The 284848-nt window shown below is 42.1% G+C and overlaps 3 protein-coding genes across 7 annotated transcripts; 1 reads left to right on the top strand and 2 right to left on the bottom strand.

The window, feature by feature from the left end:
* Positions 1 to 73136: 73136 nt before the first annotated feature.
* PCNX1 (pecanex 1) lies at positions 73137 to 147367 on the bottom strand. 4 transcript variants are annotated; one of them, XM_088520430.1, is made up of 36 exons: positions 147118 to 147367; positions 139230 to 139438; positions 135520 to 135625; positions 132850 to 132895; positions 131999 to 132088; positions 128530 to 130230; positions 118614 to 118746; positions 114711 to 114895; positions 108974 to 109064; positions 107161 to 107218; positions 104892 to 105109; positions 103889 to 104042; positions 103113 to 103145; positions 101931 to 102102; positions 100131 to 100241; positions 99579 to 99670; positions 98530 to 98639; positions 96915 to 97020; positions 95069 to 95161; positions 93606 to 93756; positions 92843 to 92984; positions 91292 to 91469; positions 90767 to 90875; positions 90137 to 90266; positions 89100 to 89158; positions 88182 to 88397; positions 87640 to 87893; positions 86566 to 86796; positions 85111 to 85211; positions 83745 to 83895; positions 81349 to 81579; positions 80705 to 80979; positions 78795 to 79036; positions 77335 to 77771; positions 75713 to 75853; positions 73137 to 74007 (listed from the first exon to the last, which is right to left on the bottom strand). In XM_088520430.1, exons 1-36 carry the CDS (start codon positions 147268 to 147270, stop codon positions 73867 to 73869), a joined length of 7050 nt encoding a protein of 2349 aa, XP_088376556.1. In that variant the 5' UTR covers positions 147271 to 147367; the 3' UTR covers positions 73137 to 73866. The 4 variants fall into 4 exon arrangements, with proteins under 4 accessions (XP_088376556.1, XP_088376557.1, XP_088376558.1 ...); XM_088520431.1 differs by having other exon boundaries at positions 118614 to 118743; XM_088520432.1 differs by lacking the exons at positions 108974 to 109064; positions 114711 to 114895.
* A 17252-nt stretch (positions 147368 to 164619) lies between these two features.
* On the top strand, positions 164620 to 212987 carry MAP3K9 (mitogen-activated protein kinase kinase kinase 9). Of its 2 annotated transcripts, XM_088520435.1 has the most exons (12): positions 164620 to 164916; positions 168184 to 168597; positions 186998 to 187178; positions 196455 to 196603; positions 199786 to 199961; positions 200686 to 200926; positions 202092 to 202214; positions 202914 to 203067; positions 206624 to 206736; positions 207380 to 208195; positions 208981 to 209318; positions 212668 to 212987. In XM_088520435.1, exons 1-12 carry the CDS (start codon positions 164640 to 164642, stop codon positions 212716 to 212718), a joined length of 3033 nt encoding a protein of 1010 aa, XP_088376561.1. In that variant the 5' UTR covers positions 164620 to 164639; the 3' UTR covers positions 212719 to 212987. The 2 variants fall into 2 exon arrangements, with proteins under 2 accessions (XP_088376561.1, XP_088376560.1); XM_088520434.1 differs by lacking the exon at positions 212668 to 212987 and having other exon boundaries at positions 208981 to 209697.
* A 28194-nt stretch (positions 212988 to 241181) lies between these two features.
* TTC9 (tetratricopeptide repeat domain 9) lies at positions 241182 to 267788 on the bottom strand. The gene is made up of 3 exons (XM_010219092.2): positions 267416 to 267788; positions 247164 to 247346; positions 241182 to 242311 (listed from the first exon to the last, which is right to left on the bottom strand). Exons 1-3 carry the CDS (start codon positions 267771 to 267773, stop codon positions 242232 to 242234), a joined length of 621 nt encoding a protein of 206 aa, XP_010217394.2. The 5' UTR covers positions 267774 to 267788; the 3' UTR covers positions 241182 to 242231.
* Positions 267789 to 284848: the final 17060 nt, after the last annotated feature.

Genomic DNA, 284848 nt, shown 5'->3' with positions numbered 1-284848 from the left:
TCGTCCTCCTCGGGGCCGCCCTGAGTGCCCAGCAGGCCCCGAGGTGCCCGGGTCAGCGGCGGGTGTCCCCCGCCACACGCACCCACGCACTTGGGGCTGGAGCGCCCGGCTCCTCCAAGCCACCCGTTTGCCCCGCAGCGCTCGATGGCACCTCTCAAGGTCACCAGGGTCCCCCAGCAGCAAGGACTGCTTTGAGACCTCAGGCTTTTCTTTCCACCCGCCGCGTCCCACACACACACACTTCTCTTGTGCGCATTACATCACGTTGCAGCCGCCCCAGGCAGGCGCGGAGCAGGGCTGCGCCGCGAGGCGAAGCCTCCCCGCGCTGCGCGCAGCGCATTACGTCAAGCTGCTCGCTGCCAGGAGGATGAAACTGTGTTGGGTAATCTGCAGAGAGGGAGAGGGCTCAGATAGCGAGTTAATGACATAGGTGGGAGTGTGGAGAAGGAAAAAAAATCAACATTCGTCAGCGTCACCTCCCTTTTTTTTTTTTTGTAAGAAAGCAACTCCCCTTTCACAGGCCAAAGTTTTGAGGGTCATCAGCTGTAGGTGGCCTTCCTGGGTCATCCTTGCCTTGAGGGAACACGAGCAACCAGTGAGCCTGACCCCGCGGCACCGCCGCCAGGACGAGGGCACTGCGTGCGCGGCTCCGCTCGGCTCCGTGCTGGCCGCGCTCCAGCAGCGGGCGGCGCGGCCATGGCCGGAGCGACGGAGCAGCTGCTAGCTTCACCCGCGTCTGCTTTCCAGGAACGTCTGGGCAGCCGAGAGCCAGCAGCGAGGCTCACGTAGGCATCCAGCTGACCTGCGAGAAGGATCTTCTGGAGGGATCATTATCACTCATGTCTAAGCACTGTTGTGTTAAATACTCTAAAGATTCCTGCATGGATTTCCAGGGAGTAATGAGCATCTCGTGGGTCTCCAGCTGGAGGTCATGGCTCCAGCAGGTGCTGCGGGGGTGGCAGAAACACTCCTATCTCATATGGTGAAGCAGCAGGAGTGTTCTAGATGGATAAAGAAACCAAAAAATGAGAATTAGCAATCTAGAAAAAGTAACGGGAACTCTTTAGGTATCAAAATACACTGATATCATCCATCTGAAGAGCTCAACACGTTTTACATAAATGAAGAGAAAAAAAATTCTAAGTGGCTACTTCAGTCCCAGGCCTCACAGGCTTTTAGCCCTCGTGCATACAAATATGACACTGTGGGAAGTGATTAGGGCGTCAGGAAGCCTGCTGCACAACTACAGAATTTGTCTTCGTTAGAAGAGCTGTGCTGAAATCAACCGAGATAGTGAAGCCATGGCCTGCCAGCCTCCTCACGAGGCTCAGTGGCAGGTGAGCTCCCAGGCCGCTGCTGTAATCATTGCTCACACACGTCTGACGATGATACGATAAGGGAGATCTCCACGGGGTCACGAAGGAGCACCCACGCACAGGGCCTCGCGGGGGCCCGCACCCGCGGCTGCCCTACAGATCAGCCCTGGAAATCCCTCCCTGAATCCCGGGTCCGAGAGGCCCAGATCCAGCAGTGCACAGGGTCCCGCTGGCGCTGCCGGCGCGCGGGGCTTGTCACCCGCTTCTGCCTCTGCCCGGGGTCTGGAGCGCAGCGAGGAGAGGAGCGACGCTCAGGAGCGTCATGAGCCCTCACAGGCCTCAGTGCGTCCAGGACTCGCTTCTTTGCCTTGTGCGGAAGCATAAACGTAACAATTAAGTAACAAGCAACTAGGTTTGGGGTTGTGTTGCTCTTTTTGAGGAGAGTTCAGAGTTTACATCTCACCTGCACAAGATTTGTGAGAACAACTAGACGAGGACAGCCTACTGAGTGGGCATTTACTGTGACCAAGAGGGTTTTTATTCCAAAATAACTACCTTGCCTCGATAGTACATAATTAGCACCAGAATAAAAGCACTTTTCTGTCTTTTGATAGCATGCTTGCACATGGGCCTCTCCTGGAATAGCCATTGTGGGACAAACAATGCACAGGAGTTGTGTCAGTGAGCTTTCCTCAGGAGACAAGCCCTAAGTGCCCTAAGAATTCCTGGATGCTAATCTTTCTTCTACCACTAATTTTCTGCATAACCTTAGGCAAGTCACTCCATTTCTGTTTTAACATTCTCATTTAAACAGAAAGGGAAAATGATACTGTTATTTACATCAGAGGAGTGAGGTGAGAGTTAATTAATTAACATTTATGTTGCTCTTCAAAGGTTTGGAGTTATGAAAGGGTAAGCAGTAGGGTTGTTTCTGATTAGAGATGGCCAGAGCTCCTGAGTGCACAGGGCAAATTTGCCTAAGAATCTGCGAGAGAATAGGCTATTTATTCATTGGTGAACAATGAGCATATGAAAATTTGTATACAGCACACATTTCCAAGAAGGAGAACATTGCAATTTGGATATACAATGCATCAGAGCACTAGATGAGGTAATTCACATATAGATGACCTGCAAGAACCCATGATCAGTGAGTTTTAGGATAGGGATAAGGTCCATCTTCTCATTCACAATTCCAGGAGGTCAGTTTAACTGATAAAGGCTTTAGGCTCTTAAAGTATTGTGTAGCATTATTGGCTTGGGGGCTTTAAAGGGTTCTTTTTAATACGGATCATTTCAGTGATCGGGTTTACAGCACCTAACCAGTCATGCTGTTGTGGCAAAAGATGGACTGCAGCACAGGGGACAGGAATGAGAAGCAACTTCTTAAGTCAGCTTAGGAAGAAAGGCCATAAGTACCTCGTGAGCTGCAACTCCTGTGTTATTTTTTTTCCCCCACCAACAGGGCTTCTCTGAAATGAAGTGTAGAAACGCTGTCCCACTGCACCAGTTGTAACTCTTTGCAACCAATAGTGTCAGGTCGGAACTCTACTCTTTAAGGGACATCACAGACACTTTATAGCAATCCTTTCTCTGTCTTAAATAAATTCACCCCGAAAAAAAAAATCCACTCTCATGGCTATAAATAACTGGGCTTAAAGTACTTGAGCTAATTAAAACACAAGGTGAAAAACTATACATTATCTAGAAGTGAAAAAGAAAGTCAGGATATTTTAATGAATACAAGGAAATGCTTCTGACTTGGCATGTTGCTGTGCATATAAATATTGAAGGATTTTTCTCAGGAAAGGTTTTGAAAGAAAGAAAAGATGCAGGGGCATTTAAAACAAAGCAGCAGCATGGAAGAAAGCAAGAGGGTGAGCATGGAGGATGGTGCAAAGGGGCTGTTAAGTAGCAAGCATGAAAATAAGTGATGAGTGCCAAGTTCAATAGGAAAAAAAATGTGACTTATCAGCTGTATGTGGGATCACGGAGGCACATATGACATTTCAGTTTTCTCTTGCCAAGCCTGTCCATCCTGCTCTGTAGTTAGCAGGCTCTTTCTCATAGTTTGCAAGGATTTGCATCATTCTTTTGCATTTCAATGGACTGCCAAACCACTAGAATAATACAGAAAGGTCCTGAAGCTGTACTAATGGGAACCACTTAGTACATAGACAGTATATAATCCTCAGAAAATAAATAGTGCTTTTTAGTCGTTGATCTAAGTGCTGTTTTTATCTTTTTATAAGGAACACTTTCTGGATGATATTCAGATACTGATCAGAGAGGACGGCTCACGTCTGAATTTTCTGCTCTTTTTCTGGCACAGGAAATCCTGAATCCTTCTGAGGCAGGGGCAGAACATGAGCAGCGGTGGAGATGCTTCCACCAAGAACAGCTCCCAACAGCACGCTCGAGGCATGGGCCTGGCAGGTCAGAGACGTAGATTTAGACTCATCTGGTCCAGAAAGAAATGAAACCCAAGTGTCCTGTATTGTGGGCAAGTTTCAGTCCACTCTGACAGAAAACAGTAGCTCCCCATCTCCCAACACCTCAATAATAAAAGAGTGACCTCTCCATTCTTCTTGAGAAGAGAGGTCCCTCTACAGCAAAGAACCAGGCTCCAAATACCGGGGAACGGAGTCATCACCAAGTCCAGTCTAGGACTTTTAATTCTTAACTTAGTTAAAAAGAGAGGAAAACAACAACAACAGCAAAAGCAGTACCTTTAGTAATGTCTAGTTACATTAAACAGAATTCTCATACTTGAATGAAAGCATCAAATAAAAGAAGCCTTCAGGTACATTTCATTTTTGTATGTCTATAATTCAAGATGACTATTTCTAAACTATTTTGCATGTAATTAGTCTGGAGTATGGTTTTCTAGCTCTCAGTATTCTGTACAAAATATAAAATGACACCATTATTAACCTTTGGGAAATCTCTCCTACACACCACAGAATTAATTTCTACAGAAAACTGAATAATGTTGGGAGAAATTCCAAATGACTTACCATTCATTTCTTTGATGGATAGTTGGGCCAGCTATCCCCTTCTTTACAGAGCTGCCAATCCCCCATGGTTCTGGGATGAACACCGAGTGTGCTCTTGGAATCACAATTTTCTGTCACTTCCATTGCTTAAATTTTAATGGAAGGAACAAATAGCTTGTAGAAGGGAAGATGGTACCATTTCCAAGGGAGAGGGATGTTGTGGTCTTTGACTTTTCAGCAAAATAAGTTTTCTTCGAATATGACATTTTAAGAGATGTTACCAGTTTGGAAATGCTTTTTGTCTGAGCATTTCGCTCTTTACTGATGTTGACACTCATACTAAAAATCACCATAATAGACAGAAGGAAATTATTATATCAGTTTGTTTATTCTACATTTGGCAAGTTCCTGAATTCTCATTTTCATTCTTTCCATAGCACAGGCTATTAGTCATTATGTTGCTTGTCTGAGTATTTCATACATCAAGAGGAAGAGGGAAAATAACTCTGTGGTTCCCAAAATCCCAAAGCTGACCAAAAGATTCTCGAGTGCGGCTACAATATGAAACCATTTTCCACACTTTTTTGAAAGAGTGGAATAGTTATTGCATGTATTATGTAAGTGTATTTATACTGACAGAGTGTGTGAATTCAACAAACCAAGTTATGCTAAGTGGCAATTTTGCTATTTTAGTATAATTGCATCAGTTTGCAGGTATTGCAGCAATTTTTATTTTCAGTGCTGTGTTATCTTAGCAAAAAGGTACAAAGGTAAACTTAAAATTTGAAGTTGATGATGCCTTTTCAACAAATTCAGCTTTCTGAGTCTCCGATTTTGCCATAAGGCACATAACTGAAAGCAAAATGCATGACCAACTCTTACCAAGCAAATTCCAGGTAAATATTACTGAAATCAACAGGAATTTTTTAGTAAGTTTCAAGAGGAAGCTTGGGTCATAGCAGTTTAATTTATTACATAATTTTCACTTGCCATAGACTAGGTCAAGCACGTGCAGTTTTCATCTTCATCATTGCAACTATGATGACTGATTCTTATTTAATGATTCTACTTTTCCAGTGCTGGAATTACTACTTCTGTACAGAAATGGCAAAATATAACTTCTTTGAAGTGTATCAGAAATTTCAAGTATTCTGTACAAGACAGTCCTACTGAGCCCAAGGGAATTCCTCGAAATTACCTCAAAAAATAGCTAGAAATGCATTGCTAGGTCACCAGGAGAAGTGACTGCATCTCCATGACCCATGAAGATGTGTGTAACTTACAAGGAGCTGAAGTGTTTTTCAGAACAATCTTCTATCCTGATGCTTTAGTTTCCCCTGGAAATGCCTCTAGAGTTACTCATCACAGATGCTTTTTCTCAGAGCAGAAAGTATCCATGCCCTCATCAAAACCCAGGCATTTTCTCAAATCAGTGTTATAATTATAGAGTGAACTAGTTACACTGTGAATCCAACCGTATAGCCTCCCTACAGCATCATCACGATGTATGTGGGAATACCTAGCACAATAAACCAAGGCATTACAGAATGCAGATTCTTTTATTATTTATTTTTTTAGAAACACCAAATGCATTCAGAACAAAAACAAAAAAATATAAAAGTTACTTTATATTCTGACAGTTCTTACAAGCAGATCTCACTAGTTCTTTTCTTAAGGCAGCTTACCAGTTAATACAGAAAAAATAAAACCTTTTCAAGCATGATTATTAATTCTGTTCACACGTTCTTTAATGACGCTGAAAGCAGCTTTGGTCTCTCCAGATCTGGCTGATTCAACATTACTCCACTGGTGCCCATCGCTGGAAACGGCTGTGGATGAGAATTAATTTGAGCTTGTTATACACAACCAGGTAATTATGACCTTCTAGGAGCATAAGCCAGATAAAGTTGGTTCAGGAACAGAAATATGAAGACTAGGATTTTGTAAACTTTTCTTTTCCCTCTCAAGATGATCCTATAAATCCTTCATTGAAAAAAAAATATAACTTTGAAAAACCATAACCATATTTCTTCCAAATTGGGTCATATAATCACACTGATAGGAACATTTTTACTGAGTCATATTTCAGAAAGGAAAAGAAAAGAGGACATCAAAACCAAGGCTCTAGCTGCTTTCTGCATTTTTCGGCACTGTTATTAATACTAGATACTTCTGTCACATTTTTCTTCTAGAGATTGTGAAGTACTTTTTCCACACAAATATAAAGAAAGGTCATAGCATGTCTATGTAAGCTGATATTATTTCCCTTGTTTTACTGAAAGGGAGTTTGATGCATGGAGAAATTAAATAATCTATTTTAAGATTATTATGCACATCTGCTGCAGAGACAGCACTAAAACCCCAGGGGTTCTAATTTCTTGCATTAGCAAGAGCCCAAGTTCTCTACAGAACTATTTCTTCCCTCAGATGCTCTGAAAAAACAGAATCTCACCCCACTCCCCTCCCAGTAGCTCTTCCATAGGGCTTCCCAGAAAACAGGGGGCTTTTTGCCTTCAGCCCCCACCCTCACATTGCTAAATTCCAGTTGGCCTTTCTGCCTCAGGAAAATTCAAAAATTTATTGCAGGATTTAGAAGTTTTGGCAACCGTTATCTGGAACAGATTGATGATAAATTAGGATCTCGTAAGGTCACTTTTCACAGCCCAAAACTCAGTATCCACTTTCCTCCCCACTTTCTCCAACATGCTGCACATTAGGCTTCAGCTGCTTCAAGGTCAGCTTCCAGATGTTCTGCCAAGGACACCTTCACCGAAAAAGGAGCACATTAGAACTTCAGCTGTAATTAGAATTCAGCTTAGAACTGCAATAATAATTCAACTTAAAAATGAGCAGGAAATACATTTAGAAAACGATGCAACATTCAAAGAGAAAGTTATGAAGTATGAACTGCAAAGAAAAAAAAATACATGTGCATAAGAAATAAATGAGAGAGCGCTGCGCTTTTGTGCCATAGAACTTCAGGACTCTCCCACATGTTGTAAGGTTACAAATATGCATATCATTCTAGCATTTTTTTTCTAATCATGCTGTGAGAACATTTGCATTAACATATATTTTTAACCAGCGAGATGGCAGAAAGTAAGAACTTAGTAAAGTAAATCAATGAATGTATGATGTATGACTTTTCAGTAATGCAAGTGCATCAATATAGATTTACTTTTGCTGATAAAGAAGGAAACAGAAAGCTTTGACTTAGTACATAGTTCCTCCTAGTCAGGGAGGCTTTGCAAGTGTCCTGTGGCCTGAAAACAATATTCTCTGCGGAGATCCTCTTGCTACTTGATAAACCTTTTCTTCCCAAGGGTAAGAAATTTGATCTTGCCTATCCATCCTTGTTCTATTCCCACAGAATTCTCACAAGTAGGATCAACAGAATAGAATTTCTTATTGTAAACTGTGGTTTCAGAGTATACAATCTGGTTTGTTGGTACAACTGTTCATTGGATGATGAAGGGTTTTAAAATTAGATTACATAGTCATAAAATATTTATTTGCAAGGGGAAATCCAAGCATGTTTTCCTAAATGTTAAATAGATGTCATACAGACCATGAATACCTGGCTTGGGCTTTGAGAGCCTGAGATACTGACAATATTTTAAGATTATTATATCCCGGTGACATTAGGAGTTCAGAAAAAAAATACACCAAGGTTTGTAAAACTGGGATTCTGGCATTTGGGGAAGAGAGTTGAAAATAAAAAATCCCTGGAGATCCTGCTTTAAAAAAAAATCCTTTTCCATTGCCAGGGGATTATTAAGCTAGACCTGAGAATCTCAGCCAAAGTGCCAGTGCCAAAATGTGCATTGCATTTCAGTGAAAACTGAGAGGAGAAATGTTTCATCTTTTTTCTATTTTCACAAATTGAAAGCAATTGATTTTTAGAGTCAAGTTTTTAGCTTAAGTTTTTAAAGCTAAACTAAACATTATCTTTAATTTTCATCCAAACAAAAGATAGAAGCTTTACATAGTGCCCAATAAAAAACTTCTTTGAGATACTAATGGGGTTAACCTATATGTATGTATACATTCCCTTCCACTAAAATTTGGAGAAAGAGTGCACGATATTCTTAGCATTCAGGCCTACAGCAACCAACACACTTGTATTTCAAGCTGTTGTCATAACTGTAGAATTCATTGTCCCAGTTTTCGGTCAATAAATCCTTATGTTTCTTTTTCAGCTTTCTGAACCCCTATCTGGGAATTAAATCTAAGCCTGTTTGTCTTAATGAGACAACCCAGTGATATTATTCCACACTCCCCTCTCCTTTCCCCTGCTTTGCATGGCCTGATACACCAAATATTTTCAGCTCAGGTTCTACAGGTGTTTTATATATTTTTTTAATATTATTCTTCTTTTCCTCATATTAAGCTCCTTGCTTTTTTTTTTTTTTTGAAAAAACAATGCTATTTAGCAAAATAGTACTTGTTGTGTCCCTCAAGTCATCTAATGACACAGACAGATTTGCTGATCTATTTATGAGGCATATGGATGACATAACTTCCTGTCCTGCATTTTCTTTGCATGTTTCAAGAGGTTTTTTTTCCCCTCACACTTTTATTTTTAGGTATATTGCTCTAGTTGAAATACGTGTAGAAATTCGATTCTGGCCTTGTCAGGCAGATCTTTCTGTTAAATTTTGAGCAATTCATTATACTGCTTCTGTGTAATATTGTATGATGGAGTTAATTTCATCTCCTTTCAGTGAAGAAATCTAGTTGAATCACAGTGACTGAGTCATATTAATCTGAGACATCTGTTGATAACCCCTGAAGTCACTGTATTTCAGCAGCACAATCCATTGGCCTTGCATGAAACAAACAGGGAACATTACTGGATTAGTAACATCTATGTTCTGGCCTCCTGTGATCTCTTGACTCAACAGGAATGTAAGCACAGTGTGCAAATGAGGCAAGCATCCGCCGTCTAGACGTCCTATACGTGGCTGTTCTCCGGGCGTTAGTCATAAGGCAACCAGCAGGCCAGAGTGTTGTATTAGTCGTGTTGGTGGCAGTGCCCTCCAAATGGAGCTAGACATCAACATTGGTCATCAACACCGTAGCGCTTGCTTCTCAGCTTGTATTTCCTCCTTAAGAGGCCTCTACTGAAATGGGACTTCTGAAGTGACGTGAAATCAGTGTTATGTACCCCCTTCCTATTCTCCCCTTGCTTAATTTGTTGTCTTTCTGACCTCTTCATTATAATTTAGTGATACATGGCCTAAAAAGCAGCTTCTTAAGCTGATCATTGTTCTACTGGGAGTACAGTCTGTGTTTGAAAATTCATTAATAATTCTAAGGCTTGACGTAACAGAGACAATAATTACACAAAGAAAAAGGAACAAGAAACATTGGACATACTTTTGCAAGCAGCCAAATGTCTTATGATTGTACATGGTGATAGTAACTGAAAACGCACATGCAGTAATTCTGCAGGTTTATTCCCTGTTGCAAATCCTGCGGTGTTTTCCCCCTCCCCCTCGCCATCGCTTCTAAGAAGCAGAGAGGACAAAGTTACTCAGTGAAATCCCTTACCACCATAAAATTCGACTGGGACAGTTTGTTGTGATTTATGCTGGTTTAACAGAAATCAGACTCCTACTCCAACAGCAGAGAAACACATTTAGTTAGAGGTAAGATATGGTTGCAAGAGGAAGACTGTTTTCCCTCAGCTTTTAGATAGGTCCCTCTTGACCTTTTAAAAACATAAACATGCAATTAATGCAAGCAGATACAATGAAATATTCCTGATGAGATCTTCCAGGCTGGCCTTTAGAACTGTAGTGCTGCTCTCTGTGTGGTTATTAAACTTCTGTAACTCTTCCATCTGCCTCCAGTATTTGCACTAACATCTTCGGCTCAAATTTCCTCTCCTCCCTTGTATAATGTTCTGTATCGGGCTGTAGCCTTCATTTTGGAGGTGACAATGTTGATCTGATTTTGCGTCAGTATGTACATACCGTCACAGTTTAATGAACATGAAAGCTCGGTTTCGTGGGAGTCGCTACTTGTCCAAGCCCTGACGGGAGTGGGAACAGGCTGTAGAGTGCTTTGTGGTTCTCAGCACACCTTTACCATGTACCGTAATTTCCTACTGGCAGTAGCAGGATTTTTAGATAAAACAGTAAAGCTATATGGCACAAGAAACCTTGTTGTGGAAGCTACCAAGAAGCCAGTCTTGACTCTCTCAAAATTTTTCCTTGATACTATTTGTAACCCTAAATTATTACTTGCCAGTCACTCCAACATCAAAGCTCAGGACAGGGCAAGAACAAGAAATTCTGTATTTGCTCTCTGTTCAGACTATTATCTTTTATGGTTAGAGGTCTTAAAAAAATATTTTAAAAAAATCAAATATTGTCATTAACTTTGCTTTTATGGCTTGGCCTCTTGGTCTGCTGATGGCATTCTGTCCAGCTACAGCTAAATTCAGTTTCAGTTATTTGATTATAAGAATGGTACCTGAAGAACGGCGGGCTACTCAGCAGCTACTTCCAATGGCTGATCAAATATGAGCTCTCATGAGCCCAAAGGTATCCTTTCCCAAGAAAACAGACTCTAGCTTGAACTTAGTAACGACTAGACCCACAGAATTTAATATTAGTCCTACTCACAACTCAGGTGCTCAGAGTTCAAGTTACTGTGTGAAGATAAGTTGAAAGATGAAATTGCATCATCAGATTGCTGGCAGAGGCATGTAAAATAGCACTAATTCATATAAACTGCTTCCTTGGACAGACAGAATAACACACTAAAAAAGCTTCCAAGCAAGGTAAAAATACTTACTCTAGGTCATCTTTTGAGGCCCAACAGCTCTACCCGCAGGAGTCAGCATGTTTTCCAAGAGAAACCACTAAAGCTGTTGCCCTCACAGCAGACTTTTTGCTTGCTGGTCCTGTTGATTGGGTAATCTCCTCTACAGCTACCCTTAACGCTGCTTTAGCAATCAGTTAACTGCAGGCACTTACCATGAAGGGCCATGTTAAATCACTTGCCTTCCCTGATGAGCCTGGCCTCCCACTACTCCGAAATTTGCCCTCCCCACCATCCTGCTTTCCTGCATGCAGCCCAAAGAGCTGCTTATGTGACATTAGATGAGCCAATGTTTGCTCATTCTGTTTAATGCTATTAGTGTTATCATACTCCTAGAAACACTGCCATAGCCAAAGGGATTTCACGCTTGGCTTCGCAGGGCCTGATTCTCATTTACACAAAAGTTCCTCTGTGGTCCTGGCAGCCTGAGGAGTGGGAATAAGGGACATTACCAGCATGCTCTAAAAGGGCAGTTCATTGTTCACAATTGTTTGCAAAATGTACATTCAATGCCTAGACTTAAAACAAGATGCTAAAGTAGGAAAGAGAGCAGTGGGACATGAAAATTTTAGAAGACCTCATTTAGACAAATAAAGCCTTAACGAGAGAGGCTGTAAGGCGAGGAGGTGACTGATTATCCCAATAAAAGATGTCAACAAGCAAATAAGGAAGAAGTAAATCTGTATAAACAGCTTTAGAATCTGTATATTGCAACCTGGTGTTAGGAGAATTTATGTAGTGATTGTTCATTTGCCATCTTTGTCATGTATGATGACACCAACAAAGAAAATGTTCTTTAATATGAAGTTGGATTAACAGAAATCCCATTCATCTCAAAGAAAACATCTTGTGGGCATCACATTCCTGAAAAGTGATGCTATCAGCCACAGGGGATTATTATAAATGATTGGAACAGGCATCTGTGTAACGTGTTAGTGGAGGCTTTAAATATATCTCAGCAGGTTCTGTAGAGGAGATAGATAGCATTTCATTTCCTCTGCTGTTCGAACCTTCAAGACTAGCATGAGTGATAATCCCTCATTTCACATTGATGGGTGTCATCATTAAAATCTTCTGTGGCATCATGTGTTTCAACAGCCAATCGAAGTACACAAGCAGCTCTTTGCAATGCACTGCACATTACAAACTTTAACCACAGGAATGAAGTGGTTTTGACTGCCAGCTAGCTGGAAGCCCTGTTACAGAGCACACTGCCATGCACTGATACCAGAGTAGAGTGTCCAAGCCTGTCCCTCCTGGTGTTTGGCAGAGTTGGAACCCTCTCTACCCCAAGCCCCGTGCCTAGCCTTGCTCTGAACTGTGAGGGATTGATATGCTGGAAAGCAGCTCCGAAGACAGGGATCTGGGAGTCCTGATTGACAGGTTAGCCATGAGGCAGCAGTGTGCCCTCATGGCCAAGAAGGCCAATGGGATCCTGGGCTGCATGAGGAGGAGCGTCACCAGCAGGTCGAGGGAGGGGATCCTGCCCCTCTGCTCAGCTCTGGTGAGGCCGCACCTGAGGTACTGGGTGCAGTTCTGGGCTCCCCAGTACAAGAAGGACATTGAGCTTCTAGAGAGGATCTAGCAGAGAGCCACAAAGATGATTAAGGGACTGGAGCATTTGTCATATGAGGAAAGACTAAGCGAGCTGGGCCGGTTTAGTCTGGAGAAAAGAAGGCTGAGAGGAGATTTGATCAACATGTTCAAGTACCTGAGGGGTGATTGTAGGGAGGATGGGGCCAGGCTCTTCTCTGTGGTGACCAGTGATAGGACAAGCGATAATGGGTCTAAAATAAAACACAGGAAGTTCCACCTCCATATGAGGAAGAACTTCTTTACTGTGAGGGTGACAGAGCCCTGGAACAGGCTGCCCAGAGAGGTTGTGGAGTCTCCTTCTCTGGAGATCTTCCAAATCCGCCTGGATGCCACCCTGTGCCACGTGCTCTGGGTGTCCCTGCTGGAGCAGCGGGGTTGGACTAGATGATCTCTAGAGGTCCCTTCCAACCTCAAGCATTCTGTGATTCTGTAAACTGTGATTTTATAGCGTGCTCTCCTTTGTCAGATTACAGAACCTGAAAAAGAAATAGGAACTGGAGCTCTTTGTCCAGAAGTGACCTTACTCTCATTTCAGCATACAAGGAGGCAGAGACAAATGTTGCCAGTATCTGTTTATTCCAAGATCCATCTGATGCTTTCCCACATCAATACAATTGAGTGAATTATTATTGTGAAATCGGCTTGTGCCCATTTGTTCTCTATACTTGATTAATTCCTTTGAAATCTCTGCAGCTCAGAGTTACCTATCTTATTACTAAGTCTTTTTTTTTGGTTCACAGCAGACAGTTCCATTGATTTTGTTGGGATAGCTCCTGGAATCAAAGCTCCCCAGTTTAAATCAGGATGGCAGACACTGTCTCTAAACATCTGCTAGCTGCTGGAATGGCTCTGTGATTACAAGCAAGCTATGCCAATGAATGTAAAATTATTTATCAGACAAAAAAAAAAGAAAAGAAAATATTTGGAGAGAGTTATGCGAGGGTTGGTGGCAGGATGGGAAGGCATTTTGGAGAGATCACAAAGACAATATTGTCAGAAATTGATTCAGCTTATTCAAAGCACTGAGACATGTGATTGAGAGAAATTGTAAGATTTCAATTCCCCTATTCAGCTTAGAATTACTTCGGATTCTAATTGCCACAGTTTAGAAGAAAAGAAAGCAACTAACAGAGAAAAAATGATCTTTTATGGGGTCTGGGCACTTAAATCCATTAAGGTTTGAGAGCATTATCATATGACTTTTTTAGTATAAAATAATATTATTGGCATTTTTGCATTAAATGATTAGGGCAAAATTCTCCTAACTGTGTCAACATAAGTCACCACTGACCTGCTTCTGACCTGACAGGTCACAGGTGATCTTGTAAAAATATATATTTCCAACTTGGAGAGAAGAAATGTTCCATTCTTGCCACAACTTTGTAATACATCCTTGGATGCTGCCCAGGGAGGTTAGAAATGGATCACTTCAGCAGCCCTGTCACTTCCGTGCCATGCTGGAGCTGTGGAATCCTCCGTAAAGGACTCTCACTGCTTGCTTATCCAGAGCACTTCCAATACAGCCCAGCAGTGCTGCACGCTGGGGTTGTCTGTTCTGTGCTAGAGCTGCTTCCTTGGGCATCAGTACAGAAAAGCTGCTTCCCTGTGGCAGACCTGGCCCAGCCTGGCTCGTCTACATTAAACGCATCAGCTCTGTTTCCAGAAGGGTTGTACATTAAGTGGCTTTAGTGCAAAAGGCAGTAAGAACGCAGTCAGAAACACCACACTTGCCTATGAGGGCACAAAAACGGGAGGAGGCACAAGAACCAACCCCATCAGTTTTCCACTCGCAGAGTGCTGCACTGCAACCCCGAAAACGCTGTCGCTGGCCTTGCAGATGCCTTCCCCTGTGTACATATTAAAACCAGTTTCCCCAGAAGGACCGGAATGAGAACCAGCACCAACCGACAGTGCTTATCTTGCAGCCAGTGCACTAGCACAGCACTTCCCTTGTCACACTGGAGTGGTTTTCACTCCTAATGCAGAGCTGGAATAAATAAGAATAAACCCAAAAGCGTAGAAATGCAAGACATTTGGTTAAATAATGAATAATTCACCCTTCTCTCTCCATATGATATCGGGGATTTCTTTTTGACAAGAGAGGTTCGTTGTCTTCTGGTAATAAGACCTGATAAAGTGTAAGAAGAGAAAAGGAAAACTCACTGTTTCCATTGCTTCGGCAAGGCCCTGCATAAACTGAGAAATCGGCCTGCTACTTGGAGCTCCTTTTCCTATCATCTGTTTGCAGAAGTTCATCGCTTAATTCCCATTCATCTCGCCTCTGTGGAGAATAACAGGCTGATGACATTTCAGTTAATCATAATCTCCCCCTTCTGTGACAACCTGCCAGCAGCCTTTTTGAAAATAAACTTGCAGAATGAAATTTTTAAAAAGAAGGATTTTTCTCACCCTCATGGAGGGGGGCTGAGGGGACTGAGAAGAAGAATATGTGAGAGTATTTCGTAAATGAAAGATTATTTTGTGTGGATTTATTACCATTTTCCTCGCAACACTTTTTGTGCTGCTCCATCACCTGACAAATTTGTATTGACATAACTTTACATTTTTTGCCTTTATCTCCTTTCAAATACAAAGCTCCTAGACAATATGGTTACTAGAAAGGATACTGTAAGTTTCTATGGACTGTCTTTAATTTTCAAGGTTACCTTAATTTTCCACGGACCGATTTTGATTATCAGGCAGGAATCGAAGTGTTAATAAAATCATACCCTTGTGGGGGTGTGTGCGTGGGGATAATCCTCTGCAGAGTAAGACAGCAAGAAATATTTTAAAAGATTTCAAGCCACTATTCTTCGCCATCTTATATTCATGATGCAGTCTAACAAATACAGCTCTTTTTTAACTCAGTTAATCTACCAGCAGAGGAATGGGAAATGCAGGAGTGAATTGGAAAGAATGAAGGATGTCATCGCATGTGAGCAGCCTTGGAAGGTCTGCTCACAGAATCCATCACTGCAAGTTGAAATTAGGTTAGGAAAGATATAAGACTTGGATGAAGGCCGCCGAAACCCAAGAAAACACCATGAGGCAGAAGCGGAAAGCACAAGCAGGCATCACTGACAAAATAGTCAAAGGTGGTACCATCCAAAACAACAGCTTTTGAGAAAGCTCGGTCAGTGCTGCACAAGTGTCAGCACCATTTGATCATGGCAAAAAAGACAGGATGTTGAACTATCTAGAAATAGCCTGTCTTGTAAATGGCTTCAGTGTCATCAAGAAGAATAAATTTAAGTTTCTATCAGCAACTGTGTATTGTCAGCTCAAGGATGGGAAGAACATCCATGCGAAGGCATAGTGAAAAACTCTTACTAACACAGTTATGTTAACTATGATGCCTGAGCAAAAAGTCCTTGGCTGCTTCCTGAAGATGAAGATGCACTAGATCTACATAGAGGTACAAGAGACCCTCAAAGACAGACTCATTTTAAGGAGTGACATGCTCAGGGGGATGCTAACATACTCAAAGGTAATTCAAGCCCGTTAGGTGTCTCTTACAGCCTCAAAGTTTCTGTAAATATAACTGAGATTGGTTACCAAAACAGAAATAGATGGGGAGACATGTCAGTTAACTGGGAGGAGGCATCACCGTACAAAGGCAGGAGAGACCAGGTGAAACCAGCAGAAAGAAGTGGTTGCAGCAGCCACTGTGGAAGCTGTTGCTGCATTTCTGCAGAAGCTCCAACATAAGTGGCACCTCCTGCCTCTGCAGAGCTGGCAAAATACTTGGGGCTGGTCCTGAATATGCTTTCCTGATGGTACTAGAATCAGTTAGGTGGCAGCAGTGTCCTGGCCCAGAGAAGCAGCAGACCTTTGACAGCAAAGCAGTGAATCAGCTGTTTACTTATAACAAGAGAAGACTATTAAAGAGGGTTGTCTTGGACTAGCTACACTGAAGAAAAAAGGGAAACTGTTGAATGATGGGTAGAAAGACACCTGTGCCAGCTTATCTGTTTCATGATGGAACTGTGTCATGTCATACTGAGGCTGTCCCAAACCTGAGATGCTAAGAGCTTTGCAGGAACGCCAGAGCCCCTGGAGTGTGGCTCTCAGGACTACAGGCACACTTACAGCAAAAATAGGAGCTCCAAGAATGATGGAAGAGTTCACTCCATCCTGCTCTGAGGAACCATCTCAAGACCCAACCATCTCAGCCTCCTGGTGCTGCAACATGCACTTGGCATCCAGCAGACTTGACTTCAGAAAATACGTTTTTTTCTTACATTAAAGTGAAGGATTATCTGGCTGTTGCTAAATAGTTACTAGCTGTAACCATCTGCTAACCCATGCGTGTCTTGTACAGCACAGATTTCATACACCTCAGTACAGGGGATCACCTGCGTATATAAGTAGGTAAGTACTACAGTGCTCCTGGGGGCATGGTCGGCATCTTCCTGGTATGATGAAGCTTTTTAAAAGGTCTTTTGGAGAGATACAATTGACCTCACCAAAATATGAGTTGTGGTGGGAGATGGAACATACATATACACAAATACAAGACTGTGAACGTACACAAAAAAAAAACCCTGTAAACTATAGTAAGTCTGTCCGGTGTTTAGTTCGTACAGGAGACTACTGTCAGGTAAGGGGAACACAGCTTGAAAAGCAGGGTAAATATGCATAGTATCAGCTCCAGTGGGGTCACTGTATCATCAAAAACATATAAAGAGCAACGTGAATCCCCTTGCACTACAAGAGCTATCACTTATTTGTGATCTCTCAGTTGACTACTTTTTCCTCTAGAAGAAATAATATCAAAGTTAGAGTTGCTTTACAGCCACTCAGGCAGTATTAGCACTGCAATTTACTTCTTTCAAGGAATGCGCATTCCTGCTCCTTATGCAGTGGGTAGGAAACTCACCCCCACCAAACACCCCCAAGGTCTCTCTGCCTTCTCCTTCACACAATGTGCAGTATAATCACTCTGTACTTCTACTACAGAAGGTGGCCAAGCACATGACTGGTAACCATAGCAGCAGCAATAACCAAAAAAATTTCCAGTGCTGAGAGCACACACAAATCTATTGCTTTAGCGGCACCATCACGTTATTTTCCATGAACGCTATCAATGGGAATGCCTCAAAATATTCCACTCCTTGATGAGGAAAGAGATGTTGTTCCTTGCCACATGGAAAACAGCATGTCTCACACAAAAGAATGTTTTTTTTTTCTTTAGTCTCTTGACTTTTGTAGCAGCTGGAAATATTTTTCTGGAGCGATAATCTTAAGCATTTAAGCTAAGGTTTCTATTTCTTGTATGGGAAAGATTGGTCCTGGTGATTTTCCATGCTGGAATCGCTGGTCTTTTTCCTGTCATGTGCTGAGTGTTGCCTTCCAGAGACTGAGAACTAGTGACAGGCAATAACATTTGGTTCTTGCACAGTAACAACGCCAAAACACAGTGTCATGAGACCACCCCAACTCAACACTGTTAATTCTCTCAGAATCAGTGAACTTTCCACAAGTGGTGCATGTGGGTGGGAAATTTCTCCCTTTCATCTCCCTCTTCTCATTCCCAGCTGATCTGACTGCAGTGGGAGCTTGGAGGAGCTTCATCCCTTGGAGAAGTCTGTGGCAGGATGGGGCTCTCCTGCTGGATGCTCCTGGGTCATGGGATCTACCTCCCTAACACAGCTTTCCCTGGGGACCTATTGGCCATTACTGGCCCTATACACGCAGCAACTCTGCCCTGCCCACTTCTCTCCCCACTGCTGCATTGAAGGGACTGGGCATAGCAGCACATTAGTGCTACGCAGGAGAAGGAAGGAGGAGGGGGAGCAAAGGCAGGAGCAAAATAGGGCCAAGTAGTGTCACTCCAGGCAGTGCAAGGCAGCACCTGGAAGACCTGAGGCTGGGGTTGCTGCTCTCACCACAGAACATCCTCAGGCTGTTGGTAGCCAATCTACCATCGCAAGCCTTTGGAAGCCCACCACTGGTACGGTGCTGTTATACCACCCACTGTCGAAAGCCTTTAGGTACAGACAGCAAGTCACACTGGGACAGGATCCAAAGCCACCGACAACCCAAGACCTGTGAGTTATAAGGCCAGTTCCTTTATGCTTATTTTATAAGAAAGCTCACATTTCATCCCAAAGCCCAAAAGCAAAATATACCTCAACATGCAACAAATTACAGATGACTCATAAACTCTGTCTTGTGCTGGACTCCAGCATAAAAAGCTACCACTAAAACACTTGCTTGGCTAGAGGTTCTCTTTCTTTTATGTTTCTTAATAGCACAGTTTCCTTACGAATGTAAGGAGCCTCAGAAAATGCCATGTTATTATTTTCACCATCACTTTTTTATTTTAACAGAAGAAACATGGCAAGTAAGGACCTATCATCACCTAGAACAAAAGATGGGTGTTGTTAATATGCTCTCTGCAGAAATGTAGGGTGCTCAAGTTAGATCTTCAGAGGACAGTCCTGTTTTCCTTTCTTGCAGAACACTGGGGGCACATAAGGACAACTGCCATTTGGCCGGCACAGAGAACGGCTGATTCAGGCACCTCCAGAAATAAATGCATGAGTTACCATCATTTTAATCTAGGTGCCATAGCTGTTAGTCGCAGAGAACAGTCATCCCCACAGACTGGCATAGAAAAAGCTACCCAGCTGCAGCCTCTCCTTTGGCCTGCAGCTTCCTGTGCTAACGTGAGACATAATGTGAGACATAACAGGAGTTAACAGTTAAGCAGGGCTAGAAATGAAGCAAGACCACCAGGCTGCAAGGGGCCACCAGAAGACTCCGGTGCTCTGGTTTCACGGAAGACCTCACTACTTAATCCTCTTCCTGGAACGACCTGGAATTGTTACGCACACTGGGAACTCCCTCCAGGCCTCATATGAGCAATTCCTTCATGAGTCTCAAATTCTTTAAACGATCTCTGTTTCAAACAGAAAACTAGCCATGTCAGAGCCTAACTAGCCTGTTAAAGCTTGTGGAGATGACAATCCATATTAATATGGCTGAAAATTCATTTTATTGCTACAGTATACTTTTATTAGTGCTACAGCATAAGAACTGAATGGTAAATACCAGCATTTTTATATGAATGTAACTAATTAAACACAAATAAAAATAGCTTACCTTAACTTGTTACATATTTCTAAGAACCTCTTGTGTAAGTGCTTTTTATTCCCATGGAACAGCAATCCGTTGGTTGGCTTTTAATTTTGGGAAACAATTAACTTAGCATACCATCTTTTCTGAGAAATTAGCCAAGCTCAAGTCTCTTATTAAAACTGGATTTCCAGTCCATTGTAATTATGTCTTTTCCATCCAGCCATTTTCTATTAAGGTATGACTCCATTTATCCTGCTTACTTCCACACAGAGCAATAATTATTTGGAAAAAAAAAGAAAGAAAAAAGAGATAGTTTTAATTATGACTTCTATGGGAAATGTTTATTACTCTGCAGATACCTCCCTTGACCAGATATATTTTGTAAAATTGCAGAGATTTTACTTATTAGTCAGTATAAATGGTGTCACTAAGCAGTTTGCACGCAGCTAGAGAAAGCTGGTAATAAATGTGCTTACATCAGCTCTGATAATGCTCATAAATTCATTTAACAGAGACTTCATAATGTTTTCAAAATGATACTCAAAAGTAGTTACTTCCTTTGCAGCATTCAGTCTGGCTTGATGATGAAAATAATCTTCACATATTAGTACATTACACACTTGGGGAGCAATTGGTAAGTAACTGCCAGCACAGTGAGGACAGATCATCACTCACCTTCCAGTACAGCCTTCCTTTAGATGACTTGAAAAAAGACTAGTCAGAAGAGGTAATCTATACCTAAACAAAATGATGAGAGATTCAGATATTTTAGATTCAGGTTTTTTATAAATGACCGGTAAGCTATTTGTAACACAGTATACACAGCTATTGGAAATAACGGCACAATGCCTTCCTTGAATTTGATGCATCTGGAAAAAGGCTGCGGAAGTCGGTTTAGCATTGACTTGTTCTTTTAACATCCTGAAGAGTCCATAGATACAGATGCACTTTTTTGGCAAAGCCATGGAAAATGTCTGACTCTTCACGTGAGAGGAAGACTCCCAGTATAAGCTCCACATCTGGTAATAGGCTTGGAAGATCAGACCCTCACTTAGTTGTTATGATCATTAAGCTTTTACCTGTGCATCTCTTCCTGCCATATGCGCTCCGTAATAAAGTGTAGCAGATTGCTGAGGAGTGATGGAAGCAACTCTTGCTCTTTCATTTATAATTTCGATAAAACACTTGTGACTGTAGCTCACTTTGAGATGTACTGACTCGTACAGATCATTCTTTTGCATTTGACTCAATGACTAACTCTGATTAAATAAGCAGATTCAAGCCTCTTTATTCAGAGGAGAAGAGAGGGTTGTGCTGAAACAAAAATTGTATCCTACAAAATCAGAACAGAAACCTGCCCAAATTCTTCTGTGATATCTTTTCATTAAGGGTCCTTGCTAGCAGAGGGAGGGTTCCCTTGCCTGAGTAGCCTTGCAGAGGTTGCCCCTTCCTTCAGCTAAAGCACCACCTGGGAAACAGAGAGATAAAAAGAGCTAAAGGAGACTTATAACTGCTGAAAAAAATCGCCATAGCCCTTAGGAAGCATTTTGTAAGACTTCACAGGAATTGATTATTTATTTATTTATGAACCCTTAGGAGAAGAAGAAAAAGAATTTGTTCATATTCTGTCCTCTTCAGTCCTCCAAGTTGTGTCTTCTTTCTTCTGCAGGCATATTGCCTCCTTTCCCTCTACCATTTTTCTTGGGTTGGAAGAGCATTTGCATATCATTTATAATACTTTTTCCCCCCACATTCTCCTCGTTCCCATTTTTATTACACAGAAACCATCTTCTTGCAAGTTGACCAAACCAAGTCCTAGTTCTTGTTCCCAGACAATGGCTCTCATTTTCCTAATCCAGTTCCCATTGCTTAGAGCAATAAAACAAGCACAACAGCAGTGGTCAAGCAGAGGTTCCTTGAGACTTTCTTCACATCTGAGACAGACAGGATGGGGATGAGCAGCCCTCGGGGCAGAGCACACAGCCCCATTCCCTGGTCTGCTCCAGGAACGAGCAGCACAACACAACTCCACATGCCAGCAGGACAAGCAGGAAAATGAATAACACTTCTTAAGGCAGCAAGAAGTCTCAGCTACCACTTATAAAGCACAGCAGGATGTTTAATTACAGCCCAGCTGGTTTTGGGGTGGATAGGCTGTGGAGCTCTGGCAATCTCAGGCATCTACTCCCTACCTTCCCCAGGCTAGTGGGATGGAGCAAAGGCAGGATGGAGTCCACAGGAGGTAGCAATGCTCTTTTCACAGCACAGGCACATAATGCACTGGCCTGCATTTCTCAAGAGTCAAATATTTGTCTGGTGGGTCCTCTCCAAAGCTGCTTCCAGCAGCAAGGCTAGACTGTTTCCTGCCAGACACAAAACGCTCCACTCCTCCCCTAGACAATCCCTCCCGTCCCAGGACATGACAGAGAATATTTAAACACCCATGCACAACCTCATGCTTAAGATCTCATCCAAAATACACCCTCCTACCACCCACTCTGAGCAAACTCCTTTTATTTGTGTAACAGGAACAAAGGGCAGAGCTGGTTAACCCTGCCAAGATCAGAGCTGGGCTTCAAGACTTTCACAACCAATTTGAAACACCCAAACCCACCCATTCAGCTAAATCCCACACAACTGTGCTAAATCAGCCTGTGTCAGAGGCATCACAGGAGCCATTACTCTAACTAAACAATTAAAAGAAAATAGAAGAAAAACAAGCAGCTGAGGACAGGCACAGATCTCTTTTCTTCTTTGCAGGCTAGAAATGCGTATTTCAGCAGGAACAGGGGAAACACGGAGCAGGATGTGAGGATTAACATGCATATGTAACTAGATAAACAAACACCCTCTCCATATTAGTAATTACACAGCCAAGACATTCCAAGTTAGAGAAGAAAAGATAATAAAGGAATTTGTTTGGTGTTGCTAACGCAGAAAAGAAAGTACCGATTGGCAAAACAGTATTTTCTTGAGATTCAAAGCATGGCGTCGGATGCATTGCAGTGGCAGGAGAACCGATGAGGACACAGCTGAACGTTCGCCTGTAACAGGGCAATGACAGCAGACCTGCTGTCACTGCACTGCCTGCTGCTCCATGGGTACCATTCGTCACGAACTTCCCTAAGCCTGTACCTAAAAAAAGATAGAGTAAATATACTGCCGTCTGTGCGGCGAATGCGCCTCCAGGTATCCCTAACTCTATTAGTGATCTCCTGAACTTTTACTAATCTGTAAAGCTCACACACACACACACCAGTGTACACAGGCCAGTGCTAAGCCCAGAACAACAGTTTCTCAATGCAAAGGGAAGAGCATGCACTTCCAGTGTGCATGATGTATTGCAGATGAGCAACAGCAACCAACGAACAGAGAAACAAAAAATAAATCTGGATCAGAATGAGAAAGTGCCCCCATCTTGAGCCGCATTGCTCCATGGTCAAACTGCCAGACTTTTCATTTAGGGACTGCTATGCAGAGAGAGCACCGTTCCCACGCGAGGACGGCTAACGCTCTCACTGCTCAACCTAGGGAGCCCCTCCAACAATCCTAAGTAAATACAGCACTTTCCAGAAACTCCTCAAGGTCAAACATTTCGCAAAGCCTCCCTTCGCTGGCCCGCTGCTAGCTGTTTTCCTTCCAGGAGAAAGCTCATACGTACTCCAGTAATGGTTTATCCAACTGATCCTAAAACTTCAAAGGAGTTATTGGCATCTACACGTCCTTGGGACCCGTTCCCTGACTAGAACGTTTTAGCTATGTTTTTTCCTTATTTACAGTATCTTAAATGCTAGGAGAGCACAGGAATTATTTACAGAAGTAAAGATGGGTGATAACAGGAGTATGTGCAATCATGGCACAATTGACAGACTCTTCCGGACTTTTTCTTTTGTTTGGATGAGTGGGTGGGTGAGGAATATTAAGGAAAAAATTAACTTGTAGGTTTATGTTAGCAACTGAAGTCCATGCTGCCGTAGCCACTCTGCAAGCAGCACTTGGCATGTTTGCCTGTGCTTTGCCTGCCCTTCTGACTGCAGTATAGATGTACTCTTTGCTTAATCACTTTGCTCTTTGCAATAAATTGGCTACAAACCCACATTTTTATTTGTACACACAGTAAAAAAGAAATCATTTCTCATTCATTTACTGCTCTGCCTATCTGCTTGACTTCTGGCCCCAGGAGGCTGGAGACGAGCACGGCCTCTTGTGTTCATCCCCTCTGCATCCCTGGCTGCACCACAGGTGTAAGAGTCTGCTGTGGTAGAGAGCCCCATTACGTTATGTGGCAGATTTGCAAGCATAGGAAGTCACAGGAAGCCTCAGATTCAAATTCACCTTCAGAGGTGCTGAGAGGCACATCTGTAAGTCGAAGGAGCTTTCCCAAATCACCTTCTTACTATGAAATGGAGGGTAGTGTGAAAGCCTGACTTTAATTCTGACCCAAACTTTCCCAGTGTTTAAGGATGGTTGTATTTTGGCCCAACCAATTAGGGAGAGAAAATGCATTTTTGATTTAATGTGCTGCACAATCTTGCAAGAAGGAAAATAAGGAGAGCAGAAAGCTCTCTAAATTTCTGATAAATTCATCGCGGTAATGAAAGAAACACACAAATTCTTCTCTCCTAAGAAAGCTTACATAAGAATACCAGCTCTGATGATTAGCCAAAAAAGCAGGATAGTTGTTCTGATCCCTTCCATGAGAGGAAACACGATGCTTCTTTCCCCCTTCATCCTGAGGATATCTTCATTATGCTCTACTAAGAGCTCAGCATTACAGGAGGACGTTGCTAATGAATGCCTCTAGGCTTCAAAGGGCAGAGTCTCAAGAGTTCTATGATTAAATATAATAATTTGCCGCTCTGCACTTCCTTCTGTCTGAAGATCTCAGTTGTTTGTATAGATTCCTGTGAATTAAGCTCAGTCTCTCACATGAATGACTTGTATATTGTATACCCTAGTGGCAAGGACACTCTCCCACGCGGTCAGAGATATGGGTTTAACCACTTTCGACTGGCAGAATTGAACTCAGATGTCCAATATTCTGCGTAATTCTCTAATTAGCAGTGTGTATTAACAGGGGGAAAGGAAATACTCCCATTGCATCCTCTAACTCTATTGAAAAAGAAAAGAGCAACCTCTTCCTGGCTCTTTCAGAGAGGGTCACAGGCCCAGCTTCCAGAGGAGGCAGATGGCAAGCAGCGAATCCCAGGGGATTAATGGGCTTCTTGGCAGACCAGGAAGACTCCCAAGGAACTGGATTTAAAACTTGCCTGTCCTCAGCATTTCCACGTTGATTTATTGTAGGCCAAATGTAGGAAGCTGGCTTGCTTGGATCCCATTGGAAAGGAAATGCAGTGGATGTAAAGCCCCAATGTCTAACACAGGCCTCTAGACTTTATGTGGCCCATTTGACCTGCATAGCTAAATAACTGGAGAAAAGTTACAAAGCGCATTTTTTCTCCCTGCACTGTTTCAGCCACTGCTTCTCCATCTTCAGCAAGACTGATTATTGGCAAAATATTTCAAGATATGAGAAAACACACACAAAGAGAATCTTCTCTTCTGTTTAAAGTGAGCAGTAAAAATTGTCTGGCTAAGAAGACACAGCATCTCGGAGGCTTCCAGCTGCCCTTGTGTGAGAAATCAAAAATGAATACTCAGAACCTAAATCCTAGAATTATTGGTACAAAATGCCACAGTATCTTCAGACTGGAAGTTTCAGTGCCAGATGTTTTAATTAAGGATTTAAACCTCCCTGAATCACGTAGGCTTCTCATGCAACATTTTCTTAGATGTTTTCGGTAGCACTAAGGTCATGTCTCCAATAGATGCACATTAACAGATGTGAAGGTCAGACCACTTCTGGTTCAAGCCCCTATCTTGTTTTAACTGTTTTGAACAGGAAATCTCACTGATCTGCTAGTGGCTGAGAGGTCCAGTGAGGCGGAATCACAGTAGTTATTTGCCTAGCTTTAATTAACATTGAGTTGTTAAGTAATGTAATCAATGGGTAAAATACACATAGTTTTGACGGCTTCTTCTGCACTCGCTCTAGAACTGTTTGACGTATGCTAGGAGCACAAAACCAGAATTTCTTTAAGCAGAATGGGAAGAGAAACACGTGGTCTGGGCAGCGCAGCTGGTGAAATCCTGCTGGAGGGGCGGTCTGAGACATGTCCTCATCCCGGCAGGAATGGATTCACACAGCCAATAAGAACGACGATCCAAAGGTCATGAGGTAGCTAAGCAACAGAGGGGAAAATCCTCCATTTTGTTATTTCCACTTTCCCCACATCTTATTTAAAAGCAGTATTGTCTATGGGGTCGATAGCAAAGCTATGGAGAGGAGGATTAGTTTTACTGTTATTGCCGAGTTGCTACGTGACGTCAGGCAAATAAACTAAGTCTGTTCTGTGTCTCAGTGTCTCCCCCTAAAAATGTATATGGTATATCTTAATGTATATAACATAACTGGAAACCATAGCAGGGCTGGCAGGTCTACATTTGCACACTGTTTTGAGACCGTCAGGTAAAGGAAGGTGCAGAAATTGAGACTCATAGAGTTACTTTGTGTTTATTTCTAATCCGTGGATGCCCAGTAGGAACCGTTTTGCCATGTGTCAGTGTAGGTGGAAATGACTCACTTGGCTGATTTGGAAGCTTCTGCAGCCTGGCGGCGGCTGCCGCTGCAGTCCTAAATAAATCCCATGAAGTAGATCTTGAAAAATAAACAGGGAATCTTGCTGCTCTGTTACTAATTAACCTCATATGTGTACACAGAAGCATGTGTATCTTAATTTATAAATAGGTGCACACACCTTCACCCTTATATGGTATTCATTCTTAAAATTGCCTGCATGATGTATACTTAATTTCAAGCAGACGTGATGTTTTTCCCACCATTCTCACCAATATCACAACATGACCTCACCAATGCCATGTAGACATTTCTAAATATTACTTGCATACATTTTAGGAGATTCAGTATATCCAAAAGGAGGCTTAGCAAAAAACAAAAACAAACAAACAAAAAACCCCAACGTATTGGGCAAAAGGATAAGTGAATGAAAACCAGAAGAGGGAAGGAATTAAGGGCAGAGTTAGCTCCTGATTCCCTGATGGCTGCTCTAGGCTACAGGCTTCCTGATGGCAAGGGGGAACTTCCTACAGGCCCCCCACAGCCCAGAGCATTAGCTCCTGCTGATGGAGGTTTCACAAAGCACCTGCTGGCTGCTCCCCAGGCCGAGCGCTCCCGTTTCCTCACCTCGGGCTTGTGCACACAAGTGCAAAGGGGACGAAGTACTGAGCAGTTTTACGGGCGTCTTTAGATACTTGGCTCAAATATCACTTACCACAAAGGGCACAAGCAATGAAGCATCTTCCTGTGCAGTCACGTAGGGGTCAGCACTGAGAGTTTACAAGCTTTGGGAAGCGTTTCTCTTGGTTGTGACAGTGATGAGTGTCATGATTCCAAAAAACAATGTTTTTCACAGGTTTCCTGCCAGGGAGGTGTTTTCTTATTTTGTCCCTTGGTAAGTATTGAAATGGGTGTGATTTCAAGCATTGGCACCATTTCCTCAGCCTGAGTTTTCCTCCTCTTCTCTAGGAAGATGCGTGCAGATGATCAGACAGGAAAAAGTACTGTTCATTCCAAGGATCTGGGAAGGATAAAGAAAGAAACAATTTAGGGATAAATCTATCCCCATTTGGAAAGCAGATAGTCGTCATGAGAAAATGTAGTGTCAGGAGAAATTGCTAACTTCTGCTGAAAAATATAATGAAAAACACCTGCAATGTAGCTCCCTAAGGAGACTAATTAAATGAGAACGATTGGTGCTTATTAGAACTTACAGACTCCTAGCAAAATTTAAGGCATTTTCTCTCACATGAGTTGTTTGCTTGCTATTTTAAGGAAACATTTTTTGTTTTGTTACACTGATTAGAAGACAAGATTGATTGACTCTCTGTGTTACTTTGGGTGAATCACATATGTTTGTAACCTTCAAAATAGGTATGTGCTAAATTATTTACAACTTCTGCGCAACAGTACCCCAAAAGCCTATTCCTAAGTTCAGCTGTGTGCCTTACCTGCCATGGGAGCAGGACTGAGTCTCACACATGTCCTATTTTCTTGTAGAAATAAGAGTCGCTCAATATCGCTTTAATCCATTTTTGAAAATCAGGCCCAGTAGTTTAACTTTCTCTTCTAAAATGGTGACATTTGCCTATCTTACAGCACGTATGGGATGTAGAGAAAATAATGGTTCTGCTCCAGCAAGGTGCACTATAGAAAGGTTAAAAACACAGAGTAGAGAAGAGAAAAAGAATAGATGTGCAAGTAAGCAGAGTAATTACAATACTTATACATACCTAACTGGTTTGTTTGGATGTAATGATTATTGGTAATTACTTTTTTTTTTCCTAATTCACCCTGATGCTTTTCTTGCCTCTGTAATCCATGACAAAAACACCTAGAACAAGAAGAAGGAGACAAGGTTGGCTGGTGTCGTGGTTAGAGAGAGCTGAACATTGGTCTATAGAAATAGATAATACCTCAAACTATGGCATAGATTTTGTACCCGGTGTTATTTAAGTTATTTAATTTTTTAGAAGTAATTAGTAGTTATGTGTTCACTATTTTCAGAATGCCTGGCTTGGAGCTTTGAAATTGCAAGAGGTACTGAAGAACTAAAGCAAAGAGAAGCTGGGGCTAAAACACATACAGTGCATTAAATCATGGAGCATTGTGGCACGTCTGGTCCAAACTGTAACCTGGACACAGGAAATCTGCGACTTCTCTTCACCTTCTGCTCTCTGCTCCTCAGCTCCACATTCATGCAATGTAGGTAGCATCCTGTCTTCTCAGAGGGCTAGCAAGAAAATAGATTAGTTAATATTTGTGAAACAGTTACTATAGTGATAAGTACAGCAGTAAAACTCAGGCTGCCTTCAGAGCAGATAGTGTGCAGTCAATAAGGCATGGAGACACACTATGAAAAGCGAAGAGAAAAAATACTGAGCAGCTGCTCATTAAGTGAGCACCATCCATCTTGTGCACCCAATGAGGCAAAGGTCCCACGGAGTGGTATATGATCATAAAATTAACAGTTGTCTTTTAACACCTACATATGGGCAATCTTAACCCTGCCATTTCCAATTTTTGCAGGCTTGATTTTGAAATCTTTTCTGGGAGGACAGAGAGGACGCAGTACATAATTACCCAGGCTCAAAAAGGAGAAGTTCCATCATGTGCCATCAAACTGACACCCAGCATCTGGGTCATTTAGATGCCTTGTATAGACTCCTGTATAGCACAGTAACTGACTGCAATAAGAATCCCTCATGCCTGAGATGCAGAGCAGTGGGTTTGTTTAGAAATCTTAGCTTTCTGGACAGGGTCTGGGGGGGTGACTGCTTATAGGAACAGACCCTTCTGCCCTACCTCCATTCATGTGCTTTCCTCCAGGCCCTCCCTTCCAAATGGTCTGTGTCTTATCTCTTCATCCAGTCCATCTCGTTTTCCATATGTCCCTCTGACTCTCTGTTCCTACTGTCAGCTTCATAACCAAGATCTGGCTCACTCCCAGTTTCTTGTCTAGGGCACCTTGTCTAATTCTGTTACTCATTCAAGCCACTTGCTTGGTTTCCTTCCCTAAGCGCTGTGAACTCTGCCTCTGAATCTTGGCATCTTTTAAGTTCTGTCTTCTTAACTGCTAATATTACCTTTGCCAAGCTAGCTTCATATTTCTCTTCCTCATCTCTTTTCATTCTGTTTTCTTGACCACTCATTAGTTTGTATTTTCAGAAAATGGTCCTAAAAAGCCAATTCTAGCAATTCTGACTATGAAAATTGCTCAGTATTGATAGATGAGCTAAAAGACACATGTTCCAGCAACACTGCAAAATGGCAATCATCGTTTGCTACATGCTAGCGATACACAAATAAGTCCTGTGATCAACTCCTGTCACAGGATGATGTTCTGCTAGGGCAGGCTTCTGTAATTTTCTGGTAGCATGCTTTGCATAGCCTGAGTGTAAAGAAGATCACTGCAGGCACGCAAGTTATTAGCTCTATATGGCTTTCCTTAAACACTTATACTTTGAGGAAATAAGAGATGATTGCTTACTAAAAACTGCAAACAACATAGCTACATTTGCTTTTTTGTCTCCAGACAACAATAAAATTAACAGTTCCTGACTTCATTCCAGTCTGGCAGTGGGGTGAAAAGGAGAAGTATCTCTGTGACCTTCACAAGTCTCCCATCTTCAGGCTATAGCTGTAAGAAGATAAGAATGGCCAGAGCACCAGAAAAGGTTGATCTGACAGGGCAATAAGGGATGCTTAGGAAGGGCACTCTCCAGCAAGCCACAGCTTAAGGGCTTCTTGAGCTTTGCTATATCAGCATGTATTTAATAACCTTGACAGACCTTTCTACCAACAGACATGGCCAGTATGTTGTTTCTTAATAATGTATTCTTCTGGCATCCAGAGCAAATCAGGACTCACAGCCACAAATCAGGTTTTATGGAAGAAAGCGCTGCCTCTTATACCCTCTGAACATGCAGACTAGTGGAGCTTGATTCATCAGAGTACATCCTGTGTGAATAAAAAATTATTAGCATTCAAGGGGGTCGTGGGAAGGCGGATGCAGGGACCATGATCTCACCCAGCAGTCCTGTATGGTCAGTGACGTTCTCCTACAGCCAGACATGCTGCAAATCCTGGGCCTTTTCCTCCGAGGTCTTTGGCAATTTGGTTGGGAGTAACTAATTGTCAGGCTGTTTTCTGTAGTCTGTGACTCTTGGCTTTATGCATTCTGCAGGTCACCCTCCATCCTGATTCCTCTGTGACCTTATAATGGTCTTCATTTCCCAGTCCGAGAAGAAATACAGTTACTGGCTGGACACTGACCTGAAGAACAAGTGGGCATGTCCACCGTAATGACCCAGTAGTTCATTACAGCAAAGTAATAAAGAAGAAAAGGTCCTTGTGAATACAGAAATAACCTGCAAATGCCTCCAGTTTCATTTACATGCAGCACATCCAATTTGATGTCCTATTCAGGACATTGGTGTTAGGAGGTTACAGGGAGTAACCAACACATCTTCACAACGCAGTTCAGCTGCCAAATTTATTTTTGCAGTTTAGAGCTAACAATCAATCACATACTACTAAGTTGTGGCTTCTTTTGTTTAGATCACTTGGATAATTAAAGTGCTATGATTTCCATAGTGTCAGCAGGTCTCAAACAGACCTCCTGCTGGCCCTGCAATACCTTTCAGAGATGAGGAGAAAAAAAAAAGTGAATAATACCAGAAGAAGGAGTCCAAATAACTCATATTTTAAGTTTCATGTTTTTCTAATGACAAGGTCATACAGCCAGCAGTGTGATCAATGCAAATAAAATTCGCCTTTGGAAGAAGGCCAATGTCTGCCTGCGGAAAGGGCAATTAAGGGAACTGTTTCATAATAATGTACTAGATAGATGAGATTCCAAAGCTCTTTAGCAAGAGAAGCAATTATCCTCTGCGTGGTGGCGGTGACTCGAGTTGCTGAGTGACACTACAAGTCAATGGCAAGTCCCTGGCTAGGTCTGCGTGGACATGCTGGCCAGCCTTTGAACTTCACCTTGCTGTCAAGCACGGTACAGATGTGTCAGCCTCATTTTGCTATAATTCAGTAAGCCTGTCCCCAGCGAATAGTTGTGTTACCAACTGCCCTGCATTGAACTGACCTGCACAGTCCTATGGTAAGCGTGGCCGATCACTGCTATCTCTGCTAAGAAGCAGGAAAAAAAAAATCCACAGATGTTACATTGTGTCAGCTTGCATAACCACTTTAGTAATTAATTCTGCAGACTATTTTTGACTTAATCTACAAAAGCTACATCATCCCTTCCTATTGCTTGTTCTTTGTTCATTATGTGTACTGTGTGTTTGAAAATCACAGGCAAGACAGAAATGCTGGAGCACACATGGCACTGCCAGCAGGCAAACTCCAAATTTTTCTTAGTTCCCTCTGTGAATTTTCATGCTGTGGTTAGGAGTGATCAGAAGTTTTGTGAATCTCTCTAGAAAGAGAAGTAAAGAAAGCTTTGCCAGCAGAGAACATTTGCCTTTTCAAACTGTAGGCAATCCAAAAGCAGTTGATGATAAATGGTAGGGGCAAATAACACAAGGCTACAGTGAAAAGCAACAACCTAGAGAAGAATGGACTGCAAAATACCAGAAAGATCTGGAAAACCTCTGGAAGTAAACAGAGAATTTCTGACTCATCTATGAGGTTGAGCAAAAAGACATCGAGAGAATATATATATTTTTTCCATACCTTGACTCCGGGAATAGGTTTGATAAGAATGCAGCGCCTCAGTACTTGGCTCCTTTTTCCATCCTTACGGCACACATCACCCTCAGACAGAGTACTAGGAATGTGCGGCACTGACTCTGCTCTCTAGAGGGACAGGGCTCAAGTTTTAAGTGCCCTGTGACCTTTGCAGAGGTACTCAAATAATATAAAGGCACCTTAGAGTTTGAGAGTAAATAAACCTGTGCAGACAGAATTTGTATTCACATCTGCAGCCTCTCAGCTCTGCCCGTAGCCCACCAGTGTGCAATTAGATATGTTTGCACACCACAGCAATCGATACGTTCAGTCTACAAGGGTCGGCCCCAAATCCCAGTGTTTTTATGGCCTTGTTGGCCCCCGGAACTCTGGGGCTTGAGTTTCCACTTAGACTAATGGGAAGTGCCAAAGAGGAGAAAGGCAAACTGGGAACAGCTGACATGGAACAAAAGTTAAAGTAGCATTTGATGTAGGTGGCAGAGAGATACGGTAAAAGCCTTTAAACAGAAAGGGGTATGAGAAATCAGTGGAAGATGCACGAAAAAAAAAAAAAAAAAGTCTTGAGAAAAAAAATTAAAAGGCAAATCCAGAAAATGAAAAGGAGATAACAGAGTCAAGAGGGAAGAGGGAATGCTTAAAACTGAGCAATTACAGGTTGCTCCTCAGAATCTCAGCCCTTGTCAGTACCTCATCCCCAAACCCACCTGACTTTCCCTTGCTCTGGGGCAGAGAGTCATTGCCTTCACGAATCAGAGATGGTCCCTGAGAGTCCTGTCCTACTTTTCCTAAGTAACCATCAACAAGAACAGCCACAATCACAACGCAAAGCTCACCAGGAGCCTAGGGAAGTCAAGCCAACCACACAAACTCCTAGTGGCTGCGTGTCTGCCCAGCGCTGTTGGGGCAAGCTGATCCGCTTGGCATAGCCTTGGGAAGGAAGCTGAGGATCAGAGAAAAAATAAGCATTAGTGTCTTCTTTGGCACTAACCGTCGTCACTTTAAGGTGAATTTTATATAATTTGTCATTTTTCTTATGGTCTCGGTTTCTGGAGTCACGTGATTTTGTTTGGGTTGAACCCAAAATCTATATTCTTTGCCCTCCAGTTTGTAAGGATAACCTTAAAATGTGAATTTTAAGAGCTCATATCCAAAAATTAAAACAAAGGATTCCTGTTCCTTTTTGAAGCCTTTTTTTAATATTTGGATTTGCCACTACTGAGACTCATGTTCACTGGATTTTCCCTAAATGCTGGAAGGCTAAACTAACCACCCAGTGAGCTGGAAATGGATGCAAAGGCCATAACTAAAGCCAGAAAGGTAAATCAGTATGACAGTAATAGTTTGTGGTCAAGATTCAGTGTTCAACCCTAATAAATATAAAAGAGGAAGCAAAAAGACTCTTCCTTTGAGAAGTACTGGGTTGAAAAGTCTGGAACTAATGAAGAGTTGATTTGAAATATGAAAAACTGATGTTTGAGTTCAATTTCTGTTTGAGTCTCTTCACTGTTTATTCTGGAAAGCTAATTTTCAGTCTTCAGCTCCAACATTACCAGGTGCCCTTTTCTGCATTATATACTTTTTATATGATTTCTTTTTCATATGGCTGTCTTCTCCAGTTGCCTGTGAGCTTCAAAGCTGATGACCCTCGTTCGTATATCCCCCGCATACAACACAAGTCTCCTATGTGACTTATAAATCAATATTAAAAGGGAAACATGGGAACACCTTTGACCAGCAAACCATCAGGATGCAGCTAAGCACCAAGAGAGTTTTGCATATGGTAAAAAACTGGACTCACTGAACACAGAATTTAAATGGCCAGTGCTGGTCCTTTCTGGCCTACAGAAAAGTGAAGAGCTCAACAAAAAACTAGCCTTGCTTCAATAATTATATCTGGTCCTTTATTAGTTATGGGTAGATGTCAGATTGCGAAATAGGAGAAGCTTTAAGACACATGTGACTCTAGAGAGTTAAAAAAGAAAGAATTTCCATTTCCATATGTAATATAAAGGTCACCCTCCAAAGACAAGGGAGTTTCATGACGTTAATGCCCTTCTGCATTATAACTATTTCTATAGGCTGTCACGTTCATCAGTCTGTCAGATTACCCCGTAGGACCCAGTCCAATAGGCTCTCCATCCATCTTTCACATGGAAGAGGGTCATTTGAACACTGCCAAGTTCTGTATCTGCAGTATACAAGGCAGAACCATTATCCACACCTGGAATGTAAGAACTGGACTGTAAGAACGAGTCTGTAAGTGTGCACAAGGTAACGTGCCATGAGGGGAGCTCAGATTACCTCTGTAGCTGGGCAGAAAAGGAGCTTTTTTATTTTCTCTGGGGGATATTAGCAAGGACAAGAAATCTTGAAGGGAATCACCAGCAAAAATTATTAGACATTTATTTGGTTCACGCTGTCAGTACTACCAAGAAAGAACAACTCAGTGAGAGTTTGACACTTAATGCATGAAGTGGCTGATAACCTCCAAGCTGTGGCCCTGGAAGCAGCCTTGCCTGGAGAATTAAAGCATTCCCTTAGGATACAGAGAGACTAGAGTGTGGGAGAATGAGCAGGACCAGCATTGAGAAGAGATAGAGTAGAAAGACAGCAAGGGCAAAAACAAGGCTGGGAAGGAAATAACTACAGAAGGTAAGGACTCTGACCTTATAAGCAGCCCTGTCTGCTGTTGTGCTCTCTGCAAGGGGGTTCTGCATGAAGGGGTTAGTTGCTTAATGCCTCTCCAGCCTTACAGACTGCTTGTTTTGCTGTAAATCACTCCCACTCTATCCTTATGAGCAGTGTGGGGGAGTGAGGAGCAAGCACGGCGCTCTTCTGCAGGTCCCTTCTCAGGCTGTCAAAGCCATCTCTGCTCGTCACCGCTGTTGGAGAGGCAGAGGAGCAGTGAACACGTAGCATTCTCACTAATAGCACAGCTAAACACCTTCCTCTGGGTTACTTCTAATGCGCAAGTAACAGCTCTCATGGTTGACCAGCCTTGCTCTTCCAGTCCCAGCTGCCAAGTCCTGAGGAGGACCAAGAAACAGAGGGAAGCGAGGGTGGTCTGATAACAAGAGAACTACATTTACAGAAAGTTTATTAGTAACACAGCTGAAATTCAATACCAAATTGGCATTGTGTGGGCCCCCGACTCTGGGCATTTCTTGTAGCAGTCAGATGTGTTTCTGCCATATCCAGTCCTCCCTTCGTGTGCCTGCATGGAACAGACCAGCTGCTCCTTCTGCGGGTTTTACAGGAAGCCGAGTGCAGAGAGCTCTTTGCTGGACATACAGAATCTCAAATTCCTGCTGCTAAGCCAACGCATCCTTTTGGTGTGTGTGGAAAAATCCATTAGAGAGGGCCAGGAAAACTGTGTGGTTTCTGTAAAAGCTTTCTGTCTGGCCATCTGAACCATTCTCCATCTGCAGAGACTTAGAAGCCAGGTCTTTAGTGGACAGGGGTGCCACAAGTTCTGCTTTTGCCTGCTACCTTTTTAGAGGATCATTTTCAGAAGAAAAACAGGTTGGCATTAATTTTAAGCACGTTCCCAGCTGGTGTCCATAAACAGTGTTGGTAGTTAAGGCCCCAGTCACCATAACTTCTTTCTTTCTCTCAATCTATTATAGTGCCCAAAGGCGCAAAGAAAATGAGATGAACTTGAGAAGGATGGATAAAGTCCAGGTCTCAGAGACTAAAAATTCCTCATTTCAAATGGTGCCTAGAATATTGCATCCATTCAGCGTTCAGGCCTTTACTTGAAAATTGTTATTTTTCCACTATACTGAACCAAATGCATTACTTTATGGAAGAGTTTCAGGCAGGTTTTCAAGCCTTGTTTTTCTCTTCCCCCACTGGAAAAACAGCAGTCACCAGAATAAATGACTAATTAATCTCTAGGGGCATCTGTAAGTCCCCTGGTAGACTTTTTTCAGTGAATTTAGTCCTGTTTTGATAGGCAAAGGGCTGCAGTTTTGCTTTATATGTCATTGCACATACCCCACACATCCTGTGAACATGCTTCTGTGTCATCAAGACAGGCGCTGAGATCAAGGACCAGGGTGTCATTTGCTACTACGTGAAATCCCAGTGTACCCGTAGCAGCGCAGCTGCCATGTGTAGTAGGGTCTCCAAAAGGTAGTAAGAGAGTTAACAAAGAACCATTAAAGTGATCGAGGGGCTGGAATAGCTACCTGATAAAAAAGTGTAAAAAGCCTAGGACTATTATTGTTGGAGAGAAGAAGAGTGAAGCTGGATATAATCAAAACCATGGAGACAGTAGATAAAACATGAATATGAGGTGTCCACAAAACCCTACAATACAAGGAAATAGAGAGTGAAAGCTCTGAATGTGTCTAGCAGGAGATCTATTTAAAACAGATAAAGTTCTTTATAGAGAGTGTGTGAACTTCTGGACCTTCGTGCCACAGGAGGCTGTGGAATCAAAGAGCATCAGTAGCTTCAAAAAGCTGTGAGATGAATTCACTGCCAACAAGTCCATATGTGGGTACTGAAGAGTACAGGCAGTAATATGCCTTCTGACATCCTGAATAACCTGAATGCAATACTTGGAGTTTTCAGTAAAGTTCAAAGTAGAGTGAACTGCAAAAAGTGGCCAGGTTCACACACTCTCCCTGAAAAGCATCTCTGGCCGTTGCTAGAGACAGCGCAATGGGCTAGATGGACCCTTGCTCTGTATTAGCAGGGCATTTCTCATGTCCAGTGTCCCTGAAGACCTGCCTGGAGGTATGAATTGTACGTCCCAGGATCCCGGCACTTCCAGCCAGTGGGCAGACCCATTGAGATGTCACCAGAAGCAAGAAAGGTAGTGTTGATTCCTGTCCTTCTGCAATATGTGTCTAATAACAGACAAATAACTGTTACACCCAAGGCTGCCTGCATTTGGATGGGTGTCCTACACATGTTTTATTGCCTATCCCCTTAAGGCTTTTACACAGAAATTCCTTTTGAATTCTTTTTTGCCAAATAATTACATTAATAGATTTTAGCAATTGCCTTAACTAGTCTCTGTTCTCAATGGGAACATTACATGAATTAAAAATCAAGGCTTTTAGCTAAAGGAAGATGTAAGTGATGTGAAGGTACTTACTAAAATGGGATCCTTCAGCAGTCAGAACTTGGCTGAAATCCCGCAGCTGTGCAAGGTGGGGCTCTTTTCAAAGGCCTCAGAGGAAGACCTGCCATTCTTATCAAGAAAATCTGCTTCGAGAAAACAAATTAGAACCTCTGTCTGTTGTTGCTGCACAGAAAGGGAAATAAGTGGAAGTCCTATGGGGGTATCAGTGGGAAAAAGAAAGAAAGAAAAAAAAACACAGAACACCAGAGCAGATGCCCTTGGCAGGAGTTGTAGACCAAAACCAAGATGTCTATGACAGAGCAAGATGAAAGTCAGGAAAGGGTAAATTAGCAACACCTGAGCCCAATGTTGTGGTGTTGAAGCAATATCCAGCCATGGCAGACTAAAGGACAGCAGTGAATCTTCACCGACTGACACTTTTCCACTCTGTATTAATCTGTATTATTGTTTACCGATTCCTTTTTAATCACCTTGATGGCAGAGATGTGGGCCTCAAGTTGGGGGCTTCACTTCTTATTCTCTTGAGACATCCCACAGACTCGTGAGGGCCCAGGCTGGGCCTTCCAATCACCTGCTTCCAGGCAGGAGCTTGTCATCGTCACTTGTCTATAAAATATCATTCTTCATTGTTGGCATGGTATTTTACCAGTAATATGAGTAATTAGCTCCCTGTAGGCATGGTATTGCCAGCCCCAGCAACTTTTTAATGGCTTAATTATCAGAGTCTTAAGGAGCAGCATGTTCTTTTGCTTTGCTTTATGAGCCCCTCTGTTTGATCTTCACTCTTCTCCGTACTCAAACAAACATGCAAACAAGGAGGTGAGTTAAGAGTCTCACCTAATCGTTTCCCTGAAGAGCTGCAACTTTAAGGAAAACCACCAAACATAGTGCATCTTCATATACATCTTAACAAGAAAAAATCATTATAGGCATGGATTCAGCTACCTCTTCCAAAAATTGCTTATGAGACATCTATTCTAGCTGACAAGGAGTCTCCCTTCATCCCTCCATGACTTCTCTCACCTTTCACTCCTAAGAAACCATGACAGATTTTAAAGGGCATAAAATGTCCCATCCAGATCTTCTGCAGGGAAATCGATTTGGCCCTTAACATTTTTAGGGAAAATTTACGAAGTAATTTAGAAGTCTGGACCATACTGCTTATAATGTAACATTGGCACTCAAATTATTTGAGAGCTTCTGAAAATATTATTCAATGGCAATATTTCAAAGGACTACTTTTATTTCTTTATTTATTTTAAAGTAAAGGCAAGACTATTTCAACGTACTTTAGAAGTCACATCAGTCCTTTAATCACAGCCTAGATCTTGGGCAGCAAAAACACCAGTATGAAATGTACTGTTATCAAATGATATTCTGTGGCAAGTCTAATGGAAAAGGAGGAAAATTCAAGCTTTTCTATGAAAAAAAATCAGAAAGAAGCATCAATACACCTTATATCTTAAAAACAAGCAGCCCTTGTTCCAGTCCATGAAATACATGGACTGCACTCAGTTCATTATAGCTTGCCTGTTCCTTCCTAGATGATGAAGCACCACATAACAGTAAGTTATGCCTTACTCCGATATATCTATATACTTTGTTGTTATAGAGATAAACTATTCCTCTAAAACTATGTTTAGCTTGCTATCAGCATGTTCATTATGAGCAGATTGGACCATGGCCAACTATTTCATCAACAAATCAAAACACCCTGAGTCATACCTGTGCGCCCCTACCAACTGTTATGCACTACTGCCTTAGTAAGGGGAGTATGTAGTTAATCTCTCTTTTGGACTAGTTAGTGAGGCATTTCATTGCCAGCTAGTTTATTCACAGCCCATCAGAGAAACAGCTGCAGAGGAAACCAGCAGACCTTTAGCATGACCACTCTAATATGCTCACATATCTGCTATTTATTCCAGATAATTTATCTGTCTTCTGTAGAGTACGTGTCACCTGTACCTAACCCAGGAAGAGCAAACACTTACTCATTGTAATGAAGAGGACTGCCTCTGCCAGATTAATTGCTTGGTTCCCCCTACCTTCCCAAAGCAGTTGCTCTTTTCTTCTGGATATGTTATTTCAGGACTTCATCCAAATGCTTGACAAGAGTAAGTGTTCTAGTCCAAGACTAATGCTCCTCATTTTATTTAGTATTTCTGTAGACTGACATTAATAAAGCGCTTTACAGAACTATGGATTCAGGGAATCCTCTTTGTACTTTTTCCTTATTTTTTTTCTTTTTTTTTTTCTTTCTTGGTCAAAGCAGTTATGTAACACAAACTTTGTCATAAAATCTTCATAATTCTTCATTGTATCTTTTCAAGGTCCTCACTGCAGAAGTGACTTGAGTTACTTATGGTCACATCAATTTTCTTGAACGAGTCTGGGACCTGTGAAAACAGATACACAGTAGACCATGGCCATACCTGTCCTGCAGTTACTTCTGTGTAATATCAGGACTCCTGGAAGCAGACAACAGGGATATTAGCTGTTTTGTACACTTATACATGTAAATAAATGTATAAACATATACATATAGAATAAAGCCTTTTAAAAGTATTGTGGGAGAACCTGCTTGTCCTTTTGGAAACTTGGCAGGGAATCGTGGAAGACAGTGGAAGACCAAGGCTGGTATATTGCGGTAGCCTGCGGCCACTCGACACAGCGTAGCACGCCCACTTGGCCCTGCAGGCCAACCAGTTTGAGCTACAGAAGGGTTTTGTTTGCAGATGGCAGCTAAAGTAGGGCAACACCTGTGCTCTAATTAACACTGCAAAACAGAAAGGTTTTTGAGGTCATAGACAAAGGAAGACATTCTTGAGTCAAATGATAGAGAGACAGGGTGACAGCACTGGAATAACCTACTGCCAGCCCCGCATGGGACACCCTTTGGTGTGTTACCTGATGACTTTGGTGAACTAGCATGTTATTTTAGTGATGTGCAGAATGGTGTTGTAACATTTAGCTCTCTTGCAAAGGAATTAGGGAAGGTTAATTCATCACTACAGGGCTTCAAACCATTTTGAAACCTTTGGATGGAACACTGCACACACAACATTTGTTTCCTGTCCTCAGCACTGGCGATGCATATGCATGACTAGCCTCAGCTGGTGGAGCTTTCTGTTTTCTAAGCAGTGATGAATGGTGCCAGTTCCACTTCATGGAGACAAGATGCTGGCACTGTCTGTAACAGGAATTCACTTCCAGGCCCAAGTATTTCAGTGTGGTTGGGGGAACTCCACCATGAAAAGTGGAACGATCATCTCCTCTGCTCCCTCACCCTGCCATAACCATGGAGTTTAAAAGAAGGAATCGCATCCCAGGCCACGGCTCTTCCATAGCGTGTGAGGCTGAAAGAGAAGCTGAAGCCTTCCCAAGTTAAATTAACAGCCTCAGGAGCACAAAAATGTAATTATGTAATTATTAAAGGAAAGTAAGAACTCTGCATATGTCTTGAAGGGCTCAAGGAAATCACTGCATGCTATAAGAAAAAGCTAAAGAAAATCAGTGCAGAAAAAAGATACTTGCTCTAACTTTATGGTGGTTCTAAGATGACGGGATTCAGGCCTCTTGGCTGGTCTGTGCATAGCCCTGTTTTGCCTTCAGTGCAGACTTTCCTCTTTTCCTGTGGAAGGAATGGACGCAACAGGCATTTCTTCAAAATGCCTCAAGAGAAACTTTTTAAGAAACATGACTTTGAAGATGAGGAGCACAGGAACACTCTGAAGAGAATCTCTTCCAAGGGTGGTCTCCGTGGGCTTTCCTGCCACTCACCACTTAGACTTCTTAGAGCAGAGAAAGTAACTGGAAGTGCCCAGGTAAGATGCGCAGCCCACAGCACTAACTCTGCTGCCTTCTGGATGACTCAACTTGAAAATCTCAGAGGCAACATGTGACTAGCAGTGTTATTTCACAAATGCTGAATGCAAACAGCAGTTGTAGTTTTTATGCCATGAATGAATGATGATGTGTTCTGGAAGCAAGAAGCTTCCTATAAACTTCTGAATGTTAAATCCTCTTTGAAAAAAAAAAAAAAAAAAAAAAAAAAAAGCCTTTGGAGAAAGCCCAAGGGCATATTTCAGAACACTTTGGATTTTAGCACTGTGAACTCCTGTTTCAGCCTCTTCTGCCTCTAGTGCCAGCTATCCATCTGTCCTGCTAATGTCCTTCATTATGCAGCTAGGTAATGAGCCTACATCTCCCTTACTGGTGGCATCATAATTGCGAGGGGAAAGGGAGATAAAGCTGTTGCTGTACAGGGATTAAGGGGAAGAGACCATAGGGCATTTTTTCGTTTCACATTCAAATGCAGTTAGGGTACATATCCTAGCAGTGAAGTTATCCCTATTAGTCAGAAATAAATGTCTCCTCCTCAGCGTGAAGAAGCCAAACTCTGGTTCAAAGGACTTGCCACAGGAGCTCTCAGAGCTGGTCCTTCATCTCTGTTGACGTGAAGTGGTCTCTCTGGATCTGGCCATGCAGCTTCAGCAGAGCATGGGAGTGGGCAGACTCATCAGAGCAGGAGAAACATGCTTTCTTTTTCCTATCATGTTTTCTGTTCACATGAGGACAGACATTTTAGATACCCAGTGCAGAGATTCTCCACATCCAGCAGTCACAGCTTGACTTTTGTTTGTGCCTGGAAACTACTCAGCTGGCACAGGGCGCTCATGGGTCCAGCCAGCATGGATGGGGCGATGGGAGGAGGAAATTCTGGCAAAGGGGCTGCTCTGTCCCAGCTCCTGTCACCCTGTGCTGTTTCCCTCGCTGCCTTGACAGATCCCTGCAAATCCGCTTTATGTTGGCCTGCCTTTCCCAGACTGTTTTGGCAATTTCCCCCTTTGGAAAGGAGTGGGAGCAGGAGGCACACACATATATTCTCATCTCTTATCATCCTCCATACCAGATGGAAACTGATGTTTGCAGTGGTTTATGGCTTTAAAAGCTATTGTGCTTTCAGTTAATTTCCTTGATTTTATCTGCCCGAGTCATTGATTACCTGATTGTTTTGAGTTTAGTGGCTTGTATTTTGTCTTTCTTGGCATGGTATTGCAGGGTAGCAGGCAGTTTACAGTCTAAATAGGCCAGATATAAAGGAAGAGTATCTTGCAGTCATGGCGGGGAAAGAGGATTTGTTTGATTTTGATGGCTAGTGTAAATATTTTTGTAGCAGATTTTGGCATTTTGAATGCATAAAGGGCTGCCTTTGAACTCCTTTTAGCTACTGAGAAATAGCACTTAGGCTTTATGTCACTGAGGTGTCCTCTCCTATAGATTTCTAATAAGTTTTTGATCCGACCTACTGTGAAATCTCAATGTCAAAATAAATCGAATGTTTTCAAGTGCATTTTCCACAAAGGTGCCTGCTGCCTGCCTTTGTTTAAGAATAATAGCTAAGCTGCTATTTTAGTAGTTTTACATTTCTCTTTAACTATGAGCCTCTTATGACTATAACTTTAACAGTCAACTACAATATATTCATAGGAGCACAATTACACAAAGCTCATATAGCCAAAAATTAAAAAATAAATAATAAAATAAAATAAAAAAAGAGGATTATGCACATGTCATGCTTTTGGAAGCCGTCGAGAATAACAGAAGAAGATAGAGATCAAAGCCTGCCAGACAGGCACACAAATACTGAAGCCTCCGAGATGAGAGAGCACTCAGGAACAAGCTTGATCTGAGGGTGTTTCGCAAGGGCGCAAGCGCGCTGACCCCCGGGACAGCTCGGGTCTCTTGACAACCAGCAGCGCTCCAGTTTCAAGGTGAGATTCTCCTTCTCTTCCACTATGGTGCTTCAAATGGAGTTGAGTCTCCTGTGAGCTTTCTGCTTGATGGAGCGAAATAAGGCTCTAATTGTTCAAAGATTGGCTATTGGCCAAGTAACTTTAAAAAAAAAAAAAAAAAAAAAAAAACAGGCTGAATTATAAGGTAGACAAATTATACTCAAGCTGCCTTTACTTCTGTCATCTAAACAGACTTAGTGTTAGCTATGGCTCTGCCGTTAAATGTCAGCTTGTATCCAACACCATTACAGAAATAATACTTCCCCCTACTTCCCCCCCCCAAAAAAACCAAACAAACAAAAAACCAAAAAACATATTTGCCAGCAGAACCACTCTGCTTGGGAGAAATACTGAAGAAGAAAAGTTCAAGCAAGAATAAAAGGCAACACTGATGTGGCTACACACTTACGAAATAGAAGCTGATGGTGAAAGAACAAGGACTGTCTAGAACTGCTCAAACAACTGGATACCAGGCTGACACCAGGAGGCAAAGACAAGATGTAATTCTGCCATCAGCTGTCCTGACCGCACTGGTGATGACATTATCTATGACACAATTATGCTGTATTCACTAGATGCTTAATTTGTTTCATTTTTGGAGAAAATTATAACATTTATTGGTTAATTGAGTTAATAAGCAAATGCTGCATATGATGCATACACATGCTGAATGATTTACCCCATGAACTCGTCATCCGCCCTTTGAACATAATTGTCCCTCACTCTTCACACACAGCGAACTTGCAGTCTAATGACTGTCAGTCTTCAGGCAGATGTTAAACCCCAGACACCTGACACCTAGGACATGATGCACACAGGTGCTCACGGAGCCTGTATTTATGTCCAGAAGTTCCCACCAATGTTCACTGTGGCCTGGGAATCTTTGCAAGCCTGGAAAGTGCCTTCATATTTGAACACGGCTGCCCCAGTGCCTTCCCTACCCAAATAGGAGAAATGAGAGATCTTTCACAACTGGCATTCTCCATATTTCTACCATTGCTACTTCATTTTCCCCCACTTGCTTGCCCGTTTGATACGTATTTTCATGGGCAGCATAACACAACTACCAGCAACCCTTTGCAAGCCCCAGAGACCAATTGCCACTTTTGTTTGCAGGAAAGCTGAAGTAAAGTTCCACCTGCAGGGTTGTTTCTAGAACCTGCTGCATGTCCCCACCTTGGGTTTTGGACACTTTTTGGCAGAAGCAGAGAGGTGGGCTCCAGCTCACACCACCCCATATGGCACGTGTCTCAGCAGGCAGCAGCTCACACACGCTCTCACTCATCCCATTAGCAAGTACTGCGCAAATTATTTGTCACCTCACCGGGACCTGGTATGTGTTTTAGCAAACACAGCTTTGGGATTCTTTGCACCTTAAGAAGTAACTCAGTCTGGAAAGAGGAAGCCTGGAGGTTCGAGCTTCAGTATTTCATTTTGCAGAGCAAGCACTAGTGCTTCACGCACACCTTTTCCCCATGTTCTTCCCCCAGCTCATGTTGCCATCCATCCTTTCCAAGCCAGGAACAGGACCTGCAGACATGCTGCAGCAAGGTCCACCACCGTTTCCTTAATCCAATCAAGCAGATCTTAGCTCTGTCGAGAATTACTGATGTCCTGTCCCTGACCTATCCAGGTCTCTTCTGTCCTGCCACCCCGGCACATCTGGGAGGGCAGGAAAGGGCCGGGACTGGTGGCCGACTCGCGAGGGCACACGCTGCTCGCCTGCCCACGTGCCGCTCTCCCGAGTCACCCCGCACAGCTTGGAGACTCCTGCTGCCCGTCTACCGCATTTGGTTACAATTAGTTTATGGATTTAAAAGCTGTCAGAGCTCGTGCGCGAGGGGCAAGGAGGATCAGGCTGCAGAGATGTAATTGCATAAGCATAATTCACTTAGGAAAGCAGGCTAAAAATAATAAAGCTACCTCATCACATTCCTTCAGAGTGCTTCAGAAGCAGCGAGATGGAGTTTACAGCTGTGAGGAGGCTTTATTCAACAATCCTCACTATTGCTAACTTCTGGTAACCCATAGCTCAGGGGCCTTTTCCGTGCAGCCCGGTCCACAGTGGCTGGGGCAGGCAGAGAAGGGTCCTGCTGCAAAAGCTCCATGCCTTGGTCGGTGCAAAGGGCAAGAGAATTACAGTGAACTGAGCACCACGGTGAACTGAGCACTGTGCCTGTGCTACCGAGCACCCAAAGGAAACCAGGAGAGATGGAAGAAAGAGCTGGAGACCTCACACGCTGCAGTACTGAGAGGGCTGCCATAAAAAGAGGCATCAATGTTCCTCTTGGGCAGAGCCACATTCCCATGGCTTAAAGCAGGCTTTATAGTGGAGAAAAAGTCCTGCTTACCCTGGGGTAGGAAAGAGCGAGCACACATTTACCTCATTAACAACACCCCCCTCTCCCCGATCACTTGGCTCCGAGTCTTGCAGCAGGGTATAACAATGTTCCCACTAGGAACAGCTGGAGCAGAGACAGGGTATTGTTCAAAATGGCCCGAGAGACACAGTCACCAGGTGGCGTTTTATCAGCTGTATGCAAACACCACGCTCGAGTGAGAAGGGGTGTACACCCGTAAAAGCAGAAGTGCAGCTTACCAAAGACAGCCCTCTTGTCAGCATAGGTGGAAAGAGAGGGAGTAATAAACAGCCCTCTTAAGCTACTCTGTTGGTTTTAAACCCAGGTAATGAGGCATGCGGGTGCCTTGACAAGGAGCCAGAAACTTTTTACCACTGATTTAGCTTCTACCTTTTTTTCATCTCTCTTAAGCTGACAGTAAATTCCTCACAGTCCGCTGAGCATATCAAAATGGAGCTCAGGCTAGGTCTAATGCACTGTTAATTGGGGATATAACCTTTTAGAGTACTACTAGGAAAATAATTCACTTAATTAAATATTTCCAGTTGCGGAAATGACCCTCCAGGCAAATTGCACCATCTCTTTCCCACAAAACATAGAATAAAAATGGATGCAGCATTTCCCAAACCCATTCTTCTTCCACTGTCCCCAGTGTGCCTTCCACCAGGCAGAAAATTATTTTAGCTATGAGAGTGAAGAAGTGGCCGTGTGAGCTCCTGATTCTGCTGTTTTGGTGGCTCCTGGCACATTTCTTTCCTGTTGGCCACAGCTTCTACGTTGGTGATGTGGTGGCAAGCAGGACACTCGACCTCAGCACTCCGCTCATCGATGAAGCACGCGCAGAGGGCGTCAGGTACCAGGGAGTAACCCGTGGCCTGCATTAGTAGAAGCCGTGTGGGAGAGAAGTACACAGAAAAATAGGCCAAGTCATTTTTCAACAGATCTGCCTCATACTTTAGAGAATCATGAAAAATGAACTTTGAAAGTTTACTTTTGAAAGTAAACTTCCCCCCTCCACACACACACCCCAGAGATGTTTCGCCTGAAGGACAGCATCAACTCTTAAATCCTCCTGCAGAGTACTTCTCCAGATATAGTAACATCACAGGTGAACTGAAAACATCCTCACTGGGCTTCTGGAGCACCTTCATAGGACCAGTACAAAGTGTCTGGTGGAGAGCAAGGCCTGCCAGTGTCCGTGTTAACACCCGTCTCTGCCGTGCAGGACTTGTCCCGCAGCACATGGGCTCCTCACATCTGAAAGGTGCCCTGTAGAGGAGAGACCGAACCAAAACACACCAATAGCTGCTCCCTGTGCGACCTCCATCAGGTCCACAGCCACTGCCTAACTGCTATATTTCATCCAAGGACACATCTGGGCCATCACCAATATCCACTGCTATTTCTTCTTTGCAGCTGGAAAGTTTTCCCCTTTGCCACGCGCTTTGCCTGCCTCCTGCTAGACATCTCAGTGAATATTTGCAAGCACAGCTCGGTCTGTCAGTGTGGCGGGCACGTCAAGCAGCACGTCGGGCTCGCTTGCACTCTTTGCGCCCTTGTTAGCGTGCGCTCTCCCGCAGGCCCTTCCAGCTCGGGAGACCTTTTTCCCCAGACCTTCCCGTGCAGGAGGTGAGCAATACGAGTGTAGCTCACACTCGGCTCCTCAAGAGCACAGCGCCGCTCCGGGGGCTGGTGGGCAGGCCAAGCTTTAAAATAGCATCCCAGCACTTGAGGGCATCCCGAAGGGCCAGCCGACCTCGTTCCGCAGGTGACAGGAGACGCTTAGCTGGCCAAGTGCAAAATACTGCACTTCAAACGGCTCCCCCAAACCAAGCCAGAAAAGGAGCTTTGTTTTGTTTTAATTTTTTTTTAGCCCGTAATGAAAATAAAAGTGAAATGGGGAAGCCACATTTACAATCTGGATAAAAATTTTGCCTTCATTCCAACAGGAAGGATATTTTCTGCCAGGCTTTTCATAGTACCTGTTTTTAGCCACACCACCTCTTTTCAGTGCCTGTTGTATTGCTCTCTGGTGCATTTTGACAAGGAAATGTGTCTCTTCCTGCATTAGGGGGTCAGAAGAGACCATGGTAACCTCATCTCCTGAGCTCCTGACTATTTCAGGCTGTAGAATAGCCCAAATTCATTCTTATTTGATTTTTTTCCTGCTTGAAAATTACTCTGGAATGATCACTGCAAAATTTATATTTAACAGTTAAACAACAAGCCCTCAGAAAGAAAATGTTCCTGTCTAAGGAGAGTAGCGAATATGTGATTACATGGGACGTATCAGACCCTTTTGCATGCAGCTATTTTGAGTTGTCATGCCTCTGTCTGTTTCTGGCTGAGTTTTAAATACATTAATTTATGCCACATGCTGCCTCCATAAGGGAACATATGAATCATCTGGTGAATTGCGTGCAGTGAGTTGGTGGGTCTCAGCCCAGGCCACAGCGGAAAGGAGCCACCATCCCTGGAGCACCCATCCCAGACAAAAGACCACAGGCCATATGGTGCAGAGACCCCCTCATCTCAAAGGCAGCTCCTGTAGCAGAGGTGCATGCAGCATCGGGAGCCATGTCTGTGGTCTCCAGGCCCACAGCGGGCACCTTTCCCCAGCAATGAGCTGGAGCTATTTTGAGGTGCAACAGGGAAATGAGCATCCCCTGGTCTCCTGGCTTAGTTGCTCTCTGTTGCCTTAGGTTTGAGGGCTAGCAGTTAAAATGGACTTTGGGGTGTTGCCTGCAGGGCTCTCTAATAGTTTCCTGCTTTTCCCTTCTATTTGCAACCTATTTTAAGTTGTTCTACCTTTTCTGGACTGCTAAGAGGAGCTGTGTTGTGCACTTTCATCAGCTGATTCTGGAAATGTCAGTTATGCTGTTCTTCTGTTAGCAATACATTTCTTGAACGATTTAAAAATAGCGCAGTACGAAACATTTCCATCTTCTGTCTTCTGGAGGAGAGCTGAGGGGGAGTTAATCCTTCTCTGCTTCGCTGGAGCACGAAGCCTCGCAGCGATCGGGGACCCTCGGGCTGCAACAAGCAAGCGCGTGTCGGGAGAGGCCGCGCGCCCGCTCCGAGCCTCCGTCTCCCTGTTGCTATTTTCTTCACTCTCCTTGCTGCAGCATTGGCTCCTTGGTCTGCCTTGTGCTCACTGGTGCCTCCTTCCTCAGCTGCTTGTTTCCATGCATCATCTCCTCCGTTCTCATTTTGGTCTTCTGGAATCTTTTGTTTTTTTCCTTTAATTTTTGCTCCTCCTCTCTCACTTGTTGCGTTTTACTTCTTAGCCTCTGGTACTTCCTTCAGGTGCACCTTCCCTGGTGCTCCCTATCTGAAAAAGTAGTCCCTGAAGGTCACCCATGGTGCTGCCCAAGAGAGATGCTTGGCGGCAGCCTGCTATGATAAACCTCTATCTTTGTATGCTCAATGCAGCCAGAAAGCAGAAGGAGAAGAAAGATCCATCTATCAGCCGGAGTGGCGGGAGCTCATATTCATCGGACGCACGCTGCACCACTCCAGCTTCCCCTATCTGCTCGCACTTGCCGTGTGCTTTTCCTCTGCTCTGTGGCCCCTTTGGGACTACTCTGCTAACCACAAGGTTGGGAAACAGTTTCAACCACAAAATACAGCTTCCTTTTTTTCAGCTGGCCATTAACTTTTGTGTCTATGGAGAGCCTAGAAAGGTTTTTTCAAGCACCTGGTCTTGGGCTGCAAGTGCCCATAACAGGGTGGACAGCGCAGTGGTTCAAGACTTCAGGGATGCGAGGAAAGACCCCACCACAGCTAATGCATGACAACTCCTCCTAGTTCTAGCTGAGGTTTGCTGCTCCCTTCACTCCAGGAAGGCTTCATGCAGCTTTGGTCATGATGCTTTCAATAGGCATCTCGGGTCTCATGAAGGCTGCAGATGGCTTCCAGAATGGTGCCATTGCATCTGTTCTTCTTTCTTCCTCTTTCTCACAGGCAAGCACATTTGTTGTAAGTCACCCTTGCTTTCTCTGCCAGCCCATAGTTGCTTACAAAGAATGATTAGATATCTCTGATGGTTATTTATCATGAGAGCCATAGTACCTTGATTAGCTTAGACCTCTGGCATTATAGCTGAGGTCTTGAATGCACTCTACAGCAAACCCACTTGGTTTCTGTTTATTCAGCAGCGACGCAGAATCAAACCTTTCTGAGTACTCCGATGGAGATTTAAGTCTATTTTAAAAAGCCCGTGTAGCGGAGCCAAGTGTGGCTGCAGCCAAGTTACTCCTTAAGGCAGCGAGTTGGGTAGGGAAGCAGGATAAGTCGCCTCTGCGCTGACGTCTAGCCTCAAAACGTGCATCTGCTCTTGTGCGCACGCTGCCCCGCTCCAGCAGCCCTCCTGCGCAGGAACTGCGTGTGCCGCAGCCACCAGGCTCTAACCCAAGCTTGTGTGAAGAAGGCACCACGTGCTTCGTCTCTACTTGAAAATCACATTTTCCTCGGCTTTTTTTTTTTTTTTTTCTCCTTCAATCTTCCTATCAAAAACAAATAAACCCCCTACCGAAACAAGCAGAAATAGTGGATTTTGCAAGGAAGTATTTCCCAGGCAGAAAATAACAATATGTCTCAAACCACTATCTTCCCCTGAATTTTCAAATAACATTAAGGCAGACTTTGAAACTGTCCAGCCAGCAGTTTGGCATCAGTATCAGGGATACTTTTCCTACAAGCTTGCTTGCTCCTCAGGAACCCACGTGTGACTTGCTGTATTTCTACAGCCTTTCCATGAAAGAGACCAAATAGCTGGAAACGCAGAGCTTCCTCACACTCAGTAAAGTGGTTTCCTGGGAGACACAGACTCCGGAAGCCCTTGAGCACTGCAGATAAACTGGTGTGGTCCTTGCTAGCTCCTCTGCTCCCTGCTGCTGGTATCTACAGTGAAGCCTAAGTGGTGCAAGAGCAGAGACCAGGTTACTTGGAGACAGCAGCTATCACAGGTCGATGAAGTTTCCTTTAGGATGAGAAAAAAATAAAGTTGCTGAGTCTTAAATACAAATTTCCTGTGACTTTTTTTCCTGGGCATATGAAAGATGTATTTTCGTTTGAGCCCTGGAACAAAACCAGGAATAGAGGCTTCCTACAAACACCAAATCCTGAGTTTTAGGCAGTTGCTTGCACATGCTCATTCCTCACTCCATGAAATACCTCCTGTAAAGCACAGCCCCCCTTGCTTCGAGGGCAGCACCCTCTGCTTTCCCAGCACAGCCAAGGCACGAGGTGGCTTCTCACCGCAGCTGAAACGCCAGCACTCCTGGAGGGAGCTGTATAGAAAGGCGGGTGGAAGATGCTTCGAACCGTTTTTGTAATACACCTAAATGCTGTTTAAATGAATTTAGTTCAGGGGCCCTGAAGCATAGCGAGCAGCACTTGCTGCAATGGTAGCTTATTTAAAGCACGGCTTGTTTTCCTTGGTAGCAGCAGGTTGTGCTGCTCTAGTTAGTGGATGCATCTTAAAGCACTTCATTTCTGTTTAAAACCCTGCTGAGACTCAGCCTGCCTGTGTCATTCTGGAGCGTGAAGCTGAGGTTTTGCGATGCCCCAGGGTAGGCGAGCGGCTTTGCTCCGACACCGCCATTAGCACTGGCTTCGCCACCCCATTTCCTCACACAGTTTGAGTCACAGCACTTGTGCAAGGCTGTTCCGCAAAGAGGGGAAAACGGAGCACCCGAGGGTCAAAGCTGGGCCCAGGGGAGTTTGAGCCCAGGTCCCAGCTCTGCTGCAAACTCTTTGGGCAAATGACATAAGCTACCTGGCCCCGCCGGTCCCCAGCTGTGAGACGGAGATCTCTGTTTCCCACTACAGTGTCATGAGAATAACAAGAAAATGTTACTGCTGTGAGGTGCTCAGATGCTAAACTAGAAGGGCTGTGCACATCCCTGAATATCTTTGCTTAGACTCTCTGCTGTCCCCTCTCTCCTTATTGCAATTTCCAATTATAAACACCAACACCCGAGAAAAAGACTTTGTGGCCTGGAGCAGTTCTTACCTTCTTGCATCACCTCCCTGACAGATAGACCCGGCTGAGCTCAGAGCTGCCAGAGGGCCAAGCGCTTCCCCGGGAATCATTAATTTCAGTCTCCAATAGCAGAATACGAGATTGGCCTTGGAATTTTATTATCCATGAATTTAAATAGCAAGCCGCTATTAACTTCGTGGGCATTTGCTTTTAATTAAATCAGCCTGTTCCTTTACGTGCACTTTAAGAGCAGCTTGCCGGTTCCTGACAGATCGCCCGCGTAGCCCCACGCGTCCGGACACCCGGGAGAGGTGGCTCTCGCAGCCGGGGAAGGCCAGGGCGCCGGGTCCTTCTGCCCAAGATCTGCTCTAGATGAAGCACTTCAGCACCAGGATCTCGGGCAGTGCATTCCCTAAGACAGGCTGCCTTATGAAGGGAAGCAAGGCAAGATTCAATATCTGTAGAGCACAAATAAAACCCCCAAGACAGCATAGAATATTATCTTTTTTCTCTTACTGGTACTCACAGAAACAGTTAACTTTAGACGGAGCCGCCAATTGTGCTGTTGCTCATCATTTATCATCTATAGATTGTGTTACAAATCACTTGGCTGATTTCTGCTTTTTCTATTTCACAGATGGCAGCATCCATGAAACATGACACCCTCGCGGGCATCCGACTTGCAGGAAGCTCAGAGCCCTTTGGGGATAAAATGACCCTTGATATTAATTGACCTCTAAGATCCATGGATGATGTGCTGTGACTTGCACCGTCCTCTCTGATAGGAGCCTTCCCCACCTCAGCTCCTGCTTGGAGCTTGTGCTCGATGCTCGAGAGGCATCTGCGCTGGGGCTGCTGATGGGCCCGCACACTCAAGAGTGCAATTTTGTTGCTGTGCTGCTTAAGGTTCGTGGCTCCGTTCCAGTTCAGCCTCATCCAGAGCAGGGCTTTAATGCTTAAACTGTAGCCAGCATAAGGCAGCATGGCATAAGCCCATCACAGTAATTTTAGACAAACGGAAACATGCAGAAGCTGTACCCAAATCTTTGGCTGGTTTTTTTTTTTTTTTTTTTTTTTTTTTCCTCCTCGGATAGAGGGTTAACAGAACTGAGCAACTTTCCAGCTGCAGACAGAGGGCATTTCAGGCCCCAGGATACACTGAATCAGTCGATGTGCTGTTCTCTTCTGCTACCCTGTAGCAGTTAAAACCATCAAAACACCATGTCACCCCCAAACATCTGCCTCGTTTGACTTCCTCTCAGCACAGCAACAAGCCCTGCCACAGAATAGCCCTCATTATGGCAGCTTTGGGGGAAGCATAGGTCAAATTCTTCTCAAATAGCATGGTGCAGCCCTGTGATCTTTAATAGGATTATATTGGGGGAAAAGGACAGAACTTGGCCTTGTGACTCCGGAGCGATTTACGATTCATGGTCATCAGTGCAATATCTGGGGACATCCTGGGTGCTTCCTTCTCCCATTAAGACATCTTTGGGCCAAGACACAGAGTTTGTTCAGTTAGTCCTAACCTCAGACCCTCACCCCATGCAGCCATCACCACCACCCTGCTGTCTGGGAGTGATTTGTGCTGGAGCAGGAAGAACAGTCCAGGGAGCAACAGGACTGATAAAGCCTGCCCTGTGGACACGTCTTGGGTGGACTTAGCTGTACTATAATCTTCCAGTACCTCCTCCTCCCTATAAAATGTGTTGGATTTTGCCTTTCTGCTCTCCTCTAAGTTTTTTCAATGGCATGCACTGCAGTACTTTGTAACTCGCAGCCTTGTGGACCAAGAGGCAAAACTATAGATGATGCTCCTGTTCCTGCCTGCACTTGTTCTTTGTGGAGCTTATAGGACCCTTGCCAACTTTGGAGCCCCTTTAAACACATTTGGTACAACTCGTCTAAGCGCTTCAAACATAAGGGTGACAAGATGGGACATGTAAATGCACATGAAGATCACATGGCGCTTGCAGTGAGGTGCAGCAAGAGAAGGATTTGCAGGACCTTGCTGGAGCTGGTTCTCTGTGCAAGACACCTGCCCCTCTACAAGGGACACAGCTCTATAGCCCTTCTCCACCTCTCACCAGCTAAAGAAGAGCTCCCATATATTTGGTTTGTCTAAGCTCTGCCCACTGCTGAAAGGAGAAGATTCGGGCAACCCTGAATCGAGCCTTTGCTGCCACTTCTCCACCAAACGCCACTTCGGAACAAAGGTTCGGGGTTTCTAGAAATCAAATAGAATATCATGCCATCTCCCCCAAGATTCAGCAGCCCACATGTCCTCCCGCAGAGGCTGCAGGGAAGGTGCCACTCCAGCGCCTCGGGGCCTCCGCCAGCTCATCCGTTGGCAGCAGGTTAGCATCAAGATCAGGTCCCCAAGCCCAGCAAGGGCCGTGCTTCAGGGCTGGGCTCACTCCAAGAGCACTGCCGGGACAGTGGCTCGCTCTGGAGCGAGCGTCACCAGCACTGCTAGCAGTGCAGCCTTGGTTTTTCTTTCACAGGAATGGGATGACCTTGCTACGTCTGAGCCTGGACACCAGCCCCTGCTTTCTCAGCTCAGTACATCCCTTAACTGCAAAATAAAAGTCAGCAATTAACATTCCTACCATATCCTAGCAGAGAAAAGAGTTTCTCCAGGAAGTGTCTCATTACATAATCTCTTCAGCACTCAGATAACATGGAAATAAATAAATATCTTGGAGAGGTCTGTTGCATTGCAGATCTATCATTTACTATTTGCTGCCAACCTTAAGTGTCTTTCAGCATTCCTGCCTCCAGTGAGTAGCAATGTTTCAGGATCACACTGCATTTCCTACAAACGGATTTCACTTCATTATTTCTAGCTGTTCTTCCTTTTTCTGTGAGCCCACCAAGCCTGCAGCTCCTCCCTGCTCAGCACTCTCAAGGAACAGCAGTCAGATCCTACTTACTCCCTCAACCAGCTCCTTCGTGGACATATTTCTGAATATAGATTGCAAACTGCTTAATGTTGCATATCTCAGCACCCCACTATTCTCTTGGGCTCTCCATCAATATCTTGCCACCTGCTATCCCTTATTAGCAGGGCTTTGGGTAGCGTCTTAAATTACTAAGTCTTTGTCAAAGCCAAGGTAAACTGAATGATTTTTGAAAGTCTCTTTTTGAATATTTTACTGAGGCCCAAATATATTCCATCCTAGCAGATGCACCCTTCATTTATTAAGCTTGCACTTCTAGCTGGTAGATTGATTTAAAATTCATTTTGCCAGAACATATGTACATTTGTGAGGCTGCTTATGCCGTATTCTGAGGAAACTGCCTCTTAGGCAAGCTTCTATTGCTGGGAAGCCTAAAGACCAAAGTCCTAAAGGGTTTAGTGCACATCCAGTCCCCGTGGTGGTTCACTCATTAAAAGAGATTTCATCTTTCTGGCTGCAAGCTGCAAACTTTATGCTGCCCTCTCAAGGGTCATCAGCTTGTTAGACACTTCTATTTTCTACTCATTTTTTTATTGATTGTTATATCAAGCTCAAAACCCCAATCCTCCCCTTCTCAGGATCTTGCAGGGATATCCAATTTCTTCCTGACCCTGGAATTGCTGTGGAGCTCTAGTGAGGCAAGTGGACAGTTCTTGGGGGAGAAGCATAGGCTATGGCTTTTTAGGGATGATTTACTAATATATTTATATGATCCCAGAGAGGTCTTGTGTCTTTTTCTTTAAACCCTCAGGACATTACAGGAAAGCTCTGGACTCTCTGTAAATATGAACAAACGTGAATTATTCAGCACAGCTAAAGGTAGCTTTGTTATTCAGGGAGCAGCCCAATACAAAAAGCTCCTCAGGTGTAAAAAACATGAAAGAAATGTTACGACAGAGGGGAGCGGCGTGTGGCCATGTAGAGCCTGGCTCCCAAACATGTAAGTGGCTCTGCCACTGCGTGAGGGACTGAGCTCCTGGGCATAGGTCTATTGAGAAATGCAGGCCAGGGCTGTGCAGCCTGTGAGCCTGGAGGGATGCATTTCCCTCGCCTTTTCCCACAGCTTGCAGCCACCCGCTGCAACCCGCTGCTGCAAGCTTTTCCCACAGCTTGCAGCAATGCCAGGGATCAGTGCTTTTGATCCCTGACCCTTGTAACTTAATCCACACGCCAGCACCCATGTTTCTGTGTTTCTCATCTGTACCCCAGCTACCCTCTGCTTGCCAGGCACAGATATCCTAGCCAGGAAGCAACAGGAAGACTCAGAAAATTGCATAACAGAAAGGTTTTTTCTTTGTTGTCGATGCTGTTGCTAGTGTGTAACGCTGTAAAGAAGAACAGGTCACAAAACACCCTGATCCTAAACACAGTAAGAATGAGCAACAAGAAGGAATCTGTCACCATGCATACAGTGTTTTAAATGTACCACAGTTAATCATAGGAGATTCCTTGTTAAATATCTCAAGTCCTCTGCAGACTGTAAGTCCCTAAGGCAATCTGGGGGTTCTGATCGAATAAACAACTTGGTAACAGAAATGCTCTCTTGCAGCCAGTTACTTCAGTGCCCAGGTAACGGGGCAGCTGTGTGAACCACCCCACTGTGGTTCCTACCTGCCCCAAGAAGCAAATCACACTCAGCAGTGCAAGCACGTGCCCTCCTCCAACACCTGCCAAATGCACCTCCTTGCAGTGTTCACACTGAGTTATTGCAGTACTTGCACTGAGTTATTCTGGTTTCCTATAAAATAAAAATGCAAAAGAAAGCCTTTGCACCATATACCCCTGGGAATTATGAGTTATTTGAGTTAGCCATCTTCTTGACACATGTAATTAAAAATATTCTTCCTGAAAAGTAAACTAGTCAAATCACATTAAAACCATTTTTCTCCACGATTTTGTCATGCCTTTTTTTCCCCCCTCTTCAGTTATTGAATACAGGAATAACTTGCACTGCTCCATCTATGAGGCATGTTTTAAACTCTGCAGTGTTGACTCCTAAAACCAGTGGCAAAACTTTGTCTGCAAGCAGCAAAGGACCAAGCCTCAAAGAGTTAACACTTACAGCACCGTCAAGTGATGACAGAGAAAGTCTAAGAGGATCCAAAAACACTGAAGAGCAAGGAGCCAGCTAGCAGGATGGACTAGGACAGAATTAGCATCCAAGGATAAAGATATGACAGGAAAATGCAGAATATCAGGAAAGACTTCTTGGCAGCGAGATAGACAAAATTATCTCAAGAGTAAAGTGGCAGAAGCGACAATACTTGGTATGTTTAAAATTAAGTTGGACAGAGTGATAGTGAGTGTATGCAAGACAGCAGTCCTGCTTTGCCAGGAAGGCAGGCTCCAGTTATTTTCATCTTCAACTTCTTGGAACTGCTAACATGACTATTTCTAAACAGGAAGCTGAGAGTATTTGCCCAATAGCAGGTAATGCAGAGCTACGCCGGTACCTGTTACTAGCTTTGGCAATTTTAAGACTTTTTCAAGACAGATTATGAAGAAAAGGAAAAACCATGGGAGGAGAGACTGTCTTTCATCTCTGTGCTAAATCAAGAGAGAATGCAACACGAAATGAACTTCTGAAACAGATACTGCGAGAGAGACAGATTTAGTACTAGATGGAGAAGAGCACACAAGGAGATGGATGTAGTGATATAATTGGTTTACCACATAATAAACAACTGCTATGGCGATCCTAGCTAGTCTTTGCACTGTCAGACTATGGACGATATTCCCCTAACGCGGCGGGTGGACACGACCCGTTACTGCTGCTGCCCGGTCCCAGCCACACGGGACGTTTGGTGCAGGAGGCGGCGCTGAGCGGCTCTCCTCACCATGGTGGAGCTGTCTCGGATCCCACCCCTGCCTTCCCACACGGCTCGAAATCGCCTTCCCCACCTCCCACTCTATCCAGTGGGCAGCCCTGATTAACACAGGGGTTTGAGAGTGTTTATGTGCACTTCATCTTACACCACACACTTGAATTATTGCAAAGACGTACTCTCCCAGCTATAAGTAAATACTATTAGAGGCATACATAGAGGCAGGGAATCAGCAAAGAGTCATTAGCAAAACGACAAATTGCCATGATGGGAACTACTGGGTGCTTTTAAGAGCGAATGATGGACTGGAGCACAAGCAACTACCTCTAGCAGAGCCAAGCAACTTATAGAAACCTGCTAGACTGGAAAGCCTTTCACAGCTAGGCAACAGATTCAAATGTATCTCAGGTTATTGCCATTGCTTGTCTTGTTGATGGCCTTTTGGGTGCCTGAAGGATCACTTTTAAGCTCCCAGAGGGAAAAGCTCCCTTGCAAAGCAATCAAGAGTCATAACTCAAAAGAGGAGTCTGCCCATGGGCAGCCCTATCGGAGCAGCTCCCTGGGAGGCAGCTCTCACCCCAACCCCCTGCGGATACATTTTAAGGCAGTGTGAAGAAACCTCCACTACAGATCTTGCCCCATCCCTGTCTGCAGCCTGGATGCAGAGCTCTAGCACCCTGATCTGCTCTGCATAGGAGGGACAGCTCTCAAGAGAAGAAAGGAAATTGCTGTGGGAAAAGCTGACTGTAACTCATGAAGGGAGCAGGCAAGCTTTGAACTGGCACGGATCCTACGCAGTAAAAGCAACCTACTCATTTAATGCATTTCCTTCAGCAGTACCTGTGAACTATAAAGCCCAGCTGTGCAGTACAACACATTGTCATGCAGCTAACTGGATACCTATGGATTTGGCTTTAATAAAGCAATAGTAAATTAAGCAATCCTCTTACTGCCCATTTCTGTTTCTATTGAGAGATGCACATGGGAAGTATCCAATAGAGGAGAAAAAAGAGAGTTGGTCAGATTGCTGCCGCTGCCAACACGTTATGAAAGCAGAGAAAAGCTTTGTTAAGATGCTAGTTTGGGTCTTGAGATCTCAGCCATATTTGTCCCTAAGCTTTGGGTAAGTTTGATCAGCAGCGGTTCCCCAGGCCCACCTAAGAGGACCCCAGCACTGGCTCTACTGGAAAGGACTGGAAACCTGTCACTATGAACAAGAACTTCTTGTTGTTTTGTGTCTTTTTCCCCCCCACTCTATGCGTACTTCCAAGTCCCAGGCTAATGCTACAAATTGATTAATGCTCAGAATTAAGAGTCCATCACTTGCACATGTACACAGAGATATACACAAACACTTCTATCTTTCTGAAAAGTGTCACAGGATTATAACAGAATAAAAAAAAAAAAAAAAAAAAAAAAAAAGAACGGGATGAAAATGTAACATTTTTCTGATTACAATCTGGCCAAGCATGAGAAATATTAAACTGTGGGACAGTTTCCAAGCAGAAAGGACATGGCCCAGTCACATATTTCATTTAATACTACACTGCCAAAAGCATTGGAGAGTACACTGAAAAGAACAACCTTGCAGAGAGTCCGCAGGACAAATAAACAATAACTCAGACTTTCTGAGCAAGGAAAAAAAGCAAGGAAAAAATAAAGCAAACCCTATTTTGATTTGCTAAACTTCCATGAGCTGTGCACACAGAAAGCTGGCTTTCCTGGTAGAGGTGATTTTGTCTGTACCTTTTCTCTAGCTGTTTTCCTGGAAGACCATCTGGAAGTAGCTGGTGTCACATTCTCCATTCGACTTGCATGGCTGAAGGATTAGAAATACATATTTGTGACATATATTGACATTCTTATTACTTCTGCCATTAATCTTATTACCTTTCCTAAGTTATTGCTTTCTTAAGCAGCTGACTGCACTTAATTAAAGCATTCCAAGTTACCTAGGTTATCCTTTTCTTCCTTCTCCCAGGAAAGGTGATTTTAAACAAAAGCTTCTATTAAGCGAGGTTGGAAAGAAATTCATCCTGGCTTTTATCTTAATGGTCTTTTGAATGTCACCTTCACATTTAGATCCTCTTGTGATAATCAGGAGCCTCCCAGTGACACACAAAGGCCTTGGCAGCTCTTTTCATAATACCTGTCCCTTCAGGCTGCCTTCTAATTCAGAGAGCTTGAATGTCTATAGACAGAAAAGCAGAGCTTATTAAAAAGAGCACACAAACTTCATCCAGTCTGAGCCTCACACATTCTTCCCTAGTGAACAGGATTTCCACTTCTCCTTTATGGAAGCAGAGCCTCATGAATACAGAAAACCCAGAGGAGCAGGCTGTTAGCCTTGCCTTTCCCCAGCCTTCCTCTGAGGTGTGTAACGACCCGCAATTATGGGCAAAAAGACTTAATGAAAATATCAGCACAACTGCTCAGGCACCTATGGGAAAGCAGATAACGAAGCAGAAACAATTCGGGGTGTGTGTGTAGAAAAGCACATTTGCTAAGGTCACATGGCTTTATTCTTTCCTGTCTAAAATGCCCTCTCCCGACCTTTACAAAGTCTTCATTTAAATCCCTCTTGAAAGTTGTTTCCTTCTGTCCATTCTATGGTGGGAAAAGGGCAGGTACTATCCTATTTTTAATGCATTTTTAAATAATGTAGGTCTTCACAAGGCCCATGGAAAACAAACAAGCAAGCAACAAACAAACAAAACCCAGACACACACACACACACACAAAAAGCCCTCACTGATGGCAACAGATCTCTTTCTTCATCCTGCCTTAACACTCCTCTTCGCCATCACCACCCACCATACCTTCTAGTGAATGCAGCGTGCAGATGCTGGGAGACAGACAGCAAGTCTTCTCATGCCTCCTATGAAGCTCTTATCCAACTTCTTGGCCCTACAAAAGGGGGCCCACAGGGGCAGGTGCTTTCTGCAGAGACTTAGGGGAGCAGAGCTCCTGACACTCTCAAGCAACAGCATGAACACAGCTTTTTCCTAGCTCATCTCACAGCCTCACCTGAGAGTGGCTGCTTTGGCCACTGATTTGATCACAGTGAGCAATTAATCTATCAACATCTGCTTTGTGAACAGACCAGCACTTGCAGGGCCCTTCAGCAGGCGTCAACGCATGCAGCGCAGTTGCAATGCAATGGTCTGGCCCAACACAAATGAAAAGGAAAGAGGAGCTGTGTGTTGAATGGGAAGATCCAGCTGAACTGTAACATAACCCTCACATAATACCGGCATGGAGGCAGTCTCTGCATGTAACAGGGTGTGGGGAACCAAGAGCACGAAGTTGCTGATTAAACAAATAGAAGGGCTCTGATGAGCAGAGAAATGCCTACTGCTTCCATCAGCAGTTCATTTAGGCAAGCTCTCTGCACACAAGCAAACAAATGCCAGATGCCCTCTGAGCAATGCAATGATATCCATCCATCACCTAAGCTTTCCTTAATATCTTTGAACCTCTTGAGAGCAATAAAAGAAGTACTTTTGACACAAAAACTGGCCAGCAACACGAGGAGTGATACAGTCCTGCCTGCTTTCTGCCCGTTTCAGTTAATCAACAAGATTTTCATGAGGGTCAAGACATTTTAATAACGTCACTCTGGCCAGAGAACCAACACTCCCTGAATTTGAGCAATTACTGTGGAAAAATTCAGACAGTCTATGTAGCTTCCACATCCATTCACACATAAGGATAACATTCTGTGGGACACCCTTAAATTAGCCATTAGTTAAGCTGATGCTAATGTCAAAAACTCGTTAGACCCTAACACCCACAGGAAAATCTTTGGTCTTTGCAAAGAGAACAGAGCATTTTCTGCCATTCCTGTAAAAAGTAATGCACGGGGTGAGGCGCCTGGACACCAAAACAGTGCAGCACTGCTCTCACCTGTGCCTCATAGTGCCTGGCAGTGCCTTGCACAGCTGGTACCACTGCAGTCCCTTCAGCTGGCTCAAAAAGCTGAGAACACCACCACTGTGGAGCACCAAATATATAGATTTTGGGCTGGCACAGGTGAGATAAATCATCCCACCCCCTTCTGAGCTAGCCCTGCCATGTTGTTCTCAAAAAGAGTTATTGCTGAAAGCTTTTGTTTTCCCCTATTAACATTTTATAAACATTACTTTGTCAGAAAGCCACCTCGGTATTTGATCTAACCACTGTTGCCATCCTACCCTTCACAGCAAGGGCTCTCTAAGAGAACTGTATTTAATATTCAGCATGAGGAGCTCGCCTTTTGGAGGTCTGAGAGGATTTTTATAGCCGTCTAGGTATAAAACCCATAGGTACATTCTTTACCGCTTCTTCCTGCATTTTCATTATTACCTCCCTCACAAGTGGCATAAGGCTCATGAGAAAAAATACAGTTCTCAGTTACCAAGCCCAGGAGTTTCACAGGTGGAAATGAATCATCCCTCCTGAGCAACCTCAGCTCTCAGGGGAGAAGCCAAGGCAGCTGCCAAATGCCACCTTCAGCGTTCACCCGCATGGAGAGCATCAGCCCGGCTTTCCTAACTAGCTCTCACCTTGGGGAGAGGGAAAGAAGGAGAAAAACGAAAGACATGCAGACCTGCTCATTAAGGATATGAATACCTGGCATGGCAAAATGGCCTCTGCTTTTCTAACTCTTTGGTTTTTTTATTATAAGGCAGAGCAACAAGAATGTAAGAACTTTTTCCCTCTTACTTGGATCAAAGGCATTTGAATAGGCTAAAATCTTTCCATTGGGCAAAATAAATGCATGCTTGCAGAAGTCCCCTTTACTGCCCAACTTGGGGAACAGGATTCTGAATTCTTTTGGGTACAGTTTCTATGATGCCTACAATGAATATGAATTGTCCTTATAAATCCTAATGCCTTCAGCTATAAGGTAAGGCATGTATGAATTACAGCATTTAATTAAAATTGTTCACAAAACACACATAAATTATTTAAAAATGCGAATACAAGCGCATGTCCAAACTCATGCAAAATTACCTTCTCCATTAGCTGAATGATGTGGGTATTCTCATGCAGAAGAAGTTTTCTTCCAACCTTTGCCCTACAATATATGCTTCTTATGCAATATACATATGTATATGTGCATGCACTGTAGTACAGCCTAGGTGACACAGGTTAGTTAACATAGGCTGCAGGCATCGGGAAGCTAAGAAGGGGGCAAGTGATGGACTTCTGTGTTGTCATAACTTTTTCTCATAACGTGTGTTTGGTGGACTCATAATGAGGCAGATCTCTCTCTTCATCTTCAGCTTTTAAAAAGAGCCCCTATTTCTGTAGCTAAGAAGATGATGCCAGGGCGCATATACAACCTGCCAACTCCTCTCCGATGAGCTGCCAGCCTGGACCTGTGGCTGGTGAGACCGGCTGTGTCACCCAGCAGTGATGAGAAGATCTGGTGCGGGGTGGCTGCGGGGAGTCCGGCCTTCTCTGTCCCCAGCTGCAGATGCTGCTGGCTGTTGGGATAGCGTTGACATAATGCTTCCTATTTTTCATGGTTAAGAAACTGCATCCACTGGAGTGATTTACCAAACAGAAGCAATCTTGGGATATTATTTGAGAGCGCGCTGCTATGTGGTTCCCACTATCATAAATAATAGCTGGATCTTCTAGTCAATTTATCGCTCGCTGCTTGAACGCGTGAGGTAGACGGGTGCTGCGGGCATTGCGCTCAACTTCAGGTCACGGGTCAGCTTTTCTTAGTGTTCCCCGTAGGAAGCAGCCCCACCACAACCAAGTGGCTTTGGTTTCCAGGGCATAACAGAGCCAGGCGGAGAGAGATGGATGTTCCCAACCGACAGCACGCGATGGCCTCCCCTTTCCTGACACCTACCACGCAATCCGAATGAGCCAACTTGCAGCGGATTGCAGCAGAGCCGCTGTGGAAAACTGGCTGGGAATTTCAATGTTCTCTTCCAGGAGCTTTTTTTGCACTTCTAAGAGCATGTTCCAGACGTGTGAAGTAATTGTGTATTCCTTGCCCCGGGGCCGGCTGGATGGCGGGTGGGATTTCGCTGCCTGCCAGATCCTGCTTTTGCAGCGCGGCCTCCCAGTGCGGAGGCTGTTGCCACCCATGCAGCGTTCCCAAACCTTCCAGGGCTGCCCAAGCCACCAAACACTATTCCCAATGTCCTTGCTCCATGTTTAGCCCTTTACCTCAGAATAACAGCATAACAAAAATTGGTGTGAAAGCCCACACAAGTAATCCAAAAGATTTCACAGGCAACAAACAGGAGTCCAAGCAGATTTGTGTGTGATGCCACTGCAGGATCAAGCAGAAACGGAGGATGCAGGGGGAATAGTCAGAGATGCATTGCACTGGGCAACATGAACATCATGCCAGTGTGGTCTCTGCCTGCAAGGAGGGCAGGGGTATTTCTACCTAGAAACAGTGACGCTTTGGGGCTCTTCCAGGGGAGAGCGCGTGAGTCACGCGGCAGGGAGGCTCTGCTCGTGAGTCACTGCCCTGCACAGGAGCCCCAGCTCCCTTCCAGCCCCCCCTCGCCCAGCTCCCGCCGCCTCCCCGGCTGCTGCCGAGCTCCGCGGCTCCGTGCGGATGCGCGGGCTCCCCCCGGGCCCCGCTGTCCTCCCTAGGGGCACCCTCGGACCGACCCACGGGGCAGCCACCGCCTGTGCTGGGCCAGGGCTTGCGCGGGGCTGCGTGCCCGGAGCTCTGCTCCTCGCCTCTTGCTGCAACAGCTTGGTGAACTCAGGCTGGTTGGGGGCTAGCAAGCACGGACCCTCACACCGTCCTCCTCCTGCATTGCTGGTGCTTAAATCCACTTTACAGGCTACGCTGGCTTCTAAATAACAACAGTACCTGTCACTGCTTTTTTTTTTTTTTTTTTTTTTTTAAGGCAGGTGGAGTATTTATAGTTTAGAGCGTTTGTACTCTCTTGCATAGCTTAATTAGCCATATAATTTCCTGCAGACCTCGCTGTACTTGCAGGAACGGGGCAGAATTCCCATTAGAGTGGCAGAGGGAGGAAGAGGCACGCGTGTACACGTGTGTGCACAGACCCATCTCCCGGAGAGTGGCACGGTGAGGAAATGGCACAGGGCTAACGCAGGCACACGGGAACTGAGCGGGCTGGGTTTATAGAGGCAGCGTGACTCATTACATGGGAAACTTTAGGAAGGTTCCCGTGTTGCATAGAAAGAAGTCTCCTATATACTGAAAATAAACTGGCTTTAGTCTGCGTTACTGATACCTCTGTCTTTGAAGAAAACTTTTCTAAGCCATATCACAACTGCACCCGTGAAATCTGAATAGCCACTGATGCTGTAAAGCAATCATGTCGTGATAAGCACTCAAAGACTGTATTGTCTAGGAGTTGTACAAACATAAAAGACAACAAGATCTGTGCTCTGCAAAGCTTGAAATCTAGTTTATGGCAAGGTATAATGAAAGAGATGAAGGAAACAGTGATATGGGGAAGAAGGATGAGAGTGAGCAGCTCCATGGATTTATTACTTCCAAGGTGAGAGCAGCCCAAGCAGATGTCCTTCTCCGTGGCCTTGGCTAGTTATTCTACTCCCAGGTCAGTCACGCCAGTTGGAGAGCAGAGGCTGAAAACAACCTGCTAAAGAAGAAGGTTTTTTTAATCCAGCCTAGTTCCCTGCTCTGGGGATGGGGAAGAGGAGCTGCACTGGGGAGAGGCTGGGGAAGGGCGAGGAAACGCAACGAGAGCAGGAAGTGCCCTGGGAGCCGCGGCTCCGGCCGGGCACGAGCTCAGCAGCAGGACCATGTCTTGAGGCAGCCGCATGGCGGCCAGCACCAGAGAGGTGCAAGGGGCCACATGAGAGAAAGTAGTACGAAAACGTGAGAAAAGCCTGAGCTTGTGGGACTGGCACCACGGGGAGAGCACCAGGCTGCAACCGGCGTGCTTGGGGCACAGCAGACCGGCAGGCACAGTCCTTGGCCACAGGCCAGTGCTGGTTTAAGAGGCCATTGACTCTGCTCTAGCGAATTCTCAGCGCGCCGCTGTCTCTGATCCGCTTGGGCACAAACACAGCACCACCTGTGCACCGGCCACCACCGCCACCGTCGGCCCAGCAGGACGTGTCTGCCCAAGCCGCTGCGCTTGGGCGGTCTGTAACCACCCAGCTCGCCTGGTGACGGGTCGGGATGCTGCTCCTATGGCACCACGGCCTCCAGAGCCTGGAGTCCTGCCTTCCTGCCGACCGAGCTGGGCGCACGACAGATTGAGCTTGTCAGAAGGTGGTTTGCTGGGGAGGGGCGGCCACTCGCGCCCTCTGGTTTTCCTCTGGCTGCCTGCACAGCCTGGGAACTTAGGACATCCCCTTTCCAGGGAACTTAACTAAACGCTTTCTCTCTTGCAGCCCCATCATAGACCACTGGGCTCGTGCTAGGACCCAAGGGGGCTCAGTGCGTCCTCAGGGCGGCCAGGTCCGAGGGAGCCCATGGCCAGGGAGGTGACCCCGGGGTGCTAGCTCTGATGGTGGGGAGTGGGCTGCGCTCGCACCTCCCTTCCAGGCTCCCTTTATATAGCTGGTTACATAGAGCTTTGCAGTTTGTCTCCCGTGGAGAGGGAGACATTGGTGTGGGAGGGCTGGTTACACAAACCTGAACTGCACAAGCCATACTTATTTATTTTATTATTACTTTTTTCCTCTCATTCACCATTAATTCCTTGAACAGCCATTTCTGGACGTTTAAGGAAACAGAGAACAACTGTGCAGAGATCCACATCATGCCTCGAAACCCCGCGCTGGCGGCGGCCCGAGCGCCCTTTCCCAGCCCTGGTGGATGGACAAGAGCGGTGGCGCCGGCGCCCTCCTCAGCGTGAGGAAACTGAGGCCCAAGTGCGCCGCAGGGCCCCAGGATTTATTTGTGTTTACGTGACATGTTTTGTGCCCGGGACCAAGGCCACTCAGCAGCCCCATATGAAGGCCAGGGCCAGCTTGTTGCAGCTCACATTTGGCGGGCAAGTTTTCCATATGGAAAACCGGTTGTGTCTGAAGTATCCAGGGAGTTGTGAGCACAATACAGAAAGCTGGTCTGCCCTCAGACCGCCTCAGAAGTACAACACCCTTGTAGGGTTGGATAGAGGGGATGGCTTGCCACAAACATGTCGTGGTTGCTGCACTTGCTAGTCCTTGATCTCTCGTCTCTTTGTCTGCCTTCCTGGGAAGGCAACGCACTCAACGGGAAAGCCTGGCCCAATGGGAAATCACTTCTGCCCAGCCCAGCTGGACTAACTCCATTTTGGCTCCAGTAGGGAAGGAAATGGCCCCAGCCCAGCACGGGTGCACGCTGTGTCTTCTGGTGGAACAAAATGCTCCGTCACTATCAAACATTACTGAGCTAAGAGTGGCAACAAGTGAGGAAGTGGCAGGCAATTGCTCCTAATATATCAGAGCGCCTGCTCTTCCAGAGAAAGCTGTTGCCTTGTAATCCGCAGAGGAATGAGTGCTCAGGATTTTGCTTTCCTCACTCCTGAATTAATGCACTTGCTACCGCTCCAGCAACAGGAGATGCATCGCGTGGAGCTGCCTGCCTCTCTCCGTGGGTGTCAGCGAACAACACGGGCTCATCACTCAAAGCGCGGGTAAATATGAAGGGTGCGAGAGAGAAAAAGTTAATGCGCCGTGGCAGCTACATTGCAGGGGATGGAAAGTTGCTTTTCTCCAAAACTGATATTCCCACTGTGACAGAAGAGCAGGCCTGGAGCGGCTCCTCTCGCCAGGGAACGGCACTACAGCCTCTCCTGCAGAGCCCGGGCGCCGCTTTGGGTGTGTGTGAAACACATTCCTCTGACAAGGGGGAAAACTGTGCCTAAAAGGACAGTGTTGACTTACCAGCCGCCGTCTCCTGCCGGTGCTTTCTAGCACGCGCGTCAGATGGAACGGGTAGGCCTGTGAGAGGGGATTCCGAAGACACAGTTTGCGAGTATTGCTTTCTACAGCAGGAGTGAAAAAGTTACTTAAGTCAGGTTCACAGTATGGTCCTTGAGGTGGTCCTGTGAAACCTGGCATGACAAGGCAAGGGATGGGGATGTCAGGAAAAGCAGCAGGAGCTGCCCAAATCCTCATCAGACTACATTTTGAGTGGCTGTTGCATGAAGATGTATTTTGGCTGCAAGAGAAGTTAGCTGCGTGTTTCCAGGAACCACATGCCAAACAGCAGCTATTTCACTCCCAGCGCCACTGCTGCCCGCTGCAGACAGGCCACAACTCCGTGCTCTTAGGCCAGGGATTTTGCTGCAGTATCGCAAGTGATGAAGCACCATCGTCTATATCCAACACTACAGCAGGAAAAGTGATCTATCACAAACATTTTAGCAGTCTCCAACGCTGACGATTCTAAAGCAAGGTTGTATTTGAAACCGATTCACACTTTTGAAGAATTCACTCGTGCTTCTCTTAACTGCAGGGCAGTTACCAGAGGAAGCCTGAGACCTGGTGCTAGAGCTACCCCTTGGGCCTTTCCATCCCTCTTGCCTGGTGATGTCCAGCCCATCCTCGCTCCTACCCCACACAAAGACGTCGTTGGCACTTTGCGCTGACAGACACGGGGAGAGGCTCAGCCTTGTTAAAGTGCTGTGGCCCAGTAGGCCCTGGGTTCCCTAAGTGAAGGGCCTGGCCTCTGCGCTAGGAGGGACTTCAGCCCTGCTCACCGCTCATTCCTACCCCAAGGCCTTTGCAAGACTGATGTGGGTGGGAGTAGGGCAGGAAAGCATCCTCCACTTCATATCCACAAGGGAAAAATATATACATATATATATATGTATATGTATTTATAGGGTGATCAGGTCCTACTGTGGCTATGCAAGCAAGCAGCTGTGCTGAGTGCCTGTGGGAGCAGTCCTGGGAAAAAGGCAGGAACAAGCAGGAACTCTTCCCCTCAGCGCGGCCCGCTGCTGCAGGGGGTGAGCATCCATGCTCCTCTCCTGGACGAGCCCTGGAGACGCTTGGCCCGGGCACATTGCGTGCGAGTGCCACAAGCAGCTTTGCTGCTTGGCTTAGCAGAAACAGCTGGCTGCTCTCGTGGGGTGTGTGCCTGTGTGTGTGTGTGGAGATTAACGTGACAACATTAAAGGAAAAAAAAATGGAGAGAGGAGGAGGACAAAAAAAAAGGGGGGGGGGGGCTGCACAGAATAGTTGAGCAAGCAGAAACCCAGGTGGGAGGTTAAAAATCCGCTCCAGCTCCCATGAAGATGCCCCTCAACCCGGGAGCAGAGCAGGGCCCCCGGGCAGCTGCTGCCACCTCCTGGCTGCCCTCGCCTCCAGCAGGCAGCCTCAGCGCCTAGCGCTGGCAGACACGTTTGCTTTCCTTCCTTTTACTTAAAGGAAACCATAAGATAAAGTCCATCCCAAAAAAGGGGAAAAAAAATCTTTATATATTTAAAAACTTTTAAAATATATTTATGTAAAAACCCTAACAACCCTTCTAAACATGGCAGGACAAGATTCTGGGTGTCATTGTGGAGAAAGGCGAGACAGAGCAAGGGCATGGGGTGCAGGGGCAGGCAGCAGCCCTGCATCAACAAGTCACTCACAGAGCAGCCACCCGGACTCTGCACCAGGCCACACGTGGCAGCACAGGGCTAGGAATCATGCATTAGCTACACAGGGAAAAACATTTTCCTGGAAAGTAGGAAAAAAGGGAGAATTAGTGCACAGAGGTAGGAGAACGGTTCCCTCAGCTTTGAAAAAGGGTTTAGAGATTCACACCCGCATCTCATGACTGAGCTCTGATAAATGCACAAAGTGTTTGAAATAACATTAATTGCAGAAAGGGGGCTAACTGCTGCACAGTGCTTATATGAAAGTGTAACCAACTGAGATGGTGCTGGCTGTGACAGATAACATCTGGAGGAAAAAAGGTTTTCTATTACTATCCCACCTTTGAGCATGCTCAAACTAAATCCTTCACTAAAAAGTAATTCAATCATAGTAAACTTAAACAGTGCTTTCAGGCAAATAGAGAAGGACATTTTGGAGAATGTAAAGTGCAATAAATGACAATTGAAAACTTTGGGTTTTTTTAAATTTTATTTCTCAGTGTTTCTTCACTGTCAATACTGTCCTTTTGCTGCAACATGTTCCAAAAAAACCCTCAGCCTTTTCCTTTTAAACAGCTACAATATTTACAGGCTGTTTCCAGTAACACACGCAGACACATACACACTCACAGACACGCAGGTACATATATCCCTATCCCTGGCAAGGTATCCGTTTGCTGGTAGAGGCAATACATATTTTCATTGTCCATTGAAAGCAAAGCCATCCTCGTTCATGTATGGCTCTACTCCCCTCCTCCTCCATTTCCTAATCAAGACCTTGGTGTCAGGCTTTCTTGGGGTCTTTCTGTAACAAGTTAACATGTCCAGCTATTTGATTTCCATCTTTCAAAGTTGTGGATTAAATGTACTGGGGTTATCTATTCAAACTGTACATACCAGAAGTCATAAAAATTGCTCATATTCAGATATTTGTGATTGTGAGTGGTGCATGTATACTCCCGAAATCTTTTGGAGCAGCCATCTTAAACCACCTTTTTGGAAATATGCGTATCATGCTGGGGTGAAACAAGCCACATGCTTTACTTTCCACCAAGGTGTTATGTACTCCCTTTTTTACTAAGGCACCAGTAATTACCAGTATAATTTCTCAGTGTCCAGCTTCACTGAATGTACTGCATTAAGTTATCAAATACTGAGCCAGACAAAAAAAGTAGATGCCTATATAATAGGTATAAAATTCCTCAATAAAATTAAGTACATAAAACCTGTGGTGGCATAACCCCAAATCCAAGGTAAGTTACATAGTCTGAATAATATTAATTGTAAGAACTGCAATCTATCCTGCTCCATTTTGTGAATGGAGAGTCCTGCAACTGAGCAAGATCTTTAAAGGAACATCTTTTGTGCCTACACGCCTAGGCCATAGGGTGTTGTGTGTCTCATCAGTGAGGCCAGCTGAAGGCGGATCCGCCTGGAAGGCCTCTCCTCTCCCACCACCAACGCACATGAGATGGAGCTTTCTCTGCCAGAGAGCCAACTACTCCCACCTTCCATCTCATCAGTCATCTAGGCTGGTCCTAAGTCTTCTCTTCACAAAGGGGCTGCGCATGGGGGTGAGGACACCTGTCCGTAAGCTACTCATGGCAAAACCGAGGTCACGGCCTAGAAAGAGCGAACGTCCCAGGAAACCGGCTATGGGACAGTCACCCTGGAACGCGGGTTACCACAAGTCCAAACCAACCGGAGTCCCACCCGCACAAGCAGCCCTCCCACCCCGAAGGCAGAGCACAAATGCTGAATCACAACGGAGAGGCCCAGAACTCATCGCTCCACAACCACCACGTGGCAAAACGGAATCTGAATTCTAGCCAGCAGCAGTGTCACATATGGTGTTAGGTCTTCTTAAGAAATAAAAAAATAATAATAAAAAAGAGAACATTTAAAAGGATTTCACAGGCAAGTGAAATGGGGATTTTTTTTTTTTTTTTTTTTTTAAATAAAGTAACAACCATTTTACTGATCAATGTAACCTCCTTAGCAGGGTTAAGCACTTTTCTGTAATTATGTTTTACGGGAGCAGTAAGTCTTTATGCATGTATCCACAGATACCACCCTTAAAGAAATCTTGAGGGAAACAATAGACGGGGATCTACCCGGAGACTAAAGCGACAAGAACTGGAATGTTGGTATAGCAAAAGAACATCATCACACAACAGGAGTGGACAGAATTAATGCTTCTAGAAAGAGTTTTCATGGAAGTTTAGAAGGGTCTAAATGCTCTAAGCTGAGGCCTGTCTAGACTGACACTAATCTGAAAACAGCTACCTATTCTATACAACAGAAGAAAAATACTACATATCAAGACTACGGCCAAAGAGAACAGAACAAAAAGTTACATCCATCTGGAAGTCTTCATGGACAAGCCAACCCTGCTGAGAGTTAGAGAAAAATATCTGATGGGTTTTGACACTTTTACAGTGTAACAAAGAAATTAATTTCACATAAATCAACATACATTTAGACATTAATCTTAGAGTTCAGAATAAGGGAAAATTGTAAAAAAAAAAGTTTGCAAAACCTTATGGAAGAGTGAAATTGCAACTCGGTTATTTTAGTTGAGTTGATCTAGACTAGGCAGAAGACTGAGCGGTTTTGTAACAGGGGCTTGCTGAATATCTGAAGGAAGCTATTAACCTGTTAGCTGTTCACATTATGATCCATCTCCTCACAGCAGCACACTGGAAACCTTAAGATAAAAATGAAACAATTTATCAACTCTTTACCCTTTCCTTCTTTTTCTCCCCTCTACTGTCTCCTAATCTAATTCCAGATAATTAAAAAGGAGAGGGGAAAGAAAAAAGTAGCATTAGCAGGTTACTGATTCCTACCACATAGGCTACCAGTGGACATGGCCACTATCCTGCCTTAAAGAGTAAAAAGATTGTTGCCTCAATCAATCAACTTGTTGTACTTTTTTTTTCTCCAGTCATCTGTTTATCTCCAGGCTTCAATACCAAAAAACAGCTCTGCAAATAATATAAAACAGGGGCCTACTTCCAAAGAATTCCTTCTTCTTAAAGGATCTGTATGAGCCAATATCCCTAGTGGCACACTAAACCCGTTAATTATCTGAAGGGAAGGACACAGAATAAAACCTTAATTAAAATGGCCTCAATTCAAACGCACGCCTTCTCTTCGCTCCTGAAAACAAAGTTACAAGAGTGCTGAAGAAAGGCCCTTCTACTGTGTTACATTTTCAGATATGCAAGAGATGAATTCTAATAAACTATGTGGAACAGCAAAATTATTTCAGTGGTGATAGATCCAGAACTGTGCATTTATACCAAAATTAAATACGATTGCATATGCATAAACAGAAAAGCAAAATGCACAGTAGATGGAGTACAAGCTTTGCATAGCTTCATGTAAGCAAGGCCCCAGTATAATACACTCGGACCAGCATTAACAACTGACTAGTCACCAGGCATAGAGAATTTACCCTCTCATGGCTAGAAAGCATAGGGACTTGAGTCAAAATATCTTTTTTTTAGCTGTATCTTCCTGCATTTTTCTCACCCCACATAATTTCACTCTTACATTAGGTATACAATGAACAAGGTTTCTCTGATGCCAGAGAAGCTCACAACGACCTTGGTGACAAACCAGAACATCTTCTGGTTACATCACTTAGGAAGAAGTGGAAGTGACCAAAAGAAGATGGCTGCTCCCAAAAGCTAGGACTGTGTGCAGGTTCCCCAAAGTCCTACGTTATTACAGCTCAGAAAGAGGAAACAATCACAACAGGTACTTTTTTTCTCCTTTCTTATGGATTAAGAGAAGTGATTCATAGGAGCTGCCAGTCAAAAAACAAACCGCAGTTTCCCTCTCACACTCCCATGGTAATTCTGAGTTACTTGTTTCCCTGAATACACACATTTAAAAAAAATACAATAAAACCTAGGATATGTAACACATGAATAATTCAACTTCACAGTTATAAATACTCAAATTACACTTACATAGAATATATAATAATTGAAAATAAAATTCAAGTCATAGAAAAGAATGAAGACTAAAGGGAAAGAAAAGGCAAGGTGGTAAAAGTGATACAAGTTTAGGGCTGTGCCTTTTATAAAAGTCTTTTTTTTTTTTTAATGGATGGAATCAGAAAACTTCAAGAATCCATGAAACAATGGACCTGCCCCCTCTCCATTAAAAAAACAACCACAAAAATAACTCTCTTTGCCAGAGAAGAGCCAGCAAAATAACATAACCAGCTCTGGGTGTAAAGCAGTAAAGGAGCCATGGCTAGCTAGTGGAGGACAGATTAAAGAGTATATTGGGGTCCAATTTAAAGCTAGATGTGTTGTACAGACTTGAAGTACCACTGCCACCACAGTAAAAATCTCATGTAGTACAGGGATACTCAGGTACATCTCTAGACAGTTGTTATTTTACCATTTATTGTGAAGACAATGCAGCAAATGCACTTGTATGAAATACAGAACATTGAACCAAACCCATGGCACAGCCCTTACCATCAACATGTATATTGAAAGGGAGGGGATTAATCCCAAAGGCAATTTAAATAATGGTATTTTATATATTTATATTTATATATATAAATAAATGTTCTCGGCAATCTCAGGGGTGTTTTTTTTAGTGCATTGCTGTAAAAAAATTAGTGCAGTTCTCAATGTTTTAGCTCATAAGGAGTAAGAATCTATACATCTGTTCAGTCTCTTCTTGCCACGCATGAAATCTCTATATTATGCTTCAAACTGAAGGTTTGTATGTTACTCAATTTCTTTAAAATAAGGTGAATGAATTCCACGTACTCTGTGACAAGACATGGCAATTTTTGGCAAAACAATTAGAAAAATATGAGGTGCTCTGATCTTAGAACTGAAAAGTTTGTTGATTTAAAGCATTACGCAATGCATAAACAAAATTTATAAACAAGATATGTCTCAGCAAATCTATCCTTCATGCAAATGTGTCTTCAGCAGCTAACAACTTAAAAATTTCTTACACTTGTGTGTATGGGGCAAGGGACTTTAACAAATCTGTGTTTTAAGTCCTTTCTTACAACTAGACCAAAGTTTCATGCCCTGGGAGCTGCTGCTTCTGGCCCCTCCTCTCTTCAGAGAACGGGAATTTTAACTGTCACAGAGATTCACACTTCAGCCCCAAGTTCGAGGACTCCAGTTTCAACAACAGCAACGTATTTATCTTCGATTTGAACCAGCAGGATGGTTTTATCTATGTGGGACCGACTACTTGGATCTCTGCTGCAAGGCACCCAGCGGTGAATCACCTGCAAAAATCAAGCAGAATAAAACGTGAGTTCCAAGGGGAGAGCTACCATTTCACAGTTGTCTCTGACAATTCAGGACCTCTGCAGGACAAAGAGAGCAATAATAAAAAAAAAAAAAAGCTGTACTGTCTTAGCCACTTCTTTCCACTTCTGGGCCATTATCAGGAGTTAATGTAAAACTTTCCTACGTCAACAACTTGACTTAATTTCATTTCCTACTTGCTTGGAATTCAAGGATATTATTTAAATTTAATTACTTAACTACTCTCATTTAAAATGACCTTTATTACAAAAAGGAAGGATTTCAGAAACACAGCTATGAACTGTTATCACACACACCCTTGGACCTAGCAGCACTCAAGTATTTTCATCTGCTGCTTCCAAGAACCCCTGCTGATAGCAGCCACTGGAAGAATCCTTTTCCTTCCAGGTCTTTGTAGGATCAGCTGTCTGCTCATCTCCCTCCATAAAACAAACAAAACCCGCCCTGCTCTTTAAGTTGTGGAAGAACAGGAGTGGTCCAGCAATGAGGCTTTAGATATTGCCACCTCCACAGGAACAAAACGCTCTCCAACTGGAGAGCTGGAGAGAAGAGAACTCAAAATTCAAGGCAAGGCAAGGTGAAAACCAAATAAAAATAATGTTTACATAATCCAACTCCCAACACAGTTTAAGATTTCTAGGACAGATAGTTAAAAAGAGAGAGAGAGAGCTAAGTCATCTACATCATTTAAAATCAAATACAAGATACACCCTTAATTATCACTGTACCCAGCTGATAAGCTAAAGGTTTCTCTAATATGGGGTTATAAGACTCAGCCTTGTGTAACAAGATACATGCTGCATCCACGGGGAGAGCATTTTGCTTGTAGAAGCACAGCATCTTTAGTCTCCCCTTGCTTGCTGCAAAAATGCAGTATTTGAACAGTCCTTTTAAGGGAGATTTTATCAAAATCTGTCAAAAGAAGCTCCAGGTTGTTGTACAGGGTGAGGACAGGCATATTCCATCCACAGACACACAAAACATTGCCTGGTGAAGTCCAAGTATTGTATCCTTCTAGAACAACTTAACCCTGATGCCTTTGGCTTACTCCGAAGGCACCCATATGGGGGCTCCTTAACGCCCAAGCAGCACATAGGCACATGCTGCATAGAGCACAAGTCACTGCGACCATTGCCCCAGGCTCAGTTTCACCTTCTGCTTTATCAGCAGCAGCAACTGATACCCATAAAAGGCTATAAGCCAAAGAACATGCAGCAATCTAAACGAGTGCTAAATTTTATTTCCTTGAAGAACATTCCTTGAGCATTTGCTCACAGACAAGGAAAGGAAAATGAAGGCTGAATGAGTAAGCACAGTGCCCAAGATGAATATGTGAGAGTAGGAGGAAGAAGACATGTACAAAGAGGTGTTGAAAACATTTGAATCATCCTGCATCTTTTCAATACAGCTACAGAAATATCCTTCTGATCAAACTGGGATCCTAGACTTGCTCTTCCAGAAACAGTAGCTGAGAGGAGAGCAGCCAAGTCAGCCTACTACTAAATCTATCCTTGGACTTAACATCTAGGCAAGTCTGATGTATAGCAATGAGATTGTATGGTCCTGCCCTACCCCCTCCCCTACACTTTTTTTTTTGGTTTTGTTTTTTTTTTCCTCACTTAAAAGTAAAGATTAATATGTCATGTTCTAAGGGAAACTTACATGACCTTCCATGCCTTCCTGAGGACTCCAGTCTTTCCAGCTGTTTCTTCCAGCTTTTAACCGTATCACCTCATCTGGCCACTGCAGCTCTTTCCTTTTTGACATGTTGATCCCTTCCAGTACTTGACTAGGGTCCATTATCTATGAAGAGAAAGAGAGTTTTGGCTATTAGTTCATCCAAAATTCAAAAGAACAACTATCCTGCTACATACTTCTGAAGAAGTGACCTCAAACCCCACAGAAGTCAGTTTGACTCATTTCAATGTTGCACACTTAAGATCTAGATTACAGAAAAACTTGAGCAGCACAGAATGTGGAAATTCAGACTGTGATTTCAGAGGCAGCTGACAAGATACCAGCTCAATGCAGTCTGAGGGTGACAGAGCCCTGGAAGAGGCTGCCCAGAGAGGTTGTGGAGTCTCCTTCTCTGGAGATCTTCAAAACTCACCTGGATGCCACCCTATGCCACATGCTCAGGGTGTCCCTACTTGAGCAGGGGGTTGGACTAGATGATCTCTAGAGGTCCCTTCCAACGTCAATCATTCTGTGAAGCAGCAGCTTGTGGTCCAACAGGAGGGAAACACAGTTCAGTTATGACAGGCTGCCATGACTGGATCACCGCTTCTCAGAATGGCACTCTGCAGCTCAGGAGCTTGGAATACTCACTAGTAGGCCAAGAAACTATTTACCATTTGCTTGGCTAGCTCAGACCCACCCATAGCTTTCAAGTAAACTGGCTTTCCACATTTGGAAAAGGGTAATGGGAGAACACTCCTGTAGTCTTCCTATAGGAGGACAGAAAGAACTGTGCAATATCCAGCATAGTATGTCATGTTCCTGCGCATTCTCCTTACAGAAGGGAGAATGTCCTTCAAACAGCTTTGAAAGAGGGCCCTTGTCTCCAAGCAAAAGCTCCTAAAGCTCAGACGTGCCAAATCTGTCAGCTTTCCTCACTATGATTAGGATCTGGTTTCCTTTAAAATGAGGTGATGTCTGCAATGGAATCAAGTTCACCGTGACCTGTCCTATTAATTACTTCTTGGTGTTTCTCATTAATATACTACTAAAGTCATGTACATGTTCTTACTGAACGCCAGTCAGGCAAGAATACAGGCAGAATTGCACAGAAGTGGTAAGGCTGCCATAGTTAACTTAGTCAACTGTGTACTGTCAGCTGCTCTGTGACCTAAACTTGTGGCAATAACCAAAGAGGAAATAAATATTTTATATTTACGTATGTGGAAAAAAAAATTCAGCTTAGAAGAGACACTTGCTGTAAATGAAGCTGTTCATCTTCACATGTTGCCATGAAGATAGACAGTAGAAGCTGAACAGCTGAGGTGTGAAACAGAATAAAGTTCAGCTGACATTCCCATTATCCATTCCCATGGATATACATGTAAGAAAAGTCATTAGGCATGTCTCAGCACGCCAGAAGGCTGCTTGTTCACAAAAGCTTATGCTTACCTAGGCTTTTCAAACATAACTGCATAATAGCTGCATGCTAAGGCATTCCAGACTGTATATATTCAGAAGTGTCAATTTCCACAAGATAGAGACAACACTAACAAAAGCACATGGCTAAAGAACCAGAAGTCAGTTTGTTCTTCTGGACTATTCACCTGGATTCTGTAAATAACATCATCCTTTCTGGCTTGCGGTTGATTTGCAGGGCTTGCATTAGCACCTGGCTGCACTTCCATGGAATTATTCCCTCCTTCCGTCCCTAGGAAGCCCACGAGGGCGTGCTGCTTGCAGGCTGGGATGCTTTGGCTGGAGCTGCTAGAAGAAGGCAGGCCGTGCTGCCCGCTGCCCCCGGGCTGCCCTGCAGCGTCCATTTGGTTGACCATGGAGAGGCGGGACTGGATGGACGACGGGAGGTTCCGCAGGGAGATCTGGCTGGTGGAGGAGCGCCGGCAAGGCACGAAGCCCGTCGCCGACGTGCGCAGCGACGAGTGACGGCTGCCGTAGCAGTAGGACGAGTGGCTGGCTACGGAGGCACGGGCAGGGGAATGTCTGACGAGGCTCGACTGCACCGAGTGAGAGCTGTGGCTGGTGCCTAAAAGTAAGAGGTACAGAATCAGCAGGGTTTGATAAAGCCTCCCACGCACAGTGGATTTGCTATACACAAATGTTTTCGTACCTAGGTACAAAATACATGGATCTGCTGCAATCATCTGAAACAGCAGTACTGCAGAGATCTGCTGCACTTCGTAACAGTGAAGCACCTGAGCGTGTTCAATTCGTTCCATCTTAGAAATTGCTACTCTCATCTACAATCCTGACAACACAAATGGCTTCCAGACTGTTTGTGTGGTAAGGGCAAGACTGAAACATTTTTGCTCTTAACACAAACACTTAAGATATTACAACTGATGTAAATGTCTTTTCAAAATACTAAATATTCTTTCTTATTATGCTTGACTGCATGCTCAAAGACTGTGTCAGAAAATCTGTTTAATGGACTTGAAAGTAGAAAATAAAAATGGCATCTTTTATGATGACACTAATGCTCATCTTTTCTAAGCACTTCCATATCTAAGGACCTAGAGATACTTTTTAAAATTAAAAGATTTTCATTCAGTGCATTCAACTCTAGACATTTACACTTTGTTAGCAAAGGCAACATCTGGGAAAGCACATCTACTCTGCCCTGTTGCTTATCACCTGCAGATCAGTACATACAGTCTTGGATAGGATTCAGCTAAAACACCATAGAAGCAGACAATCCATTCCAAAGTATAAGGAAAAAATACAAAGATATTTACAACACATGGCAAGTTTAGTGTTCACAAGACAAAAATGAAAGCAGAAGTCAAAAAAATCAGTCACGTAAAAAAGTATTTTAAGAAAGTTATTTCCCGTTTTTGCCAGCATAACCAGGGCCCTCGTGCTCTAACCTCTGCTTGAGACCCCATTATTGCACAAAACCACACTGTACTTTGAGATATGTATCCAGCAGCTGTTAATACTATAAAATCAAGTTAAGTTTTTTCTTGTAACCTAGACCTACCACACAGCTGAAAGGATAGCTCTGGCTAGAGGACTCTTTGCATAAAAATCTGTTTTACTTGAACTTTACCCAGAGTTGAGGGGTGAGCTGGAGGATGAGTTGCAGAATGAGCTGTGGGATGAGTTGTGACAGGAGGGTGCTGCAGTGCTCCAGGACCCTGCCCTGTGGTTGCATTCCCTCCTCCTTGCGACATGCTGCTCTGCGACTCGTTGATAGTCGGATTGTTGCTTGTGCAAGAAGTCCCACCTCCAGCATCCGAATCCTCAATATTTCCACCACTATTGCAGCCAGCTCCACAACCCTTCCTTAGTCTGAAAATGTAATGTATTTGACAAATATCAGGACTCCTTATGACGAATCCTAAATGCCTTATGATGACAACCCAAAAGACTTCACCCAGTCTGTAACACTCCATAAAATTAGGTAAAAGTAAATTTTGTTTTCCAAGGATACGCTCAGTCATTTAAATGTTGCACTGTGGGAGATGACCACTCTCTTCCTAATAGCTACTCCAATAATTATTTATGACATGCCAAGTCTTCAAACACATATGCTTTTTTTGAAAATTAATCTCCTTTTGAAATACAAAGAAGTGATAAAACTCTACATGCAAAATGTTGTATGAATGTGCTGGTTATTTGGTAACAGTATTAATAAAGATTTTACCCTTCTTATGATACCATCCATATAGCCGTTCTTGTACTGAAAAAAATTAATTTAGATGAGCACAGGAGACTTAATATGTTTTCTTATTACATTTTATAATCTGGTCAGCTTTTTGAAGCACATATTGCATGCTGCAACTGTCTGAATCACATTCTCATATGAAACTTGAATATTCAGTTATCAGACTAACCAACATTTTACAGACTATGTAACCACAGAGAGGCATTTTACTGGGCTTGTGTAAACAAAATTCTGATACACACAAAACATAGCACATTCTTTGCTCCTTTCAATTCCTGTTATTTATTTTTCTTTCCTTCAATCCCACTTGATTACACTGAGGAATTCTTCCCAATTTTACCTGCCCCTGCAAGTGACAACCCTGTTTGGATACCAGCTAGGTGTGCCTCACTGCTCTGTGTTATACCCTCGTCTTCATTCTGTGCACATCAGACAAGCAGATAGTGACAGGAGAGACATACACAGCACACACTGTAACAAACATGGCATGTTTTGGGGGGAAGCAGCATGTTCTGTTTTGATATCCTATAGATATTTAGCTATAAACAGCAACAGAAGAGTTCCAACTGTGATACTAGCTCCAGAAACTGGTAAGAACTGGGACACCCATTTCAGAATGTGTCACACAACTGTCACTGCTGCTTACAGGCCCAAAGTCATAAGGGACCACATGAAAAGATAAAATATCTCAGGAGCTGTACAACACAGGAGGAATAAAAGTTTATTCTGGGTTACTGAAGGTTTGTATTGAAGGAGGACATATAATGATTGCTGCTGTTACTTTTACTAGCTCTAACAAACAGGGTATTTATAAGCACTTATGCAATTCTGAATAACTAAAGCTTGAGTAACTATGCATGAGCAGACCCTAACAATATTAATGTTGGCACTTGCATGCCAAATGGTTAGCAGACTGGAATCCTAATGAATAGTCCTGATGCTGCGAGGCTGACATTATATATGGGAAAAACCCAAGTACTAAAAAATGAGAGGTTGTACTGCCTCTCATTAGCAGACCTGACATTAGAACTTAAGTTGGAATCTTTGCATCTAGACTTTGTCCTCTATTTTCTCCTGAGCTGTCATTTACAGTTTGTGGCTTTTTATACGCAAGAAGACTAATTTTTGTGTCACAAAAATTGCCATACGCTATAGACAGAGCTGAAAGAGTCAAGGCATATTTATTCTTATATCACTGAATATTTTAAGTTATTTAATTATTTAGGTATGCCAGCAGAAGAGAAGTACAAAGCATGGCCACATACTGATGGGAACTTATCTCCACAGCTCACCTGTGCCACGTGGAAACTATGAAGTTTCTAATATTTCCTAAACTGATAGCTCCGCCAAGAATCTCCCTAAGCTGCTCGTGACTGTCCGAGTAGGAAGTAGTCAAAGGTGAGACATAGATGGGGTATCCAATGGGCTGGTCGCAAGAGGAGTTGATCATGTTCCTTAGTGCTTGTTTTGCATTTTGGATACTCCCTCTTTCTGGATTACGATTACGCAGAAAGACGAGCTCCTGCTGTTGTCCTGCCCACAGGCCACGCACACATTCCTTATTCACCTGCAAAAAATGACAGGCAGAAGCCAAGTAGAAAGACTGTGTCAGAAAAGTGAAGCTATGAGAGTCTGCAAAGGCTGCTTTGCTATAGAGAGGCCTCTGCACTGCAAATCCACAACCATTCATGTTCACTGCTCTGAAAGGACACAGCGAGAGTAAAACAACTCTAAGAACAGCATGAGGAAAAGAGATATTTAAAAGTAGGACCTAATTTTCTGACAAAAACACTCCTATATTTCTCCATGAAAAGCAGGCGCCCCAGCAAAGACAGATTAGCAACAAAAAGTTAACTGTAAATAAAATAGCAATTAGTTATAATTATTACAATGTACTACAACACACCATGTTATGGAATGTCTCTATAAAACTTACCTTAATGACTCTGAAACTGAGATAACGTTTGTTGAGCATGATGATCTTATACTCATTGGTGCCATCATCCATTACATGACGCAGAGCAAGGAGAGAGGGAGAATTTGAGAGAACAGCGCTCCGCCAAGCAGGGTCCCCTTCGTGTGCTATAACTAGATTTTCTTCATGGGTTGTTATGGCTTCATAGAGGACAGAAGGGTCATCATACTCGTCTGGAGAAGTAAAGTGATCCTGTTTCCAAGAATGAAGGGGGGGAAAAAAAAAAAAAAAAAAAAGGTACCATTTCAGATGTTGACTTTCTATACACAGAAAGACATGAGATCACCACATTGCACAAAATTAGGCATCAATAAATACCTCCTAAAAAGAACAAGTTAAAGGTGATCTCTTACCCAAGAGATGCATTCTTGTTTGCTAGGATTAATTTCCTTCCTAAATTAAGTAGGAAAGGATTGAAAGGACCTGCTTATTATTAACTCAAACTTGATTTGAATTTTACACTAGTTTTATATCCATTCACATTGTCTATAGATGCATTCTGGTTTTAGCTTCTTTACTCAGAAAGTGTCCAACTAACACACACTTAACTAAAGCATTAGTATTCACCGAGTTATATAGTTTCTGTAGTTATTTTTAATAACAATTTCAATAAGAATCACAGATAATTTATCAGTATTTTCTATTAAAAATGTAAATGCAAATTAATATTGATAACAACTTGTCGCGCCAGATGTTTTAGCAGAGCTTAAACTGGCTAGTTGAGTATGAGTCAAACTTGCTTATAACCTTCCGATACAGCTAAATTCCCAGTGCTATACTGCTAACATGCATTCTAACATATGATATGTTAAGTTAGTTCTCTGTATTAAGCTGAAGAGTTGATTCAACCATTGTTATTTGGGGAGGACTTCCAGACTCCACAGTAAGGGGAGGAAGGCGATTTAAATTACTTAAATACAACTAGGATTTACCTAGTTTTAACAATTTTCAAGCCATCTGTTATTTCAGAGTGCTAACACTTTTTTCTCACAAAAAGCTTATTGCTCACTACACAGCTCCTTGTACTTGTTAAGTTTAGTAAATACACTCCCTGGACAGAATTTGAGCTCGCTCGTCTTCGCCCTAACTTCACTGAAAAGACCAAGCCTTGTTTTAGCTTTTTGAACTGCAAGCTCCATTAGAACTTTACTGATGGGATAAATGAGTCATGCCCAGGTATCCATTTTCTTTCAAGTGTTGTACAGTGAAAAACCTCAACTCCCACTGCACAACTGTAGAGCACTGTACAGCTTTGAATGGTTTGATGCCCTTTTAAGCCAACTAATGTATATATGAGGAGGGGAAGGAGGGGGAAGGAGGAGGAAGGATTAGGAAGACTACTCATAAGGAAACCCTTTCTAGAATACAAAGCAGCACTTGGCCTGTCTTCTGCTGTTCTACATTTGATGAAACTTTCAGGCCCTGGACATAAAGTGGATGCCCCTTTCCCCTATGTAAACCCTACAAATGAGCTAGAATAGAACACAGGACAATACAATAGACAATTTTTGCCCCCCTCTATTTTTTTTTTTTTTTTTTTTTTAAAGTTGTCCATCTGTTGTATGCCTTTCCCCTTTCTGTCATCCTCCTCTTTTCCCAAGTATTGTTATCTCCCTGTTTTCCTTTGAAGCCTGAATCAGATCCCTCAGAGGTAAGGTGCAACACGTAGGCAAGATGAGGCTTGTTGGTTGTCTCAAACAATTAATATGACTAGAAAATTCAGACAAGATTTTGAACACAAAAGACCTTCTTCAGGTATAAAACAGAAGTGAAACGTAAAGTATGGCTCAGAGTTTAGGTAGCAGTTAGACTTCTTTTTAAAAAGGAAAGTTATTTGCTCTTTGTAGACTACGCAGCATTTGAGGGAAGAAGGGTTTTAAAGCCTATGACAGTCTGTCCTACTCACCAACGCAACCTAGTGTGAGCCACAAGCTCCGAATTGCTTCTCTCTATTTCTCCTCAGAAACAGCAACCATACCATTGTTACGGCCCTCATTCCTATCTCTTCTAGAAAAGTATCTACTTCCCACCCGCCCCCAGCAACAGCCTCATATATTTCACTGAAGTTTGAAGAACTGTTTTTATCTTGCATTTTAAATTGAAATGGGCAGCTTCTTTCCCAGACCTGAAAAAGATGAGGCCAAAAGCTGGGATAATCTTTTCAATTTCTCCAGTTGACCAAGACAGCATTTCCTCTAGATATAAATCTTGTTTTGGACACCTTGGGAGCAGGTGAAATTCATCCAAGGCAGGTGGAAAGAACTGTGTGTACTAAATGTTTCACTTCCAGCACTCCATCTTTCAACACAAATAACAAAAGACAAGGACTGGAGACAACTTCCAGTCAAATGTCTTACCTGATGTAGTTTAAGCGACATGCGTATTCCAGGAACCACCACTTTCCTTAGCAGTTCCATGTCAGCAAAGATCCACTCATCTCTAATTGAAGATATACGGAAATCACCCTTAAATAAGGCATGCAGGCCATACAAGAAGGATTCCAGATTACTGTTGAAGAGAAAAAAAATACCACACCCCAGACATGAATACAAATACACAAACTTTCACAATTACTTATCTTTGATAACAGCTGAAAATTAGGTTTACATTAACCCTGAACTGCAAAGAAAGGCACACAATTCTTTTCTACAAAGTCCATTTACAGAAGGACAGCAGAAGAATGAAAATACAAGCATGCACACGTGAAACAAAGTCAAGACAGTAAATGCTTACGTGCATTAAACATCTAATGACTAAATCTTATACGCCACAAACCTAATATATTTACATGGACTTAAGTAACAGCCATTTCTCACAGAGTTCCTGATTTTCTGAGACTATGCAGGAGAAACTTTCTCTGGGACTGTAGCACTACAAACAAATTAAGGGGGAAAATTCAGCCTTTGTTGTGGATGCATTACCACAGAATGAAAGCCTTGCCAACTTTCTCATTCTTGGTGTTATTATTTCCTTTTACTAAGCTAACAATGTTCCTACTGACACTCAAAATAGATTTTGATTGCTTGCCTGTACACCAGCAAGATCTTTATGGGACAACAAGCTGGCAGCACTTACAGCAACTGGATTCCCTAAAAGAATTGAAATAAAGCAGGTTTTGCAGCTTGCATACAGCTGGCCAATAGCTTCCACATGTACTTCTGCCTTTCAATCATTACCTTACGGTTTCCTGAAGCAGATAGCCACTTTTTAACATTGGCTTTCTAAAGTAAGCTGGGGCTGTTAGCATGCAAGGCAGAGGTGTGAACATGATGGCAAAGCCCAGTTCAAGAACTGTGTGAAGCAAGACTGGTCACTACAGACCAGCTGAGTTGTGAAACTTAACACAGTGGTCTACCTAACTGCCATTGAGATGTGCTTCCATTTTAACAAGTTGTCCACTCTTTTCCTTGTATTTGCACACAGGGCTCATACTCGGAGCAAGAAAGAGTTTTCTTTCTGAACTCAATCCACCTAAGTTTTCATCAATTATTGCTGATACTAACCCATACCAGGATTCTCATTTTTCATTAGTTCAGCATAAAAAAAAATGCTCACACTCAAGTTCTCCTTCATTTCTGCTCCTTAGCTGAAGTTCTGTGGCTCTTGTAATGAGCCTAGTTTAAGATTTTTATTTTATTTTTTGGGAGGAAACTGGAAACATATATTACCTAGCCTAGGTGCCCTGAGATATTTGGAGAAGGGGAGCACACAACATTTTATTACCTGGACATATGATGGGAAGCTGTCCCCAAAGCTCTACGACCTAGAACACATAGTCCATAACACAGTGTCACCAGGGATGAGTCTTTACTCGAATCCAGGGGCTTGCAGGAACAAAGAGAATAAAAGAGGGTGGGGGAGAGGGGAGAAGTCAGGTAAACAGAGGTTTAAAAACATACATAGCATAAAAATATACATTTGCTTCACTAAAGAAGAAAAATAAGTTCTGCCAGAAGGATAAAAACTCCAACAGACACAAAAGCACACAAACTAAGTGTGCATATGTACCTACCACACCAGATGTTTCTGCCCTGAGATTCATAAGGAATTATTCAAAAATTGTAAAAATACATGTTCTACATACACATCAAGCTGGATTTGAAATAAACTGTAAGCTCTACAAATGCATAAGCTTTCTTCATGCATACTGTTTATCTTGTAATCAAAAAAAACAATCATCTGTTAGAAAAACTACTTAAGATGAAAATACTTCTAGTGAATAAAATTAATTCTCACTTCATAGTTAGGAGCGTATAACTGAGTTAATTGAAAACTTCTGTAGATTATAACTTTACTTAGTGGAAACTCACTCTCAACTAAACTCGTGTAATGGTACATTATGCTCTAGACAACAGATTGTGCATCCAAGTGATGAAATCAGATTTTCACTACTTACACAACATATTTCACAAGACAGTCACTTAGAATGAGATGATTATCTTTGGCTGTTGTTTGACTGCAGAAGGCTTTAAAAAAAATCTTATACCCATTTAAACAAGCTAAGCTTTTCACTCCTTACTAAACCAACATTCTGAAGTCTCAAAACCTTCAATAAATTTAAGAAACCAAACTTTAGCCCTTTCCTTTAAAACTCAGTTCTCACCCCTTCTCAGAAGGCTACAATAACTATGATTTCTGGCAAGCAGCAAAAAGTCAAGCAGTCCTCTACATTCTCATAATCCTTTTTAAAAGGCAGGAGAATCTAGGGAGGAAAAGGGTTGGATATGGAATGGTCACGATCACATGCCACCAGCTCCAGTAATCCAAAGAGGCGACACAGTGTGAAAACTAAAGAACAAGCAGTCTGTTTTATGTAAGCAGCAGACAGCCTTTTTTGTATAATTAGTCAACTTGTAAAAATGAATATCTAAGCAAATAACAATTCTATAAATACATCTTTCTCTAGGCAGATAAATGTCATAAATGCCTGATTAATCTTAAACTGATTTATCAGAAGATGCATTATTAAACAGGTTACAGCATACACTATTTTATTATTTAAATGGAAGTCTCAAGAAAAGAAAAAAAACACAAACCCAGTGTACTACAAATGAGTTTCAATTACAACTTTTTATTTACAAGTGAATACTATAGAAACCTGCAAGTCAATCAACAAGACAGACACGCAATACCATCCTAGAACAGTGAATAGCTTTCCTCACATGGTTATACACCTACCTTTTCTCTTCGAGAGCAGCAGTACTCTATCCAGTTCAGGTAAATCACACAGAAACTCTCTCTTGAGATGCCTGCCAGCCGGTGGTCATAATCCTCATCAATATTGGGATTAAATGTTGGGTCAACATCAACGTAATTGCGGTCCGTACACAAGCGCAGTCCTTCCTGCATTGTCTCATTAGCTAACCATTCCTCCAGCTTGGGGGACGTGGTGACATAGTAAATGATTCCCTGAAACAGCAACAGTTTAAAAAAATAAAAACATGAGACAATAAGAGAGCTTCAATTGTTTCAATTCACTTATTTCTTGCCCAGAAAAAATACAAGCAGTATACAGTAGCATTTACTTAGCTTACGGACAATGAATTGGGGGGTTCAGCAAACACGAGAGGCTCACATACAAGTATTTTCAAAGATTTAAAGTGGTGTCAAAGAGTTCTAAAGGATGTAGAGATGAAAAAAAAGGATGGGACAATTCTCCCTGCAGTTGTGTATATATATATACATATTTTTAAACTTAATGAATGCGCACACAGTACATTTCTAAAAAGCATGTGTGTTTGAGGAAACAGCCACCCATATATAACACACATACATATACGTGTATAAATTTTGGCAAGTATTCCAATTTGAAGTTTTCCCACATTCTGAAAGATGTGAGCTTGAGACACGAAATAGTACACTAACAAATTAGCTGAGGAGATCTGAGGCCTAGAGTCCTTCAACACTTAAAAAAAAAAAAAAAAAAAAAAAAAAAAAAAAAAAAAAAAGGTTTAGACAGCTTTCAAACAAAGCTGTTTTACATCTGGGTAGTAGCCTTTGAGTTTCTACTCTGTTTTCAGCCGGAAAGGGTGTCCTCCCCCTGTTCTAGACTACACCATCCTTTGCCTGGTCATACAGCACAGTATCAATTATCTATCAGCTCAGCAAACTCTAGCCTCCAATGAAGCTGTTCTTATTTCTATAATTTGTATCACATTCTATGATCTCCTCATGAATGAGGACAGAGGTTTAAACACTTGTCAGCCAATGCAGCCTATTTCCCCTCAGCACGAGTGTTACTCAGAACGATACCTTCACGTAGTAAGTGGTGAGAATTTTGCGCAGATCGAAGACTTGCAGCATGGAAGCAGCACTGTTGTCAGTGATACTATAGCCCTCCAGGACATATTTTGTTACAAGCACTTCCCACGCCAGCCAACGCTGACCAAAGGCAGCGTTGAAGGACAGCATGTGAGGAAGGTGGCCAGGTTCACAGCAACAGAAACCTTCATCTTCCTCTACACCTTCAGTGATGGCCTCTACTTCTCGTTGCTGGCAGTAAGTTCCTTCAGAAAAAAGAGTTGATATGAGGCACTTAAAGAAACGCTTGTAATTAGGAGAAGGTAAGAAACAATTATGGTAGCCATGCTACACTAAAACGGAAAGAGAAGACTCGACAAATCCCACAAGAAAGCTGGTTTTCCTCACGAAGGAGGGAGTCTACAGATGACCTGCAGGCCATTTTCAAAGCAAATGATTAACAGAATAAAACTGAAAGTAACTGAAAGTTACTTTCAGTTTCCAGAGCAGAAGTCTGCTCTGCAGGACAGGTAACAAAAGGGTAACATACTCACCTCTGAATTCAAGCCCCCTTAGCTGAAATGTGACCAGGCCATTTCCTATCTCTATAAGGTGTACGAGTGCATTGAGGTAGTCAGAGGCTAGGATGAAGCAGTCCCCAGTACTATAGTTTCCCCACCGACCCAACAACAAATCTCCACATAAGCTGTGCTGAAGGGAACGGGTTAAATGTTCGTAGAAAATTGAATTCAGGTTGTTATCATCTGAACCTGCAGGAAGACAGAATTTGGGTTACCATCTGAATCAGCAGAAAAAAAACACTCAAGCTTGAATGTCAATGAAAATTATCCTTTCACATTTGGTTCTTTCTTAGCAACAATTTCATTTCAAGGTGTCATCTCTATTTTTAGGGACAACTATTCTGATTAAATGCCAGATGAAGTTTAATACTTCTAGTATTTTTCCCCTCTTGCTGACTCACTCCTCCATTTACCAAGTTATTCCTTCAGTTTCACTCTATTCTGCATAATAACACGCAAAAGTAAACAAGCACAGAAGTAACTCAGTAATGACTCGTTGTACTGGTCTTATCACCGAGATAGCCAAATGTTATTTGAGGGTTATTTTTAGCTACTTGAGAAGAATAAAAAGCAAAACAACTATGCACACTGTGATTATAAATGAAGGAGGGGAAAATAAAGCAGACAGTCACTTAACTGTGAGGGAGAAAAGATAAGAAAAAGCCATGTATGAGGAGTTTAAAAAACATAGCAGAAGAGATGATGGGGAGAAAAGAATAGCAGACAGAGGGAATGGGGTAGGGTAGGCAGTGAATTAGGAAGAAGAAAAAAATGCCTAGAGAGCAAACCAATCACATACCCCATATTAAAAAAAAAAAAAAAAAAAAAATCATATATTCTCCTTCTTCCCATACTTTAAAACAGTATCAGTCAAAAACATAGAAAAGCTACCTGGATTTCTATCAAGTTGGGAAGCCAGTCTTGTATTTGAGTGATCCACACGCTTTGTACTGAAAACAACAAAATAAAGTTCTTAACAGAAAATTTCATTCAGTCACAAAGTTTAAGGGAAGAGGCTACTAACAGAAAAAAAATGTAAAGTATTTCCACTGAAATAATTTGTAGAGTTTTTTTTTTTAATATATATATATTTTTACATGCTGATTTGTCAAAGTGCTTTCTGGCTGTAACATCATTATGAACCAACATCCAGTAAGAACATGCCCACAATAGGTAGCTATAGAATAATTTTTATTTTTAGACATGATACCATAAATTCATCTATTTTCTTGGGTAGATATTGCAAAGCTTTAGACATGTTAGCTGCAGTGATTGACTGTTTCTAAAGTGCAGTTGTCATTTTCTTGGCTGAAAACACAACCCTAGCTCTTTACCCTTAATTCTGAAAATGGCACTTACACTGCTCTGCTGTGCTCATCTCGCCCTATACTATTTGTCTAATGTTCCATTGGTCTGACACTCCAGCAATACTGCAGAAATAAAACCTGGGGGTTTAATCTGACATGAAAACGCTCTTGTTGCTAATAGCTTCTTGACTGAGAGATTTACTTAAATGGTTTCAAAACATGTTTTACTGCTAGCACTGACTTACAATTAAACTAGCATTTAGTTGTAAAATGACCAATAATGAAGTCAAATACAATTCTGAACCTCTCTCAAAGTAGCTTTTCCATCTAAAATTCACATTTTAATTAAAATTCATCTTTTAATTTCTTTTAGAAATATAGTAATTTTGATGTGAAAAAAACCAAGATACATTACTTCTATAAATTAAGAAATACTGTCAGTATTAAGAAACACCACAGCTACTACAGTTTGTTTAATTAAAAAAAAAGAGCTGTGCACTCCTTCTGGAAAAAAAAGGAAATAGGACTTGAAAAATCGACATACATTTAATCCATAGCTACATTATTAAACCTTCCCCCAACCCCAATTTCACAAATGTTTAAAGGCTTTATGCCACCTACTTGTAGTCCCTTTCCCAGAATTTAACAGGTCTGGCATATGAAGTGATGAATATTGCACTTCCCAGAAAAGGATTCAGCGGAGTGGAAAAGAAAGCTGACACAGCTGCTTGGACAAACAACATTGCAGAATCTGTAGGATAACTGGGTTAAGGAAGCAAAGTTCTGTGTAGCATACGATCTTTACCATATCTCCAACAAATGATTTTTTTTTATTATTTTTAAATACAGAAGTTAGTGAAAAAAGTCTGGTACTAGACTTAGGGTTAATTCTTTTTCTGGAAGACCTTCTGCAAAGAATATTAATTCAATGCAACTCAAAACATTTTGCACACAAGCTAGAAATGCAATGCCAACTCAGGAACCCACAACTGGAGTTAGCGACTCTTAGGAAAAAAGGGAACAACTCTCAGAAGAAAAGCTACGTTATTTTTGCAGTGAAATAGCCCCTTTTCTATGCTTCTGTGTTCATACTATGGTATACTTCTCAGCCTGGTTACACGTAGTTTTTCATGAATATTCACTGGACAACCATGCTCATATACTAAACAGTCTAAAAGACACAAACCATTACATTGCAACACTCAAAAGAAATACAAATGGACAAACTAAATTTGCATTCTCAAAGGATACGTGGCACAGCAAAGGGCTGCGCAAAAGCATGGAAAGCAGATCCCCATGTGATCTGCCAGGGAGCAATGTAGGTATATACAAATTTTAATTTATAAAAGAGTTCCCAAAGCTACAGGAAAGAAAGAAAAAAAAGAAAAAACTTAGTGGTTTGGGTAAAAAATAACTTGGTCAGCAACACAACAAATATCCTGAAGGGCTTCCTGATCATCCTAGAATTCTTAGAGGTCTGCCAGAAGCCTTTAGAGTTACAGAATGATGGAATAATGAAACAACTAACATGATATTCACTGTGTGGTTCTACTAACAGAAACTCATGACATTTTCTAGAAAGTTACATAGCCTTTCCTCTAGGAAACATCATAGGAAACATGGCTTGGAAACGAGACGTCTCAGTTGTCTTTTAGCTTATGGATTAAAGTTCTGGTAGGACTGATGACTTGGAAGATTACCTATCAATTAGGACTTCAGTCCGTTTTCCCTTTTGGATGACCTGAAACACCCAGAAATAGACGGAGTTAAAGTTACCTTGCTGAAGAGTATGGACATGAAGAAGAGATCTAGCAGCATGGTCTCAGTAAAACTTTTGTAATCAAAAGTAAAGAAAAGCACTGTGAAAATAACAGTGACATACTGGCACGTTGGGCTACTGAATGATGAACGGAGTAACTTCAAGCCAGCTATTGTGATCATTAAAGCACCCAACCTGTGTAAGAAAATCATATAGAGAAGTTATTTGTCTGCTCCCTGAAAGAGTTGTTAAAGACCACATAGATCATTGCTATTATGTGATATTGATTTAAGAAAAAAAAAAAAAAAAAAAAAAAAAAAAAACCACCAACCCTCAAGGTCTGGGTTTAGGTTTGCTTCTCTCTCCCTGCACTTCAAGAGGACTGTCAGAGTCTATCAATCAGCAGTGCCAAGCCCAATCAGGAGTCCAAAATATTGTTCTAAATATTAACATGATTTTGTTGAACAATCTCCCTAAACAAGTAGAGCTGAAATCATCCCCATATTCAGATAAAAATCTAATCTATAATGCAGGCTATTGAGATGCAAAAGTGTCAAGAATGATCTAGATTATTCAGTGAGATGATGTTTTTAAGGAGTGGGTTATGAACACTTCCTGGGTGACTATATTGCTCCAACTTATATTGAGGTTACTCAGCTTAACTATAAAATTACAATACAACAGTGTTTTTTTCATAGCTAGTAACAAATTATTTTATAACTCTTCAATCTAAGTAACATAATAGTAATATTCCTCCACAATGCCCTCTGGAGTAACAAGAATATTAAATCTCAAGCAAGAATTTACTAGATCCAGAATTATTAAACTAATATTTCTGTTCTATCAAATACAACAGCTAACTACGTCTATCATTCTGTTTCAGAACTTATTTTCTTTTCAGTACTTCTCTCTCAGATCACTAGAACAACAAATCCCCAAGGGCCACCTAGTCACTGTTTTTGGATGGATAAACTGCAGGGCCCATTACTGGACTCACAGAAACAGCTGGATACACAACTTGGGAATTAGAGCCAAGGCTCAATTGAAGAGGCAGTGTGCAATTCAGCCAGGACACAAGTTATACATTAGAAGTTAGAAGGCCTGAGGAACTTCTTGATGAGAGGAGAAAGCAGCAGAGGGGCTGCAAACTAGCACATGATCAGCAAGACAATGGTAGACTCTTAGCTTTATACCTGACAATATCAAAGTGTACTGCAGAGACATTAACTTTGCAGCACGGAAAAAGCCGTATTAAAGACTCTGCTGATCAAAAAAGAAATTGATTGCACAGTATTAGATAATTCAGCAACTTGTGATCTTTACACCATGATTTGAAAGATTTTTCTTTGCAAGAGTTCCCAATTTAACTCAGAAAAACTCTATTTATTTTAAGCCTTTCTGGCTGACTCCATTCTGTAAGAACTTGCAAATAAAAGAAAGCATTATTTATTCCTTGTCTTAGTTTCAATCAAATGTATTAGCTGTCTTCCCACTGAGAAAACCACTCACTATTCCATTTTAAAGCATACTGGACATACTCAGATTACTTGATAACCTTTTCTACTTACTCTGTATCCAGTTTCTTTGGACTAGCAATATTCTTAGCGCTGCTACTCAGCTCATTGAGGACTATCAATGGGTAGATAACATTCTTCTCTACAAAAAGGAGCCAAATATGAAGTTTCTCAAACCACATAACGTGTGCAGCATCTATCAAGACATATCAAAAAAGATAGTAGTATTAAATTAAACTCATGAGACTGCTAATAACAGATCCTTGATCCAAGATATTTATTATTAAAAAAACCCACATATCTTTATCTTCTTGCCTACAGAAGTATTTAATATCAAGATAGACATTTCTATCACACCATTAGCATGTGCTAGCAAATTGCACAGCAGGAGGTTTATATATTCTATGGCTGCCACAAAAAGATTTCATAAAGACATAGACTTTAATACAGGCTGCAAATGTCTACCAATGCACATCAACTAGCAAGATCAGGCCCTTAGTGTGATAGAAATACCTATTAAAAAACAAAACGACAAAACACAGCAAGTTGACCAAAAATTATCAAAGTAATTATCAGAATCATTAGATTCTAAGAAACTTTAATGGAATCACTTGGAAATAACATTAGCATATCCATTATATTACTATCATAAGATGCACAAAGCCTCATGGAATCAAAGCACAAGGAACTAGAATTGATACACCGCTAAACTGAATGTCATGAAATAATTCAGCAATGATGATAAAGCAGAGTGAAGAATACTGATAGTTAAATTGGTCAGCAATTATTGCACATTAACAAAAGTATTGATACTTACTTCGGACTTCAAACTGATAGTACTCCTTGGTTTTCAGCAACGGATGAGAAAAACAATGCCAAGGAAGTTGTTTCCGCAGTTGAGGCAGAACATAATGGGTCACAAAGCCTACTGTACCCACCAATGCATAGAGAACATAACTTAAAATAGGCTAAACAAAAGAAGAATTGAACAAATTAAAGTTTGTATTTTAAAAATAAGACCATTAAATAGTAACACAATAGCTTTTCCAGCATCTATGTAGCTATGCCTGCAAATGTGGGCACTGATTTCTTCAGGAGAAACTACATTGGCAGCTTTAAGAGGGTCAAACAAGGAACATCTGCCCAAGTAAATTATCTGTCCTCTTCTAACATCTTCATAATATCTTGGAGGAAAAATAGTCTACCAGTGGTATTTCATAGCCAGCTGCTTCTGAACCATCTGCATTTTGTTTCTTCAAAGAAAGTTATTATCTTCTAAGGGCAGAATCTGATTTACTTTATCTGCTGGAGAGAAGGAAGGGGCAAAAGCACAAAAGAAGCCTTCCACTAATATCAAATCCTCCCACAATCAGAAAATACTAGCATATTTGCATGGTATCAAGACTGAATTTCAGAGTAACACTTTATATACATGGCTGTCTTAAAACAACAAAATGCTGATTTTGCCGTGCCCTGTCTAAATCTTGTTACAAACTGTCAATTCTGAAATTTTCTCGAAAGTCCAAACCTATTAAATTAGTAGGATGGTGAAGAGCAAATAGCCAGGTTTCTCAAACACAGGAGAGGGCAATATTCAAGTGGAATGTGAAAGTCCAATCTACAACAGAAGAGATTTCTCACACCCAGCATACCTAGCTCAAGTACCTAGCATGCCTAGTACACTTGCTCAAGACTCACATCTGATAACTTCAGTATTTGACATGACCTAAATGCATGTACTTTGTAAAAACGACTTTCTTATTTTAACTGTAAGCAGATGCAGCAGGACAATAAAATCGTTCCAAAATGCAATGGGGGAAAACACACACTCAACCCCCCCCAACACTACCTTTCATCTCCCTAAAATAATGCTGCTTAAGCAAACCAGTGACTTCCATTTGAGGAATACAGGAATCCCATTTGAGCCGTAGTGGAATAAAAAAATCCATCAGCTACATCTCCTGAGAAATACCTTTACTTGATTTGATTCAAACATAGGTCTGGCTGAAGGTCGTCATCATTAGAGAGTGACAGAAATTAAATTATTTCAAGAAAGAAAATAAAACAGTACAAAAACCCCAGAAGCTTAAAAGAAAATAGGCATAGAAGAGGTTTGGGACACATAAAAATGAAGTGTGAAGAACTTCAGGCACTGGTCCCACAATATATTTCAAGATCCTCTAGAGCCAGTCAGGAAGACTGCAGCATTACCTGTGCATGTAATATTAGAGCATTTGGATATTAAAAACAACAAATGGCAGGTGTGATGTAACCTCTTACCTGTAGAACTGTAAATACTGTACTGACGTGGATTGCGAAATAGAGGACACCAATGACAACACACACAATCAGGTCAGACTGCAGCCGTTCACTCTGGGAAATAAACAGAAGTAAAAATCTTTAGAAAACACCCATTCTTGTTGTCTTTGTCAAAGCCTTAAGAGTTCAACACCAGTAACATCCAAGCTAATCACAGAATTTCTAAAGACGCCGGTAGTAACTACTTCCACTAAAATTACCGGAAGTTTCACATCCCACTTTGGCACGAGAGAGGTACGTGCTTTTGAAAAACCCCATTCCTGAATCCCTTATTCCTAAGCTACAAAAGGCAATCTGTAATAATTGTTAGTAAACACAATGTAAGCCCTACGATGAAGTCGTCCAAATGACTTAACTGCAAATACACCTACCCGAAACAGTACAGGGAAAACTAATCCCATGTGTTCTATATCACTCATTCTTGACTGTGAGGGGATTAGCATAAGGATTGTATTTAACAGCACTAAAAAAAGAGAGAGAGCTGGAAGGGTTAAACAGTATTTCCAATTAGAAAAGCCACAATCACACCAAAAAATCCTGCTTCTCTCCTTTATCATCCCTTTACTTTGCAGAATGGGTAAGACAAGCTTTTAGAACAACCCTGACCCTGAAGCAGAGCAAGTGGAATTAAAGAAAGAAAGGAAAAAAAAAAAAAAGAGAGAATCAAGCTATTTTAAAGATTTTTTTTTCCTAAGAAACAATAACTGACACCAGACTCAGTCACAAGGGGGCGATACAGACCTACAGCCATTTGAGTTCAGTAGCCTTCCAAGATCAGCTCTACTCCCACGCTGTGCAAATACAGTATTAATATTTCCAGATCAGAAAGGCATTACTGGATTAGCTACCCTCATATTGGCCAAGTAATTACCCACGACAATTCAGGCTCTTAAGTTGTTGGGATACAGCTTGTTTTTTGAGACACAAAAACAATACATTATTTTGTATTATGATTATAATACATTGTATTTCTTAGATTTCTTTTAACAGGCAACAGGCAACTAAAGATAAGGGATGAAGAACTCAACAAGAAATTCCAAGTCCTTTGGTCTTTCTCTCCTCCTCCTTAGCCAGGGCTATACAGTGAGAATAAAACAGTGCCACCATCTCCCATTCTAGGGAGGAAAGTTAACACCATTAGCAATTAAAACGTTAAGTACAGGCTAAAGTAAATACAGCAGGTTGTTTGCCCAGTAAGGTTTCCACCATTTTTATTTTTCTGTTCCGGAACAGAGCACATAAAGCCTTGCTCCCAACGACTAGAAATACTGAGCTTATACAGTCTTACCACCATTAATCTCTTCCACTTGTACTTCCACATAAAAGCAACTATCAGATTATCAACATGAGTTAAAAGAAGATTCTTAGTGAGCTCTGCTCAGCCCACTAGCAGCACAGGTTGAACAGTGGCACATGTAGAATACAGTGAGAACTGTATTGCCTGCAATGCACTCCCTCAGGTAAGGAGCTGAGCAGGAGTCTTTTATTCTGTTTTTCCTCCATAAGAGAGGGCATCCTCTTTCTCTTCCACACAAAGAGCAGCTCTTTCCCTTACAAAGATAATCTAAGTATTTGTTTTCAAGCAAATATTCTCACATATTATGGGTTATCTGAGAATGGGAAATACACTGCACTTAGGATTCCTAAAACAACTATCTTACTTATGCTCTCTGCTATCCTGCTCTCATCAGCACCATGACAATTAACAATTGTTGTGAACTGCATAATGTCTAGACTGATAGAGTACCAATAATGCACAGCAAATGCTTATATTAGAATACATAAATAAACAAAAAAGCCCACTTACCACAGAATTTCTAAGCTTTTCAGGTAAAGGATCTTTTACTTCAGACAGAGGATCCTCAGGGTTTTTCTCTTCGGAATTTGGAAAAAATTTTGATTGCACTAAAGAGCTTTTTTTAAAACAAACAAACAAAAAAAACCCTATCAGAAGCAGATCTTATTCAAACAGCAGTTTCTACAGTATCAATGGGGTAACTGCAAATGCTTAATTTTCACACATGAAACAAAGCCTTACTGCATAAACACATAACTTCATCCAAGCCCAAAATTTGCATTATTATTTGAATTAAACTAAGGAAATTTTGGTACTCTGATTTGTGTATTGTCAAACTTAACTGCAGTAGTATAGGTTTTTTTTTTTTTAAATTCATGAATAGACAATGTTGGTCTAACTGATATTTTCTCACCACACGTTACTCTAAACACTTATACCTAGGCTTTTAGAAAACTACATGCAGCACTGACAGGCATATATAAACACCTCACAGCCCTTCAATGCCTTTTTCCGACAATATCCCCTGTGTTACAGACATAAAATTGTGTATATACACACATACATATCTGTTTATATTTGTGTATTTATATATAGATTATTTTATAGCCTCAAAATGAACTGCAGAACAAAGCCCTGGATCTACAAAGGCAAAATACTGCAATGCTTAACTCTGACACATCCTGCTGACTCCTGGAATCCAAAGGCCAGACAAGCATCTATGATACAGTATTTGAACAGACATCCAAGGAAAAGGACCTTGTACGATCTGAGTATGAAGTCATCTAAATTAACTAGGAGGAGCAACATAAAAGTTTAGTTGCCTAACCTAGCCAAAGGTAAATGTCTCCCTTCTGCAAGGGGCACTCAGATAGCAACACTGATTTTCCTGTCCACTAAAAGGCCTCGGACTATCAAGGAGGTCACTGCTTATCAAGTTCACTCAGCACTGTGGCTAATTTTAAATCCAAGTTCCAACCTTTATCTAACCCTGATATGTGACTAAGCCATGACTGGCAATTTTGTGGGAGGCCTGTAAAAAAATACTGGAAGTATTGTTTGACACAAATAATTAACTGAATCAGAATTACCTTCATTAGATCAATGCTCTAACTCAGGTGGAAGATGAACATGAACACCTGTTTCCTCATGCTAAATGAGAGCTCCAGTCACCAAAACCACTGCATCCAGGAGCAGTCTATCTGAATTAGTACTTTATTAAGAACACAGGAGCAAAGTAAAAATATTGAAAAGCTCACACGTGGGCTTCAACATCCACTAGTGTTTCCAACAGCTCTCTAGATACAAAATGGCTAAAACACTCAGGGAGTTTAACACAAAGACACCAGCAGAGAGATACCAGCTGAGTGACAATTTTGAGACTATTAACATACATCATAAAGTCTGACTGAAGTGTAAGTTGACACAAGTAACAGAAAGGTTACAGTTAAATCAGAAACCAAGTCCAAAATTTGAGAATTCTCCCTGCTCTAGTTACTGGAAAAACACAGCACTATTTGATAATGCTGATGATTACCAGTTTCAATAGTACCTCTGATATCAAGGAATACTTTTCTCTTAAGACTTGCTCCTTGATTGGGAAGCAGCTACAAACCAAGACACTTACAAAAGCACAGAAGGGTCACTACTTTGTCTGCTGAGATGATATGATATGGCCACTAACAAGCCACAAAATATGGAGAAGAGAACTGGAATATGCTGCCCATCCCAAGAATCCTGGAGACAGAAATGAGATGTTAATAACTAGAAAATAGCGTACAACAAAGCGTACAACAGTTATCTGACATCCAAGAATTACAGATATGATAGTGTAAGAAAGGAAAAAATAACTTTACAACAAAAACATATCAGTAATTTAAATCTAAAAATATTATTCAGTATTTACTTACATTTACTACAGATCAGACCTTTAAGACAGTACCTATATTTCTTAATCATTAATTAGTCAATTTTCAAAACCATCGCGAGACTGACGGAGTAGGAAGAATATCCCGCATGCTTTGAAACCATAGCTCCTTAGTCCCCCAGTTGCATTTTTTGTCACTTTAAATATTGCCTGCTTTCTTATTCTTTTCTTTTTCTTTTTTTTTTTTTTTTTTTTAAATGGGCTGAATTCAGAGGTTTATTCAATTTTTGTCTCATATCCTGTACTGGACCAGCAAAGATAAGATGATGATTCTTTGCTAAAGCTTGTTTATCTTCGACTGGTATGTTTACAAAAGGCTAATGAGTTACACCCGTACGAAGCCACAGAACACTAATGATCTTCTGTGGGTGAAGGCAACATGGGAATATTTCCTCTCCAACACTTTTTCCTATCTATGACAGTGGAAAAGAGCCAGAATAAGTTGACTTTGAAGGAACTCTTACAATTAATTGTCAACTGAGCATATTTGATTTTGATATGTACATGAAACTGTCCATTAGCATATGCTTTAAATTGATTTCAATCATAGAGCTTTTAAAGGCAAAAGTCTGATTTGTCCCTGCTTTTTATCCTTCCATTTACACTAAAGCAAAACAAGTATAGGAATGTTCCAAATCAGAAGAGTACTTCTAAGTCACGTTTTTCATATCCAGGTATCTAAGATACAAGACTTAAGCAGAAAACAACCCCCAAATTTTCACATATACTAAGCCTGTAAGTGTGCTCACCTTCAGGGCACCATAGCACAGTCCATACAACAGTGCTACTGCCACAATACTACAGATAAAACTGTAAAGTGCTGCAAGCAGGCTTGTGGTAGCTGTAGATAATGGAAAGGACAATTCAACAATGCATAATTAGATTAGAATACAGAAGACTTCAGGTCATTGCAGAAAAATGACAACCCCCAGCTGCAAAATCCCTCCAATATAAAAATACCACCCACAGCAACTACCAGCATCTTCCCCTACATTGGGGGGGGGGGGGGGGAAGTAATTTATATTGCTTTACCTCCCCTACCCAAGAGTATTATCATGGAAATAGTTAACAGCTACAACACAGAAACAGAGGAAGAAATCATAATTTTGACAGACTTCCTGTAACTATATTCCTCAGTAATAAACAAACTTTAAAATAAGGTTAGCCTTCTGCATATAGAAGGTAGGAATATAAATTATATAAGCACTAAGTTTTTAAGCTATCCTATTAAACTGATCTGAAATCTGAAGGTTTTTGCCTAATCAAAAGGTTTTGTCACTGATGTGAAAAACCACACTCACCATTACCACCAAAGACATGAATATCCAACTGTTCACAGAGATACATCACAAACGTGTTCACCTGAGGCAGGAGACCAACGAAGAATACTATGGGGAAACATAGCGTAAACACTGCAGGAAGAAAAAAAAAAAAAACAAAAAGCTGTGAGAAATACAGTACTGTAGTGTACTCTTCAGGCCTCCTTCAAGTTCAAGGGCAACACACCACACCTAATTCAATAGCATTAAAGCTTTTCTATAATAAATTCTAAGGACAACAGGCATTATGCAAATCTATACTTTAACCTCTATATTTAGCCTAGCTAAGTCATTACCTCAACCAATAGTTATTTCTTACCTGGTGATTTTAATCATTACAATGATTTGGATGGCTGCAGTTCTGTATTATAAAATTTTAGCAAAAATCAGCTAAGGACTTCTACTAAGATTTGTATATGTTGTCCTTCATCATAACCAAGGCTCGATGTTCCTTGTAGCCTGCCTAGAGTTACATGAGCAAGATAACCCCAGCCCTGCTCATTTAAGAGGGGCTGGACACTTCACCCCAAGATTTTATGCTGCCAATATTGCCCAAAAGCCTTACCCGGATTTTCCCCACATCCGTTCTGAAAAGAATCTGTATTGTTCAGATCCAAATGTCAGATTTGGACATTTTTCAATGAAAAAAGGTTAACTCTGAGCCACTAAAATCACTAAAGAAAGACTACAATACTTACAACATAAATGCAAGCATTACTTCATTTTCATACAGAAAATGGTCTGTCCAAACTTGTGGATCAGGAAAATATTCCTTAAAGAAAAAAATCTGACTATCTGGGGAGCATTTTCTATAATCTGACTTGTAGCTTCAGTAACTAAAAGATAAAAATGGCTTAGGTAAAGAAACAGAAGTCTCAATTTTAAGTTTCTAACACTATGCCCACGGAGTGACTGGATATTAAAGGACAAATGGAAAAGATGCCTTAAAGATATCCTTAAGATTAGATCATGTATGAAGTCACTATAAGTACAAAATTAAATGGGAAAAAAAGATTCCACCTATTGTATGGGGTATGAAATTCTCAATGTTGTTAGAATCCCAAGTATTAACTTTCACAAAGCCTGAATCACTATTTGTTACTCATCAATTACTAACCAAAAAAAATAAAAAAGCCCCCAAAAAGTTTTTCTTTTTCTTGGACAAAAGGTTATCCAAGAATTGCAGTCAAACATTCACAACATTCAACTGTGGTATTCTTTTGCCCATAAATGTTTTGATACAGCTAAAAAGCTTCAAAGAAAAAGCAGGTGTGTTCAATCTAGCTTTTCTTTAAGGCAATTCAGTCTGGCTCTTCTATCGGCTCTGTACAAGTGAATATGGAGGAGGTTGTGCAGGATGATTTTTTTTTTCTTTTGAATTAGGCACTATTCTTCCTCAAATAGAATCAAAACACCTCATCCACAGCCCAAAGTTATACTTTTAGTATTATTGATAGGAGGCCTCCTCTGAAATACAGCATTAAATGAGATTTAATCTGTCTAAGCATATCTCAATTCTTGTGCCTCCACTGTTTTACCCAACTGCAAAATATAAAAAAGCTGCCTTAAAGGAGCTTCTGTTCAATTGTGACAGGACAGGTGCATACGCAGGGGAAAAAAAAATCCTATAAACACCAACAAACCCAAAGTTATTCCTCCCAAAGAAAACTAAACATTATAATTAGAAGGTGATAACACAAGCGCTTCAGAAATACACTGTAAATGCAAAACAATTCCATTGTGGTGAGGCAAATGGTTCAAATCCACAAGAGAGCCACTCACCTATAACTAAGTCCCTGGCTGAGAGCAACAGCAATGGGTTGGTGAAAGCCATTCCATACAACCTAAATCTTGTTGTAGATATGTTTCTGCTGCCATAATCCAACAGCCAAATAAGACCACAACATAAACAGAAATATACAGGCCTACTATAGGCTATGATACGGTTATGACCCTGTTGGGGGAGAAGAAACACACAAGAGACATTTGTTTTATTGTCAAAGGAAGAAGTTTTATTACCAGAAAAGTATTTCATAATTAGAGTTTAGTTTCTGTTCATCAGCTACATTCCCACATTGTGCTGCAATCCCAGCACAGCTTTAAGTTAAAAATCAACACCTTCAGTGTATTGCTTCTCAGTGCTATAAAAGCACGGAATTTGTGGCTTTTATGTAATGAATACGCAGCAGGTAGACTAAAGCTATGTTTACCCTATTCTCCTCTGAACTTCATTTTTCCTGCAATATTAAACACCAGAGGAAGCCCTGACTAGGCCTCATAAGCAAGAGAGAATACATTAATTTCAAAGAAACAGCAATTAAGCTTTATTGATCAGACACTGCTGCTGCTCAACGCTTTCATTATAACATGACTCATTATCTAAATTACTACAAATAACTTGCTGCAGAGAAATAGACTTGTCTAAACAAGTCACATCTTGTTTAGACATAAAAATATTTTGTCCCAACAATCTAGCAAATGCATAATAAAAATCCTGACACGTTGTTCAACACTATCGTATTAACCTTCCCATGCTCAAAGGTTAATGCTCATTAGAGTACTGTGGCAAATATTCAATGTGTTAAAAGAGGAAGAATAAGGCTGTGCCCCCACTTGGAACAACTGAAAGGGTAGTACAGAACATCCGTAAAGCGAGTTATAACATTAAGAATGTTTTTGAGCATAATTGCCTGAATACTAGAGTTTCACTAGCAAACCTATCATGACTCCATAGTGCAAGCTAGGCTCTGAACAGGAAGCCTACCATATACTAGATTCATGCAGAAACTGGATGCGAGGGAAGAGACCTCCATTCACTTCCCTCACTCAAACAGCATACACCTCTTGTGCCTGAAGTGGCAACTGAGAAGAGAAATCCAAAAGCTCAAACCAAGAAGCTCAGTTCTCTGCAGGGCAAGCCCTATATCCACAAGGTTACTGAAGAGGAAAGTGCTTATGACTTACGTGTCGAGGGGAAGAAGAATCTGGTTGAACGCTCTGAAACAAAAGGCAGAGAGAAAAATTATGCATCTTACAGATAAGCTCATCTACTCTCCTTTCCCCCCAGTTTATTAAAGCTTTTAATATCTAAAATAATTTTCTCAACTGATGACCCACAAAAAACCCACAATATATTCAAAGAATATGTCTACTGTTAAAGTTTTTAATCAAAACAAAGTTTCATCTACTTCAAATACCTAAAGTAAATATTTTAGACTTTTTTCCAAAAGATGAGCTACACATTCCAAGTTTAAATACAATTTTCATCCTACTAGTCTAACCATAATTACAAAAAAAAATCATTCTTATGTAAAAATACTGTTTACATATGCCTTACAAAAACATAAAGAGTTTTATTAAAATATGTTTAGATGCATATTTACTTAATAGGAATGTATTCAGGTAGATCCACTGAAGAACAATAAAGCTCCAGGTTTAGTTAACAGACTGTTTTCAGCCAGTAAGAATGTTTTTTCCCCCCTCTTCAGGGCAACAAAGTGCACAAGAACAACAAATAAAGGGTTGTGCAACAAACATATGCAGAACTATTGTAAGCAACCTTGCATGACCATCTGGCAAAGCATCCTGGAAGCTAAAGCTTTCTCATTTCATTGTAAACACACTCACAGGGTTCTCCTCAAAGTCCTAAATGGCAGGCAATATCCAAACATTTTAGAATATGAAGTTTGTTACACAAACAAATTATTTCTACTGAATAAAAAGATGGAAAATAAAAATACCTTCAACAGTGAGTACTGACAACTGGCTATTACCAGGCAGAACTGGAAGACCCAAATATCCTTGAAAAAGCCCTCTATAAGAAGTACAGAACCCAGAAATGCAACTAGAATAGCTAGGATGACAGCTAACACGTTTTCAAGGATCTCACGATTCCTGTATTAGGGGAGAAAACAAACAAACAGAAAAAAAACAAAAAACAAAAAAGAGATAGCATTAATAGCTAACTATGTTTAGGAAAAAAATGCAAGGAAGCAGCTAGGGTCAGATGTTAACAAATAAAATATACTGCTGGTAGCAAAGTAGTTAAGAATAAATTTGAACTTGCATAGGCTATATTAGCACACTGCCTATTAGCAAAGCTAGAGAAGAAACTACTGGGATTTCAATGACAGCTGAAAGCAATTAGTATCTTGTGGAACTGACCTTTGGGCAGCAGCACTGATAGTCTCAGAAATAATTTAAATACTCAGCTAGAATAAGCATGATCTGTAACATAAGGCTGTATTTAATTTCCACACAGGATGATTACAACCCCTTCCTCACCTTTACAGGTTGGAAAAACTTAATGCATAACTTAAGAAATAACCCATCATTCATGATTTTGTAATGCAGAAACAAAAATATTCCTTCCAATCTACACTAAAGTGGACTAAACAGTATTTGTGTGCCATACAGTACATTATCACTGAACAAAACACTTAACAGTACTTCTGTCTAGACAGGATCATTTCAAAGACTTCCAACAAATCTCTCTTTCTTGACAGTTCAAGATACTGGTTTTCTCACACAAAGTTGTTTTTTTTCCTCCTCTTTTTAGCATTGCTAGTAAGGAGAATAACTTGCATTATGTTAGAAAAAGCATCACTTTGTATTGTTCTTTCATCATCCAGAGTACAGTACTTACAGCTTTCTAAGAATATCTCTACCTATCTGTATTACTCCGCTTGGTTGCCATTTTTTAATCTTTACTTTCTAAAGTCTGGGAACATACAAGGATCTCACCTATCAAATAAAGCCAAAAGCGTTAATCTATCAAAATTGATGCTAATCCAAATCTTAGGCAGGATCCAAAAGCGATAGTACTGCTTGACTTTTTGCGCTGCTTCCTCTGGAGGCTGCATGGGGTCCTGCAGGTCAGGGCTCAGGTCAATGTCTTGCTGCTCCAGCAGATCTGTATCTATGGTTAGCAGCCTGTTCAGTCTGATCTGGGGAAGAGAAAGCTAAAGACAGATAGTATTAATAAAAGCCTATTTATGTTGTATCATTTTATCATACTAAATACTACTCTGAAAACAACAGTTAAAATTATTTCGCTTTGGTTTGAAGTGTTATATGTTAAGCACTGTTAGCTCCAAGGCTCCTACTTACTCTTTCTGCCCTGAAAGGGAACACCAGCAAGACTAATAGTTTGAACACAACATAATTGTTAAGTCTTCTAGCTTATTTCGAATGAAGTAAGAATCTAGGCAAATTACTCCATTTACTCTAGAAACTTTCTATCTGAAGATTTGTAAACTGGTATGTGAGCAGCAGCAACAAATCTTACAAGATGAACTACAGATGAACAAAAAACCCCGTCCAAGCCAATCAAGTATTCTATCACTGACAATAATTTCATATTTATTCTTCAATCAGTTATTATTTACCCTGTAGTTCTCTTGAGAACAATACTAATAATCACAAAAGACATAAGGAAAGCATTCGGAAGGTTTTAGAAAAATAGTTATTGAAGTATGCATGCCTGGTCTAATCCAGACAGATTTATAAAATCTCAGTAATAGGCTAAAAATCAACTTATTCAACTCCAATTTATTCTTAAGGAATACTACTATAAAAATGTTATTTAAGGAAAATTCCTTATAACGTTTTACAGCAAAGTAAGATTTAGGTACTCATGTTAGAAGTTTCAAAACTTTAGTTTTAAATTTAAAGATAACTGCAATAGGTATCAATTAAATTTTTAACCTTTCAACATTTTTTGTGGTTCTTTAAAACTGCAGTATACTGAAACTATGTAAAGAGAGCTTCTCCTTAAAAGCTGTCCTTGTAAAAAAAAATTATTAAAAGTATACAGTGAGTAGCATTCACTTTCTAAAGGCATTTAAAAATTCAAAAATACAGCAGCCTTCATTGCTGTGAGATATGTCAAAAATGATTTTTTGCAAAACTTTAAAACTTGTTTTCATAGCCCACACAATATCACCACGATGTACGATTCCTGACACTAAATATAAATTCAAATGGAAGTTCCCATTTAGGCACATGGGCTACATGGGCCTTCAGTCATCTTCTTCCATGCACCCAGGCTGATAAACCAACAGCACAGCACAGGCAATGCAGCCTCTCCCTCTCAATGATTTCCATCTCTTGGGGGAAAAAAAATATATATATATATACACACACACACACACACACCAGAGTTCCCCTAGCTAACACGCAGTGTGAGGAACTACATTATTGATAAAATGCATGGAAAGGCAATGGAAGAATTCTTGCTACTCTGCCAAGCACAGAATCAAAATTTTATTTCCCCTCTTGAGAGGTTATCATTGTTAACACTAAAAGCTTAATATGCTTTATTTTCTTAAAAACTGGGATCATTTGCAGGGTTACAGAGACACAGCAATATCTGACTTCCAGGTTACAGGCAGAGGTAAATTTGTATTTGACAGCAATTTAAAAGGCCAGAGACGATGGCCAAATCTGTATTTGATAGCAATTTAAAAGGCAATTATTTGAAGGATAAAGGCATGTAAGTCTCTGCCCCCTGCCCTCTTTCCTCCCCCCGCCCAGAACTGATTTCACAGGAATTAAACTTTGTGCAAGAAATCCCAATGAAAAGCTATTAAGTTCCTTTCAGAACAAATACCGATATTGTGTTTGGTCCAAACACTGCAGACCAAACCCACAACATTTATTCTTTTAACCACCTGCTGTGCACCTGCAGTGTCCAGGAACAAAACTCTGCCCAAAAACCCATCCGAATTCCCATTTCTGGAAACCTTTTATAGGATATCTCAGCACATCCAACTTCCACATAATTTAGATTCAAATCATCAAGCTTCAGGTCAGATAGAACCCTTTATATTTAAAAGTGCTTTGCAAAAGGAAGAAAAATGCATTTATGAAGACACTGCAAAATACGTAATTTATCTCATTTGAACAAAGGTAAAAAACCTCCAGAACAAACATCATAGAACAATTAATCAATACTATCAAAAAAAAGTCTTCTGATCTTTTTAATGCTTTAAAAATAAAATTTAAAACTTACTAGGTCATGTGGGTAAAAGCGAACTGAGGTAGAACTCGATACATGAGAGTCCGTGTCACTATAAGAACAGGGGAAAGACTTCAGATTATAAAACTACATTTGATTTTAAACAAGCCACTCTAATTTCCTGGTGCCCTATATCAATTTTGACTCCTTTTAAGTTTCAGCTTTAAAAATTAATCTTTTTTTTTCCCCCTCCTCTCCTCCTTCAATCACGTATTTTAACACAAGTATCCTCTTTTGTAAAAACCTCACACAACCAAGCAAGCAAAAACATCTTGACGTTGGGCTCATACGTTACTGCAGCTACAGAAGTTACAATAACTTGTGTAATTACAACAAAGCACGTAGCTTTTTATTCTTACTCGTGCTATAATTTTCTTAACACATAATTTGACCAGCTAGAGACCCCTTAGTTTAAGGGGAATTATTTCCATGGAAATAATTTGATTAGAAAAACCATTAAAAAAAAGTTAGTGACTAACATGTAGCCATGTACCACATATCTCTGGAATCATGTCTGCTGTCAGTTCACTAACAGTTTTTTTTAATTTTATACCATTTTTCCCAAAGTTTGAGAACTGCCAAAGATGTTGCACACTGGACACAAATATATTAGCGATCTGAATCTCAAATTACTAATGAAATTTGAAATTGAAATACTCTTAAATCTTCAGTAAAAGGAGCAGAGTTACTCCGCAGTTACCATTTCTTAGAGATAAGGACAAACATCTCTTGGCAAAGTCCATCTCTGGCCAGTGCTTTCTCCCCAGTCTTGGGCAGCTTTCAGCTGTGGACCTTTCCCTGTATATTAGGCAGCCCAGTTTAAACAACTTTCCTTCAGTTTCTTGTTGCAAGTGAAAAGTTGCTTCTGTCATCATTTTTATTTTACTGAACTTTAAATACTGTCTAGAAAAGCTGAGATCTCAGTACCTAGACGTGCCCAGCTCGCTCCCTGCACTGACCCGTGCGGCTTCACGGCAGCAGCCGTTAGCCAGGCCGGTGCCTGCGGCACACGCCGGCGCAGACGGAGCAGCAGCGGCTTCGTGCAAGGAGCAGAGCTGGGTGCAGAGCTGGGTGCGGGTGTCCAGCTCTGCAAGAGGCACTTGCACCCATTCACGGGAAGGACTCTAAGGTGGGCGTTTTAAAATACACCACTCCTAAGTTCGGGAGCTATTCCACCAACACGTGGCGGGGCTTAGCAGAAGCTAGCACAATATAATAGCTTCAGGGTAATTCTGTGTATCGCAGTGAGCAGATTTTGGGGCTATTTTCTTCCTCCTGTCCCTTCAAAGGAAGGGCATCTTTCCAAAAGCAGAGGAACTGTCAAGTATCTAGCTAGCTACTTAGACTAGAAGTTGAATTTTAACCTCAGGTGTGTTAACTTTTGTTAACCCTGTATCATTTCAGACCATCTATAAACTTGAAAACAAATTTATCAGGTTTACATTCAATTCATAATTGGAGGTTAATTTGTAATAAGTATGACTAATTGCGCCTTCCCTTCCCAAAACTCAAGTAATTAAGACAGACCTCCTGTAAGCCAATCAGAAATGGATTTGTAAAGTTTCCAATATGGACATTTATTACTTTAACAAATATTAGTCTACATTTTCCAAGATTTTTCTGAGGAGATTTATCCATTTAATGTAATTTTCTAATAAAAAGTTAGACTTTAAGTAAAAATTTACAGATATTTTACACACAAAAAATGTGCTTTCTGTAGTCCATAATAAATGGCCTCTTAAAATTAAAACCAGAGTTTTTGTTGCAGTAAGACAACAATCATCACTGTTGACTGGCCTTCACACACCAGATGTTGGATGCTCTTCTTGCGGCTGGCTCAAAGTTCACAAGTGACATGTCGCAGCCCCCTGTCTCGTAGAGCGTAGAACTGAACTTACCTGTCAAAGAAAAGGCCAAGAACCGGGTCAAAATTCCATAGCATTTTATCCCACGGGCACTAGCTTCTATACATTAACTTAATGATACAAGTTTAAATACCTAAACTTATGTCAGTCAGAATATAAAATAGGATAACACATTAGTATGTTACCAGCAGAGTAAGAACTTGGTTCTTTCATAACAGTTGGCAACATATACATTAAATTGCAACACCAAAGTTTTATGACTTCCTATTTACAAAAATATCATTAATGCAACAAACACAAGAGTTTTTTTTTAAAAAAAAAAAAAAAAAAGAGAGAGAGAGAATAAGGAAGCAAATAGCTTGCAAGGACCAATTGCTTCAGTGCTTTCCCCTCACTACATAGCCATCAGGAATCATTCCCTGTGAGCATTCAGGAACCATGGCATTTAGCTATAGCAGAGATGCCTCAAGGCTCCAGTTTAAAAACTTATTAAAAAGGCACATTTCTACTTGCAAAGAACCAGAGTCAAAGAAGCCACCAGAGATACTTCATTAGTTCTCTGGAGAATGTCAAGAGGCAACCAGTGATTGAGTCTTCAAACCAGAAGAAAACTTTAAGAACTGAAGTGTGCAAAACCATTTGAAGTTATTGAAAATTCATTAAGCATACACCTTCCTATACTTGTTGTTAAGAACAAGCAGCAGACTTTAAAGCTGAAGCTTTTTTACCCAAAATGCCCAACTTCTGCACTGCTTCTAGCTCAAAACTTTCAAGCCAGGATAGAAGATTAAGTGTTTTAAACTGTTCTTATACAAAAGAAAAAGCCAAAATCAGAGCATCAAAAGCAAAAATTGAAACACTTCTCAGCTGCTTGTCCTAGAGTTCCCTTTCTCCTTGAGCTGATACAGGATAAGTGCTTCCCCTTTCCTATCTATCAGAGTACAGCCTTTTCTTCCCTCCCCTCTTCTCTCTCCTTCTCCTTTCTGTCTCCTACTCCAACTTCTCTTCAGTTCCTCAAGAAACCAAGTTCCCTTTAGAGCTATTTTAAAAGGAGGAGACCAAGAAATGCAACTGGATAGATGAAGGAGAAAAAAAAAAATCAGTGAAACTACTAATACCATGAAAATATCCTCATTAGACTTCCCAAGACCAACCAGATGCATGTGCTAAGAAAGAAAAGACTATGCTGACAAGCCAGCTATATATTTTAAGAGTAATGGACAGCATGCATCAGAATTCAGGTTGGTAACAGTCTTCCCTCAATATTTAATTATATCTACTGGAAACAAGTAGAATATTCACTCATTAGAATTATAGAATAGTTAAGCTCCTAAAGGACACCCTTCAGTTAAGCAACCCTTGGTTAGCAGTGTAACAGGCATTACTAAAGGAAAGTTTTAAATTTAAACTAGCACACTGCTTAGCAATCTTCAGCACCACAACTAAATCTCAGAGATGCATTTCACAAATGCATCAGTTTTTATCAAGTAAATTTTAACAAATATATAGTGAATAATATACTTCATGTTCTACTGTGGACAAAATTATTTCCCACTTATTTATTAGGGGAAAAAATCCTTCAAGTAATCAGTTCTTAAAAGAAACAAGCAAATTTGGGATACCTTAAGTTCTTTAAAGCTTTTATATAGCTCAAATGAGATCCTGGCAAGGAAATTTTAATTTTTAAATTATGGAAGTGATCATCTCAGAAATCAGAACATCCTACTAAAAAAAAAAAAAAAAAAAAAAAAAAAAAAAAAAAAAAAAACCAACCAAACAAAAACTTCTCCTTCTCCTAGACTGAGATAATGTATCAGATGAATGTCTCGAAGTTTACTGAACTGTGCTACATAATGTGAGCATCTGAGAAGTATGGAAAACAAAAATCAGCATAATTCCACATTAGGAAATACCTACAGCTTCCTCACACCCAATTTGTCTTGAAGTCTACTACAAATTTCTATATTTGCATTGTTGATTTAAGTACCGCATAACTGTGGTGGAATAAAATATACCTGGTAAAGAGAGATGTATTAAATGATTTCAACAGATGAAACAGTGTCACATGAACTTCAAAGCCAACTCTACTTTTGCCATGCTTGCATATATTGCACTGCTAAATCCAGATTACAACCTCATCCTGACCCAGCAAGAGAAAGATGAACAAATGGACCCGTTTCAAAGAATCCAAAGCCTCACCATTGAGCCCAAAGACAGTGTAATGGTTCACACACACTGTACAAACTGGCCTTTTACAGCTTTGAGAATCAATGAAACCAGACTGAGGAGCTTACACAGATAAAGCCTGAAAGGCATTTCAGTGACTTGCATCCAACTAAAATGGAGTTTATGTATGTTACTAACAGCTGAAGCTGCAGCATCATTGGTGCAATACATTCCTACTCACTGCAGTACTTCTTTAAAACCCCGTCAGGACAACCAGTGAAGTCATAAGAATTTAAGAGACTAATGTGCAAGGAAATATTTTCAAAGGTCAAAGAAGTTTCTTTTTAGCTGCAGCAGTCAAGCTTACGTAATTGGGAGTCTGGATACTTCCTAGATGCTTATTTTTAAGTTGTTCTTCATACAAAACTCCACGGTAAGAAATCCCACAAATTGCAACATGGATATTTTTGATAGAAACTACAGGAAGCAAGTATCTTTTACCTGTACCTTTGAAAATACTCCCCCATCCAAGCTAAATAAGACATGGATTAAAGCACGGTTTTGAAAAGACACGGATGAACTGATACAGAATTTTAGTTTTAAATATATACACAGGTTAATTCGATTAAAATTTAGAGGCAATATGGGAAATTTTAATTGTCAACAGGAAAATCTAAAAAGCTTCGTAAATACATAAATCAGATATCACTCGCGTATGATACAGGCAGACATAGAGTAATAGTATTGCAGAGCTTCAAATAACTAGATCTCTAATCACAAGAGCAGTTGCACATTCTATCATTAAAATGTCAACCAGCTGAGAATAAGAGGTTGTCATTTCATCCCAGTTTCAGAAACTAGGCATCTGCTCTAATAGTTCAGACTCCAAGTACTGAATTATTTCCCAAATTGCAATTTGGGAATTACCCAAGAAATAGGTATTGGTGAGAATAAAAGGTTATCAGAGCTGGCAGACTATGCTCCCAAGACTATAATTCAATGACCTGTTGCCCCCCATCCCATTTCTCTGGATTCATCTGGAGATCATACTAATCCTGCCCATCATACACTATGGCATCCAATCTGTCACTGTCCTGTGTTTCTACCATTATTTTCTTCACTTACTGCTCCCCACAAACCTTCTTTTTCCACCCTTTCATGTTCTCCCCTTCTTATCCCTCATGAAGCAAGAGTAAGTTCTAAATCTCTCTCTACTTCAGGTTTGTAAGGCTCAAGATAAGACCTCAAGGTACCTCTTCTTTTCGGGGCAGGACATTGCCCAGTAAGTCTTCAACATGACGACTACACAGTCACCAATTCTTCAAGATGACATGGTCACTATCGGGCAACTGTTCTTGCTAAGAAGCTTCACTCCTTTGAAAGCTATGGCTGAAGGGTTAGTAGCTCAGGACAAGTGTTAATAGCTCAAATTTACAACCTCTACTGGGAAGCTGCTTACAGTTTAGTCATGCTTCCCACTAATCCACACTTTACCTTCCTTACAGGAAGGATCAGAGACTAGATATAATCCAGTAAGGTTCACTCTTCATATAAGCCACAGAAGACAGACATGAATCTTCAAATTAAAACGCTGCCTGTTTTCCTAAGAGTTGCAGTTTGACATCAACATATTAGTGGAAAGAAGGCAAAAGCAGATGTTATACTTGTACACTGAAAAAGGAATATGGTATTTTTCATGTACATTAACACAAGCTCTGTTCATCTTCCAAAGGAACTGGGGAAAAAAGCTAATAGGATTTGAGTAAGATGGAGAAAAAAGAGAGGAGGAAGAAAATTGTTTTATCTGCATGGCTTTAACAGCAGCCTAACAGTTACAATAAAAACAAAAAAATAGTAGCCTTTCATTCTATTGTAATTTAGAACAACAGAGCAAAAACAATAACCTGCAGACTGGTCCGCCACTAAACATACAACACATTGAGAACACATTTGTTCACACCATTGAACTTTGGGAAGCCTGCAAGAAAATGAAATTTTCTAAAATAAATAAGAACAGGGAGAGGTGGTCAATCTTGCCTATACTAACAGCTTTCATTCAAGAAAGGTTTCCAAACAGATGTTTCTAGCTCCTAAAGAGCTTTAAGTCAAGAATAAATCTCTACTGCACATTAGATTTTCAGCTGAGCACATCCCAGTAGCTTTGTGTCTCACTGGCAATGCACCACCCCTTTCTGCTGTAAGCACCATAAGCAGTCTCAGAAGAATTTGCTTTTAAGAAGTCCTGAGCCTCAGCATGCCTGAAGAAAGGTATTCTTCCATAGCTCAGAAACACATAACCCTAAATCTTGATTTTTCTGTCTAGAAACTACTGCTAGAACCACAGGCTGTAAAGCAAAACAGAAAGATAAGCGTGCATTTCCCACATTTGTAGTTAATTTTATAATACTTATCACAGAATGTCTTTTTTTTTTTTTTTTTTTTTAAATATTGCAACTAGAAGGTACCGTTTGGTAAACGAGTTACAATTACTTTTGTATTTTAAGGGGCACCACAGCTTGCAATTCTTGAAGTTTTCCTCACTGGCACAGTTGGATTATATTCATTTACCTTTAAAAATAGTGTTTAGCAGAAGTGTTTTTATCAGTGATGTGAGCTAACCTGCAGTTTATACAACTCCATATACAGCTGATAGCTGCCCAAAATACTGTGTCAGTACTGAACATCAGGTCTAAAGACAGCCATGTTAATATTTTAAGCAGCACTTCTATGTTAATGCCAGAAGTCATAAACAATTTAGGTCACGTATGGATTACTGCAAACACCCTGCCAGGAATTTTTCTATATCTACCCCTACTTTAGTGGGTCACATAAGTCAGTCACAACCATCTTAACTTCCCTCTCCATAGTGATTTTATTGACTGCAGAGCTAATAAACAGTTAAGATATTTAGTATAAAATGTAAGAACCACACAGAGGAGGAAAAAAAGAAACTACCACAAGGCACTAAACGAACTGCAGATATTTCACACAAGAAAGTCACAATCATTTTCTGATCTCAGGTTGCTAAACTAATTTGTGCATGGAAACTATCTTCCTTCACATGGCAACTTCTTTTTTAAACAGCAGCTAAAAAAGTCTCATCAAAAAATAAAGAGGGGAAAAAGGGTAAGATTAAGAGTTCTCTAAGAAGCATAAATGTCCCCCCACATATACAAAGAACCACAGTTCCCCAAAGCTCATTTCAATCTCTGCGCAGCTATCTGTGCCGATGCACACTAGGACAGTAGCTTATGCATTACACATGGTACACTGTTCAAATCTTCGTTATTTATATTTACAAAGCTTTAAAACGTTTCCCCTTGTGCATTCATTAGCGAAAGCGCACAGAAAAGCGACTGCAAGAGGCAGGGAATAAGGAGCAACGCGGCCTTTTCGGCGAGGCCCCGCGAGCCTCGTGCCCGAGGCTGCGCCTCGTGCCTTGCAGCGCGTTTTACCCATCCGCCTGCCGCGTTAAACCGTCCCTGTCACCAAGGTTACATAAGGCCTGCATACCAAGTTCATCGTGCAAACTGCTACCGCCTACAGCAGATGCAGTGGCATGAGAGGCGTCTAAGTGGACACTGCCGTTTCTCACCAGCAAGGAGGTGCTAGCGCTGAGCCCAGCGGCCTGGCAGGGGGGGCAGGACTGCACTGCGGCCTGGCAGGAGGGCTGCTGGCCTTGCTGACCGTCTTGAAGGCTACGGAAAAAACACGGATTGGGGACACGTTACCGGGACGAAGAGGAGGGAAAAAAAGACAACTAGCAGTGAAGCAACACAAAGGTTTTTTTCCTCCAAAGTCAAAGTTAGAGGAAGGAGGAAATTAAGAAGCTGGTGGTTAGGGTTACGCTAACGCATGAGCTCTACAGCTGAGCATTTTGTTTATCCGGTTCCAAAGGCAGCTTTAGAGGTGCAGCGCATGGACTACTTCAAGATTGTTACTGTGCTTTAACTTTTCCCCAAGTCTCCTCCAAGCCTTTTCTACCAGAGTTAATTTGCGGGCACAAAAGAAAGCTCGATGGCCTGCAGATCTACAGCTTGCTCAGCAAAGTTTGAGGGTTTATAGGTTGGGGGCTTTTTTTGGGTCAAACTAACAGGACCATCATCCATCATCTCCACTCTACCTACAAAATGTCATTAAGTAGCAGCCATACATTGCCACAGACCTGGTGTTAACTGCAGCTAAGCCAGTGGTCAGAATTCTTTTCTGAATGTATTTAAAACATTCTTAATTGGCAATATTGTTACTCATTAGCTGAATTGATTTTAGACTTTTATTTTGGTAGCACTGCAGTAAATTAGTATCTCAGTATTCTACCACAAAGGAATTCTTCTATTGCTATGCATAAACACGTACCCGCATCAAAAGCTGGGTTTTATAATTCAGCTTAGGCTTCAGAGATATTTACAGATTTACAGACATACGAGTGGACAATGCCTGAAAACACCATTTGCTTTCTTCACCTCCTTTCCACTGCAGAACTAATTTACTGGGATATTTAACCAAGATAGCCTTTTTGGTGAACATCTTGTTCAGTATTAACATAGCAAAGTCGCAGAGTGACATACTTGAGGTTCACTTCTACCTTGCAGTCTTGGTGGTTTTATCATCTTTCATTTTGCACAAAGAAGTTACATGGCATACATTATTCACTTGATCAAATCAAAAGACAATCTTGTTATACAATATTAAAGGATTCCTATTTTGTGTTTTTAGGTTACTTTTCATGATAAAGCATTCCTTTTATGTTCTGTCATCAAGAACACAAACGATCACCTACCGCTTTTTACATTTCACTGAATACAATATGATGCTATTCTACAATGAGCAAGGAAGGTTAAAAAAAACTTAAGAGTTAGGGGGTAGGATTATCTGGCATTTTACTTGCTTATAATAGCATAGTGTCTAAAACTTTTCAGTTCTTTTGTTAGAATATCACTGGGAGGAAAAAACATTTCAATATGTACAAGAATAGGTGTTAAGAACAGCCCATGCAAGATAAAGCAGACATGCACACAGCTGATGACGTAACAAAATTGCCAACCATCACTACTGTATTCTAATACATTTGAATCTGAATTTTAATTCAGCATTTTGCTGCTGTGGACAAGCTCAGCAAGCTGCGTGGCAACAAAAGCCCTTAGGAACTCTCAGACACACCAACCTTCCCTGTCTCCCTTACGTATCATCAGCAACCTACCAGCGCTAAACACAGCTTTCCCTTAAAGGATAGCTGAATAACAGAAGGTAAATACAAATTGCCCTGTCAATAGTTATCTCAGTCCATATCTGTCATAAGGAGGGCAGAACGTTGTTAGTAGATTGCACAGATATACAAAAGAGTTAATCTGCTGCCTAATTACAAAAATTCTAAAAATAGTCATACTTGAGACAGTCCACTCAGTTCAAACACACATGTACATCATTAAGGGCAAGGGGTGCTAAAAGTATATGCATGTTTGAAGTGCTCAAGACATTGTGGTTACTCAAGTAGGATGAAAGCGGGATTTAAGTCAAAAAATAGATGGTATCTAATTTAGTCAAACAAGCAGAATTTATTAGGCCAGGTTTTACTTTAAACAGTCTTTCAATGTCAAACAAACATCTTTACAACACCACTATCTCTTTTACTAAATATTCCATAGAAAAGCGTTTTTAATGGTAAATGGAAAAATTCAGGTGGAGCTCAATAGGCCCCAAGGGGCTATTTCAATTATATCCAACTTTATGCAAGATCTTAGAAGTTTTTGCATCAGGAATAAGAAAGAAGTAACATTAGGTCTAATACAGATTAGTGAATTTAACATTTGAAGTCATATGGATTAGCAATATTAAGAATGAGACTTAGGCAGTTCACACTCACATAAACCAGAAGTGCTGTACATTTGCAGTAATAGTCATCTAATAGAAGCCTTTCAAAATAGCTAAAAATTCTTGTACTACCTCATATTTCTTCCTTATGCACTAAACTCCTCAGTATCAGTAAAGCATCAATTGTTTCTTCTAGCAGCACATAAAAAATAAATTACCCATGTAATGCAAACTTTTTCCACCTGTAGTTCGAACTCAGTGTTTAAGCAAGAACAGAAGTTTAAGGAGAGATTTAACTGAAATGATTCATTTCTACCACATACTATACCAACCAGTAAAAACACATCTTACTAATTGCAGTTTATAATGTGGCCAAAGTCAATCCTTTATCTGCTAGATCTCAGGTAGCATTCTTGCAATCCTCCTACCCAGGGCTACGTAGGAAGCTGGCCCCCACTATTTCAGCCATGCCAAAGAGATGGCAAGACTCCTCCCCATCTTCTATTTTTATATTTTCAAGTATTTCATTTTGATACAGCAGGGTTCCTCAAGTTATTTGCTCAGATTTCTATAGCTTTATCCAGTTTAACAAAAAAAACAAAAACAAAGAAATACACACACACAGATATTACTGAGAAACTGTTAAAAGTTAGCTTAGTATATGGAAGATGACAGTTAGAAACAAACCATGTATGCTCTCATTATGCTGCGTATTTGCCATGTAACTGGAAGAAGGATAAGGATGCAGGAGCACTCCTTTAACTAAGGGCAACATTCTGCTTGCCACATCCTCCAACCCTGTAGGGACCCATGGTATTGAAATTAAAAAAAAAAAAGTCTACATTACAGTGGTTGCTGAACACACAACACTCCGCCTGCAACATATCAGTAGGCTGAACACTGTTACCAAGGGAGTCTGAAGCTTACAGAGCCCTGGGACATATGCGTAGAATATATACTGCTGAGACATGCTGTGTGCTTTACAAATAGATTTAATACTGAACAATACTATGGTTTTTTTATATAAAAATACCACCAGTATATTAACTTGTTATTTCTTTTCTGCTGGAAAAAAGTTGCAGGCCGTTTACGAAATATTTCTATTTTAGATTTGGAGCTTTTCAGCGTGATACAGTTCATTATAGCGGTCTGCCACTTCGCTACAACACTCATCTCTCATCACCTCCAGAGTCAAGAAGTGATTATGACCCCCATCGCTAACGCTTACTTCGCTGGGGGAAGAACAAAACGAGTTGTGTTTTAACAACTGTATTTTCTTGGGATCTCCTCATTGCTTGAAAGGAAGGACTACTTTTGAAGTATTTGTTAAAACTAAGAAAACAGTCTAAATTTGTTGGCATTAGTTCATTGTTATCTGAAACGAACTATAACGTCTTAAAGAGATTGGCTATCCTGTTTGTTCTCAAAATAGTGCCACATATACATGCACAATTCAACAAGCCCACAGTGACATGCAGTGACAGCTCAAGGAAGTTATGGTGGGAAGGGAGGAAAAAAGGTGCTTTTCTGGCAACACTGGTGGGTGTGGGGAGAAGTGGTCTGCTGCATGCATGCTAAATACGGTGGAACATGTAGATACCCTACCTGAGGGGTGATCCGATGAGCAATGTAGGAGGGGTAGGGTTACTCCCTGCATTGTGCCGGCGTCGTACTGCCTGACGCCTAAATGTGCTGCGTTCACGGCGAAATGTGACAGTCTCCTCGCTGGCTTGTGCTGCTGCATCAAGACAGACTTTAGGTCAAAGAAGAACCCATCCTAGTTATGTACACAGTAACTTAAGACTCCTTTCTTCCCCCTGTCCCTCCCCAAATTAATGAACTTGACTTGCAACAAGTAGCTTACGCCCCAACTACTCAAGTAACCTGCCTTGGACAGATCCAAAAAGCCAAGCTGCAAGAGAGAGCTCAAAACTCTTCCTTTAACACTAGACAGGAAGAGAGACCAATCTCTTCATTTCTCATTTAACAGGTAAAGGAAAGACTCAGAACAACCTAGTAAGGTTTTTTGTCACTCCTCACCATAAAGATCTGCTCTCATTTTTACAATTCTGCCAAAGTGACAGGGTTGAAGTTCATTATATCACACCTCTTCAGGGGATAAATTTGACAAAAAACACACAAACATAAACATGCTTAACAGGGTGCTCATTTTTATAGTAGTGACACTGATTTGGAACAGCGCTTTGAGATTAAGCAAGAACATAACTTCTGTTCAGGGCTTGTCCATTATATTTCTCAAACACACACAAGACCACATAGCAGGTTGGGTTCATTTATAAAGTGACACTGTAAAAACAAACAAACAAAAAAACAAGCAAACAAACAAAAAAATCCAACAAAAAAGCCACATGCTTTTTTGTATATACTCAGAGCAGTCACCCTAGACTTTTTACAGTCAAATTTTCCCTGCGCTCCCAGCCTGAGTTTAAACAGGGTCTTCTCCACAACTCAGATCTGGACTGCTTTGTGGTGTGCCTACGCTCCCAAAGAATCTTCCTCTGAGCCAAGGAAACTCCTGTCCACTTCAGATGGATGGGCCACAAAGAAAAGGAAAACAGGTCTTGGTAGGCAAGTGGAGCAGGAGGAGAGGAAAGTTGCACATGAAACCAGTGCAAGAATTAGAACAAAATCTTGAAGAGGTTGGAAACTGCAGCTTGGTAGAAAAGCAGCCTCTTACTAGAGTGCAAAAAACCTAAGAATTGTGTCAAGCCAAAATGAAGAGAGAAAACACTCAGGGAACAAACTTTTGACAGAGGGGCAAGAGAATCACAGTCAAAATAGTCCATGTGGACTTAAACAAGTTTTCCAAGTTACAAAATTGTCATTTAAGTTTGACAAAATTACTAGACAAGAATGTCGCCTGGCTCTCACACAGATCTACCTGGACTGACAAGCTACTGCCCACAGCACGAGCAATGGGGACTGCATGGACAAGCTAGAGCATAAATCGACCAACAGGCTATCAAGTGAATGCTACATTAGGAAACTTCAATCTGCAGGTTTCTTTAAAATAGAGGAAGCTACATGAAAAGATCACATACCATTAAAACAACCAGTCTAAAGGTCACAAGCATTTTGTTACTAAACTTCGAAGTTATCACAGACATCATTAATTCAATCCTTTTTTATATTTTTCCTGAAAACTATGGGATTGCCCACTTTCTTCCTTGTCCCTCCACAACTGCTGCTTCATTCTACATACGTAGAGGTAACAATTACTTTTCAGTATATGTCAACAAGAACTCAGTTACTTGTGGTTCCACATATCGCTTTAAGCTTTAACACACAACCTATTCAAGCCATCCTCTAAAGCAAGGATTCTTAATTTCTTCAATAATTTTTCTACAATTTTTATATTTGAAATACCAAGGAAGTAAAGCATATTAAGTAAGCTAAAATGAACCCTGACTTCCCGTTCGACGAATTAATGCACAAGAGTTTACAGCTTGAGATGGCACAGTTTGCAACACTTCATTTTTCCATCACATATAAATTTACACCAGAGTTACCAGTGGTGCACCAGAGTGCACCACTGACTTCAGCTGCAGTCAGAATTCGATGCAGTGAAGCAATAGTTAAGCACCACAAAATAAAGAACAAAGTGACTGAGCTTAACTGAAACGTAAGCATCTTAATTTCTACTGGAGAGCAACTACTTAGCAAAGGCAGTCTTCAAATGCAATGCTTCAAGGTAAGATACTTAACAGGGAAAACATCTGGCTTGATTTTGTCATCTCCTTTATTCATTAAGCATGTCATGTTCTGCAAGAAATAAAGCCCAGCTTCTAGAAATACTAGAGGACCTTCCTGTACAGCTCAGAAACAACTAAAACAAGTCTACCTCAAGGACTGTCTGACATAATGCCCTGCAGAGAGGGTAAGGTTTAAACATCTGAAGATCTTTTTCAAAAAAATATTTTAAATGAAAGTTCATATACATTTAGAGACTGAATGCAAGCTACAGAGGGAAACGGTTTTTATCTATCTTTCTCTACTCTCCACATAATCTGCAGGCTAGGATATGCGTTAGTGATTTTCAACTTCCAATATGTTCAATATGTTCATTCTGCATGCTGTCTCCTGCAGGCAGCTGATGACATTCGGGACCACTGAATTAGTCTATTACTTCTCCTGAAAAGACTGCAAAGCTTTTCAGCCCTGATAGCTCCGAGTCTACACAGAGCATGCAACGCTCCGAGAAGCTACACATCGAAACCATCGAAAGATCAAAAAAGCCAGATGAGCAACAAGGATTATGGTTTGTTTGAAAGACAACATGTGTAAGTGCATATTTTAGATTGTAGAAAGGAAGATCCAACATGTGCACTTGCATACAAATTTGATAATAGATAATATACATTGTACCTTGACAATTTCTGCTTGCATTTTAAAATAAATGCGGTAAGCAAAGTAAGTTTTCCATGTCATAGTTTTCCTTTGGGTTCTTCTGTTTTATTCTGATTTAGGTTTAAGCACTACCTTTCACTAGTGTCAAAGAGATTCAAGTAGGAATTACTTCTGCACTTTAATTTTCAAACATATTTGAGATCTGTATGTTATTTGTTCTTGAATAGATCAGGATTTCAAGTTCAAAGCACAAACTAAAAACCCAAAGCCAGAGATCAATATAATAAAGAGGCAGGGGCCTAATGACAACTTTGCAAGGAACTCATCCCTTGTGAACACCCATTCCAACTACTAGCAGGAATATAGAGGCTTGTAATAGTATCCCATCTTGTGAAATTCCGGGGAACTCTCCCCCAGAATTTTAGCTGCGAAATTGTCTCTGTGCTCAGGGGAAAGGCCCTCCTCTGTCTCTCCAAGTCCCTATGAAGAAAAAAAAAAAAAAAAAAAAAAAAAGAAAAAAGGGCAACAAAAGGGGAGAGTGTAAACTTATTCCATTTAACTCTCTACTACTTCTCCCTCTTTAAAACAGCCACATTTTATTCCTTCTTCCTCTGTAAACTGTTCCACTGCCTTTTATTTTTTTTTTTTCCTTCTGTACCCTCATTGAAAGAGGGTCCATGAATGTGTCCATACTCAGGTTTTATCCACAAAGCCAAGTTGTACCTTAAACTTCCATACTAGTTACTAGGGCTTGGAATGCAAACAGCTACCAATTTAAACATATACTTGGGGAAATTTAGCACATCTGTGAAACTAAGTGCAAATTAATCTAAGCAACATATCCCAAGTAAAAACATAAGATAGCATATCAGAAGAAAAGTACTGCTCCAAATTTTCGATTTGTTAATGCAACTATGCATACAGACATGAATTACATAAAATCCCTTTTTTTTAAAAAAAAATTTCGTTGTACTTCTGCTTGGAAGAAGGTCAGAACCCAGATGTCATCATGCATTTGTAACAACACTTTCCCAATAAAAGGGTCAAAATTTACTTCAGAGAGTGTTCTACAATAATTGATTCATGTCCTTCTAGCAGACCCAGAAATTCTGGAGTACAGATTGAACCCTCCTGCCTCTGGGCTATACCTTTCTGAAGCTTTTCTTTATCACATACACAAGTGTTTTTGATGAAAAACTCTACAGTTCCTCAATGTTTGAAAAAGACTTGAAGACTTCTCCAGTTACTGCAATATATAACACAACTAGCTTTAAGAAATATAGAATACAAGTATTTTCTTTCAGAGATACACAGTCGCGCTTCATAGTGAAAATAGACAATGCCATCACCACATTTATGCACCACTGTTTTCAACACAAACTTGAAACCTGAAATTAAAGTACAAGATGAAAAAGCAGATTTTCTAATTTGTACTGCATTAAGAGGGCCCACTTAGTTTTTGGTGAGCAAAACATGCCAAACAGTGCCTCAGATAAATTCTAAAATATGGAGAAGTTCTTCATGGTTTAGAAGATTCCTGTGAAGACATTCTATAGGGGTAAGACAGATGCTCTATTAGTATAAAAACCCCGAAATGCAAAAAGACTAGTGACTTTTACAAAAACACAATGAAAGCACAGTACCAGCTCCCCATAACACTTTCTTTTCTTTTCTTGGGAAAGAAAAGTCAAATTACTTGAAGTCTAGGTCATTTTAAACACTATTCAGATTAAACACAGTAAAACTTCTGCAGGAAAACCTGAATGAATGACCAGTGGATATTCTATTTTGCTACCAAATAGGGATTTTTACCTGACTTCTCAGCTACTTGTAATGACCAGTTCTATAAATTTTCAGCAAAATCTGGAATAAATGGCATACAGCTCATGTATTCACAAGAGCTATGAGATCTATCTTCTAACACTGAACACATTGTTGCCAAATCAAAAAACTGAAATTTCATGCTTTATCAAGCATCTATATCTGGTCTCCTTTGGGATTTGAAAGAATCCATACTTATTTTTACATATCTCCATTGCTGTAGAAGCAAAACATTCAGTGACTGTCCAAATTAATGAAACCTAGTTTCTAATACAGAAGTATTTATTGGTTAACAACCCTCTTTCACATGGTTGAAGCTTTTGTAAGCTTATCATCTCTATGAATTCTCACATGTCCTGAAAACTACTAAAAACTGAGATGTTCTATGCAACCTGTTGCAAAAACTTTGAGTAGAAAGAAACAATTCAATCCATGTCCTCAATATGCAGTTATTTCACCAGGAATTATAAATCATTCTATAATCTACAACTGTAGAGATTTCTTATTCTGCCCTGATAAAAAAGCAGTATTGGCTTACAGCAATAACATTGTGTACATTTAATAAATATGCCTACTAACAATTTCTGAAGAAAGTTAAAAATGGACACACATGTGGCAAACGCAAAAACACTGAAAAGCAGAGACATCTCCTCAACACACCAGCTTTTGCTGGAAAACAGGGCAGAGGAAAGCAGGGTACAGTTTAGAAAGGAATGGTAGTCACAGATAAGAAAATTGAAAGAGCAACAAGGGCAGCAAAACCCCAGACTCCCCTGTTGCGGCTGAAGCATGAAAAAACAAGTTCAAGAAGAGAGTAGAGGAACATGTACAGTTACATCAAACCACAGTGTTGCAGCAATCTGTTAAGGAAACATTTTCAAGCAGGGAATGGCCATGATCATGAAGCCATCTGTTCCTCAGTACTAAACCGAACATTTCTCTAGGCTGGCTTGAAACCTGATAGACAGATTTTCACATCTATATCAGAGAGAATTACAAGCCTTGCTTATTCTACTATTTTTTCATTAACATCATATATTATATCACTATCAGAAACAGCAACAAATATTGGGAAGGGTCAAAATTCAAACTTCTATTTCGTTCTTGAGTCAAATACTATGTATGTTTGGCACATTGCTGGTTGGCATCTTAAATCAAGACTTTACAGAACCAGGAGTGAAATACAGTTTTCAGGTTCCAATAAAGAAACTCAAATGCAAAACAGTCCTTTCTAATGGCTAACCTACTTAATTCAGTACTGCTGTGGAAGGGGTCTTGGTAAGCATGAGAATAGAGACAGCCTGAATATACAAAACCAGATTATATTAGGGTTTCATGCACATCTTACAGTTTCTACCCTCTCTAAATTCAGTCTTTAACTAGCTATGCAAAACTGATTCGGTAGCTTCAGTGAATAATCAGATTCTCAAAGAACAAATTGGAAAGCCCATCTTGTGAAACTGTATTAATTACATACAAAAAACAAACACGTGAACTTAAAGTCACCAGAAGCACAGAAGACTTCTACAATACAGGCAGAATGAGTAACCATCTGTGATGGTTAAAGCTATGTTACATCTATACAACAGATAAAGAGTGATATATTGGTAGCAGCTGACATGACCAACCTGCTGCACAGCAGAGAATTTTAGCTTTAAAGTACTTTCCAAAGACTACATATAGATACACTCTGCATATACACACACACAAATACACTCAGAGAAGATGAACATGTTTCTTATAGGCCACAGAAAAGGCAAGATTCTAAACCAGTTTCATGTAAATCTTTTTTCAACTTGTACAGATGCACTGTAAACCACAAGACACAGAAAAACAGGATAAGCTGCTACTTCAGGATTATATATATACACACACACAGGAAAGTATAGAGCATTTTTATTTTCCAGCATAATGTGCAACTCAGGTATCTAAAAAACTCTATTAAATCTTGAAAATAAACTGTAAAAGAAAGCAAAAAGTTAAATGGTGCACCTTTTATGGCGATACAGACTTGGGAGAGAACACTCAACTGTTGAAGCCAGCTCTGGCTTTACAAAACCCTGACATATACTACCCTAAACTGGTTCTTTTAAATCTTACAAATTAAGATCTATGAAATAACACATTTGGGAATAAAACAAGGAAAGAAAAATATCTTACTGATATTTCCAAAGTATCACTAGATATCTATTTGACCTTTTGGGAATCTAAGCATCTTTGGAAGTCAAACCACAGACTGCCAGTTCACTAACTGCTCTTAGTTGATTTTCTTAAGCTAAGTACTCCCGATTGTAAGACATCCTCTCTTTCATTTGTCATAGCTCTACCACATTTACTGTATTTACATTTTTTTCCAAGTGCTGCTTGTCAAGTGCTGTCTGTATTCCTTTTAATAAATTTCAGTTTCTGTTCAAAAAACAGCTTAGCTTGTTAAAAGGAAAGTAAGACTCATTCACCACTTCCCGGAATAACAGAAATGAAACTGCTAGTTGTATCTGCTTATGCAAGATAACGAACAAATTTGTTTAAACATCAGCTTAGGAAAATGTTAGTGGTCATATTCACTATTAAATATGTTTTAAGAGTTATGTGAGCAAGAATGTACTAGTTAGTTACTTTACTAAAGGCTCAAATATAAAATGACAATTGTTAATTTAAACGATATTTGAAAATTAGGAAGCTATAGCTGCTGCTTGAAAGCAGCGGGATATTAATATCAGTTTAAGGATTATCCATGGGCATCTGTGAATAACCTATTATTTAAGAAAGCCAACAGATGCAAACCACAGAAATTTCAATATATATATGCGTATATACAGAGAGAGATTTTTCTAATTCATCTGCTACATGAAAAGAAAGAAAAATCAGTTTTTACATATATATATACAGACATTATTTGCATGATGGATATTTATGCCACACATGCACAACACTTTATAAACACTCCCAAGGGTAAAGACAACTCAAAGGGAAATGCTGAATTTAAAAGCAACTTAGCAGACTCTAAAAAGTTAAAAAGATTTTCTCTGATTAATAGCAATCCCATTTAAAACTGGAGAACAAAGCAACAATTGAAGTACAGTCATTAGAAAATCCACAACAAATTTAATTTGTTCTCTATGGGTCTTTGTTTTCTTTTTCTTATTATTTTCTTTTGTTTTTCTTTTTGTTTGTTTTCTTGTTTTAAGGGAAAGAGGTATCTTTTTTCTCATTCTAGAAATACAGAATAACATTCATTTCATACATTGACAAATGAAATGTTTTCTATAGCTCCAGCAGTAGGAAACATGAGATATAGCAAGTGTTATCAATCATTCAGGTCCAGATAACCTCAATTCAGATGACTTCTTAAATACAGTTCGAAGCCCATAGGGAAGAATCATTCAGGTACTCCCCATCTATAAAACTACCAACTTCAAAATGATATTTATCTACAGAAGAGAGTTTGAAGTGGACAGGGAAGAGAACAGCAGCAAGACTTCCCTGATAAGCTGTCACAGGCTTTACATCATTAAAACTACTTCTAATAGTAACTGTGAGTCCATTTCCACCCCCCCACACACACTATATCACTTTTTTTCTGTCTAATAATATTTGGTAATACACATGAATTAGTCACAGACTAATTTTTTTCACAGACTATTAACAACTGATGAGCAAGTAAAGTCTGTCATATTCAGCAAAACAGGGTATATTAACCTCTCCTTGCCTATCAGAAAAGATGCTAAACAGTTCAAAGCTGTAATAACAAAAGCCAAAAGGAAATTAAACTTCATATTACTATGGAATGTCAAGTCAAAACAGCAAATACATAAAGCCCCTTAAATACATAAAGAAACCCTTTTATTAATCAAATTTACTCCCAGTAGAGATAATGTTAAAGAGCTATCATTTTACTAACAACTAGACAACTACATTTCAAGTGTTTGCTGCATTTCAAGTGTTTGGCTTGCAAAGTCAGTCCTGAAAGAGCAGCCCGGATTCTTTCGTTAAAATTACTTCAGAAAACAGTTATCAGCAATAACAGAGAGAAAAAGAATTTCCATATGCACATTATGTTAACATAGTTAAAGTATCTGAAGAAGACAGAGCTAGTCATAAACTAGTCAGGTTTGAGCAGTAATCAATAGATTTCAGCAGTAATCAAATAGAGTTTCACAACATTATAATTACTTTTCCCAGAAAATAATTGTACTGTTTTTTAAAGATTGCTCTTAAACCAGTGTCACAAAAGAATTATCAGTTATTTTTCCTCATTGTCTTGAGGATTCTACTTCTGTGATGGAACAGTCACAACATTTGGTTTTAGCAGTCTAAATATTGTAGCAAGGTCAGTAAATTGGTTACACATTTGCCAATACATCTGTCTCCTCCAATATATCCGTCTCTTGATAGAAGATGCCATGTTATAAACTGTTTGTGCCTCTCAGTTAGCAAGATCCAGATTCACAGGTGGGTATTGTCTCCAAGAAACATTCCCAAAAGTCAGGCTGCAATAATTAGTAGTCACATACTACTCAAAATTTTCTTTAAATTCACTGACCTTCCACAATATGAAAGTGCTTTCCAGGCAATGCAGTTGGTCTGGCTAACTAACAACAGAAAGTGAAGGGGTGCAACAAGTATTAACAAACAGTCTACAAGTTAGCTTATTCTTCACATTATATCGAAGTAATTATTTTAGAAAGTAAAAGGAAGCTGTGTCGTTCTCCCTGGCACAGGAAGTCTGGTATGTTCTCATAATAAGCATAATAAGGAAAAAAAAAAATCTACAAATGGTAAACAACATTGTACAGCCAACTTGAACAATGACAAGACTAAGCAAAATCAAATCCCGGGGTGAATTTAGTTTAGTAGCTAGACCACCGTGAAAAAGCACAGTTCATCCGAGCTCGGTAGAAGCTCAATACCATCTCAAGCCACAGCAGAAAAATAATCTAAACATAAAAAAATCAATTCTATATTTTCAATTTTCTAAACTGCACAGTCTTAATCAACATTATTTTCATTTGACATATACTTCCATATTTTTGAGCAATACAGCGGAGCATGTCTGATTTGATCACAACAGCCCTAGTTAGCCAAGGCTGTCAGTAACATGTCCGTAAATGCCTACCTATACATTTCAAATCATTTCTTTGATTTCAACTCCCATTTCTGTAGATCTTCCAGGCCAAGATGAAGGAAGTGCTTTGCCCATTTTACTGAGCAAGAACAAAGAAACAGGAAGCCGCCTAAGAGTGGTTACTTACAGTAACTTCTAACTTAATCACATATATCAAACACACTAACAAAACATGGCAAAATTACTTCTGGTAGTTCAATTACTTACCTCCACTTGCTGATTCTTGTTCCTCTCCTTCAGGAAATGTAGCCTGGCTTGGTAAGCTATTCCTAGAGCGAGTGACTGACTCTAAGTGTGAAGCCCTTCCCAACAGAGATAGCTCATCTAGCACCTCTCCCTCTTTGGCCTCCAAATCAGATTTTGAAGTGGTTAATTGTTTTATGTTACCTGGTGCCATTAAGCTATTTGGATCATTTAAGCAAGCCACAGTACCACTGTCCAGGCTTAAAACTCTGGCACGATTCTTGGCACTGTTTGTGCTAGAAGTCCGACGTGTAGATCTTTTTTTGCAAATTCCTTCAGAGCTTAGGTGAGTTTTGTGAACGTTTTCAGCGTCTGTGCCCCCACGTTCTCTAGCAATGTATTTGGTCTTTAGAGCACTGTACTTCCCCTCAGGTGACTGGCATGAGTGGGAGGTGGTGCTGGAAGAGCTATCACTGCTGAACTGGTGAGCTGACTGCATGCTTGACGTCCTGCTCAAGTCACTTTGATCACTGGAATCCTCATCATGACAAAATACAGCACTGTGGGGTTTAGTACCAGATACGCCTCGGAAGGAAACATATTCCCTGTGCCGACTTGAGTCAAAACTACTAGCCCGCTTTTTTCCTGTCCGTCTCCGGCTGGATTTGTGTGCAGAGGCTGTTCGATGTATTAAGCTAGAAGATTTTGGTCGAACATCTCCTTCTTTTTGTTTTCCACCTGTTTCTTTAGAAGTTCTTGAATCTACTAACACAGATAGTTTCTCACCCTGCTCATCTCTTTGTTCAGCTGCTTTCCCAGGTGGCCTGTCAACTTGTGTAGTCAGTTCATTGGCATGGGGGTTCTTATTGGCCTCCTCAGCAGCAGAAGCACTGAGACCTTTCTGACCCTGCACTTCATCAGATGAATTAGAACCCTTTGCCCCTTGAACCCCGCTGTTGGTGCTCAGTTCAACTGTAGTCCTTTCACTACTAGTCCTTTTGTCGGTAGTAGAGCTACTGTCATCCTCTGAGTCAACACCACAGTCCTTTTTCTTGCTGTCCTTATCTTCTTCCCTAGGAGACTCCTCCTCATGCTCTGACAGCACACTTTCTATGTGTGTTGAGCTAGTATGTTCACTCTTATAGCTACTGATAGTACTGTTAGTGTCACGATCAGTCCCACTGCAATAGCTTTCTGTTGAGCCACTACTTCTGGTGCTCAGGCTTCTCAGACTGTCCACACTTTTGTCTGCTTTCAAGGATCTGCTTTTCCCACTCTTAGCCAATGGTTGGGGACTGCTACTTTTCAGAATGTCATCCAGTTGAAACACTCCTGAAATGCAAGAGCTGTCAGCCAAGGACTCTTTGGACCCCACAGGGGGCTTGGAAGCTTCTAACTCACGGACAGGATCTAGCCCTCGTCTTTGCTGATAGAGAGGGAAGTCATTTAGTGAAGCATCTGGGAAAGCAACAGCAGAGCTAGAAGTCCGTGGTACACCTCGTGGTCTATGATCCTTTCTATAGGAGTGAGAATGCAGAGTTATAAGTGAAGCTACTTCTGTGTCACACGCACTAGACTTGGACTGGTCCACAAGCTGGTTGTTCGAGAGGCACACTCTGTCACTGCTGTCTCTTGGCAGATCCGGTCCAGAGGATAGTGAGGGTTGGATGGAGACAAATGAGTCATTGGACACCAGACGAAAAAGCTTCCGATCAGTTGCCAAATCTGTTTCAGGATACAATTGAGAATATTTAAGTACTGCAATTAGCTTTACAACGGCTTGATTATATCAGAAAGTAAAAAAGTGGTTAAATCCACAGTGAAGTATTGTGCATTAATTACCATAAAAAATACTCTCTAGCATTTGAGCAAAGCTGAGTGACTTTTTTCCTTAATTAAGCTGTTAGCAATATATTTAACCTAGCAGTTAATAAAAGATGACACGGATTCTGACAAATTCCCAACCTTCTTTCTCATTCATGTTGCAGACAATATTATATATCCCAAAGTTGATATACAATGAGGTGCAACCCTATATTTTATCATGTCTCTTGCATAAGCTTGCAAATGATTAGAAGAAAAGGTAATGTATTGCCCATCACAAAATAATAATAATCCCCTTTTCTACTAGAGAGCAGCCAGAGCTCACACAGTTAACAAGGACCTTCAGGCACTTGCACAGGTTGATCAGGGCTGCAATTAAACTAACTGCAAAGTTACCAAAATTCTTCTGAACAGCTCCCAGTTTCAGCTTTGGGAAAGAAAAAAAAAAAAAAAACACGCACACACAACACCACACACCACACACACACAAACCACTTACTGCTCTAATAAAACTGATCCCCTAACTTCTAAAACTCATGGCATTAATGCAAATCACTAACATTTCCTGTTGGGTCTTGCTCACAATCTTTATTATCACTGACGGTCAAGATTTTCCTTTAACAGTAGCATGCAGACATTATTGAGGTTATTCTCTTTTTTGGGATCATCACCAAAAACAGAAGATCTGGAGACCAAACTGAATTATCACAATTGCTAAAGTTTGAATACAGTGTATTAGCATATTAAGAGACTCGGCTAATAATTCCATTACTTAGCTGAAAGCAAAATCTTGCTGCCATTACCATAGCACTATCACCTGTATTAATGAATCTTAAACAGAGTTTTGTACTAAATCATTCAATCATAAATTCCTTAAGTCTATTTGAGTTAAGGAATTTAACAGCATAATGAAATGGATCAAAAAACTACAGAATTCCCAGAGTTAGTCTCCTGTTAATCACCAGAAGGTGTTTTAAATGAGCAAACAAAGGATTCCCCTATGACTTTAAGCTCTATTTTAGGTGAGGTAGATTTTTCTCAGGACAAAGCTATACATGTAAAAAACAAACAAACAAACCAAAAAACAAACAAAAAAACCCATAACCTTGAAAAAATATGCAGAAATGTAGAAGCAGAGAGCCCAAGCTTCCTTCCATATTAAAAAACACAACCACAAAATTCTCTATATTAGAAACTCTACACAGTCTAGCTACATAGAACCTGTATCTAAAAACAGGACATTGTGCAAGCTTATTTACAGGAAAAGCAGGAGAGCAGGCCTGATGTAAAAAACACCCTTTTGACTGGACAGGAAAGAGAAGCATATTAGCCTTCACTGAATTCCATGAATTCCAAGCCACTTCTAGTACCAGAAAACTATAGTCTGGAGACATACAAACTAGCCATCTTCCAGCAGCAAGGAGGCAGGTATACAGCAAATACTTGTTACCTGCTATGGAGCGCTACAACAGGAAAAATACAGGCAAAGAGCAAAGTTAAAAGGATTTAAGCCATGTATCCTGGGAACTTAACAGTAATTAGGAAAAAGACGGAGTGCTTCAAAATACCCTTTCTAGATTCTATCAACAAACTGTACGGATTTATTTAGTATCTTTAAGATGTTGGTAATCAAATACCATGTTTAATATTCACAAAGAAGAAATTTTACCTTGTTCTTCACTCCCTTCTTTACATAGGCTAGAACTCTGGCCAAGACTTAAACTGATATCGTCAGAGGTCTTTGCGGTGTCAGTATCTCCTGTAAATTTTGAGAGAGGAGTATTATTGCTCAAAATACTCACTCCTGTACAGTGTACATTTCTCACCTGACAAAAGACTGTTGCCTTTATTTGGAGTTGAACAAGAGTAATTATAAGTAACAAAGGATTTTTCTGATCTTGTCTACACCATTTGTTTCACTCTGAATATTAAACCAACTTTTGTTCCATTACATGCATCTTTCATGAAGAAAGTATATTAAGCAGAACCCAATAGTAACACTATTCTTAGAGATAAATACACCTGAATATTCCTTCTCATAGAGATGCCAATAAAAATAAGGAACAGATTACTTAAGTACTTCTAAAGATGAAAAAGTTTAAGAAAAATCAGGAAGGTGACAAAAATTTAAACCTCACTTTCTTTTAAGAGTTGTTTTATCAGCTTAAGTTGACAAGGTAAAAAATTTCCCTACTACAAATTAGTCATATTCTTAGAGATGTTTGCAACCATTGTTCTGAACAACTTTGCTAGATGCTGAATAACCAAAAATACGAAAACACCAGAAGGGTGACTGGTTGCATGGAACTCAGAGGGGAAAAAAACTAAAATAAAAATAAAAATAAAAAAATAATAATAATAAAAGCATATTCAACTCAATTCCAAGGAAGACTTCTTTTACTTCTAGTAAATGCAGCAATTGCCTCAGAACTGTGTGAGGCTAAACAAGATGGACACTATTTGCTGATTTTGCTGATTTGAAATGCTACTGTAAGACTTAGGAACAACTAAAAATCTCACCTTTGATGGTTGCTGCTGTTCCCAGACGAGATAACCCAGACCCAACCTAGAAACAAGATCACATTTAGAAAGCTGTAAGTTTTCAGAAATCACACAGCTGTTGTTTCTTATTGTAGGAACACCTGTGGTTAAATGTACAGTAGAGATTTTCAAAAAACGTAAGAACTGACAACCTCTGTGAAGTCTTCTCTACCTCAGAACATTCCTACTGTGAACATAATCATGACATCTAACTTATGCATCCAACCACACCACTGCTTTAGGTTGTTTATAAACAATGAGCATAGAGACTTTAACACAAGGATTTTAAATATGCAATTTCTAATTTGAGTTTGTGTTTAAAATATGTATTATGGAGACAAGCTACTATATAATAAGCTGAATGTTTATTGCAGTGTATATATTTGCCCAAAATGCTTAAAAACAAGTTAATAAAGTACTTGTTTATTGAACATAGTAAACATTGAGCTAAATCCAGAAATTGCTTCATTTGGAAGAGATACATATTTTAAGCAAGGTGATATTTCAGGTCTATCAAGGAGGTGACCAGGAAGCAAAAAACTGAAGTATGAGCGCATGGAAAGCACAGGAAGTTCAACAGGGCACATGGCAGGATGATCCCTGCTAGTAACTGAATAAATTTAAATTAGGTTTAATTGATTATCATGCTGTTATTACTCGCATTCTCAAATGCGATTTTTCTTTTGAAAGCCATTCCCAAGCACATAGACTACAGTTCCCTCAAAGCAAGCAAATGGATTAGTGAAAGACTGTGCAGTATTCCTGATCTATTCTTTAGTTTAAATCTTTTTTTGAATTTATTGCATCTTCTTTTTAAGAAAGTCCAATGGCCAATTCTACTAACTCTAAGGATATCAAACAAAATACTCTGAAAAAGTATGCAGATTTTACTTGGCCGTTCTACAGAACAGCAGCTGTTAGACATGTAATGCAGAAATGCAGAAGCTGAAGACAAAAAGAGGAAAAAAAAAAAGAGAGAAAAAAAAAGCATGTTTTCTCTACTGTGTTACGAATGTTTTTAGTTAGCTATTCCATCTATTCCACCCCCTTTCCTTGCCTTTAGATCCTGCAGCTGAATGCTAATGTAAAGCATTAGAGGAAAAGGGGAAAAAAGCTGAACTCGGGTATTTATTGTTCAAATACCTTTTTGATATGGAAAATTTCATAACAGGAGGTAGCAAGCACTAATTTTTATCAGCACAGGCATGTTCTAAACACTGCCCTCCTTCCTTTAACATCGGTTTTAGTTCTAACATAACCATTAAAGCACATAGGAAAGAATACTGAGTTTCTTCCCAGGCTTTACAATTACAACCATTACTAACGTTGGGAAAAGAGTCTGCTCCAAAGAGCAGAGACCCACAATCCCCACCTGGGTCTGCTCTTCCTATAGGGACCATCACTTCATACTTCTTCCATGGAAATACGTCCTATGAACACTACAAAATACCTGCTCTCTTCAGAGGAGAAAGCCTCTTAGAGCATATCTTTGATGCGTAACAGCATTGTGCAGTCAGTCAGCATCAGTCAGCTTTTCCAGAACACCAACATCAGCCTAACACTACGCTACCTTATATATTGCCCAGAGACTTATTGTAATATTGCACCGAGAATTTCACTTCATTCTTTAACCTAATGCTGCATTGCTTACTGGCAGCATTACCTTAGGTTGGACAGCTAATCTACTTCTCCCCATGAAGAGCTAGGAAAAGAAAGATACCACAATCAGCTAAGCATCATAGCTAAAATAGACATGCACATTCTGTCCTGTTTAAGACTCCAATGCATTTATCTTGTGAACACAAAATGCAATGGAACAACTTCCCCCGTGAAATCACAAAGCAACTAGAGCATAATGAAACTGCATTAAAGTCAAAGAAAGCCAAGCTCTTCAGCCCTTCCATCTGCTGCACTGTAGCCCCTATCTACTGCCTTGTTCCCTCCCTGTTAGACGGTCTGAAAGAGGAGCTTACACATGTAGTCAGGAATAAATGATTTTAGTCTTTTCATTTCCAGCAATTTACACGTCTCTGGGCACTTTCAAATCAGCATTTCAGATGTCAAGAGTCTGAAACATCAGCAATATAATTTTTAGAAAGTCAAGTAGCACGACAAGAGACAAGCAGCAGCGGATACATTCTAAAATGAAATTATAATGAAACCTCCTCAAAACCAATGCAGTTGCATTTTACCACTTATGCACCTAACTGACCCAGATCAAAACTAACCCCTTCCTCTGTCCCCATTAGAACTCAAGGATGAGGTCATATATTGTGGCTTGAACCATCTAATGGCTAACTTGCACCAAAAGGAGGAGTGCACCTCAGTCAGTGGTTCTTGGTTCCTGTTTAGCTACATCATAAGCCATTTTGATTTTCTAAATCAGAAGCTAACCCAGCAGTGAACATGTCTGATGGGATAGTATGCTGATCCATGATTAACTAGAAAGAAGGCAAAGTGGGAGAAGCTAGAAGCAAACAACTGGAAAGAGGCACTACCACAGTAATAAAACAGAAAAAGACAGAAAAAAGTTGTTGTGCCAAATACAATCAGAAAATATTGCACAGTAAGAGGCATTTTTTTTAATTTGGATTTCAAAAATTATCTTCAGGTTGCTAAAGCAACAGCTACAACAGCTTTATTTCTTACCTGGTTGTTTGGATCTACCCCAGCATAGGAATTGCGTGAACTACAGCCAACCGGGGGAGTCGCTTCTCGTATGAACTCTGACATCTCAATCCCTCCACCAGGATCACTGAAAGACAGAAAACAGGGAAAGCTACACTTATATATTTGACGGATAGGTTAATGTTCTAAGACTTATCCACCTACACTGAAGTCTAGATTCCAAACATTTTTCCCCCTTTTCCAGTGTCAGGGACTCAAGCAGCCTGCAGCATCTCAAAGAGCATTGCCCGTTTGATGGGGGAAGCTGCCAGGGCTGCCACACACAAAAGCAGCTGCCTTGGAACCCAATGGTCATGGACCAACTCTTAGAGTGAGATTAATTAGGAGCAACTTACAGTTTCAAGATAGTGTTACATACACATTATATACACATACACTCAGAGAGACATACAGCTTTCAGATTGCCTATTGAATGAGGACACCCAGAAATAAGTAAAGAGAAACCGTGATAAAACTTTTGAAAGGGGAAAAAAAGGACTCAAATTCATGAACGTTGTCTTTATCCAGATCAGGAAGTTCTCTTAAGACTGGATCTAGGAGTAATACTGCAAAGACAGGTTAAGCAAGTAGTCACACATGCTGTCAGAGAAAGCTGTTGGAATGACAGAAACCATCAGCCATTTGGGACCTCTCCCAGGCACATAAACCACTTCTTTCTACCTGCAAAAAAGTTACCTGAATGTAATTTACAACATCATCAAGAAATATTTTAAGATGCAGTACATACATAGTTAGATATGTTTATACAGATACATACACACACATATAAAATATCCCCTATCAATCTCATACTTGCAGAATTAATAGACAAAAATATTTTTAATCTTAACATCTAAAATATGATTTAAAAAACTTTTTCAAATCACATCACAAATTATAAAACAACACAGTTCAGCTCAAAGGCTGCCCTCCTTCCCAAAGATCAAGGAAGCAAACAGTCCCTGATGCTGAACTGCCCAGTCCACGCCAGCATTTTGCTGAAAGAAGAATGTATGGCCAGTCCTCCTCCAGCTAAAGGAGAGATGCTGAAGATGCAGCTCTGCATTACTTCTAGAAAGTGAGAAAGAAGCAGTCTTGTCTGTGCACAGCTAGCCTTGCTGTTATCTACACAGGAAGGCCAACATACAGCTGGCAGTTTGGTTAAAAGCACCCAAGAGAACAGCAATATAAGGAGTGGTACAACCCAACAGCCATACCCTACTCATAGCTCCTGCATTTTGCACCAGCACAGACTAATGGATTGACAAAACCTAGTAACAAAACAGGAACGACAGATCTGCAGGAATGGACAGGAAATACAGCTTTCTAGAATTAACTAGTGTACACATGAGGGATTCCACATTCCATTGAAGTCCACATCTTACTTCACACACACATAAAGCAGAAGCCGCCTGCTTGGTTGCAATCATTCCTTTTTGCTGTTAGGTTTTAGAATCAGTTCCTTAACAAAGAAGCTATTAGGAATAGAAGACAGCTGGCAGTCACTATCCATCACTTAAACCTTCTACAACACTAGTACTCACATCCAGAGTAGGCTCTAAAATGGGAGTCAGAGTTTAACAACTCTGGGAGGACAGTTTTACAGATTACAATCAGGTATCACAGGCTACAGCCTGAGCTATTAAAACAGGTATTTTTACCATGCAAATATCTAATGAATGTAAGTATATCCTCCTAGATCTCCCCTATATCAATGCTGTACGAGGTCAAAAAGAAAGTCAGCACAAACAACACAAAACCTTCCTACCTTAAGGTTTTTTTTTTTTTTTTTAAAAAAAAAAAAAAAGTTGTTCTAGGATAACAGACTAAAAGTGACAGCTCAAAATTAAAAGCTCACCTACGTACCCTCTGCTGGTTTGACTATTACAGTGGAATTCTTGTCAGCTTCCAGGCAAATATTACTATATACTGTACCCCCCACTTACCAAAAAGTAACTCCATTATTTCTGCATTGACCTTGTTCCCAATTCTAGTTAAGAGACCTGAAAGTGGGAACAAGGATCATATAAAAGTTAATGAAGCTTTATTTGGCAAGCAGGACAGACAGCATCAAACTAACATCTACCTCTAAGCTCAAATGCTTGTAACGGCCCATGTCAACTGCTCTTCAGAATGACTGAAGTGTCTAAAATATTCAGAAGCAACTATTTACAAGACAAATGCAAAGTCGTCCTTTGTCAGGTCTCAGCTACTGTCGATAAGCTCGAAAATCTAAGGGTCACAGCTAATACAAACATCAGCAAAGTTGCATTTAAACAGAACAGGCCTCTGGTGTACTTTCATGAATTTTATTAAAAAAAGAGAAAAAAGCATCAATTTACATTTAAGCAAACATTCCATCAAACAAGTTTAATACAGTCAATATGGTATATGGTGTTTTAACTTGAGTCACAATTAACATCAACAGGCTCAGTTATCAACGTACAACATGGAAAAAAGGGTCAGGTTATAAAAAATTGATACAAGAAGTTCCTGTGCATCAGCTCTAAAGGTATATAGGACATAGTTTGCACTGACCACACAGTGAAAAAGCTGAGAGCAGATACAGAATAAACTTAAGTCCACCATGAGAGAAGATATTCCATTCAGGCAATGGAGACTTTTCTTCCTCCTTCTACACTAAACATTTTAAAGAGCATTACTTCAAGACTTCCTTTCTCTAAGCATCCTGATAAATGGATTTGAGAGTCTTCTTTCAGTTACATTCTCCTATACCATACAAGTACCTCTATATAGAGGTTTCAGTTTGAGGTTTTGTTTTAAACCACATTTAAAAAGTCAGGATAGTGTACCAGCTTTTGAAAACTATTCAGGGGTACTACGACCAGAAACCTACAAACCAGACAAAAAGCATTTGTCAAAAATTAGTTTATGCATGCAATCTATCTTTTATCACAGGTCCAATTATCTGGTGCCAGGCAGAAGCTCTGAAGCTCTGATAATAGAGCTTCTAACACTTGCACAGTCTGATCTGGCTGGTTAGGATGGCCTTGTTGATGAGAGATCTTTGCCTCTTCTTTGGCAAAACAGTCAGGTCAAGGAAAGGAAGTACATGTAGTTTGGAAGTTGGTGATAAAGAAGGTCCTGGAAAGGAATCCTAATGATGATCTGCAAGTATCAATTTCATTAGAATTAAGCAACCTCAATACTTCCAAATAAGTCAGTGTTCTCCTTGCACAAGTCTACAACTGGCGTTCAGCATAATAGCCAACTCTTGCTTTTGTGAAACAAAGCAAACTGAGTCCAGATCAAGCACCCCTTCAGCAATACACAAGTCTAGGCATAGGAAGCAGTCTTTGCAGGAAAACTTTTGAGATCAAGCCTACTGATGAGTTAAGATCACTTATACTGGTTGCATATATTAAGTATTTAGTGGTCTAAGCAGCACACATTTTTGATGCTCTTTCACTGCTTCTAACAGCTCCACTATTACTCTAGAACTGGTGAAGAACTGGGGAATTAAACCTGAGTCTACAACCTCAATCTAGTATTAAAAAAAAAAAAAAGGGAAAAAAAAAAAAAAAGAGAGAGAGACTTCAGTCTGATCTTCCAGAACACTAAGGTCTGCATCTGTATTCTTCAGTGTTTACATTAGCCACCACAGCAGTGACACTCGATGAAATTGTTGCTTATCATTTGAAGCAATGTACAAACATTGGCAGGCACCTTACCTGGGCCCACTGCTGTCTTTTCTCTTGGCTGAAACACTGCTTTGTTCTGGTTTTGCACCTCTGTCCATATGCTCATGGGCATTCCTCTCCACAATTTCTCCCTCATCCAGTGCCCTGTGCAGCCGGTAATTCACCATCTTCAGAACAATAAAGAGAGCAGCTATCACTGGGCAGTAGACAGCTACTATCATCATGGAAGAAGGAAGGGCCTTTCAAAAGAGAATAAAAAAAAAATTAATGGATACAAGGTCAAAGGTCCATAGGGATACATAAAGCTATTAAGAAATTAACAGTTTCACACAAAGTTGACCACACCAATAATCAAGCTAAAAAAAACAAAAAAACAAAAAAAAAAAAAAAAAAAACACACACACCAAAAAATGCACCCAGCCAAATCTTGCAGAGAGATTGTTAAAGTGAGCAAAACAGGAAAAAAAGGGGTTCTGTATGACTAAAAGAAAGTAACACCCTAGAGCGGCATGCTAGGTAGAACTATCAAAGCAATTCAAGAACTATGTTTAGTCCTTCTCTCCTTTATCCAGCCTACCAGTATGCAAGACCTAAACTAGAAGATCTATAGCTACCGTCATTTTGTCATACACAATATTTAAGGTCTTATGAACTGGGAATATAAAGAGATTTTAAGCACCACCTTACATTAAAACCAAATATAGTGTGAAACTGTTTTAGGGCCAGCACACAGCAGTGACTCCCTTCTGGGATCACAATACAAACTAGAAGGCATGGTTGGGAAAGAAGTCCTGCTCAACTCAGCCTGAAGGTTTTGACTTCACTTGTCAGCTTGCAACAGCTTCTATTGCACAAAAAGATTCTGAGCAGTCACAAAAGTTTAATCCTTGCATAAAAAAGGTCTGTTGACTTTCTGTGGCTTGCAGCTTTGAACAGGGGCCCCCATCAAACTGCAAAACCACACGCTGCAAGGATTATTTGTATTCAACCATAGCATGCCCATGGAGAAGCAGCAAACCCAGATGTTCTGAAAAGAAATTCAGCTGTGTCAAAGGTGGCCAAAAGCCACATGAAAAACCTCAGGCCAGAATTAAATTTTTGAAATTCCACTCAAAATCAAGGCTTCTCCTGCAATTTTTGCTGAGATCCAAAAGTTTTTGCAGAATAGTCAATACAGCAACAAGTATTGAACAAGCAAGGCCTACTAGTTATTTAAAGAAACTTTAGAGCACTAGACTAGAATGAAGTTCTTTCATTTCAAGGCTTTACCCATCTAATTCACCTTTCACTTCCTTTTGCCACTCTGTTTTCCCCATCAGTCACTGAACAACACGATATATTAATCTTTTCATCCATAAATACACCACTTCCTTACAAAAGGAAGGAGTAATGTACTCAAGCTTGCTACATCATTTTCCTTTAACTGCTAATGGTGCAGTTCTATATCAAATTCTTAAATCCTCTCCAGAGGAATATAATAGTCAGAATTCAATAGCATTTTATCCAGCACAAATACAGAAGTAGTTTATGAAGAGAATAAATTAACAGTATTTAGACTTCCTATTCTAACACTAACTCCAAGTTGTTGATACACCTAGGCACCCTCCGTATATGAGGGTAACAGATCAGCGCTTTATGCTTACAGCCCTATAAACACTTTGCAGAAAGAGAACAGAAGCATGATCAGACAACAAGACAGAAAGTCCTCTCTATTTTGCACACAGAGTTAGTTTCAGTCGTTTACAGAGAACTTATTAAAACATTAATAAGCTCTCGAATATGTAGAAATTCTAGTCCTGAACAAATAGGCAGTGCTAATCATGCAATTTAGCCCACAAATTTAGCAAAAAAGTTTGAAGACATCTCCAAATACAAAATATTGCTTTGTTTTTTAATTACCCTTCATTAGTACAACCAAACACACACACAACCAACACTTTTAAATATCCTATCAACTGCTGACTTTGGAACAAAAGCCAACTCCTAAACTTGCCATCCACTTTGTCAGGAAGCCAACAAAAAACACAAAAAAATAAAACCTCCAATATAATATTTTTAAAGCCACGTACATAAATAATACAGCTCAAAACTGACCAGAGGAAGCTTAATTTTTTCAAGAAAATAACTACAATAAGTAAGATTAGCCATTTTTGTTTCCTCCAGAATACCTACTGCAATGTAGGAAGGAGGACTAGCAAACTAAGCTGGGCTATGGCTATTTAGATTTTGCCTGTCATCATTCATTCTGAGCTGGACAAGACCCTAACTTTCCCTGTCAGAAAACGATTCACTTACCAAGAACCACCCCAGGAAGGGAAAGAGGAAACAAAGCTATCTAAAAACTGCATCAGCAATCAGCCAGAAACCACAATGGTGAAACACATGCCCTGAAGCAATGCTCCAAGGGTTTCCTCAAGAAATGCTACACCTGGAGAGCTTCAGAAGCAGCCAGCTTCCCCCAGGCACACAGAACCTGTTAACTTCAGCAAAAATATCCTCCTGCAAGGGCCAAGCAGTCTGCTGCCCCACTGCAAACACTGCTTCAACTGGCTTCTGCCCTGTAAGTACCCTGGGTTCAGAAGCTGCTACCAGAGGAGTGATAGCATTTTAAGATTAGACTAGCATTTTGGTATCAGTGATAGACATGCCTATGCCTTCCCAGCTGGAGAGCTCTTCAATATCCCCCCGACCCTGGTGCGGTCAGCAATCCCATCACCCCATGTATCCAGTGCTGAATGTCACATTCTGCAGCATCTTGGTCTGCACAGGAAAGTTGGGAAAACAAGGAGGGCTGGGGCAGAGGCAGAAACTAACACAATTCACAGCAAATCCAGTAAGGAATTAGAGTGCTTTTACTCATATTCCCTTTTCACAGGATTGCAGACAGCTAAGTGTAATAAAAGAACCAAATTCAATATTTTGAGTTCTTGCATTTATTAGTAATTATTCCTCTCTTGAGAGCATCCACTCTGTAGGAATAAAAAGAAAACTTGAACATGCCCAGCAGAGTCTACTATCTGATCACACTTCCCACACAATCTCATCCCGTAGCACAGCTGTACTACCTGCAGCCAATTTGCATCCCAGTCCCAGGAAGAAGAGTTTCTACAACCCAAACTTAAGTCACCAGTGCCTAACCTATTTTTTCTTTGCAATACTTGGAATCATTTAACTTCCACTTGGGAATCTCTTTCCTATACCCCAGGTTAAAGGAAAATTAAAATCATGCTTGACATATCATTGTACTTGACAAGAAACAGGTTTCGACAGCATAACTAAGAATTCCTCACAATATTATCTCTTAGATTAATAGGAGTGCCTGGAATGAGACCTATTTGCAGGTCTCATTACAATTTCCCTGCCACACACACAAGTGATAAAGCAGCCTTTTTATTAGGCCCAGAGCAAAAGCTCAAGTTAGAGCTTGTTAGCAGACACTAAGTGGCCACAAGTCCACAGCTGCAACAGGATTTCAGAGAACATTCAGCTGTAGTGCACAGCTGTGTACCCACTTCAGCTAGCACTAAAAGAAAATCTGGCCAGAACAGGATTGTTCACAACTGAAGCTCTTATAATGGAGGAAGAAAAAAAAAAAAAAAGAAAGAAAAAGAAAAAAAAAAAACACCCCCCACATACTAGACTTGCCCATACATACACTGCTTGCTTTAAATTTTTTCTATTGAGAAACTTCTACTGATAGCTTCAGCAATCTAATGACTCAACAAACCCAATTACATGAAGTCCTAGCTAAGAGCTTTTATCTGAATTTTAAGGGACATTGAGCAGCACCTCTAAAGCCTAAGGATGGAGGAATGGGGGGAAATCATACACACACCAACCACACAACTGGGACTTTCTACAAGCTTTCCTTCAAGTCTTACTTCTACAATTTTAAATGCTCAGGACAACTTATGAAATCCATACTATATGTACTGAGCCTTGATCTCAAGGTAATCAACAGCTTTTCCAAAGCTGGCTAGCTTCTCTATCTTTCCTCCCTGAACTTCAGGTCAACAGTTACATGGCTTTCCAACACCTCCATTTAAACTATAAAGGTCTCTCTACATCTTGATTCTATGTTTCAGATGGAAGAGTGTCAGGAACTAGAGGGAATTCCACTTTATCACAGGTTGTGCTGCATACTTTAAAATAAATAAGGAAGACTATGAAGTTGATCTTAGCTAACCACATCACGGTTTAGCTAGACACTGCCAATACAATGAAGAATTTCCTGACTCCTTTCAAAATAAAGATGTTTCCTACTAAGGATATTCACAGGAAAGCCTCCCACCCCCAACTGATATCAGACAAATATTTATTGAGCAATAAAGGCTGCCTTCCAAAACCCTATGAAGTTCAAGCATTCCGAGGCCAGTATTTCAGACACATTCATATAGGAGGAGGAAAGATGACTATCCAGAAGCAGTATATTTCATTTTATCACCATTTTCTGTTTATGAACACCTACAGCCCTAAAGAACTACTAGTATTAGGAAGCATATTCAGTTGTAAGTTCCCTAGGTTTCCGACTGAAGCTTCACACAAAGTCCTTCTAATAATCAAGAAACTAGACGCGACTTAGAGCAAGCCGAGATACCAGGGACTCTTGCCATACATCCACTTCCAAGTACTTAACCTCCTGATTTATCTTCAAGTACTTAAACTGATAGTTTAAAAAACAGTGCTTCTATCAAACTTGGCTAGAGGAGACTTTCCTATGAAGCCCCATTTACATGACCTACTTCCACCACATACCAAGTCAGGAAATCAAATGCCTATTAAATGAACTGTTATCTAAATGAGCTCAACTTTGACAGACAAGTTCTATAGGTACAAACCCATCACCAGGAGTAAGCTGCAGTTCTGGCTCCTCTTCAGTCACTGGCAAAATTCTCCTGACTCCAGAGCCAAGACTTTGCCTTCTTCCAGGCACATGGGGGGCTAGAGTAGCATTCTGACTGTGAGAGTGCCCTGGCACATCCCCTGCTCCTCTCTCCCCTTCTGTAGGGACAAGGAAACATTGGCCTCTGGATGTGGGATGCCTTAGCTTTACTTAACTCTGGCACTAACCTTTACAACTGCCTTGTACAAAAACTTGTCCATACTGTAGCACATTCTTCCTCTCCCATTCTTCCTCTCCCATCTTCAGTTTTGGATTACATTAAAGCAAGGACCAACTCTTACAACAGATATGCAGAGCAACTGGCACAAGGCACAATTGAGCCTGTTATTTAATAAAAGTTTTACAAAAGGATAGATTAAACTAGCCTAGCAAGCAGTACTTTTGCATTCATGCTGCCAAGCCACAGATCTAAGAGTAAAGACTTAAGCAGCTTCACTAATCCAGATTCTTCTCTACAACCTGAATCCTTTACTATCTAGACTTTCTTTGCCACATTTCTGCACAATCAAGCATTTAAATATGCATCAGACAGCTATCTCTATCTGTAACATGGATACCTATATGTATGCATCTTTTTCCCCTTCTCCTTCACCACAGATAGAGACCCCAGACTTTCACATGCCCAAGCTCAGAAAGGAAATCAGAGGCCAAGGAAGAGCTGGCTGAATTTCCCGCTAGTGGTACAAACCAATTGAAGAAACACATTAAATCCAGAAAGCATCCACCACCTCTCAGCTTTAACAGCATGGGCATTATACAAGCACAAAGCAGTATATGGATTTATGCTATGACTTGCTGAAAATAACCATTACCAGATCCCATTCTGAAGTTGCAGGATCAATACAGTGAACATATAGAGGGGGGAAAAAATACATATAGCTGTATTTGGTTTAATAAACCAAGTCTTTAAGTAATGGATGCATCTGAATTACAGAATCCAGGGAAGGTGAAACTTTCCATTACCGTTTGAGGTTAAATAACACTTGAAAAGCGATTACCCTACTGCAAGATACATTCAGTCTTGAGAAACAGCTACAAGCAGACTGCTTAAGAAGCCTACTGCCTTTGCTGCTACAGAACTTAGAAGTACCTATAGTTGTTACTAATGCAGAAAAGCAAGAGCATGATCTCAGAATTCCTATGCAAAGAAGTTGCAAATTCAATGTTAAACTTGACAGTATTTTAAGTTTTTTTTTTTTTAAATATATACACACACTTCTTTTAAACATGCCAGGGTTGTTTGCCAGCAACAAGTCATTTGAACTAGCTTAGAAATTCCCTCCCACACCAGTGGTACATACTCAGAATTCAGATTACTGTTACCTAAGATTTTAGCAAGTTCTGCTTGTTTATGTATGACCTACAGCAACGCAACATTTAACTGCTGTCTGTTCTGAAGAGAGTCTAAAGGATGCAAAAAGGCTAAGCTGACCATCATGGTTCTGCCTGTTTAGTTTATGTCTAGACAACACTTCAACTGCAGAGGGTGGAAAGAGGGACAACAGCCAAATATGATTCAATCTACTTTAACTTGTGACTAATCTCTGTACTTATTCTCAGGGAAGTTGGCACTTGCCATTGCATCTTTAACTTGTCCAAAGCGATGAAGCAAGAGAATTTCTGACCTCAACAAAACCTGAAGCAGCTTGCTTTTGCCAGTCTTCCCTTTGCACAGAAAAATAAACAAACACACACAAGTTTAAGCAATGCATAGTAGAGGTGACAGAGGCCTAACTGCTGCTTCAACTGACTCAAGTGCCAGTTGAGATCTATCACTTATCAATGAACTACATGTAATGTAGATCAGAACCCCTTCAAAGGCTCCTGGACACACACAACAAACTCATCACACTTCTATGAATCCCTTTCTTACCACAGTACTAGTTGGATAAGCTGTTTTTTGAAAGCATAAAAGTACTACTTCATAAAAAAAAAAAAAAGTAGATTCAAAACCAAAAGGATTCTCTCCTCATATTTAGTGGGGCTCTAAACAGGTAATGATTTTCAGTTTTTACAGAGATATGTTTAACCGAATGTTTGATCTAGTTGCTGTCGTGCTAACTTTGCTTTTAAAAACAGTTTGGCTCAGCCTTTAGTTTCCCTGCCAACAATCTAGTTTTTCAGACAACAAAGCCTTGGAGCTACCTTTTTCAAGAACATAGTAACATGAACTAAGAGGCAACTGCAGAGAGCTGTAACCTCCTCTTCCCCATTAGCCATTCCTCCATATGAAGTGTCTCATATTGCACCTTCTATCCTTACAAACTGCTTTTTAAGAGGAGCAAGAACACCTGAACAAAGAGCACAGGATCTCCACAGCTGCACTCATGCAGGTTTTTCCATCCCCAGGCTCATTCTAATTCACATTTTTTTCCACAGCCAGCTTCTACTCTAATTTGTCACAACATCTGGGCCTGGCAGACTTGAAAATTGCTTTCTATTGCACGAGCTCAAGGCTAGTCACATTACACCTAGGGCAATCACATTGATCCACTACTGAAATGTCCCAAAACACAAGTGTTTTTTCTAAGGCCTATAGAACTAACACAGACCAGCAGGAAACCACTTCCTTCTCTCACAAGGGGAGAGGTCCCTTCCACACATTGGTTTCCAAGTCCAGATATCAAGAAACTTCTAGATTCAGAGGTCAGGATTCTACAAGCCTCGACCAAAACACCAGGTACAAAGATGCATCCAGCAGGCGCTCTTCCAAACTAAACATACCAAAGTCTGGCTGCCGGCAAGACCACGAGGTAACTTATCACGCGCAGGCAATCCACGCAGCCCCGGCGGGCCAGCACAGCACACTGCGCTGCAGCCGAGTAAACTCCCCGCGACGAGCTCTGGAGCGGAGCTCTCTCCCCGCACGGGCAGGGCCGCCTCCCTCCGCAGCTCCCACGCGAAACCGCCGCTCCCGGCAGCAGCCACCCCCGCTTGGCCCCACGGCGGCCTCGGGGCAGGGCCCGGCGCCCCCCACCCCCTCCCCAGGGCCCGGCCGGGCCCAGCGGCGCTCACCATGTAGAGGGTGAAGGGGAAGCCGAGCAGGAAGAGCCACAGGTAGAGGTGCAGCGCGTTGACCCCCGCGCCCTGGTGCGGGTCCTGGTACCAGCCGCCGCTCAGCGCCGCCCACACGCCCTGGCGCAGGATCTGCAGCACCTGCGAGCCCATGGCGGCTCCCCCCACCCCCGGCGCGTGCCGGGCCCGCCGCTCTATCCGCCCTGCGAGCCCGCGCAGAGGCGCGCGCCGCCCGCGCTCCACGACAGCCCGCACGGCCGCAACCGCCGCCACCGCCTCCCCAGCAACGCCGCCGCCATCTTATGTCCGGGCCCCGGGCCGCCCGCCCGCCCCCGCGCCTCCCCGGGACCGGCAGCCCTTGCGGCGGGCGGCGCGCGCCGCCGCCGGCCAGGGGCGGCCCTTGCGGCGGGGGCGGCGGCGCTGCGCATGCGCGCGGAGCGGGCGGGCGCCCCCTGGTGGCGCGGAGGAGGCGGCGCGGGCGGCCCGGGAAATGGAGGCGCCCCCGCCGCCACCATCGACTTGACCTGTTTTTTGTTGTTGTTGTTGTTTTTCCCCCCCGTGGATAAGTAGGGGTACGGGATTAACACAACAACTTCCTCACGCTATCTCCCTCCCCCCCAACATGCAAGAAGGACGTGCAGTTAAATATGGAGTTCCAAACCGCTCAGCATAGGAGGCTGCTGGCAGCTTTTGGCAAAGGGCTGTTCTTGCAGTTTGTCCAACAGGGTTGGGGCATGAAAAGAGGAAAGGATGGGGAGTGGGAAGATGGGAGAGGGGAAAAAAAAAAAAAAACACTTATAGATGATTATCATGGGTGGGGAGGGGGAGTTCCCTCATTTGGGGTGAAGCTGAGCTTGAGAAGCCCCCCTGGTTACCACAGTGGAGGAAGAAAACAAGCAACCCCTCCAAAACCGTAAAGTCTATGTTTCAACAACATCATTTTCCAAAATAACTGGATTTTTTTTAAACTAAAACATTCACATCACTTAAAAATGTGAAGTTTCTGAGATGCAAGTGTTACCCATAAATATACTGCAATTCTATAATGATCCAGATTATGAAATGCTCTTTGTAGGTTCTTTCTGCAGCTGTTTTATGAATGTTGCATAGAAGCTGTTCATTTTCTCCACACAAAGGAGGAAAGAGGGATAACAGTCATTAATAACCAGTCTAAAGGCTGTCCTAAAGGTTTTAAAAAACCTTTTTTTTGAGCTTTTGTTTTGGAGTCATTGATTAAATTTGCACAGATCAGCCTCAGCCTTTACAGTTTTACAGCGGTGATTCACACTGAGCAGTTCCCTTTCGTGAGATGATGGATATTGTGGAATATTATCCACTCCTAAAAGTCATCGTTCCAGTCACATAGTGATGGAAGCTGAGAAAGGAGAGCAGGAGGGGGAACAAAAAGATATGGGGGGAACAAAGCATGAATATTATAGGCTCAACCCTGGCCAAACAGAGAATAACCCAGTTAGCACACATCACCCCACTCAAGAGAATCCTGGGAAGACACATTTGGAGTCCAGCAAAATAAACAAGAGAATATTGTGTCCTTGTGAGGACAATTACATTACATTGTCTTCATTAATGCAGACAGGCTGAAAACATTAAGTCATGAGATAGCAAATAATAGTATTGGAATCCCTCCATGCCTGAAGGTAAAACTGGTAACAAGTCGAATTGTCAGCATCATTAACAAAGTAAGAAAAAAAAAAACCCATGATTAGCTTTTAGGGGAAACAAACAAACATACATCTGGGTAGATCTAGATCTATGTGCTGAGCTTCTGCAATCCAACAAATAACTAGCTTGTTGTCAGGCTCTGCTTTAGTTTTCCAATACTTCCTTAGGATGGATATCATTCCCTGTGAGAGGAGAGCTTGCTCTGAGAAAATTAGAGCAGAACATTGGTGAAAAGTGAAAAATGTTTCAATGCTGTTATAGTTAGAAGAGTATTAATTTAAGTGAGTTGGCAATCAATCCATTTCTGCTGTAATTTAGTATGCCAGAACCAAGGCAAACAAGTTGTTCTACTGCGTAAGCCAGTATTGCAAAGGAGGAAAACTTTATTCTATGCTCCAACAGCTGTTCCTCTGGAAAGGTTATTTTGGCCAAACAATATTCCAGTTTGTTTTTTCCTCGCATTCTTGGTATATTTACACAGTCAAGTACCCCACTTCATAACTGTGGGCTATTTGGAAAACTTCTGTAGCAAATTAAGTTTATTGGGTGTTTTAGGGAATGCCATCATGCTGAAGATATAGCTGTTTTGACTTGGACTTGGCCAAGCAAGAATCATCTTGTAAACATATATTGCAGTATTTTTCTTTACTTCATACCCTTTCAGCCACTGAGATGTGGCATTTGCAGAATCAAGGACCAGGGCTGTGCTATATAGGGTACATAGTACAAACATAGGTTTTAGAAAATACTCAGATGAGCTAATGACAGTTTCTGGGCTAAGGTTATGAACATTTGGAAAAAAAAAAAAAAAAAAAAAAAAAAAGTAAATACTTGATACCACAAGAACAGGAAGTTAATCACAACAGTAACAAAACATTGGACCTTGCCATGGAAATGCTTCAGTGTACTGCCATTTGCAAGAGCAATACTGCAGCTTTAAACCATTGGAAATATTTTAGTCTCTCTTATCTCTTCATTCAATGGAATGAAGTCTTGTATTTTTCCCCCCAACAATCCTTTCTGGGACTACCAAAAATTATTCTTTTCAATTTAGTTATCAACAGAATTGCTAAATTCCATGAAAATATAAGTTAGGACTAACAGGAAGTTAAAAACAAAACTTTGCCTAAACTAGGTGAAATTCATTATATCCAGAAAGAAGCATATTATCAGCTTGGGATTAAACTGCAAAGATTACTGTAATAAAAATACAAGATGTTGATGGCACATGAAACAATCAGCGCAAAACAAAAGAAAGACTAATTTACCCACTTAATTATGAGATAGAACTACTTCTGTCCCTGTGTTGAATACACTGTTTGTTTTCAGATACACATTGACAAAGAAGGCAGCTATTATAGCTCACTACTACTTTTACTTCTTGTCTGCCATTGATCCCTTGGCTCAGGATCTACAGCTAGTCAGCAGCATTGCAACCCTGACTTTTAAATCCTGCCGACTGATATTTCTTCCTGTGCATTGGATATAATACCCAAAGTTACAATTTTAACCTCCCCTCCTTTTCTCCTCCCTCTGCCACTAAAAAAATAAAATTCCATAACTGATCAGCTTACTGTTCATTTCACAAAGAAGCCAAAATTAAAATATTGCCTTGCTACTGGGGCGTTAACAGTCTATGTGTATCTTCAGCTCTTGACTCTCTCTCTCTGCTATTTACATGTAAGCACAACCCTAGAAAAATAAAAAAGGTTGATCCAAGTTTGGAATATTGTCATAGATAGCAATAAAACCATTTTATTCCCTGTATACAGAGGCAGAAAAATAAGAAGTAGGCTTATCTATAAGAAGGAAAGAAAGCAGAGTGTCACTCTACAATAATCCAGTTTTGCTGTAAGACACCTAGCTTGCTCCTAAAACCTACCGGGTATTTTTTCTGGCTTTTATTTATGGTAGAAAGGTTCTCAGCAACTGTAGCATCTACTACTTGCTGAACACCTTGCCATGATGTTAGTACCCAATGGAGACCTGACTGGTATTTTCACAGCTTTTAACAAACTTGTAAGCAAGAGCCCAATCCTTTCACAAACTACACTCCCTTCTGAGCTGCTCTGTTCTGTCGTTCTTCAGAACCTTTCACAGCAAGTCACACCACATTCAGCCTCACAAACTAATAAATCTCTGTGAAATCACTCCATGAAATTCAAACTAATAAATCTCTGTGAAATCACTCCATGAAATTCACTCCTGTATATTACCCCCCGCCACTAGAAACAATGGGGAGAAAAATGGGTATATTCCGTACTGCTTCAGAGCAGATCAGGCACAGATTTACCAATAGGAAAATTGCATGCAGTGAGGCCTCATCTCCCTGCTGCACTGGCAGGTCCAGCGTTCACAGCACCTTCTGCAGCCCCAGCTGTGGGGCAGGAAATGGCCTGCACCCCCTTTATCATGGCACCACACGCCCCACGCTTCCAGAGCCACCTGGCTGAGATTTTCAGGATGCACCCTGCCTAGGCATCACAGGGGTAGGCTGCACCATGCCCTCCCTCCCAGGCTGGAAGAACAAAGTTCTTGCACTCATATATCAAGAAATGAGAGAAAAATATTATTATTATTATTATTATCGTTATTTTTATTACCTATACCTGTGACTTAGATAGCCCTCCATCACAGTGCTATTTAGCAAAAGTTCAGCTCATGGAGTGGAGGATGCTAATTACTGATCTGCAGACACCTGGACCACGAAGCTCCCAGTACCATTAATGCTGCCTTTGCAATCTGTCTCAGCTGCCTGCTGCCCTCAGTATGTGAGCTCTTTTAGTGAATTCCTCAGGGCCTGTGGTTTTCTTAAGGCAAAATAAGCAGACCAAGGTCAGATTTTTCCCAGAGAGCACTTATCGAAGATCCTTAGTATCAAGGAATGCTCAAAGGGGAACAAATTTTAAATTTTCATCCACACTCACAAGGAAGTCCCCTGAGAGCCAAGCAGAAAAGAATTCTTAACAAATTCCAACTTTCCAACTCTCCACTGGAGCAACAGCGTCTTCAGTTCCACTCGTTTTTTTTTTTTTTTTTTTTGTTGTTGTTGTCTTTCTGCTGCACATTTTTAGAAAGCCTGATCTCTTTAGTATCACTATAGGAACCTTTTGCAGGTGTTTCAGCATGGCTGAAAAATCAACTGGAGTGGCTTAATGCTCCCGTTGCTAGAAATAGGGGTAGTTTGTAGCTCTAATATGAGCTTTCCTCTGAGAGATGGTACAGTTAGTGTTTCTTGCAAGAAAACCATGACACCATAGACATTAGCATTTGCCTTCATACTACAAGACCTAATTCTGTGAACTTGTCGATACAGAATCACTCACAGAAGCATCATCGATGTCCCAGTGACTGGAAGGTTTCTGTGAAGAGGGAGCTATTTTCTGGCATTTCTGGTACGAGAATCTCCTAAAAAACACCATGGAGATGAAGCATAATAAACAAGGCTAAAGTTAGAATATCCAAACACTGAGTTGACAGTATTTTAGCAGCACTTACACCACATTTTTTAAACTACAGCACAGCAGTGCCTCAGTGTAAGAAATTTCTACCAAATAACGATTCATGGTGCCATTGGGATAAATTCCTAGTTAAGATCCTTGTTCACAGCTAAAACTCTTTGAAGTTCAGGGCTATGGAGGATGCCAATGAGTCCAGAAGAACTTCTTCTCCATTTTAAAAGAATTTCTCTCTTTTAGGGCTCTTTTTTAGCCATTTTTTCTAAGAAACCTAACCCATTAGGCTTGGTAAGTCCAAACCCACAGGAAGGAGTTTCAGTTTCAGCCACAGTCAGAGAAGCAGAAATTTTAAAAATATTAAATGCTCACGTATTTCAGGGTGTTTGCAAGAGGACAAAATTAGGCTACAGAAAGAGGACAATCCAGAAACGTGGACAATATTTGGAACATAGTCATAAAACATCTGTCTTGTCAACAGGCACCTAACTTGCCATTATCCACAGCATGGACTGTGTCTTGCACAGTTAGTCAGCCAAAAATATGTAGACAGGGAGCATGGGTTGGGGAGAAAATTGTGGGAACTGTGCAGGAAGCTGTTGTGTTGTGGGAGCATGGGAGGGTGCTGAGAGTTATGTGCTGAGAGGAAATCTGTGGAATAACCAGCAGCATTCTAGGGGGGAAAGAATTTTTAGGGGGAAAAGCCATATATAAGTCACAGTTTCATGTGATTTGCTTTCATACAAATAGAAGTCAGATAACTTGCGCAGGCAGATTAGTCCAGAGGCCCTAGTGCCTTGACAATTTCCCTGCGTTTTTCTCAGATTTAAGCTCATTCTGAAGAAATAAAGTACTAACTTTATATTTCTGTCTGATCTCAACAGCTTTACTAACTGTGTATGCAAGACTCCTCACTGAATACAGCCTTGTCTGAGGTGGAATATGGCAGTGACTGTGTGCTTTAGTAGGAGGTGTGAAGCACAATTTTGACATTCAAGACTATTGGAAACAGTATGTAATTCATTGCCTTGAGATGGAAAGCAGCCATAGTTAATAACCTGAATTTGAGAAAAAAACTACAGCATCCCACTCTCAAATTCCTTCTGGAAGGTAACATCTCCAGTCACATTCTGCTTCAGCACCAGTGTGGGTCGGTCTCAGGAAAAGCAGGGCCATTTTTTAAACTTCTAGGATTTAGATTCCCAGAGATGGTATATGATTCATGCTGACAAGAAATCTCAGCTGCCCCACACGATCTGCCCCTTCCTGTATGCTTCCTTGTGTTTCCTGGAGGTCTCCCAGATAACTAGTGGGCAGGTCAGACCTGCTTCGCTTAGAAGATCTGATGACATCATGCCCTGAGGTGTTGTGACTACTATTTTTTTTATGTTTGCTTGAATTGGCAATGCCTGAAGGTACAGTTAACAAATCTCAGAATGTGAAAATGATGATTAATCTGAGGGGAGTGCCCTGAAACATTGCCACTCCATGGCAGAGCTAAAGCCAGATACTAAAAAAGAAACCCAATGAGCAACATTGTATGAATCACAGAAGCGTAGACTCAGGCTGTCACAGACAATCTTTCCTTTTTCTCTAGGCCGTGTTTTCTCTAAACACTGCCTTAAGGAAGCCATCATCCTAAGCCATGACACTACATGAAACATTGATGAAATCGGACATAAGTACAGCAGAGTGAGGGAAACTTGAGGGAGGTATGGTGAGAGGTTTTTTGGGTAGGGCATATGGATTTTAAAGACAGGGTCTTTTAACAGCCAGATGGAGGTGTTATGTTATTCCTTAGGAAAAAGAACAGTGACTGCAAAGATCTTTTCCCTCCTCGGCATGATGAATAGATTTTGCTGTAGCTATTCAAGGAGCACCTGATTTTAACGCTCCCTCCAAAGACAACATTTTGTATTAAGCTGACTGCAGAGGAAACTCCAACAGCAAAGGAAACCCAGAACTGTACACAAACACATACACATACACGCTCAACTCAGTTCTCCCTTCAGCCTCTACATTCAGATAGCATTTTGCTGTAACCCGGTAAGATAGCCCCTGTGAACACAGGGCACACGCAAGCATATATTACACATATGTGCTCATGCACATATACTCAAGTTTTGAAACAGCATAACTTTTCAGTCAATAGTTTTTTTGTTTTGTTTTTTTCCTATTTTAATGCATATCCCCCATTTTGATGAGACTTACATGGACAGTGCACATGTGAGAGAGTGCAAGTCTTCAGTTGCATTAGTTGACAGTTTTCAGTCTGTTTTCTAGAACGGAGCTTGTTTCACCTTTTACCTTTATCCCCTTACCTGTGAGGAGTGTCATTCAGGTAAGGCTTGATGACCCTAATTAACCGTGGTGGCAGTGAATCACCGTATTGAATGGGGAACTATGGGTCCTTCTGGTGCTGGGAACTCCAAGATGACACAGCATCAGATGGGCCTCTCAGTGAGAACGTGCCATGCTGTGCAGATCCCACCCATGGTGAGGTTCACCAGCATTTTGGTCTTACAGGATTTTGGTAGATGAAAACAATTTTATTTATCATTCCTACTCTATTGTTAAGCAGAAGGGTGTTCACACTGGAACATGTTGCTACACATTTAGATAAATTCGAGGATGCACAGGTGGTGTAATCACCAAGTGGGAGCTGCCTACAAGCTTCTCTGCTACAATTAGCTGCCTACGTTTATCCTATGGCCAAGAGATCTACACAGCGTGGCTGAGAGGTCTGGCCGATGTAGTATCATCTTGGAGTTTCTTGCATCAGAAGCAATGTAAGATTCAGTGGCTCATCTTTTATTGCCCATCTTCACATGTTCTGATTAAATACAATATTATCCTTGAAGATTTAAGTGGAAAGTCTTTCTCATTGCTATCCAGAAAGAACTGACTATTCTGTCGTGGTGCACTGTCTATAGTGGTGCACTATTCTGTGCACAACATTGAGCAGCCCATAGCAGAGTTCCTTCTTGCTGATCTGCTGCGAAAGAAGAGATTTTGTCCATCACAGAAGAGCTTGTAAATCCCTCATGGCAGATTCTTTGGGATCTTGAGGCACTCAGCAGGATCTCTGTTGAAGGTCACTTGCATGGATGACTTGGCTAGGCTCCTGCCTCCAGGTCTGGCTCCAGCAAATTGTCCCTATCAATAGCATTAGCTTATTTATTTCATTGGTGCATTCTTTATCAGTACTCAGCATAGAAAGACATGTCCAGCCCTTTGGGAAATCTACAATAGTTCATACACAGGGAGAAAACTGTTAGAGAGAAATAGAGTTAAATACAGGAATGTGATGCTGATGGCAGTTACTCATATATTTCTGACCACATCTGCCTGTAAAGCATATAAACTTTATATTTTCATATGCCTTCCCAGAATAGCAATGACTGCAGAATGGCCTGGAAACACTTTTCTGGAGATAAACAATGGAAATAATCTAACATTAAAAATAGCCCCCAAAGCAAAAAATATCAGAAAAGACTTTGAAACAAAGGAAGGGTGGAGCAAGCAACCCTTTTGGAGAGATTTTTGCTTTGCTTAATTCTGCTTATAGAACCCAGAAATGCCAGGTGAGGTTGCATCAGAAATCTGTAAGCTACCTGCATATATCTGTTATATAAAGTGTTCTAAACTTTAAGAAATCAGTGAACCTATTAAAAAATTTACAGCAGTTAAAATTGGATTTGCGTAATTTATCTTTTTGCCATTGTTTCAGCATGTGACATGACAAGAAAAAAAGGAGGTTTTGTTGCAAACAGTATTTGAACCACAAAAAGCTATTTTGCAGTAGAAAATGTGCTTCCAAGATTTAATTTGATACTGAGTGTTACACAAATCATTTGAAAAACATTCTTGCTGTGGTAACAGCACAAATAAGCACAGGTGGCCAAATATTTTGACCCCAGGACTTTGTGCTACTTTGTACTTTTGTTAGTATTTATGCAACTATATGCTTTCTTGTAAATCTTAAAATGGGCATATGATAGGTAACGAACAACACTCTAAATAATAATAATAAAAAACAGGGAATAGTTACAGCTTTGTGCTTAATTTTCCAAGCTATGTATTGAAAAGCTTCTTTATTCATGACTATAATTTCCACTGATGTCAGCAAACATACTTTTTTTTTTTTTAATACAGAAGGTCTCTAGGATTTGGTTCTTACAAGGAAATAGTTCAAAGCTTATTATAATCCAACTTTTCACAAGTCTCTCATCAACAGGTCTAAACGACATACATCTTCTCAAAAAGGAAGGACTGCGTGTGATTGACACTCCTGACAGGAGCTTCTGGCAGATGCCGTTCTCACTATCTAATTGTATCTCCTGGTTCTACCAATCTCAAGCTCTCATAAACTTGGAAACAAGTGCTTGATGTTGTCAGATTTGCTTATAAACACAGCAAACAAATTACAAGGGACTGAGTTTAATGAAGTGATAGAAGGACACCAGCTCCAGGCTAGAAGTGCTTAGTAGAATGTGACTGATATCCCAGGAAAATCCATCAAATTCAGTTAGCTAGAGTGACCTTCTAGGAGATGCTGTGGGAGAGGGCTGCAGAGGCAGCATGTGCAGCCTTGTATAGTCTACAGCAAAGGAGAGAACGCGTTTCTGAAGGCTTATCCGTCATGATAACACCTCTCTCCTGCTTCCTGCTGGTAAGATAGCAAGAGCCATTCTCTCGGTGATTCTTTCTAATACAGTAACACATAGAAGACAGAAATGTACACACGGTTATTGATATTTTTGATGGCATTCAGTCTCTGTGGATATAAACCTGGGAACTGGTGCATTCACTGAATCAGTCAGAACAGAGGGAAAAAAGCAGTCAACCTAGACGTACCTTTATAGTTACATATGAACGAAGATTAATTCAAACTCTGAGCAAAAATGAACTATACACTTACCTCACTTTACTGCACAGTTTGTAAGAATGAGAAACAATATTACATCCCCAAAGCGTGTGTTTCTTTTTTCTCACCACTACATTTTCGAATGGCATGCTACATGTAAGTCTCATAGAATATTAAAAGGTCTAAATGTGAAAGAACAAAAATTTAAAAAAAAAAGATGTCAGAGGAAAAGGGAGGTTTTCTAACTTGAAAAGTGAGGGAAAAGTATGTGAAGAATAGTACGACACCTGGACCATGACAAGGTGTCTTCCGAACAGGAACCCGGTGCTTAGGGAATTTGTGGACCTAAATCTTCCAGACCTCTTTGCACACCTAGACAATGTTTGGGTTAGTGGTGTCACCACTAGGTTAGGTAAGTTAGGTGTAAAATGCAGGAAAGAGGGTTCATGTGCTTCTGCATGGGTGACCTGGAGGCTGTTTCCCATATGTGTCAGTAGCTGCATACGCTGTATTTGCTGCTGTACCCCTGGCTGGGCTTCCTGGCTGTGGGATGCAGCCCGGGCCTGGCAAACTCCCTCGTGGATGGGGTGAGAACTCCACCGTGACTCACACTACCTCATTCCTTCAGTGCTACGCAACTTGCTTTTTTTCTTTTTTTTCCTTCTTTTTTTTTTTCCAGAGTAAAGTTTTCTTCCACATTTATTTTCCCTTCAGTAAAAGTGCCTGCCTTTGTCATGATTTCATCCAAAATGGTCAGGAAATGAAATAACGCAGCCTGGCGGAGTATCAAAGGTCCATTTTCTCAGGGAGAACAGGAAAAGGTAATAATGGTCGGAGGAACCGGGAAACAAAAATGCCCTGCGCAGACTGCAATTGTTTCATGGAGGCGAATAAAAACAATGAGCGCTCAGCCCTGAGGAAGCAGCATGTGGCTCCAGCCTGCCCCAAAATAGCTTGGGCGAGAATTTCTTCATTGTTACCACAGAATGGGAAAATAAGCTGCATTTAGCAGGCAGCAGCGCTTGCAGAGCAGGGATGAGCATCTGCTGCCGTGCGGATCCGACGCGTGTGAGCGTGCAGCACCGCGGCCCAGGTTTTCCCTGCGGTTTTTTCCTCACCACAAACCCCAGCCCCCGTGGCGGGGTTCCTGGCTGCTGCCCAGACCTGCAGCAGGCTCTTCTCTTCTTTAACTTCTTTATTTTATTTGTTTTCCAGCCTCCCTCAAGCCAAAGGTTTCATTCGGTTGCTATGTTAACTGAGACTGATGAGACTATATCAATGCCAATCAGCTGCAGCTCCCGCTGCTTAGGGCGATCTCCGTTCTACCTCGCTGGTGACAACGACTGAAAATATGCGCAGGAAGGTTGCTGCAAATGTCACGTTAGCTCTTGCAGCTCCAGAGCAAATCCTAGGAGAAGAGGGGCTATGAGGCTGGCACTGCAGCTCCTCTGCATATGTGCAGTTCCTGTGGCATATGGGTAATGAGATCGGTCTCATTATAGGGCCTCCTCTGCAGACAGCTGGCGAATTTGTTAACCTTTTATTATCCACTTAAGAAATTTTGGCACAATATTGAAAATCTCAGGACATGTACCTTCTGCTAGGAATAAGGAATCAAAAAAACTCATACACTAATATTTGATGAAAAGGAAGCATATTTCCTGTTGCTTTTACTCCAGTTCTTTGCTGGCAATTAATAATCTGTGTTATATCAGAAAGGCTGAGGTAATAGGATGAAAATATGAAAAAAAGTGACTTTTTGTAGCCATTTAAATGGTCTCATTGTAACATATTTTACATATGCACTCAGAATACTATGAGCAAATAGCTTGTCAGGTTTTCCCAAAGTTTATTAGAAAATGGTGGATTCAATTCAGAGTTTTAATTCCGCTAGAAGCCTGTTTATAAGCCCAGTTAGCTTAACTTGTGCTGCAGCGTTCGGTCTTGTTAGACCTCGGTATGAACAGCGTGGAATCTGACAGGAGTAAATTTTTCTGTGGAATAAAGTAAAGGTTCTGCTTGCATGAACTGGAGGTGAATGTTTGACAAACAGTTCACTGTGTGTGAGTGAACTGAGTGCTCATTCCATTGAATGGTGGCTCATCTTTACCCCCTCGCCTACCAGTCTGACACAAGTCACAGAAAACAATGTACATTAAAAGATCTGAGAATCGTACACAATTTTATCGTGACTGTTTTGCAAATCCCCTTTTCCTGTAAAGCCAAGTGTCCTGCTTATTTTCAATACTAGTGCCAAAGTTGACTTCAAATAATACAATATTACTCATCTGTGCATGAACATTTAAGACAATTGAGTCTATGATGTGAGACCCTTTAGGACAGAAGCTGAGAATCTCAGCTTCCTGGTGATATAAAATTCCAAATTCTACCACCAGTGGAGAAGGAAAACTTATGTTTGAGGAATATTTATTCACAAAAAGCCTGTCATTTATACTCTAATGAATCCTACACATATAGGTCCTTTCAGTGGCATAATTTGGAGTGAAAATTCCACACTATGAGAAAGAAGGAAGTATGTATCTGTCAGAAGTTAATTTTATTTAATATTATCTCTTGATAACTACTCAGGTACCAATTAGAGTGGAAGACACTCAGCAGCCTGGAGTCTGGCACCGCGCTGTGTAGGCTAATGCCGTGAGTCATCTCCCATTCTGCAGGAGCTTCAGCTGTACTGAGCTCCATAATGCCTGCACGGTGTGCAGAGTCAGAGCCCTCCGTATGCCAATTAAGGAAGGGGGAAAAAAATAGATAATGTAAATTAATTCTGGAATGCAAAGGCAAACTCTTGGAGATGGTTGCAATAGCTTGACATAGAGTTCTGCCGTGTCCTTCCTCTGTGAGGTGGTGTCTCCGGCTGTCTGTGGAGCTGCCAGTACTAAGAGATGCCATTACAATAAAAACATTATGTGTCTTTTTGCCCATACTCACTAAAAGATCAAAAGAGAATTAGCTTCATTTCTATGCAAGTACAAGGAAATCCCCTTCCAGTGGCCTTATGAAATATTAAATGGATACAGTATGATAGTTGAGCTTAGTCACTAGGCAAAGATTAGGCACTGTATAGGAAAACTGAGACTGAAAATTTTCCAGTAGTCACACATATTTTGAAGGAGGCTCCTCTAATAACTCCACTGCGCGTTTACACTGTGATTGCAAATAAAAGGTAACAGCAGGCAAATGTTGCCACTTCCCTCAAGACAACAGGGAAAAAACAACAACAAAAATTGCTACTGTACTGGTCTATTAGATCTCATTTTAGATAGAGGTTTATTATCCTGCATAGTAAGTTAGCAAAAGAAAACATCAGCCCCAATCAACATTGTTATTATTTTATACCAAATAAAAAGGTTATCGGTTTTATTTTATAACTTTGTAATGTGTTTATGACAGGATCTTTAGTGGAGGTATGATGTGGGTCACAGAGCTGTGATTTGGATATGAACACTGGTATTTCTAATGGATGTTTTAAGTCTCATGAGTGGTTAGAATTAGGATTAAAGCTTTTATCTGTCTTTCATGCTTTGAGTTCAGATGTTAGGTTTCTTCATTTTTTTATTAGGTCTCTGAAGCTCCCAGATTTCACTTGGCCCAGAATTTCCACTACCCACAGTTTCTAGTCTTGTTTTGTTTTCCAGGTCATCTGTTCTATGAAGAAAGAGAGAACCATCTGGGAGATTAGCATATATATTTTATGAAGCAGAGCAGAGCTCTCTCTTTTCCAGACTCAGATGCTGCAGACGCAGATTCCCAGCCTCCCTCTTAGCTAGCACAGCACAGTTCATAAAACTTCTGTTGCCGGTGGCTTACCTCTCTCCCCTACATGAAGAACAAACCTACCCTGAGGCGATGCTGGCAAGGCAACACTCTTCTGAAGCAGAGAATAAAAACACATTCCCACTTCACAGCTATGCAGAGGGGCGATTTATAGTGTAGTAGAAGAATCAATTTGTAAGTAAAACTTAGATTGTTTAAGGAGATGTTATCACCAACTGATCAAATAACTCCGTCTACTGGCCTAAGGTACATCTCCAGCGTGGTTTATATGGTTGTATCTACAGATAAAAGCACAGAATGCATCTGAGAAAGATCCTCTGACATATATATAAGCAGTATGAGAGCATTAGCAATGGGCTAATTTAAGATGCTACATAAACTACCATGGGATTTAAAAGCAGTGAGCTGCACTAAGCAGATGTACTAAGGAGCATCTCCTTCATCTCTGTGCTTTCTTATTGTGCTGGCAGAGACGTGCTTTTATCATAGCTGTAACTGGAAGGAATCCAGTACTGTGATGCAGTTTTTCTATCTTGGTACTCTTTTCTTCTTCCTGGACATTCCCTTCCTTCTTTCTGTAGCATTTTGATATTTATTTTCCTGTCTCAGAGCCCAGAGGCTAGGCGCATAGTATTAATGTTTTGGTATCTGAGGTAGATTTAAAGCTATGGGCTAGCATAGTAACACGCTGTTATAGAGCCACTATGTCCAGTGATGAGAGAAGAAAGATATCAATCTAAAGGGAAAATACTAAATTTACTGTTCTGCACGAATGCCACAGGGAAGACAGGCCAAAAGTTGACATCGTGGTCCTAAATATATATATGAATAATGATATAGAATAAACTGAACGCCCGGATATACTGGGATATACTGGCTTTTTGGTTTATGCTCTAATAATTTCTGTTTTCCTAATACAGAAGCAAAGATGAGCCTGGATTAAAATCCTTTGTCCAAAGTTCTCTGTTCGGGAGAAGTATGAACTACACTCAGATTAACATTCACATTTTGCAGGTTAGACTCTCCTTTTAAAATGTTTTAAACCAAAGTCTACACCCAAACCTTGCAAAGCCCTAGGTGTTTATTCTGACAGAGACTTTGAGAACTGGATCCATCTATAACAAGGATCTAATTCTTATTATTCAGATTTGCTGAATGATAGCAGGATCACATACACTTCTTGTCAGCAAATGTCTAAGGAAAGATCTCCACTACAGCGTGTAGGTCATGTGTTCACCAGAAAGCCACGCACTTCTCCAAAACTCCTTCTGTATCTTACAAATGGTAAAATGTCATCATGTGGACTGCATGCAGTCTTTAATGCCAATTTCTCCTGTTTTTTTTGCCAGTGACTGAAACATGAGCTTGGCAGTTTTTTGTTTTGTTTTGTTTTTGACTCATCTGTTTACCTCGATCACAAAAACAGCTTTCCCATTCAGGCCAAAGCCCATTTCATCCAAGAACCTGTCTCTGACATGGCTGGCAAAAGATGACAGGAGTTGACTGCGAGACTGGGGCAAGCCAAGCCTGGCCCTTCCAGAGCACTCTCAGGACGCTCTCCCAGCTCCCGACACCGGCTGCCCTGGGATCCTGAGCCAGCAATGTTCTTTCTGCAGAGCCAAACACATCATGGGGAAAAAAAAAAAAAAAAGAGAGAGAAAAAAGGGTGGAGAGAAGGGGAACAGGAACTGTCAGTAAATCCGTGTACTGCAGTGTAAGGACCACCAGATGGCAGGGTTCAGTCTGTTTTTCACCTCCAATGCACACCTAAGTGATTGTTTTTTCGTGCTTCCCGCTATTACATTTACCAGCTCTCTACTTGAAATCTTTCAGTATTTTATAGCAGCGATGAAACACTGCTACAGTGTTTCAGAAAGCAGAAAGACAAAACAAAACTGCGTTTTGCTGCAAGTCTTACCAAAATTTAGGTGTTGCATTTTTTAGAGTATAATATTTGCTTTGAAGCCTATTTCCTCATTGTGTGAATTAAAGACCCCGTAGCTTTTTTTCTCCCAAAATGAACAGAAATGTTTCTGTGGCAGAATTACACATGATCATTAGCACCAGCCTTGCAGACTACTTCTCCATGGCTCATTTATCATTGGAACTGTAAAAACACCAGTGCAAGTGCTGTGTGGGCACTAGCGCCCGGCACAGGCCAGACCAGCCTAGAGCTGACTGAAAACCAGCCTCTTTTGCTCGGCGGCTTGGCTTTCACTTGCATAGAAACAGCCAGAATGACCCTGCGGCTGCAGTGGGAATGGGAAAAGCAGGTCAAGCATGTGAGGAGGGGCAGGAAAGCCCCTTCCAGCCTCCGGGCTATTAGTATTGGATAAGCCGGGCCTTGCTGCAAAGCGCAGCTTGTAGAGCCTGCGGGCGCTGGAGAGGGGGCACCCGCAGCTGTGTCCTTGCTCCGGCACCAGGACATGGAGGCGCACGGGGATGAGGCCAGGGCCCACGTGTCACCCAGGCCCAGCGCGAGCGATGGGGCAGCGCGCCCCGGTCTGACACGTGCCATGCTAAAATGTCCGGTTTGTAAACCCCTGCTGCACTGTCTTACCCTACACTGGTAGAATAAGGATTGATATGGCTTTTTTTTTTTTTCCTTCTTCTAGGCCAGGCATTTTAGAGGCCCAGCTGCACAAAATTTAGGAACTTGGTGGATGGACAGATACTTCACTAGGGAAGGTTTTTCTTTTTATTTAATCTCATGAAGGGTAGAAATGCCTAAGTCCATTTACAGACCAAAAAAACAACAACAACAACAAAAAACTAGACATGGAATTTTTTAGTAGTTGGGAAGAGAACATGTGTGTTTGTGGAAGCTTGGATCTGTACTCGGTACTCGGGGTCGGGCTGTTTGTGTTCATCATCATCATCCTGTCATTATTCGTGAGACACGAACAGGGGCTGCGGACAGGCAGGGCTGAGCGGCCGCGGGGGCGGGCTGCGGCGCGGGCCCGCAGGAGGCGCCATCACCTGCCCAAGCGCCGCGGCCCGGCGGCCTCCAGGCCGCCCCAGCAGGTGCGGCTCGTACGCCCGCCCGCCCGCCCGCCTCCTGCTGCCAGCTGCCATTGGCTAGCGGCACCTCAGTTGATCCCGCCCTCCCGTGACGTCAGGCGCAGATCTGCGCGCTCAGCCAATGGGCAGGAAGGTCCCGCGCCCTCGCTGCCGGACAGTGACCTGCGCGCCGCGTCCCCAGCCAATAAGAGGCGCGGGAGGCGGAGCTGGCGGTGTCTGACTGACAAGTCGGCAAGGCCAATGGGAAGCGAAAGCTGACGGGGCGGGGGCCAATAGGGGAGGACGCCGGTGAGTGCCGAAGCGGGCGGGCGGGCAGGGGGCGCGGCCAAGCAGGCCAAGTCCTCCAATCATGCGAGGGCTTATCTGAAGGGCGTGGGCGACAGCCAATGGCAGCGAGGGGGCGGGCGCGCCGCGCTGCCCCCGCCCCGCGCCGCCGCCGAAGCTGCCAGAGCGCGCGGCGGGCGCGGGATGCGCGGCGGGCGGAGGCGGCCGGGGCCGGCGCCGGGGCCGCGGCTCGGCGGAGCGCGCGCGGGCGGGAGGCCGCGCCGGGCCGCGCTGAGCTGAGGCGGCGCCGCGCCGCCCCCCCGCCGGGCGCCGGCCCGCATGAACAATAGGCGGCGGCTGCGGCCTCGGCGCCGCCGCCGCCCCGCGCAGCGCCCGGCTCCCGCGGGCGCCTCCCCCTATGGAGCGGCGCCGCCGCCATGGAGCCCCTCGCAGCGGCGGGCGCGCAGGGCGCCGAGCCGCTCTGGACCGCCGTCTTCGAGTACGAGGCGTGCGGCGAGGACGAGCTGAGCCTGCGGCCGGGCGACGTGGTGCAGGTGCTGTCGCGCGACGCGCACGTGTCCGGCGACGAGGGCTGGTGGACGGGCAAGATCGACGAGCGCGTCGGCATCTTCCCCAGCAACTACGTGAGCAGCGGGGTGCAAGGCGGCGGCGCCGAGCTGCGCACCCGGTACCCGCCGCCGCCCGCCATACAGCGTAAGGCGGGACGGGGGCGGGGGGCAGGCCCGGTTCGGCCGGGTTCGGCCCGGTGGGGAGGCTGCGGGGCCTTTGCGAGGCGAGCGAGGCCTCCGGGCCCCTCGTGGGTGGGAGCCCTGGGCCCTCCTGGGTGACGCTGCGGTCCCGAAGCTCCGCGGAGGAGCCACTCGCCGCGGCTCTGAGGCCCTCCTGGGAGCCCCAGAGAAAACTCATCTTCTGTCTCCTCTGTTTTTGAGCTGATGTTTGCAGTTGTGGAAAGAGGAACAGTCTCAAATAGCTGTTTCTAGATCCTGTTTCTCAACTCTTGCCTCTGACTTTTTGCTGCAAATATGTTTTTTTTTTTTTTCCTTTTTTTTGGGACGGAGGGGAGAGGCAAAGATAAATCTTCACACCAGTAGGCCTTTCTGGAAAGAAAAAGGACTAAAAAGATGTTCTGTCCTATCTAGGCCATAATATCTCTAAGGAGTACAAACTAAGATTGTTTTTTTCCTTCTCTTTTTATGTCTTTTTGAAAGCATTTAGGTAAAACTCAGTAGTTTATAGTATTGCCCTTGGGATTGCAAAAGGGCAGTAACACTACTTTTTTCTTGGTATAGCATTTATTTATTTATTTATTCTTGCATATGCAGTAAATGATGAAAACATTTAGTAGATTTTGCCTTTGAGAGAGTTCAGCTACTCTCTTTGCCCTGTAGGACCACGTCTGCAGAAACTCCTGAAGCCCCAACTCTGCTTCTGGATTGGATAATGCAAGGGGTATCTTATTAATTATGGCTTCTCCTGTATTGCCACTTTTCAGTGGCTTGGTAGTTTATGGAGTTGCACCTTCCCCGTTGTCCTTGTGCTACCCTTCCACTGCCAGAGCAAGACTATGCAGCTTCTGTCCCCTGAAGTCATCAGCCATATGTTCATGGTAGGACAGAGCGTGTTCTCCTGCAAGGGCTTTTAATATCCTAAAGGGCTTTTTTATCCTTATTTTCTCTTTTAAAGGAACGGTGCTGTTCGGACAGGTTGTTTCCTCTAAGCTACGTGGTTAGGTTGGTTGCTGTTGAATTGGGTATTTGATGTGATCAATCCCTCTGCTCTTTGCAAGTGATGGTAATCCCTTGTAGAGGTGGCGATGTTAATCTGGAGTAACAGCAGTAGCAGCTTGTGAACTTGCTTACTGGAACACAGGAGACTGCGAGTAGTTCGAGGTCACCCTTCCAGATGAAGGTTTGACGAAGGTGTTGGGTTGCAAGTCCGAGTTCTCCTCACAGCTCTAGTAATGTAGTGATCACATGCTCTCTTTCCGAGCTGTGGGCCCTCTGCAGGGTTAAGAGCTTAATCCTATGGCGTCATGAATGTTGATAAAGTAACTACGGTGCTTTTGTCAACATGGCCATATTCATGGTTTATAAGCCCTGTAATTCCTTACCAGTCCCCAGAGGAATGGTAACACTTCATTTCTTAAATTCAGAGGTGATTAAAAAAAAACATTGGTTAAACATTCCCCTTTCTTTACAGTTCAGGACAGCGAGTCTGCCAAACTAAAGCTGAGTTGAGAAAACTGGTTAATATGTTGAGAAAGATGAAGAAAAACGTGTCTTCCGTGCACTAATGTAGCTGTGCCATAGGCCTGCCCGCCGCCTCTGTAACCAAGCTGTGAAAGGGAAGGAGCTGGTTAAACACCAAGTTCCCTTTCTGCAAACTTACGCAAAGCTGAGCTCTTTTCCTTCTGAGAAAGCTCAGGGGGTGAGGGGGCCTGCAAAAGAAACACCCACGTCCAAGGGGTCACCGGGGGCTTACTCAGAAGTGATGGGAAACTTCTTGTGCGTGTCCCCATGGGCTGGAGGGTGCTGGGGCTGGAGCTGTCCCTTCAGCACCGCCTGCCTCCTGCTCTCTGTGTGTGAAGCTTTTAATTAACCTGCTCCTAGTGACGGGCCCAGGGGCCCAGCCTCCTGCTGCTGAAAGTCCCCAGGGGGATGGAAGCAAGCTCCGATCTGCTTGGATTTCTTTGTCCACAAGAAGTAACAGAGCATCTCCTGTTGTGAATTCTCGGCAGCGTTGTAGCCTCATTTCAGCAGTTACTTCTGTTACTATAGTCTGGTTCTAAAATTTCACTTTTTCCAGCCAGCGTCTACTCCTTTTCCTCTACTGCTTTTCTAGTCATTGGTAGCTCATCAACATGGAACATCAAGACTATTCCTGCAGGAGTGAAACCTTCTCTGTAGTTAAAGCAAAGTGTGTATGTAAATCCTTGAAGCTTACATTGCTAATGAAAAGGTGCATTTATTCAAAGTAACAGATTTTTCTTGCCCTCTGTACAAGAAAGGACTTTTCTTCCATTTTGAAAACTTTCCTGGTCTATTTCTTTAGCTTCCATCACATTTTTCATCATGAGGGATGATGGGACATCAGGAAAAACAGCATATGCATCCTCATGAGCAAATGCTACTGTGGATATTGAAATTAGACATTTAAATCTGCTGATATTTTTGATGTAACTCAATTCAGCCACTTGTTTATTGTGCCAGGCTGTAATCTATAAACGATATGATCATTCTGTTATTCCAAGTTGTTTTCTATGTATAAAAATACAGTGAGTATTGATCAAAAGTTATTTTTCTTGTTGCCAGCTCTACATACTCAATGTGTGATTTGGTCCATCTGTTTGTCACCTTATTATCAGTAATGTCAGAAATGGGCAAGAGATCTCTTGTGGGGAACAAGTCTGAAAAGTAGACTGTAGAGCTGAGGGGAAAGTAAGCTTGATTTGAAAAGGAGTAACAACTAAATAAGCAGAAACATTCAAATAAGGGGCAGCTTCAAGGAAGATGCAAATTTTGTTAGCTTTTAACTGTATCCCATTAATGATTAGTCAGTGGAGATTAGCCCGTTTCTTACTTTTTTTGGACTTTGATCTGTCTTTGATGGCAGGAAATCAGGGTATATCCCTAACAGAGTTTTTGCATGTTAAGATGAAGTTATTGTATTACGTTGTATCATTCACCATGCTTAGATCAGGTTCATCACCATTCACACTGACTACCTCATACAATGTTTTTGTAATAGTGCAAGTTCTATTTTATCACACTATTTGGTAATGAAAGATTTTTGGAAAGGACTGCTGCTTTCATTTGTGTTGTTTCAGAATTAAAATTTTCTTCTCCCAAGCATTGGCTTATTTTGCAAGACTGGAGTCAGGCGATGTGGGCTTCTTCAGTTTATATACAGTTTGCACAGTTGCTAAATGTTTACATCTGTTTTTTTCCCCTCTTTCCTTAGTCCTGGAGATCGACTTCTCGGAGCTTGTCCTGGAGGAAATCATTGGCATAGGGGGCTTTGGGAAAGTGTATCGAGCTGTATGGGTAGGAGATGAGGTTGCTGTCAAGGCAGCTCGCTATGACCCGGATGAGGACATCAGCCAGACCATTGAGAACGTCCGCCAAGAGGCGAAGCTCTTTGCCATGTTGAAGCACCCCAACATCATCGCCCTCAGGGGGGTATGCTTGAAGGAACCCAATCTCTGCTTGATCATGGAGTTTGCCCGTGGAGGATCCCTAAACAGAGTGCTGTCCGGGAAGAGGATTCCACCTGACATACTGGTGAACTGGGCCGTGCAGATTGCGAGGGGAATGAACTACCTGCACGAGGAAGCAATCGTGCCCATAATTCACCGTGACCTCAAGTCGAGCAACAGTAAGTGCCATTCAGAAAGCAACCAGCCTACTGGGGTAGGATTTCTGAAAGAAAGTGAACAAAGAAAAGCAGGGAGTAATGTTAATTTAGAAATCTGCTTTTGTGAACCACTGTATCCTCTAATCCATTCCCATAGGGGTTTAGTTCTTTGCAATATGGTGTTGCAGACCACAGGATATAAAAGTAACTACAGTGATTGGATGCCAAAGCAACTGTAATTGGACCATGCTTCTGCAGCAGTTAATGTATGTGCAGTATCTCAGTTTTACTGGCTTCTCAGCAGACTCCTGCATGTTTAAAATGCAGATTTTTTCCTTTCACCACTTGGAAGGATAAATGCTCCTAGGCTTAAATTTTGCTTGTTAAATCGTGGTGTAGAAATGTAGGCCCATTGTCCCTATGTGAAAAGTGCCCGTATCTCTACCTATGTGGATCTTGTCCCTAGTCTTCCCTGACAAAAACATTAACTCGGGTGCCAGTGAAGTGCTGCCCCAGTAGGTTTCCTTGAACACTCATATCTTGAGCTGGTGTATGCGGTGCTTTGTATGGGATGCAGCTGACCCATTAGACCATGTGGACTAAAACTTTGGTACTTTGGTAATCCTAGAAATTGTGTTGAATCCTTCTGTAATGCTGATACCAATATTCTCTACAATTTCAGTATTTTTTGTAGTATGTGTATTTTCCGAAACTAAAACTATCTTGAATTCAAGGGCATACTTGGAGCCATTATCTAAGGATGTGAGATGAAATTTCTGCATGGCTTTAAGACCACCATCTTTCTCCCTGATGTGTGTGTCCAGATGTTTGGCCTTTCTTTCTGCTTATCCCTGGCTGGCAGAAGCAAACATGTAGCTTCAGTGGTTTGGTTAGGTGTGTAGATGAATTCATACAAACTTGCTTTTATTTATCGTTTGAATTAGTAACAAGTGCTATGAATTGGATGGGTGGAGACACTTGTTAACTGCCCTTGAAGCAAAAGGGAGCATCTTGCAAAGAGGTCTGACAGATGTGAGTTATTGTATCATAAGTAAGTCCTTTAGAGTCAGAAGTAACTGTTACAATGTTAGATATTTCTGCATATTTCCAATCCTTGTTGAACCTCTCTACTTCTTCTTGGCTCTGATTTTGTGGCAGTGAATTTACATAGTTGAATTTTGCAGTGGGAGGGAAGCAATGTATTATGAACTCTGTTAATGAAGACAGAAGAGAGAAATTGTGGGAGTTCTCAATGTAGTTTCTGTTCTACTGTTCTTATGCTATTCAGGTTTTTCTTTGTTGTTGTGGTTTAATAAAGGAGGTGTCTTTTAAAAGTTTTCTAATACAAAGCTTTCCCCTTCCCTTACAGAGGGCAGTATATTTATGTGCATACTGATGAACAGTGATAAGTAAATTGATTAATGGCTAATTTTAACTTCATTTCTGGAGAAAAAATAAATCAGTCAGGTATTGGGCCTTTTTCCCTTCTCTAAGAAAGCATTCATTCTTAACTGATTTCATAAAAAGGTTGCTAATTCTTTATTTTTTGATGCTGCTGAACATTTGTGCGATTTAGAATGCAAGCTCTTTCTAAAATATAAATTCACTCCTGGTATTTCACTATTTGTTTTATTAGGAAGCTAGAGACTACTAGTTTGAACCAGAGCTCAAGCCAACCTAGAGAGACATGAATATAAAATGTCACTGACCAAACCCCATTATGGGTGCTAGGAAACATCTATACTTTAGCAGCAAGAGTAGATGTCTCTTGTCACTGTAAATCAGTTGAATATGACAATTTACAGGGCAGTGCATGTTAATGAGAAGCCAAGAGTTTTGATATATATATAAATATATTACTAGATATTTTTTCTTCTTTTGGAAGAAAGTGACAGACAAGGAAGAGGAAGGGTGAATAGGAATGCCCATGAGCAGAAAGGTAGAAGAGCTCTAAGTTTTCCTATGTTTGGAGTGGAGAGGCAGATTTATATGGTGGACTTGACCAAAGATACCATTAGGTCGAGTACAGAAATACCATATATAGGAGACTTCTAGCCCAGCAAAGTTTGCAGAAAGCAGTAACACAGTTGGGAAATGAGATAAATGTACTGACTAATATTAGAGAGAAGGACTCTAGTTCATTTTGTGAAGCTTGCTGATAAGTCTGCTTGGAAATAAGACAAGTTAATAGCCTCAGGTGTGGACTTGATGTACTGCTCCTACTGTTCTTCAGTTTGTTAACATAAAATTTTTCTTCCTGTTCTGTGTGGTGAATAAGATTTTTTGGGGAGCGGGGGGAAAATGCTTGAAAACAAATATAAAAACAATCAGATTATGACAAGTTAAGGATTTGGGGGGCTAGGAGGATGAGGAAGATGGAAGAATTACCCTATATATTACCTATATATGTAGATAACCACGAGTTCAGTCTGTCTGTAGAATAACAGCTTTGGGCTGCCCAAGTCACATCTTCCCCGCGTTCCCTGTGGCGCTCATGTCTATTTTTCTTTATCTTACACATCTCTTGGACATATTTATGCTCTGTTTGCTGTCAAATGCTTTCTGAAGGTTTTGCAAAAGTGAATGGGCTAAATACGTTATTGTGTTCCTGTGTGTGTGTAGTGGAGAACTGGCGAGTATTAGTTTATTTGTGCCTATAGATATAACATATTGTTACATATTCTTTGCCTAAATTACCACCCACCACCTGATGAGCAGTGGTGGGTCTCTGGAGAAGTAACAGCTTTTGCTTGTAAGAACCGGGGCAAGATTACTGCAGTGATGCTTCTCATTTATTAAACACCTTCAAGTACTGTGGAGCAGTCATGGGAGCATCAGCCACGTTGATCTATTCATTGGTGGTGCCCAGGCAGTGAATTCTCATCTTGTTTTCAAGAACCAGGTAGCTGAGACCTGTCCTATCTCTCTGAGGAGGGGAACAAGGTCAGTCTGGGACTCAGGAAGCAAGATGGGGGAATGGGAAAGAATAAGGTTGCCTTATATATAAAAACAAGTTTCTGCTACTAGAATAATAGCAGAAAATGATAGAGTTTTTGAGATGTCCTCCTATTTTTAGACAAATAACCATACAGGCAAATAACACTACTTTATATCGAATCTTCAAAGAATGTCTTGGGTTATTTTGCTGTTGAGAGCGTGAGTCAAAGCTTAGCACAAGTCTGAGAACTTACCCAATGATATTTATATAAGGATTTGAAATACCTTTTTTTAATCTAAACTATTGCAACTTGGTCTGTGAACACAACCAGAGGGGCCAGAAAAAATACATCTCGGAGTAGGTCTCCACATTTTGTATGGCATATTAAAAGCACACAAGGCTTTCATTGCTCTAGGAAAGTAACTTCATTTTGTACAGAGACTCAACTTAAGTGGATTATTTTGAAGATTTTGGGGAGATTCCTTGAGCTTTTCCCAATAAGAAGCACCCTCTAAAGCAACTGTCTGTTTTACTTCATTTAGCTAAAAAAGCTCTTGCTTCTGTACGTAGGTATCTTAAATTGAGTACTAATGTATTAATAATATAGAAAGTGCCTTGTAAGCTTTAAGTACCATGTTAATTTGGGGCAGATTTTAATTGGAGACCTCAGAGGTTGTGAGCTGCTTATTTTCATTGCTTTGTGGATGTTACCAGAAAATGAGCCAATACAGATCTTTACAAAATAAATTGCACATCTATGATTTTTATGAGCCTATGATCTACTTTTCAGAGGCTCTGAAGTACTCGCTGAATTTCAGTTCAGTTGGCAGCCAGCTTAAGTCTGGTAGGTGGGTGTTACATTGGATCTTTCAATTGGATATGCAAGTCCATCTGGAGGTATCAACTCATAAGTCAGTCATGTAACTAACACAAGAGAATGAGGATAACCCAGCAGGTCCCAAATACCAGAAAAGCAATTTTGCTCTGTTGTGTAAGCAGATATTTCTTCTTTGTATTGCGTTTGATGCAAGAGACTCAGATTTTATTCTATATAAAGAATTAATCATATTGACAGAATAATCTCTGGCCTCTTTTTGCTTCCCTTCATCTGTTGATACTGCCAGCCTTTGCCTCTTCAGCTGCGTCTTGGTGCCCCGCCGAGTGTGTTAAGAGATCGTTTATAGACTTCGCCCAACACGAATGTTGCTGAGTAATCTAAATGCTGAAGCAACTAGGAATGTTTGCTGAGGTTGGCATCACCATATAGTTTAGAATAGCCCTTGGAGTTTTTTTACATATAATAATAATTATTATTATTTTAGATCTGTGACTTGTATTTCCTTTCTGGCCACAGGAAGGTTTTTGGTATGTCGTGTGGAGAAACAGAAAGTTTTTCCTTTTTTGACTCATCAGCAAATTTGATTATTCTTTGCACTGCATTAAAAGGTTTTGTAGAAGATGTTTTTGCCAGTTAGAAAAGTGCTTTCTAAAAGTCACCATGTTTGTTTTCCACAAAGTGGCACAGAAGATTAGCGGCAAAGTGATATGGCCAGTGTCAAAGAACAAGATGAGAACAAAGATCAAAATAAAATCCAACAATTCCAATATGATCAGGTCAGCAGTTCTTCCCTTCTGGTTCTTTGAAAACGTTCACCTCTCCTACTTTTTGGAGCACAAAACTAAGTCTGAAGTATCCTGAAGCTGTCTAAAGACCTTCTAACTCTGCTACTCTTATTTCTGTTATGCTGTTCATAAACTTTTTTCCTTTCATAAAGGCACTAATATAACTGACTTCTTGTGGTTTCTGGACAGTTCTTCCTAGAACTTCCAATCTTCCTTACAGGCAGAATTTAGAAGGAGGGATTTCATGTAGCTAGTTCAAATCCAACTCAAGGGCATCAGAACTTGAATGTCGCATATTGCTGTTGATAATACACAGTAACGTGGTAGTGATTGTCTTCCCTGTCCCAGTTCAGTTCCTGATTCATTCATAACTGACCGTTTCCCTGCTGGTCTCGTCAGAGAAGTGCGAGTACTTTATACAAACTTCTTGCTGTGGCTGGCAGCGTCACAGCAGAAGAGGGTTGTTTCAGATCTGGTTAGAGTACCTTGGCAGGACAGTTAGGAAATCTGCCCTGTGGTTACTGCTGCTAGTACAGTAATGTAATTTGCTGACTAACTCCAGTGTTGCACCTTCTATCACAACAGATTACCTTTGTGCAATTAAATAAGTGACTAACACCTCGTATAAAGTAGAGTGAAACTATTTAGATGGCATCTGAATTCTTTGTGCTGTGAATTACTTGATCTGGCCATAGCTGCGTGTTCCTTTGCTTGTAGGGAGACAATGATGAGAGTGTGGTTTTTCTGGACAACCACTGGAAGGTTGATCTTATGCACGTGTTTGCAGGCACAGTTCAAGAACACCTAATAAGTTTTTTTTTTTTTAATAATTAAAAAAAAAGTCTCTCAGCCTGAATATTTTCCACAAGATGATTAAAGCTGATTTTTCAGGTTCTGCCCTTAAATAATGATCTGGTGCTATAGGTTGGCTATACAATATTGCTAATGGTGCACAAATCCTAGTTCTGACTTCTCTATTTCTTTCTCCATTACTTCCCCATAGCATTAGTATTTTTGGCATATCTTGTTCCCTTGTGTTGTGGTTGACAAAAAGACAAACTTTTTATGCAGTTATATCAGGATGAAATTCATACCAGTAATGAGAGGCTTTTTGTTGAATCCAATGCAATAAAGTGTTTTCATTTCATGTATTATTAACCTGAAAGAGGTAGGTGGCTCTAAGGAATTATACTTGAAGGCAGTGTTAACTTTTTAAGTGTTGAAATATTGGGAATTCACAGTAGCAGGGAGACAGTTTACTTTGACTGTGTTTGTTCTTAGCTTGTCTAAATTAGTGCAGCTACTTTTCTGTCTGAGAGACTTGACAAGTGCTTTCATATTGCAGCCTTATTCTGAGTAAGTGGTAGTAGATTTCTGTGACTTGCAGGAGGTTTGTTTTCTTTTAGGAAATGGTTTGTTTTAGTTAATTATTAATTGATGAGTTCACCGTTGATGACAAGCCAAAAATGGGAAGACTTTTTGAGATAATTTTGATAGTCACAAAAATGCTTTGAACCCCTCTGCCTCTCTGTGCTCCCTTCCCTTCCTCCCTCTATCCCTCCCTCCCTCTCAGGTAGCAGCAAGGCAATATCATGAATGGAATCCATTAATTTTTCTAGGCAAGAATAAGAAGAGTTCCTTTCATGCTGAAGTAGTAAAATTGTGTATATTACCTTTTTAGTGTAGCTAGTATTCTTTCCATGTTTCTATGCCTCTGCATATATTTTTCTGCAGTTATTTTTCTGCAGTTTTTTTCTCCTCACAAGAAAAAAAACAAGTGTTGTGACAGTGCGCCCTTTCTCCCAGTAGCATGTATGGAATAGAAGAGCAGATATCAACAGACTTCACCACCACCATGTGGGAAACATATGTAGGCATTTATGTGCTGCATCAAAGCCTTCACTACCTGAGCATCAGTGCCAGAGCTCTGACAAACCTGTGTGATTTTCCTGAAACTTCCATGCAGTAAGTCAGCAGGGAGAGTAGCCTTGTGGCATTTCCAGGAAGTTGAAATAACTTTCAACTGCATTTTTTTTTGAGTTGCTCCTACCTCAGTAAACTTGATGTGAATTTCAGGAGACTTGTGCCAGCAGCTTCATTTTTGCTTTCTCATCAAACAATTACTTTTGGATTTTGACATATCCAAAGCCAACTCTTTGCAGAGACCAACTCTTGAAGCTTCAAAAGTTAAGAGCAAGCTTGCTCTTTGAATCATGATTCATTACCCAAGATGATTCCTTAATTTTAAATAATAACTCATTCTAAAGATACTGCTTCCCCCTTTGTGACAAGATGAGGAAACCCTTAAGTTGTTGAGAGGATCAGAGACTATAGCACCTGATTTAGGCAGTTGTTTTTTGGACCGTGTTTACTTTCTGCTTCTGGGGTAGTTTCAGCCAGACTGGTGTGACTTTGTTTTCTGAAAGCTTGCCAAAGTAGCCTGGGATACTTGACAACAGCTTAATAGTCAGAGTGCTTATGGAAAACTATTCAGCCAGCCTTGCTGACCTGAGCTTTTTCCGGACAGGAGGTAAAGACAGGAAAGAAGTAATGGAAAACTCATCAACTAAGAAGAGAACTTATCAGCGTCTATCAGGATTATAATTATGTTTTTTTGATTTCGTCAGTGTGTCTCTGAAGATCAGGGAGAATAGGGCTGACACAGTAGTAAATGTTCTTGTGCCAGCCTGTAGAATAGTCATGATGGTGATAATAGCAGCATGGTGCAAGATCGTTCTCTGTTCTTTTCCAGAAAGTAGCAGTCCAGGATAGATAGCCCTCCCATAAGCTCTTTACGCGATGCCACAGACAGCCTTTCATCCTCCCTTCTAAAAGTTTTATCATCTTACGTAGGCATCTTTATAACACCAGTTGTCCAAAAACAAAACCCCCCAAATTTTTAGCTAATGTGGTTTCAAATAACCCCGGAAATCCTGTATGTGCTTTGGACAATTTGCTGCTTCAGTCCTGGGTGGTTTTCAGCACTGCCAGCCAGGCTCGTTCATTGTGCAACCTCTGGCTCTGATGCTCCACCCGACAGACTCCTGGAATTTGGTTTGGCTCTTGAGAAATGCCACCGGATTTGCGGTACGTGTAAGTGCAGACCTTCATTAAAGCCTTGCTCGGATGTGTACAGAGGTTAGGCCGGTTGGCAGGGCGGCGCCAGCGTGTGCTCATGGCTCCATGTAGGGAAATATCCCTGCCGTAAGGCTTTGCCTAACGCAGCACTTCCGGTGCTTAAGCTGGGGATTCCTGCAGCCTTTCTGGGAGACTATCAGGAAGTGGTTAACTGCTCCAAAGAGGGTGTCTGCCCGCGCAGCGGGTGCATGCGAGCGAGGCCATGTCATCCATCCGCTCCACCTCCCCGCGTTACAGGATTTCCTGTTGTTTCTCCTCTGAGCGTGTGATTATGAAAAGACAGTAGAAAGACCAGCCGTCAGTGTCCTATGACTCTGCATTGTGAAAGGATCCTGGAACTAAGGAAACTTCCGTAATTTTAATTATTAATAGAACTTGACATGTCTAGTACTACTTGCTGGAGGGCTCTTTATCTTTCCCTTGGACTTACTGATTTGATTTTTGTCTTTGAAGCTATCAGTCCCATACTATGTGGCTTTGATGTGCTTCTGGTCATCTGGGGCATATTCCTCATGTTTAAGCGGTACTTGTAGTCACTAATACTTTTCTCATGACAGACAAAACTGGTTTGGGGGCTAACAGAAATCTGAACACGTCAGAAAGGAGAAGTTAATAGATTTTTGCTAGTCTAGCTGCATGGGCTGCTGTCTTGTATGGAATCTCATGGACACCAGTGCAGGTCTGCCTTCTTTTTTTGGCTGGCTGTTTGACCTACATAGCTATATTTCTGCTGATTTTTCTTCATGTTTGTTCTAAAATGTAATTGATTTAAAAAAAAATCTGGTTTGTGCTGCTGCCTTGAAGAATCAGGTAGATTTAAAACCTACCAAGGAAAGAGTAGAGCTTGATGTTAATTTCATAGAGGGGCCTTAATTGAAACTCAGGATGTAAAAAGTAGCATGTGATTGTTTTTCTTTGGTTTCATGTGGAAGTGGCATTGTTGTTAATTTTCAGGAGGTCTCTTGAGCAAGAATTAATATAAATGCCGTTCATGTGATGCTACTCTCTGTGTTCTATCTTTTGTTTTTGCCTGATACTGTTTTTATACCTGAATTCTTACAAACCTTCAAACTGATATGATTTGGCAAAGCACTGAGTTGGGTACAGATTTAATTATTTTTTTCCCTTGGAGCATTTAACTGATTATGAAGAGTGAAAGAATCCACGCCTGGACAAGAAGGTTTTCCCTGTTCGCTACACAAACTGTAGGCAGTTTGCTAGGATTTAATCTGCCGCCAGAGCCCAACAGCTCCATTTTTCCAGGAAGCCGGCTTGAACGTTCTCCAAGAGCATTCAAAGTGTTTTGTACCAGATCGCTAAAGCGATAAGACTTTTCAGCTTGGCTAGGTGAAAGGATCGATTCTAAATATATCGTGGCTCTGGAAGCCTTTCCTTCCCCTCCCCCTGTATGCGCTAGCTCTGTGGAGAGACTCTTCCGCACAGCTTAAAATGCGAGAACTGCTGTGCTGTCACATCCATCACATCCTCCAGGTTGATAGAAGGGGACATTCAGCCAGCTTTATGGCTTTGCTGAACCCTCACATACCCAGTAATTAAAACACTTTTGCTTCCATTTTTTTTTATATCAGTGATGTTCCTGCATCACTAGTAGTAGAAGAGGGAGAAATACATGCTTGTTACCAGAGTCAATATTTGTATTCCTTGTTTTTCCTTTTAAGATGTGGTGTTTTTGAGAGAGTCTTAAATTTTTTTGCTCTGTAGGATCTTATGCAACCCTTAGCCTTCTGCACCACCAACAAATAGTAGAATGAAGGCACAGTCCCCCTGAAAAAAACAGCAGAGTATCCAGCAGCAGGTAGGAAAAGGCTGCACACACAATATAAAGTGGAAGCCCACGCTCAGTCCACGTGCAGATTTGTTAATCACTTTAAGTACTTTGAATGTGGGATCAAGAGCAGATTGCTCATTATCTGGATACTTCTGAAGCAAAGCTGTGCTGCTGGCTGCTGGAAGGTAGACCTGAAGTTGCAGTGAGATTTTGGCAAACCAGTAAAACACAAGATTTTAATTTGGAGTGATTTTTCTGATACAATTTCCTGAAACGTAGTCCTGTCCCTACGATAGTATTATGCCGCTGTGCTATTGGTAATAGGAACTACTATTTAACTACATCCTTCCCTTTTCCTTTCCTTCTGAATTCTTTGGCCATTTTTCATTCTTAAAGTAATGCTCTTCTCATTTCTTCTCAGTCTAAACAAGAAATGAATAAATGCAGCTAAGCAGTGCAACTAAGGGGAAAAATCTCATATGAGTCCACTTAAGGATCTGGGAGACTGGGGAAGAAACTTAACCAAGCCTGTACAAGTAGTTGGATGGCTACGTAATGCTTAATTCTAACATTTAGAGTCATTTCTGCAACAAGTGGAATAACAAGGATGACATATTGCTCCCATTTACAGTGCTTTGTGTCACCCTTACCCACCCGTCACTGCTGCTGTCACCTGCCCCTTGGACTGCGTAGGCAGGTGATGGTGGCTCTATAATGCACAATGCTCTTGCAGGTGGGTGGTAGCAGGGTGTCCCTGCAGGTACATCATTTTTTTCTTGGGGTTTTGTCCGTGTCTTGAAAGAACTGTTTTCCTGGGCCCGAGTATGTTTTCTTTCAACATCTTGGGTGGCAAAACATTCAACCCAGGTGAGCTCTAGCTTCACTAAAGACTAAAACAGCTACTGAAGTGCATGGGCACTTCCAGGTATCCAGCATCAGATTTTTCAGGCCTTGTCAACTCGACGTCACCAAGTTTCTGTGTTTAGGTCAGCAGAGCCTCTAGAGGAGGTGCACTGTGAGCCACGCAGGCATTACCTGTGTCACTGTCACACCTGTTAGTCTAAGTGACGTAGGGTTTACAGTATCATCATTGTTCCCCCGGGGGTTTTGGTGGCTCAGCAGTGGTGCTGGCGGGGTGTGAGTTTTGGGAGGTTGCAGCCAGGCTGCTGAGTGTACTAATGTTCTTTAATGCCTCTGACTGCTCTCATTTGGGGCCTCCACCCATGTCTTCTGCCCACGGGTTCAGGAGCTCCGTTTAAGCTCAGGTCTGGGCTCCTAGTCCTTTCCAGTGCTATAAGTGGCCCTGCCCCCCCCTTCCCTGCTGCTCTAGGCTGGCCCTTGGGCCTGCTGCACTGCTGGCCCTATCTGGGACTGCTGTGGACCTTGTTGTCACCACCTGGCTCTGGCCACCTGTTCACGTGCTCTGGGAGTGCATGATGGGTGAGGGCACTGGGGCCTTGGCTCCCACCTCAGCTTGCCTTATGGAACAGTCCTGCTGCTTCCTGAGAGCTGCCATCTCTGTGCGCGCTGAGCTGCGCCTTCAGAGCAAGAGAACAATGTTAAATTCATATATTGATGTGGGGAGAGTGAGCTTATTGCCACAACCTACTTGACTTTGGAGAGAGGTGGTGGTGTTTAAGTCATTACTTTATTGACAATGTTTGAGCATGTTTAAGCTTTTGAATAATCTTGTTTGAAGTATCTGATCAAGTTCTCTTTCAAAGCACCACAGTCCACCTGAGCATGTTAGAAACATTGTTAGTGGTAGGTGTCTCTCAAACAGTTACCAAGCGCTGATGAAGAGGAAAACTTCTAAATACAACCATAACTTCATAGAAAACATGACTTAAGGCTGTTACTTGATCACTGGTCAGTAGCCCTGCTGTTTTCCTGTCTCCCTAGCACTGCAGTAACTAAATGAAAATAACGGTAGGTATCAATAAAATCCCGTATTGTCTCAGCTGGGGAAGAGTTATATGAAGGTTAAATGTGATGCTGTCCATCAGTCTATCAGGTCAGCGATGTATCCCACAATACCACCGACAGCAGAACCAACTTCTTTTGCTTCCCTCAGTAAGGATCCTGGTCTTTCTGCCTGCTCCCTTCGCTATTTCTTCGTGTTTGCTCTCAATCCTCAGGGAGTAAATTCAGCTCCCCCCACTCCCCACTTAATGACCGTGAGCTGTTCACAGCAGGATTGAGGTTCATTAGCTAATAGATTTCTGTTCTTGAGTGCCAGGCTTAGGGAGTAGCATCTTGCGTAGGCAAATGACTTGGAGTGAACTGTAAGCTGGACAGTACAAAAGACTGTCACTGGCTTTATTTATTTATTTATTTGTAATTTCTCTCATACTTTAAAATAAAATATTCTGGCCTGGGGGAGGGAGCAGGAGGCTGGTACAGCTGTTGCCATGAAATGCCCAGGTGGGGCATTTTCCCTGTTAAATGTTGTGCTGGTGCTGTGGTGGGGGCTTCCTTTCCTTGCAGTTCTGTATTGGTCAACTTTTGCCTTTCAAGCCAATTTTTTTTTTTTTGGGGGGGGGGGCTTTCTGCTAACTAAATTAATAATGCAAGCAATAGATTAGAAGAAGCTGAAGGTGGTACAGCCAGGAAATTTTGCTGTGCTAAGCTGCGTGTGCTGCTGTGTGTAGTGGACAGGAGCCTCTCTCCCCTCCTTCTACCTTCATATATGATATTGTGGTATTTTTACTGTGGATGATAGCTCTAATGTTTCCCCAAGGTCCTTTCAGTTTTGCATGATAAAAGTCAACTTGCAGCACGGGGTAAAGGAACATCCCATCCAGCGCTACAGTATGCAAACAAACCTAATCCTTTTTCTAGATTGAGAAATCAGGAAAAAAAAAGATTTTGGGACTATATTTTGCTGCCTTTTCAGTTAGTTTTGTTTGTAGGATGAGATGAGCTATTTCCTACTAGTTCTTTGTTACTAGCAATTGGATCAGTGTGAATTAAATTTAATTTTCCCCACTCGCTGCTGCTTATGCTGCCTGGCCAACTGAAAAGTGAGAATGCAGCTTTGACCAAGCTGTCCAAGTGTGTGGCTGAAAAAGAAAATACCCGCAATGGAACAAAAAAGCAAAAAATTCCTCACACTGCTACTACCTTCCAGAGAGCTTGTGTTTGTGGGAGGGCAGAGAATAATGTAACTTGTCTTTTCGGCTCTGCTTGTGCTATATGAGAAGGATAGAGGAGCAAGTCAGTAGCTGTTAGTACTGTTCAAGGGGAAAATAAAGAGTTTCTTAATTTCCCACATGGGAAATCTACCTGTTTGAACTATTTTTTTCAGCACATGCCAGAGGCAGCAGTACAGTGCTAGATGAATAACAGCGGATGTCTTACTGAGGTTTAACTAAGTGGCAAACTTAGAACCCAAGTCAAGTTTCCTCATGTTGATGCTATTGATCAGATTGAAAGATTCCCTGGAGAAGGTGGTGGTTATCCATTGATGTGGGGCAGAGGAGTGTGTATGGAGAGAAGGTGGATGGCTCTGAAACTATGAAGAAGGTGAAAGGAAGCAATACAAATTGGCACACTGCGGCAAAAACCCAGACAAATTAGTGTTTTATGACTAATCTGACAGAACAAAAAATGTTGCAAGCGATGCTGATTTTGACTGTTATCATCCATAAGGATGGACAAAGAGGGAAGGGGAAGAGATCTGCCTTTGGAACACCTGAAGGTATGCTACATATGCATCTGTTTCATTTATGCTAGATGGGATTTTATCTTTATAGAAATACATGCTAGTGAAAACTAAGGTGTAACTCCAACTTTGGAGTTGTCCTGATTAGACCAACTTCAGTCTTACCTCCTCTGGTCTCGTAATAAATAATCCCACCTTGTCTAGGGCCCCCATGGAGCAGGCTTCTCTGTAATGACTTGTGACAGCAAGGCAGAACTGGAAGATCCAATAATAGCATTTCTGTGAATGTTGAAGATTATCTTAGAAATCTTGTTGACGAGTATCTTAGAAATCTTACATTGCTTTTTGTGCTGCTTTAAATACCAAGGCAGCTTATATTTTTTGACCACAACTTAATGATAGAATCTCTTGTGGAATGGGATGGAGCGGTAGGAAGAGCTAACTAGCCAGTGTCAGAAGCTGTTGTCAGAAATATTTCTGTGAATCCATTTTCTGTGCAAATCTTTGATTTAAATAAAAGTGATGAATCACCCGTGATTATGGGGCAGAGTGTGTGTGGGGGGGAATCGTTTTTTTTTTTTTAATGTCAATAATACACAATTTTATCTTATAAAACTGTGGTCATCCCTCTGCGGGTCTGTTATTCTCACTGGCATCCATGCACTTCTCAAGACTTGCTTACTTTCAGTAAGGTTGACGTTTCAGCCTGTCAGGAAGCCTACTAACCATGAATGCACATATGGAACGATACTTAAACTGGAGAAGGTAAACTGGTGTCACTTGACCTCAAGAAGTGGACTTCCTTCACTTGCAAATAACTCTTGACTATAACTCTTGGCTAGAAAAGCAGCTATCTTGTATTACAAATGAGGATAAATCAAGGGGATCGAGGGCACACCATCGATGTATTTTCTCCTCCTTACTAAGAAAGCATCTTTACTTTGCACTAGCCCTGCGTGAATTAACTTCCCATCACATTTTGTGCAGATTTCTGAGGCTGGAATGACAAACTCTGGTGGAACCAGGAGAGTCTCTGTGGTATTTCTGTATCAGCATGTAGTATTGCCTGCTAACAGAAGGGTAGTAGACCTGGTGAAAGCTCTGATTAATGGCTGCCCTTCAGAACAGCAGAGTGTGCTAAAGGTACAGGTTTTATCGATCCTCACAAGCTTTGTCAATGTGCTTCAGCTCTGGCTTCTTAACTCTTCCTTCAATTGTCCAAGTTACTAACTCGGTATATTAAACACCTGTACTTTTCCCTCTGGAAGTGGTACCCTTCAGTATCACTGTAGTTCCAAAGGGGTAAATGCTGGGATGTGTTGGCCAGGAACGATTTTTCTGATAGTGTGGAACTTGGTTGCCAAATTCCCTCATGCTAACCAAGGCAAATTAAAGGAGGCAGTTGAGGGAGGCTGGATAATGGTTGGGATGGCCTCACAGGCCAAGTAAATGTCCTGAATGCTGCAGTTAGTGCTGTGAGCTTGATGGTGGTTGCCCAGTGGAGTGTCTTAGTGACAAGCACAGGGCATCCGAAGCCTTCAGAGAGTAGATTATCAATTGTGGCCTGTAGCTCCGAACTGCTCTGAACAGTGAGAGGACTGGAAATATAAGCTGCAAAATGCTTTTCTTTTTTTCTTTATTGCAGCAAACTGTTTTTTCCTCAGCAGAAATCAAAAGCAGCATCCAGCTGGTACCCTGTGCTGAGAAGTACCAGAGTAGTGACAAATTTTCCTGTAACTGGCAATAGTCAGTTATTTGACTTGCTGTCAAGGGTGACAGGATAACCAAGAACTGTTTCAGACTTGGTCTATAAAGGCACAGAATAAAACAGCACTTACAAAAGGCACAGAAGTCATCTTTAGAGGGGAAGTTCATCAGCTGAGCTTTATAATGTTGTTTTGCTGTAGCAATTGGATCATTAAAGCTGTCTGAATGTGCTTGTAGTACCCAGATAGCTTCACCAGTCCTTCTTCCTGCCTCCAACTGGTTTCCCCTAACCTAATGTTACCTAAGATCAACTGCAGAGAGGCAGGAAGAAGATGGCTTGGTGTTGTTACAAGCAGTAGCACGTAACATCCCTTCGTCTACGGCCTGACTGGCTCTGGGTGTGCATGCTCATAGGAAGAGGCTTCTTTGTATGGCTCGTGCTGGAAGAAGGAAGTGGTGACTGAGCGAGGAGCTGACGCGCGTTCTGCGTGTTCCCGCTGATTCAGCGCTCGTCCTTCTCCAGCTGCTTCAAAACCAGGCCCAGGCTTTCTGCTGCCAAACCGTTTATCTCCTCAAGGATGGGAATGGGGAGGATTTTAAATTAATTTTTCCACCTTTTTTAACCTCTTTGTCTCATGCAGGTCTGTTAAATCAGCAGACCAGAATGTCAAGGATTAACCCTTGGTGAATTAGTTGGATTTTTTGGTATAGATACCTTGTGTCTGATTTTTTTTATTAGACTATTTTTTTTCTTTTAATATCTTTGTTTATCATCTGTTCGCTGTTAGTTCTGTCCTGAGTGATCAGACCCATTAGAAGATGGAAAGCTGTGTTAACTCTTAACTATTGTTGCCGTAGGAAGTATGTTGCTGAGTTGTGATATATATATTACGTGAGACTCCACAGAGTACAGAAAACATAGCTCCTGCAGGAGAGAATTTACAGTCAAAACAGTAACCACAGTGGGTGATAGTTGGTTAATAGATAACGCTCACAAGAAGATAAGACTATATTGGTCAGTATGACAGGTAAAGTGCATTTTACAGCATCTTAACAACCTGGATTGGGTGTTTTAGGCACTATCATAAAAGATTTTAAAGGGGAAGATGAAAGGTTGAAACTTCAGCTATTTTAGGGATTCTTTATTTAAATGGGAATGAACACAGGGAGAGTGAAGAGGCTGTTGACTGGAAAATCTGACAGGTTCCTAGTCAAAATGTCAGTCTTCTACTACTAAGTGAGATGAGGAGAATTGAAATAGATGCTGGGAAGAGATATGATTCTGAAAGTAATTCAGGAATCAATGACTTGCAATAAATTCTGTTCTATTGTTTTTCTGTGTTGTCTTTTGTCATGGTAATTTATCTCACAGCCCACAGTTAAGGGAAAAAAAGTAGTAGTAAAGTTCATGGATATAAAAGATCTGTGCAGGTAGTAATTATTTTGTTAGATCTTAACACAAATAAAGGTAATGAGGTTTAAATAATCCCTTGCCAGGAGAGTATAGCTATGAGATGCTATAGTCTCCTGCTCCCCGTCCTGCTATGAGATGATTCAGACAGGATGTGATTTGCCTTGTAAAAACAAATTTGCTTGTCACTTGTTGCTCTTGAGAGGAACAAAAGAAAATCAAAGCACCCTTGCTCTTTTGTTTTGAAGTTTTACTTTACCTTCTTTACTTCACTGTATCCCTCTGTATTTCTATATTACTGTGTTTAAATTTAACATTAAATTATACTTTTTCTGACGTTTCTGTAGGTAAAGTGGGTAGATGCTAGAACAAATATATCCTAGAAGCTTTTCACATCCTTGTAACCAGTAAGTTACTACTTTTTTTTTTGGTTAATAATTCTTCAGTTGTTAGAAGAAAAAAGGAAAAACTAAGTTAGGAGGGATAAAGATAGCTTGCTTACGTACCTTCACCTCCTGTTGTGGTTCTCTTCTATACTGAAGTGTGAGTCTAGAGGCATATATACTTTTTCCTAAGAAAGGAATTCCACATTGCTTTCATTTTATTGTTGTCAGAAAGCGTCAGAGAGAAGAGTCACTTGAGCATCTCTCAATGCTTGCAAACTTTGGTTTTCAGGAAAATCTTTTTGAAATAGTGATGGCGTTTTCTATGGAGCAGGAACTTGGGCCTTAATTTCCTCCTTCGTCGTAATGAAACATTCAGTAATATTAGAAAGAATTTTTGCAAAAAATAAGCAAGAACACAGACTTTAAGTGTAGTTTACTCAGAACTTGTTGGCCCACAAAAACCAAGCAATACCTTATGGTTTATGAAGGCTTGTGGATGGGGTTGCTGTCATATGAATTTTCAGAGAAAAGTCAGTTTAAGCTTTATATAATGAATAGAATGTGTAAGCAGTAAGACTTGTATTTCATATTATGTAAAAAGCTTCAAATTGTTCATGGTTTTTATTTCATAGGACATCATGTTTTGATTATTGAAGAGGAGATTTGTGTTAGCAAATTCGCATAGGAAATTTTTATTGAGTGTAAGAATTCTTTTGGAAAACATCCATGTTAATCTCAGCTGTCTCCTCTTAATCTTTTCGTGGTCTATCTGCTGAAAATCATTCTGAAATTAATTCATATATATACTATAGTTATTGCAGGATTTTTTTTTGCATTCTATAGATACCTTTTTTTGTACATAATTATTTTTTCACTAGAGTATGTAAAAACATTAAAAACAGTAGCTGCATAGCACTAATGTTTAAGTAGCTTGATACCATTTGATGTTCAAGTCAATGATGCAATTTTTTTTTCACTGCAATACTTTACAAAGTGTCTGAATTTTTTTTCACAGGCTTATAGCTACTGCAGTTCTACGAGTTTAGTAGCCTATTGTATGCTGTGACTTCATCTTACATTGCTCTACAGCTTTTGTGGTTATTTTACATCAAGATAAGAGGGTTAATAAGGTGCTGCTGAAGCAGAATGGCTACTTCTGCTTTACATTTATTTCACTGTGGTGTGACTTCCTGGGTGAGGGGCAGTGTGTGCTTTATACCAAAGGGTTCTTGAGTTCCGTCTCCAGCTGTTTTAAATTATTGCATAGACTTTTTTTTTTTTTTTGCCACTGCTACACAGTAGAAACTTTGGCAGCTGAACTAAAAACATAAAATAAATGGTTTTAATGATGGGAGGAAGAGTCAATAGCATTTCCAAAGTCTTGGATTGGGTGTGCTATTGCTGATCATCAATCAATTTTTAAAAAGTCAGGACTTAAAATCTGTTTGTAGATTTTCTACTCTTAATACATTTAAGTGAGGTACATCCAGCCTATGAGCGTATCAGGGTTTCAAAAAAGTCCACTAAGCAGTTGAAGACAAAGATGCTGTAACTGGCTGAGGGAGGATTAAGAAATGTCTCCCTGTGTCTGGTTTTCTAGAAGCTACAGTGGTTCACTTTAGAGTGGTGTGTTTGAATAACCAAAAATCAGGAGGAATCTTGAATTTTAGAAAATTGTTCCTCTTACTAGGAGGATGTGTTTTGCCTAAATTCCAGCCTGACTCTACATACCTGTTATTCTCCCCCCTCCTTCCCTTTTCTGCAGTACTGATACTCGAAAAGGTGGAAAATGGAGATCTGAGCAACAAGATACTGAAGATCACGGATTTCGGCTTGGCCAGGGAATGGCATAAAACTACCAAAATGAGTGCAGCTGGGACATATGCCTGGATGGCTCCTGAGGTCATCCGCTCCTCCATGTTCTCCAAAGGCAGCGACGTGTGGAGGTACTGGTTTGGCATTAAGTTGTTGCATATCGAAGGGTAACTACATGTGCCAGGGAAGCTTTCTTACCATTTTATGCTTAAAAATGAGTAATGATGAACCAAATATGAAAATTCTTGACTTAAGGAAGTTTTATTTGCTGGCTTTACATCTGCCAGATTCTCAGTCTACTTGGAGACTAACTGTAAACCTTCTCTTTGTGGAAAGTGGTGGGTTAGCTCATGTATGCCTCAATCTTTATTGTTCCATAAACTTATACTAAGATTATCCTAGGATTCATAATACTTGTTCTGCTATATTATCTAAAACAAATGTTTTGTACATTTGGGACCATTTGGTGCTGGCTAATGTAATCAAAGGCTAGACTGAGAAAAACTTACTGTTCCTATTTATTGTTTTTCCAAGATCAGTAGGGTCATTTTATTTTCTGGTGTCTGTTTCATAATCTGTACCTGATTGTGTTTTTCACTATTGTACCAAATGTGTGAATTATTTCCACCCTTTCAGTCTTTGGTATAAAATAGGAAATCTCTTCTGTAGCTGAATCGAGGGGTAATCTGTTAAGTAATTATTCACATGCGTGTATTGTCATTTCCATTCAGGTGCTAGGATTTCTGAGAATAGAAGCTGTTTTGGTGGGATGTAAAGATTTGCTCATAGGTTTACGGAAACTAACTCTTAAGTGAGTTAGTAAATCCCAAATTCAGTAGGTAACTCATTCTCTGAGAGCTATCTAGATGATATATGTAAAATTAGCACTGAACATTTGGAACAGACAAATACACAGAATTTCAGTTTTCTTGTGGGGAGAGGTATTGAAATATCAGGGTAACTGGGTCTTTAGAACACAGGGATCCTCTGGTTGGTTAGTAGTGTTTCCACACAGGGCGTGCGAACTGTGAACTCGATCAAGATAAAGAAATATCCCAGCTGGAAGAATTACTTGGCTGTTACGGCAGAGATCTGGTTTGAGGGCTCTTGTTTTCCTTATTTGGTTTTGATGAATAGATAATATATTACTTGATGTTAAGTCTGTGATCCTGGATTTTGCAGATGGTGGTAGTCATCATGGATAAAATGCGAACACTCTTATATTAACTAGAGGTTTAATTTATTTATCGTTACTATGAGAAAGGAAATGTGTAAGGGATATGCTGCCTTTTTTTTTTTTTTTTTTTTTTTTTTTTTGTGAGTGGTATCTGGCACAAGAGAGAACCTCAGTAATACATATCTTGACAGTGCTGGTTTGAACACAGCATGCCAAACTTGAACCTCGATTTCCTTTTCTCTGAAACAGTCCTAGGAATGACTGTGGCAGGAAATGGTTTGTAACTATAACCCAGGCATGCCAAAAAGATCAGTAGCTGTTCTGAACCAGTGTGATTTGGCCTCATTTTGAAAGAGATGTGAGCTAGGGGATTGATTGATTTGCATGGCTATAGCTCAACAACTTTTATAACTGTTCAAAAATATCAGTGTGGTCATTGACTTCAAAGATAGTAATCGCTTCAAAATCTTTGATAGATGTTTGGATTATTATAATTCTATTCTAAGATTAGGGAATCACTATTTATGGCTACCACCTTCTCGTGAGAACAGGTTGGATTTCTCTAGACGTTCTTCCTTGCACAGAGCCCATCGCCGTCAAGAAAGCTGCGTCATGTTGTCTCCCTGGTGGCCCAACACGTTGGGTCATAGCTAAAGCAAGCTCAACAGGTACCTAAAATAAGCTGAGCAGAACCCTCTCTGAGGCATGCATGCAGAGGAAAATACTTGCTGCTGTGGTCAGTGTTTGAAAGCACTGGATTTTACAGAAGCAGTTGTGGACAACTGTAAGAAATCTTGTCCCCACCTGAGAATGCCACTAAACTTCTTAACAGGATGACCTTTTTTTTTATCCTGTTAGATATACCCCTCCTCTTGTCCACTTTAAACCTCTTGGTTAATCGCTAGAGCTAAGGGATCTTTTTGTCTGATAAACAATCTTCCAGTTAGTCTGGACAGCATCAACCGCATTGGCTGAGTCTGTCCCTAACATTCACACACCTTCTTATTCCAATGTTTTCTAACAAGCCTATTCAGTTAGGACCTCTTGCAGTATTATTTAAGTGTTACCCAGCCCTATAACAGATGCCTTATTGTGTTCTTGTGTTCACAAGATGCTACTTGTGTTCTTGCTGCACAAATAAACAGATAGTTGCAGGGAAAAAAATAAAATGCTTGCCAGGACTGTTATTTCCTAAGTCAGTCTTTTATCTCAGCACGAACAGCCAATTCATGCAATTCCTTTCAAAAATAGATCAAGTTCCATTTAATTTTTTTTCTTTTTTGTTTTTCCCCACTGTTGGGTGATTGGCAAAGAACTAAATAGGCTGAGGAATACTCCAGTGACTCCTGTGTATCACCAGGGCCTTGACCAGTGTAAAAATCACTCTTAGTAACACTCCTTAGCGCTTCCTGCTAGGGTCTAGAGTAAATTTGTTGCTATGATTTGTGTTGTTGTGCACCTGGGTGTTTTAGGTAAACAGCTGAAGCTCAGTGCTTATATTGTACAGAGAAGAAAGAAGACACCTTTTCATTTGAAAATCATACTGGTTCTATTAGTCTACTGATGTGTTTGAGAAGAGAGGGATTTGTTTGGGATTTACAGGAGTGAAACTGAAGCACAGAGACTGCAGTTTATCCAGTATTGCACAGCAAGCTAACACTAATGGAAATTCCCCTGGCATTTTAACTGCTTAAATGTATTTCTTGCTTCCCACTTTTGTTTGCTTCCCACTTTTCCCATTTTTCTCTTGTGGTACTTAAAAGAAAATTTTTTCATGTTATGTTTGGCATGCAGAAGTTAAGGCCACCATACAACCTTTATCTGGTTTCCCCAGTTGAGGTGCTTGTAAGATACATCTACTCTGAGCTCAGTGAAATAGTAAGCAATTAGATTTTAATTTAGGAACGAAATACTGGAACTACTTAAAAATATCTGATCAGCAGATCAGGATATTCCAGGCTTTTGGTGGTGGGCCATTAGAATATTTCATCTGAATCGAGCATTTCACATCGCTTTGATCCACAGCTGGCCACTTGCAGACTTTTTGTAAACATTTGTGTGTGTGGACACAAGGGAAAGCCTGTTGAGAGTTCGGTTCCTGGCAGATGAGTGGCACGCAGTACTGACAGAAGCTGATGTGGGAGAAGCACACACAGTAACTGACTGTTTTGACATACGCAGGAGATGTCAGCTTCTGGTCCTGCCAGTCCAATAATATGCAAAATGCAAAGTGCTAATCACCATTAAAAATACTGCGAAGCTAAAATTTCTCTGGCAAAAATGATCTCGTGGTTTCTATTGTTGCTGGGATCCCCTTCGTGGACAGATGGTTCCTTTCTTAGGCGAAGCCGTAAACCTCAGGAGATGGTTAAGAGGAAGCCAAGGTACAAATGCCTTTGAACAATAACAGTGAGAAAGGAAATGAGCTTGTCCTTTTTCTTTCTTTCTTTGTAAGTTCAGAGCATTACAGGGGAGGTGGCAAAATCACATGTGAAATCCTGCAGACCTCCAGCTTTCCTCTCCCTGAAAATCCAGTGAGTAGGATTGAACCTGATGTTAAATGGCTTAGAAGATTACTGGATCACTGGGAGATGGTTAGTTATACATATAAATGTCTGTGGACTTGGTTACGTGGTCAGTATCACATGGCTCCTGCTGTAACTGAAGTCCACAGATTACTACCATTTGCTAGAAAAATAAGTTAGCTTCACCAGTTTTGCTTCCTATTTGTGAATGAGGAGAGCCCCTTGATTCTTTCTTCATACGCCTTTTTTTTGTATAAATCTCTTCAAGTTCTGGCTTTTCGCTTTGTGGTTTCCAGGCCCCTGCTTGCAAGTGAACAGCAAACACTCTTTTTGGCACCTCTCCTGCTCTTTATTCGCTTGGGGTGGTTGTCACTTGCTGCCACGAAGCAGGGCTTTCTCCACAAGCTGTGTGGAAGCAGCCCGCTCAGCCTCGGACTGCCGGTGGGTGACGAAGAGGCGGCATCACGTTTGGTGGCAGAAGCGATCTTTTCTGCAATATGCACTTTTCCCAACCTTGTAGAAGAAATAAATACAGAAATACATTTTGTCTTTTGAAAATTAACTTGCAGGAGTTAATTTTCTGAACATATCAACCATTTCCTTAAGAGAAGTAACTAATGCATGCTTTATGCTCAACTGATGGTAAAATAATAACATATATTTATTAAACAAGCTATTTATTTTTTCTTTAGAAATTCTTAAAAATCTTTATTAAAACAGGCAATTTGTTCTATCTTTTCATATCAAAATTTGCATTCAAACTGAAGGGTAATAGGAACAATCGAATTTAGACAGACCCATATTGAATTCAACATTAATTTTCTGTATTTGTATCTTACATATGAATCCTAGGAGGCCAAAAAGAAAAATCCTCCTTTTTTTTTTTTTTTTTCCCTTTTTTCTAGAAATAAGCACATTGATATGGTAAAAAAAAAAATCAGAAGTTCTTTGGGAAGAAACAATCAATGGGACATAGTGTCAAAAGTATGAATTATATAGGAAAAATAAAAGGTTGCATAGGTGAGGAAATGGTACTTCATGTTTAAACTATCTCTGTCAGCAGGGAAGATAGAGTCCCTAATGACTGAAACTCCAATTTGAAATAGGAAAAAATACAGCATTAAGTTTGATTGTCCAACGAGGATGCCAACAGCTATAGTGAAATATTAAAGGCTTGTTGGGGCAGAGAAAGAGAAATTTCAAAAATGCAGGGTGTGCTACAAAAAATGGTGATTACACCCCTAGCTCCAAAATGGATAGAGTAAATTTTACTTTTGAAACATGAAGAAGAGGTTAATATTTTACCTTCCAAAAATGACAGCTTCATGGAAGAGCCATGCAGGGAGCTTTTAGGAGAAGCAGTTTTTCGTTTAGTCTGCAGCCATGCGTAGGATGGTCAACATACTGCCCTGTTGCAGTGGTCAAAGTATACTTAATTCCGATATCTTTGCCAGATCAATAAAAGATCTTTGCCATAGTGTTTTAATCTCAAGGAAAGGAATGGCAACATTGAAGAACTTCATTAAAAGCAAAACAAAGTGCTACACAACACAATGATAGACAATATTGATATAATTTAAAGAAAGCACATTGCAGGTCAGACTAAATATATAGGAAAAACTTGAAGGGGGGGAAGTAAAGAAGAGACTACTAAAAGTGAAGACATACTTCAAAAAGTTGAAACCGTATGCAAGGAAAATAAGTCATAGATTTAAGTCCTGGCAAGCTATGTGTGAGGACATCTTGCAAAAAAACGCAAGAACAAATAAATTGCTTTCAAATACAGCACAGGTGAAAAACCTGCTGAAGAACCTAAGGCCAGGAGGTAATTGATGTAAAAATGCAAAGAAGATAAGACTGTAGCAGAAAGACTTTGGTAGTCATTGCATTATGGATGCCAGAAGGGAGTACAGAGAACCTCATAAGGTGATTTTTTTTTTTTTTTAAATGAACAGTAACAGATCATTGAGATTTATGATAACATCCAAGAACTAAAGGAAGGTAAAGGGGGAATAGCCGAATCAATAGCTGTGATGTGTAATCTGTTGCCTAAAGCTACATTAATACCAGTGAAAGGGAGGGTGACAAACATGTCAGCTTTTAGAAGGGCTTCATGGGGCATCAGTAAGTCTGATTAGCATTTCTATGAAGTGGTAGAAACATCAGTAATGAGGGAAACTGGTGGATATATGAACATATATGGGGGATAGTCAGCTTCTTTAGAAGGAAATCATGCTTGCTGAACCTGTGAGACTTTTTGAAGGAGTCTTGCCAAATATGTGAACAAATGGTAATATTGCTTGTAACACATTTCATTTTATAAAAGCTTTCCACAAATTCAAAGGCTTTTAAAGCAAATAATTTGATGTGGGAAAGCAGAGAAAGTCTATGGTTTCCCATCAGTTAGTCAACTTTCAATCTACTAAAGAAATAAATCGTTTTTCTTTGCTGGGAATTCTGTGTCCATCATATTGATGAGTGATTTTGCATTATATTTAAATGGTTAGAAAACACCGTTTGCATATTTTCTGTAATATGAAGTGATTCATGATAGGAAAAATAAATCCACTGTGATGATTTGAGGAAAAGTTTTACTCTGTATGATGAAATAATGCCAATTTTATGGCAATGCACATGGGAGTGCAGATGGGATTAAAGTAGTGCACATGGGAGAAAATTTCAAGTGTACAATGACAGGTACTAAGTTTTACTACTGTTATTCAGGAAAAAATGCTCGAGGTATTGTGAGTAACAGCTACAAGGAGTCAGAAAGGCAAGTGTAAAATTGGGAATTAATAGGAATGAAATAAAGAAATAAAACAGGAAATACAGTACCTCTTCTTACAGCCTGGACTCTGTGGGTTTGTTCCTTTCTACTCAAAAATGTCAAAATGGAATGAGAAAGGGTCGAAAGATGTCAAGGTCAATCAAAGGTATGAAATGGCTTCTGTTCAAGAAAAGAGTAACTAGATTAAGAGTTAACTAGATTTGGGGCTTGAAAGAAGATGACTTAGGCAGGATGTCATGGGAGCCTGTAAAATTGTGGATGGCATGGAAGAAGCTATTAGAGAACATATGTTCACCCGTTCTTGTAATACAAGAAATCTAGGGAACAAATGAAATTATCAAGTGGCAAGTTCAAAATAAATTATTGGAAATATTTTTTTCCTCAATGCATAATTAAATTGTGGAACTCTCTACTACAGAATGCAACGGAGGGTGAATGGATTCTAAAGAGTGAGACAGATAGTGGGAGAAAAAATTGTCAGGCTACTGAATATGAAGAAGCCATGTCTGGCTCAGGAATTTGTGAAGCAAAGGGAGAATTTTGGGGCTCTGTGACGTTCATGCTGCTTTTCACCACCAAAGATAGAGGCTTGAGAGGACCTTGGTCGGTCTGAGCAGAAGTGGTGAATTTTCATTTTGCTACAGGTTCAGGACAAAGGAAGAAGAGTTGGGTGTATGACAGGAGAAGCAGGCTCTTCTATTAGAATCTGAAGCTTGAAGGGATTTGCCCTTTAACCTCAGGCTCCAAAAACTGGACCATATTCTAACAATTGACAGCCTACTAATGCTAACGTATTGACCCCCGCAGGGTTTCTTTTTACCTTTATTTTTTAAACCTGTTAAATAGGCGCACTGTGTTTCAGCGGCGAATGAGGTGTTTAGTACACGAGGTTCTTTGGGGTTGCTTCTGAATGATGCTAAAATGCAGAGGTTCTGAACGGTGCGTCCGTATGGGGTTACCTGGTAAAACACAAACCGTAGTTCTCAGCCAGGGTATCCGACTGGTGTAAGACATTTCACACTCCAGGAAGCAAATATGCCTGCTTGCCTCTGTGTAAAGTTAAGGCTGGCATTGCCTTGTAATCCTGAAACAGAACATGGGAAGTGGTGGTGGGGACAGAATGCCCCACTTCCATCAGCTCTGCTTTTAGGAATGAAGTTACCGTATCTGAATCTGATCATCTCTCTCACTGGTACAACTAGAAATTCCTTTTCTGGGGTTACTTTTTCTTCTAGTCTCACCATTTAACAAACAAACAAGCAAAAACAAATGCTGAAAAACAAAAACACCCCACATTCTTTCCAGTTATCAGTGCAAATCTTTGAAAGCCACTTGACTGTGATACCTTGGAGGTTTCAGTCTGCTGTTTACTACTATATTTGTCTGTATTATGTGTATAAAAATGTGCATACTGTTTAAAGACTGCATACATTTTATACATATGTGTGTCTGTACATATGTGTGTATATTTAGTGTGTATTTTTATTTTTGTATATGTATATATATGTACAAAGATTTGTATATGTATATATATGTACAAAGATTGTATGGAACATCTCAAGAACAGCATAATTCTGAAGAGTGTTTCACTTTTAAGAATCAAAACCTTCATTTTTGAGACAGTTTCCCTGGGTTCTTATTTGAAATTTGCTCAACCAGTTAAGAGTCATGTTAGAATTTCTCACGTTGTTCCACTTTCCATTATTATGTTGGGGTGTGTTAATGGATTGATATTTTGTGCAACAACATTTAGCTAAGGCCAAATGAAGAAAGAGGGTGGAAAAAAATTGAAAGTTGTACAGATCCAGAGATGACCTTAGTGAGTGTTCTGCTTGAAAGGTTGTTTGAGAAACTGAAATTCTTGCCATGTTCTTTTTCTGTTTTATTAAAATGAAATATGTTAAATAGTTTTACCTTTAAAAATAAGAGCTTTCTACCTGATTGGCAGTGCATATTTTCACTTAGGGGGTTTACTAGATCATGTCTTAACTTGAGGAAAATGGAGTTACCATGGAAAACACTTGTTATAGTCCTGTATAAGTTGCCTAAAGAAATACAGAAGGTAGGACTGATAATTGCTTTAGACATAGAATTAAGTTCATTTTGGAGTAGTCATAAACATAATTGCAATGCATTTTTGTGTATTAATTTATTTTTTCTTTTAGAAGCAAAGATGTTCAGCTGTGATGTGGTATTCATCAGGGGTTTTTTTTGTGTGTGTGTGTTTTTTTTTTTTTTTGGACAGGAAATAAGACAAAATCTTACTACTTTCTTTTTCAACCTAAACAAAGTCAGAATTTTGAGATGCACATGTATAGTTATGTATATATTTAATGCAATGTTGGCTTAAGAACAATTATTTTGGGGGAGAATTCTAATAATAATTTTTTGTTGTTCTTGACTGTAGGATTCAAGAATCTGCCATGTAATCGTTCTTGTAAAAACAAACACTCACTGCAGTTGAATATGCAAAAATCACGTTTATATTGCTTAATACCTACCTGACACATTCAAATTCAAAATCAGGAATGAAGTGCTGGGGCACCATGTGACTGATACTCTTTCATCAGAGTTATTTGATGATGCAATGTGCTAACAATTAAAAAGGGGAAACTGACACCTAGCCTGTTGTACATAAATACCTACCAAATACCTTCCCTGTGTCGCTATTTAAGTGATTTTGATGTTTACACTGATAAGAAGCTTATTTTAGATCTTCAATTATTGTAAAATGCAGGTACGATAAGGTGTTTTTCTAGCTTGGCTGTCATGATGAACTTGTCCAGAGTTTTTCTTTTTTTTTTTTCCAGTATACCTGCCTTGCCCTGATAGGGTTATCTTCTGTTTTTTTTTGTTACTTAACAAACAATGTGCTAAAGTCAAGCATTTAACCTCTTTTCCATTTCCTTCCTGCTAGCTATGGTGTGTTGCTTTGGGAGCTGCTAACAGGAGAGGTACCATTCCGAGGAATTGATGGTCTCGCGGTTGCATATGGCGTTGCCATGAACAAACTTGCCCTTCCCATCCCTTCTACGTGTCCAGAGCCTTTTGCCAAACTCATGGAAGGTAAGCCAGCCGTAGCGCTGTGGAGCGTTGCCTCCTTGTCTCCGTTTGGATACGGAAGAGCACAGATCTCTCAGGTGGTTTCTTTCAGAGGCACAAGTTATTTTGGGTCCCTCTGTGGCATAGTGCTGTGACGCACGAGTCATGTAATAGAATGACTGTAAAAACTTCCCCGACTTTTCTTGTTGTTTTTATCAGCAGGCTTTATAGTGAAAGTGGGAGCTATTGCTGTCGCCTTTTAGCTGTTTATATCCCCTAGTGAAGATGCACTGACAAGAAAATTTCGCTTCCATGTCTTGATCAGTCTCCCTTCCCTTCCTCCCAGTCAAACTTTTAATACTTTTTTCACTGGCTCTATTCCCTGGGTTTTTCAAGTGTTCATATATATTAAACATTTTTGTCTCCATCTGCTAGAAAAAATACTGAGATAAAGAGAAGTGAAATGTATTTTCTCAGTCTCAAATTGTGAGACTCGACACAGGACTGATGTTCTGCGACTCCCGATGGTATTTTTAGCCACAAGGCAGGATTTTCTTTATGCAAGAAGACGTTTCAGATAGGTTCCTCTGCTTTGGAATGTTTTTGCATTTCTCCAGTCTTCTATTGTAGGTTTGGGATTTTAATTGAAGCCTCTAATTCCTTACAGTCTTTTGCTTAAAAAAAAAAAAAAAAATGGATCTCCAGGATAATAAACAGCAGTAACTGGGAAGCAATGAAAAGTAAGAAGCTGCACCTGAAACATTCACGGATCTGACAGCTCTGAGTTGTGCCAGGGTATTTTATTTGGACAAGGCTCCCTCAAACTAAGGCTGTGGATTTTTTTAAAATGTGATGTGCCTGATGATGGGCTTAAAAACACTGCCTTCTGTTGGGAAAGGCAGGGAGAGGCATATGGCCTGGTTTTGAACCCAGCGCCGTAGGGTAGGCCCCGGGTGGCTTCACCAGGCCGGGAGAAGAGGAGAGCAGACAAATAATTGCTCCCTGCCCCTTCTCCAAGTCTGCTCTGCAGAGAGGCCATTTCCTTTCCCCGTGAACTCTTCCCCCTAAAACTGCTTTTCCTTCTGAATTACTGCCCCGGTGGTCTTCACAGAGATGACAAAGCTGAACTTTCCCTCATCACAGGAAAGATTTGTATGTTACAGCAGTCCTCATTAGTGCAAATAATGGCAGACCTCAGCCTGGGAAAATGAAAGCCACGGGCCACCTGCATAGTTACCCTGTTCACTCATTCATGTATTTGGCTGGCTGTGGCATTTTCTTTTGCCTTGGGTCATGTTTGCTTTGCTGTGCTTAAAACCTGGGGTGGAGGGCCAGGGGTTATAGTGCAGGCAGCCGCGCTGTATCCCCCATCGCCGCTAATTGGTCAGCAGCAGGGGAGCTTCAGAGGGCTCTGCCTCATCCTCCCTTCCCCACCTCGGTAAGAGAAGCGATTTGAAAGGCATAAACACATCTGGCTTCTAGTTTCTACCTTCTGGAAGCTGGTTAGATGCTTAAATACCAGTGTCTTGATACACAGTTTCAACACCGAAGTTCCCCAAAACAAAGCCAAGCCTACAGGTTAGTCAAGTTCCTAGTATTTCAATCCACAAAATTCAAAAATAGATGGAGACATTCGCATTCTGTATTTTAACAACGTTTTTTGGTGTTTTTGTTTGTTTTTTTTGTTTGTTTTGCGATGCCCGACAAGAGGTATTTAAGCTTGTTTGCTTTTTTTCTAAACATGAAGGCTGAGAAGTTTTGATAACATTTTTATAACACTTGCCTCTACTAGTGACATTACATGTCTTCAGACTAGTGACCATATAGACAAACAGCTCTATGTGCATACAGAGAGATGCCTGTATGCTGGTTTCTTTAACTCATGCACAAAAGCTGTATTCCCTAGCGTTTGGGAATATACTTGAAATTCTGTTGTTTATTTATTTATTCTGTTTGATTCTTGACAAATTTGGTGTGCAGGAGTCCAGCAAGAGTAAGGATACATGTTGAGCAAGACCTTGCATAAATGCCAGTAAGGGACAATATAGAACAATATAGAATGAGAAACAGATGTTTTCTGAAGAAGTAGACATATGGGTGAAGTTAGAAGGGAGGATTGAACAAGTAAGAATTTGTTTTCAGAAGTGTTGCTAAATCAAACAATTTAACTTAGTGGCTTTTAAAAGCAGGATCTTGATGATTTCATAGCTTGAGATGTTACTCCATGCCATTTTCTATTCCCGTGTATGTTTTCAATATCTACTTTCCCTCACTGTTAGGAGGAGTACCTTTTTGTATTACTGCAATTTGAGCTGCTTGTTGTAGTAAGATGAGTACTTGAAATTCTGTATTCCTGGAACTCTAGAGCTGGTTACATCTTTCATTAGATTTTAGTAGATTTTAGATGAAAAGGCTTGTTTATCAATGTTTCTCTTAAAAACAAAAGAAAAGCCTGATCAAACCATCAAATCTCTCTCTCTCTCCCCCCCCCCGTCTTTCTCTCTCTCTCAAAAAAAAAAAAAAAGAAACAAGACAAAAACAAATGGAAGACAAGCAGTATTTGGTGTCACTGTTGGCTTCCATCTGTTATTTTCACTCAAGTTATGCCTAGGTTGCCTTTTCCTGATTTTCAATCCAGTGATTGATAATCTCTTAATTTATGGAGTTTAACATTAGAATGAACACTGATAGATACCCTGTGTATTTGTGTTTATTGTAGATGTAAAACTTGATTTAACATAAATACGATGAAAGAACTATGTACAAAAAAGTTTTATATAGCATCTGTTTTCTCTAAGGGTCAGCATATGAGACACCCACCAAAGGTAGGCTGCACATTATGAGAATTTACAATTTAGACCAAAATATTTAACAATACTATTTTTTTTTAATACACTCGAATATGTAACTTCCTGTAAAATTGCTAAGCCCTTACTTTATTTATCATGTTATGGCAGTAGAACCTAGAGGTCAGGTAGTTCAAAATCTTAACTCGCACTGGATATTTTATGTGCATTAAAGCACTGATTCCAGACTCAGCCCATGCTTGGACAATAGACAAAAAAGTGAGAAATGGGGGAAAGACACTGTAGCACAGATAGTATGTATTCCATTCTTAGCCACAGGGATCTGTGAAGTACTAAATAGTTAGAAACCTCCTTATTAATAGAGATGCTTAGTAGTTTCTTGTCTTTGTCTTGTTCTAGATTGCTGGAATCCTGATCCACACTCACGGCCTTCCTTTACCACTATCCTCGACCATCTCACAGCCATAGAAGAATCTGGTTTCTTTGAAATGCCCAAAGATTCCTTCCATTCCCTGCAGGAAGACTGGAAACAGGAGATTCAAGAGATGTTTGATCAACTCAGAGCCAAAGAGAAGGTAAGTAGAAAAAAGCATTCCATGATTATGCTTTTTGGATTATGATTCTCCCATTTTATAATCCAAATTGGATCATGTTTTAGCATGTCCTAGAGTTGATTTTTTGATGCATTACTGGAGTTTGTAATAAGTCTTTGAATCGATGAGAAGAGATGGTGCATACAGCAGCTGAATCATGAGCAGAATAGTGTCTACGTTCTAGTTGCTACTCTTCCTGATACTGTAGTGAGCTACCTGTCCACACTGTGCAAATTACTATGATGGTGTGTGTTCATTGTTTAATGTATCTGGTAACTGTTTCACTACTAGCTGTGTTAACTGAGAAGGCCAGTGCTAGTTTGTTAACAGTAAAAAAAGATGGCTAGTTTTAGACTCTGTACGCCAACAGATAGTGCAGATTTGATTCTGTTGGGTTTGTGTTTCCCAAATTTTGGGTACAGCCGAAATGGTTCAGATCTGGTAATGGATGGATGTAAGTAAATAGGCTCTTGTCTCATGGACTTTGCAAAAAGCACCTGCTTTGAGGAAAGCTTTGAATAACAAGCACAGAAGTCCTTTAGGATTGTTTTACGTCTTTGGTTTTCAGACGAGTCTTTAAACAGTGGTACTAGCAATGCTGTGAGCCCAAATCATTGCTGCTGTACCTCTGGAATGGGAAAAGTTGGTCTTAAATCTACTTCGTGACTTGTGGGTTTCTTCCTTCTCATTTCTGATCCCCTTGCAGGAGTTACGCACATGGGAAGAAGAGCTGACTCGTGCTGCTGTTGAACAGAAAAATCATGAGGAGCTGCTACGACGGCGGGAGCAGGAGCTGGCGGAACGTGAGATCGACATCCTGGAAAGGGAACTCAACATCATCATCCACCAGCTATGCCAGGAGAAGCCTCGGGTGAAGAAACGCATGGGGAAGTTCAAGAAGAGCCGGCTCAAGCTGAAGGATGGCAATCACATCAGCCTCCCCTCAGGTTGGTAACGTCTTAGGCAGCATCAGATGAAATGGCAGCTACAGGTGAATCCCGACTGAAGTATCACTGCAAAGAAATTACTACAGCTACCTGTAGCAAAGAAATTACTACAGCTACAGGTAGCAGTGATACTTCAGTATTGGAAAGTACTGGATATAGCTGGGGGGAAAAAAAACCATCTCTTTAGCATGAAGAAACTAAATTTTTATGCTCTTGTGACTGGTATGTTCCCCAAAGTATAAAGGCCAGAAATGAATTTGAGGTTAATGAATGAATAGGTGGTTCAGGGTAAAGGTGTTGGTGTTGTGGTTTAGCACAAAAATGATCCAGATGGTCAATTTAATGAAGTACCTTGAGCTGACACTGATTCCTGCTGTGGGAATATTTTGCCTGATAGTGCAACAGAAACTATAATCTATTGGATATCTTTCTGGAGAAATCTGGTTAAATTATTGAAAATGTGCAGACAAATAGGGAATTGCAGTCCTACACTGTTAGTATATGACATCTAATGCTACCTTTTTAGAAGAAATGGTAAGTTTTGGTTCAAGTGTCAGGGAAATGATTCTCGAGAGGGAAGATGCTGGTTTACAGAAGTAGCATATCCTCAGCATTTCCGCCAAGGATTTTGTATGGAAATACGTATGAGAACAAAAGAGAACAAGTTTCATAAATCACCTAAGGCTCCCTGCCATCTTAAGGATGATGAATTAGACTGTATTCCCTGTCTTCTGAGAGGTGCCAAGAGCAGCAAGGATTATAAACTGTTCAGGTCTGTAAACACCTATTGCTGCTGGTTTTGCTCTCCTCAAGAAACGTGGAGAGAGAAAGATGAAGAGGAAAATAGTACAGTGATATATCGGGCATAAATGTGAGCCAATGCATGGGCACACACATTTATAGGGGGGTGTGTGTGTTATTCATACGCCCAAGTACTTTTTCATGATCGTATGTTCCAATCTTTGGCCTGAAGTAATTGCATGTACTAAGGGGGGAAAGAGGGTATAATGGTTAGATGCAAACTTAATTTCTACGCTGTTCCTGTAAATTGCACTATTCAAAAGTTACCATAAAGATTATTTTTTCTTCCATAAAAAATGAATTTTAACTGTTTTCTTTTTTTTTTTTCTGTTTTTGGTTTGAAATTTTGTCTTCCGGGAAGCAGATTTCCAGCATAAATTCACTGTGCAAGCTTCTCCAACGATGGATAAAAGGAAAAGTTTGATCAGTAGCTGTTCCAGTCCTCCTGCAAGTCCTACCATTATTCCCAGACTCAGGGCTATACAGTGTAAGGAACTCAATGTAATATTGAATATAGGATATGTATGGTCTGTTAGCATGGTAAGGTGCCAAGATCCATAATAATTATGGGACTATAAAAGCGTTCCTAATATTGCCTTCGTGCCTTCCATGTATACTTTTAGAAGTGGAAGGAGTGTGTTGGGGAGAAGCTTCTTTATTGGAATTTGAGCATTACTTACCCAAGTTTTTGAAATATTGCTGCTTGGCTATGTAGAAAGTATTCCTAGGTGCACTGACTGGTTTTTAAAATGTACAGAATAATCTCCAAAATATTGTTGAAATGATTTATGGTACTGATATAAGGAATAGGAAAAAAAAGAAGACACTTGTCGTGTAAAAATGCCAATCCCATAATGGCACAGAAAGTGGAGACAAGCACGTGTTAGAAGTATGAGGCGTATGTTAACTGGTGTTTAGTATTCATATTGGATAATACAGGGCTTGTTTCTGGCATCAAACCAGTAGCTCTGAAAGAGAAATGAGTGATGAAATAAAGCTGTAAAGCCTCACTGCACTCATTTGGACAGGGCATCATAGTTGGATCAATGTTGACTGGTGCCAATTATGAGAAAGGAATTTTTAATTAGCATTCCTCTTCTGGCTTGTGTTTTACACTTTACTTTTTCTGTGGGACCAGTTCTTTAATCTGTTTTCTGTTTTCTCCCATTTTCCTCTGCTTGTCAAGTGACTCCTGCTGAAAGCAGTAAAACATGGGGACGAAACTCAGTCCTTCCAAAGGAGGAAGGAGAGGAAGAAGAAAAGAGAGGCCAGAAGAAGAAAGGACGCACCTGGGGACCAAGTTCTCTTTGTCACAAGGAGCTAGGTGCAGGAGAAGATGGGTAAGAAGAGGGGACCTGGGATCAGACTGGGCTCCAGGTTCTTAATCTGATTATGATATCTTGGTTCACAAGATATTTGCATGATCTCTTCCAAGCACTTCTTTGCTGATGTAATTTATTTGCTGTACCAAAGACATTAGAGTTTCAAAACAATACAACGATAGATTGTATTAACTCTCTTCTAAGATTCTTGCACAGTTGTTCTGTTTTTACTATGTCTGCTATTATCTTGTTATGTCTGTTTTTTTAAGCAGTAGATTTTCTTCTCCTTAACTGTGTTAAGCTATTTCTCAGGTATTTTTTTCTTCATTTTCAGGCTCAACTATCTACATTTTCATATATCTGAAAAATCTTTTTCCTCAACTTGTACAGTTTTTGGATATGCTTTTTCTTCTCTTGCATGTCGTTATTAGAAAGTATATGGTAGAGCCAGGCAAATATCTTCTCTTCGGCCTTTTAAAAGGGACACTTGTACCTTGAGTGAAATGATGCTTAAAACAGAGAAATATTTAAGTAATGTTTTAGAAGAACCTGAGAAATTTGAAGCTTTGTGATTTTACTGAAATTTGAAGCTCTTTACTACTATGTGGACAGTTTGGCATTTGCCATATTTTAACAGGACTAATGAGACAGCTGATTATAATTTATCTTCAATGCTAAGAACTCAGATGTGAAACTCATGGAACAGAGCTGTTTACATAATGTGGTATTGTTGAAGTCTTCTGCAAGAGGGCCTAAATCTTGGTAGTCTAAGGATGATAAACTATTTTTTGCCTTAAAGGTGCCCTTGACACATAGTAGCAGGGCAATGTGGAGGAAATTTCTCTGGCTGCTGCCTACGCAGCATTTATCTGTTCTATACTTTAATCAGAATTAAAGCAAAACCATCGCATTTTATAATCATTAATTCTAGAAAAAAGGGCAGAAAAATCATTGAAGCTGGTACAAATCTACTTTGAAACTGTGTTTTCAGAATTCTGTGAATAGAACTCTTCAATTTTTCATTCCTCACCAAGCAGTTTGAAGCACTGAATTGCTTTTGGGTACAGACAGCTGGAAAGTCATTGCTTGCTAGGAACAGCCAGTTAGCTGACCGCGATTGCTATTAATGTCACCCTGTTCACTCCAAACCTGAGATGCTCTCTGCTGTTGATCGCGTTCTCCGGGACGACTCAGTAAGGCCATGGCGTTTTGCAGAGCATCTGAAACATGATGGTAGTGTTGAAAGGGCAGTTTAATTAACTAACAATGAACCACTACTTCTGACTGAGATCATCCTAAACTGCAGGATGTTTAAAGGGAGTAAGGTTGTGTTGTGATAAACATCAGGAACTCAGACAGTAGTGCCCGATGATGATATTTATGATTATTATTATGGAGGGCAGTGGGATTAAAGAGAGAGTTAACTGAAAAGCTAGACTTAGGATGGAAAAATCTGTTTTCAGGTTTCTGCGTGACATTGTTCTGGTAGCAGCTTTCCTGCAATTCTGGCTGGTTGCACGACCGTGGCCAAGGCAGCTTGAATCTCTGTCTTTTTCATCACTTTCCAAGTGTTCTCCCAGGAGATGGTTCCAAATTTTGCAAGGATTTAATTGTGGGAATTGCAGTGAAATTCTCTTCCTTGACTGAACTGACTTGTAATTAAAATTCAGTAAAGCCAGTCATCCAGCCCGCTATATCTATCTTTGAACATAGATAATATGCACGAACATAGATAATATGCACAGCATATTATAGATTATTATGCACAGTAAAACAGGCCAAACATATTGCTGTTTGTCCACTGAAACTGCTGAAGCTTTAGGTTGGACTAGTGCTATGGCAGTTTTGTTTTGGTACATGTTTAAGGATATATGATGAAGTCTTTATTGTCTTTTTTAATTTGAGCTCTGCAGTGATGAACCTCTGCCTGTTGTTATGAGTGGCACAAGTGATTTTTTTTTTTCCTACTTAAGGAGTTTTCACGCTGGTGGTGTTACCAATTTTGCTGAAGGTGACACTGGATTTGTGGTAGCCCAGTCCTTTAGTTATTATCTCTTCAGATCCTGTGAACTAAATAGGGCTAAGCCCGGGAACAGACACTTCTTACTCATTGCAGTATTGTATTAGCGCCTGAATTTGGTGTTAAGAGAGAAGTGTCAAGAAGACATTGGTGATGCTCTCTTTCAGCTCATGTTAGTCTTTCACCATTTCCACAGGAAATAAATCTTGTCATATTAGCACTCCTGAAATACAGTCAATTTTGACCTCCTGAGAAAAAGGATATAATGGAGAAGTAAGTTGAGTGTAATGCAACAAATGGAGAAATCTCCCTTCCAGGACTTAATCTGAATAGATTACCGGCAGGAAATCCACAGGTGCCTGAGCGGTCCTTTGGGTGACTGGTGTGGATTGTTTCGCGGCTGCCCCTTCCCCAGCCTCTCCTTGAGGGGCTGTGGGGAAGGCAGCCCCACAGGGCTGTGCCCATTGCTCCCACACGCGCCCTGCCGCCCAGGGGGACCGTGTGCCGCTGCCCCTCGGCACTCCTGGGGTAGCTGCGTGGAGGGAGAAGAGAGGAAGGGAGAAGGTGCTGGGAAGAAGGTGCTTTTTCAGTGTCGGGAGACATTCAAGGCATGTTTTTTTTTTCATTGATGTTTTATGGTTTTGTTTTCTGTTTTGTTTTGCTTTTCTCTCAAGGGAAGGTTATGCTGAGAAGCCATAAGTTATCCTTAACGTGCTGCCCCCTTCTGTGGTGTTTATCCTAGCTATTCAAGCTTTACATTTGAGTAAGTTAGATACAAGTTACGTAGTCTGACAGGTTTCATCACACAGCTGAGCGTAGTTTGGAGTGAATGAATTGGGACAGAGACTTATATGCTGAATTGTACTTCTGTTGTGAAATCACACGGGGCTCTGTGTTGACAAGTAAGATTCAGCATTATACTGGCAGGATTCAAGTTCACAGCAGTGTTCTGCACATGCCAGAGTGGTTAAAGAGGGGAAAATGCTGAACTTTCAAGACAGAACTGTACAGGATGCTTTTAGTGTATCGGAAACTATCCTTGAAAGTTGGGAATAGCAAGAGCATCTGAAAGGTAATGTCTAAAGCATAGTCATCAACCAGCTGAACATCTGCTGAACCAAGTTTAGACCTTGTGACCTTGCCACAGTAGTACAGTTCTTTGGTGACAAGCTGGGCATGCTGGTAGCTCAAGAATAGAGGTAAATTCTGTTCTGCATACCAAGGTGAAGAAGCCTAACCTAATAAAACTTTGAATGCAGGGATAGAAGCCATGATAGAAATGCAGAGTGATTCTGGTGAAAAATGAGAATCAAGAGGAAGAAATCGTTTTGCATTCACAGAAGGCATTGTTGAGATCCTTTGAGAGAGGTCGGGGGGGGTTGTATTTTAATATGCTGTAAAGATGTAAAATGTCTTGGTACCTCAGGGCCTTAAACTTGTATAAGTTAAGGCAGATATGTGAATGTCCTAAATAGAGCAGTAGAGAATATAGATGGCCGGAGAGCAAGTTTGTTGTGAGCGCTGTACATTTTTTTTCTCATCTTTCTATTTCAGTCTGAAAGCTCTGGTAGAAGGATACAAACAGTGGTCATCCAGTGCCCCAAACCTAGGGAAGATCCAGAGAACTGTGCCTGCTTTTCCAGGATTTACCAGCTTAGCAGAGATGGGTAAAGAAATTCCCTGGACTTCATATCCTCATCCTCACTTCCATTCACGTTTGAATGAACTTCTTGTTTCCTGACCTTCACCTGGTACCTTACAGCAATGGTTTTATTTTGGTTGCCTCTCATCTTTGTTTTATTCTTTGCAGAGTAACTGCTATTTCATGTCTGCTTTTGGATTTTCTTTGTGTTTATCTCTCTGTTCTTGCTGGCATTATTTGTCAAGCTAACAAGCTTCTCTTAAATTCTCTCTAGCTCCATGCTACATCTCAAATGTTCAGCATGGGGACTGATTACACCTTCACTTGCATGGAGAAGTCTTCATTTTCCTGCATTTTCGCTCCTCATTTCTGAAAATATAAACTTATTCTGGAAGTAACATAAGTAGATTTCATGAACTGATCTCAAACGTATCAATCTGTTGTTCGTAAGTCTTCTAATTCTGATAGTGTGCCCAGCTACTCGTCTTAGCCTGTCTGCTTTGGAGAGAATAGCCTGTTAGTATTTGGCAATCGGTGAATGGTGCTTAAGATGACAACAGTTGCATCTTATGAAGAGGAGCTTAATTCTTATATTTTTTTTTTAAGACATCAGAATTTTCAGTGAAAGTGTTACATCCATGCAAAGTGTCCTTTCGTTTGCTTTGCAGACGATGAAGACAGTGAATGTTTTAATGGAGAGGGTAAAGTGCACCCTTCACCTGGCCCCAACCAGTCATACCTCTGCATCCCGTTTCAGAAGAATGAAGACTGGGATGGGCCTTCTAGTGATGCCAATGAGGAGTCCACTCCTGTGAACTCTGCTACTAGCACCCCACAGCTGACACCCACAAACAGCCTCAAACGTAGCGGCTCCCACCATAAGCGGTGTGAGGTTGCTTTGCTTGGCTGTGGGGCAGTGCTGGCTGCCGCAGGCCTGGGCTTTGACCTCTTAGAAGCAGGGAAGTGTCAGCTGTTGATTGAGGAGGAGCCAGAACCACCCAAGGAAGAGAAGAAGAAGCGGGACAGCATTTTCCAGCGAGCTGGACGTCCACGTAGGAGCACTAGCCCACCCTCTCGGAAGATCTTCAAGAAAGAGGAGCCCATGTTGTTTCTAGGAGAGCCATCCACGTCCCTGACCCTTCTTTCCCTGTCTTCCATTTCTGAATGTAATTCCACCCGGTCCCTGCTGCGCTCAGACAGTGATGAGATTGTGGTGTATGAAATGCCTGTCAGCCCTGTGACAGTCAAGGCTCCCTTGCCAGCCGTTAACAACCCGCTAGTCAATGTGCAGATCGAGAGGTTCAAACAAGACCCCAACCAGTCCCTGACTCCCACACATGTGACAGTCTCTTCCCACCCGCAGCAAGGTGGGCACCGGCGCACCCCTTCCGACGGGGCCATCAAAGGGACTGGACTCCTCGTCAATGGATGCCCAACCAGTGGGTGCCCTTCCAGCAGCTGTTTAACTGGAGCATTAGGAGCAGGTAGGTTTTCAAGGGCCTCTTCCTCTACCTTTTTGTAATAAATTATTTCATAAAATAATTTTCTGTTCCACAAATCTAAAGCAGTTAAAGTCTGGATATCTGAAATAGTTTGGGGCTGTTAACTGTAGTCATTTGCAAGCAAGAGGCATCTTCCAGGGTAGTGTGTTTTTACCATTACAATCTTTAAGAGGTTCTGAGGTTTGATAACTTAAATGGTTTCCTGTTTTTCCACTCTAGTAATTCAGGAGGAGGAAAAAAAAAAAAAAAAAAAAAAAAGGGACTAAGATAACGAAACTAAAATCTGACTGAGGTAGACTTGTTCCCAGTGGCAGAACAGAATGTAAGCTTATCTGCTGAATGAATCTGTAGCAGAATTCAGATTAATAGAGCTGAGAGCTCTCATTAAAGTAGACTCCTTGAATACTTAGAATCTATGTTGTGTTTTTGAGAAGAAAAGGATGAACTGTGCAGAATTGCCCACAGAGACGCTTTAGTCTAAGAATGAAGAAAGCAAATGAGATAATGCACAGAATACTCTGCCAAATGAAACGGGTCTTTCTCAGTAATGTGTTCAGAACAGGAGAGGAACAAAACTGAAAAAGAACAATAGAACACTTTAAATTGTTTGAAGGTTACTGGTAAAGATGCAAAGGAAAGGAGGCTTGCTGTCATGAAAATGTTTTCGTAGTATGCATAATAAGCTAAGATCTGTTGACACTTGTTGAAACCGTAGCAGTGATATCTGACGTGTTCTCCTCTTCTTTCATATTCTGTACTGGGGACAGGTGTATTAAAAACACCTAGTCCAAGCCGAGATCCCAATGAGGTCCCTCGCCTGCCAGACCCCAACCTTGTTTTTCCTCCGACCCCAAGACGATGGAATGCGCAGCAGGACCCTGCCCTGGAAAGACCCAAGACACTGGAGTTCCTGCCGCGGCCGCGGCCCGCGGCCAGCCGGCAGCGGCTTGACCCCTGGTGGTTCGTGTCACCCAGCAATGCCAAGGGTGAATCTTCTGCCAACAGCTCAAGTACTGACACTCCGAGCAATCTGGACTCTTGTTTTGCTAGTAGCAGCAGCACTGTGGAAGAGAGACCCGGACTTCCTGCGCTGCTTCCTTTCCAGGTGGGTCTTCCTGTAGAGGAGCGGACGCTGTTGGACATAGATGCTGAGGGGCAGAGCCAGGACAGCACCATTCCGCTATGCAGAAGTGAACTTTACACACACAAAGCTGCAGCGTATGAACTCAAGCAGGAGTTCTGGTCTTAGTATGAAACCTGCTGGGGACAGTAAGCCCCTTTAAATTCAATCCTACTTCTTGCACTGAGAATGCACTTTGAAGACAGATGAAATGGAGGGATGCTACAGAGATCATATCATGGTGCTGCCTCTGCTGAAGATGTGTTTTCCGACTGCCTGATTTTTTTGTCTGCAGCTGGAAGTAACTTGGCAACTCAAAGCTGCTGACTTTTGCTGTGGGGTTTTTCTGTAGTCTTCCCTGTCCTTACTGTAGATTCCAACTGCAGTAAGCCAAAATAACTATATCAAAGTCTGTTACTTGTAGGATTTGGCACTTGCAGTATATTGGTAACTATCCTGGTATTAGTATTTTCAAAATGCAAGTATTACACTACAGCAGACATTAGTGTTCAGTGTTTTCCCAAGGCTTCCAGGATGTAAACAAATAAATATTTGGCGACGAACCTCTCTGAAATGCATTCAGATCATGAGGTAGGCCTGGGAATCGTGGTGCCCCCAGTGAAGGAGCAGTAGCTGTTACACTCCCTTGCCCTCGTTTGCTCGTGTACCAGTTGCAGGTTGCTGAGGGAGGGTGCAGAGTCTCTGTCGACGGAGAACTAACCTGTCAGGAAGGAATAGGTGTCGTTGGGCCTGCTCTGAGGCAGGGTGGGTGGACTTCGATGATCTCTTGAGGTCCCTCTCAGCCCTATTTTTCTATGACCCTATGGTTTCAAAACGATGAAGGGGAATGGGATGGCTGTTTAACTAGGTGTTTTATTTTGAGCTTTGGATCCACCAACTGCTGCCGTTTCCTATATCCCAGGCTCATGGTCAAGCTGCCTCAGCTCTGGGAAGGGAACTGCCTGGCATTCTTTCTTTAAAGCAAAGCTGTGCTGGCTTGCAGAAGCAAGTTCTTATGTGTCCGTTTTTTTTCCTCTCATTTTTTGATTTTTTTCTTCATATTTTCTCTCTTGTTTTACCTCCTTTCTCATGTTTATTTTATGAGTCCCTTTGGGTCTTGACACCCAAAACTGTTTTAATGCACACTGATTTTTCAGATGGAGACACTGTTGTTTGGTAGTTGGATTGTGCAAATAGGAATCAGAACAACTGGATTCTGTTTAATTTTGCCACTGACTCACTGTGTGACCTTGGGCAAATAATGTAACCTCTGTGCCTGAATTTCCCCATCTGTAAATAATAGGGATAATACCTACCTCACAGGGGGGTGGTTTAGGGCATTTGTGGTATGTATAAAGTCCTTTGAGATCTTTGTGTGGAAGGCACTATGGACAAGCAAAACATGCATTATCCTTGTGCAAAAATTGTAAAATCTCCCAACTCTGAAGCAGGAACAGGCCCCCCTCTTGAAGGAGGAAGTCACCCAGCTACGGTGTGCCTAAGCTCACAGCTCTGTGTGCAGAGATTGCGAGTGTCCGTCCTGTACCAAGGGTATCCCGCTGGCTTGAGTAAGAGCTTCACCCTTGTCCCAGCTTGGGCACTCTGGCTGAGGGATGTGGCCTTTATGTTAGTGTGTTAGGGCAGGCTGCTTTCTTGCAAGGTACAGCTTGGCAGTTCACTCCTTTTGTGCAGACCTGTGCTTATTTTGTTAGCATACTCATCAACCAGGTGCAAATGGCTGATGTGAAAGTGCTGTGCTCAGACCAGTAGGGAAGTCCTGGTGTGAAGGCAGTGCAGCTGTTTGCAGCTGTTCAGCACAGAGAACACAAGTGGTCAGATGTTTGTAACCTAATGCGAAAAAGCGGCACATGTGGGGAAGGACTGGACTAGGGTTGAACTTCGTGTTTGAGGGCTAAAACCAACGTATTGCCATTAGTGAAGTACACTCCTTTTTGGGGAAAATACAGTACATTCTCGTGTAGAAAGGGCACATGTTTCTCACTCATCACGTCCTATGAAGGGTGGTTAATGGCAGAATTATTTATTGCTGCCTACCCTATCGAGTGCTCCAGAGCTAGCATTAATGATGCTACATTAGCAGCTGATTCTGGATAGTCTCTCTCTGGAGACAAGATATTCTGGTGTAATTCTGGGGGTAAAATGCTTGCTTTAAAATGAAATCTGCTGTGTCTGACATTTATTTTGTTAAAAGTAGGCTTTCAGCATTATTCATTTCTTACACATTCATCCTTTTGCTTTCTATTTCTGTAACGTCAGTTTGTTTGTGATCCAGAGACTTAAAAAGAGGGGGGTGGGGAGAAAGCAGATGGTTAATTTTAATTGTACTGTAGAAACAAACTTGAGGAAAGCCCAGCCAGAGGCTGTCACAGGCACTGTGGAGATTAAAACTATCTAATTTTCAGTCTCCCCTATCCTTTTAAAAAATCTGAAACAACACTGAATTAGCTGTTCTGAAATGTCACGCTCTCCACTTTAAAAAAAAAAAAAAAAAAAAAGTCATTGCAAAAGTCATAGAAAGCAACATCTGCTCTGCAAAGGCATCACCTGCCGTAGCTCTGTTCAGGCAGCAGTGTTTAAAGTCCTTTTGCTTGTTTGGAAAGGGAGGTTACCCACCTTCCAGGCTGCCCTGGTTTTGCTCAGCCCAGTGAGCCCTTCCTGCTGTAGCAGAGTGAACTGGAACTTTTTTTTTTATCCATTTCCCCGTAAGCAAAACATCTGTACAACCCTGTTCTGTCACCCTTTTTGCTTAGGAAATTGAGAAGCTGAGAGGAAATCCCTTTCCTCTGTCTGCCTTTAGATAACGAGTTGGTGTAAGCGGTGTGCAGCTCTCCCGTTAGGAGTATTTTGCTGTGAAGGGCATTGGTCACTAACCACAAATGGCAAAAACGACACTGTGTAGGACAGATGAGACGGAGCCAAAGGCCTGGATCAGGCTTATACCGAGACGCTCTGTGTTCCTGAGGTGCCGGAGAGCCTCAGCAGGAGCCCCGGGCGTTCTCCTAAGCGCTCCCTGGCCGTGCTGCGCTTTGGACACAGCGAGGTGGTCTGTGCGTGGCAGCCCCCGGCCGGGAGCGCCGCAGCCGGGAGGAGCCTGCGGAACATGCAGGCCGTGCGCCTGAGCCAGCGCTCCGGGCCCTGGCTGGGAGAGGCTTCCCAGGCCAACCCTGGCGGTGCGTGAACACCTCTCCTGGCGGCGTCCCCGGAGCCAGAGCCCGCGCGCGCGCGCGAGCGAGGTCATGACTTCCCTGTGTCCGTCTGTCCCCATCCCGGCTTGGTTTCTCTCCTGCCCTGATCTGTTTTTTCCCTGTTGCAGGACTGCTGGTGCTCCAAATCTCGAAAGAAGTGCTTCGCTGTAGTGCACTAGATTTCCGAGAAGATAGAAGCCAGTCAGAAAGCTCCCAAATCCCCTTCTCCTCCCGCTTCTGGAGAAGCGTCTTAGGATAAAGTTGGTTGATATCTCTATAGCAGTGTGCTCTGGAGAGAGATGGTGAAAATCTTGCTATAAAAATATTACAATAAATGTACTGACTCTTTGATATCTGAATAAGATGCACATGTTTTTTGCCAAGAAAATGAGGAAAAGATAGCACGAGAGCATGAGATCCCTGAGCAGAGATAAAATGGCAAAAAAAAGTGGAATGAAATATGTTAAATACTGGACTCACAAAGTGAGAGGATATTTTTTATTACCATTAGTAACAGCAGCAAACAAGATAGTTGCTGAGAAAAAAATCTGGTCTGGAAAAACTTAAATACAGTAATTTGTGGCATTGATGTGTTAATTTAGGAAACATAAAGTTTGCCAGCCCTTAAAAATATGCTATTCCTGTGTCTGTTTTTTCCTCCTGTTTTTTCCTGTAAAACTGAGGGGAAAACACAATCATAGCAACCAATACTAAAAATGATAAATTTTGGATACATTTCTACTGGTTTCACTGAAGTTGCGTGGAACAGGTAGAGAGCAAAAGCATTTATGTCAAAAGCAAGGTGATGATGGCTGTGGGCTTGTTCGACTAATACTGCTTCTCAAGGACTGCACCGTGTTCTGCTTTGCCATCGAGTAGGTTTATTTCCTTTAGCTCCTTATAGAAGTGCTAATGTAACTTTTGTATTTTTTCCTCTCAAATTATTATTTCAGTGGGTTGTTCTCAGTATGGGGCAGGGAACCTCAGTGAAAATATTCTTTTTGCAGTGGGTTTCTAACAAAATGAGTATTTTCAAAGTAAATTTTTTGTCATTGGTTTGGAAAGACCTGTTCTGGTGTAGCATGCTTTTATGATGAAGTATTTTTCTGTACCTCTAGGAAATGGGCTAGTTGCTTCCCTCTCCGTAGCATGTTGTTATCTTAAGGCTTTATACGGACAATACTGCACAGAGATGTACTTCACTTGTCATGAACCTGAATACCTCGTTCTGCTGAAGGTGAGGCAATAATCATCGAGTAAAGAAAGGTCTTTGCTATTTGGAGGGTTTCATTAAATAGAAGATGATAGGAAACCTCCTACTTTGGATCAACTTTCTTCCTTGAATGTTGTTGCTTTTTTTTTTTTTTTTTTAGTTATTATTTGAAGCCTAATTGATCCCTGTGGGATGAATGTGGGAGCTGGAGTCCCATTGGATATATGGAAACAAACAGAATACTGTATCCCAAAATTCAATCATAGCCTGTTACTTTTATAAGTGGTTTCAAGCAAATTCTATTATGTTTGCTTCTTTGGGTGTTTTTGAAACCCTTCTTCTTGCAAAAGGATATTCATCACTTTCGGACCTTTTTCCATGCAGTTTAAAAATACTCTTAAAAACTATTACCAACTCTCTGGGGAATAGGAAGGTTTATGTCTTGCACAAAGAATAAGGATCCTCCTTTCAGCTTTACTTTTTTCAGCATGGAACAAGGAACCCAAAAATCGTAAATGAAGATCTGGACCTAAGCCTGTCACCCTAGGACAATTGTTTTGCTTCCATTACCGTAGCTCATTTAAGACAGTAACTCGGTTAAAACTGGACATTAAACAATAATGAGGGGAATAGGCATGTATTAAAACACATACATATTTGCACAGAAGGTGTGCGCAAGAGATAACCAAAATACACTCCTGCATCACAGAGAAGAATTCTCAGGCTTCATAAGCCTTGATTAGATAGCAACGGTATCTTTAAGGAAGATGCCTTCCTACTTTATTCTGTTAAGTTTGTTATTATAAGATTAAAATATGATGGGTGATATGGCCAGGGTTAGATTAGAATATAGTGGGCGATATGGCCAGTGGTATTTATCTTGCTGCTCAAAAAGAGTTTTTAACTGTTTTAAATGTTTCTATTTCCATACCCTGTTGGTGGTTTTTAGTGATTTGGGGTTTTTTTTTCCCGTATGTCTGCTTTTTTCCCCTGTGAGTGTGGGTTTTCCTTTTTGGGGGTTAATAAACAAGAGGCTTTAAGCGTGTTTCCCCAGCCCCGCGTTCCAGAGCTTTGCAGGGCAGCGGGAAGTGCGTGTGGCCGGTGCTGCTGCTCCCTCTGTTGAGCAGAGCCGCGCAGCGTCGCGTGCTGCAGTCGCAGGGTGGGTTTCCTTCTGCGTTCTGCCGCGTTCAGCGCACTCGCAGCCCTGCCATGTGTTAGAGATGAGCACAGCTTCCCAAATGACCTTTCTGAAATGCTTTGTTTTCATATTGCAAAGGCAGTCCTTCCAGTACTTGATTTTTAAGGTCGCTTGCTATTTACCGTCACGACAGGTGCCTGGGCAGTGGGTCTGAAGCAGCTACCAGGGTGTTCCTTACAGTATCCCATCCAACAACAGGTTTTGTTTTCTGTTTTTGTGATTTTGCTCTGAGAAATCTTCAGCACTTCAGTGATGCTGTAAACAGAGAAACATGTTTCATCCCATTCTGTACGTGAGTAGGAAGTTTCTGATAAGGAACATAATTTTCCTTCTGGGCGCAAGTTTGGTGGTCTCTTTTTCTCATGTAAGCTGTGAAGTACAACAGTGGGTTCATCCTGTGTTCCGCGGTGCCTTCTCTTTCACATGCTTCCCGGATAAGGCTGTGGGTTGTTTTGCTTTGGAAGAGGCCCTAGGTTGTAACTTGCAGAACTTGAGTGTTGTTCATTGCACATCAGCCCAAATACCATCAACACAAACATTTGCTGTTCTCCCATTTGCTGAAGTGCTTACCCCTCTGTGGACCAAATGTGCTGTTACTGCCTCTCCTTATTTCTTGATTAGATTTCAGAACAACTTGATTTTACTGGCTGGCTCTACTTCATCTCTATTAGTTGTTTATTCTTGTTATCATAGTATTTTGGGGCCTAAGATGGGATACCACTGGATTGTGTGCATCTTCTAGGTGGATTTAGCTCTAAAGTGTTTCCAGGCTGAGAACCTAAGACACAACTTGGGGAAGCAGAAGCAGAGGTTGTCAGGAGAGAGGGGAATAAAAGGCTGAAGCTGCGATTGTTAGTGTTGTAGGCAAAGTCAGAGGGTACCAGCTTCCCGGCAGCGGCATCACATCTCGACGTCACCTGGGGAAGCTCGTCCTAAAAGGAGGTTTGAGTAATGTGTAGAGACTTGGTTTCTGGCTGATTGGCTTTGTTTTACCCTGAGCTACCTCATTTTTAGAGATAGAATGGGAAGAAAGTGTAAGAATTGCGATAGATGCTCAGTTTAGGCTGGCATGATGGGAAGACAGAGGTAAATACTTGTATCTGGCTCTTGGACATTCAAATACCTGATGGAAAAGAAAGCCAGCAACTCACAAAAACAAACGCAAAACTTATATTTGCCTTTACTGCGTAGGTCTCAGAATAAATGGTCAATGAGAAGGCAGAACATGTTTCCTGGCAGTTTCCGACCTATGGAAGAGCCGATTGTCCACCATCTGAACACTGGTGATATCGTCTGGGTCATTTTGGCTTTTAATGATAGATCTGTAAACACAGACTTTTTAAAACAGTCTAATGAATTCTTAAAGTGACCCTTACAGACAACCCTGAATGTTTTCCCACATTTGCAGTACTGATTTCTTAATATACCTGATCCTAATGCAGTCATTGTCATATCTGAATGCTAAAATGTGCAGATAGCCCAATGTAGCAAATACTAAGAAACCATAATGTACTTTAGTGTATAATGTACTGGCTTTATCAGGTTGGCTTGAAGTGGGCTACTGTTAGTTCTGTAGCTGGTAGGTCAGATGGATGCACAGATGGCAAAGGGGGGTTTAACACAAACTTGCAGGCAGAACATCAAAATTGTTTTTACTTTGCATTAATTTTAAAAATAGTCATGTTGGGTGAAAATTCCTCTCCATTATTCTTGAACAGATTATTCAGAAACATTTTTTTTCTAGGATCTTCTCCATGCTGGGATTTTATCTTCTAGAGTAGTTAGTGAGAACCCACATTATGTACAAAACATACTGACTACAGCCCCAGCGTGACACCAGGACAATGTAGTTGTATATTTGGGGGCTAGGAGTGATGGGCACCCTCTCCGGGTCCCACGTCGCCTGTTCCAGTCGAGCGTTTGCTCAAGAGCTGAGGCTGGGTAAGAGTCTGAGAAAGAAGCTCCATTGTGCTAGCCGTGTCCTGGTGTTTTCCCCTTTCGGGCTCCTAGCGCAGAGGTGATAGTGGAGCAGGAAGATGCGCTGGTGTTTTTCCAGACGTCATTGACAGCAGTGCTGCTAGTAGCAGATTTCGGAATCTGACTGCGTCAGTTCCCTGGAGACCCTTGTGTTTGATGACTTCTCACTGCTTTCAGAGCAGATCCAGCCTCTGATCACGGATGGGTGAAGCTCCAAGGCACGCTGACCCTCCTGAGGAGAGCTGGGCTGCTTCCCCGATTTCTGCTGGGATCTGTGGCTGTGGCCACTTCTCAGCTTAGGGGCAGGTTAATGTGATGTTTTCTCCCAGACCCCGTCTCTGCATCGTAAAATAAGTTGTTACTCTCAATTAATTAGCCAGATCGTCAGAGCAGAATTTTCTTCTGTCTTGCCTGCTTTAATGAGCAGCACTCGGGATGTCAAGATGGGTAGCGTTTGCCTCAGAATAGGCTACCTAATACCTCTTAGCCGATCTTTTGCACCGCAGTTCAAGCAGATGTTAGTGCATCAGTTTTGCCATTGCTCTGTTTTCAAGGTTATCTTGCAACCATAACATCTAGAAATCCTAGACTTTAAAGAACAAAGCAGAGGAGAAAAATAAAAAAAAATACCATACCAGGGCTTGGCAGCAGCAGCATCGAGCTTGACTAGGGTCTTTGCAGAGAGTGAAAGGCCCTCTTCAGTCTGGGTCTCTTTGGGGCATAAGTGAACTCTAAGTGGAGTGCACAGATTCACTTACGGTAATAGGCACCTTTGCCTCTCAGATCTGACTGTTTTGATTTAAATGGGAGGAGTGAAAAAAAAAAAAAGCCAGGAACATCTAGTAGTAAAAGTTCATATTTAGGGGACCATTTCTTCAGTTCGGGCACCGTTTTTGTAAACTCAAGGGAAGCAGCTCACTTTGGAAGAGCTCTTCACCGCACACGTAAACATTGCCGCAGTCAGTGAGAGGCATCTGTGGGGCGCTGCACAAGGCCGAGTCAGCAGAGCACTTTTGATCTAAATCGCAGGAGTTCTGCCCCGTAAAGAGTAGCGGGCAAGGCCCAGGCTCCGTACTCCATTGCCAGAGGAAAGACTAAGCGTGCTTGAGGAGGGAGCTCCTCCGCAAGCCTCGGGAAAACGCGGGCCTGCTCGCTGGGATCCTCGCAGCTTCCCGCCCTGCCCGTGCGAGGCCTGTTCGGTTGCTGTTCCTCACCGCAAACAGGGCAAGCTTTGAGAGAGGTTGTGTTTTTTGTTTGTTTTCCCCCCGAGGGAACAACCACCTCCGCACCAGCAGGCTGCACGGGCGCGCTGTGGAGCGTGGGGGCTCTGTGCACGCACCAATGTCAGTGTCGCGGAGCGCAGGCCGCAGGCGCCCCCGCCGCTGCGGAGGGCTCTGCTTTGGCAGCTCCTGCCCAGCACTGCCCCGCGCTGCTGAGAACGGCTCCCCTTCCTCGAGTTCAGGACAAGCTGAAAATACCTGAGAGGGTTTGTCTGCCTTCAAGTTGCGAGGTGCTTCTATAAGAGTGGAGAGGGCAACAGAGGTGGAAAAATCAGGGACATTACCAGTGCTTTTAACTATGTCTCTTCTGCGGCTTTGAAAGTCAAAAAATTTCTCAGCCAGAGAATGTATTTCCTCCTCCTTTTTGTAAACTGTTTCTTTCTTTTGCCTTATTAATTGTGGATCTGCTCCTGCTTCTATTTAAAGCCAGTTGCAAAAAATCAGTGACTTGACTTTCGTTGGTACAAAGTTATAAATCTGAAAAACTGGGTGAGTAGATTAGTTTTAAATCATGCCCCCATGTCCATTTTTTGAGATATGGGATAGTTCCTGCTCCTGTTGAAAAAAAATCTGTGGAGGATGTTAGGTACTTTGTAGGATCTCCAAACACTGCAGGACTGGAATTCATCTTATGACTTGTTCTGTATTTCAGTCTGTGTTTTGGGGACCTCTGTGTCTCCTCTCCTGTTAATAGTGTTCAGAAGTCTGTTGCGATGGGAGTAGCACCTGGAAGGTGTGTTTCGCCCCAAGACCCTGCAACGAAGCAGTTACACTGGCAGAAGGTCAGGTACCCCAGAGTTGAGTAAAATAACTGAGGCCACCAAGTTTACCTTGTTTGTGTGATGAAATGTTGTCAAATGAAGTGATTTATTGGAGCCTTCCTTTAACTTCTGTTCAGCAGTAAGCTTAGAGGAAAATAAGATTGCATTATTTTTAAAAAAAGCTTTATTTGTGACCCGGCTGTTGCCTCTGACCCTCCTGGGCTTAAATAGTTAAATTATATTAATGTCCAGTTTGTTTCACTGTAGGTAACACATCAACTGAATACTCTTGTGCATAATCTACTGTATCTTTCCTCTGTTCTGTGTCAATGTATTATGTGTATTTGGATTACAGTTCTTTTTTTTGTATTAAATTATTTTATGTTATAGAACAATATTTAAGTGAAGCAAAGAGCTAATGAAAGTTGTTGGCGTGTTGGGGTTTTTTCTCTTTGCTTTTTTTTGGATGTACTGTAAATTGTAAACCAAGGATGCCAAGCAGGCTTGGTTCAATGGCTAAAATTATTGTATTACAGTGTAATGCTGATCTAGGCCTTGTCTCAACACTAGAGCACACAGACTTGAATAAAACTGTTATAAAAGCAATTGGCTTTAGGTCTTGAGTACTTCGTTTTGTGCTTCAGATAAGTGTTAGTGGGCATTCAGAATGGCAGCTGCATGGCCTTGCTCTCAGGAACTCGTCGTTTTACCCAGTGCCACAAAAATACCCCTTTTCTTACCAACCGTCTCGGCTCTAGGTCCTCTGTAGGGTTTGGGCTGTCTGCTTGTGCTAAAACCCAGGCAGCTTGGTCCATACGCGTGGCTCCTGACACGCAGCACCTGTCTGCTAGTCCACTTCTGGCCTTTCTCTGAACAGGTTACTTAATTCTATATGTATTTTTTCCCTAAGGTTAATAATTCTGTTCTTTAGCTTAAGATTTCCCTGCTCTTTATTTACCCTCCCAACCAGAATGTGCATCTGAATGCCTGCACCTGAGGCTAATGAGGTAAAACACTTTGTGCCCGATGACACTTAGTTGATGTTGCTTAGCTTCCCTTTTGATGCTCCATCCTTATCCCCTGTCCCTTCACCAGCAAGGAACTTTTCAAGCAGCTTTTCATCTCTACAGTTAGTGTGAAGGTCAGAGCAGGGTAGCTTTGATTCTCAGGTAATGCTTTTGCTCCCTGGCTGCCACCAAGCCATCACGGAGCTTTCTCCCTTTTAGTGCATGTAGCTGCACAGGTGAGGGACTGTGTGCTATGAAATCCTGAGCTGTACTGTGGCCTTTGAGAAGGGATGTTTCTCACTGATTGTGATTAGTCATATATTCAGTTCCAGCTGGTGTAGAGATGCCTTTGGGAATAGACTGGAAGGAAAATGGAATACAAATTTAATTAAAAATGATAGCATGCAAAATGAAGTGCATTTTTCACTTTCTGTTTTTACAAATATGGATTTGCAAAAATAATTTAATGGATTATCTTAAACTGTCTCCCTCTCCCCAGATCCAGAGTTCCTCAAACTAAGTATCTCATTCCTACCTTATCCTGTGGTGTTTGGCAGAACGAGATTCTGTTCCAAAAGAATCAGATTCCCAAGCTGTGTCTGCCCTCCTGTCACAGCCATGAGCTTATAGTGATGCTCGAGCTGACCTCATCAGGAGCAAAAATCTCGATGCGTCCTGGCAGGTGAAACTGCTGCAGCCGCTGCAGAAAACGGCAGGAGCGCAAAGCAGCAGGTGAAGATAAAGCGGGAGGTTTTCCAGCCAGGGAGAACTGAACCACTTCCAGTGGAGAGGGAGGATCCTAAGTGGAAGCTGCGGAGGTTAAAAGAGGCCCAGAGTAAACTCACCAGCAGATGTTCTGGGCTGAGTAACGTGGGCTTTTTAATTTGGTTGATGTGTATGAAAAGCCTGGACAATACAAATGCTACAGTACAAATCTGCAGGATGAGCCAAGTTACAGGTTACTTTGATATATTTATCTCTGAGAATTTATAGGCCATATATCAGAACTATATTGGATCAGAACTGTATTGGATACTGTAAAAGTGTCTCTCTTGTGAGTTTTCCTTCTGGCTTCTCTTTGGGAAGAAATTCCCGTGTCTAAGAAACAGAGAGTGGTGGCTCTTTTATGCCTTGGGTCCAAACTGAACTACAGCTTTGTGTCAAGTGGAAACTAGAACCAGAACCTGAAATTTCACCTCCTTCTCAGGCTGCATCTCATGTTTCAGTGGCAACTAATTGATTTTTTTCCACAACCATGAGAATTTTGGGACAGGGCTTGGCTGATTCCTTTAGCGTTTGCAGTTTGTTCTCTCAGTTGTTTCTCACAATTTGAAAACCTCCTGTTCTGCACAGAACAGAGAAGTGTTGCACAGGAAAAGAAGTTCCAGTTTTACTGGGTAATCGCATAAAGAGAGAAGGATTTGTATTTGTTATATTTGTCTACAATCTTTACAGAAAGGAGTCTGTATATTCTGTGGGGCTTTCAAATAGATTTCAGCATGCTTTGTGCCTCTTAAAACTACTTAATCTGAAATCTTATTAAATAGCATGTGATTTAATTTCTGTTAAATCCTGATTAATTTAACAAAGCACAACTTGAAGTGGGGTGAAAATAGGTAAGATCAACTGATTGTTAGCAGAAAAACAAAGTAGAACAAGAGCATAATCGCGTTATTAGATATAACTAAGCTCATTTACTTTGGGCCTGCAGAATTTACTCTGAATTTTATTCCTTTCTACTGAAATCATGTTACAGCCTGTCAACCTAAATACTAAAATGCATTTGAATGTTCAAAGGAGCAGTGAGTGAACGTCATTAGCTGTTATAATTGCAGATGGTATTAAAATAGACAGCTCTGATAGATGCAGGTGTCTAAGCCCATCGTGTTCTCAGCCCGTGGCACCCTGAGCCGGTAGTTGGAGAACTGGTCATCGTACCAAGCAGCAGAGCTGCGATTCTGCAGCTGTCTGACGTTTGTGGTTTTGGTTCTTTCTCCAGTTTTGTCTGGCTCTCCAGCCTCTCTCTGGATCTGCAGTTTTTCCTACAGCGACTCCCATCTACAGGCTTGAAAGGCACTGATCAGAACAGATTGGATGCCAAGAAGTGGGGAAACTAGATGAAAAATCTGACAAAACCAGTGGCCAGTTTGATGCAGTCACATTAGTTTGTGAAGTCCTGAAGCTGGTCCCCAGCTCTGCTCTTCAGTGAGCTACATCACAAGAGCATGGAAGGAGCTCTGATACTGCACGTAGACTTGCACAGCAACATCAGATCCATCCTAAAAATGCTCACGACAACTGTATATAGTGACTGTTTTCCTGTGAACTCCAGCTGAAGGTGTTCATGTGGTATGGATGAAAAGAAACCTGCAACAAGGGAAGGAATTAATGTTTCTTGTGCTTTAGGATTGCTTCAGTGGGTAATTTCCAGGCATTTGATCCCATTATGCATCAAAACCGAAGTGGCCCTTGCTATAGCAGGGAGGGTGGGCATCAATATCATACTAACCTTATGCAGGCAGCCTCATTTGTTCTAAGCTATATGCTCTGGGACACAGCTCCTAAATTCTGGAACAAGACCTAATTTAGGAAGTAAAGTGCATTCAATGATATATAGAACTGGAATATATACTTAAAGATATAATACATATATAGCTGTACATATACATACATTTGTAGATACAGCTATTTTTGGAAGCAGCTCTTTCCTCCAAGATTCAGGAGATGCCTGGGACCGTGTTTCCTTTCCTATCCTCACAAGTGCTTCAGTTTGTGTCTCCTCCATGCATGTGCTAAGATTCTGCTTCCCTTTCCCCTTACAGCCTTGATGATGATGCTCATCAAATATCTTAGCCACGTGGGTGAGTGTTCCTGTCCTTGTTCTTGTCCTCCACCTAGGAGGGATTTGTATTCGTTTGCCACTTCCTTCTTTAGTAAGGCAGCAGTATGGGAGTGGAAATGAAAAAAAGCTTTTTTTTTTTTTTTTTAAGAGACAGAAAGGAAGCAGGAATATACAATGGGAAGTGTAAAACATGTGACATTTTCTCAGTTGAACGGAGAGCAGAGAAGGTTAATCAGCACGGTAAATCCATTTGTGAGTGTATTTTTACGTGAACGCTTAATAGACGTTCTGTAAAGGCAGCTCTAAACTAAGAACGCTATGAAAACACTGACTCCGTGTCCATGCTCTGGGTACTGTGGTGAGTGCAAGGATGTTTGTAGCAGGGCAAGGCTCCCTGTACAGAGAATGTGTCTTCTAATAGGCTTGTAAGGCCCCAGCTCTGCTCCAAGGTGTGCCTTTGATGTGCATCTCAGTGTTACAGAGTTATTTCTGCTCCAGGACTGCATTCACCAAGCACAGCTGAGCGCCCGGCCCTTGGCATCCAGGAACTGAGGAAGAGCTGCGGTGCCCCGTGAAACGTGGGAGGTGCAGGGGCAGGGTGAGAGGCTGGAAGCCCCTGCAGCAGGCGTGATGCTCAGGGTGCAAGTCTCGGTGGATCTGGTGTTGAGCAGAGGGTGATTGTACGCAGGCGTGAGGAGATGCTGGCTATGCCCATCATCACAACAGCTTGTGCACCACAGCTTACTAGGCTGTGTTACTCCTAAGGGGCTGCGTATCTGTGCCTGGCAGGCTGCAGGAGCTGCGTGACATCTGTCTCAGTCAAGCAACCTCAGTTACGGCAAGAAGCACCTGCAGAACAGACCAGGAGAAATCCTGGTCTCGGTGCAGCCCAGTCAGGTTTGTATGTTGGAAGGTGTCTGGATAGCCCTGCAGCGAGACTCTACCCTAAATCTTGTAGAGCCGGTAGGAGGATCTTCTAAGCTGCTGTGATTTCTAAAGGGGAAAAAGAAGCATCGCAGACATAGTATAGCTCACATCTTGATCAATTAATGCAACTAAGCTGTGAACTTTAAAACTGTTGTGTAGTGTAAAATTGCAAGTAATGTCTGGAGAACCAGGAATGTCCAGGACAAACGCGGCTGAGAGCCAGGCATGCCAATCAGCAGCATTCACATTAGCCTCTCTCTGTGGCTGAAACGCTAGGAAAGCATCATGTCAAAAGCCATAGACCTTGTCTGTTAGCCCTGCAACGAATGTAGCTGTTTTAGCTTCTTCTGGGTTTGCTTTAGTTTGCATGTATTGACTGCCTAGATCCGCTGTAGTAAAACAGGCTGAATCTGTCAGGCTTTAAAGCTGGTAGAGCGCTTGGTTTCCTCTTCCTCATGTGTTTCTTATGTCTCCTTACACTCCTTGCTTCACTCTTGAATTGTCATTAGAAAGTGGGATGTTTCTTAGGGTAGACCACAGTACACAATACCCCATATATTTATTAATTTACCCTGTTTATGGAAGTAAATATGATTCAGATTATAAGAGGCTCTCAATTTCTCTTCAGTTTTATTATCTAAAGTGACCTTTTAATACACTAAACTGCCTGAGAAAGCAGTTCAGTGTTTCTTTTGCTTAGTAGCTAAAGCAGAAACTGGTTTTGTAACCATATTCACTGTGTATCTTGAGAGATAGATAAGTCTGTTGGCATTGCTGAAGGTTTTGCAAGGTTCTCAAATCTCTCGTGTTTTCTTATATTCCCCTCTTTCCGGTTAAGACTATGAGTCCCTGAGTCACTCGCCAGCCGCCCGCTGCAGCGCGAGGAGGGCACGGCCTGCGCGCAGGAGCGAGCCTGGGCCTGCTGGCCGCGCGGGTGCCCGTACCGCGCAGGGGCCCTGCGAGCGGCCGCGAGCTGCTCCAAGGCCACCTCTGACCCGGGCCCCGTGTCCAGGCGCTCGTGGCCGCCGGCTCTCCCTGTGCCGGCGGGTGCGGAGCCGCGAGAGGGAGCCAGAAGGTAGGCGGGAGCGCGGGCCTGCACTGCTGGCCTCGCGTGCGCGCAGCAGGGCTCTCGCTGCAGAGCTCACAGGCCCTGCTTTGGCCTTGAGGAAGGGAATAGCTGTTCCTGTATTTCCAGGGAATTTGCCTGGCACCCAGTCCCAATACACGTAAGCCCACCCAGGACACGTCAGAGCTGTTGAACACAGGTAAGACAACAGCAAAGCAGAAAGACTTGTCCAAAGTGCTCAGGGAGCCTGAAACAGAGCCTGAATCCTTCTGTTTACGCTTTGCTCTCACTGCTCTTCTGCGATACATGTGCCCATTGCCGAAGTCGCGAGCAGGACAGCGCGTGAGATTGTCCTGAGCACCCCTGAATATATGGATTATGCATATATGTATATATAGTTTGTTTATTGGTGCTTGCCTACGTCTGTGAAGCACAGGTATTTGAATAGCGCTCTTAGCACGTGTGCTATGTGTTGTGCTTCTGGAGAACTATTGTTAGCGACTGAAAAGCAGAGCCAGTTTGACCCTGTAGCATCAGTGCTTCCTCTGTGCAGCTGGAGCTCCCGAGCCTGACCTGAATTCCAAGCAGGAAAGCAATAAACTGGGGAATTTCTGAGGTCAGCACCTGGGCCTGTGCAGGGGGCCTGGGCTGCCCAGCCACAGGTGAGTCAGAAATGTGCAAATTCTTCCCCATGTCAGGCTGTCACCAACCGCATATCCTTCAAGATCTCACTCATCAGGCAGGTACAGGTGTGTCTTCACATTTGGCTTTTAATACAGCTGACGATGGTGCCATTTACTTGTTTTGTGATAGGACTGGTCGAGGCTCCATTCTGCTCTGGCCTTGTGTCAGGCTAGAGCTGAGGTGTGGGCATTAAGCGCTGCTTTATAGTTAAAGGGACAGGTAACATACTTGAGGCGTATGATTCTTCTTCATCTATAGGTATAGGATTCTTCACCTACCTGTGTCAAAGGATGCATTAGTTTTATGTTCATGACATTTCAGACAAGATCTGCATTAGGGCAGCTCAAAGGCACTGTAGCATCTAGATAGCTGCCTCCTAGAAGCAAAATGCTCTGGCTAACGTGATGCCGCTGCAGCTGGGAACAGAGCTTAAAATAACACTGAGGCTCCAGCGCAGATCGGTAGCCTCTGGCAGCCGCTGCTGCGGATTGCCAGGAAGAAGCAGCTTGCACTCAAGAAACTGTAGGGGAGGGATGTTCTTACTGGTGCTGAAATACTGCTAATTGCTAAACACTTTGTGCCATAGCAGGCTTGCAAGTAGGTGATTTTATGTAAAGATGCAACCTGGGTGTAGAATTTGTGCTGCTGTTGCTGCTGTGAGGGTGGATGAGTCAGGTTCTGACGGTCTGTGTCCTGCTTAAGAACTTGAGAAGGACAAAATTTGCTGCAATGACTGTTTTATTTTTGGCCTGTCACGAATACAGGGTAGCACTGAAACGCAGATGTGGTGAACTTTCCTGGACATTAAGTGACAAAATGAAATAATCAGTTGTTATTGCACGGGCGTTAGACAGCATGGAAAAGAAGCCTTCTCCAGACAAGCCGTTGGTTTTAATTTGCTCCAGGACACGGGATAGCCAGAAACCCTTCTTAGGTGCCAAGCATCTTGTGGCTACGTGTTATGTAGAGCTGGCTTCAACACACCTCCCAGTCAGTCACAGGAGACACCAGCCCATTGGAGAACAGTTTTTAGATGTCTTGCACAACTGCAGGGTGTTTTACCGAGGCATCACAAATGGCATATTCCTCAGCTCTGCTCCCAGCTGTGCCACACAACTGCTTTGCAAGCCTTAGTTGAGCGAGTTAACCCGCGTGGGCTTCAGTTTTCCTCCCTGTGATACAGTGGGAGATCCTGCTCTCTCCTGGGCCATGTGTGATAGAGAGCCTTCTGTGGGAGCCTCTCTGGAACCCCTACTTCTGCTGGGAGGTTGGGTGGTGATGGTCAGTTTTGTTTATAACAGCTTGTTTGCTCTTCCTACTTCTGATTGCCTCACTCCTGGGCCAAACTGAAGTAAACTGCATGGGGCTGAAGGCTGCTTGTCATCAGGAGCCTGCACCAGCTCTGAACATGAATTCGGATCCGCGAATTCGAGATCCGGGCAGTTCTCCGGCTTTGGCCCTCACTGCAGCGGCCTCCGGTGAGGAAGCAGCTCTGTGAGGAAGTGACCGCAGGCTCTGGGAAGGGTCATGCGGCTGCCTGTGGGCAGGTGAGGGCTGGGAACAGCAGGGAAGCTCCAATGAGCCTCCGATGTCTGGCGCTGGTGAAGAGACTTGGTGACGGTTCCCTGTCAGTGTCCACATGCCTCTCTGGCAGCTGAACGGTAAAAGGGCCTCTATGTTTGGAAAGAAAAACACCCAGAGCTCCTGCAGGGGATCGGCTTTCCGAGCCGTGGTGGAGCTGGGCTCTGCAGAGGAAGAGATGATGCTCAAGGGGATCTTTGGGAGAGATCGGCTCTGCTCTGGCCCATGTCACCTGGGCAGGGTGGGGGAGCTGTGGCCACCACACGATGACATCCAGGCCATTGCTGCCCTCTCGTTATCCGGCAGACAGCTCGTGTGGAAACCATGTTTCACTGAGGGCTCGGGGCTTGAATTTTGCAGCTGGCAACTGGCAAGTTGTCTGCCTGCAGCTACGGCCTTCCCAGAGCTGCAAAACGGCAGCTTCCTCGGGTGCTGCTGGGCTCCAGCGCGGTCCCCGCTCCCCCGCGCAGAGGTAAGAGAGTCGTCAAGGGCGTCCGCGTGTCCCCGTGCGGCGCCGCGCGGCCCCCCGCGCTGCGGGCAGCTGCAGGAGCAGCGAGCCCGGCCCTGCGCGCGGCGCCGCTGCCTCTTGTTCCCGGCTCTGCCGGTCCTTCCCCTGATTCCCACTGGGCCTTCCCTCACGGAGCCGCGCTGGTGGCTTCCCATGGCCCTCATCTGCCATCGTGTGGTTTTCCAGTTTATTTAGCCATGTCTTTTTCTCCATTTGCTGGTGAATTAGAAGTTAATTGGGGTAGACCACATTTATTTCCAGCTGAGCTGACTTTTTATACTTATAGGAGCTGATCACAGGCTCGTACCTACGTACAGAGTAACCATCAGGCTGAGTGTATGTTCCTCACTGAACTGGGCTCAGTTCTTGCAACTGCTCAAATTTGATTTGGTAATGGCTTTTCCTTTTTTTTTTTTTTTTTTTCTTTCCTCCATTTCCATAGAGGCTTTTGTCAGGTCTGTTCGAGGCTAAGGCTGGTGCTGATCTTCTCTGGCAGTGAGTATCATGCCCAAGACTCACCATTGCCAGTCAGGTGCCTTCAGCTCGCCCAATAGCATTTTACAACTCAGAAACTAAGGCAGAAAAAGGTTAAAAACTTTCCCAAGGTGCAAGATATAAACAGGACTGAAAGCCAAGCCTTAAGTCCTGCTTCTTAATTCCTTTCTCTGACCACATCCCTCATTTAAATTTTTCTACGAGTGGTCTTGTTTCTTGTTTGAAGTATACATTAGCTCACTGTCTTGGACAATTATGCCCTGTTGTTAGCAAGGGTAATCATATTAAAACAAAATGGCTGGATATCCCCAGGGAGCCACAGGGAAATATATGATGATACAATAAAAAGCAGCACTACCAGGAAAATGATGAATGTCATCATGAGGTCCTGAGTGAGTAATGCAGCGCAAGAACCAGCCTTTTAACGGCCCATTAAGGAGAAGAGGAGCCTGCTTTTGTTTTTTTATAGTAGTTTCCTAAGAAAATATTCCCTTCTGCCCAGAGGCTCAGTGAATTTCATGGGCTTCATGAGAAAAAAGGGAAGAGGCTGGGAGGCTGCCATAGGGTGTGTAAGGAGAAGATGTAGATGGGCCTGAAGTTTTCCTGGGGAAGAACCATCGTTCTTCCTTTTAGCACTCTCCGAGAAACTTTCATCCTCTTCCTTCTGTGGCTTGGCCTGTTGCCTGATGTTCCTGACATGAGAAAATTAGAAACCTGGGTTTAGAGTGGTCTCTGGGGACAGCACTAGACTTCTACTGTATGATATCGGTGGTACTTACAATAGCATATTATGCACTTTGGTACTGATAGTGTGAGGCTGGTGTTCAGCACCCCTTTTCTGAATAAGTAATGCTTTAGATGAATTAGGTGGAGCTAATGGAATTGGATACTCTGGGAGATAGAGAGCTACCTAGCTCAGCATCTCAAGGACGCATTAAAATAAAGTCCAGGTTGTGTTTTCATTAAGATCATCTTCCTTAGCATTTCATGTGGTTAATCAGACCCACAGAAGGGAAAAAGCTGGGTAACCTCAGTGCTTCAGGAGAAAGGAAGGCTATGTAAATATGAAATCTATGAGCTGCAGAAAAGAGAGGGAATCAATAAGAAGAAATTTAGTGAAACAAATACAGAGTGACTGTGTTCACTCAGCAGACTCCTTGCAGTAATTTGTCCGAGACACAGGCCGTGCTCTGCAGGTTTTCACTGGCATTTGAGGATGCAGCTTCTATGGAAGATGCCATTCTGACTAGAGCTGTATTGATTCAAAGGGAAAGAATAAGCTGTACAGACACTAAAGGAGCAGAGAAATGCTGGTTGAGAAGCAGAACCACAGAACAGGATCTGAGGCTGGAAGTAGGGATATCTGCACATTAACAAAGTAGGGCTACCACAGAAGGGAAAAGGGCGGAATACCAGCGGCTTGGGACACAGCAGGGCTCTCCCTCATAACATCCATCCTTTATAATTTCCAACGGGGAGTTATATGTATCTCAGCAGCTCGGGAGACCAGGAAACTAGTGGATTTTGCCACTAGAGAAGAATCTAGAATTGGTGCTGTGCATTTCTCCTCTTTAAAGAATCCTTCCGCTGAGATTAGAAATCACAAATTAAGAACAAGGCAATAATGACATCGGTAGTCTTAGTTACACTTGCCTTTTATGGAACATAATTCAAAGGGACATTTTACTTTGGCTTTTTTTGTTTGTTTGTTTTTCTCCACTCTTCCAGGGGTATCTGTTTTCAGGCTTAAGACTCCAGTCAGATTAGAGACGACAGACCAAGAAATGAAGTGTTTAGCTGCTGCTTGATCATGCTGCAGCTATCTGCTTCCATAAAATGGTTGCTGCTTCCACAGCTAACACAGAGCAGTGCACAGGCTGCACCAGCTGCACGGCCCCCGCCTGCGCCCCACACCTCCCTCAGCCCTGCTAACATGGTAGGGTTCAGGCTTAATCCTGGAAATCTAAAATGCCATCTGGTTTAGTAATCAAGTTTGGGTATAACAGACCATGAAATGTGGGATGGAAGTTATAAATGTGATAGAAACCTCTGGATGTCCCTTCATGAGACGCATTGCCTGTGGAGGGGGGGTTTTTGAAGAGTTTCATCTCTTGGGAAGTGAAAGATTCTGACACGCAGAAAAAAAAGATACAGGGGCCCAAAATGTTTCTGTAGAAATGAGGAGTGCAGCGAGAAGGGAGCTGTCACACTTCCTTGAGCCTCAAGGCTGCAGAATTTCAGAAAGCGCAGCCAAGTTAGGATCAAATATATTTCCCTTATTGCAACAGATGACAAGATAGTTTTTCAGCAGACATGCAATTATCGTACGAAATAGATGGCTGAGCATAAGGAGAAAGTTCCCTTTTTAGATAAAGCTGTTCTTCACTTGGAACTTCTATAATCAGAAAATGTATTTGTGGCAGCTGGATACTCCGGTCTGTGAGAACATTTTGGATCTACATCAGAATTTCAAAGGTACGGGCTTCTCAAAATACCTCTGAGATACCAGGCTCTAAAGTCAGACCAAAGTATGTAACATATTGCCATGTAGGTAAGTAGTAAGTAGCACCCTTCCAACACTGTCGCCTTCTTAATTGGAACAGTAAAAAAATAAAAATAAAAAAAAAAAGTAGTGTTCCTTTTCCTGCTAAATTTATGATCCTTCAGTGACTGCTGGGTGAAATGCACTGGTTCTACAAGGAGTGAGAATTTACACTCCCGCTGCCCCGCTCTGGCTCCCGTCTGCCTCCCACGGCCGTGACTACCAGCCTGGCTGTTCCTCGCGGGGTCCCGTCACCGCCCTGGGGGGCTTCTCTTGCACTTCAGAGCTTGCCCGTGGGCATCAGCCCACCCGCTGCTGCCCTCCGCCGCTGCCGCTGCGCTCATCCGCGCTGCTCTTCAAGGTCTGGCAAAAGCTCTTCAGACATGCAGAATATTTCTGATTTGTAGAGCAATGTTCCTGTAAGCCTGGACTCTGAAGAGCACGTTCAGATTCCTGCAAGGACGGCTACAAACAGATATCCTGAGCCAGGCTGGACAGGTAGAAGGAAGGGCAAGGCTGACCAAAGTAGATCGATACTGAGCCAAAAAGCAGCTCATGTGCAAGCTTTATATAGTAAATGGGCATTAAAAAGGAAGGAGGTTTAACTATAAGCCTCCAAGGATAAGTACCCAAGTATAAGGGGAAGCAATGGGAAACCTTTCCAGTGTTCAGAAATATGGAGGTTCTTGGGTTCCCTCTACACTTTTGGGGATTCAGGGATAGAAATAGTTGTGGTTTAAGGTTCAGTATTTACCTGCAATCAGATCAGCTGTTTCAAGTATTCTCTGCAAGCCAAATCAAAACAGATTATTCATGATATTTATCCTGTAAGTGTATGTGTATGCACGCCTATGCTGGAATATATTCAGAATTGCTGAGCTGTTAACAAAAAAATTCTCACTGGAAAGTCACTGTTTATGTTCATCCTGAGATGTTTGGTTCACTCTGGGTAGAGCCAGCTTGTGTGAGCAGCAATTCTGCAGCCTCCGCGCTGCGTCGGCGCCGCTTCGGTAGCGCTCATGTGCAAACAGGCCATGGGGCTGCAGCTGCCCTGAAACACAGATGGGGAAAATATGGCTTCAAGGGAAGAGGAAACAAAATCCTCTCCGTGTTTCTTAAAAAGGGAGTTATGGACAATGGTGCAATGGCCCAATTTTCTGTTGTCTTAAAAGTGGCTGTAAAAATGCCATCGGAGAGTTTCTTGCTTATTCTTTCTCAGGGTCATATTCTCAGTCATGTGTGTTCTGCTTACAAGTAAACATTGCTTTTTCTCTTAGTAGAAGAAATGCAGTTCAGAAGGTGAAAACCTCTTTAATCTGCTTCTGCCAGCGTTACCTGCCATAGAATTTCTGCTGTTAAAGCTCAGATGACCAGACTGCAGAGCTAAAGCAGGCTGTCAAAAGCTAACCACCAGTTTGCTGCAGTGCTGAGTATCCCTCTGCCTACTGCAGCTGTGCTGATTCCTGTGGGACGGAGTTCTTGAGGAGCTGGTTGGATTCTTTCCCATTTAAATACGTAAGAGTAAACGGATGGGATTTTCATCCTGCAGTGTAAACCTGTGCCTGGTGCAAAGCCTTTTCTTTCTCTGATATCTAATCTTTTGCTTTGGCAAAGAAAATAATGAGATACTTCTGCAGATCTGATTAAGCCCCAAGTCCCCCTTTAAATGACAGAAGATCAATGCTATTACCAAATCCATTAAACAGTTCTTCACACTTCAATTGTGCTCTCTCTGTGATATATGAGAAGGAACAGAGGGGCATTTGGGCTATTATGAAGCAGAAGTTCTGTATTGACTCTTCTCCTGTTCCATTTTCTCTCCCTGGCTCCAAGCCATTTGCAGCTTCCAGGCTCCCAGACCCCTGAGTCCTGCCTAAGAGGCCAGAATTGGCTGGAAAATTGGGATGGGGGAGGGATTTTGTCCTTAGATGTCTTCAAGCCAGTTTCAAATCTGTCAGTAGTACCTGGAAGCCGGATCTCCCATTTATTCTATGGTAAACAGCCTGAAGTAGGTCTTGGTTTCTGTTTCGATTTTTGCTTTAATGTCTGTTTTCTCCTGGTAGGCTGATAACCTCCCCAGTCCCCAGGAAGGAATCAGGGCACTGCAGCTCTGTGCATACATTACAGCTCAGTTCTGCAAGAGCTTTCTGAGGTCTTGTCTGCATTTTCAAGGCAATGATTATCCATGTGCAAGGATAGTGTATATACATATTTACGGATAGAAATGGATTTTCTTCCCAAACTAGAGCAGAGGGAGTTTTTCTGCATGATTTGATGGAAAACAGAGACTTGGCTCTAGAGCGCTTTCACTGCAGACCAGCCTCGGTGTGAGCTGGTATCTTTTTCTCAAACAGATCCCTAATGTAGGGATTTTTTTTTTTTTTTGTAGAAACAGAACATTTTGGTGTCCATAACATTGTTTGCTTGTTGACAATGAACACTGCCCCCCATTTTAACTGTCAAGAAAAACAGTTTTGATGCGATGTGACGGTACCTCCTGGTCAGCATTAGTTACCACTACAGACAGTTCTTAGAGGGAAGATCAACTACTAAACAAGCTGTGGACACTGAATTTCTCCACCAGCGATGATGCCCCCAAAATCAGAATTTAAGTCTCTCAGCCAGATATAATTGAGACATAATAAATTTACTTTAAGAACAGGAATAGACACAGATAGAAATAGAGTGCTGAGGCAGCCAGGAATAGCATTCCGAGATGACTGGGATCTGCTGGTGCATTGTTAGGAAACGTGACTGAGGGGCTCGCTGCGTAGCAGTGTTCTGAAGGCAGCCTGGAGCGTGTTGCACCTTCTCTCTGGGAGGATGCGTGGAAACGGTCCCTGCTCATCAGGGCAGGAACCCGCAAGCCAGGACCCAAGGTGTCGTTGTCTTCCTGCGAATCTCTCCGGCCCCACAAGCAATTCTGGTAGGGGCTCGGCCCTTTGCTCACGTGTGGCCTAAGGATGGGAGCTGCGAGGCTGTTGGGAGGGCACAGGTAGCGTTAGACGCTTTGAGATCCCGAAGGCTAAAGGCAAAGCGTGGTAATAATTCCCAAAATGAAGCGTGCAAAGGGCTGCGCATCCCTTCCCATATGCGGCGTGCCATCGGCACCAGCCAACCCGGGAGCTCCGCCTGCGCCCCGCTCTCTCACCACGCGTCGCAATTACGGCTCATTGTGCAGCATTTTTGTTCAACAACTCACAGGCTGTTTCTCGCACCGAATGAATTATTCAGCAGCAGATTCTGTTCTTGTTTTTAACAACAGCAACAATGCTGCTTGCTGATAGGATCCCTTCATAAGTCTGCTGGAAACATTACTTGCTAAAATCTTCTGCCTGCGTTATAAGGTTATGCCTGGGTTAGTTCAAGGCACTGAGAAATGAGGCTCAGCACTGTTGTACTGTTTGTCATTGCAGTGACACGGGCCAAGTAAAATGGAGCTGCAGAACCAGGCAAAAAGTCCAGCTTTTACCTTTCTGGGCTACTTTCCAGCAGCACACTTGTGGGCCAGGTTCTCAGCTGCTAAATCAGCATCATTTCCTTGAATGCCGTAGGAGATGCCCAAATTTGCCTGGCTCCACCTCACGTTTTCAGGATGGACACTTAGCGTTTTTGAGATGACTTTAGCTTTAGAAGTGCTGGGTGTTTGGATCATTTCTGCTCTGGGCAGAAGCCGAGTGCCACCAAGCACTATAGGGCTGGACAGAGTTGGCACGTGCAGCACATGGTCTGTTTGAGGAAGGTGGGTCCTTGTCACTAGCCTAGTCACCTGCATTTCAGAGGTGCTCCTGGATCCCCTCCTTGCCTCCAGATCTCACCTACCAGCATCTATGGCCAGTTCATTTCCATTTCTGCTCATCAGCTTCAGGGTTTCTGTTCACAGTCAGGAGCACGAGCTGCTAAAAAACAAAGACACTCAGGAGAGCCAGGGATTCCGATCTGTAGCTTACATGAACTTGTAGGGTAAGGTGAGTAACACAGTAGCTATAAATTACTGTGCTATTCTTAAGTGAACACATCTTCCTCAGATGTTACTAATCCTATTCATTTTGGAGAATTTGTTTATGCCCAGCTTGCCAGAGGGTGGTCTAAAAGGGCAAGGGTTGTGCTGCGTGATGAAACTGTGTTTGCTGTGATTGCTATAAATAGCTGATGTCCCTAAGGGAGAGCAGTCCCTATTCCCAAGCACTGACCCGAGAGCCAAGCTGCACCAGTTACCTGTAAGCTGCAGCCAGGCACACAGCGCTTCTTCACCTTCTTCTCCCAGAGGAAAGCAATTTTCCAGCAAACGGTCAAGACAGAGTAAATCTTGGCTCCCCTTGATGTGCTGGTCCACCACAGTTAGTGAGGCCATTGGAGGTAAAATGTTACTTTTGTTCCTTGAACAAATGGACGTGACAGTGGCTCTTACTGATTCTGCCCATGGGGTAACATTAGGCTTTGCAAGGCCCGCCGCCTCGCCAAGCTGGTGTTGAGAGACAAATGTTCAGGCTGACAGCCTTATTGAAGCCCACTGAACAGCAGCTTGAGCTTGCCAGGTTAGAAATGAAAACCTTGATTTGTGGGGCTGCTGTGACAGGTTTCACATTGGTTTGGTGATGTCTGAGGCAGATTTCTCGCTTGTTCAGCCTTTCCATCTTGCTGGACTGGAGACACATAATGGGAAGCCACTGACTGGATCACTATTTTCCTAGGCTTAAATGAAGGCCCAGGCCTGGCTGACATGTTGTCAACAGAGAGCATTGCATGCTGCAAGCATTAAGAAACCCCTCAAATCCTGACAGCTTCACAAAAGTCTCTCAGCTTTTCACAGTTTGCCTGTTGATGTTTGGAGTCCTTGGAGGTTTTAAAGGGCTTTTAGAAGCAGGGCCCTGCCTCTGTGTCAAGGTGACAGCCTTGTCCCAGCAGCAAAGCACCAAAGACCAGGCGACTTGTGAGAAAGCTGGCAGTGGGATTACACCAGTGGGGACCAGCGCCTGTGCAGGGTTATTTTAGGACCTCCATCTCTCTGCGCTGATGTCCAAGGGACCATTCTCTGGACCACAAGTGGTTCCCACACCTGTTCTGCCCGGAGGATGCCAAGGCCCCGGCTTTCTGCCAGCATCCTGGCCAGCCCTCACACCTCGCTGGCCATCAAAGGGACCCTGTGGAACGGGTCAGCGCCTTGGCTCGCCAAGCCCGTTTCAGGGAGCGCACGTATGCGCTCCCTGAGTCAACACGGAGCTTGCCAACAGGCCACCAAGCCCACAGATAAGCTACCGTGCGAGGCAAGCACCGGCTGGAGCTAATTCAGCTCCAGGAAGAGGCAGGGCAGCAGCCCTGAGCGAGGGAATATATCACTTACACGTGGCCACTTTTCTAACCAGACACTTGTAGAAGATAATAAGAAACAGCTGCGTTTTCATCTGCTGCCAAAAGATTTGGTGTAACCTAATATGTGCTGCTGCCTGGAACGGAGGAAGGCTGCGAAGTCTGTAATTTGACTGGCCTTTTTCTGCGAGCTGATGCCACAGTCGTCCCAGCCCACGGCTCTCTCCTGAGCCTATTCCGGGCTGTGCGTCTTTGGGTTGCCAGCACTGAATGGGAACAGGCCTGGCCACCAGGTCGGCTGCTGATAATTCACTGTTGCTCAGAGGGAGTGCAGAGCCCTGTGTTTCCAACTGTAAATCCCCCAGCTCTCTTTGACAAGCAAAATCAGAGGAGAGCTTTGTCCACTGGTTCTGTTCTGCGTAGCCTGAGCATATACTTAAAAGGCGCTTGAATCCTTGTATCACGTGCTCCAACCAGGGGCAGCAGCATTTTTTTGTTTGGAACCAAAGCTCAAGACGCACCTGAATTTGAAGCAGAGGCATCTCTCCGGGCAGCACAACCTCCCTGCTCCCGCTCCCTCCCCGGCAAGCTGGCACCGCAGCCTGCCTTGTTGGTAACTGGCAGGCAGGTTGGGAACTTACATTGATCACGGAAATTAAACTCCCTTATCAGCCTTGGGAAAAAAAAAAAAAGAAAAAGAAAAAAAAACCTCTCAGTTGCTTTGTTTCCGGTCCTAATATAACGCTGCCTATAAAGCAGATAGTGAAGGTGAGTTATCACTAGGTTTTCAACTGATGACCCTATGTGTGTCCCCCTAGTGCTGCTGCCATGTGTTAAAAACACACCCAGGCAGGGCAGCCTGTCGTTTTGTTCGCCAGACAGAAAAAAAAGAAAAAGGCAAAAGAAGGGGTCCAGCAGACAGTCCGGGCCTCCAGGTCTCCTTCCTGTGTCCTCAGGAAGGCGTCAGTCTGTCTGCTCTTCCTCACGGGTCTCCAGGACATACAGGGGGGTCCAATCAGATGGATGCCCAAGTCCTACTTGGCAGCCAGCATGTGGCTCAGAAGGGAAGAGTAAAGACCAGCTCTATCTTTTCATCCTTCTACCACGTTCCATATCTCTATTTCCTCCTTCTTTCATGTTTTACTCCGCGCTGTGTCCCCTATTCCAAAAATACCTCCTCCCTGCTGGAGTCAGAGCCCTCGCTCCTGCCGGGTGCTGAAGGTAAAGCCTGCAAACTTCCAGGCTACCAGGTATCTGTCTCACTTTCTCCCTTACTCCTTTTCTCATCTAAAATCTCTTATCTAGACAGGCTCTCATTAAAAATCTCCAGATTTCTCCTCCTAACTCTTCCTGGCAGTCTCCTACTTGTTTGTTTCTCTTCTCTTTGACCTAAACAGGATCTCAGGTGGTGGACTGAGTCTGCTCTGATCCATTTTTGTGCGCCTTTTCATTCAGACCAGTTTTCACACTCAATTCCCTTTGAATTCCGCCTCCCTCCTCTCCCTCTGGAGGGAGCAGCTGTGGGCAGTTAGCTCAGTGCCACTCCACGGCCTCATGAAAGCTGGCAGCACTGGGGACTCAGTAAAGCAGTAATTGGTGACCAAACATCTGCTCTGCTCTCATTTCTGATGAGTCACCTCGGCTACCAGTGGCCGGGCCTCACCTGCTCCAGCACCTCATCGCTCTCTCTCCTGCTGCTTGGTGCTGAAGGTGGACATGCCTTTCCAGTATAAACCAGTGAGATTTCAGCGCTCGGGAGAATGCAGAAGTATTTGGTGATTTTTTTTTTAATATATTCGCTGCACACATCTTAGTCTCCTCACCTTGCTGGTAGAAAGCTCTTTTGAAGGAATTTAAGTGCTGTCTGGGTAAGAGAGAGGATGGTGCTGCAGCTGTTCACATTGAATTGTCCAGTCTGGAACTCAACAAGCCTTTGGGACTTATGCAAGCAATTACCATGGGGAAATATATTTTTTGGAAAACCCTGGAGAAGTGTCAGTGAGTGGATATTAAATTCTAACACAGAGGCTCCATAGGGAAGACTTTAAAGAAATAAGAATAAAACATACTCTGCAGTTCAGGACTTGCCCTGGATGCCATTCCAGCTCAAGATTTCTGCTGCTTCTCCAGCTATCCATATAAGCCATTTTTGTTTTAAAAAAGTGATTTTGGCTGACTAAAGTGATTGCTGAGCTTAATGCTCCTTTCAGAGTGGGTTTAGGTCCCTCTGGCAGGACACAGGCCTAACCCCATAATCAGAAGAGCAGAGGTGGAGAGTCAGCCCAACACAAATCGGGGCCAGAAGGAACTTTCAGGAGGGCTTGGTGTCAGAGTTACCTACAGCCCGGAGTCTGCAGCAAACTCTTCACAGCACAACTCTGAGACACGCGTTTTTTCAGCGGCCAAACCCACTCACTAGTACCGTGTACTCCCTATTCCTCCTCCTCTCTCCTTGCGCTGCTCCTCATCTTTACTTTGCTTCTTGAAATCCCCTTGCCCGATCCAACTGGCTGCCTTACAGGTTGTTTCTTCACCAACTTCTTTGCCAGAGGCAGCTGCTGGCTGGTGTGGATTCTCACTGCTCCGAGGGCAAAGCAGAGTGAAGGGGAATCCTCTGGAAGGAACAGAAAGTTGTGAAGTTATTGTGGAACTGCAACTATTTATAAAGCTTGGCTGGTGATCAAGGCTCTAGGTAGTGCCTATGAAGTCAGCCTCACAACGCACCCTCATTCTGTGCTCCATGGCTGAATACCACAGCATATGCAGCTACACACAGGCCTCTCCTCCTCACACAGCATGAATAACAACTTTGCTACAGAGGGAAAAATGCGGCTGCTTGCTTGGCCCGTGTGTGGCAGCCGTCAAGAGGCAGGTCCTGGGCCTGCCTGAGGCGGGGAGCAGCGTGGGGCTCCCTGCTGCACCGGGCAGACGCAGCCCTCGCACGTGCTGCTCACTCCACAGTGGATGTGAGGAACTCAGAAATACTGTCTTCCTGTTAATTGTGTGTGAGTCAATTTATTAAATGGATTCCTGTACTAGGAAGTAAAAAAAAAAAAAATAGTGACTGCCTCCTGTACAGTTGTGCTAGGAAGAGGGAGAAAAACATGTATTGTGTTTCTTTCCATTCTGCCTCATATCGCCACTTCCCGTCCTCTTATCTCCATGTATCACAACAGATTTTTTTCCATAGGCAAAAGAGCGTGTGTGTGAAACTCAGGTAACAAGCCAATTTCCTGGGCAGTTGGTGGCCTCTTTATTTCCTGATTCCCCACCTTAAGCACTGCTGGGAATGGCTGCTGCAGGCCCAGCCTTCCTGGCAGACAGCGCTGGCCCCGGCTCTGGCAGAGGGAACCTCTGTGTCAGGGACGGTCAGAGACTTTCCCCTCCCTGTGTCCATGCGGCTCCCCCTGCCCCCTCACAGGCTGCTCGCTGCTCCACAGTCATATATGCCACAGGGTTCTCCTCATGTTCTGATCGAGTATCTGTGAATTTACCTGTCTGAAATTGTAGCTAAGAGGGGCCTGGTGCAGGCAGGAGGGCATCCTGTCTTCACCCTCACTGAGGAAGCATCGAGGCAGTTAGCATGTTAGTACAGTCTGCAGCACTTAATAAACCAGCAACTCTTAAGAAGATCCACTCAAAACAATCTCCAGAGACCACCTCATGCCACCTGCAGGGATACAAAGTCCTCCTAATTGGCTATGCAAATCCACAGATAATCTTAGTGAGCCTGTTAATTCACTGCACCCTCCCAAATATCCCATCTGGGTGGCACCTTGGCCTTCCACTGTTACTCTTTGGTAAATACTTGCTGCCCAAGCCCCTGAACTGCTGCACTGAGCATGGAGTTTCATCATAGAAACTCAGGAGGAACATCAGGGTCCTTCAGGATGCAGAAGCAAAGGTGAATAAACAAGCAGAAAAGTCAGGGGTCCTGCGTGGATTTGGTTTGATTTCCCCCTTGTCCAGCATATACTTGTCCCTTTCCCTTCTGCTGCCTATCAGAAAAAGAAATGGAAAAGAAGGCAATTGTGGGATTCAGCATTAAAAAAATAAAATGCCAAGAGAGCACCTGGAGATCTCAAATGAACCAGTGGTAACGTATAGCTACTTTGAGGCCAGCTATGCTGTAGTTTTTAGAGAATGTTTATACAAATGAAACTGATGGAGAAATGCTGCGAGGGCAAAATGGAGATGCACTGCCAGAAGACTGCCTAGCTGGAAATCTTCTGGGTTTCTGGGTTTGCTTTGCCTTCAAGTAAATCTGAAAACCAGTTATGCCCTCTTTTTAATTTAACTGAAGATTTCTATCTTGTTCAGGCCACTTCTACCAGCTGCAATGGCTAAAATGTATTTGGAAAACTCTGAAGCCAGCATGTATTTGTGTTCTCCTTCTGACACTTCAAAAAATGATTGTGCCGACGGAAGAAAGGAAGGAAGCCTCCCCCTCTTCCGGTCTCTCTAGCTGGAAAATCCCCTCTAATCTTACTGCCCTTCTTCCTGCTGTTCATCCTGCCAATTAAAATTGGGTCTTTTAATGAACTGCAAATAGTTGGGCTGTGCTTTTAGCCAGGTCCTTTTTTCTTCCTTTTCCTACCTTAGTTCGCGTTCTGTCCATGAGCCTGGGTTTGGTGTGTAATTTGTATCCCGTTTTAATCTCTCATTTTGCTCTCAGCTCTTGCTTGCTGTCAGTCTTCCTACTGCTTGGCCAAACACCTGCCAAGCTACTTAGTTCCTCCTCTTTTCACACATGATGAGTGAATGGAGTCACTTCAAAGGAGTTTGTGTCTGAGGTGGAAGGAGAACAACTGTGGTTTGCCTTTGCAAGGCGTCCCCTCTAGGCACATCTACGTTATGTCCAGGCCTCCTTGCTGCACTCACTCCTGTGTTCAACTTTTCGCTTTCTGTGTTTCAACTTCCATGTTTCAAGTAAAGGATCTCTGGGTGCGCTCACTTAAAACTGACCACCGTGAGTTGAGACCACTCATATTTGCCCTGCAACTGGGAGCAGTTCCATGTGGGCCACTGAGGAGGAGAAATGTCTCACACTGCAGGTATGTTTCTGCCACTTTCTGATTCCATTACTGGCAGTTTCAGAAAAGGACCCTTGAGCCAAGGAGCCTTAACTCTTAGGAGTGATCAAACTACTGGAACACGTCTAAAGAGACGAGATGTTGATTCTGCCCTGCGCATGTTCAGCAGTGCACTCTCTAAAAAGAAGAAACAGGACACAGGAAGCACCAACACAAGGTGGGAGAATCCATACCTCAATCCAATGTACTAATAATACTTAACACTGTACATCACTGTAATGTTACTTACAAACATTAACTAATAAATCCTCACAACACCCCTGCGAGGTAGGGAGGTATTATTATCCCCAGTGTACAGATGGGGAAACTGAGGCACAGAGAGGCTAAGTGACCTGGCCAAGACCACACAGCAAGGCATCGGCACAGCCAGTATAAGAATGGAGACGTCCCCTGGTTCCCACCCCATGCTGTCCCCATTAGACCATGTTGCCTCTCTGGATACTGGGATCCCAGGAGGACCCTTCTAAAAGCAATGCTTGGAATTGTTGCCTATTCATAATTTTTATTTGCCTTTAATGAATTATTTCACAGTTTTCCCTCATACTGTACACCGCGCTTTCACAGTCTGTTCAGCATTCTGTGGTACCCCCACAGCCTTCTCCTCTGGCACTGGGACAGCTCTTCAGGGTGTTGTAGGGTGTGCTGTGCTTTCATTAAGAGGATGTTTAGAAACAGTTTCACTGGCATTAAACTGGGAGCACATGAGCTCTCACTGGAGACTGGTAACACAGCAGTGGGGAAGCAGGCAGAGGGCACTGATGGTAAAAAGGCATTTGTTACCCCCTGCAAAAGACCGGTGGCTTTCTTGGTTTCTTAGCTCTTCCAAGCTCCAGTAGAAACTGTTTGTCTCCAACTTGCTGGGTCAGGAAGTAGTTGTCTGGGGGTTGCTTCCCTAAGGTAATAAGCAGTCAGCTCAGGACCAGCAAGGTCCCCAGCACTGCCTACACCATGTGTTCGACACTGTCTTGGAACCAGGCTGGATGTAGCCACTGTGCTCTCCTGAAAAGGGGAAGGGATATTACCATGGCTGGCAAGCAGCCATATCCAGCATCTGAGTTTCTTCTTTCAGAACTGGGATTCAATGAAGAGCAAGGGAAAGTGGATGGATGGAGCTGGGGATGAGGCAGAGCAAACAGGAAAATCCACCAAATGGGCTTCTAGGAAGGAAATGTTCCCCTTTGGGCACGTCAGCTGAAGCAGCTTCATTTTCACAAGGCTTCCTTCTCTCTCTGGGAACATCTGCTGAGCTTCATCTCTGTCAGCTGGATATATCGTATGACATTGGTATCTGCACGGAAAGAGCACACACATACACATACAGTGCTTACAACTCCCAGTGAGAGACAGATACACGGCCACATAGACACCTTCCTATCTCCTCCCCTTGGGAGTTGCATCACCCTAGCACTGCCTTCAGAAAGAGCCCAGGCAGGAAGGGGATCTGAGTCAAATCCTGCTGCTCTCATTCCTTCATGTTCTTTGCTCTCCTTAAAGCTCATACTTGGGAATCCTTCCAACATGAGAGTCCATATCTTCATTTTTGCCATATGCTGCATGCTGCATACTGCCTAGCCTATCCTATGTAGTGAAATTCCTGCAGACAGAGAACTGTTTCATCAGTTAGCAGAGAGCTCTGAGATCCCACTCTTATGGAGGTGGTAAGTTGAGCCCCCTTTCTCCTAACAGTATTTCAGTGTATTAAGACAGCACGAAGAATACACACATTTTATGTAACTCCTGGCCCTAGCAGTGCGGGACTGTATTCACCCTGAAGCTTAGGTTGATAAGTACGTATCCCAAGAGAGATCTCATACTTCTGCACTCATGGCCAGTCCTTCCTTGAATCCTGTACTATCATGATGGCGACTTTCCACCTGCATGGCATCCACACAGTGGCAAAAGCTATGTGATGTTGGAAGCAAGCAAGGAAAAAAAAATCTCATTGATACATAATGTAAAAATAGTTCTTTGTTCATAGCCTTACTCAGAAGGCTAGCCAGGCCAGCTTAGTCTATCTAAATTCTGAGATTCTCAGAAACCAATCTAAAGGACACTGGCAATCTTGTCATGGTCCAAGCAATACGTTTTCCCACACCAGTTGGGGAAATGAGAAGCGGTTGAACTTGCAAAAAGAAGGGCAAGTAATTGCTAACATGGCCAGCTCTAGCAAGTGTGGCTTTGCACCCACTGGTGGTGCTGTCAGTGCAAAGTTTCCTGTAAAAATGAGAAGAATAAAACTCTGTTGTGCCCTCAGTCAGAGCTGAGACAGCAGGAGACCGCTCAGTTTCCCATAGCTCAGAGCACTCAGCAAATGTGCAGCGGGTGGCTGTGGGCTGGGGCAATGTTGTGACTTCTCAAGCTGTCTTTGGTGAGATGGGCCTCTCTGTTTCAGGCTCAGCTGCAGCCTCCCTTTCAGGTCAAGAGGGGGGATTCAGAGGGCAAGATACTCGTCTTGCTTGGGACGTTTGCAATGAGGCAAGACAAGGAGTTCTGCTCTTGCTTGTACTAGATAAAGTGCTTCAGCCTTCTAGGCTGTCAGTGCACCAGCATTTCATACCAACCAAATTTTAAAGGAGGTATTTCTAAACTGGGATCTAGTTTTGATAAAACAACTTTCAGGAGTGAAAAAGTTTAACCAAGGGACTGAAGTTTAGACCTAGGGCAAAATCAGTGAGCATGCCAGGAGGGGGCTAATTTATAGTTCTGGAAAGGTAGAGATCCTATTTAAATCCAGAGTCCTGCTGTACCACGTGCCCCTCACTGAAACCTCTCTGTCCTTTTCCCTTCCAGGCTTTGATGGGTTACAACACGGTAAACATCCTTCCACAACCTGAGTGCTTGCCCAGCGCAGGTGATAAGTGATGACTGAGGAGGCATGGCAGGAAATCACACCTGCCTGGGCCTGCGGGGACTTGATGCCTGGCCAAGAAGGGGATGTGGAGGTGGGGTTTAGTATATAATTAGGTGATGAGGAGTTGCCAGCTCCTTTTGGCTTGAATGGAAGGGAGGTAGCTGTTTATGGCACAACTTCACTCACCTGGGAGATTTCCACATGCCTGAGGAGCCAGAAGCAAAACAAGGTGTAGCTGCATTGAAGACAGGAGAAGCTCTCACTGGAGGTTAGCTAAAAATCTCCCCAGCAAGTTTTGACATGTTTTGCTTCCTTTTTGAGGGCTACTATTTTACTGAAGAAAAATAATGAGCAGATTTCTGTTTACAAAAGAAGAGCAGCTCTGTCTTTCACAAGTCTCTTCTACCAAATAGTGCTGCAACATTCTAGCCCTGTGCAGTATTTCATAGCTGAGCATAAGTTTGTAATGAAAAGTGGATCCTATCTCTCAGTGAGGAAGAAATGGTCCCCTTTCACTGCGGTGGCAATCATAGGAAAGGACAACTCAGGTGACTAGATTGAACTTATACTGGCAAAAACTATAACATGAACACAAGTCTCCTGGCTCCTAGGACTGTGCTTGTGCCCCCATGCAGGGTGACCTCCTGCAGCTTTAAAGGCTATTTGCATGTCTGTCTGTAGCTTTGATAGAGTCGTTTGTGTGCCATGAAGATAAGACTATGAACTGGTTTTAGTTCCCAATATATCTAAGTCACAAGTGCCCAGGAAGCCAGTTCTTGGTCTTAACCGTGAGCCTGCCATATGCAGCATGGAAATCTGGCTTTTACTTTCAGTTGGTGTGGTTTTGGAATATGAGTTTTCAGAGCAGGACGAACAGAGCTTAATTGCTGGTGTTTGATGTTACCAGGTCAACGAATAGTCCATCTTTCAAACCCAGTAAGTAGTTACCTTGGCGATGTGGCCAGATCAGCGGGATCAAGCTGAAGGAGGCTTGAAGTTAAGGTGTGTGTTTGGCTGTGGAAGTTCACTTTGTTACCTGCTGTACCACCCTCTGCCCAAGAGTTCACAGAAGGCTACAAGTACACTTTGCTTTCCTCTCTTTCCAAGATGTTCCTTAGTAAGGAGTGTTATATAATTATCTTGTGTAATTTCAATCTGCTTTGATGATTTTTTTTTAATTTTTATTTTTGAAGTAAGAAATCAGACTAAATGCAACCCTTACCTTTGACAAACAGTAAATATCCATCAGGGATTTGCTGTGCTGACAGACCTTCAGCACACTAAAACCCTTTGCTAACTAATTCCTCTTTATTATTTAAAATTCCCCCCACCAAAGAGAATAATTGCCAGTGGTTTGTGCCAGAAACATTCCTTTTTGGAAAAAGAGAACACACAGAACATGACTGTAATAATAACCAAGTGTTTTACCAGGCAGCCTACCAAAACACTGTATAAAGAAAAACGATTTTTTTTTTTTTTTTGGATAGAAACATTGAAACTGGGGACACTGAGTTTATCCAGGGTACATCATAATTCTTGCTCGTGTCTGTGTCCCTTCTGTTGTATCTTAACAGCCCTGTTTTTTGTTACTGTTTGCATTCACCTCTTTCCCTCAAATCCCCTGCTAAATTTTCAATAATCTTAAAACTCTGAGCAGAACAATGACTCGCTGTACTGTAACAATAACAGGGAAGGGTTTGTGATGCAGAGTTGAAGGCCAGAACTGTTTTCTTGTGTACAGTAAGGGCCTTCAGGGACAGTTTCTGATGCCACTGCTTTGTGCAAAATATGTATTTGAAGCTATTGCTGTTGAATACATTAGTATTTATTTTAAGAAGCAATAAGGGACACCAAATACTGTAACTGGAGGAGGGAAAAAGGCACCAAAATACATATTGTAAAAATGGAAACAAAGCAGTTTCACTGAAATGACTTTTGCACATCTAAGCCTAGTCAGAACCTCAAGGTTAGTATAACTTTGTATTTTCCTGCAACTGCTCTTCTTTTGCATAAGCGTCTCTATTTCCTGGCTCTGGCAAGGGCTGAAAGCAGAAGGGCATACTGTAAACTAAATAGGCTAAACTGAGCTTTTAAGCACATTTTCTGAGCCAGTGTGGTGTGCACAGCTGTGCTGTCACACTGCCCGCAGCCCTGGGCCAAGCATGGCAGATGGAACCAGGCAGCCTTATGGGAGATAGAGGGGAATGGAGGGCCAGGATTTCATTGCTCTTCCAAGTGCATCCTGCCTGATGTTTCCTCAGGACACTCACCTTAGAAGCCCAGCAGGGCCAGTCCCTGTAGGACATGAGGCACCGTCATCTCTAGCAGCCTCCTTTACCTCCTCCTGTCCAAAGGACACCAGTTCCACTGCCTCTGCCAGAGCCCAACTCCTGCCTGATTTCATGGCGAGTTCGCACCATTCCATTCAGGTGCAGGCAGAAAACCTGCTCTGTGGGGTTTCATTTGCACATCGCTTCTATTTGTTTTTCTTTGTTATTTTTCAACTGTGCTTTGATTATTGTAAGCTGCTTATTTTAACAGAATTGATTTTTAAAAAATCTCCCTGGCTTTATCTCCCTACTGTGGGGTCCTGTAGTACTTTAATAACCAAAGCACTGCCTCTGCACTGATGCCTTCTGAATTTGGGTAGATCAGCATAAAGGCAGTTGCTCTGGCAGGACTAAGTGGTTTGAATATATAATTTCCATGTGCTCCCCAATTTTTATCTATTGTTTTGGACACAAGGATGAGTGATCCTTGAACAGGGAAGCAACATTTTTCATTGTAAAAATTGAAATGTATTTTCTGATGAATGCTCTGTACATAAGTATGGATGTCTTTGATCAAAAACACTCTTTAGTAAAGAGATGGTGGAAGGCATGACTGTTGGTGGCTGCAAATAGTTTCCTGGCTTTGCTAAGGGGGAAAAAGTTGTTCTTGAAGATTCAGGAAATGTAATGTTGAAGATGCATGCTTCTCCATCCTGCTTTCTTCAAAAACACAACAGGGAAGGAGAGGTAGAATCCCTTTCACAAGGATGGCATTTCAGCAGTACAGCTATGCTCCAGGTCCTGCTGCAGTGTCTGCAGCCATTAATAGCAGCATCTTTGGGCGCTACCACTGCAAACTTGCTGCACTACTAGAGAATTCTTGAAGTGAGGTATGACTAAGGACACAGTGAGAGTGAGTCATACTTATCCCTGTGGAAATCAATGGGATCAAACCACAAAGTCCAGTGAAACGAAATGCAAAAGCACTCAATACAAAGTCATATTCTCACTCCCCATACCTGTTGGCTGGCGGGCTCTTGCCTCTTTCAAGTAGTAGAGTGCCTTGTTGAAGTCACCCAGGTGGTAAAATGCAACTCCTGATCGATAGAGTGCCTTGAAGTTCTCTCCTTCTTTCTGCAGCACTTTGAGGCAGTACTCCTTGACACGCTCGTAATTCACCAGCTCAGCCTGGAGCAGGCAGGCTGCAAGAGATGAGAACAGGGGGAGAGAGCGAGCAGGAAATGTTACTGCTGTATTCCTCCACTCCTGCTATCTGCATGGGGAAGAGAACAGATTAGGTGTGGGAAATGACTCATTCATGATTCAAAAAGAGCTGCAGTCATACAGTTTCTCCCCAGATTCAACTATTCACAATTTAAACACTGATGCTTTTATTTTTGGCAATCCAAAGTGAAGGGATTGTTTGTTCTGAGGAACTGGAAGCTAGCAAGGCAGTAAATGGAGTTCCCTCCACAGAACTGGAACTCCATATGATCTAATGGCAGGGCCTGGCTCCGTGTTGTCGTAACCTCACTTGTCAGACTGAGGGCCTGACCCAGCAAAGGGTGACCAGATGAACAGACATCTGACAAGGGAAGAGGAGACTTAATTTGATCAAACTTTGTAATGGGTTTAATGATCCAAGACTGTTAGATTTACAAATATGTAAATGCCTTTGATGCAGGCATTCCTATACAATGGGAAGCTTTGCTAAAGGAAGTAACAGAGGACTCTGCTCTGTTGGAATGTGCTGCTAGCAAACAGACACCTGGAGCTACAGCACAGTGAAAAAATGTGCTAGGCTGTATGCTTTTCCCAAATACTTCAACAAGTTCATCACAAGAGGTCAGTACAACTGACTTCCTAAAGAAAAAGGTAAACAACTGTGAAGAAACAGCATGCTGAGGATTTTATGTTCTAAAGAGAAATTCTTGCATAAACATCGAGGAACCAAAGCAGATCTGCAATGAGTTTCCCCACAATGAGGAACGATATGGGGGGAAAAGGGAGATGGTTGAGACAGGCTTTGCAGCTTTGTTTTTGCTGAGGATGAGAAACATCCTTGCTGGCAGTGAGTTTAAACAGGACACAGAAGTCCCTGCACTTGATAAGACAAGATGCTGGATGTACCTCCATGTCTTGCTGTAATGCTTAAGACAGTTCTTAGGAACCACCAGCAAGGACAGGGTGCATTGCAGTTGCAATTTTGGAGGAATGAAGAAAGCTGTTGTCAACATGCCCTTTTGGTGCTTTAAACCAAGACAATTTGGGGAATGACATGATTCTGAGGGCTGGGGAGGATGTCTCATGCTGCAAAGGGCAGCTCAGAGGATAGTATTAGTAAGTCCTGGGACCTGGAGAGAAACCGCCCATGGCATGTGGTGTTACTTGGTGCATCTCTGTGAAGAAATTTGCTACTCCTGGAAATCCAAGTTGTCACAGTTCAGATGTCACCACTGAACAGCCAGACTTAATTTTTTTTGCATAATAACTGCGGCCTGTAGCTGAGAGGATATGATGCAAAGTCAAGAATTCAATACAGTTCTTGATCCCTTTCCCTGTAGCCCTGAAGTCATGTACCTTCCCTGTATCTCCCTTTACACATCATGAGCAGAACCTTCCAAACCAAATTAGTTTAAGACTCTATGATCAGTTAACAGAGAATATATTCCTAACTCAAATACACCTTTAAAGCTTAAATGGCTAAATGGAAAGAATCATCAACAGGCTTTTACCCACCAGGCATTTGATGAGATAGATATGGACTGCAGCAAGGACTGCAGAACTGGCCTCACTACTTGGTTAAGAAGAAATGTATCTGCTAAAAAGATGCTTGTCTTATTTGCTTTAATTATGGACTTTTAATCTGGTTTAGCAGCACCTGCCACTAAAAGCACTTTTCTTTTGAAGTGTCAAAATTGTGACTGCAATGCACCCAGGGCTAGCTGTTTGATTGTCTGTTGAAAAACACATACATTTTTAAAAGCTCAATAGCATTTCCTCACGCAGAATTTGTCCCTTTCCATTTGTCAAACATTGATTTTTTTTTTCATTCGGTTTCTAATGGAGCTTGAAATGACTGTGCTTTGTTTTTCTTCATTTTTTCAACGCTATTAAAAAAAAAAAAAGGCTCTGTAAATTTATTGCTGGCTTCACAGCCCTGGAAATTGGCTTCCCTTCTCTATCTGCTGACCAGTAGCATGTACATCAGTGGCAGGAGCTCTCTGCACACTGCCAATCTGATCCAGCCTTTCACGTTCTGCGATGCTGCCTTTTGGACCAACCAGAGGGGGATTTCAGTGCCTCTGTTTATTTACCACTTGATATTTCCTGTTAGAATCATAAAAATGACTCTGAAAATGAGGAGCAGTCAGGATACTTATGTATATTAATCATTTCATACTGACTTGCTTCACAAATTGGTTTTAAAAAAAGAGAGTCCTATAAATCCTGCCAATTCCATAAACCCAACTGGGCTTCTGAATATCCAGCAGCTCTTTCTGAGACTCGCATTCCCAGCAAGGATTCTGCTAACAAGCATCCCTAGTAACTAATGCACGTGGCAGAGAGGAGTCAGCGCCACATGGCTAGTAGGATAGATGCCTTGTTATCTTAACAAAATGAGCAGATGGATAAGCAAGAAATGGTTATGTTGAAGGAGCAGGCCATTTGGAGAGCCAGTCTTTGAACTGACTCTGTTCTAAATGAAACTGAAGGGAGCAACTCCCTCGTAAATATTTAGAGGCGCGTGCTCTGTTCTTGGTGGAGTAAAATGATCTTAATAGATAGTGATTTAGTGAAAATACCAAACCTGGTAGTAACTCACTAGTCAAAAACAGAACAGGCTTGAACTCCTTGCGCTTCCTACCGAATTCCATCAGAAAAGAGCTGTTTTAAAGATGTGTTGCTTTCCTGAAGAGCATCTCTGGCTGGGAATGTTTGTTTACCACATCAAACACTTCCTCACCCTGCTCATAATAGGCCCTCAGTGAGTCCTTCTGAGGAACAGGGTGTTAGTCAGAGAGAACAAATTAAGGGAGGCTTATATCGCTGCTGTTTCTGCTTTTCTGAAATGGCATGGGCTTGATCCTACACAGAACCACCTCCAATAGCTCCCTGGGATCAGAAGGATGCCCTTTGCTTGTGAATACAGGACTAGTCACCCATTTCCACAGGTTCTGTGTGGCTGTAATACAGCATCTGGTGGCTATGCTTTGCCAGCCCAGAATTTAAGATCTCCTTCCCCTGCCCTACCAGTGTGTGATGGTTAGTCCCTCATCCTTGAGTATCATTCTCAGTCTGCTACTGATTTACTGTATGAGCTTGAGCAAAAAGTAATTTCTGGTTATTTAAAACTACACATGCCACAATGTGGTGAGTGTTCCTACTTACTGTAAAATAAGCCACAGGGAATTCCCTGGGTGAATTGTGCTATGGGAAGGGGGAAGAAGACAGCTATTTCTGCTGGCTCTGATTAAGGGGCTCTGTCCATCTTGTTCCCTGACTGAATTTTGATGCCTAAGCAAGGAAGTGAGAATTTTGGCTGTTTTGCCTCAAAAGAGTAGTCTTAAATCCTTAATTCCTGGACTGAATCTAGGCTAGCCAGCTCCACCATTTGCAAGTTTGAGAGATGTTGTATAGACCTGGCACCTGTAGCAAATGGTACTGTGGGAGCTAATTTGGCAACCCTCAACAAGGTTAGGCAAAACAAAGGTTAAAGCAGCTGTAGAATCAAAATACAGGCACTTTTTTTTTTTTTAAGCTCTTGCAAGTAGTTGTAGTTAGCAGTGGTGGGAAGTTTTGAGAAAAAATCACTGCAGTTTAGGGTTTGTGGTTCTACTTTATTGCTCCTCAAATTAATTTTACTTCAATTCCAGATTATTTTTTTAGGAAGGCATCTAGGCTTGACAGGTGCTAGTGAGAAAGGATCCAGAACAGCACTTTATTTTCAAAAGCTTACTTACCTTCACTTTTTAAGAAATGTCACTACATTTCTTCTTTATTTCTAAGCTTAGCTTCAACTATCAGACACTTGTTCTTGTTACACCTTAGTCTGCTACCCTGAAAAGCCTGTGTTTGCTCCTGCATCAGAGCTTTGGGGCTCTGATCAAGTCATTGTATAATAATCTGCACAAGGATGTACCTAGAGTCTTTTATCAAAAAAAAAAAAAAAAAAAAAAACTTCAGCTTTCTTCACTTTTATGGCTCTTTGAGCATTGAAAATTAAGCTCAATTAAAAATGCTGTCAGTTATCATCTTAGCAGAGAAACATCTCCAGGTTATATAATAGCTCACTTTGGCCTGAACTTTTGGCTTCTGATTTTGGCTGAGCCAAGAACTAAGTCTGGAAGCAGGATGTAAGTCTAACATGGAGTTTCTGAACAAAAATATCATTAGGTTTTTTACTTTTTTTTTTTTTTTTGCCAGAGGGTCAATCTGTATGCCAGAACAAACCTCCAGACCCAGTTTACACACAACAGTGGCTAAATTCCCACTGTAAGCAAGGCTTTGGACCAAGCCACATTACTGTGAACTTAGCAGCTGTAAACAATGTTAGCATATCCCTGCCCTGTGGCATGTGCCTTAGGTTCAGTGCATTGTGTTAGCCATCACAAGAACTACACTTACTGCTTTTTCTGAGAGGTGCAAAGGCCCTTGTCCTACAGGTCACTGTCACCCAGGCAAGTTGGGGGGCACTGCCTATTTTTAAGATTGTCTAGGCCTTTCCCCTCTAGGAAAGACTTCAGCTAATAGCTTCATTACTTATAAGTACTGGACTAAAATCTTACATGTGAAATGTCTGATGTATGCTTTTGGAAAATGTCATTCCAAACTTCTAGGTATTTTTGCAAGTAGGCTAAGGAAATACATCTTAGCCTTCCCTTGTTAAAGATTTCTGGTGACTGTCTCTTTGGATTTGTATTGAGTCCTGTCATCACTTGGCTCTGCAAACTGAAATCTGGCAGATATCATTCGTGTCAAGCAGGTGCCTTCTGTCATCTTCAGAGTAATGTATAGCTGGCCAAATGATAATTTCCCCAAAAGAAAAGCAGCCTGCATCTAGTACTCAGTAGAGATGTCCTAGAAAAAGGTACTCAAATCTATTTAATATTCTGTCCACTCCAGGCACAATTCAGTTGGGAAACAGAGTGCAAAAAACATCTTTTACAGCTTCACTAAGCAGAAGAAAAAAGGACAGGAACTGGAAACTAAACTAACCTGGGTTGCCTACCTTCAACAGAAACATAAGGAGACCGACTTGACAGGCAAGAACACTGGGACTGAGAGCTGTGTGGGGACACACAACCATAGGACTGGAGAAGAGATGTATTGAGGGGACAGGGCTTGATCATGCACTGAGGTTTGGGACAAGCTGCTAAAAAAATAGGAGGCATGGGGCAATTAGCCTGGGGGCAAAGAGGAACATTCACAACAGCTCTTCCAGCAGATCATTTAGCCTAAATTACATCCCCATTCTGAACTATCTTTGCTGGTTATTACTGGCCAAGGGACACAAATCTCCAATGCCTTAATTTAGCACTTGTATTTATTCCCTGGAGACTGCCACAGGCATCCTGTGCAGGAACTAATAGTCATATGGTTGAACAGCCCACAGGTACCTAGGCAAAAGGGTCTGAATCCAAATGACCTCTGTTTTTCCACCCCTTAAAAACTGAAAATTCAGGGTACATTATATTTGCCTTCTAGAAACATATTGGTGCATTTGGTCTGCTTTCACTGAGGAGTTTACTGTGATGGAACAAAGCTGCTAAGACTGTTCTACAACATGCTGTGATTTTTTTTTTTTAATAAGCAAAATGCAAGCATATCTTCATTTGTTTGGTTTTCAAGCAGAAAAAAATAGCCAAGTAGCTAAATCAATTACTGCCCACATCTGAAGTGAATTTTCCTTTTTCGCTGCATTTATTTTTGATTCTACCATTGGAAGTTAACGGTGAATGTGTGGATTAGCGCTCTTTAGAAAGTGCTAGGTGCTCTATCCACTAAAAACTCGATGTGCATTTCATAGCCTGATAGTGTCATTCCCAGAAATAACCGTGATTTAACCCTGCAAAATACTTTGCTTTCTGATATGACCTCAACCTAAGTATAGAAACCATCAGCTCACTTAAAATCTCTTTAAATTGCAGGAAGATGGAGCACATTCTTGCTCTAGTTCTATTTTGGAAAACACATGATTGATGCTTTGATATAACTGCTTCAGGGTTTTATTCAGACGTATGATTTATGTATCATTGAGCAGGCTTTGTTCTAGCATATCCTTAAGCCTCAAAATGATAGGTCAGACTAGGGGTGTCTCATAATACTTCTGTTATTTCAGAAGAATTGTCATCCTTCATGGTGATGCTCTTCCTCAGAGAAGGAAAAAACATGGCAGTGATAAGGTTTGTTTTATTTTTAAGTGTTTGGGAAGAGAAGTTATTGAGATATAACAAAATCATTAATAAAAGTACCCCAGAAAGTTAAAACAAACAAACAAACAAACAAAAAACCCCAAACCTTTTGGAATAAACAGCACTCTCCTAACCATGCCACTCATGGATGCATCATTAATATCTGTGCACTGCAGACTGTGTAGCTGGTGTTTTATAACAAGCATATGGAGCTGAGAGTGTTCACTGAAGGGGTTAAAAGGTATACCATCACTACAGGACATTGAAAATGAGCCCTATTAGTAATTTAAGTTACAATTAATTTCTAAAACAAGTTAAAATGTTGCATGAGGTGATGCTGAAAATGCAAGGGGTTATTTTAGATTAAAAGTCACCTTGGACTTAAGCTTCTATAGTTTTAATGTACAACGTAAAAAGATCTGGATGCTTGTAATACTATATGTAATTAACTAAATGAAACTGGATCCAGATTTTCCTTAAGTCAAGGTTATTGGTCTGGTGTGTAGAGACCACACAGGTTACATGTCAATGCCAGAGCCCAATTTTAAGGCTATGTTTTAACTTGGTAAATTTCCAATCCTGACTGGCACTGAAGGGAGCCGTATGAGATAAAGAGAAAGTAAGAAACCTCCACCAGGTCAACAGAACAGAGGTGAAGCATCCACATCTGCACTAAGTATCGTATGTGCTGGGCTTTTCAAAAAAGTAACCCCGTATTCCTCAAAAATGGGATGCTTAGAAGCCTCCAGAGAAATGCCACATGCAGTTACATCACAGGGCTGAGACACTAATTATGATCTGCAGTTTCTCCCACAAAATATTTCCTTTCTCTATATAGTCCAAGCTTGCAAACAAAGGATTTCCTGGCTTCTCACCAGTAAGAAGCTAATTATAGACAGCTTGATAATGTCTGACAATAATCTGATCAGATGACTCCTATTTCCTGGACAATCTTAATGGGATCAAAAGGGAACACTAGAATTATGGTACAACTTCTCAGCCACTGACACTCTCATTTACTCTGTTCCATGTACCAGAGGTCTGAATATGCCCGTCATGTTTCTGCATACAGGGAAATATGTAGAACATTAAAATCCAGACTGTATGACAGACTGTCTTGCTCTGTAGGGAGAGATTAATGCTAAATGAGGTGTGAATCCACAAATGTTTGGAGATCCCAAAGTCATCCACCTCTTCCAAGCCACCATCTCCTCCTCAGCGTGGCTTTCCATTTGTAGAAAGAATGTGACTCTTCTTCCCCATTCTGCCTCCTTGGATATGTTTTCCTTCTGGTACATAACATGGATTCCATCTTTTCTTGGCTGCTCCAATGTCCTTTGTATCTCCTCCAGAAGAGACTTTGATTTTGTAGCACCAGCTAGCTTTCCCAGGAGATTTTAGCAGTGAACGAAATATATGGATACTTCAGCAATTATATTTTAAGAGGAAAGGCCAAGCAAAATCTAAGGTAAGGGAAAAAAATGGAAACTCCGATCTAGTAGCTCTCAAAGTTGCTGCTCAGCTGCTCATCTGCGTACTGGCTTTTTGAGGCTGGCAGCCCACTAGCAGGAGAGTAGGACTCTCCTGCTGCCATTTCCTACAACCTTGGAATGCACAGGGCTGATAAAAAGGAGATAAGTGACAGCTAATGTGAGCTGTCAGCACATCTGCTTAATTTCAGTTTGATAGGGTAATCAATCTTGAGGATGTAAAAGAAACAGTAGATGTTATATATCTTGATTCTAGTCAAACGACACATTCTCCTGACATTTTCTTAAGCAAATTTAGGAGAACAGCCTAAATTAATAGGCTTAACTTCACTATCAAAGTGGAACATAATATTAAGTAGGATTCTACACTTATGTGTCTTAGTGTGGTATTCAATATTTTCAATAAAGACCTAAATGACAGAATACAGACCACTTCTTCAACCTCTGGATAACACCAACATATGAAGAGCTGACAGTACACTGGAAGACAGGGTTAGCACCCTCGCAAATTGGAGAAGTGTCCCAATAAGAACAGGATGCAATTCAATAGGTGAGGTGCAAATGAAAGATATTATAATTAGGTACTATAAAAGAGCTTAAGGTGGAGATCATCTTCAAATTGCATCTTTTGATCTCCATGCTTTGATTTTTTCCCAGGAGAGGGGGGAGCAAAGTCCTAGCAATTCATTGGCAGCACAAGAGTGTATGTATGCAAGTTTTTAACCACCAGATCATGTTGACTTGTCTCCATAAACACTAATATGTTCTGCTGCCACATTAGAGTAGATGGAGATAACTTTGTTTGTTTTTGCTAAGGTTGTTCTTGTTGTCTGGCAGGTTAAACCCCCTGGAAGGTTCTCCTCTCTAACTTTATATTCATCTAGTAATTTTGACCTATTTTTATCTTTTTAAATCAATACTCATCTAGTCCAGCCTGTATGAGTATTTTGCCTTAAGTATGACTTCAAGTATGTTTAGCCTTCAAATCTACTGTGCTGTTTGCTTATTCTACTGCCCCTCCCTTGCTATTTGCCTCTCAAGCTTTTCAGCTCCTATTGCTTTCCTTTTTTTTTTTACTGCTGCACCTATTTTACATTGTATCCTTTCTTCCTCCATCCTTTTGCTGCTACTGAAGTTCACTGGATGAATCTGTTCTCTTGAGTCCTTTTCACAGGGGGAAAAGTACCTAGAATTTTATCAGAGATCGGCAACATCAGATGGGGACAACCATCAGGTGAACGTTTGCAGTTCAGCAGAAGTCCAGCTCTAACAAGTGCTATCATGTATTTTTTGTTTGTTACTAGTGAAAGTGCTGGAATACTATGGGTCCTACTGGGCCCAGCTGAGGTGGGGAAGGGATTTCTGCATATAGGGAGATGCTTTAGAGAACATAATGGGGACTCAGTCTGCCTTCTTCACTGAAGTGGGAAGCCTCCTTTGCTCATAGCGGTTCACTGAGCAGACAACTGATGGCAGCCATGTGAAATGCAGTTGCAGTGGCTTGAAGGCTCTTAAATGAAGTCGCTGACAGTTGTGCATGCCCTGATTACCTCGAGCCTGGCTTACTGCAGCGTGTTCAATTTGGAACGAAAGCTATCGTTTTATCCTGTGCTATTCACGAGGCGGGATGATGTGGCCACATAACATCTGTGTGCTTGTGCCCTGTGGTGGCTCTTAGGTCACCTCCCAGGACATGTGAAAGAGCTGACAATTACAGAGCCTGTGAAGCAACAGGGAACAGCTGCCTCCAAGGCCACTTGCTTGTGCATTTGTCCTGTTGGTAGTGACTGAAATGCTCTTGTTCTTTCTTAAGCCTTCTCTATATTAAAAGTGTCTCATTGGCAGGACAGACATCAAATGAGGAGGCATATTTATTTCATTAAAATAATCCGTTCACGTGTTTTATGCATATTCAGCACAGCCCAGCACTTCCATTTTAATTAAGGTTTGAAACAGAAAATATAACTTCTATATAACCTCTATAACCTCTAAATATAACCTCTATAACTTCTGCAGGAGAGATAGGAACTGAACAAATCAGAGAGAAGAGGCCAGAGCTGACGCTCTTCTTGGAAAGAGTCATATATACTTGAAGAAAGAGAAAGAGGTACAAAAACTCTCAAAATTATATTTTCTTTAAAAATGCACTACATAAACTTACAAAGAAGATTGCTTTACGAGCAACAGAGAAAGTGACTCTGACTGTCACTGTGCTGTGCTCTGATATCTTGTACAGGGTGAGTTTAAACTTCACTTTTTTCGTGTAGCTAGATCTCTCATGGTCCTTGCCTCTTTCCTGCACTCTGCTTGGAACAATATAGACTTAGCATCATTGAAACATTTATCTTTCTATCAAATGGTTAGTTAAGAGGGAACTGACAGGTAGATCATACAAAAAATACTTGCTTGATTTATTTCCTTTGGAAATCAGGCTAAAATTAAATAACCGAAGACCAAAGTGACTCAATGCAGTATTTGCTTGATAAAGTCTGGGCCTGAGCTGTGCGGGAACATAAGCTAGTCCTCTGTCTAATTAGGTGCCCTCTTGTCAATATGAGTTGTAGCAAAGTGCTTCAGGTAAAGATCTCAGTGCATTCACAAATCCTTACTAAACCATGTCTGTGCAATGCATTGCCAGCACTTGAAGGACGAGGTAGGCTTGTATGTCCACTCTGGGGCATGTGCAAGGCAGTTTCTATCCCAAGTAGGAAGCTTGTTTTTCAGACACTGGGGACACAAAAATAATTGTACTGAATCATGCTGATAATACAATATCCTGTCTTGACTGTGTCTTTTCAGTTAAACTAGGGAAGATGAAGTATAGTCCATGGGCTAAAGAAGACAGAAATGGCTTCTGTTGACATGCAAAATAATAGTCTATAAATAAAGATTGCTAATAGAATTCCTCTGGAATTAATTTCAGAATTGTGCTTGTTTAGTATTTTCATTAATGCCCTTGATGCAAAAGTAGGAGTGCTCTACTAATGGATATGGAGTTGGGTTGTACTGTCATAAAGGATGAGGATGACGGTGACATATAGAAATAACTGCATGATCTGGTGGACAACAGTAAATTATTTCTGATAGAAATCAGTAATAATAATGTGAGATTTTGCTCTCTGTAACCAGTAACAGAAATGTTTGCTAGAATTTTTGAGCTCATGAGCTGGAAACATCCACAAAGGAAAAGGATGTGAATATGCCAGCTGATCATAGGAGGACTGAGTCATTTATGTGACACGGCCTTGCACAAGAAAATGAAAACCTCAGAGAAGTTTATTCATAAATTCCAAATAGTTAACAGCTGTTCTCAAGCATGAAAATGTAGTATTTGCTTTACAGTTTTATCCTATTAATATAGCAGTGAATGTCCTCCTTAGTTACATGTCTAAGCCTTCTTTTCTAACCTTATTAGGTTCCTTAACTTAACGATACCTTCTGGCACAGTGCTCCAAGTTAATCAGCTCTAGGTTTTAAAAACTATTTTCTACTTTTTTTAATTTAATTTATTCCCTCTCCCTGCTTAACCCCCTGAATTACTTATGAAAGATCCTGGGCTGTTTCAGTTTGCATTCCATGACAGTACCTAAGAGAAGTATGAGAGAAAATGAGTCCTTTTTCTTTGTGTACTTCCAGTATAGGTGAGGATGTTATGTGCCTCTGATTTCCTTGCAGCACACATGCACTAGTGTCTCTTGAGCTGTTAATCACTGCAAATAATTTAAGAGGATAGTAATCTAGGATTTGAATTATGTTAGTATTAAAAATATGGTGACTAAAGAAGAAATTGAGGCTTAACTTCACACCCTACTGCCTGATGAGAGAACCACATCTATAAGCATGGGGCAGAGCCTGTAATTTGGCTCTTTCTGAAGAACTAGACAAAAAAAAATGCTTTTGCAGAAGTGCTGATTTATAGCAATAGATCTTCCAGGATAGATTCCTTCCCTTATGTTTCTGCTTCTGCAAGATTATATGAGTGAGACGGTGAGCTCTCCAAATAGATCCTGTCTGAGAATGGATAGAACCGTTTCATTATACCCTGAAAGACTGAAAGATATTTGGATCTTTTTGCCCCTTTCATCTCTGAGAGCAAGAGTTGGGTAGGAAAATGTGAATCCTCACAGCTTCTTTCCCATGGCTGACGAACAGATCATTTTTTATCTTATAAGTCACTTTTTCCATCAGGATGAATTTGTGAGTGATGGTCACTGTAGGGACATCCCAGCACACTGAAGGTAGGAGTTTGATGGCCACTTCAGCCCAAGAATAACCCAAGGAAGTACTCAGTGTCTGACATAAATTTTCAAGTCACAAATATTTCTGCTTTTAATTTGCTTCTGGGTGTAAGTTTCTTCTCTCTGTGTTGAGGAATGTACAGGGCAAAGTTGTGCTTGTTTTCTGTTCTACCTCATCTGCTTCAGGCAGCAATAAACAGTTCTGCTGCCTGGAGTCAACAGCTTATTTGAATTTGAGAGTAAACTAAGATAAACAGGGTCCATCTGAGAAGATCTGAAATCACTGCCAATGCACTGTTAGGCTAAGCCTTAAAGAGGCATCAGATAGAAAAGCAAATTTATACCACTGATGGATAAAGTTCTGCCACAGGAGCGTGAACCCTCTTGCGTTAAAGAACAAGACATTTTGCAAAATGGTAGTTACTGCACTTGAGTATGTGAAGGAAATGAGCCATTGAGATGTTTCTAAGGTGGCTGAGCCAGAATAACAGCAGAGGGGTGAAAAACTACAGTTGTAATCAGTCCATCACAGGACCCTTGGAATCAAAATTTGAGAAAAACTAGCTTGTTGGTTTTTTGCTGGCTGACCCAGCTGCTCTTTTCCAGCAGCTCCCAAGGAACTAGATCGACAGCTAGATTAGTAGAGTTTTGCTGCCTGCCACTCTGATACAAAAGGAGTTGCTGTTCTCATTGATGCAGAACAATCTTCATGACAGACCCCTAAACTGGCAGCAAGGAAATGCGAGAGACAATGCTCCTACTGAGGAAAGAATGGGAAGGGAATATTGAGCAGTGACTGGAGAAGCACTTGGTCTAGTGGGACACACTTGACATGTGACCAACACTCAGCATGCTATGCTCTGCTGGGCTTACGCGGCAGTGTAAAAATGTCTGTTTTATAGTAGCACTCCATCTAGAAACATGCGGAGTTGCAGATCTTCCCTTGTTGGTACAACGCAGGAGTGAACAGTTCTGAGATGCTATGAATAGTCAGAAGCTTGGGACACAGGATTTGTTGCACAATCCTGGGTTCTCTGCTAATGCAGACATACAAACTGCCAGCAGCTTGAAGGAATTCAGATGCAGTGAGACACCATGGAGCAGAGCCTGAAAACAAGGTAGATGAGTCGGCCTTGCTGACAGGACAGAGAAGGGAGAGGCCTTTGCCTGGGAAGCTGAGAAACTGAGAAGTTTGACATGGTACATTGCAACTGGAAGAGTCAGCAGAATAATTCAAAAGGGAAAGGAGTGTGATGAGTGAGAGAAGAACACTGGGGATGGACTGGAGCAGTACTGGGATGTCAGAGGACTGCTGAGAAGGCTGCTCTGGTAGGCATGTATGCTGAGGAAGTGGAGGTGGACAGGCACAGACTGCGTGTGCAGACCTGCCTCCACAGTTCAGAAACATGACAGGAGCACTGGGTACACAGGACAAAGCCAAGGAGAAGCAGATGGTGCTATCCAGCCTATTAGCCTCAGGGTTATGACATGTCCAGAATTTCAGAGAATGGGGAGAATAGAATATATTTTAAAGACCATGACATTAGCTACTGGAGAGTGACAGATGAGTTCTGGCAAGTCTAGCTATGACAGATAAAAATCATTGCTCCCAGCTGTCCGTTTTGCCAAGGGTTATAGCAGAGTGTAACGTGACTGTGGCTAATTCACTTCCATGAATTATTTTAGCACCATCTTCTGCAGTGTCCTAAACTAAGAATGGCTGTAGTGAGGCAGGTCTGTGTCGTCCAGCCCTAGTTCAATGATTGCTAATCAAAGCTGCCTGGGGAAGAGTGCAAGAACAGGGCCAGCTATACTGCCTTACTGCCATCCCTCAACCTCAAAGACTCTGAGGTACAACGGAATGTTCCTTAGCTGAAGCTACTTTCAACAATACCTGCAGATTCCAGAAGCTGCACTGATATGACAATCTTTGTTAAAAAGAATTAAGTAACACTCCAGGCCACCACAGAATTTACCTGCATTCATCTATCAATGTCCTAAATGTACTGCATTCATCCAAGATGCAATGCAGGAATAACCAAAAGGAGACATAATTCTAGGCAGTCATTAGTAGCAACTAATGACTAATGCTGATAGCTAACTGTCTCTTTTTTTTCAAAGCATTTTTAACACTCAGTCACTGGTATAGTAACCTCTTTAAGTTAAAATCAAGATTAATAAATGGTTGTCTATTTATATCACTGTTCCTCATTCATTAGAACACAGAAGGAAACAAGTAGCCAGTAAATTTCCTACAAACTTCATTATGAAGTTTCTCCCTTCATTTTTTTTCCTTAGTTCCATACTCTTCTGTATGTTCTTTTCTGTGAGATGGCATAATGTCAAGAAAAAACTAGGACCAGGCAATATTTAGAGCTTTCTTTTCATTTAGTCCCCTCTTCTTTTACTGTTCATTTCCTTACATCGGCTGCGTATTAGATCTCACATCTAAAATCCAATGTGACACCCTCTGGTGACCCTTTTACCCTTGCTGTACCAGTCGCATTGCTTACAGGACACTGAGGTATGAGAGGTTTTCCTGCTGAATTGATGAGCAGTTTCATGGCAAAGACTAGAAAGAAGGGTCTGAAGCTGGATTAGATATTTCTGAGCCTGAGCCCAAGCAAACAGGAGGAAGAGAGCTATGTTCCACTTGCCAGTCATGCAGAGGTGGCCCAGCTCCCAGAAAAGAAGGTAACCATGGAGCTCACTGGTGGTTTTAGTAATAGATGGGGAACCAGCTGTGACTTTCAAGTGTGAAAGTCAAGGTTTTATCAAACCAGCTGAACCATCTCCAGCACAGTACTGATGGAGACCTGGGGAGATATAAGAGACTGTGACTCACTGCAGGACTCTTGCTGGAAGAAGCTCCACCACAGAATCTCAGGACAGAAAAAAAGCTGACAGGAAGAGTTACTAAAAAATTCTCAAAACATATCAATGCACATTTCACAGCAGCAATCACAAACCTCTAGATAAACAAATTAACCTTTGTTGTGTGTTCCTAAGGGGGCTTTGTGATTTTTGACATCTGCAGGTAAGCTGTAGCTAACTCCTGTAACTCTTTCCCTCCCAAAGTCTGAAGCATTTCCATCCCATCCCATCAATGCAGAAGAAACTGCTGCCTGAACAAGGAGATCTTTGTTCTCCATAACAAAAAGATATAGGTAAGTACAGAGCAATTCCACAGCTCAATTCATGGCAATGACTTCTAATCCCACTTACTTTAATCATGCGGCAGGTTTGGGGGCTATCATTAAAATACTATGCATAGTCACATGTGTTCTTTCTGTGCCTGCAATTGCACCTACCTGGAGCAGTGTCTGCATCAGGCAGACACTGTATCTGTAAGTCAGATATTCCCAAGGACTCTGGCTGGGTAGATGATCTAAAATAAGAGTGTAAGAAAACTCTCATCTCTATCAGTCGGAGTGCAGACCACATCCTGCTTTTACTTGCTGCTGACTGTCTTCCTTTCACATTGTATGACACTCTTAGAGAGGGTGTTTTTTGTTGATGTAGGAGATTAAAAAACTTCACAGCAAGCAGCAATCCAGTACTGTTCTAACACCCACAGAACCATTTGCCCTAGTAGAGTCTGTACTTGTAAACTGCTATATCCTGTAAGCGGGATTTTAGAAGAGACTCCCTGTGAGAACTCTTGGTGGATGGTCAGGGGAGATGAGTTTTATCAGCTTTTCTCATGTTCAGTCATATTCTTGGTTGGGTTAACTCAGTGGAACCAGTCACAAAAGTCTGCATGACTGCTGACTGTTGGGAGTGGTACCTACACCCTGATTGGGAATCCAAGGGTGGGTGCTGAAGGTTCCTATGCTACTGTAACTGGTATGTTTTGTGACACTGACTTTTGCCAGTTTGACAGCATGCAAACCTGATGGCAGCAGTGAACACCTCTGCAGTGTCCATGGGCGAACCTCATCATCCAGGCTGAGAGGTATCTTGGACTGCTATATTTTGTAATACTCTGCAGGTACATGTGCCCTCCTACCAGGACTCCTATAATATGCTAAAAGCACTTGAATCGATATAAATGCAGATAGGTGAACTGAGACTCTAAGAAACGAAAGGAAGTAATCAGATGATAAATCAGTTAGTACAGAGAGGCAGGATAAAAAATCTAGATCTCCAGTATCCACTACCATTCCTAATCCACAGCTTTTTATCTCTGGTTCTCTTTCTAGTTTTCTCTAGGGTTCCTCTAGCCAGGACAAGCTCTAGAATTTCTACATGCTTAGGCAAGCTCACAAACATTTGCTTATCACACTAACTTTCCCTCATAGGAATAAGCTTAAAACTATGCTTACCCTTAGCATTTTGGTGGTTTGGAAGGACTAGGGCAGAGCAGAAAGTCCTTTTGATCCTGTAAACTGTTAGTGGAGAGGCTGAATAAAGCAATCATTGCATTTAATATGAGCAGTGGTTGCATTTATAGTTGGTAAGTGATCCCTACCTGCATGCAGTTCATGAAGCATTTAAAATTCTTCTAGACAAAAGATGCTCTATGAGTGGGGAAGAGACATCAGTGATATTTGACCAGTTTGGTTTTCTACATGCATTCTTCATACAAACATCTTAAAAAATAATTTAAAAAACCCCACTGGCTTGTGGAAACTCAACTGATTGCACCATTGGGATTGGATTGTGGTTCCTGTTCTGTTTACATTTGGGCTGAGATAGGCAAAAAGAGGTCAAGTGATTTCCTCCTTCCTCAAGGTCAGAGACAAGTCAGTGATTCATAAAGCAATGGCTGTCTTTGCCTTATAGCCCACATCCATTCTGCAGGCCTCTCTGCTGTTGGTATGATTTTTCTGTGGCTATCACTACTGTTCTTCCATCTGGCAATGTTTATCAAAAAGACTTAAAGTGGAGGGAGTTTGGCAGGCCTGTGTAATACAACAGCACTGCACTTTGCAGATGTGAAGGCGAGTTCCTGGTTGGAAGCCTAGTAAAAGAAATGAGCACTACTAGCAATGGCAGGCAGTGGAAAAATCCTAGGCCAATAAATAAATAAATAAATAAACTAACAGATTAGAATTATTTGAATTGAACTGAATAGCTACAGTTGTGAGAGTGCCAAGGAGCAACAAAAGCTTAAGGTTTAGACTCAACTATTGTGCACCACTGGTTAAACAGGAGTTGGGTGCTCTGTCTCATGGTACAAGGAACCCTTGTTGGAGGTGCTCTACAAAAGCAGCAGAATCAAACAAGAACATGTGGGCATGTTTGTGCCTAAATTTACATTCTACAAGGCAACAAATGGACTGACAACAATTTAGTGTCTGCCCACATGTTCTTACTCAGGTAGTCACTGTTACATCAAAAAAAAAAAAAAAAAAAGTCAACCCCAGTTGCAGTTGTTTGTGTGCGCAGCCTTCACCTCTAAGATTACCCCAAATCCCTTTCCGGTATACAATTTCTACCTGCCTATTTGTCTAAGAATATAATCAATTACACGTGATGCCCTCCGACTGCTATAACGTTTCTAAATATGCAAGTTGTGTGTGTGTGTGTATGCATGCATCTAAATTTATGGTGCAGAACATCTCCAAAAGGCGAAAGTGTGGTAGCCACTTGAAAAGTGGCAATTCAAAACCAAGGTGGGCTTCTTAGATGCTAAGCTTAGAGAGTACATAGAGGTGCTAACAGAATGTGATAACAAGGGACACTCTGATGACAGTTGCTAATTCTACCGCGTACAAATCATAGCTAAGTCAAAAACTGCCTTCTGTAGAATTAACATGTGCTGCTGCTATGCCCTCTGCAGCTTATTTATTTTAAAGCCAGCTCTAGGCACATGTCCAGTGCTCAGAAGTAGAACCACTTGCATCTCCCCTCTTCCCCACAAAGAGTAACACTGACTTGTACTCAAACAGGATGCTGAGCCCACTGCTAGAGCTTGCTGTGTAAGGACACCAGTGGCTTCTCCTGGAACACACCATAACCCAAGAGAGGTTCACTGCAGCACCTCACAAAGTATCTTTTGGGAAGGTTTAATAACTGTTACGACAGCTCTGAGAAAACTCCTCCTTCAGACACTAATTCACAGAGGTTCTGGCTAGAATGGGGACAGTGGAAGGAGGCTAGTAGTAGCAACACTGCAATTTCAGCTTAACTGCATACTCTCCTCTTCTTCAATGGGCAGCATTGTTTTTTTTCAATGCTTATGTTCAGACACTGCATCAAATAAACATGAAACCTCCCTGTTCTTAAGATCTTTTCTCTGCTCTTACTGAAACATATTACAACTGTCTGTGCAAAATGATACCTTGAGCTGCTGTGAGGTTATCTCATCTCAGGAAAAGCACCAGTTACAACTCCAGAGTTATTATACCTGCTTGTTATTCGCACTGGTGAATTTAGGTAAAATCTGCTCAAATGTAGGTTAAAGATGGAGCACACATTCTCCCACTGTCTCTCACTGCTACTGCTGACAGGATCAAATACAATCAGCAGTGAAAAAAATTGCCTGCACAAACTAGAAACAGTAAATACATATGCTGGACAGCCTCCACCATGCAGGACAATCCTGTCAGCACGAGTGTAAACACTTCCAGCAAGGGAATTTGTGTACTCAGCAGAAGGTGCCACAGAAGCTAATTCCAATTCCTCCCTCCCAATTCATTTGCCTTCTAGATACCACATCTCATTTGTATCTCAGTACTGACAGTCAGAAAAGATATTTCCTGTGAGTATTTTTCGAACTGCGGAACACTCTAAGCTATATTGTTCATAGCATTACGGGCCCTTTGTATTAGCTTGCCAGTCTGAAAGAGCCTTGCCTTCTACAGTGTGTTTTGATAAACCTGCAGATAGAAATTTTCAGAGACAAAATTAGAACTGTGTAGTAATGGTACCACTGTGTAATATCACCTGTCTCTCTATGCCTTCTAAACAGTATTTTGAAGGAAGCATACTTGAAAACACGATAAAAGGGGTTTAAACTGTGCTGCATCCCACTAACCACATGGAGATAACAGATCAACATAGATTGAAAAAAGAAAAGATTCTAGGCTGGTATTTTAAACCCTGTTTGCTTTAATCAGGAAACATTGCTAACCAAATCTGTCTAGAAAGCCAAAAGCTAAGTGATAGCAACAGCTGACACACTAACATCCCTAATTTTGCCATCTTTTTCCCCCAAAGATGTAAAGGATGAAAAGTGACCCTTCATCCTTATGGGCTGCACAGCTCTCAATTTTGTCAGGCTGTGCACCTCTTTCAGTTTATGAGCACCTTGTATCCTGCATGCACTTAAGGACAAGGTCTTCTTTTAGAGATTCTTTCAGCTTAGAAAGCAAAAGTGTGTGTGGTTGCAGGGAACAAGAATAGCCTCTGATCTTGCAGTTCTTTTTTCAGCAAAGCTCACTTAAGTCAATAGGAGTTTTGTCTTGGACTTCAGGGTCAGGCTATAAGGTAGTTTAATGCTTACCCTTCCCTTGCACCTTCTCACAGAACTTGTCCAAAACAGAAAGCAGGGAGCCAAGGAGCAGTGATCAAAAGTCCCCTGGCCACAGCCATGACCAGTGTCTAGCAACAAGCCAGTACTATATTTGCTAATATTTGATATCCACTTTTGCAGCTAAGAGGCAAAAAAAAAAAAAAAAAAAGCTTTTTGTGTCTAGTACTATTTGTAGCTATTGCAATGGCTCCCAAACCCTTCCCTTTCCTCCAATCGAATGTGACAGAAGGCATCTCTCTGTGCACTGCTGCTAGTTATGAGCACCGCGACTGGGGCTCTGCGCAGTGACTGAAGGACATCGCGGGTTTGAGGGAGCAGGCGCTGCACCCTCGGGCCATTCCGCAGCCTCTCAGCCCGATCCCCGGCCACACTTTCGTCTAAGCCCGAGCACCCCATGTCCCCGCGCTACCCCACTCGCCTGCAGGGCAGAGGGCGCACGGGGAGGCTGCGAGGTGGCCAGCGGCCTCGCAGCGCACGATGCCCCAGCGCAAGCCAAGGCTGGTGCACCTGGCACACTCCGAGGCCAACCTTGGAGGTGGCAACAAAGCACCGAACTGCGACAAAACGCCCACGGCGTGACAAGCAGGGCGGGGAAAGGGGCCGCGCGGGGGCGCCGAGGGGATGGAGGTGGTCGGGGGCCCCGCTGACCTGCCAGGCTGTTGTAGCAGTCGACCTCGATGGCCTCCACCGCCTGCCTGTGCTCCTCGCTGAGCGCGGCCCCAGCGCGCTGCCCGCTCGCCTCCTGGCTCAGCAGCAGCGCCTTGAGCTCGAGCAGGGCGCGGTGGTACTTGCCGATGGCCTCCCTGAATTTCTTGTCCTTGTAGCACTGCGCCCCTTGGCTCTTGAAATCCAGCGCCCGCCCGATGAGCTCGCCCGCCTCCGCGCCGCCCGGCTCCGCGCCGCCCGCCGCCGCCCGCGCCTGGGCGCCCCCCGCGGGGCCGTGGCCGTCGCCCGCGCCGCGGCTGCCCGCGTTCAGCTTGCCCGCCGCCGGGCTCGCCCTCTCCATGGCCGCGGCGGCGCCGCCCGGCCGCCCTCCCTCCGCGCCGCCCTACGCGGGCGATGCCGCGGCCGCGCTGCCGCCCGTGCCCGTGCCCGTGCCCGTGCCCCCGCCGCGCCGCTCCGCGCCTCCGCCGCCCGCTCCCATCCTCCGCCGCCCGCCGCTCCTCCTCCTGCTGCTGCTCCCGCCTCCGCCGCCCCGCGCAGCGCAGCGCGGGCGAGGCCGCCGCGGCCGCTCCCTACCCGCTACCCCCCCACCAACGGTCACCTGGCGGCCGTTGGCGAGACGCGGCATCTCGCTCCCGCCGCGCATAACGGTCACCTGGCGGCCGTTAACGGCCGCTCTCCCGCAGCCAGGGCAGCCATGGCCCTTCCACCTTGTGCCTCGTTCTTCGCACACCCCATGCTACATCAGTGGGGACTCAGCAGCTCCTCCATTCCCAGCATTGGCCATTCCAGAGACTTGGGTTTCCCTAGATCAGAGTTCCCTGTTTGGTTCTGATGAACCAGCTGATGCTGAACCCAGGCTGATTTGGGGAAAGCGGTGGTGAGTGGCTCTCCTCTTGTAGGTGGGTAGCAGAAGTGCTTCCAGTGCTGGCCTTGCCTTTGCTGGGCCAAACACAGTGTCTGCGCAGTGTCATAGAGCAATTTACTAGGTTTTCAGTGCATTGGTGCTCCAAAACATCCAAAGAACATAGTTAAAGATTAGAAGATGGCTGAAAATATTGTGAGTTTTTTGCTGTTGTTTACTTAATGGTATTTTGTGCAGTGGCTTTCCAGGATGCATTTAACATGGATATGTTTACCCTGCAGTTGTGATATGGTCAAACTATCCTGTATAACCACGGACACATTTTAAAATGGAGATTGGAGCTGCTCTTTTGAGACGTGCCTAGCCTGGAGTGATGGCATACGGTGCAGTGCTGGGTGAACTGGGCTGTCTTGTGCAGCACAGCTCCACATGGAGGCATTTAGGCAGGTCTGCAAGTGGTGTCGAGACGATTCCTTGTTAGCAGGGCTGGTGAGCTGCAGCTCTGTGCCGTGGTGATGGGATTCTGCTGGTTCTAGGCTAACAGACTTGGCACATGTTGCGGTCTCTGCAGCACAGACACATACCCAAGCACTTACCTTTCCTTAAGGAAAAGCAAATGGCATCACATTCATCATAAAAGCATTGGGAGTTTGGATAATTTTGAAAATATTTGCAAGATTTCAGAAATGATTTCAGGTGTTTTGATTTCCAGGTGCCCTACCAAGCACACCCTTGCGAGGCCTTGCTTTCTGCAGATGAATGCCCTGCGTTTTCATTTACCTCAATAATATAGCTCGCATACAGATCTTGCTCAAAATATGGATGATCTAAAAATACAAAAGCAGTGAGGGGGGTTTATATGTATATTGGTCATAGAAGTCATGTGTAGAACCTAAAAATTAAGGAAGGAAATTTCCTGCTGAGTCTTTTGTAACTATCTAGATATATCACAAAACCCGAGTTCACGTAACTTCAGAGGTTTCTTTTTACAGGTACTGAATCCTATTCAGGAGAATTCACAAGTACAGTGTGTCCCTTATGCTAGAACTCTAACTTTGCCAGAGGAAGGAAGATCGTCACAGAATTTCAATTCCCCAGATCCGAGCAGGTGTAGAAGCAGCGAAAGAATGATCTCCAGCAAAGTGAGATTGGGAGCTGATGTTTGTTGCTTCTTTCAGAACTTGCCTGAGCCCAAATCTATCTGGAACATGCATAGGATGGATTTGTGGTGAGTATGAAGAGGATGCCATGACTGTGTATATCCCAGCACAGGGGTAGCAAAAGTGTCTGGGTGATTGCTAGGTGCCATGCTGGTGTCGAGCAGTATTCCTCAGCTGAGACCTGGATCCTCAGCCAGGGAGTTTAAAGCTCCTGTCAGATTTGTATAGGGTGACTGGCAAAGGTCAGTTAAGCCCATCAACTCCTTCCACCTAGAGAGAAGCTCAGTACTTCGTGGGCTGCACTAAAATATTTAAGCAGCAGCGCAATGCCGGGCAGAGAGACACCACAGAGACCACTCTTGAAAGGGAGTGTGTTTGTCCCTTTTTCAAGGAGAATGTGTGTTTTTTGAAGGAAAACGTGAGAAACTATTGCCTTCCCAAGCGAGACAAGATTTGTAATTGACAAATGTCTTACGTTTTATTTAGTTATACATGACCCAGTGTCCAGATCCAGATAACAGCTACCTGAAGCCCATTAGACGTCACATATAGCCTTGGGATGGTCAGCACCTCTAACGATTGATACCCAGCTTGAGAACCTGACAGGAAACGCAGAGCATCAGAAAGAAGAGGCTTACGTATCATACAGATATGCTGGACTGCGAAATGTGACACATTCAGATGAAATGAAGGCAATTCATTATCTGCCGTGACCACTGCTAGTCAATATGAGTTGTGCTTGCCTTTTGTGCAAAGTGAGTTTTTGTCCACAGAGAGTCTGTGCTTATCTTGTTCTATATGAGCTTGAGTGTGCATGTCTGAATGCCCCTAGGTGCCATGTGTGTCTAAAAATGCCTGGGTGTGCCTGTCTTTCCTCCTCCGCATTGAGATTTCCTTAGCACATTCCAAGGTATATGTTTGCATTGCTCAATTGTTATTATTATGCAGGGTCATATGTTGCATAGTGTTATTTTGAGATCTGTGACTCATTAAACCATAACCTCCTGCTTACAGCTTGCCTGAAAAAAAATTGTGTTTCAAGGGTCCTATTGACAATGGGAAGGTGTGTTTTGCAGTGAAACTGTTAGTATTGAGAAAGATACTGGACAAACATTTGTGAGATTTTAAGACCTTCCTCTAGGTCTGAGAGTTTGTCTCTGCCCAATTGGGCATTTAATATACAGGCAGATATATTAACATACGGCACAGATTCCTCAGATTTCAGGACAATGCTAAAGAATCTGGAAAGTCTATTGAGGAGAGCTAAGGAGTCAGGGTACCTGGGCTTTGTTGATGCATTTTTCTAGCTTATTGTGAATTTGCTGTACCACAGACAGTATTGGGTGAGATTTTTACCCACTCTAACTTTAAGGGCTCGGGCTTATGCAAGTTCAAAAATAGAAATCATTTTTGAATATAGTAAATGCCCTAAGGCATCAATACAGCTCTCCTTGTGCTTGTCTTTAATGTGACTGCTGGTTGTGCAAGAAATGTGTGATTGAGTCCATTACAAATAGTTACAGATGCAAAGCAGAAGATGCATCTCTTTCTAAATGGGCCCAAAATAGGTTGTAATGAAAATGGTGTAAAGCTCTTGTGAATGGGAGAAGAGATCCCTAACTGCTCTCATTCAGCTGGAATGAGCATTCCCAAGCTGCAGGAGCTTCCAGCATACACAGCTGCTGCTGCTGCTACAGTCTGTCACCAGCTTAGTCAATCATCCATTATTTATTTCCAAATCATATGTAAAGCTCTACGCCTCAGCCTTTTGTCCATGTACAAGGAAGAGAAGAGACAGAGCTTCCGAAAGACCTGGGAAAACAAAAGCAAAGAGCATCTGAAATCCTTTGCTTGGGAGTTTCTCATTTATAGTTATATCCAAAGAAGGGAAAAAGGGGAACAAAAACATATGCAAGAAGAAGTGACTACCTTGATACATATTCTTGTGATCTCTTCAATTGTTGTAGTCAATAATTTCTTTAGCACGAGAGCTCCTTTATTTACATGTGCTCATGAGATACAACATGCTTCACTTAAAGTATATTGTGTATGGATTGTGCGATTGACCAGCTGGTCCTGTTGGGTTATTCAGTGGTTACTAAATGCTTAGTTGGGATGGTTAGTGAGGGGTACAGTGAATTTCCCAGGAATAGCATACAATCAGGAAAGAATGTGAACACAAATGTTTGCAGCCAAATAACAGTGTTTCTGTGACAAGCATTCCTTACATGTGTATGAGCAACATCTTTTTCACAGAAATGTTTGCTGATAAAGAATTTTAAGAGGTAGATGGTTAAACAGAACAGCTGTTCAAAATTCAAATGAGTGTTCTGTTTATAACATATTGGATTATTTTTTATTTATAAAGATAATGTTGAAGTGCTAATTATAAACCTTAGCTATGGAGGCTAAAAGAGACAGGACAGGTGAAATCGAAACTCTTTATTGCTATTCTCAGTGTTTTCATTTTGTATGTTAATTAAAAATGGATATTCTGATTTGCAGAACACTGCAGTTGCCTTGGAGAGAAAGGGAATGCTGCTGAAACATAAAGTTTGTTAAACACTTTTGCTATCTTCAAAATCAATTGTTGACGGCCCATCTGCAGGCTGTATAGTAGTTATAATTTGTCAGGCAAGCCTGGTGTTCCAGATGATAGGCTCTTGCATTTTCTCACACTGGCCTGAAAACAGCAAAGATGATTCCTCTCTTGAAAAGACTAAGTTCGAATAAAAGAAAAAGAAGAAAAAAAAAGGGGGGGGGGGGAAGAATTCTTATCAGACAGATATTAAGAATTGCAAAATAGGCACTTGGTATCTTTCACTGCTAATTTTTCCTTTACCTTTTCTACCAGAATCCCAATCTGTCCTAATTCTGATGGCCAGACAAAAGAATATGATGTGAAGATTTTGAGCAAGCAGTGACCTAGATCTGGCTTATGCACAAGGGCACCATTACTGGGGAAAAGAGACTGGACAGAAGCTCTTATCGCAGAGCTGTTGGTGTCTGACATCCTTTCCTGACATGTAATGGTAGAGTGCTCCCTCAGCAAGCTTGCTGATGACACGAAACTGGGAGGAGTAGCCGATACCCCAGAGGGCTGCGCTGCCATCCAGCGGGACCCGGACAGACTAGACAACTGGGCAGTGAAAAACCTCATGCAATTCAACAAGGCCAAGTGCAAGGTCCTGCACCTGGGGAGGAATAACCCCAGACACCAGTACAGGCTGGGGACTGACCTTCTGGAGAGCAGCTCTGCAGAGAAAGACCTGGGTGTCATGGTGGACGACAAGTTGACCATGAGGCAGCAGTGTGCCCTCGTGGCCAAGAAGGCCAATGGAATCCTGGGGTGCATTAAGAAGAGCGTCTCCAGCAGGTCGAGGGAGGTGATCCTGCCCCTCTACTCAGCCCTGGTGAGGCCGCATCTGGAGTATTGTGTCCAGTTCTGGGCTCCACAGTACAAGAGGGATGTGGAGCTGCTGGAGAGAGTCCAGCGCAGGGCTACAAGGATGATCAGGGGCCTGGAACATCTGCCCTATGAGGAGAGGCTGAGGGAGCTGGGCCTGTTCAGCCTGGAGAAGAGAAGGCTGAGAGGGGATCTAATCAGTGTCTATAAGTACCTCAAGGGAGGCAGTGAGGAAGATGGTGCTGGCCTCTTTTCAGTGGTGGCCACTGACAGAACTAGAGGTAATGGCCACAAACTGAAGCACCAAAAGTTCCACAGGAACTTAAGGAAAAATTTCTTAACAGTGAGGGTGACAGAGCACTGGAACAGGCTGCCCAGAGAGGTTGTGCAGTCTCCTTCTCTGGAGATCTTCAAAACCCGCTTGGATGCAGTCCTGTGCCACGTGCTCTAGGTGACCCTGTGTGTGCAGGGGGGTTGGACTGGATGACCTCTAGAGGTCCCTTCCAACCTTAAGCATTCTATGATTCTACGATAGTCAAATACTGGTAAAGGTCACAACCCAAAGAGATGGACCAGATGATGTTTGTAGCTTACGTTTGTACAGATATGAGTAGAAAGTTGCTTGAGTTTGAGTAAAATAAGACAATATATGACCAGAACTGGAGCCTGAATTACTGAACAACATAAAAAGAATCCTAAAATTCACTGACTACTCAGAAATCTTGGGTTGCTGGCATTCAAAAAGAAATGCTGTCCAGTGACCACCTGCAGCAAAATATACTGGGTTTATGTGTCTGCATTAGGACTGGTGCCTAGTCACTACATACTGTTTACACAATTACACACCATCAGGATGAACCAGTCATTCCAACTGTATTCCAGGATATGTGCATAGTTACCTTTTCTTGCCCATTACACATATAGCTAATACCAGAGCTGCTGCATTTAACTCACAGGAATGGCCATAACTCTCCTTCAGCTGAATTCTTCCATGGTGTTTGGTACAGGCAGAAATTAAACATGTGCATCTAACTACCCCTAAGGTTGAAAAAAAGTCTGTATCTCCATTTTGTGGGTACATCCTATTGCTGTTTATGGGCTGAAAGATGAAGTGTGGGAGCAAATGGGGAAATATGTGCCTCTAATTGCCTGCTTAGTGCGACAGCCAGATAGTGCGAGGCACAGCTATTCAGAACTGATCTTACAGCTGAACTGCAACAGGAAAACTGTGAGTGCTAATTTTACAGAGCAAACCAGACCTGCTAGAAAAGCAGTTGCCTTTTTTAATATTTGTCCCAGCAGTTTCTGAAGGAGTTCAGTTAAGCTCTTTGACAACAAGCAGAGTTTCTGTCATGTTCCTGGTGTGGCAAGTCTTCGAAAACAAAGGCTTATGTGAATTGTTATGCTCACAGCATCTGTCTTTGCTGGCTAATGCTGTGGGACAATCTTCACAAAGGTGAAGAGGAGCTAGCAAGCAACTTTGTCATGATTGACTGATAGCAAAACAGTATCCTCTAGGAAGGTTATTAGTGTGCTAAACATTTCTGTGTGAAATGATGTGAAAGGGAAGCACTCCACGTTTTTTCCACAGCCTGTTCTCGGAAGTCAGTGCAAGATGTAGATGATCAGACGCAAAGCCTCCAAGGAAGCACAGGCTATTTCAGGAAGTGTGGTTGATGATGCAGTAAATGGTATTCTCCCAAAAGTGATTACTTAGCCAGACTATCAGCAGGATGTAGGCCCTGCAGTTCAGTTACAAAAGCTGTCTTTGGAAAAGAAGTGCCATTAATGCTGTTTATCGTTCTGACCTTTAACACTTCTGTGCTGTAACTGAGTTTGAGTTTTAAGCCATAAGGCCTTGGCAAATTTCAGTGTAAATGCATTTGCCTTTGCTTTTCCAGTGGCATGTAGTTATTCCATTTCTCTCTCCAAGCTAACATGCTGAGGGTGCTGCAGTGCAAAACTAAACAGATGGCATACGTCATCCTGGAGACAGATCCATTTCTGAGCAAGGGGATTCCTGCACCTATAGAAGTGCTCGAGTGAAACCACTTGAGTGACAGCTCAGTATACTTTATATCTAGGTGCTCTGCTCATAAAAAGCATAAAGAGGGAAAGTCTCTGAAAGACAAATGCTATTTGCTTTATCACCAACATTCATCATCCTGTAGCATGAGGTTTTTCCTGAGGACATCCAATCCCAGATTTGCCAGACACAAATTTGTGAGGTCTGGTGAGCACAAAGCCCCAGACAGTATAGTCACAGGCTCACCATCTGTGCGTGATCCTCGTAGCATCAGCCCTGCAGCTCACACGTGAGAGGCTCTGCTTTGTTCTTTGGTTGCAAAAGCGCTTCTATTCCCCATGCAGGCAGCTTTCCAGGCCAGGCCTCATCTCGCAGTACACCGCTGCAATGGATATTGTCCAGTACAACCTGGTGTGAGTATAATTTTGTGTATACCAGGAGCTTAAGTGAACCTTAAGTGGGGGAACAACATTGCTTCATCCTGCAAAGAGGAGACAAGTTCTAACTGGCTCCCTGGGCCTTGATCTGTGAAAGCCTTTCAGATTTGTTTAGAGGGGCCATGTGGTAGAGACAGTGCAGATGTAAGATGCACAATGCGGACATGTGGAAATTACCACTAATCAAGGGTCACTGAGATTTCACTGCAGAAAATTAGATTTAATTTAGTGATTTCTGCAACACATTGAACTTACATTGTTTGAAAAAGCATTTCTTTTTCTCTAAGCTATTGGGCACAGCTAATATTAGCAGGATTGCCTTAAGGAGAATCTGAAGAGCAGCCATTATGGCCTTACTTGTCTGAGCACAGCTGCCACGGTAATTCCTGAGCAGGAATGTCCTGGCAGCTCAGAGGAAAAAAAAAAAAGAAAAAAAAAAAAAGTTTCCCACTGATGAAAAGATTTTGGCTGCTCTCTTAGCATTTGCCTATTCTCTAGTGTTTGGAGATTTTTCCCTTTTGCTGCCTTCAAGCTATTCTCTATCTCTGTCATTTCCTCATCTATCCTGTGCTTCCCAGGCTTCTTGATTTTCTTCTGACCCGGCTCAAGATTCCCCAGTCCCATCAATTACTGATTTTTTTGCCCAAACTCTTACTGACCTTCACTAGCTCTTCTCCTTTCAGTCCTTGTCAGTGGCCGCCTGATCATCACTTCTGCCTTTGGCGTAACACTGAAATCACAGAATCATAGAATGATAGAATGCTTCAGGTTGGAAAGGACCTCTAGAGGTCATCTAGTCTCTCATGAATAGCATGATAGAAATGGCCTTGATCAATTCAAAAATGCAAGTCATGTATATGCATATAAATACATACACACACACAAAGCAATGAGAGTTCTTAGTTGAATCAGCAGAGATGGAAATAGAATTCAAAGACTTTGGCTCTTAAACAGTAGCCGTTACAAAGTACCATTTTCAGCTTTACTCCCATGCAGCTGTTAGGGAGCGTGCGAAGTTTATCTAAAATATGGGACAAACTGTAATGTGGTCAGTTTTACTCTGCAGAAAGTGCCTTGTAGAAGTTGTACCTCTCAGAATAGAAAGTGAAATGACACAAAGTTTGAAATACTCTATTATTGTTTGGACAATCTAAAATACATTTGAGCAGAATACACCAGATAGACAAGGTATTGCAAAGCAGTGTTTCCAAATTCCTGGAAAAACAAGCCCATGGTAAGCTATATTCATGATTCCTCTTTCCCCACCCTCTGCTTGCCCTGAGGATTAGAGTGTGAAAATTGTGTAAAAATATAGCTGAGGCTGTAAGAGAACTATGGGAAGTTGCTATTACAAGCATCTCAAGTGGGAAATTCTTTTGTCTTGGACTGCAGGTGGGAGCTTCCTGTCTTTGTGTATCAATAGTGTATTTCCTGCTTCATAATGTCATATTTAAGAGCATTAAAATATGCAACATCTAGTGAAAACATAGATTTAGTCCTACATATGTTGGATTTGGAGGCTTGAAATAATTTTTATTCTGTTTTAGTGATTTTTCTTAATACTGCATATTAACAAGGTAGATAAATAATTAAATATTGGCTAGGGGAAGGAGAAAACATCCTTCCATCAGGGATTTGAAAAGCAGAGAATCAGCAATCTTGAGAGCATCAGTTGAGTGCTTCAGAGAAAGATCTGAACAGAGCTGAGAGCTCTGAAATCAGAGGTAGTGAGAATATGTGAGAGAACAAAGGTGGAGTGGAATGGAGAAAAGACAGCACAAAAAGATGTCTTGCATGAGGAAGAAAGTAGGAAATGCTGCAATAAAAACAGTCACTTTGAACGTCAATGAGGAAACCGTGGATGTGTTTGAAGGTGGAGCTGGTGCAATTTCTCTGAAGGTGAGCTGGTGGCTGGAACACTTGTGGACGCCATGACTTGTCGAGCAGGGACAAAGAGAGGCCATAGAAATTCAGATGAGAAGAAACAAAGCTGAACATGAAAGGCAGTGAAATCCATGCTAAGGCATAAACAGGCAAAATGTGCAAACCCACTTTATCTACCATCAGCCTACAAGGATTTGGTATTCATGTGAGCCTTTTCTGGAGAAGCCAGTTTAATCCTGTGTTAACAAACACAAATGGCCAGCCTTGTTTTAGCATTGCCATCATCGGAACAGTGAGCAGAATTTTCCTCAACTCAAACTCATTCTTTTCTACAGACAGTTCTGTGGAATTGTCACCTTTGTTACATTCATTGATTGTTTTTCATACTGGAAACAAATGCAGCCAGGGACATATTGTAATCAAGACTCCGAATGCATGGATCTCTGCAACTAATCCAAGTAGATACTATCTCCAAATAAATAACTGAACTCATGGGGATGGGCACAGTGGAGAAAGCATTTGTCCTGCCTTTCGCCTTTGTTCTGTAGAACAGGAAAAACTTTATAATAGCAGCCCTCTAGTTCTACCATATCTGATCCTGAACACAGGTAGAGAATGGAAATGTGTAGAGCCAGACTGTTTGTTAACATGGCTTCATCTGCTCCAGCTAAAGCCAGTGAGATGTTTTTTCTACAAAAGATGGACTTGCAGAATTCTTATTGCACAAATTCAGAGGTCTGTGAATATATCCGTGCAGTATGTGGGCATGTGGGATAGATTTTCTGGGAGCTACCTGTGAATCTGCAGTAAATAACAGACTTTACAGCCTTCTAGGATTTTCTCATGCCAGGATAAGGTGCAATGTGTGAAGAATTCATCTGAAACCAGACAGTAAGGCAGGAACAGCTTGGCATTAAAATATATTATTTTATTTGCCTTCTTGTTCTTGTAATTTACATTAACCAAATCTGCATTCATTGAATAGAAAGAAAATGGATACTTTTTGTAGAAGAAAATATCTATTTTAATAGATTTTAATATGCATTTCTCAAATAATTTGTATGACATCCTTCAAATTTGTAAAACACAGTCATAGTGTCTTAGGGCTGTTTTGACAGTTGTCAAATCTTGGGAATGAAATAGCAAAAGATGTCACTCAAAGAAAACCAAAGAATAGGCAAGGTGTGATTTTGATTGCTTGTTTTCAACACTTGGTAGCTTGGCAGCCTTACTACTTTGTTTACAAATGGCAGTAAACCGTGGTTGAATATTGATGTTCTACATTTCATATTCTTGGGTTTAATAGAGAACACATAATACTATGATCATGTAATCTGCTTTTTATAACACATATAATCCTAGCTAGTGATCTGTTATTACAGCTCGTTGTTCCCATTTGAGCTGTTACATGTATCTAAGGATTCTGGTTTAAATACTACAAGGAATGGAGAATCTTAAAGGCTTTTTGATGGCTTATTCCAGTTGCTGATTGCCCTCATTATTTATTGATTTATGTATTTATTTGTCTATCCAGTTTGTCTTACTTAAGCTTCTAAACAATGTTGGTTTTTTTGTTGCGTTTTTGTTTGTTTGTTTGCTTACTGCTAGATTGCATGGATAACTGCTGTAGCCACAAAATCTTTTTTCTTAGCAGCTATTTGTTGACTTCATCAAGGTTTACTTCTGGTTTCTTTGGGGTAAACTAAGTAGACTAAGTTAATCTCTTGCTAAAAAGGGATGTTTTCTAATCTGCTAATCAATCCCATAATTGTTTGCTGAACTCTTTTCAAAAATTCCTTTTAAGTACAAACACCAGAACTGGAATCTCTTTTCAGCTGTCATCTCATTATTCTCCAATCCTGCATAATAATGCTGGTTTGTGGACCAGTATTACACTCATGTTCTTAAACATAACTGACTTACTCCTTGTTTATTCTAAAATTTTCAGTACATCTTAAGTTTGTCAGGGAAATATGTATTTCCTTTCCAATGACTGGCAGAGATAGTGAATTTCACTGATCCAAGGACAGGTCAGTATTATTGGCCCTACAACTCCTATAAATAATTTTTAGTGTAAGCTATGTAGTTCTGTTTTTATTTATAGGGTTCTTTTAATAGTTGTTTTAATTTTGATGCTTACTGATGAGGCAGAAATTATTTCTTCAGCGCATGAACTTAACAGTTTGACTATATCTGATTCTTCTTCCTTCCACATGAAGAACAGAAATACTTTTGTGCTTCTTGATACTTTGGATAGTAATGAAGTCAGAAAGAAGGAATATCAGTCTGGAAAAATCTCTCACAGTGCTGTTGCTTCCTGTATGGAGTCCCACAATTATTCAAGTCATATTGCTAAGCTGAGAAAGAGGAGTACTGGAAAAGGTAGAGGTGTTAGAATAATAAGCTGTGCTTGACCTTATTAGCAAGATCACTCATAGTGTACTTTAAGGCCATAGCGTTGGTGGGAATTGGGCCAGCCTCCTGGGAATAATGGGATAGAGCACAATTGCTGCCTTGTTGTTTGTTTGCTAATCTGTTTAATATTTTGTTTATTTTATTGATCACTCTTTTCTTCTCTGCTTTTAAGGCTTTTTCCTATTGTAGCTCATATATCTTACTTTATGAAATGTGAAGGGTTCTGCGTAAGCCACAGAGTTTTCTGAAATTATTCTTAGGTGGTGTCTTCTGTGCACAGGGAGCCATGAGAACAGGAGACACTGTAACAAATCTGCCACTTGATAACACAAAATCCATTGCCAACGAATGGATGAACACACATTCATGAGGGGCACGGAGCATTTGGGATTGCCGGTTTCAGAGACTGACCCATGTTGCATGGCAGGGTATTAGCCTTTGAAAATGGGATCTAGGTCAGGTGGCAGGGTCCAAGATTAAAGTCCAGTTTCTTCCCAATGCTTTTGTGTATCTCAACCAAATTTCTTCTCTGCCTCTTTCCCAAGTCCTCTAAACAGACCCAACCCCTCATTTATTTCAAATCGTGAATCTCTGTACTGTGAGTTTAATTTAACCTACTTTTTTCCTTTCAAAGTCTTGCTGTAAAATAACCTTGGCTGGCCCATTCTGGGCTGATGGTGGAGAGAATATCCCCAAATGGAGATTTCACTTGTGCAAAAGGCACTGGAAAGTATCCTCTTGCCAAGCTAGATTATTTCCAGTATTGTACAGGAGAGCAGGGCAACAACTATGGCTGCTTTGGAATGACGGCGAATCCAAGATTATCTGTATCTGATAAACAAAAACCATAGAATGAATACTCCTCAGAACGGGATTCTGCTGCAAACTGCAATCCGGAATTATTTTAGCAGACTCCTTATGCCTCTATATAGTCCCAAAAGCCCATGCTGAGCATTCAGTAGCAGTTTCCTATCCATATTGAGCATCTTACAGCAGCTTAGAGGCCATGAGGCAGTCGGATGAAGCCTACAGTGATCCCTCTGCAGCAGCTCCTGGATGGAAAGGAAGAGAAACCCATACTCTTCTCAGTCTTATTTATAGAGACCAGCTATATCTGCTCCCTTAAAATACCTTGTATAGACTAAGCAGCCAAAAGCCTCATGTAGCTGGCAAGCTGAAAAGCCCCTTAAGCTCCTGTACTATCATGACACCTGTGTATGAAACTGGGACTTTTCTCAGTCCAAAGCAGTGTCCAACTAGCTGGCAAGTAAACCTTGGGTGACACAGTATTGCCTGAGAGAGGAGGAACATTTTATTAGAGCAGATAGGGTTGTTTCACAGGCCCAGCAAATGCCTGACTTCCTCACGTTAGGTTAGCTCAGTCTTTACCGTTAATTCATTATGCCTCTGGGTCCTGGTGTGAACAGGCTTGCTATGTGCAAATGCTGGATTAAAGTGACCTCTGTCTCTAGAAGCAGAGGCAGGAGGTTGGGAGAAAAGCCTCTTCAACATTTATTTGACTTCACAGAGTAGGGCCACTCTGGATGTGCTGGTGGCCCAAGGTGCTGTATACAATTCCACATAAGTGAGTGCAGGCTGGGGAGCTCTTGAGGAGCGATCCAAGGAGAGGCCTGGAGTAACAGCGGTGAGAAAAGGGAATGCTAAAGAGGAACATGAGGGAAGACAACTTTTTATGGGTTTTCTTCCAATCTTAGAGGCAATATGTGAAGTGTCCTTTGCTTCATCCTTCACTTGTCCTGCTTTCCCAGTTGCACAGCATGCTCTTTGCAAGTGCCTTCCCTTTTGGATCAGTAGAGAAAACTGAGCTTGGGAATCGGAGCTGACTTTGCCTGGGTTTTAGCAAGGAAGTGAAGTCATCTGCTCCACCCACAGCGCCAGCCTTCACTTGTGTTAACAGGAAGATCACTAAAATGATTATAATCCAAGTCAGACACAAAAATCAACCTCTGATCGACATTTTGGTCACTTGTCTGTCTTCAAAATTGTGTGATGTGAAGGCACAGATGGAGAGGGAATACACCAGTTAAGAGAAAAATGATGGGTTTTATGACTAAATAGTGGGGGGGGGGGGAAGACGTAAAATTACTGGGAACGAAAGAAGTGTTAGAGTTACCAGGCAACCAACACTAGTAAAGAGTAAAATGATAGGAGAGCGGGGAAGAAGCCATCCAATGAAAGAGCTTGAAAAAAGAGTGTTTGAAACAGTGATGAGGTGAGCGCATTAACATTTCAGAGCAGGTGAAGAAATCTGTTTTAGGGAGACAGGTGCTGAAAAAGAAAGAAAATGTATGCAACTAAATGGACACAGCAGACACTATAATTCTTCTCTGGAATAAAATCCTTATTTTTAACCATTGTAAGGATTGAGGTTATTCAAGCAGACAGAGTAGGTTTCATTAAAGGTTTCATTGATGTTTTACCACTGGTGCTACTTGTTTGATTTTGCAGCTCTCTCCTACCTTGAAACAATTAAATTTCCTCCTGGCAACTAGTTGGTCTGCGCACGTTTTGCATCCTTCCCCTAGGCTGCAATAAGTTTGCACTGCTGTGTTTTGTAGCACAGTGCTCATTGCCAAATCAAAGCCCAGTTTTTAATCAAATACAGCAATAAACCAGGAAAGCAAATCCTGATTTTGTTCATCAAACTAGAGAGACCCGTGTTTTATTAAAGGCTGCCTTCAGATAAGCAAAGTGCCTGAGTAACTGTATAAAAATCTAGCATTTTGTAATTTGGCCATGCTGGGCTTTATAAATCAATATAAAACATGGGTACTCAAAGCGTATTGGAAACACAGAGTCTGGAGATTGTGACTGTTTTGTTTTTCTTCACTCTCTTAAGCAACCCTTAGCTAGAAAAGGTTAATAACTGTTTACCGCCCCGTGCTGATAGCAATGAAAGCAACCCTATTTTGAAGAGCTGCAACCATCACTGAAATCACTTCAGCATTTTTCTAGATTGAAATCTTCTCTAGTATTTTTCCAGCAGAAAAAGAGCACCCAAGCCTGCCATTTTTTTCTATACTTAATGCATCTGATCAGCAGTATTTATGAAGACTGCATAAAACAGTATCCCAGGAAAAGGAAAAATACAGGCAGATGCACTGAAGGAAAGAATTAGCAGACTGAAGTCAGCAAAAATGCCTGATTAGGAAACAGAGTTTGGCCACGTTAGGGTTTCTAAAGCACTGTTCAGCAGTGGAATTTAAGGCCTGCTGGAAGCTGTTCTGTAAATAGCTACGTGCATAGTGTAATCTGAAGATACTCTTAACATTGTAATTGTTTTTAGCATGGCAAGAAGGGAATTTCATTCAGCAAAAATGTTAAAGCAGAATACGGAGGACAAACTCATAATAGCCAACTCATTTTTTTTTCTCATTAAAATGTTATTTCGTTCTTTTCATTGCATTGCCAATAATTTCCTATAACTATTTCATTCATTTTTTGATTTTTTTCAAAGGGAAAGCATTTCAAAGAATGTTCTTCCATTCCTACTTACTGTAAAGCCAGTAGCAAATCACTCATTTCATAAGTAATTCAAGCTCTGTGATTTTGCATTAGCACAGGATCTTAAATCTACCTCTCCAATTCACTTCAGAACTGCATTTGCACAGAACATTTAATGGGATATGGAGGTCATTACTTTAAACTGTGAGTTAAAACGTATTGGCAGAATCTGAAAAGTTGTGATGATCTGAATGTTGTTCAGCAACCTGTGCTTTTGTATTGGAAACTACCCAGAATGTAATGAAAATACTTCTACCTTATGGCATGTAACTAGCTTATTTGTTCTGTCTCAGCTGACAGAACTTTCCTCCCGTTTATAGAGGTAGTCCTTTCAATACAGCTGTTTTTATTTGAGATTATAAAGAGAGTCCTGTCTCATTAGTGTCCCTGCTCTGCTAATTCATTGGAGTGTTCAGTGCTACCAATCCTGCCTCCACTGGACATAAAAAGCATTTTATATTAGAGGCATTCTCCTCTGTTATATGTATTTATAGTGACTAGAAAAGAGGAATGTGGTAGGTCTAGATTTCTCACTAGCTCTGATAACTGATATATATTTATATATTTACATACAGATATATAAAAAAATCCATCGGGGTGAGATATATATATAAAAATCCATCAGGGGAAGGGAGACACTAGATGACATTCAAACACTAGTTGCACAAAAAAAAGCTTATTTTTATTCAAGCGCTTTATGTACATTTAAAATACAAATGAACCCCTTATAAGAATGTTTAAATATTAAGGTGCTTTTCTTAGACATTAAAAGTACCACAAATTCCTCATTTTACCTATAGCATTTATTAGATCTCTACCTGTAACTCAAACCTCTTTCCCAAAAAGCAGAACATGAACACTTATCAAGACTCTCCCTTTCTTAGAGAAAGCTCAGTGAAAACAGAAACTACTGTTTTGTGCTGCAGCAGAAGGTGAACACGTTAGCAGATGAGCAACTCTTCCCAGCAGGGCTTCAGAATTGTAGGCCATCAAACATCGTTATTTCCCATAGAGGTGTCTCTGCTTTTCAGACCCTCACTCATCCAAAAACATGCCTGCTCAGGAAAGGTGCACAGTCAGCAGGAACGATGGATAATGTAAATAATTAAAATCGAGGTTGAGTTAATATTTGTTACAGAAGGGAACTGGTTTGCACAGACATAGAGACAGGCAGGACGTTAGAGAAGCTCTGAAAGGGTGACTACTGTATCTTGTGGCATTTCTACTCTCCGGGAGATTTGTTCATGACACAGATAGCTAAACACTGGTTTTAGAATGGCACCTGCCATGATGTTATTGGAAACTCTCTGTGCTGGGTAAGGTTGAGAGAGAGGTATTTGACAAGGACAGAAGCTGCTAAAATTAGTGCTAATGAATGGGAATCTGCAGTGCTTGAGCACACGAGCATTACACAGTGCAAAAGTATGTCTGGAGAATCTTAGTAGTAACATCAAGCACTCAGAAATGAGAAACCTGACAAATTACGGATAGGTGTGTGATTTTAAATGTAGTTGTGCCATGAAGGACGGTATCCCTTGGTGTTTTTATGGCTTCTTTTTGCATTTGGTGTTCAGGACAGATGGTGCTCCTCTTATTCAACACTTTGTTTTCTTCTGCTGTTCAACCTTACTAACTTATTTGTGCAAATCCTGTTCTGGAAAGGGAATTAGTAACTTCCTCACGCCGCTCATGACCCCAGT

This window comes from Tinamus guttatus, unplaced genomic scaffold, assembly GCF_059628265.1.
Source record: "Tinamus guttatus ecotype Peru unplaced genomic scaffold, ASM5962826v1 Tinamus_guttatus_pri_ptg000089l, whole genome shotgun sequence".
In the NCBI taxonomy this organism is placed as follows: Eukaryota; Metazoa; Chordata; class Aves; order Tinamiformes; family Tinamidae; genus Tinamus; species Tinamus guttatus.
The sequence above is the reverse complement of the archived record's forward strand: the minus strand, read 5'-3'. Positions and strand labels throughout refer to the sequence as shown.

Excerpts from the sequence above, each read along its gene's own strand:
- PCNX1 (XM_088520430.1), bottom strand. The coding sequence starts at position 147,270 with ATGGGCTCGCAGGTGCTGCAGATCCTGCGCCAGGGCGTGTGGGCGGCG. Across the intron at positions 107,219-108,973 it reads AGAAGAGCATCCAACATCTG|TGACACGGACTCTCATGTAT; the intron begins GTGTGTGAAGGC and ends CTGTTCTTATAG. Across the intron at positions 104,043-104,891 it reads CTTTTGGCTTTATTTGATAG|GAATCGTGAGATCCTTGAAA; the intron begins GTGAGATCCTTG and ends CCCCTAATACAG.
- MAP3K9 (XM_088520434.1), top strand. The coding sequence starts at position 164,640 with ATGGAGCCCCTCGCAGCGGCGGGCGCGCAGGGCGCCGAGCCGCTCTGG. Across the intron at positions 203,068-206,623 it reads CTAGGTGCAGGAGAAGATGG|TCTGAAAGCTCTGGTAGAAG; the intron begins GTAAGAAGAGGG and ends TTTCTATTTCAG. Across the intron at positions 206,737-207,379 it reads TACCAGCTTAGCAGAGATGG|ACGATGAAGACAGTGAATGT; the intron begins GTAAAGAAATTC and ends TTTGCTTTGCAG.
- TTC9 (XM_010219092.2), bottom strand. The coding sequence starts at position 267,773 with ATGGAGAGGGCGAGCCCGGCGGCGGGCAAGCTGAACGCGGGCAGCCGC. Across the intron at positions 247,347-267,415 it reads CTGCTACAACAGCCTGGCAG|CCTGCCTGCTCCAGGCTGAG; the intron begins GTCAGCGGGGCC and ends CATCTCTTGCAG. Across the intron at positions 242,312-247,163 it reads AAGAGCCCGCCAGCCAACAG|ATACCAATGTCATACGATAT; the intron begins GTATGGGGAGTG and ends CTTTCCGTGCAG.